At 42.1% G+C, this 223,855-nt stretch overlaps 2 protein-coding genes and 1 long non-coding RNA gene across 11 annotated transcripts; 2 read left to right on the forward strand and 1 right to left on the reverse strand.

Annotated features, from left to right (window-relative positions):
• Positions 1-968: 968 nt before the first annotated feature.
• RPGR (retinitis pigmentosa GTPase regulator) lies at positions 969-56,885 on the forward strand. 7 transcript variants are annotated; one of them, XM_081793259.1, is made up of 18 exons: positions 3,811-4,157; positions 5,865-5,990; positions 6,474-6,566; positions 8,021-8,083; positions 10,018-10,176; positions 11,452-11,601; positions 14,704-14,862; positions 19,049-19,204; positions 22,371-22,495; positions 23,764-23,949; positions 25,108-25,279; positions 30,472-30,569; positions 30,915-30,980; positions 33,243-34,199; positions 43,756-43,869; positions 45,116-45,173; positions 46,707-46,795; positions 55,478-56,885. In XM_081793259.1, exons 1-18 carry the CDS (start codon positions 3,995-3,997, stop codon positions 55,682-55,684), a joined length of 3,141 nt encoding a protein of 1,046 aa, XP_081649385.1. In that variant the 5' UTR covers positions 3,811-3,994; the 3' UTR covers positions 55,685-56,885. The 7 variants fall into 7 exon arrangements, with proteins under 7 accessions (XP_081649383.1, XP_081649382.1, XP_081649381.1 ...); XM_081793260.1 differs by lacking the exon at positions 55,478-56,885 and adding an exon at positions 49,318-49,598; XM_081793261.1 differs by lacking the exon at positions 33,243-34,199.
• Positions 56,886-90,896: 34,011 nt separating this feature from the next.
• On the reverse strand, positions 90,897-92,966 carry LOC145714122 (uncharacterized). The gene is made up of 2 exons (XR_014136789.1): positions 91,907-92,966; positions 90,897-91,668 (listed from the first exon to the last, which is right to left on the reverse strand). It is a non-coding gene; the product is annotated as an uncharacterized LOC145714122 (long non-coding RNA).
• Positions 92,967-96,712: 3,746 nt separating this feature from the next.
• On the forward strand, positions 96,713-208,249 carry SRPX (sushi repeat containing protein X-linked). 3 transcript variants are annotated; one of them, XM_081793263.1, is made up of 10 exons: positions 96,713-96,933; positions 147,234-147,293; positions 152,639-152,830; positions 154,763-154,939; positions 165,194-165,320; positions 168,269-168,390; positions 169,127-169,306; positions 170,865-170,998; positions 192,210-192,331; positions 207,700-208,249. In XM_081793263.1, the coding sequence occupies exons 1-10, from the start codon at positions 96,846-96,848 to the stop codon at positions 207,881-207,883; spliced, it is 1,386 nt and encodes a 461-aa protein (XP_081649389.1). In that variant the 5' UTR covers positions 96,713-96,845; the 3' UTR covers positions 207,884-208,249. The 3 variants fall into 3 exon arrangements, with proteins under 3 accessions (XP_081649389.1, XP_081649390.1, XP_081649388.1); XM_081793262.1 differs by lacking the exons at positions 96,713-96,933; positions 147,234-147,293 and adding exons at positions 147,939-149,221; positions 149,564-149,846; XM_081793264.1 differs by lacking the exon at positions 147,234-147,293.
• The last annotated feature ends 15,606 nt before the right edge of the window (positions 208,250-223,855 follow it).

Here is a 223,855-nt window from a genome sequence, read left to right on the forward strand (position 1 = left end):
AATGATTAAGAAAAGTGTAAATTTTCTTCCCTGAGTAATAGGATAGTCGTCCCCACCTGCCTTCTGCTGCTTTTCTATAAATCAAATTCCCTGGCTTTGGACCCAAATGTCCTCAGTTAATGTATCCTGAAGCTGCACCACAAAATTTCAGCAAAGAAGCTATTAGAATCTGATTTGTAAATGTGGATGTTTATGGGATTTCAGAGTGGGGTTTTCAAAGTGGAGATACACCTGTTTATCTGTGTCCAAAGAAAGAAACAGTGGTGGCAGCTACATTGTTATACAACTCAAAATGCAAGCCTTGGAAGTTTTATTGAGTGCCCCCAAGAAAGGAACTGGTTCGGCGAGGAAGCATGATCCGTCAGCTGTCTTCCTTGTTTGTACATGCCTCTATTTTTAAGTTGACACAAAATGCTCCAGAAATGGAAAACAACTAAAATTAATAGGGGAAATCCAAGAGTTGTGCATATTGTCAGACGTGCGATGACTTCCGTATACCTACATGATTTCCTGAGGCTAGCCACCTAGGAAGGGGCACTGAAAAGAGCACGGGACTGTAGCCAAGAGTCAGAAAGTTATACCTTAGAACTCCCTGCCTTCCCTTTTGGGATGAGCACTGGGTGTTGTATGGAAACCAATTTGACAATAAGTTTCATATATTTAAAAAAAAAAAAAAAAAAAGAACTCCCTGCCTTCTCCAACACGAGGGAGGTGATTCCACAGAAACCACCGGCCTATAGGGATGTGGCAGAGATATTTACCACTCCCTGAATGTCTCAGGTGCTCCCACATTTCCCCGCCTGCCTGCAGTTCACAGGGGCACAGCACATGGGATCAGGCCAATGGGTTGTAAGAAGCCCAAACGTGTCACCTGTTGCCTGAAACATTTCATTTCCTGCTTCCTCTCTCTCTTGACCTGCTATGGCAACCAAAGAGGTCAGGAGTCACAATGGTGCCTTTGTAAGGCTGTTGAACCTCCGTCAGTTGTCCTGGCCCCTGAGTGATCAGTGAAAGAGGATCCTCCCAGTGAGCCACGTTGGACATGTAGCATGAGTGAGGAAAAAACATTTTTGTTTGTGTTAAGCCACTGAGATTTGAGTGTTTCTTACAATGCAGCATAGCCTGGGTTATGCTGATACAGGGAGCATAGATGACTCTGCCTTATTAATAACAGCTAACATTGCTGAGTGTTACTTTCTAGTCCAGGCACCGTAGTATAAGTTCTATGTGCATTATCTAGTATCTCACAATAACCTGCGGAGATAGAAAATAGTATTATCATATATTATATGACATATGTGATATGTACCTATACCATATGTATCAGTTTTATATAGATATAATCTACTATGTGTGTGTGTGTATGTATGTACATATCAGTGGTATATTGTACAAGGAGGCTTTCTTCCTTTCCTCTTGTTATGCTAAACATACTGTCTCTCCTTCTAGCTAAGACTAGTCCCTCCACATGAGATCTGGATGCTATCTCTTCCTTATATTATTGGTTATCCTTTCACTCTCTTGAACCTGTGTTTTCTGTCCTATCCTGTTTGCCCCTCAGTATTCTCAAGTCTTCCCAAACTTATCAGAATCCTTCCATCTACCCCCCTTCCTCCTCCTCCAAATACTATCTCCTGTCCCCTCCTATTCCATCTCAATCTCCTGTGTCTAACGTGTTCACCCTCACTTGTTCCTTTCAGCTTCTCCCACTCTCAACTCCAGTATTATTTCTTCCTCCATCACTCTACCCAAACACCTCTTTTCAGCACTACTGGTGATCCCTGCATTGCGAAATTCAGTGGGCAGCTTTCACCTTACCTCATTTCTGAGCGTCGCGTGACAACTGACCACACCCCTCCTGTTGAAACCCTATTCTGTCCAGCTCTCCCTCCGTGGTTTCTCTCTCTTTTTTAGCTTCATCATCTCTTGCTGGGCCATTAAATATTGGCCTTCATCACAACTCATCCTAGCCTCTCTTTTCTTTCCTTCTATAGTCACCATATAGCCAGTCTTTTATAGTCACTTTTATAGCCAGTCTTTCACCTAGAAGTCTTTCCCAAGGCTTCCTAGACCCAGGCACCCCCAAATATGTGCCTCTATCTGGGACTCCTACTTGCCAATTGGCTGCTCAGCTCGGCACCTCCAGTTGGATGGATGCCTTAGTGTGCTCAAGGCTGAACCATACTGTTCCCTCCGCCCCACCTACTTTACTCCACCCTTCCTTTTCTTTCCTCAGTGTTCCCCATCTTGGTGAATGGCACCACCCTTCCCCTATTTGCTTATGTTGGAAACCCTGGAGGAGAGCTACATCAATACCTTCCGGAATGCTCAGGCACCAAAATGTGCTTTCTCTTTTTGAAATTAAAAAAAAAAAACAAAACAACTGAAGCATATCATAACTAAACTAAGTGTTTAGAAATTCTTATTTTCCCATAGTGACTATTATGATGCTTTCATAAAGAATATTAACCTTTTCCCAAAATAATTTAGGGCCCTTTGCTGTTGTTGTAAGAGCTATTTGGTAGCCCTGCACTGCCTAAGAGTCAATAGTCAGACACCATTCCCTGTTGGTTCTGCCTCCTAAGGTATTTTCAAATCTGCCTGCTCCAAATTTGTCAGAACACCATATGCCAAGCCATGGTGACTGTTATCTGCACTAGCCTCTGAACCCTCCTCCTTGCTCCAATTTACTCCCCACAGATCAGCCAGGTAGAGTGATCCCAGGAATACACATGGCTGATCCTGTCACTCCACTGCTTAAAACCCCTCAGTGGCTTCCCATTGTCCTTAGGATAAAATCTCAGATCCTTAACAGGCCCAAGACCCTGCCACTTTGCCATGAGCCAGTGTTATCTCTTTGAGCTCCTAGAAAGGGCTACACTTTTTATGAGTCCTTGCCCACAATTTACTTTCTTCCCAGAGCTGTCTCACCTCTCCCTGCTTCTCCTTCTTCAGTTCTTAGATTTAATGAGGTTTCTTTAGAGAAGCATTTCTTAACCTCTCACACTAGGTCAATGCTCCCCCGTAAACACTTTCTTGGTAACTCCCGCTTGATTGTGTATTGCATAGTTTAATCTCTCCTTCCCATTTTAATCAGACTCCCTGAGAAAGCCAATAACATGCTCTAGTACACACAAGATCCCTGAATCCAGCTTTGTTTATTTCTAGAGTCCGTGGCCACAACTACCACATGTGCATACATTTACTCCTCCTGGAGGATGGCTTTGTGCCTCTTTGTTTTATGATGAATGGGAAACTAAAGTTAGTAGAAAAATACAACATTTCTGGATGAATTCTAAAGCAATGATGTGCTGCTGTTGGCGAATCTCTTTGTGGATTTTCTGTCAGTAGCAGATTGCACACCTCAGCCATCTTCTGTGGGAGGACAGAGGGGAACACTCAAAGGACAGGTTGGGCAGGCTAAGCTAGACCCCAGCTCTCCCCCATTGTATGACCTCCACATCCATAAAAGGGAGTAACATTAACTACCTTACAGGACTGCAGTAGGGCACATTAATTCAATAAAGATTTAATGAGCATCTAGTATATGCAAGGTCTCGATTTATATGCTGGGGATACAAATGCCTTTTGTGGATATTTAACATAGTGCCTATTTCATTTACAGTTATAGATGGTAACTTATTACTAGTATTATTACATTTGTGTGTCGACGTTTGCCTGTGTCACACAGCCTGAGTGAGACAGCAGGTGATATTTGTGACGTCTGTCACTACCCTTAACAGGACCCCGCAGGGCCTGGATCTCCATATCCTCACTGAACGGCGTGGCCGCCCCTCCCCTCCTGGCCACCAGAGGGCGCGCGGCCTCTACCGCCCCGCCCGCAGCGTTTGCGCCTGCGCCTGCGCCGCGCCGGGCGCTCGGCGCCAGGCCTCCGCCCCCCTTCCCCAACGGCCGCCCCGCCTCCCGCCCCAACGTTCCGCCTCCGTTGCCCCTAGCGGCTGTTTGTTGACTTCCGGGAACGAGGCAGTTGCCGATGTCCGGGGTGTCGCTATGGGGCCCCGGGGGGCTTCCGCAGCCCGCGTCGGGGCTGAGAAGCTGCCGTAGACCCCGCGGAGTCGCCCCCGCCACCTTCCCGGTTCAGGCGCAGGCTTCCCGCACCGCCTTCGGCATGGGGGAATCCGAGGAGGTGGTACCCGGTGAGTCGCGTCCGCGGTGGTGGCGGCGGGCCGGGAGGGAGGGTCCGCGGGCGGGCGGGCGGCCAGGTCCCGCCTCCGGGCCGCCCCGTTGGGGGAAAGGCCCGGGCGGCGGCCGCGGGACTGGGTCCGGAGTTCAGGCCGTGCCCGGGCGCAAGAGTGAGAGGAGCAGAAAGGAAGGGGGGGAGCACGGGGAAGCGGTATTTGTGTTTCTTCTTTCTTTTCAAAGAAGCTTTCGATGAGTTTCTCGAAGGCAGGGGCAGTTTTTACCTCCCAATAAACTTCCCAAAGTACCTCCTTCGAGGTCTCCAGGACGCAGTTGTGTATTGAATGCAGTCAAGAGTGGGTGACCAGGGGGTCGGGTGTGGGGTATAAAAGCTGTTAGCGAGTGCTCGGTGAAGACTACTTCCCTCAGTTCCAGAAATAACGTTTGACATTGTGACCCTGTACCATATGTATAGTGTAGCAGAAACAGACGTTTCATGAAGTAGTGCTTATTCTAACCACTTGGTCTGTACTGGGATCTTTTCTATAGTACATCCCTTTAAAAATGCTAATCGTGACCTACTAAATTGATTTTCTGACCCACTAATGGCTCAAGAACAAGAGTTTAAAATAACACTGGATTACAGCAGAATCAAGTATTCACTGAAATAAGTAAATATGTATTGTGTTTTCTGCCATGCTCTTGGGTCTGACATGATTAGATTTCTGACCTCCTGGACTTCACAGCCTAGTGAGAGATACTAGAAAGTAAGCAAAATGACAATACCATTTCACAGTAAAAACCAGTGGACAGAGCACAGCCACCAAACCCTGTCTTGTGGTGAGGGGATCAGGGCGGCTATCTGGAAGGCCAGAATCGGACAAAACAGTTAAAATTATTCATTCTAGGAAAACCCAGAGCCTGTTCTAGAACCTGGCCTCTCACATCTCAATTATCAGTTTGAACTGACACGCCTCACAGTTGTTCTCAAAAGATTTCTTATAGTGTCTAGTCTTTTGTATATTATTATTTATTATTAATACTTATGTTTGCTGTGTGTTACTTTTTGGTACCCATTAGTTTCTTTCTGTGTGATTGTTCTTGAGATTTCCTCAGAATCTGGATCTGGCCTATCTGGGTGTGTGTGTATGTGTTTAAATGGTTATTGGGAACTAGTAGAGATTTTTGGTCTCTCTCCAAAATGGTACTGAACCAAAGTAGTTTGTGAATACTACACAGATCAGGTAGTGTTCATTCATTGAGAGCGTTAAATCTCAACATACTGTATTGACAGGATGCTGCTGCTGAAACCATTCTGTCCTGTTCCCACGTGTGGAGAAAAGCTTTCATTGAGGGCCTGGACCATGAGGTGTCAACCAGGGTTAACAGCAGGGGTTGTATCAGCTCATTCCAGGGAGCAGATGGTCTACCTGGGGACAACAGGACTTTTAGTAACCGATGACTGCCTTATTTATTTATTTATTTTACTTTACACCCGTAAATGAATAATATATATGCAATTTAGCAGATTTCATAAATAAAAGTCGAATCAAGTCTGAGGAATAAGACTGAAGTAAGGTAGAAAGAGAGCATAAACAGTGCTGGAGTGGAAGCAAAGCGGACAGGAGACATGGAGTCAGTATAGACAAATTACTGAAAATGTCTTTTAGTAACAGGCCGCGGAGTGAAAGTTGTAAAATAGAAACTGTCGTATGTTTTTGCAGATTCAGGTGCTGTGTTTACTTTTGGAAAAACTAGATTTGCCGAAAATATTCCCAGCAAGTTCTGGTTTAAAAATGATATACCTACAGTTCTTTCCTGTGGAGATGAACATACTGCAGTTGTTACAGGTTAGTATTGAAATCCTAAAAGAGGATAGTAAGGCTTAGAGCATCCTGAATCTTAGAGATGTGCTGTGTTTGAAACATGTTGGATATATACTCTGCTTTACCAGAAATGTGATTTTTCTTTCTTTTACCAGAGAATTCTTGACAATTTGATTCATCAAGAGAGTGTTTTAAATTTTAAATTCCCTGAGTATATTTAATTATGATTTTCTATACACACTACTTTCTTGGAATATATTTATTTTACTGTATCTATATAATCAAAAGTGATTACTGTATAATCTTAGACACTTTTTACACCTAACAGAATCTGTAGATGGACAGTTAAAATAATTCGTTTTAACCTGGGCAAGGTAACCAGTTTCAATATGGAAAAGCAATACAACTCTTAAGTATAGCTTTTTTTATTGCTTTGTGATGACTTCATCTCTCGTCACTTTATGTTGAAAATGTTTCACTTTCTTGTGTCTTTTTCCTTCCCACCAGGAAATAATAAACTTTACATGTTTGGCAGTAACAACTGGGGCCAGTTAGGATTAGGATCAAAGTCAACTGTTAGCAAGCCAACGTGTGTCAAAGGTTTGGGGTCTTTTCTTCTTTATTGCTTGAAATACTTAAACTGCATACAGTACTTTTATGCTGATTGTAATGTTCTTTAATATCATATTAAAAATAAAAACCTTTAGTTCTTTTATTCTCTAGTATTTACTTGGCCGTTATTGGTGTTTAGCTTTATTTTTTATGTGATATTGGGAAGTACTTTTATATGTTAGGGTCTAACCATCACATTGATTTTAAACCCAAAGACCACAAAGGAAGTGATGATTCTTCAGTATTGCCCTTGAATATCCTTTTATTTTGCCTGTTTGTAAACCTACTTAAATATTACTGTTATTATGTATACAAAGAACAACCAATACAATATATTAGAATTTTGAGCTCTGTCTCATTTGTAACAAGCTGTGGACATCATGGTTTTATGTAATTGCCGGTTTTAGAAGTTCTACTTTACCCTGCGGTACATAGTGAGTAGATGTACTGAGTGAGACATTGGGACTAGGGGTTGGTTAATACTGGTGTCCTTACAAGAACAGGACAAACTATTTTAAATCAGGACTGTCCTCAAAAACGTGGGGCGTATAATACCTTTACAAAGCTTTCTTGACATTATGTGCGAAACTTCTGTTTGGCTATAACCTGTGGACATCAGCTAAGCGTGAGTGGTGATGGAGATTCCTTGGAATGTGACACCAGCAGTATTCTTTATCTTCGTAGCCAAATTTTTAATTTCAGCTCCAAATTGCAGTGTAATTTAGCATATCCATGCTATTCATGGAAGTTGTTACGGAGCTTTCACAGTATTCTACTTGGTCAAAAAGTATTTATGGAGCACAGTCTCCTAAACCCTGGGTTTATTCACAGTCCTTATGATCTTTACTCTCAAATATCTAATACATGAGGTGACAGCATTGTCTAGACTCTGAGATCCTTGACACCAGAGGCTCTGTCCTAGTGATCTTTGCAGCCCCTATGCTAAGCACTTAGAGGGATAGTCTGTAAATTTTTTTGAATATGTAAATGAATGAGTGAAGAACTTTAACATAGGTGTATGCCTATGAACATGGGACTTGTAGCATCTCATTGTGTGAGGTAGAAGGCGACCTTGCTGATGGTGATAGCAGATGAGGGAATAGATGAGGTTGGTGGGAGGCATCATAACAGCGCAGTGGATCTCAGTACTTATTAATTACCTGTTTTGAAAAACATGTAGATGCCTAGGCCCTACCTCAGACCTACTGGTGCAGATTCTCCAGGGGCAGGGCTGAGCTATCTGCATTCTCAAAGCTCCGCTGGTTATTCTGATGCACGGCCAGTTCTGAAAACTTTCGGTTCATTCATCAACATCAACTCAGGAGTCCGACAGGCCTGGGTTTAAATCTTACTTCTACGGCTTAGTTACCCTTGGACCTGGGTTATTTATCATTCTCATAACCATAAAATAGTTTAACTGTCCTATCTTTTTATATTTTTAGCTTTAAAACCTGAAAAAGTGAAATTCGCTGCCTGTGGAAGGAACCACACCCTAGTCTCAACAGGTGTAGTATTCAATCTGTACGACTTGCTGCCCTATCTGAGGACTGAGGTCGCACTGCAGTAACATTTGTGACTTTGTAAAGTTAATAGAAATGGTACCTTGGCAACAGTAAGGTTAGGATTTTTAAAAATGTAAATGGTTGGTATACTTGTTTGCCTTTGAAAATATGTATTTCAGTGTTAAATGGCTGAAGAAAATCCTCTTCTCTTGGATTATGTCAAGGGGCAGATCTCCTTACCTGTGTGCACACCTCAAGGGCCACTTGCTCCTGGTCTTGCCTTTCCCTCTTTTCTGAGGGTTAGTGGAAGCCGCTCCTGAAAGGCTATTAATGTGAGCACAATTCCAATCAAAATCCAAACTCTGTGTGTGTGTGTAGAAACTGACAAGGTAATTTTAAAGTTTATATGGAAAAGCACAGGACCTAGAATAGCCAAAAGAGTTTAGAAAAGAACAGAATTGGAAGACTAGCACTACTGATTTCAAGACCCGTAAAGCCACAGTAATCAAGACAGTGGGCCATTTGCAAAAATAGGGACAAAGATTCACAGAACAAAACAGTCCAGAAGTAGACCCATGCGCGTATGCCCAACTAACGTTTCACAAAGGTGCCAGGATAATCCAATGGGGGAGAAAGTCATCTTTTCAAACAAATGCTGCAGGAACAAATGGAAACCCAGGCACCGATCACCGAGCCTCCTTTCCTACCTCCCTTCCGTGTTCAGGTTATTCTCACTGCCTCCAGCTTCTCCTGGGCTCTGTGCCCTCATTCATACTTTTTCCTTGCTGAAATGTCCTTCTCTTATTCAGGTTCTTACCGTTTAAGATCAGTATAAGTCTTCTTCCATGGAAGTTTCCATGGCTATTCAACTTTGACTCATGCAGCTCTCTGAACTGCTTTAGCATTCCACCAGCTCTTGTTCATGCCATATGTGTTAAATTGTGTGGTCCTATTCCACTTGGCCTTCTAGTATGTTCCATTTGAAAGCTAGTCTTGCTTCCTCAGTTGGGTTTCATTTTTTTCCTAAAATTCTTTGAATTTTTACTGATTCAGGCTGATTTTGCCCTCAGTTTCCCCTATAATTTAATTTCACGTGCATTTTTATGACTAATTTTTAATGCATGTATGTTTTTAAAAATCTACTTTAGAGCTTACTGGCAATTTTTATTATCTAGGCATGATATACTTCATAATTAATGAAGTAAACATTTATATAGTACTTACAATGAGCCAAGTGCTGTTCTAAGAATTTTATGTCAGCTAATTTAATCTTTATAACAACTCTGTGAAGTAGGCAGCATTTTTATCCCCATTTTACAGAGGAGGAAAATGAGCCACTGAGAGGTTAAGTATAGCTTGCCCTAGGTCACACAGCTGGTAAGTGGCAAGCTGGCGTTTATACCCAGGAAATCTGGCTCTCCAGTCCTTTGTCCTAAACACAATACTATACTGCCTTCCTATTTAGCTTGAAAATTAAAATAATTACACAACATAGAGTTTTCATGTTTCTAATTATATTCTTTGAGGATTTGCCTCATTTTACTTGTTACATATTATATCTTAACTTTAATGGGCATGGAAGTTAAAATTAATGAACCACATCTCTTTTAAAATAGTTAGATTTGGATTATAAACTAATTTGGAAATTACTTTCCCCTTTTTTGCTCTGAATTAATAAACTGCTACATTAGCAAGGAAATATATTCCTCACATTCTGTGCATTTCAATTGCTACTTAAGCTCTAGACTGATTTAGGAAATCTCACAAAAATATATAACCCTGCTTGTTTTGCTTCGTTTTTGACAATGAATTGAAGTTCAGCAAATTGTAGGAAAGTGTCATCTTTCTTCACTGTTAACAGAAGAAATATCTGGTAACTGGCCCATCTTATAAAGATGGTGACTCTGGTATACTGATGTTTTCTTTTCCGTGTGCAGAAGGAGGCAAAGTGTATGCAGCTGGAGGAAATAATGAAGGACAGCTGGGACTTGGTGACACCGAAGAGAGAAACACTTTTCATCTAATTAGTTTTTTTACTTCCCAGCATAAGATTAAACAGCTCTCTGCTGGATCGAACACTTCAGCTGCGCTAACTGGTGAGACTTTGTTCCATTTCAAGCTGGGATCCGTCCCTTTCCTTTAGACCAGGTTTTACCAACTCAGTAAACTGACAACAGCATTGCTATTTAGTTTTCTTTCATTAACTGTGTTTTCGGAAGACATTTAAAATCGAACTTTGAGTCATGACATATATTACAGTTTTGTGCTTAGAGTCAGACGTCAACACTTAGCTGCTGTGCCGTCCATCTACTCCTTTAGATGTTCTTAGATACTATCTTCATTGTATAGTGAAAGTTTTATTTGCAGCTTAATGAAGTTGCTATCAGAAACATGGAAATCTATGGGATGTATGTTACTAAAATACGGTCTGTAACGGTCATTGTATCTCTCTGGCCTCCCTCTCGAAAGCCCATCTGAGAAATGTCTTCAAAATTGGAGCCAAGATCTCCCTGGTGCCTGTGAGGGAGCTGCCGGCAGGCTTGTGGGCTCCTGTCGGCAGAGCCGGTGACTTCCCGCCCGGCTCCTGGCTGTCAGGAAGGCCAGGCTCAGAGCCGCAGCCTCACGCCTCCATCTCTGTCTGCCGTCCACTTAGCAATTTGACGTCCTTCTTTTGGTTCTTGTTCTCAGTTTTCCTTTTATTTGCCTCATTATTACACCACTTCAGAGATTTAAAAAATTTTCAATTTAATGAACAGACATAGGTCTTGATAATTTCCTTTCTAAAGTATCATACCCAGCTTAACTTCTTCTTCCATCGAAACCCTTGTCAGAAAGGGTTTGCTGTATGTCCTAATTCTCTGGAGCTGTGTTACATGTTTTCAAGTATAAATTATATTAAAAAAGTGAAATATATTTCTATGTATTTTTGTCTTCCTTTAAAACTTCATTTTTCACAGTGCTCTCAAGAGCAAGGTCCTCCAGGCCCTTTTGACCTAGGACTTGCCCAGGAGATGTCCAGTGCCAGTCATGCTGTCATTCAGCTGCAGGCAGACTGCTTGGAAGGAGGAACCATTTTCTGTTTAGAGACGGCACACTAGGAAAAGGTTCTTGTAGGGAAAAACACTCTGTCTTTGCTAGTGAGATCAAGATATGGACACGATTTGCATCACATTATTCTCTGTCCTTTACCTCGTAGAAGCATTTCATAATAGAAATTGAACTCTTAAGTAGCTAGCTGGTGTGAATACCTTAGCGTTTTCTCTCAAGACACGTAGTTTTTCTAAATTAAAAAATCAATGGTGTGTTGGAAATAGAGTGACTTGATAGCATTGCTACCTCTTAAAACCTTCTTCCTTGTGTTTTCTTTATAGAGGATGGCGAGCTTTTTATGTGGGGTGACAATTCTGAAGGGCAAATTGGTTTAAAAGATGTAACTAATGTGTGTGTCCCTCAGCAAGTGACCGTTGGGAAGCCTATTTCCTGGATCTCTTGTGGATATTACCATTCAGCTTTTGTAACAAGTAAGAAAGGACATTTTGGATTTATCATGGTCTCTCCCATTTCTAAGTGTTTACTCAATAATAAAATGAGCTAACATTCTACAGTTCTGTGGAAATGAGGCCATGGCCGTCTATTTAATGAAATAATTTTGGCCTGTTTTGGGTCACAGTGTTTCTCCCTTTTAGTGATGAGAGTTTATAATTTCAAGCTCACTCTGACAGGCTAACTTTTCAGTGAATATTAGGTCTGTGAGAAAAACAAAATGCAGATGTTAGAAACTCTTCTCAACTTTGGTTCTCAAACTTCTTGGATTCCTTGGCGTTGGAAATGAGACCTATGGGCCGGTTTCCCCTGGGTGCATTTGCCTGTATACTTCGACCTACTCTACTCTTGTCCTGATAATTTGCTTTTATTTCAGCAAGAGAGTCCCAGGCTTTCACTGTGAGAGCAGGGATATAGAGTAGATGAAAAAAGAAGATTGCTCAGTATGGGATATGATTTCCTTTGCTGGGACTTTGCTCAGTATCCAGTCTCTCCCTTTCCAGGGCTCCCTGGCAACCCTTTCTGCCTTAGTTAAAATATTTAAAATGTTTTCATCTGCACAACACCAGCAGTATTGAAGTATGATCCTTCCATCTTATCAGAGGTTTTTCTAAGCACGAAAACACCTAGAGGAAGTAGTTTTGTGGCCCCTCTTACATATCTCTAAATCTTTGTTTTATACATTTACTCCGTTTTTCGTGCACATCAGATTCAGATTTAGAAAGTGCTTATTGACCCATCCCGGTGGCTCCAGATCTACCAATGACTTGGTAGCATCATGGTACCAAGAGAGGGCAAACTCCCAACTCACCTGGCATTGTTCACCACTATATCAGCTTGTGTCTCGAACAAGCTAATAATAAATATCACCGAATGAGGGAGGGAGTGAATGAACAATTAGTTGTGTTCCTTGGGGCAATGCTACCTACCAACTTACTGGCAATTTCTGGGCTTGTGGGGTGGCTCTAGTCTGTGCTCACTTTATGAGACAAACAAAAAGAGCACACAAATGGAAAAACAGTCCAAACAAAAACCCCAGGCAAAAGCATGGTCTTATATTTAGATTTTAATAAAAGTGCCAGATTCAATGTTATGAGCAAACTCTGCTTTGGCCAGTAGGAAAACAAGGGGAATTGCTCATCATAACCAGCAGGCATTACACTGAGCATTTTTGTTTTGTTTGTATTTATGCCTTTTTAAAAACAGCTTTATTGAGTGGAATTTAAGAAACAAATGAGCAAAGGGGAAAAAAAGAGACAAATTGAGAAACGGACTCTTAACTATAGAGAACAAACTGCTGGTTACCAGAGGGGAGGTGGAGGGGGTGGGGATGGGGAAAATAGGTGAAGGGGATCGAGGCGTGCACTTGTCGTGATGAGCACTGGGTGATGTATGGAAGTGTTGACTCACTATATGGTACACCTGCAACTAATACAACACTGTACGTTAACTGGCTGGAATGAAAAAACAATTTTTTTAAGTCAACAGACACAAAACCAGCTTTATTGACATGTAGCTCCCATACCATACAATTCACCCATGTTAAGATGTGAGGAACAGCAGGAAATTTATAGACAGAAGTGGAAAGAAACTCATTTGGACTTAGTGACTCCTTTCATGTGAGAGGCAAGAGGCACGAGAAAAGAGGAAGGGAGCTGACATATGGGACACTTCTATGCCGGCATTTGCTACTTGATTTTCTATGCTGATCAGTCCAGAAAACTGGTACAACTATCTTTGTAGTATTTGATCAAGTTTTAAGTGGTGCATACCAGGCATGTCCCACAACTTCCCTAAGTTCTGATTTACTAGAAGGACTCTCAAGCTTCAATAGCAGGTTATACTCACGGCTAACATTTATTACAGCAAAGGATACAGAGCAGGAACAGCTGGAAGAAGATACCTGTCTTCCAGAGAAGTCTAGCATACGCTCCCTAGTCCTTTCTCTTCTGAGGCTGCACAGGACGTGCTTTCTCTTTGGCAGTGAGCTACAGGGATGTGTGTGTGATGTCCCTGCCCAGAGAAGCCCACTGTATTCTCAGGGCCTGAGGCTTCTTTGTGGGGGGCTGGCAGTGTAGGTATAACCTGCTGGCAAGTAGTCACAGCAACTGAAACTCAGGTCCCTCAACAATGAAACCAGGTGCCCTAAGGACCCACGCTGGCATAAATCGCTGCCTCAGGTATACAAAACAAAAATGTCAAGCACTAACAAAGAATACTCCAAGGGCCACGTTCCCCGGGGTTGGTCCGTAGTCAATCGTGGTTCTCTTGGAGACATGCAAGTGATAAGCAATCAGATGTACCGTGTTCCCTCTTTGCTCACACCGGCGGTGATATGTTCTGTGTCAGATTACATTATATATCTACAAAGATTTTTAAGTTCCTACCTTATAGAATTCAATTATTATCCATTTACAGAAATGGGTAAAACAAACGTACCTGCCTTCAAGAAGCTCATAGTCATAGTGTGATAAGTATAGCAGAAGCAAGTCAAGACTACTAGTACGGACAAGACAGTGACTAAACATCAAGAGTTCCTTGATAAGAGAATCTTTCTGGAGGAAGTGCCATCTACTTGAGTAAAATCTGCTATCTTAAGGCTTACTCAGCATATTTACTTCACACATAAATGAGTTTTTTTAAACAAATTTCATAAAACATTTAACAAGTATTCATTAAATATTTCATATACTGGACACTGCTAGGTTCTTGGAATACCAAAATGGACAAGACAAAATCCATGTCCCTATGTGGGCTTAATGTCTAGTCATTTTGCTTTACTAAAAGTAAGTGGAAGTAAGATGGTCTTCTCTATGTCTTGTGAAAGAGCTAAAATCATTTTCTAGTTCATTAGTAGTGATGGTTGTGAATTCATGAACATTTTGGGTTAGAATAATCAAGGGGAAAAGAAAACCTTAGCTTTATTTCCTTACCATGCAGTAAGAATATCTCAAGAAAGGTTAAATTTATCCAGTTGTCATTGAATGCATTTTTGGTTGAACGTGAGAACACGTACCTCAAAGACCAGTATTTTGTCCGTAGGTCTGTCATCATTGACTACTGTTCTTTTCCTTCAATAGCGGAGGGAGAACTGTACACGTTTGGAGAACCAGAGAGTGGGAAGTTAGGTCTTCCCAATCAGCTGCTTTGCAACCACAGGATGCCCCAGCCGGTGCCTGGAATTCCCGAGAAGGTGGTCCAGGTAGCTTGTGGTGGAGGGCACACGGTGGTTCTCACAGGTACGTGTGGAACTCGCTGCTGCGTTCCCAACTTTCTGTGCTGGCTAATGAAAAAAACATTTACGTTCATTTTCTTTTATTGTGATGAGAAAGCTTCACACCTGATCCACCCTCTTCACAGATTTTTAAGTCTGTAATACAGTATCGTTATCTCTAGACACAGTGTTGCACAGCAGATCTCTAGAACTTATCTTGCGCAACTGAAACTTTGTACCCATTGATAAGCTGCAACCCTTTCCCCCTCCCAACCCTGGCAACCACCATTCTGGTCTCTGCTTCTATGAGCTTGACCGTCTGAGATACCTCACATAGGCTGGCCTTGCATCTGGTTTTTACTAAGATCCCCACCTTTGATTTCCATCGTTAACACACATTCCTGGCCTATGGAAGAAATTTGTAAGTAGAAAAAAATGAATCTTTTTGAATTGTTTTGAATCTTTTGTTTGAATAGTGGACATTTTCATGATCTTAACACCTTTAACGGCAGCAGATAACATTGTTTTAGCTTGTTTTCAAGGACCGTTTTCCTCGCCCACGCGTGTGTGTATATATATTCCATATTTATCTAAAATTGACATTATTTTTCCTGAAACATTTTCCCTGTTCATGCTATTTTCTACATGTCATTGATGATTCTTTTCTTTGTGATATTCACAATGTAGAAGTTGGTCATTTCTTTGTGATTTTTATGTTCTGTTATAGTAATTCATCAAAAAATGTTAAGTTTTAAATTCTAGATAATAAAAGAAAGTTAGAGCCTTAAACGCAATGTCACTTTTGGCTTTTGAATTTCGTGTTTGGTATGACATGTCACTTTTCAGGATGCTAGTCAATACGGTGAAATATATGTACTTCTTGATAATACACTTACTAAATTGCTGCCCCTAAATTTGTTCAGCATCAGATTTTTTTATGACGAGTAGTATACAGGTAATACAGTCAGTGAATTATTATGGGTTTTTTTTGGTCAAAAAGAAATGAACAGTTTCTGAAGTTACCACTTAATCGTCAAGTAACCCAAAGTTAGCATTCTAGACAAATTTTGAATAATATCCAATTCTCAGATGATCTGCTTAATGTTGCAAGGTGATTGAGCAACATTTTACCTTTAGATTTCCCTCCCTTCTATCACTTTGCCTTAACTTTTTGGTCTAAATCCCAGTCATGGTTATTAAGCTATGGTTTTCCAGAATTACAGTGCCCTGATGGGATCCTTTTTCCAGGTTAGAAATAATTTTTTTCCAAGACCTCCACTCTGAATTTTGGAAATAATTCTGGGGTTTAAGATTTCTTTGAATTTCTGCTAACAGAATGAATTTTCATATGTTTTTGGAAAGATTTATTCTAGCAGAGCCTGGGTGGCTCAGTTAGTTAAATGTGCAGCTCTTGATTTCAGCTCAGGTTATGATCTTCCAGTCGTGAGAGTGAGCCCCTCATCTGGCTTTGTGCTGGACATGGAGTCTCTCTCCCTCTCCCCCTCCCTGTGCCCCTGCCCTGTGCACATGCTCTCTCTCTCTCTCTCTCTCTCTCTCTTTTTCTCTCCAAAAAAAAAAAAAAAAAAGATTTATTCTAGAAATTACACTTTTAAATTAATCTTTATAAATTATCTGAAAATGTATTCTATAGGCAGAAGTACAACTTATTCTTTATGTGTCATATATTTTCTATAGTTTCTACAAAGATTATAGAAAGAATTTATTAGGAGACTGAAGCTTATTCTAAAGGACACAAATATTGATTATATAATAATAATGTCATTCAGCCATATATTATAAAATACTGTTATAGAAAATGAGCACCCAGATAATCCATAATACTTTTAATTATACTTAAAATTTAAAAATGCACCGAAGGGTGATATTTTCTTGCAGGATTATAGAAATTTACCTTTCTGTGGATTTAATTTTGAGGTTAAAAACTTTGCTGCCAGAAATTGTTCTCTCTAGATTCTTGCAGCCTTCAGGATGTCACAGAGCAGTAAAGTTTTCATATTTAAAATTTTTAATTTTGTGAAAAGAATAGGAGGACCATCAGGGGTGCCTGGGTGGCTCAGTCAGTTAGGTGTCCACCTCCAGCTCAGGTCATGATCTTGTGGTCCACGAGTTCGAGCCCCGCGTCAGGCTCTGTGCTGCCAGCTCAGAGCCTGGAGCCTGCTTCGGATACTGTGTCTCCCTCTCTCTTTGCCCCTCCCCCACTCACACTCTGTCTCTCTCTCAAAAATAAATAAATAAATAATAAACAAATTTTTAAAAAAAGAATACAAGGACCAACAGACAGTTGCCATGTTCTGATTTGCATTTGGCTAAATATGGACATTGCATAAAAAATGTAAGCGTTCCATCATTATACCATAAATAACGGGCATTTCAAAACAAATATTAATAAGCTCTCAATTCTATTGTAAAACACACTCTCTTAAATTATATACATTTATCTGTATGGAAAAGTCACTACTTTACCTGTTTTTCACATATCTCCACGGACCTGTGACAGCTTTATTATGATCCAGCCCTGGTGAGAAACCTGTGTCCCGGAGTACAGTGTGGACAGAAATGTTTAGTCCTAACTGATGAAGAAATGGACCTGAAGCATGTATTGATTATCGTTGACTAAGTGCTAAATTGAATACTTGAGAGCTATAGAATACTGTGCAAGACCTTAAAGGAAATAATAGCTAACCATCTGTTCCAGACCATTCCCTTCACTAAAGGAAAGGGCTTGGATTAGGTGATTCTATGGGGTCCCTCCCTAGCATTCTTTTTCCTTTTGTCTGTAACTCTGATCTTAAAAGCTGTTTGGGTATCATTCATTAAAATACTTTAAAGGTAATTTCAATTAGTTCATTGCTGATGAATTTATTTAAAACATAATGTTTCTACATTGACTGTAATAGGTTAGAAAATGAAACTACTGGTTGTAGTGAAGGTATGATTACTTTCTTCTTAGAATCAGGGAGACAGTGGACTCCTGTTGAGAAAGTGTCAGCCTGGAACTTGGGATACACTGAGTGAGACAGAGTGATAGATGTAATCTGGTATGTCGTCCACAGCGTTCCCGACAAACGAAACAGTCCTGCTTATAAGATGGGGTCCATAGTGAAGTCACTACAGGGCAGCAAGCTACTAGTCATGAGATCAAGTGTATTCTGAGAAATCAGAATACTATTGAAGCTAATAAAACTGGTTTTCCTAATAGGGTATTATTAATCAGCATCAAATTACATTGTTAAATGTTACAAAGGTGATATGACCAAAAATATATTAGTTGCGAAACGTAACGTCCTTAGGTAAAAGAGTCTTAGGTCATTTTTTAAAAAATGGAAACTGTTGTCATTGCTAATCATCCAAGTACCCAAGAGCGAACCCAATAGGGTAAGGAGCAAAATTTGTGTAGCCTGATTCAGGCTGCCGAAATGGCTTCATTTCCCAGGCTCATCTCAGTCTGCGCAAGCTAGAATGATTATTGGCCAGCAAGAGATAGGCACTTGTTTTTTTATGTTTATTTATTTTTGAGAGAGAGAGAGACAGAGTGTGAGCAGGGGAGGGGCAGAGAGAGAGGGAGACACAGAATCCGAACCAGGCTCCAGACTCTGAGCTGTCAGCACAGAGCCTGACACGGGGCTCGAACTCAATGGACCCCAAGATCATGACCTGAGCTGAAGTCAGATGCTTAACCAACTGAGCCACCCAGGTGCCCCTGGTGACTTGTAATTCTCATGCAAATTCTCCTCTGAAATTGTTTTACAAAATATATTACTCTGTTAAACTACTTTTGAAAAGTAAGGAGTTTTTCTGGAGGAAACACTACTCATGTTTTTATTTTAAGGCAATGAAAGGAATTAGCTTAATGACAACTGATGCTATTTTTAAAAAGCTGAGTGCTAATTATAAGGACATGTTAGGTAGTTCACTGAGTTACGTGTCTTTAGCAATTCTTCTTATGGTTGTACGTAAAAGATAAAACCAGGCCCATGCCCTAACTTTTAGAATTGTGTGCCTTGTCATTTTTCTCTTCCTTTGTCATTGAGAATGTGTACCTAAGGATTAGGCATTCTTATATGGGTATTTCAGAGGCACTTAACTTTCATCATGAAAGTTTGATTGTGACAGTTTTTCTAGCTATAATGGTGACTGTGTCTGCTTCCCTGCAGTCCTTTTCTTATATTTATTTGCTCATTCCCTTTCAGAGAAAGCCGTGTATACCTTTGGGCTGGGACAGTTCGGTCAGCTGGGTCTTGGTACTTTTCTTTTCGAAACTTCAGTACCCAAAGTCATTGAGCATATTAAGGATCAGAAAATAAGTTCTATTTCCTGTGGAGAAAATCACACAGCTCTGATAACAGGTACAGATGAGAATTTCTGTTACATATTTATAGAACTGGGTATGTTTTAGTACAAAATAAAAACTATGTGGAATGATTGTATCTAACTTAAGCAAAGGAATCAATAACTGACAAAATAGAAATTCTTGTTTAATATGCCAAAGTGTAAAGTTGTAAACTCTTTTTTAGTATTTGTTCAATTTAAAATCAGTGTAAATGATCCAAAGATTTAGAACCTCAAAACAAGTCAGTGCTATAGTAGTATTATACTCTGGCAGAAAGCTGGAATCTTTTTGAAATTGCATCAGTTTGCAGGCTCTTAACTCTGCTCAGGCCAGAGGAAAAAGTCTTATAAGAAAGAACCTACTATAGAAGAGTCTCCATGTTCAGTCAGACACAGCTATATTCTGGCTGAGTCGGTTCCTACGAAGCTTTTGCCACTAGGAGGCGTTTTCAGGAGTGACTCTGGTACTTTCTCCCCAGTGATGGAAGGGCACCTCAAAGGCTGCTAAGTGGACACCTGAGTCCTCGAGATCTTTCGCTCTGTACTTTCTCCATTATCCATGGAGACTGCTTTGGGCCTACTTCTCAACCTTAGAAACCATGTGCTGCTAATATGGACTCAATATAAGATTCTCCCTTAGAAATGACTCCCTTACTTTACCTGTAGATAATTGATATACTGCACAATTATCATTGCTTTGGAACAAAAGCCTCTGTAATTTCAGTCTTTCTGGCTCACATTTCTATCTAAAAATGAAGTCAAACATAAAAAGGCAGAAATCATACAGTGTTTTGAAATAAACCAGATACTGGTATTTCCACATTTGTTTCCTTCTTTCTAAAAAAGCTACTGCTAAATGAAGCTCATCTAATGGTATCTAGTTGGGGGAACTGGTAATCTGCAAACACAACGTACTACCATGCATTGCCCTTCTTCCCCAAAGAGCCTTTCAGAGAGAACTACCTGCCCATTTTCAAGTATCAATGTCCTTGTTAATGTAGCATGAAATCAAACTATATAGAACATAAAGAATTATTATTCATTCATGGTCCCACAAGGGTTGTTGATATGTATCCCTTACTGCAGGGTCTTTATGTCAGTTTTTCATCAACTGTCCTTACTGCTGTTTTTCATCAACTCTAAATTGCCATAGATGGTAAATACATACTTTTTATGGATCATCTAACATACAATTAGACTATTTGGTTAAATTTTGATACTACCTTTCCTCCTGATGGAAGAAGTCATAGCACAAATAATTGAACATTAACTTGGTTTGTCTTTTTGCTCATGAAGCCTCCTCAGGGGGCAGGTGTTATGAATTTTTTTCTTCCAGGACTAATGAGAGGTGTGTAGTGAGTTATCTGTAATTTCTTGCCAGTTCCCCATTATGTAGCCAGTGGCTTATGTTTTAAACAGCTCTCAAGCTGGAAGTACAATAAAGTAGCTTGGATCAGAGTTTATTTTTTCTGGCTATAGATCATCAAGTTAAAACACAGAGCCTAAAAAGCACTTTGGATAAAGAAATGAGGGGTCAAAAGAAGAGGAAGAAGGGAAAAGGATGATAAGGAGGGTATCTAAAGAAAAGAAATTAGCTAATACTAAGTATTATAAGAGCCTAAATTCAGGGTGTAAATACTGCTTATTGCTTATTTATGGTTTTTGAACTTGACACTTTACTGCATAATGTTATTTCTCATTTTTCATTTAGTTCTCTTGAATTTTCTTAGGATGACATTACTTTGCCCTCTTAAACTAGAAGTTCCCAAATGAGATCTTAACATGTCCTAGCTCAAAACCATTCATTCAGGGGCGCCTGGGTGGCTCAGTCGGTTAAGTGTCCAACTTTAGCTCAGGTCATGATCTCGCGGCTTGTGAGTTCGAGCCCTGCGTTGGGCTCTGTGCTGACAGCTCAGAGCCTGGAGCCTGCTTCTGATTCTGTCTCCCTATCTCTCCGCTCCTCCCCTGTTCTCTCTCTCTCTCTTTCTCTCTCTCAAAAATTAATAAACATTTTGAAAAAATTTTAAAAAACCATTCATTCAGTTTATTGCCCTTAAGATAGAGTTTAAAAATTCTTAATATGAACTAATTGGGTCCTCTGTGGTGTGGTTTCTTCTTACCTCTTCAGACTCATCTCCTTCCATTAGTTGCCTTTCAGCTTCTTGACTGTGTTATGTTTTCTCTTGATTCAGAGCCTTTGGATGTGCTCCTTTCTTGCAGCTAAAATCCTAACCATCCTGTAGGTTTCAGCTTGAAAGCCTTCCTAACCCCCACACTAGAAAGAAATCCCCTCCTGCCCCCCTTTCCTTTTGCTTCCATGACCTTTTCCCCCACCTGAGGGAGAAAGTGTGAAGGAGGGCTTGAGAAGAGGAGCAAAGGTTCAGAATAGCCGCTGTGGCAATGGGCAAAGGGTTAACTGCAGAGAAGCAGCCAGATGACTCCCCATCATCGAAGGGGTCCTCGGTTATTGGTATAGGGACTAGTCCACCTGGTTGGTTTACGGCACTTCCTTCAGGGGCATTCCACGGCCCAGGGACCGAATTAGTAAAAGAGACAGTTGGATTGGTCCAAGCTAGTAGTTCTCCACCGGTGGTGATTTGTCCTGCAGGGACACATGACAGTGTCTGGAGACATTTTTTTCTTGTCCCAACTGCAGAGGCAGGGTGTTTTCTGGACATTTAGTAGGGAGAAGCTATGGATGCTGCTAAACACTCCACAAAGCACAGGACAGACCCACACAGCCAAGGATTCCCTGACACCAGATGTCAGTGGTACCCAGGTTGAGAAACCCTGATGTAATCAGTGGCCTGAGGGGGAAAAAATAGGTTGCATTGGAACATAGGGGGCTCAGAATACAAAAATCTCTTTCCCCTTGAGAAGATGGCGCACATCACAAGATCGCTCACACTGGGTTGCTGCTGTTGCACACAGTGCCTCACACGACCAGGCTTCAAATTCACAAGCCGCCAAGGGCTTAATGATTTTTCTCAGAGTATCTGTTGCCTAACGTTATGTGCAGGACCACGGAGACCACATAGGGTGTGGAAATATCAGTGAATCAGAGTAAATATGGTGTAGAATTTGAGGGGGAAAATCACAATTGCAATGTAAGTAAATACATCTATTTATAAGTAGATCCATATAAGTAAGCCTTTTATAATTCTCTTTTTTTTTGCATTTTAGATATAGGTCTCATGTATACTTTTGGAGATGGTCGATACGGAAAATTAGGTCTCGGACTGGAGAACTTTACCAATCAGTTCATTCCCACTTTGTGCTCTCATTTTTTGAGATTTATAGCTCAATTGGTAAGGGCACCACATTTCCATGTTTACATTTTCATATTATAATACTTGAGTTTCAGTATTTCATAGAAACTAAGGAATTTTATGTTTGTATAAAAGAATATCATGCCTATATCTAATCAGTATATTTGTTTCCTAAAAGCCAAACGTCAGACATCATGCCACTTGGAAAATCTGTCCCTTTCCTACTTTCCCTCCCGTCAGCATCTTCCTTTTTGCCCTAATCTGGACTCTTCTGCTTCGTTCTCCTGTGTCTCTTGAGAGCCAGAACAGTGCCATGCCTGGAAGCTTTGTGGCCTCTGCCAGCACCCAGCAGAGTATCTGACAGTAGTCCACTGTCAATATTTGTTGAATTAGATCTTACTGAGTCTTATTTGAAATGATAATAATTTCAGGGCCCCTGGGTGGCTCAATCGGTTAAGTGTCCGACTTTGGCTCAAGTCATGATCTCGTGGTCCTTGAGTTGGAGCCCCACATTGGGTTCTGTGCTGACAGCTTGGAGCCTGGAGCCTGCTTCGGATTCTGTGTCTCCCTCTCTCTGACCCTCCCCTGCTGGTGCTCTCTCTCAGCATAATAAGTAAACATTAAAAAAGAAATAATAATTTCAAAATATTATGAAGTAAAGGTTCAGAGTATGCTATTCTTATAACCACCACGTTGAACACTATAAAGACACTAAAAATCTGTGTCTTGCAAATGCTACACAATGGTGGTTTAGGCATTTTATTGAAAATCAGCTATTTCTGAAAATCCTTTGGATGTTGGTTTCATTTTTCATTGTTGCACCATTGTGCATGCTTACCTTTCACTCTAAGGACTTTGAAGCATTAAAATAAAAAAAGTGTTCATGTAAAGAAAAAGGTTTGGAGATTTAATTTCCCCAAGAGACTGATTTATGCTTGGATCACTTTTTTCTAAGTAGAACTTCTCGGAGTAATTTTTTCAAGGTGTTAGTGTTGCTCCCAAATTAAAATAACGTTTTCTAACTAGTTAGGAGAAATGTAATGTGCCAAATAGTTTTTTTCTCTATACTCTATAAAATTGGAAGTAAAATGGTACGTTAAACTTGTTCTCATTTTCAATTGCAGTGTTTAAATTATATATATATTGCCATCCGTGTGTGCGTATGTAACTTGGGAGGGGGGCAGACTGACTGACTGACTACCTAGGAAGTCTACCATTAAGTAAACGTTTTGTGGCTGCCAACTGTTAAAAACCCCTTTGCATTTGAAGCCAGTGTTGATTGATTTATCTGTGGTTTTATGCTGCAGGTGTCTTGTGGTGGATGTCACATGCTAGTTTTTGCCGTTCCGAGACTTGGTGGGACAGAAGAAATTGAGTTAGAGGAAGTTAAGGATGCTTGCTTCCATGCAGCGGCTTCTCTGCCCCTCAGCGATCTGAACTCAGGAAATGTTTTGCAAACAACTCTATCAGCACGTGTGCGGCGACGAGAGAGGGTACAAATTGTGGCCAATTCTATATCATGGCACTACAAAGAAAACAAAAAAATTCATTTTCTTTTTAAATCAAAGAAGGGTCTTTTAAGACAGATTTACGAAATAAAATGGTTAGAGTTTCAGGCTTACAAACTTGAAGCAAATTCAGAGTTAAGCTGTTACACACACAAATGAGAAAATTCAAATGATCATGGATAACCTTGACTTACCGAGAGTGGATACAAAGCAAGGATACAAAGCGTCCTTTTAGAGGCCTATCTCAGCTCTTCACGTTGAATGCTGAATTGTTTTCTCACCTCTATGTGCATTGATTCTACTTTGCTTTTTATCTGTTGGCTATACCTCGTGAGCTGTGGAAGGTTATCCATTATAAACAATGAAATGTAAGAAACAGAAATAAGGACTTCCGTTCGAGATAGGGAGTGTTCTTTCTCATTGAGATTTAAAGGTTCTCATTCAGCTTTAAAATGATTATTTCAATAACAATATTTAAAAAAAAGAAAATGTCAAATAATTTTAAAGGAGACATTCCTTTTTAAAAAAATTAAGTTCCAAAAAAAAGAGGTTAGAGTGGGAGAGAGCCAAAGCATAAGAGACTCTTAAAAACTGAGAACAAACTGAGGGCTGATGGGGGGTGGGAGGGAGGGGAGGGTGGGCGATGGGTATTGAGGAGGGCACCTTTTGGGATGAGCACTGGGTGTTGTATGGAAAGCAATTTGACAATAAATTTCATATATTAAAATAAATAAATAAATAAATAAAAATTAAGTTCCAAAACATTTTCCTTTTGAAGTAAAAAGGTTAAGTTTGACTTTTTGTTATGAAAAAGCATATATAGAAAGATTGAGAAATATCAGTGTTTTGGAGTTACTCTTTTTGTTTAGGCCTCATGACTGATTTTTTGTTTCCTAGCAGAGAAAATACATATACGCTTTTCCCCATCATGTGAAAAACAGGCTTCTAATTTAACAATTTAGAGCAATTTAGATACAGAGATAACAGAACAAAACATTTTTGAGTTCTTGGGGATTATTTAAAAATGAATGTGGGACAGTGGGTAACTTTGAAGTCTCTTTCTTAAATATGTTTAGCAACTGGAGAACAGTTTATATCAATATTAAAAACATCCTCTGTTTATTTAACCTGTTTATTTTAAAGGAGAAATCGCCTGACTCTTTTCGAATAACACGAACACTACCTCCACTTGAAGGGAATCCTGTGCCACCTGTTTGCTTTTCCCCCATTCCAGTTCCTTTCCATATGTCTGCAATTAATCTGCCAGAGACCATGATACCTGAAGATGAAGACCTCATGCAGCCAATGGAACCAGGTAACATCTGATACTCTGCAGGCTCACACAAGAAATGTACCTTTTATTTCTGTTGTTTTCATGTTTATCTTAAGATGTTTTTGTCAATTAGTTAAATTGTCTTCCTAGTTAGAGGCTGACATCTCTTATCTGAGCTCAAGTCCAGGAATACTCTTACTAATACAGAGCATCATAAGTGACCCTAGAAATCCCGTGTAACAATAGCAGCGTATTTTTATAGAGCAATGTATAATACACATAGTACCTTCTCTTATATCATCTCCTTTAAATCCTGAAGCAATTCCATGAAATAGGTGGGAGTTAATAAATTTGTTATTTTTATAGATAAGAAATGCAAGGTTTGAAGAGACTGAGTGACTTGGTCACAGCCACTCAGCTTATAAATGAAGTGAGCAGGATTCGAATACTAGTCTTCTGGTGGACCTATGTGAAGTCCTGCGTTTAGATAGTATAGCATAGTGGTTAAGAGCATGGGGTATGGGGTCCAATTGACCCGGAGTGGGATGTCCGCTCTGACATTTATTGACTGTGTGATTTACTTTGGGAAAGTTACTTAATTTCTCTGAGACTTAGTTTCCCTATCTTTGAGATGAGTCTAATACTTCTTTAGAGAGTGATTGAGATTAAATGAGATACGGTATATAAAATACTTAGCATTGAGCCTAGCACCTCTAGGAACCTCTTTGTAAGTATAGTCTTGGTTATTATTAACACCTCTACCTCACTGCCTATTAGATATACATTTTATGTTTTATTTTTTTAACGTTTATTTATTTTGAGATAGAAGGAGAGTGCGAGCAGGGGAGGGGCAGAGAGAAGGGGAGAAAGAATACCAAGCAGGTTCCGTGCTGTCAGTGCAGAGCCCGACATGGGGCTTGATCTCACGAACCATGATACCATGACCCGAGCCAAAATCAGAGTCGGATGCTTAACTGACTAAGCCACCCAGACACCCCCATTTAATGTTTTAAATTGTAATCCCAGCTCCTTGGCTATGTAGTCCTCTTCTAAGTAATTTTGTTTACAGGTATTTGTGTATCTTAAGAGGGTATGTATGTTACTGCAGGGAATGTGCATGGATAGTAGGGGCAGGGTAAGAATCCAGGACCCAAGAGATCAGAGTAAGCAGTAGGTTTGGAATTAAGATAATTTGGGCATCTGGAATTAAGAACCATGGCACAGAGAATTTGTAGTGTCTTTGGGATCAAGAACCTAGACAGAAGTTGAGGTCATAAAAGCAAGAATTGTACGCCATGAGAATAGAATATTATCTACAACCAGGACCTTCGTAAGGAGCTGGTTTCTTGCATCTCACACACAACTTTTGTATGATCCCTTTTGAGATAAGAATCACTGGCACCATTCTGTCCTGTACATGGAAAAAGCCGAGTCTGACAACAGTGTGTACAAGGAAAAGAGAAGTTTACAGTTTGGGGGAAGTCGTTTCCTACCTTAAGAGATTTGAATGTGAACATGTACAGAGTTTTGTAGCTAGATCCAAAAGAAAAGTGATCCCTTATCTTTTTGTGGCTGTTTGCTAAAAGTGTCTACAAAGTATTCTGAAAGTTATGTCTAACATATAATGTGACTTTTTCTAAGTTATTTGCAGACTTCAGTGTTTATCGGGGAGGTAGAAAGGTCAGGGAAGATCTTGCTGAGAAGGTGACATTTAAGCTAAAACATAAAGAATAAGAAAGACAGCCACATGAAGAGAGAGAATGATATGCATTTTAGGCAAGGAAAATAATGTAGGCAAAGGTTTGGAGGCAGTTTATAAGAAAAGGAAGGAAGACCATTGGAGCTAGACAGTGGGGAAAAGGCTAGAAAGATGCTGAAGAAAGAATGGGAAAGTATTCATGATTTTATAGGCTGTGAGAAGCCTATTTTATTTGAGTGTTTTTCTTAAGTGCAATAGAAAGTCATTAAAGGGTTTTAAACAGTGGAGTGATGTGCTCCAATCCAATTTACATTTTAAGATGCTCTGTTTGCCTCTGTATGGATTGTAGGGAGGAAAGACCAAAAGTAGGAAGAACATTTAGCAGCCTTTTGCAGGAGACATCAGTGTGTGGTCCAAGGTGTTTGCTGTGGAGATGGAGAGAAGGGGGCAGATTGGACATACATTTTAGACAGAACTAACTGGATTTGCCAACCTTATTAATGGATTACACATAGATGTGAAGGAAAGGGAAGAATCAAGGATGGTTCCTAGGCAAGAAGATGGTTGGCAAGCTTGAAGGAAAAATTAAAAATTGAGTTTGAGATACCTGTGAGACATCGAAGCAGAAATATCGAGCAGGCAGTTGAAGATGCAAGCCTAAAGTTCAGAAGAGAGGTCTGAACTAGAGAGAGAACTTTGGAACCCAGACAACACAGAGATGGTATTTGCAACCCATGGGACTTGGTGAAATCACCTGATAGGTAGAATCACCTACTAGCTAGAGAAGAGAGCCCAGGATTTCGCCCTAAAAACATCTAACATTTAGAGTGTTTGGGAGGAAGAGCCAGCAGAGAAGCTCCATCAGCCAGTAGGGTAAGAGGGAAATCAAGAGAGAGTAGGGTCCTGAATTCAAAGTACTGCTCAGAGGTCATGGAAAAAGCTCAAAGAAGCATCCCATGGATCTGGCATCGTGGAGAACACCGGTGATCTTGACACAAGTAGTTCCAGGGGAAGATGAGGGCAGAAACCAGAGTGTTTAGAGTTGAGGCATGAATGGGAAATGAGGAAGTGAAGAGATGGGGTGTGTAGATAACCCTTTTGCATATTAGTCATGAAGAGGAGTGGAGAAAAGGGCTGGCAGTTAGAGGGAGATGTGGGGTCAATGGAAAATGTTAGAGCATTTTTGTATGCTAATGGACACGAGCCAGTAGTCCCAGATGGATTGGTAGCACACGAGAGCGATAATCCCCAAAGTGCAAAACTCTTGAGGAGAGTGGGGCTGGCATACCGAGCAGTCTTTGATAAGAGGAAAGACACATCCTATATTTTAACAGGAAAGTGGAGGTAAATGTGTCCATTTGTTGGTGGGAAGATAAGGCAGATCAGGTCTGATGACTTCTATTTTCTCAGTCAGGTATAAGGCAAAGCTTAAATGATCTGTCTCTTTTCCAAACCTCCATTCTCTGCCGTCTCCAAACTATCCTGCTTAGCATTTCCTATGTTAACCTTCCTCAGGCACAGTTCATTTCCTGTCTGTTCCAGTGTCTTCTGAGAATCCCTAATTTTTTTTTAATTAAGTGTAAGTTTCCCCATATAACTCCCAACATGCTTTTCTAGCTTCATCTGTCAATAGTCTTTTTCTTATAACCTTAATTTAGGTCACAGGTCTGTAATCTACAGCTCATGAGCCAAATCTAGCCAGCTGCTTATTTTTGTAAGTAAAGTTTTATTGGAACTCAGTCGTGCCATTCCTTTATGTATTGCCTATGGCTGCTTTTCCACTACAGTAGCAGCGTTTGAGTCATTAGGACAGAGACTATATGGCCACAAGGCCTAAAATGTTTGCTATGTGGCCTTTTACAGAAATAGTTTACCAGCTCCTAATCTTGATCAAACTGAGCTCTTCACAGTCAGACTTAGCGGAGAAGCTGTGAAGTCAAGACAGACCTGACATTGACACTTGGCACTTAATAATTTGTGAAACGGAGATACACTACTTACCTCTCTTGTTGTCATGGAGGTCACTCAACATGTATGAAGGCGTGCGCTCCCAGCACATGGAAAGCCTTCATTACAAGTCATTCTGCCACTTCTCTTAGCGCTGGGCTTCCTTTTCTTCTCTGCCCACTTCATCTACTCCTCTCAGAATTCTGCTCACTCTTCCCTGCACCTCCTCAGTGAAATATTTCCTGATTCCCAACATTCGGGTGTGATTTCTCATGCCAATATATCACATATTTTATATTCCCTTCTAGACTGTAAGTTCATTAAGAAATAGTAGTTACTTAAGTTGATTATCTCCCGCATAGTACCTCACGTGGAATAAGCACAAACTGGTTATTTGCTCATTTGAATTGAATGTATTTACAAGGGGCAGATCAGTGGGGACTGGTGTTTTCAGCAAAGACTTCATTCAGGAGTTCCTCTCAAATATGTATACAGGTGCTAAATGCAGGCAGAGTAAATGAGAAAAATGTAAGGTCAAGTAGAGCTCATAAGTCTTTTTTTTTTTGGTGTTTATTTTTGAGAGAGAGGGAGGGACAAAGTATGAGCGGGGGAGGGGCATTGAGTGAGAGGGAGACACAGAATCCAAAACAGGCTCCAGGCTCTGAGCTGTCAGCACAGAGCCCGACCCGGGGCTTGATCCCACGAGCCATGACGTCATGACCTGAGCCAAAGTCGGACGCTTAACTGACTGAGCCACCCAGTGCCCCAAGCTCATAAGTTTTAATGATCTGCTTTATGATGTAATAACCTTACAGTTTTCCATGCAAGTTTGTAGGTGCTTGTACTAGTTATCTTTTTCTACATAACAAGTGACCTTAAAACTTATCTAAGAGTTTGTGAGGGCCAAGAATCCAGGTGCAGCCCAGCTGAGGGGTTCTGGCTCAGAGTGTTTCCTGCAGTTACAATCATGCTGTCAGATGGGGCTGTAGTCATCTGAAGGCTCAATTGGGGCCGAAGGATCCTCTTCCATGTTCACTCATGTGGCGATTGGCAGGAGGTTTTACTTCCTCAGCATGTGGACTTCTCCCTAGGAATGCTCCTAGCATGGCTTCCCCCAGAGAAAGGGATGCAAGAGAGAAAGACGGGGCAGGGGGACCAAGATGTAAACTGCATTGACATTACAATTATGTCAGCTTTATTTTATTGGCCATACAGATCAGCCTGGTAAAATGTGGAAGGGAACAACACAAGGGCACACATACCAGGAGGATGTGGGTCACTGGGGCCCCTTTTAGGGACTGGCTGTCACAGTGCTTGATACCTGGGTAGTACATCTCCCAAAGGAATAGTATTTGCCCGTTCATATGAATGTAGCAGTTGTTATCATCAGCATCAAAACCTTTCAACTTTCAGAAAGAGACTTTAAAACCTGTTATCACTATGAATGAATTCTGTTCAGTTCCCTAAACATGAAGTTAAAGGACTTTAGTAATATTATGCCTGCACTTTACATTATGGAATAATTTGTTATCTAGTTGTCTTTCAGTTTTCCATTGAAATCTGGTTTTCCCTTTTCCCTTTGAATCAGATTATTTTCAAGATAAAATGACCACAGAGAAAGAGACAGACATTTCTTCAGCAACAGATTCAGAAAGCCTTGGAGAAACTACTGATGTTTTAAATATGGTAATAGTTTTCTTATTTATCTATATAGATTTCTTTGAATTTTAGTTCATCATGTATTCATATGTGTGTATACTTCCTATACTGTTAAATGCATCACAAAAGCTTTTGATTTTGGTTTTGTTTTCATTTTGCTTGTTATTTTTATGTTACACATTATTTTATTGAGGTACAGATTTCATACAAATACAATTACTTTCAGTCCTCATAACATTAGTATGCAATTGAGAGTTGATTATATTACTATCTGAACTGTTTTGTGTTTATTTCATATATACATTAGAATGTGTAAATGTGTAATTCTATACATAGTATTCTTTTTAGAACATATTTTTTTATTTATTTCAGACACATATGATGAGCCTGAATTCCAATGAAAAGTCATTAAAATTATCACCAGTTCAAAAACAAAAGGTAAAATATGGAGACTTATTTTCATTATTGTGGGTAAGAACAGTTCAAATTACATTTTTTGTTGAAAGGTTTCTAGAAAGAACACATGAAAGATAAGTATTCATTTACTTTAGATTTTACCAGACACAGGAATACATTGTAGATAGCCTCAATTTGGGTCTGTTCTGTTGGAATATATTTCCTGTGGTGCAGAAAGGGTGACAGAATTTCATTGGTATCACTAACAAGTCTAATAGCAGTATTTTCTTATCATCAAAGCAAAGGATTATTACAGCACTTCCTAAATACTGGAAGAGGCTACTGTTTATCAGAACAATTCTCAGACTTGGGTTGAGTAGGACTTTGGTTGAGTTACCATGCTGACCTAAAAGGTCTTTTCTAGCTCTGAAATTTGCTGGTTTTAGTGAAAATATTTGATAATTGCTTTTCCAATGTGTGGAATGGGTTTTAATCTGTCAAGGAATTGCTAGCATAAAAACAGAATTAAACATTTGGAAATTAATCAGAAACCATGCTTGGGTGATAAAGGGACGCTTTTAATGAATAACAAATGAATAGCAAAAGGAAGGGATAGCCTGGTTTTCACAGCCCTGTCAAGATAAAGGCCTGCCCTAAAATCCTTTGCTTCTCCTGGCTTTGAGGACCAGTGAGGTGAAAGGAGGAGAGGGGTTTGGCGATTAGAAAAGTAAATTGGAGAAATATAAATTGAAGGAAGAAGGCTTATAGAAAACATTTCATTTCCATTTCCAGTGCCTTTGCCACATTAATAAACTAAAACTCCTTAACCAAAATGCAAGAGAGTCTCACTGAATTATAAAAATTTAGTGCCAGTCTTCATTTAGTCTTATCTCTAGTTTGCTGAGAGGCCTGGCCAATAACAACATTCCTTTTGAATATGGGAGAGTTGTTGTCGTAATACACCAAGGAAGCCCAGCGAATGTTGACTGACTATACTTCCATGCAGATATCTTTCCTATGTATTTTCTTCCTTTTTTAGACTCGAGGCTCTCCTCTTCCGTGCTGCCTTACTGTACTAGGGAAATAAAGACACATGCATGTAGAAATCATTTCTGGCATCTGGGCCTCCGTCTCTCTTTAGGGCTCTGGAAAGAATTGTGACTTTGTAAATAGGACCGAGAACAAACAGAAAAGGAAAGCACTTCCTTTTAAACTGAGATATATTTTATACACGTAGTCCTTTTAAGCAGAAGCCTGACAAGACCTATTCTAGTGAACAGAAAAAGATTTATTTTAGTGTTTCCACATATTAATTTTTAACTTGTGCTGTTTTAATAATTTTTTAAGCAAAAAAAAATGACCTCTTCCTAGGCCTAGCACTCATGCCAATTTTTAAAACTTGATTTCATGAGATTTTACAATCCAGAGAGCTGAATTCGTCGAATATTTCAATTCGTTAGCTTGTAGAATTTAGGCCAACAATTTGATTTTTACCTTATTTTGTCCAGCAGGAAATTAATTTCATATTCTTAATGTATCATTTGAGTCACAATGTTTAGTTTCATAGCTTTTATAAAAATCTTACATTTTACCTGAAGTATTTTTTCCTCATAGTGGTTTCTTTTACATATGCAAGTTTTTATAATTAAAGAATACAATAGATAAAAGGAAAGGGTTAAAAATTTGAAAACCCAAAGAATTGTTTTGAAAAGAAAGATATTATTATCTAGTATGTGGATAAGAAGATTTGTTGTTTTCATTTCAGATTTTTCTTGTAGAGATAAGCTATTCATTTTTTCTATTTTGTAACAATTTCACATTTTCATTTATTTTGTTTTGGGAAGTTCATGGAATCAAAAGACCAATCACAGTTTGACAATTAAAATACTAGGGAAGGTAGTTGCATTGCATGGAAGAGAAGTGTACATTTTTAACAGTATTCTGCAGAATCAGTCTGGAAGTGTACTCCATTTGAGAATTGATTCAGGATGAGAAAAGGGGTAGAGAAGAAATATCGATGGTACTGTGTGAGTAACGGCCAAATGGAAGCAGGTGGTAAGAATGTGCAGGTTAGACGCAGAGACACGGTACCACAGCAGAACCGGTTGCCCCGTAGACTTAGAGAGTAGCGTAAATCATCTCTAGAGAAAGCGACATCTGAGCAAAGCATCTGGTCCAACTGGACGCTTTTTATTCTGCCAGCGACACTTAAGAGTGATGCAGAATCTTGGCGGTGTTTTGTAGCAGATAAGTTAACCTTTGTCAATTAACAGTCCTATGACAGTTATTTCACAAAATTTGCAGAAACGAGAAACAGTCGAGAAACTGGAGCAGCATACAGCTCACTTTGAAAATGATGGTAGTAAAGAGCGTGCAAGTGAAGAGACGTCCAGAACGGTGAAAGAGGGGAAAGTATATAGACAGCTGGTGGCAAAGGGAACGTACATGCTGCCAGTACCTGGGACTGGGCGCGCGTTTTCATATGAGGACTTAGGCGAGGAGTGGGGCCAGCCGGGGCCTCAGGCTGACACCCATGCCGAGGGTGTGCGCAAAGAGATATTTAGATGTGAGAGCAAGCACGGTATTTACCCACCTGATGGTAGAGAGATAGAACGGGAAAGCGATGGAGGCAAAAGTCTGAAGGACTCAGAAACGGAAGAAGCAGTGTCTGAGAGAGGAGCTGAGCTGCCGGAAATGGCAGGTCTGAAGGATATGAGACAAAGTGAAGAGAATTTAAGATATATGAATATGTTCTTTGACGACTTACCAAATAGAGATGTGGATATTGAGGATGAAGAGAGTGAACGCTTTGTTAAGGACAGTAAGAGGAACAAGCAAGACGTGATCTTTGACAGTGAAAGAGAATCTATAGAGTCAGACAGTTACATGGAAGGAGAAAGTTCAAGTCAGCAAAGTATCGCTGATGGCTCTGAGCAGCCCGAGTCAGTAGAATTTAGTAGCGGAGAGAAAGAGGATGATGAAGTGGAAACTGACCAAAACTTGTGGTATAGCAGGAAATTTATTCAACAAAGACACGAGGAAGAGACTGAACACAAAATGTCCACATTCATCGCAAAATATAATTTTAACTTTGGGCACTTGTCAGAGATCCCAGAGGAGCAGGAAGGCACAGAGGAGTCAGAAGGAAGTGAAATAGAGAAGCAAGAGGTAGATGCAAATGAGGAAAATGTGGAGGTGCCCGAAGGAAAAGAGGAGAAGGAAATAGAGATCCTGTCAGACGACCTTAAAGACAGAACTGAGGTGAGTGAGGGCAAGGGAAAGGCAGGGGGAGAGGTGGAGGAGGATGTGCCTGAAGCTGGAGGTGAGGGGGGAATCCAGTGGGAGGGAAATTCTGGAGTGGAACAGAGTCAGAGTGAGGAGGGGGAAGAGGAGGAAGACGAGGGAAGAAGAGAAACAGAGAGCCTGGATAAGGGAGAGAAAGACCTAGAAGAGGAGGAGGACCAGGACCAAAGGGAGAGGGAGCAAGACCATAAAGAGATAGGGGAAGGGGAGGGGCAAAGAGATGAAAAGGAAGGGGAGGGGAGAGAAGGGGAAGAAGACAGGGAAAAGGAAGAAGAGAAAGAAGGCAAGGAGGAGGGAGAAAGGAAAGAGGAAGAAGCTCAAGAGGAAGGACAGGGAGAAGGGGAAGAAGAAGAGGAGGAGGAGGAAGGGGAAGGAGAGGGAGAAGCAGAGAAAGGAGAGGAGGAAGCAGAGGGGGAAGGGAAGGAAGGAGAAGGGGAAGGAGAGGGAGAAGCAGAGAAAGAAGAGGAAGAAGGGGTGGAGGAAGAGGGGGAAGGGGAAGAGGAAGGGGAGGAGGTTGGAGAGGAGGAAGGAGAGGATGAAGGAAAGAAAAGAGAAAGTGAAGGGGAAGAAGAAGAGGGAGAAGCGGAGGAAGGAGAGGGAGAAGGGGAAGAAGAAGAAGTGGGGGAAGCAGGGGAGGAAGGAGAGGAGGAGGGGGAAGAGGATGAAGGAGAGGGGAGAGGGGAGGAGGGGGAGGAAGGAGAGGGGGAAGGGGAGGAAGGAGAGGGGGGAGGGGAGGAGGGGGAGGAAGGAGAGGGGGAAGGGGAGGAAGGAGAGGGGGAAGGGGAGGAGGGGGAGGAAGGAGAGGGGGAAGGGGAGGAAGGAGAGGGGGAAGGGGAGGAGGGGGAGGAAGGAGAGGGGGAAGGGGAGGAAGGAGAGGGGGAAGGGGAGGAAGAGGGGGAGGAAGGAGAGGGGGAAGGGGAGGAAGGAGAGGGGGAAGGGGAGGAAGGAGAGGGGGAAGGGGAGGAGGAAGAGAAGAAAGGCGAGGGGGAAGAAGAGGTGGGGGAGGAAGAGGAAGAAAGAGGGGGGGAAGGGGAGGGGGACAAGGAAGAGGAAGAAGGGGAGGAGGAAGGAGAGGGGGAGGAAGCAGAGTGGGGAGTGAGGGAGAGGGAAGACAAAGAGGACGATGAGGAAGAAGAAGGGAAATACAAGGAGATAGGAGATGAAGAGAGGGAAAAGCAGGAAAGGCAGGGTGAAGGAAGAGAGTCCAACAAAGTGAGCAAAATCAAAGGGTCTGTGAGATATGACAAAAATAAGGCACACCCCAAAAAGTTTACTACTAACACAGAGGAAAAGGGGAAAGAGTACAAGGTACAGAGGTTCAAAATGCCAGTGCAGTCAAAACAAGTTTTAGAAAATGGGCCACCAGGTTCCAAAAAATTCTGGAACAATGTATTGCCACATTATTTAGAACTGAAGTGACAAGCTTTAAATTTGACCTGATATTGTGCAGCCAAATAATTTGAACATTTTACACGTAATAGGCACTCAGTACATTGTATTAAATTGATTTTATGTCATGGTCACTTTATGTGTGGTACAGTAACGACTGCTAAGACAGCACAAAGCACTGGTAAATTTGGCTCCTCTTAAGCCAATAGTTTGGTATATTTTCCCTCTAAATTATAAATCTATCACTAGAAAATGGTCATAGCAGATAGTTAACATTATATATTCCTCATTAAGGGCAGATTTGGAAAATAGGAGTATACTAAAGGAGTATTGCGTTTGTATATACAAACTGTCCCCTTTAAAGATGGCACAGATCCTTAAGGGCTATGAAAACATCTCATTTCTTACACATTTCTTTCAGTCTCTGATTACAAGTTGCCTATACATAGAATAATTTTATAAGATTTTCTGAAGATTTTTTAGGGCTTTCTAAAGCTACAATGGAAGATTCACATTTTTAAAAAGTAGTGCTGTCTTTTTACCTTTTATGTGTCCTTTTTGCAACAGTTTACCAAGTGACAGCTGGATTCAGGGCTCAGGTTGTAATGTGATGTCTTTCAGTTACTGTCCGGGCAACTGGCAGTGTATCTCATGAAATGGAGATGAACTTAAGCATCTATTCTGGAAGTATGTACAACTTTTAAGTATTTATTGCCCAGGCAGAGCTCCCCACTGGGCTTCGGTTTCCTCATGTGTAAAATGGAGTAGATTGGATGATAGAACTCCAATCCCTTTTAACTCTCAGACTCTTTCATTCTAACAGGCTGATTTACTCCCATCATGTTTGTTATTTGCAGAAGAGGTTTTTAAGGAAGAAAAATTATACTTTAAAATTAATTGAGTTTCTATAAAATATTGTTCTTGACTCTTACAAACTTAGGACGGCTTTAATGTCTCTTTTGTCATTCTGTATTTCTAAACTATAACTTCTGAGCTTTAACTGTACTGTCAGAATCTTCATTCCCAGTGTCTGTGATGTACCCTCAACCTGTTTTTCGCTGACTGTTCTGTAATTCTCAGTTTATTGCTTGTCAGAATGTTTCAAGTAAAATAAACATTAAGTGTATTCCATCAGTAATTGTTTGTGAAAAGAGAAACTAACATCATGTATTGAATTTTAGAGAGGCTGGATTTCTATTAGTGTAAATTCAATCTTCCCTTACAATGTTCAGTTCGTGTAATGCAGCCAGATCGTTCTTTATTCATAGCTCCATTTTCAATGGATTCACTGCTCCAGTCCCTTCCATATCTTGGGCATTAGGGATTTCTTATACTTTCTTTTATCAAGGAAGATCTTGATGGTAAACTTCCTGTGAATTTTGTGGAATGGGATCCTCTGTGCATTTGATTCTCCGTGAGCAAGAATCTGGGGAGAGAGACTAGAATACGAAGAGACGAAACTCCTAGGAGCAATTGTAGATTTTGTTTTAGCTGCAGGGATACGTGGTTGCTGCCCCTAACTAACCAAATATGCTAATTTGGCATTGCAGGGTTCTACCAAATTCTACCACAGTCAGTAAGTGCCAGTGGGGTAGAGTTGGTACTTTGACAAAGTGTATGTGCTGTGTTGTCAATTCAAGGGCCTACCGTGGTTATTGAAAAGTCGACTTAAAATGATTAAGTGAGATGGATGATTGAAGAGGAGTTCATAAAGGAAAAGCCTTCAGGGAGAAAAGAAACTCTTGCACTCAAGTTACTAATGTAAAAGGTGTGGACATTCTTCTTGCACCAAAGACGTCATCAGCCAGCAATGCTGAAATGGAGTTCTTACCACGTGCCCATCTCAGTATTGGAACTGGTCTAGAGAGCCGCTTTTAAACAGCATTTCCTGCCCATTTCTTCACATTGCCCTGGCCAAAAACATGTTCTGTGCTCTTTTAGGAAGGGTAGCTTGTGCAGGCACGGTGTTCTGGTCAGAAGAGCACAGGCCTAGTCATTTTGAGATGTGAGTTAGTACTTGGTTAAATAGCTTGGAATAATCGGTTCCGTTCCTTGTCATCCCCATCTGCTGGTTGATCAAGCTTTTCTTGTCATTTATCACTGATCATTACTGAGGCCAGTGTGAGTTGTGTGTGTAGAGTCCATTGAGTTACAGTTCCAGGTGAGGACTCTGGCAGAAAAATAGTTTAAGGTAAGCTATGAAGGAGTACCACAGAAACATCTGCTGCCGCTGAATAGCAGCTCTTGAGGTGAGTGCAATGAAATGTCTTCTGTTACTTCATTATAGAGGTAAACTTGCTCTTCACGTATGTAAAGATAAAAGACTGCCGTAAAGGAAGGCACTTTGATTCCTCCTTCCTTCATTCCTTCTGTTGTGCCTGACATATGGCTTCATACTTGGTGCCTGTGATTCACTCAACCAATAAGCATGTACCTAAGCACCAAAAAGGGAACAGAAGCTTTCCAAAATCAGTTAGATCTCCAGAAATGAGGGCTGCTTGTAGTCCAACTCCTGTGGCCTTTTTACCTGTCAGGGACATTAGGTAGGTACAGATTGCTTGAAAGAACACCAGGTGAAAGGAGTTCCTCGGGCTCTGCCTCTAACTGTGGCTTAACAGTGCCCTTGTGTTTCCCAATACCCCCGTGTTCTTAGCTAGGACTACCCAAACAGAAAAATAGGATCTGAAAACAAATCTGTGGCTTTCTAGGCTGATGGGAGCCATGAGCGGGTTTCAGTGTGACTGCAGCCTAGAGTATCTTTTGGTCCTGGATAAGGAGGCAAAGGGCCTTATGTGTTTATAAAATTTGTTAAACAGCAAGAGTAAGATGATCACATTTGGCCTTTTGCAACATTCTGGCAGCAGTATGGAGGGTGGGTTGGAGAGGAAGAGGACCAGAGCTAGGGATGCCAATTAGGCTGCTCTAGGGGACCAGACAGAGACAGAAGAGGGGCTGAGCTAGAAGAGTGTGGACAGAGTCGGGGACATGTGTTATCAAGAGAACTTCAGGGATAGAATTGGAGGGCTTAGTAAAGGGATGTAAGTTGGAGGGAGGGAAAAGGCCAAGCTTTTCTTGTTTCTGTTTGAAGAACTGGGTAGGAAGTGTGCCATTCACCAAGGCTGAGCACAGAGGAGTAGGGGTAGATTCAGGAGCCTGCTGGGCCCTGTTCATCCAGGAGGTGTCCAGCGGACAGATACACGTCTGGGCCTGGAGCTCAGGGGAGATGGCCAGGCATTACCGACTTCCATGGGGAGTTAAAAGCATGGAGTTGAGTGAGAGGCGGCACTCACAGTGTGAGAAGGGAAGAGAACTGAAGACAGAGTTTGAGGAAACATCAGTAGGTAACGGAGAGGTTGAGCGAGGGAAATCTGAGAAGGAGGCCAGGTAGGAACACTTTCTAGGAAAGAGAGGCGCCCCCCAAGCCAAGGAAGCAGTGGTGGAGGGCAGCAGAGAGGTCTGGGAGAGGCCCGGCAGAGACCAGGCAAGAGCCCACACTGCCTGCTAAGAGAGATCCCCAGGAAGCCTGCCTTGCAGAGAAAAAGGGTCAGGGACTTTGGTGCCGTGGGAAAAACCATCTTAGACTTTTACCTGCGATTACTCTATATGAGGCTACATAAGCATAGGATCTTGAAGTGAGCTTATCATCAAAAAGGAAGAGCCTACAATGCCCTGAGTTTCAGCACGTGGGGGAAACAGCTCTGAGGGTGGCGGTTCTGGTTTTCACATTATTTGAGCAGAGCTGGGAAAGAGCCTGGGCCCTGGCACCTGGTAGGCCTGCATTCAAAACCCCAGTCCTTCACAGATTAAGCTGTGTGAATACCTGGAAAAGCTATTGTTTTCTTTTTCTTTTTTTTTTTTTTTTTTTTTTTTTGACTTTTCTGAGTCTTACTTATTTCTTTTTATAAAGGGAAGGGTCTTTGGATAGTTAACACATGAAACATGTTAGTGGTACTCAGCAAATGGTAACCTGTGTCACTCTGTCCCCTCTGACTCCCATCAAGTCAGGTGCAGAACTACCCTCGTGCATCTCCAGGTCACTGACAGATATGTGTGAGTCTAGTCCTGTGAACCTGACTTCTGTGTAAATACCACATAGCTACCCTCCCTGCCCCCCCAAATTGGCTTAAGACAGATCTGTGGGAATGAAGTGAGTTGCAATCATGATAAATATACCCTTAAATATGGGGTAGAGTGAAACTATGCACATCGTCCATGGGTCATCCTCAACATTTGAAGCATGGTCAGAGCTGATGGTACTCACACAGTTAGGCATCACTGCTGTCACAGGACAACAGATTTCCCTGTGTCCTAATGTTTTTGTTTTTTTTTTTTTATCAAGATAGGTTAAAGAATAACTCCACACATAACAACTGCCTACCAACAAGAAGTGCTGTATGCCAGGCATGATATTCACTTTTGCAGGCCTGCTTGTCAGAGTCAAACTGGAATGGATTTGGCGGTGAAAATACTGGGTTAGGAATGAGCCCAGGGTTTTGGTACATAGAAAGCAGGAAACGTTTAGGGATTATAAGGTAGTGACAAAGCCAATAATTTGGAGGTCCACCTGGGAGCCCATAGGTGCAATCTGGCCTGCAGACTTTGTTTGGCATACACAGTGATTTTTTTAACATTTGAGGCCATTGCCAACATTGAAATACCCAGGAATTCTATACTGAAGCAGTGTTTTTCAAACTTCTCTTGGAAACCTGAGGCACCACTGGCCCACAGCCCAGTCAGAGTGGCCCTCCACTTCTGTGTCATCCTGGCCTGCTCCTGACAGGCCCTGCCTTCTCCCCTGGGCTCCTGGCAAGAATCAAGGGGTATGTCTAAGAGGGTAGAACAAATAAGTGTACACTTTGAATGAATTACTTTCTGATGATAAGATCTGGGACATTATGGTGAAAAGGTGTCCAGGCATCTTGGGATTTTTTTTTTGATAGTCCTCTGTGTATACTAGGGAGTCTTACAATCACAAATATGTTTTTAAATTGCTTATATTTATATACAGATACTTATCCTTTGCTTTTGTTGTTTTCTCTGTAAATAATCTTTTTAGTCTTGATATAAACCCGCCGAGGTAGGTGTTGCTAGTGTCATCCTCCCATTTAACAGAGAAACTGTAAAATACATTAATTAGGCACCTTGCTCAGGCCGTGATTGGTGGAGCAGAGCTTGGGAAGCAGTAGTTAGGTCTTTGTATTGAATGCCCTTCCTTCTCTCCTCCTGCGTCAGTGATTTCTAGGGTAGTATAATAGTATAAACATGAAGTTACATACTAACCCCTCTTGTCCTAAAAAACCTTGAAATTGAGCTTTTAGGATATACGCTTCCCCACCTGGTATGATGTAGGTACAAAGTTTAATGCTCTATTAACCTAGCTGGAAAATGTCTGCCCTATATGACATTGAGGCATCTCACAACTCCAGAATTGTAGCACAAAATTTTACACTTTACAGTGCCTTTTCAAAACTTTTCTAAAAAACTATTGGAATATAATATATACAGAAAAGATCATATCTCATGCATGTATGTCCAGCTCAGTGTATTTTCCACAAATTGAACCTGTTCGTATAGTCAACATCCAGATCAAGGAGGAGCACACTGTCAGCTCCCCAGTAGCTCCCCTTCAACCCTCTTACAGGCATTTCTCATCCCCCCAGGGTGACCGCTATGCCAGTTTCTGATGGCAACCTCTAGTTTTTCAAGTATACGATATGATGGTATTCTTAAGCCAGCTGAAACCTCACGAGGAACGTTTGGTTTCTTGGTATTTCCCGTAAGAAATGTAAAACGTGTGGGCCCTGGGCCAGATCCAAGACTGCAGCTCCCCGTGTTGTGTCTGACCAATGAGACAACGGTCCTCTTGCGAGAGCCAGGCCTAATCACTTCTTCACTGTGGTCCCAACACAACATGCGTTTCCACTGACCATCCTAGACTGCTTTATGTCTTATGTGCTTCTGGTGACAAGAATGTATTTAAACTTTACCCTTTCTCTTTGTAAAATGATAGTGTTCTGCCAGTCTCTCCTAAATTGTTTCGGTTTGAAGGTAAGTACTGTATGTGATTTAAAGTAGTTGTCCAGATGTGAGTAGATTAATTTTCAATGTGCTTAAGTGCAACGTGCTACACTTGATGTGATTTCTAGTGAAAATGTTTTCTAAGAGCTTTCTCAAATTGAGAAGACGATATCATTCCAGCAGTTGTTCGTTGTTGCAGATTTTCATAAAGTTAATGAGTAAATTTATAGTTTATTATAAGAGAGATGAGTGTTTTGCTTATTTCTGAAATAGGGCAAAATGTCATGTTCCTTTGTATAATCGCATGATATTGTCCTATGGTTACATTAATATCTTAGTTAACTGGCATGACTGGAGTTGACCCAGGTGCTAAACTAGCAGAACTCTCCGAGTGAAGAGGACTTTGCTGGAACACAGCACACTGACCCTCCCTCTGGGAGACAGTCAGTCTGAAATTGTCCTTCTCAGGAACACTGTTCTTTTCTAGTTGGCCTTCATTTATGTACATTCATGAATACATCTGTCTATCAGCCATCAATCCTAAATCCAGTAATCCTGCTTCCCATTCCCCTCCAAAGTAGTCTTTGATCATTTTACATACTTATAATGTGCTTATGGCTAGGCATAATATACAATATAAGTTGCTTAGGAAAAAAAAAAGAAAGCTTTAGAAATTCTTGGTAAATGGTAGCTACTTTGTAGTTAACCCTACCCAACCTAAATGTGCAGCGCATCCTTTAATATAGCTCTCTACCCTGGCACCCTGTTTTCCTCTCCCGCTTTCCCCTCTCACATGCACTGACCTTTGCTTGACCTAAGTCAGGCCCTCCCAGAGCAACTTCTGAAACTCTTTTAAATCTCAAGCCTTCACTTCTGGATTGCTTGTCCTTAGTGGCAGTGCTGTTAGGCCACACCCTTTTTGCTACTGGCCTGAGGATGCCACTTACGTCTGTTACTAAGGTGTGAAATCTAAACATATCCTCTCCCTAGCCTGAGTTCTCACATTTTGTATTTTTGCCAGAAAAGAGATGAGTTAATTACAAGCATTATTTTCAAACCACCCACAAAAGATTCCTTTGGGTGTCCAGCTTATCCTTGGCCAAATAGCGACTGGGAAGGTGACCATAAGAAGCTAGTTACAGTGTTGAAGGGATATAAAGGGTGTGTATCGTCTGAGGCAGGTATGGCCCACGTGAACTTTGTAAAAACATTCTTCATGGGAGTAAATGGCACAAGTTACTTACTGCCTCACCTATTTTAGGGGCCATTGTGCCTTTAGTGAAGTGCATAAATGAAAAGCATAGGGAAAAAGTCCAGTAAGGAGCCTGATCCCTTAATGACAAAAAATAAGCAGTATTCCACCCAAAATACGAAACTGCAAAAAAAAAAAAAAAAAAAAAAAAAATCTCAGTATAGAATAAAGTTACTCGGAACATAACGAATATTTTTCTGCCTATGCTTAATATTACATGATTTACTGTGTGTATCAAATCCATAGACAGGTTATCTTATAATTTGGATTCGTTGGACAGGAGCCAGATGGACTAAGTTCTGCCTCTGTTTGGGTTTTCCCTCTGCTTTAAATTACCAAGAGCAGAGCATTTAAACTGCCTATGTCCCTTTATCTTCTTCCTGGAATGTAAGTAATTATACTTAACTCTCTCTCATGAATATCAGTGAACTGTACTCCTGGAGTGATTTTAAATCCCTATGTTTTGGAAAATAAATATATAGATGTGATCATGTTATAATGCTACAGTAGAAAGCTTTTTAACTTCTCTAAAGTTTAAAAGCATTCTTTTGAGACAGCTCAAAAAACATATTTAATTTTTTTCCCCCGTTTAACCTTGTCATAGATGCAGATAGAATTTTGGAAATCCTGGCCATTGAAAATGTTGAAATAGAACGATGTGCATAAAGCCCTGGTAATACAGTAACTTGACATGCGTCATAGATTATGTAGCATTTTGTTTCTTTGACTTCAGCATTTGAATCCATATTCTGTGTGTTCTTTGAGGTAGTATAAATTATTTATGACAGCAATATCAAATCTCTTTTTTTAAAAAAGAAAATCTTAACTCCTCCCTGATTATCAATTTTGACACAGGATCATGAATTTTCGGAAGACGAAGAGCTAGAGGACATGGATGAAATTGATGAGTACCTGAAAGGCGAGAAAAAAGTTGCTGCAGATGAAGCCAGTGACGACTCAGTTGAAAAGGTATTGACACCACTGAAAAGGTATGATGATATGTGCTTAAATCCTGGTATCCTGCCCAAGAGAAAGTATGTGGGTTCCATGGTCTCTGCAGAGGGCAGATCCCAACTTCCTTTGGGAGCAGAAATACTTCTCTGAATAACTTTGTTCATGTGCTGTAGGAAAAGCTTTGGGCAGATTTATGAATTAGGCACACTTTGTTTCTGACGCTTTCCACACTTCTTGGTGGCATTCGGATCCCCACTTGAGTGGAAATCAACTGATACAGGCCAGTATAGTACACTGTTGAGAAATTAACCGAGAAGTTCAACACTGGGTTCTTGAAAGGATGAAATTACCAAGTTAGGAGCCCTATACTGGTGGCAGAAATGGAACGTGTGTGTGCGCACACATACTAAGTGTATCTTTACATGTATGTGTGTTAAGTGAAAGCTGTTCACAGCAGTGTTGGAGGCTGTGATCACTTCTGCACAGATGTGGTGTAGAAGCAAGGATTTATAGGAGGATAAGGAGGCGCTATCACCGAGGAAAAGAAAGTCAGCCTAAGAGTGGAGCTAGGAATCCCAGAATCATCTCTTTTTGGCAGTTTTGTGCACGAGTGACACTGCTAGGAGACAGTTGGTAGGTTTGAAATCATTCATTTGCTAACACTGCTCTGGATTAATTTCACAGGCATGGAATTCAGAAACCCAAACTGAACAACACTATATTGATTCAGTTTTGGTTGCAGTGTCTGTACCTCTTTTAAAACGTGTGTTGATTCATGTCCATGTATTTTTAATTTACAAAATGGGATTGTGCTATAGAGGTCATTTTCTTTCTCAAGACTCGTTCCTCTCACTGAGAAAAAAAATGTTCTAGCAATTACTATTTTCTTTCAGAGGGAGGGACAGATTTATAAGGACTGTTTATGAGCTCCAGGTAGGGGGGGTCCCTAAAACTCTTTAACATAGAACAAACTCCAGTCTGACAGTGTAAAATGTTGAGCTAATTCATACACCAACTAACGTTCCTGAATCTTCTTTGAGTAGGATCCTGCCACTTTTTGTAATCATAGAACTTTAAGCTAGAAGGGACATTAGCAACCACTCGGCATCTAAGGCAGAAGTTCGGCAAAGTGAAGCAGTAGTCGCCTGTTTATGTTGTTAGCTGGAGGCGAACTTGAGAACCCTTGCCTAAAACCAGGATGACATTTTCTAGGCCATCTCAATTATGGTTTTTTATTACATTGTTTCTTTATCGCTTATAGGACAAGAAAACCAACCGAGAGGAACGGGCTGTGTGTGAATACAACGAGAATCCAAAAGGTGTGAACACATTTGACTTCAAAAGCATGCTTCCAAAGGGCTAGATACCTTAACACACACACACACATACATACACATGCATGTGTGCACATGTATGCCGTCGCTGAGTCATTATAGCTTATACACCTGTATTCTATTTTATCCTTTTTACTGTCACCTGGCTCTCATAACAAGCTAGGAAATATGTACCACAGGCTTATTTGTTCTCATGAATAACCACTACAACTTCTTCACATAAAATATTCGCATTACTCATGGCTACTCGTGTGTCAGTGTTAAGTGGTTTAGGACAGCCTTTTCACTGTCTTTTTTTCTTTTCGATCAGTAGTAGTAAGTTAGGCTTTCGTCCCACATCTCAATTTACATGCCTGATGGGCACTGCCAGACCCCATTGCTAGAGCCACAGCCGGTTATCCCCTCATGTATTCCCCAGAGCTCAGATCTGAGTCGTTGATCTTATTGCAGACATTTAAGACAGGTCCTTCCCCAAGCCTGACTGTTGGTGTCAGAGAACAGTTGCCACAGAATAGAGGGGACTGTGGTTACCCTTGAGACCTACATTCTCTACACCGAAATCACCTGTTTTTGCTGTACAGCCCACCCCTATATCATGTTTCCACACCGCCACATCAAAGTCTGCTTTTTGCTGTGTTCTCATTAAAAATAACCGTTCATAGCGGTGGATGTCTGATCTGAACTTAGGCAGAAGGAGGAATAGTTCCCTTGATATTTGTTTTCCTTCTGACTTCTGCAGAAAGAGTAGTAAGTTTTAGAATATTTTAAGCAAAATGTTAAAATATTTATCATCTGTAAGTATTTTTAGCATGTAAAGTGTGAAAAAGAAATTAAAAGTAAGATTTAAGTAGTTGATAATATCAAAAGAATGCATGTGCTTCATGAGTGTATTTAAAAGATCATTTTTTGGGGCACCTGGGTGGCTCAGTTGGTTAAGCGTCTGACTTCGGCTCAGGTCATGATCTTACGGTCCATGGGTTTGAGCCCCACATCGGGCCCTGTGCTGACAGCTCAGGGCCTGGAGCCTGCTTCAGGTTCTGTGTCTCTCTCTCTCTCTGTCCCTCTCCTGCTTGCACTCTCCCTCTTCTCTCTCTCTCAAAAATAAATAAACATTTAAAAATTTTTTTTAATTTAAAAAAAAAGGATCATTTTCCAGCTGTATAACTTGTGGATCAATTTGAAACACTAAAAAGTAACATGTCCATTTGAGTGCAAAGAATTTAATTTAAAAAAGGAAATTTATATTTTCCGGAAGTCTTTCCTAACACTGTTACCTTTGTAGCTGTGTTTGGGTACTGGTCATGCAAACGTCTACATTGGTCAGGTCATTCTGGGCTTTTTGCCTGAACTCAGCCTTTCAGAAAATATGCATTGTAGACCTTGTTCAGTGCTCCAGTGTCACGCCCTCTTTAGTATTTACCCCGTAAGTCAGGCTTGATGGAGTTGCGCTGAGGGCATCAGAACTTTTCTTCTTCTCATTACTTAGAAAAAAATATTTCTAAATATATCCTGTTGTAGGAAGCATGTATGGCCACGCAAAGAGCAGTTCTGCAGAAGACCTGGAAGACACTGCATCAACAAGTAAAGACCTAAAAAAATCAATGAAGGTAAGTGAAATTTATTTTTCATTTTAGTGTTAAGACCAAAGTATTGAATTGCCTCCTCCTGCTTTTTATGTGGCGATCCACATAATTTAACTCCTTAATGTGAGGTTTTTAGGCCCAAAAACATGTGAAGAATTTCAAGTGATGTTTCACATTTTAGCATGCATATCTGTTTACTGGACTTTAGATGGAGTCAGGTTGCCCTGCCAGAATTTAATAGCATGTTCCTTTCAGTAATCCCATTCATGCTGATTCGACTTATGGTAAAAGATAATGCAAAAGAACTTTCTTGCTTGAATTATAAGAGTATAATCATCATGAGAGTCTGGAGAAAGTAAGGCAAAACCGAGAATTAGAGAGGATGAATGCAAAAATCAAGATACCCGTGCTTAGGAGAACTTACGAGCTACTCCAGTCTCTCCTGCCGAGTACCTGTCCTGAAGTTGTTAACAGTCTGATGGAGATGCCGCTGCTTTTTGGAAGTTACTCTTTCCACTTGCAGAAGAACTTTCTTTACCCATGAGGCCACATTTCAGGGTAGAAGTGTTACAAGGAAATGTGGATAAAGGGTAACTGAAAGGCCTTGTTAATTCCTCTTCAGCCTTCAGGTTTGGGCTTAAGTTAGTCACTTCTGTATAGAGGCCTTTTGTGACCAGCTGCACTTAGGTAAATTATGTCCCCTTACTGTTCTCTCACATAACACCCTTTTCTTATCCTTTTTTGTATTTCTCGTAACTGGCGATCGCACAGTTAAGCGTATGCTTATTTGCCTTATGACTGTCTCTCTCTCCACTGGCCTGCTGCTCCATGGGATAGAAACTATTTTCTGTTTTGCTTTCCGATGGATCTTTAGCAGGTAGCACTGTCCCTGGTACATGGTAAATGCTTAGTAAATAATTTTGGTTGACAGTGAACTATAGAACATAAGGAGGTGGGAAAGAGGATAGGGTGAAGGTAAAAGCAGGGGCAGCCCTTAGAGCAGTAGACGGTTTGTCTCTGGCTACTCTGAAACTACTTTCAGGGTGACTTCTGGCACAGGTCCCACTGTGGTCATCTTTTACTAAAAATTACTTGGTGAATAATCTTACCCTGATGAAAATGGCCTTATGTTTAGATTATCATATCCAAGAGAGAGTTGTGACCTGGCTCAAAGGATACTCCAGAATTACTGTCCTTCTCAGAATTGTAATGTGTGTCATCAGCATATCCGATCAAGTGTTAGGGACTTTTTAGACTCTCTGTCTAGTAAAAGAACATTTACCAGATATTCTACTACACAGCAGTCCCGTGAAGACTTCTTTCCAATTATAAGAACTCAGGAAAAGACTCTGGAAAAGGAAATGAAATGTGAGGGAGCAAGATGAAAAGTAAAGGAGTCAGGAGACAGAGGAGCCTAATAGGAAAAGCGAAGTGAAGCAGCAGAAAGAAATATTTGAAACGTACCTCTGACCAAATGAAAATGTGTATTCTGGAATACATGATTGAGTTTCGAGAAGTTTTCAGGCTCTCCAGTCTTAAGTGTTGCAATTGCCCATAGGCGGTAGGATTTGGATACACAGGACTAGGAGAGGGGGCCGAGCCAGGGAAGGAGTGCCCTGTGGGAAGCAGAGTGGTGCCTCCCATACAGAGCAGGCCAAGCAGGGAGCCCTAGTGCCAGCACCAGGGGATGGGACAGAGGTGAGGTCAGGCCAGGGTATAGTGGGCTACAGGTGCCAGGTTGAAGAATTCAGTCTTAAACTTGGATTCTGCTTAAATTCTCATTGACACCTAGTGGAAAAATGTATTTCAGTAAATGCATATGTCCTTGGTTAAAGAAAAGTAATGAAAATCATATTTCAAAAGTCAAGCAGTAATAAATGTATTTCCTACTTAAAGAATATCCTGTTGTTCTACATATTTTAAAAAGGAAATAGATGATTTAGGTGAGATTTTCTTTCAGTCATTCCCACATGACCTTTTTTTTTAATCTACAGTGTCTCTAACCTTTTTATACCATCTGAGACAAACAAATCAGACGGTTTTTAAAACTTGGAAAATAAATGATGCATTAAATCATATCAAAAGAAACATATGTTTGAGATTTTGCATTCCAACCCCCCCCCATTCCCCCAGGTAATTAGACATCCCAAAGATAATCTGAAAAAAAAAAAAAAAGAAAAGAAAGAATTGTACTCTTGGCACCTACAAAACAGAATTCACCACTGAATTTTGTTTTGGTGATTTTGAATGTTTCAGGTAGACAAGTTACGACCTATGATTTTAACGGGTGGCAGAGATCTTTTGTTAGGTGATTGTTCTATCTAGAGATTACCCAATATTACTTTTCCAAACTATAGTTAGTGCTGATTATTTGGATCCACAGTTAGTCACTAAGAAAAATATGTTATCGGCCTAATTTCCATCTAAGGTAGCTAAGGAAAAAAACGATAAACTTTTCAGCTATTAAGAAGAATTTTACATTATACAATGAGTTTATTCATGTATTTATTTAGCATATACTAATCGGTTATCTCTTAATGTGCCAGGCACAAGGCCAGAGGCTGCAGATTCAGAGGTTAAAGATGCACTGCCTTCCCTCAGAAAGTAGCTGGAACATGCCAGATTCTCTGGATAGCTCCCAATGCCAGTTAACAGTCAATAGATTTTTTATCCGTTGTCACTACCATAAATAAAGGACGCTGAGATGAGAATTTCTCCACCAAAAAAACATGCTTGTGAATTCTTGTCTTTCCTAGTTGCTATCTTTTCTCTGATGGTATGCTTTGTTCATCCATTGCAAGCTACAGATGAGCACTCGCCTCAAGTACACAGTTAGCTTTACTCTGTATTAGGAGAAAACTTCGAGGTAGATTACACATACGGTGTCCTGTCATTGTCAGTTTTTCCCAAGCTTGAAACCTGAGACGGTCTCAGGCTACCCAATAATGACTCCCCTGCTTTTTAAAAATAGCTTTATTGAGGTATAATTGACATATAATAAACTACACATATTTAAAGTGTATAATTTGGTTAGTTGTGACGTGTGTGCACCTATGAAACCATAATCACAAGAGAGTGAACAGTGCCGTTATCGGCGGAAGGTTCTTTGTGCCTTTTTGTGATCCCCGTCTATGCCCCTTGGCCCCCTGCTATCCTTAGCAAACCTGTTTTCTATTATCATACATTATTTTGCAAGCTCTAGATTTTTATATAAATGAGATCCTACACCATGTACTCTTTTTGTTTGTTGGCTTCCTTTGTCCAGCCTAATTATTTTGAAACCCATCTATGCATGTATCAGTAGCTCATCCCTTTATATTGCTGAATAATATTCTAAGTGAATTTTTTATATGATGAGGGTATGAATTGAAGTTATTTTTTTTGCATATGGACATCCAATCGTTCTAGCACCACGTGTTGAGAAAAGATGACCCTTTCTCTACTGAATTGTCTTCACAGAAATCAGTTAACTTTTCCATGTGTGGGCATATTTCTGGAGTCTAATCTGTTCCTTCCACCTGTTTATCTTGTGCCTATATCACACTGTCTTGATTACTGTAGCTTCATGTAAGTCTTGAAATCAGGAAGCGTTAGTCCTCCAACTTTGTTCTTTTTCAAACTTGTTTTGGCCATCCGAGGCCCTTTTGCATTTCCATGTGAACTTTTAGAATCAGTTTGACAATTACTGAAAAAAAAAATGTCTGCTGGGATTTTGATTGGGATTTCTTGGTATCTACAGATGAATTTGAGAAGAATTAACATCTTAACAATATGAAGTCTCCTAACTCATGAAGATACCTTTGTATTTATGGATGTCTTCTTAAATTTGTCCGGAATGTTTTGTAGTTTTTAGTATACAGGTCTTACACGGATTTTGTCAGATTTATTGTATGTCTTCTGTTTTTTATTCCCTGATTAACTGGTTAGAAGTTTATCATTTTTATTCATCTTTTCAAAGAACCAGTTTTTGGTTTCATTGATTTTTCTGTATCGTTTTCTATTTTATTTATGTCCACTCTAATCTTTACTAGTAAAACCTTGGTTTGTGAGTATAATTAGTTCCGGAAACACGCTTGTAATCCAAAGCACTCATAGATCAAAGCAAATTTCGAGAACCATTGGCTCAGTTGTGATCGTGTGACGTTTGGCATCCCGTACTACTCATATTGCCAGACATCGCTCATTTATCAAGTTAAAATTTATTAGAAATGTCTGCTTGTCTTGCGGAACACTCGCAGAACAAGTTACAATCCAAGGTTTTACTGTTGTATTTCCTTTCTTCTACTTTCTTTGGGTTAATTTGCTCTTCTCTTCCTAAAGTTTCTTAACATGGAAGTTGCGGTCACTGATTTGAGACTTTTCTTATTTTTTAAAACAGGCTTTTTGTGCTGTAAATTTCCTCTGAAGTACTTGTTATGTTGTGTTTTCATTTTCATCCAGTTCAGAATACTTTTGGATTTCTTCTTTGACTCATGAATTCTTTAATTTCAACTTATTTGGGGATTTTCCATAGATGTTTATGATATTAATTTCTAATTTAATTACATTGTGATTGGATAACATACTTAGTATGACTTGAGTCCTTTTAAATTTATTAAGACTTGTTTTATGGCCCTGAATCAGGTCTATCTTGGCAAGCGTTCCATGTGCACTTGAGAAGGTTGAGAAGAATACTGTTGTGTCCTGTCAGTACCAGTTGCATCAAGTTGGTTGATGGTGTTGTTCGTGTATTTTCTATCCTTTGAGTTGCTGTCTACTTGTAAGATCTATTATTAAGAGAAAAGCATTAATAATCCCTGAATAGGGGCTCCTGGGTGGCTCATCGGTTAAGCATCTGACTCTTGATTTTGGCTCAGGTAATGATCTCGTGGTTCGGGAGTTCAAGCCCCACATTGGGCTTCACGCTGACAGCGCAGAGCCTCCTTGGGATTCTCTCTCTCTTTCCCTCTTTCTCTCAAAATAAATAAATAAGCTCTAAAAAACCCTAAATATAATTGTGGATTTGTCGACTTTCTTTGTACTTCTATTAGTTTTTGCTTCATGTATTTTAAAGTTATTACTAGGTTCTGTAACATTTAGGATTGTTATATTCTCTTAATTGACCCCTTCATCATGAGATGGCCTTGTTTACCCCTGATAATAATCTTTACTCTGAAATCGGCTTGGTCTGATATTATATAGCAATTCAAGCTTTCATTTGATTAGAGTTATCATGTTATATCTTTTTCCATCGTTTTGCTTTTAACCCACTTGTGATTTTATATTTGAAGTACGTTGATGCAGGCAGCATCTAGATGGGTTTTGCTCTTTTATCTAATCTGACAATCTCTGCCTTTTAATTGGAGCACTTAGCCCATTTGTATTTAATCTGATCATTAATGCAGTTACATTTAAATTTGTCATCTCACTATTTGTATTCTTCCTTATCCCTAAAAAATGCTAAAGTTTGTGTTGTCTGTTAATAATATAGCCATACTCTCTTTGCTTTGGTTAGCACTTGCCTGATACATCTGTTTTCATTCTTTGACTTGTGTTTTAGATGAGTCTCTTGCAAATGGCTTATGAGCTGGATTTGCGTCTTTGAAATTTTTAATATACGTACCTAAGATCTAAAGCTAATTAATGTTCCTGTCCTTTCCCCAAATAATAGCAAGATCTTAGAGGAGTCTTCTGTCACCCCTTCCTTCCCATTTTACATGTTATAGTGTCAAGTATTTTAAGTTTTTAGCGTCACCAATCACATGTTAACTATTATTTGTTACACCACTTTCTTACTCACCATTTCTTTTTACATCTCAGATGTCCTTTTTGGGATGCTTTTTCTTCTCCCTGAAGAAATCCTTTGGAGGTTCCTGTCAGAACTTTGGAAGTTCCTATCCATTTTGTAGTTAACATTGTCAGTTTCTGTTCACTTGCAAATGAACATTGAGGTGACTGGGCAATGCTCACTTTCTCTTGGTATCTGCTCCTATGCTCCTTTTAAGAAATTTGCTTTAGTGTAATTGCTGATGACTTTGTATATAACCTGTCATTTCTCTCTGGCTGTTTTTTCACGCTGTTTACCTTTAACGTGCTTCAGTTCACTACTAGATGCCCAGGTGTGAACTGTTTTGCTTTAACTTTCTTCTAATTCATTATGACTCTTGACTCTGAGAATTCAGGTCGTTCATCAGTTTAAGAAAACTCTCATCCATTGTGTATTTGAGTATTTCCTCCCTCCTCTTTGGAATTCTGATATGAAATTTTTCTTTTTTTTTAATTTTTTTTAATGTTTATTTTTGAGAGAGAGAGAGGGAGAAAGTGAACGAGCTTGAGCAGGGGAGGGGCAGAGAGAGAGGGAGACACAGGATCCGAAGCAGGCTCCAGGCTCTGAGCTCTCAGCCCAGAGCCTGACGTGGGGCTCGAACTCACACACCGCGAGATCATCACCTGAGCTGAAGTCGGACACTTAACCGACTGAGCCACCCAGGTGCTCCCTGGTGTGAAATTTTTCATTCTGTTGTTCATGCCTTTCAATGTTACTTTCCCATTGTCCGTGTCTAAGTAATATTTTGGGGGAATGTCACAGCCCTCATATTTCAGAGCTCTTTGATGCCATAGTTTCTTTACAGCTAAAACTAATCTTTTTAACCTACCTGTTGAGTGTTAATTTCATCGATTATATTTTTCTCATTTTGAAATGAAATTCTATTTTGATTCTTCTTCAAATCAATCTGATCTTTTAAAAACTAGTATCTTGTTTCGTGCTCATGTTTTTTATCCTGGTCCTTTAAGCACACTTATATTGTATATTTAGTCATCCCAACGTCAGACATCTTCAGGAATCTAAATCTGTCTGTTGCTTTGGTTGACTTGCTGGTAGTGTCCTGCTTCCTCATGTGTTTTGAAATTTGGATTCTGGGGGCGCCTGGGTGGCTCAGTCGGTTAAGCGGCCGACTTCGGCTCAGGTCATGATCTCACGGTCCGTGAGTTCGAGCCCCGCGTTGGGCTCTGTGCTGACAGCTCAGGCCTGGAGCCTCTTTCGGATTCTGTGTCTCCCTCTCTCTGACCCTCCCCCGTTCATGCTCTGTCTCTGTCTCAAAAATAAATAAACGTTAAAAAAAAAAAAAAGAAATTTGGATTCTGAGTTCGTGTTCAGCTGAGACTTTTTGTGGACGCCCCTTAAGGCTTCCATGAAAATCCATCCATAGAGAATTTGTCAGAGCCTCTTGTAGCTCTCCTGGGCATTACCATACCGGGAGCACGAAGCGTTCCTCACCGGCACCAGTAAAGTAAACGGGAGCCCAGCCTCACACTAGGAGAACGTGGTTCTCCCTCACTCACAGCCTAGACCAAGGGACACAGGTTATTTTGCCGTCTCCCAGTGTGTGTAAGTGGACTTAATTAAGGGCATAGTCCCTAGAGGGTCCTCACTTTATGTAGGGGGGTCTCAGTCCCGATTTTCCACATTTTATGAGATCAGATGCATTTACCAAAGCGAGTCTAAGTTGTGAGATCAATAAATGCCATTTTATTGCTCGCTCACCTCTGAGGCTTCCTGCGCCCTCTTCATTTTGTGGCCCACAAGGATTTCCCTTCATTTTTTTCATGAACTTCTGTACACATCATAAAATTAGATTTTTTACACTTAGAATTTTTTGATGTTTTGTAGTAGCAGAATTTTTATGATAGGGATTCCCGCACAAAAGCAGAAACGAAAGAGGGGTCCCCCCAGTTTAGTCCATAGACCCTTTTCTAGCTAGACTCTGAGTTTTTGGGTTACACCTTTTTGCTTTAATTCCTCCATTCTTCAAGACTAACAGCAAGCAATTACTTGCATCATTTTGATTTCCGAAGGAGCCAAGTTCTCACCTGTTTTTTGTTTGGGGCATCTTGTCAGAACTGATATTTGTGCTGTTACACTTCAGGAATCCTGTTTTCTCTCTGACTAAATCCTCAAAGGGGTTAAGTCAAATGGAACTTTCCAGTCATCATCTATCTCCCTTGATTTCTCCGGTCTGTGCTCTGTTGGCCACTCCCTTCTTGATACATTTTCCTCCCTGACTCCTGAGGTGCCTCTCTTTCCTGACTCTGTTCCTACAAAGCTCTGTCCCCAGTGCTGGCTCTTCTTCCACCACCTGTGTCTCACATTTGGCTCTTCCTCAGTCTCTTTTCTTCTGTTCTCTTTTCTGCCTGCCTGCGATCCTGGGTTATGGCATCGACTTTCCTCTCTCCAGCTGTTGTGTGTGTTCTCCCCGTTCACGGCCCCGGACTCCCCCGAGTAGCAGACCCAGGTATCCAGCTGCCTGCTCAGGCCCCTGGGCCCCCAACGCCATCATTCGGCAGCACCAGCATTTTCCCAGAAGTTCCCATCTACAGGAATGGGGAAATCCTCCAGAATACCCTACTTGTCTTTTTTTTTTCTCTCGTCACAACAGAGTGAAATAACAAATTTGCTCTTTAAAGAAAAATGGTAATGTATTCCCAAGGCACTGACAGTGTTGAAAGCTAAACCCTGAAAGGTCTTATATTAGGGAAGGGGCATGATTGCCATTGGTAAAACAAGGGGCTGCTGGACACTAAGCATGTCCCTTTGTACATGTGACGCCCTGTAAGGGTGTGATGAAATAATGTTCAGACTAGTTGAAAATTATCCCCCCTAAATTCTATTAAGTGGCTATTCACTTACTGAAATGAATTCTTTGTGTGTGTGGGTTTTTTTTCTAGATTTTCTTCTTTAAAAGGATGTCACTCACGAGTCAGAAAAGTATGCAGAGTAATAATGAGCCACTCTCAGAGATAAAACCAATAGGAGATCAAATAGCTTTTAAAAGCAATCAGAAAGATGCCAGCCAGAGCCACATGGGGCAAAATCATCAGGATACTTCACCCCCAAGTATGGCGAGAAGGTCAAAATCTTGTACGATACTATAAATATACATTTATGTCTCCGTGATCACCAAGCACATTGTAATTTATACTTGAAAACCATTCTGACTTCTGAAGGAAAGTTTCTGATAACAAACCCTTAAACATAGAAGTTAATGTTCTATTTTGAATGTTACGACCAGTTTTGGTGTTTATTTATGCTAATATTTTTGACCAGCGATTTCAAAATATGTGTATCTCAAACTCTCCTTCAAGTTCTGTGGCCTTAACTGTTCAGTGTTGCATAAAATATATATTTTTATATGTGAAATTTAAATTAAGATATTTCATAGTTTTTACTGAACAATTTCTTTATCATTTCATAAGGCAACATTTGCAATCTCATGACACTGTAACAGTTTTTAATGTATTTGCAATTTTTCAAAACTGAGTCAAAATTGTTTTTGATGAACACATTTTAATAAACTATATCTGGTCGGTTCCACTGTTTAAATGTGTGAATATCAATAAAATTAAGAGGTACTTGGAGTTCTCTATCAGTTGACAGAATGGGGGCCAAAAACAACCTGTTCAGTTTTAAAATACTGAGAGACACAAAATTCGTTTACCTCTGAGTAAAGAAAATATCAGCGCACCCGTGTCAGCGGTACATCTTTGTGGAGAAACTGTTGACATTTCTTTGCCTCCCACTCTTGTTCAGGGAGGGGATTTGGCACGGAGGCGTGGCAGACCGTGTGGTATGATCTGCAGCGTTTAACCTACCGCAGATCACCACCGTGGCGGAACGAAACACGGCCAGGCTTGCTCATTTCAACCGTCTCCAGCAATGACCGTGATAAGTGCTGTTGACTCCGTCACACGGTGCTCTGCCACAAGGAGTAGGAAGGGGAAAGCTGTCGAGTCTGCTCCGATAGACACGTGGCTGTCTTGCGCTCACAGATAGTATGCGTTTCATGGAGCAGACCGCTTTGTCTTGGCCATTCGGGCTTCTGACTGCAACATTTTATTCTTCGATCACAGTGACCGTTGCCCCAGTTGAAGACAGGAAAAGAAACTCCATTCTTGTGTTTCATGCAAGGGATCGTTGGTCTAGAGGAGATGTGATTTTGAAATGGTACAAAATGGTCTTCCGTGTAAATATTACAGCCAGGGCAATTCTGATTTTGCCGTTGCCGCTGTAGTGCTAGTATAGTATTGCAAAAATCCTTTACCAAAATATAAACTGTAGGAGCCTAGTGGAAATAAAGCACACAGATGGTACTGAGACATGCCGGTTGTGGCAGGCACAGTTCAAAGATGGCCCCCCAGGTTCCCGTCGGCTGGTATGGTTGCCCTGAGTAATCCCTTCCCCGTGAGCATGGGCAGTGAATATGATGAAATACCACTCTATCGTTTAGGTTACATTCTGTGGAAAAGGCGAAAGATTTTGCAGTTGTAATTAAAATTCCTAAGCAGGTAACTTTAAGCGAAAGGGAAATGATCCTAGGTGGGTCTGACCTAATCAGGTGAGCCCTTTCAAAGAGGCACTGCAGATGAGAGATGGAAGAAGTCAGAGCAATTGAGAGCAGTGGAGACGCGGGCATTGAAGACGCAAACTGCGTGTTCCAGAGAGGACAGTGTGGTAGGGAATGGTGGGAAGCCTCGAGGATGTGAGGGCCTCCATCCCACAAGTGCAAGGCGCTGAATTCTGCAGATAACTGGTGAGGCTGGAAGAGGAAACCAGTCCTTAGATTAGACCACAGCTCTGGCTGACATCTCGACTGCAGCCTTGTGAGGCCCTGCGCGGAGGGCCCAGCTCAGCAGCACCCAGGCTCCGGACCCAGGAAGATTACGAGATAATAACTATATATAGTTTTAATCCACTAAGTTTACAGTAATTTGTTATGCAGCGATAGAAACTAATAGCACTTTTATTCTGGCAAAAAGCCTTTCTGTCTGGTTCTTCCACCATCAGAGCCAGCATGAGAGTTAATAGAGGCTGCTGACAAGACAGAGGTCACTGTCTTAGGTAACATAATCGTGCAAGTGGCGTTTTGTCACCGTTGACACATTCTGTTGGTTAGAAGCAAGCCACAAGGTCCACTCATACTCAGGATGAGGGCAGGGCACGAAGACCGGGAGGCAAGGGCTCTGCGTGATGGGGGCCATCTCAGAGCCTACCCACCATACCAGTCATTTGGCCGCTTCTGGAAAAGGAGAACGGGTTGGGTTACAGACCAAAGAAAGGATTAAGTCAAAGCCCTTGGAAGAGGTGGACATGAGACCAGCATCATGTCATGACAGCATCATGTCATCCCTGCTTTCTCAGATGTCTGCATGAGTTCAGACTTCAATAAGGTGGTTGGTGCAGAATCGTCAACACCGAGAGTCCGTTTTAGTGTATAGGAGTAAATGCGTTTTTAAAAAGCCGCGTCAAAACACCATACCAGCTGTCTGCCCCTGTAAATGCTTGTATTCTATTGATTTTCTAAATGTGATCTCATATCTGGCTTTTACTTCAAAGAAATAGTAACCGAGCACTTCCTATGGCCAGATATGATGCCACAAACTAAGAAAACATGGGAGTAGAAGGGAAAAGATGGGGAATGATTCTGCATTCTCACCTGGAGCTGTTTGGGCAATTTAGAAACCTAAGTTTCCTAACTGGATGGAAGGGAGATCAGTGGATGCTAAACTTAAACAAACAAAAAACAAAGCTAACATATTTGAGAACTCTTCAAAAGAAGCCGGAAGAGATCATTGATACAATTGAATAGGATGATCCATTTATACTAGTTTCAAAAATAAAAGGAATTCTATTTACCAATAACCTTAGCTTAATAGAAAGTGAAATGATTTATTTCAATCCCCAAACTGTTCATCTTCATTGTCTTTTCCATTCATTCCTTTTTCCTGTATATAAAACATTTGCTTTGGACATTTTTTTAGTTTGTTTATTTATTTATTTTGAGAGGGGGAACAGAGAGAGAGAGAGGAGAGAGAGAGAAAATCCCGAGCAGGCTCCACACTGTCAGTGCAGAGCCCGACCCAGGGCTCCATCTCATAGACTGTGAGATCAGAACCTCAGTGGAGACGAAAAGTCAACCACTCAACTGACCGAGGCACCCAGGTGCCCCTGCTTTGGGTGTTTTCACTGACCTTTCTGGGACTTGAAAATAGAATCTGTTGACTTCACATTTAGGGGTTCACCGACCTTGTTCAGATCATTATGAACCAAATGTTAAATGGGTATTAACTTCGAAAATGTCAGTAGTGGTAGAACTTTTTAGGCATCATAAAAGAGCATGCAAATCCATGTCAAAACGTTAAAAAGGAGAACTTGGGAGGCACTAAGGCCTTGCTATGTATGAAGAAACCGTACAGTTCTGGAAAGGTTCTTGTATTACTTTCCTAGGGCTTCCGTAACAAGGTACCCTAAGCCGGGTGGCTTCAAACAATAGAGATTTATTGTCTCATAGTCCTGGAAGCCGGAAGTCTGAACTTAAGGTGTTTGCTGGGCCTTGCTCCATCTGGAGGGAGCCTCTCTTGACTTCTGGTAGCCTCAGGTGTTGTCCTCTAGATACATCACTCCAACCCTTTGTCCTCGCACTGCATTGCCTCCCCATTGTCTTTGTTCTGTGCGTGCCCATCTCCGTTTCCGATTCCCCCTTTTGGTAAGGACACTGGTCCTACTGGATTAGAGCTCACCCTACTGACCTCATTTTAACTTGATCATTTCTTTAAAGGCTCTTTTCCCAAATGATACCACATTGTGAGGGCTTAGGACTTTAATATCTTCTCCAGGAGACCATTCAACCCATAGCAAGACATCAGGTTGAGAGCTACAGATCACACAAAACATCCTCAGTTGTTCATAGTCTCTACCCTCGTATATTCTTGATATGACTTTTCCTAAAATGAAAAGACTTGCAAAATTCTGGATCTTTACTGATTAAGTATCTTCAGTGGAGGTGCTCTGTGATACTGAGATTTCTATCTCGTGTACCACCAGTTACAGCAAAGCAGGAATTGTCACGGGGTGTTATCTTTTCCAGGATCCCACACACGGTGGCTTGCGTTAAATGTCAAATGATTGTCAAATAAATTCTCACGTGTACAGTCATAGAGTTTGGGTAAGGATCTGTTTCTTAGAAATTTGCACACACACACTGTAAGTTTAATCTCAGTTTTTTTAAGTATTTGCCATATGGTTTATTGCAGTATAATGCTGCTGCCCATAGGCCATTATAAATCCGTAGAGGGAAAAGAAAGTCTTGCCATGAGCAGAGAAGAAACTCTTCCAACAGAAGTAGTGAACACGATCAGAAAGCATCCACAAGAAAATTAGGCCAACTCATTTTATAATCATCAGGGTTGGCCACAAGAATGAAGCCAAAGTTATTGTCACAGACCTCTACCCTCAGGGACCCAAGTGGCAATGGAGTTAGAGTTGAAAATCTGAGTAATTACTGGGGGAGACAACCAGACTGATTACGGTATCATGCTCCTGAGTTTCAATTAAGCATTTTTCTGCCTGCTTTGATTTTGGGAGGCTACCAAGACTGAAGACATTTCCAGACTTATAAAGTTTCCTTTTGCCAGCAGGGCACATGGTTTAAAGATTTTTCATCTGATAGTAGTTCTTTAAAAAGCTTACAGTATCTTTTTTAGACAGAGCTTGAAGATGTGGCTTACTTTTTTACCTTGTAAGAGTAAGAAGTGAGTAAGTAAAAAGAGGAGACAAATCAAAAGGTTGGAAAGTCTTTATCTCAAGAGTGATGGGGATATTTTATTGAATTAAACAAACAGTGCATTTAAACCAGGGGTCATGTAACTAAAGTATTTTCAAATGCTAAACAGGTATGCATATTGGAGCTGTGGCTGCTGTCTTCTAGCTGGTAACTGCTGTTTCTCAAGACTGCGTCCAGTATTCCCCGATCCCCAGCGTTTTATTTTCTATCTGTTTTAATGTTTGTTTATTTTTGAGAGAGAAAGAGAGAGACAGAGAGTACAAGTGGTGGAGGGGCAGAGAGAGAGGGAGACACAGAATCCGAAGCAGGCTCCAGGCTCTGAGCTGTCAGCACAGAGCCTGACGTGGGGCTCAAACCCATGAACCGTGAGATCATGGCCCAGGCTGAAGTCAGGTGCTTAGCCGACTGAGCCATCCATGCGCCCCTGATTCTCAGCATTTTGAAAAGAAGGTGGAAATCTGGGTTTTTATATGGATAACTCATTTGCGTGCATGTACATACGTAAGTTAGGGAGAGCCAAGTCATCGCTGCAGGCCAAATTTGGCCCACAAGAAGCAGTTTGTGACCTCCCTTCTAAACAAAAGATATAATTTTGGCAAGAGAAATTTGTTCACAAGGAAAATATGTTGAAAGAATTAATTGGGCCCTGGATTTATCTGAATTGTAATCTTCCCTAGTTTGATATCAGATTTTCAGCAGGAAAAGAGAGCTAAAGAATTACCAAGGGGCGCCTGGGTGGTTCAGCCAGTTAAGCATCCCACTTCGGCTCAGGTCATGATCTCACAGCTCATGGGTTCAAGCCCCATATCAGGCTCTGTGCTGACAGCTGGGAGCCTGGAGCCTGCTTTGGATTCTGTGTCTCTTTCTGTCTCTGCCCCTCCCCTGCTCAGGCTCTGTGTCTCTGTCTTTCAAAAGATAAATGTTAAAAAAATTTTTTTTTAAAGAACGAGAAGAGTGACCTACTAAGGTCAGTTTTTGGTTGCATACCTATGTACATTTAGCCTTCTTGGGAGTATGGGATGTTGGGGGCATAATGTAGTATAAATATATTGACTACGATAAAATGAGATGTTTATATTGGAAGAAGCTGCATTAAAGAGACCACAGACTGACAGGCTTTTGGTAAATACTTCCTCCAACAATTCACAATCCTAATTACTGAAAATGTCAGGAAACGTAATCCTAACCCTAAAATTATTTACTAAAACTACAGCAGGAAAAGTTACCTGTCCGAGCCAGGCTGCATCCCCAAATAGTTCCACCTGCTTCCACTTTCATGTGGCATGTATAACACAGGTCGATTACGATAGGTAAGATGTCTTAAGTAAGGTTAGCAGTGGACCAGAGAGCTGGACCTAATTTTAAGAAATGTGTAAAGTAACGGTGATACCTTTGTATTTATTTTTTTAAGTTTATTTATTTTGAGAGACGGAGAGGAGAGTCCCACGCCGGCTCTGCACTGTCAGCTCAGAGCCCAATGTGGGGCTCAATCTTACGAACCGCAAGATTGTGACCTGAGCTGAAGTCGAGAGTCGAACGCTTTACCGACAGAGCCACCCAGGTGCCCCGATCCCTTTTTATTTTTACCTAAGAAAAGTCTTATCTGGGGGGACGCCTGGGTGGCCTAGTCAGCTAAGCGTCCATCTTAGGCTCAGGTCATGATCTCGCGGTTTGTGAGTTCGGGCCCCGCGTCGGGCTCTGTGCTGACACCTCAGAGCCTGGAGCCTGCTTCCAATTCTGTGTCTCCCTTTCTCTCTGCCCCTCCCCCACTCACAATCTGTCTCTCTGAAACATAAATAAACGTTAAAAAATTTTTAAAGAAAAGTCTTAGCTGGTTCAGTCAATGGTAAGCATCTGTCCTAAGGTGAAAAAAAATTTTTTTATATTCTAGAAAACCTATTGAACTTCCTCACAATCAATCTTTACAAGTAATTTGTTTAGAATTGTCAAAATAGTAGTACGCTACCTTTAAATTTTTACAGAACTTTCCCTGTGGGAAAGGTGGCATGAAGGTTATTATAACAAAAGTTTTCTAAGGAAAGTCTTAGTCTATCAGTTGCTTATAATCATTAAAATTCTGCGCATAGGAATGTTTCATTTCATTTGTTTGGATAATGTTTATTTTCCAGCTAGGCCTCAGACTTATATTAGCTCCTTAATTATTATAATTATTTAATTTACTGCATATAGTAATTAAGAATTACAAAATTATGTAGAAGTGTAAACTAATTTGGGAAAACTTTTAAGCCTCAGATGGATCTTTGGTTGATTTTCCTCATTACTAGATACTATACAGCTTTAGAAGTTAAAGCTAGAGACTTTAAATATGAAATCTGGTAACATTACCTCTTGTGTGTTTAAAAAAATTTATCGTGAGACATTTCAAATATGTAGAAAAGTAGGAAGATTAATATAATAAATGCCCACAAACCCCCATGCGGATTTAAGTCAATTACACTTTGCTTTTTGTCCCATGTCCTACCAGCACATCCTGATGTTCTAACGCTAAACACATCAGTATACATTTCTAAAAATGACATTTTTGTGCATATCTGCAATGCCAGAATTTTCATTTAACACAGTTATCAATAATTTTCTAATATCACCTATTTACTCCCCAATCTCTTCCTCAAATTTCCCGTGTTCTTCCCAAAATACCTTTTAGTAGCCGGTTCACTTGAATGGAGAATCAAACAAGGTCCATGTATTATATTAGGTTGTCTCTCAAGTCTCTCTTAATCTCACAGAGTTCCCTCATCATCTTTTTTTCATGACACTAAGTTTTGACAAACTGGGACAGTTGTCTTATAAAATTATCCCAGGCTTTAAGGCAAGTCTGGGGGCGTCTGGATGGCTCAGTCGGTTGAGTGTCCGACTTCGGCTCAGGTCACAATCTCGCAGTGCGTGAGTTCAAGCCCCGCATCGGGCTCTGTGCTGACGGCTCGGAGCCTGGACCCTGCTTCGGATTCTGTGTCTCCCTCTCTCTCTGCCCCTCCCCTGCTCACGCTCTCTCTCCCTCTCTCTCAAAAAATAAGCATTAAAATTTTTTTTTGAACAAAGCAAGTCTGTAGTCTTCTGGTAATTCCTAGGAAGTGGCTCAAACCACCCAGGTGCTGGGAACAGATAGAAAAGTTGGCCAAATACATGTATTTGAAGAATTTGAAAGTATCAGAGTGCTATGAAGATAGTATGGGGCCAAAATTTGGGAGGAAGGAAGCCTGAATAGATGTGCCTGGCACATGAGGTTGCTTTTCAGCAAAAGGTATTAGTTGTTCCTAAATTCTAACATTTTCAAGGAATTCTTGATGGAGAGTTTTGAAGAAGATGGAGAATTTTGGTAGAAAATGGAAACTATTTAAAAAAGAACCAAATGTGTTGGGCTCTGCCCTGACAACATGGAGCCAGCTTGGGATTCTCTCTCTCCCTCCCTCTCTGCCCCTCCCCTCCTTGCTCACTTGCTCTCTCTCTCAAAATAAATATTTTTTTAAAAAAAATAACTGAATGTGAATTTTAGAACTAAATACAAGCAGTGAAATTAAGACATTATTAAATGGGCGTAATAGATGGACAGAAAAAAAAATGGTAAACTGAAAGCTAGGCCAGAAGGAAATATTCAGACTGGAGCACAAAGAGACAAAAGGATGCAAAATATACAAAAGAATCATTGAGACATTTGTGGTGCTGTGAAAAGGTTGAATACATGTGTATTTGGAATCCCAAAAGGGAAAGAGAAAATAGAACAGAAGTACTATTTAAAGAAATCATTTCTGAGAACTTTTCAAGACCAAAAATTAGCCCCCAAATTCAAGAAGCACTACAGACCTCAAGCAGGGAAAATATAAACCCACACCAATGCACTTCATAGAAAACCTTATAACACTTATAATAGAGTATGGCTCCTATCTTTTATGCTACTTGACAACTTTTAAGCCCACCTCACCCTCTTTCCCTTCTGCCCCTGGGCAAGCTGATAAGAAGGCCCAGGTGTTGGGGCGCCTGGGTGGCTCAGTCGGTTGAGCCTCAGGCTTCGGTTCAGGTCATGATCTCACAGTTTGTGAGTTCGAGCTCCGTGTCGGGCTCTGTGCTGACAGCTCAAAGCCGGGAGCCTGCTTCCGGTTCTGTGTCTCCCTCTCCCTCTGCCCCTCCCCTGCTCGCGCTCTGTCTCTCTCTCAAAATAAGTAAACATTTAAAAAAAAATTAAAAAAAGAAGGCCCAGGTGTTGGGGCACCTGGCTGGCTTAGTCACTAGAGCGTGTGACTCTTCATCTCGGGGTTGTGGGTTCGAACCCCCACGTTGAGTGTAGAGATTACTTAAAAATAAAATCTTTTTTTTTTTTTTTTTTGTAAAGAAAGCCCAGGTGCTCTCTTCTTTGGCATCAGACCAAAGTTTAAACTTTGGCCTATAGGTGGGAACCCTTAGTCCAGCCCCATTCCCTGACCACCGCAAAAATCCCAAGCCATTCTTCTTTCCTTGCTTTCTCAAACCATTCTCAGACCAGCTCGGGAAGCCCACCCTGCTCTCCCCAGTGAGCCTCATTGTGTGTGTAGCAAACCTTTCCTACTTTTTGGGTATGTGTGTGGCCTCATCGGTTTCATTATCAGAAGTAGATCTTCTTTCTGTCAAGAGTTCATTTCACCCATAGTACGACTATGCAGGTGATCAGAAAGAATGTTACATTAGCTCAAAAGGAACACTTAGCACTTGATAACTGACTTGTCAACAGAAACAATGAAATCTGGAGGATAATATGATCTTTGTTTAAAATGCTGAAGGAAAACAACTGTCAAGTTAGAATTCCACGTCCAGAGAAAATTTGCTTCAGAAATGTAGGTGAATAAAGGCATTTTAAGACAAAAAGTGATACTCGTCAGGTTTTTGTTCCCTAAGGCGGTAGTTCTCCACTAGGGGGACAATATTTGGAGACATTTTTTTATTTGTCACAAGGAGGGCAGGGAGGTGGGGGGTGGGGGTGCTGCTGGCATCTAGTGGGTAGAAGCCAGGGATGCTGCTGACCATCCTATAGTGCACAGGACGGCCCCTCCCAAATGAACTACCCATCCCAAAATGTCACCAGTATACTGAAGTTGAGAAACATGGCCCTCGAGAGGGGAAAATTTAGGATGACGCAGACACCAATACACAAATGCTTTAATAGCACTTCTCTTCACAATCTCCCAAACCTGGAAACCATCCACTATCTTCCATGGTGAGTGGAAGCAAAGAGTAGTAGGTCCCTAAGATGGGATACTACTCAGCATTAAAGAGAAACTGTTGATAGATGCCAGTGACATGAATCACAAAAGCATTATGCTGAGTGAAAGAAACCCGTCTCACCAGGTCACCTGTATATGATTTTATTTCTATGACGTTCTCGAAACGTCCGGGGAACAGATGGATGGTTGCGAGGGCTTTGGGGGAGGGGAGGGGAGGGTGTGACTACAAAAGGGTAGTTAGTGTAAGGTAAATTTTTGTTGGAGAGATGAACTGTTCTGTATGCTGATATGGGTAGTGTTACCTGAAAAGATACTTGTGTAAAATTCATAGAACTGTACATCTACAAGTCAATTTTGTTAGATGTTAATATTTTTTAATATAATCAAAATATACTTTAAAGAACTCAATTCAAATTATATGTTCCCCAAACCATGAGGCTTGACAATCTAGCTTAATCTGAAGGTAAGATCTGTCTTATTTTAGAGTAATGCCTCATTGCCAAGGGTATATGTAAAACACAGGGAAGTTTTTAAACATAATAACTGCCTGTGCCTTACCTGGTTCTGATTCACTAGGTCAAGACCAGGGCCTGGATATGCCTTTAAAAATAACTCCATAGGCAATTGTGATACATCAAGTGGAGAATAACTGATCAGAACTGGCCAATTACTGTAAAACTTCAGAATGTTATTTCTCACAAGCGAACTGTGAGATCATTAGACATCAGAAATTTCTACCTTGTCTTCTGTTAAAGATCCTCGTTGCATGAATCTATGTAGTTTAATTGCTGTAACAAATGCTAAATCTAAATGGTTTAATAACCAATAAGTGTTTATTTCTTGGTCATGTCAAAATATAGCAAGGGTCAGCGGATGGCCTTGCTTCACACAGTAAGTCAGGGAGCTTTGGCTGTTATCACTTGGTGGCTTTGGTATCACCTTTGTGCCTTGGCATCCTCCAGGCCTGGAAGTTGTACATATCCCTTCTGCCTACATTCCAGTGCCATTCAATGGTATGGGCCCAACTTCAAGGTAGATTGGAAATGGAGGCTAACTGTGATCCCAGGAAAACAAGAAAGCTGCCACGGTTGAATACGTTTACTGTATATGCCAGTGGAGGGCATATCCACGTGCCTTTACAGTTACCTGAGTGAAGGACCGTGGACTATTTTATACTTTTTATGGACTAAAACTCATTTTGGAGACAGTTAAATCCGCATAAAACAGTCACGTTGCGAAAGCATGACTGTGAGTTCCTAGGAATACTAGAAAATGCATAACGGAATTTAACCAAATCCCAAATTCCCTTTTGCCGATCTGAGTACATACTAGCTTCAGATATAATGACATGACTTGGCTTTTCCAACTCCATCGAGCCTTACACAAAGGTACGAACTCTCCCTGCTTGCTTTTGATCACAAGGACCTGCTGACATCAGCCCTGATTGTGTCCCTTGTACTCCAGCAAATGGGCACGTCTTCTAGGTTTTGTCAGCTCTGTTCTCCAGGATATTCAGTGAAGATCCACACAGATCTGTTTCCCCCCTTCCTACCACCCACACAGACAGTGGTGTGCGCTTGAAAAAAAAAAAAAAACACTCATTACACATTCATTCTTGCAGTATATGAAAATATCCTTAACCATAACATATGCACCCTGTATCTTAGCACGTATGATATACTGGACATGGTCAGTGTGATGTCACCATAGAAGTGCTCCACGAACACACATGGAATATCCCATATCTCCTTCACTTTCCATTTAAGTGCTCAAAAAAATGATTCTTTGGGTTGTGTGATAGAGATGCCAGCGATATTTGTATGTGTGGGAAGACATGGAAAAAGGAGGAAATGGAAGAATAGGAATTGTCTACGATCTACAGAAAGAGGAATTTATCCCGTTTTCTTAGAAGTTCCCAAATATCAAACAATACACCTTGTCTGTCCCCTGTGTTTGTAACAGACGCATTTGCATTGATTTGCAAAGGATTTTCATGCCTCCTACTTCCTGAAAAGCTGAATGAGGTAACATAATTGGACAGTGTTTTTCCTATCTTTCATAATCATTAGTAAAGGGATTACTCCATGCACGAATACATCCAAGTAAGTGTTTTCAGGAGTCAGGAGAGAGAGTACTCCAAAAGACCACACCCCAGTCTTCAGCATGAGGCCAATGTCAGAACTACATCGTAGGGTTATGACTTCTTAGTGGCAGGATTTCGTATTTAGAAAACCAGAACAATTTATTTTCATTAAGGGTTGAAATGTAAGACCTAGGGCTCAGGGTGCAGGTGAAGCGATAAGAAAAGGAGTAAGATACATGCATAAACTGATAAAATTGTTGTCAGACTAGGAGGCGGATCTGTGTCACTTGTTCCTTAAAATTCTCCACGTGGTAGATTTTACATCCTCATAAGGAGCCAAGCAGAGTACCTATCTCAGGGTTGGTGTCCAATACTAAGGGGAATAATCATGAAAGAGAAAATTGAGAGGTTGGAAGAAATGTGGCATTTCACCAACCATGGGAGACCTTAAAAAGAGGCCTTGAAGGGATTGAAGTGGCCAAGATTGAAAGAGAAATGAAACCCAAATAATACAGAGAAACATGGACCTTCCCTCTGAACTTGGATTGGAGCGTAGCTCAAAAAGCTGAAGCAACTTGGTTTTGTAATACAAATACACTTTCCTTTAAGCAACTGCCTACCGTGTCCAAGTTTCTTAAAGTAATATAAATGATTTTACCAATGATCAAATAGCCTGCCAAATCCTCTAAATCTTAGGGTAAAAATCTGACCTCCCAAAATCTACTGCAGGGAGAGTTCTTACATTTGTGTAAGGCTCAATGGAGTTGGAAAATGGCTTCTGTATTTATTTTTAAACGAAGGGGAGCGATTTGCACACAGCTTGGTGTAGCAAGAGAGTCAGCCATGGCCACTCGCATTTGGCAGACACAGATAGGTAAGAAGTGGAAAAGCTTGATGGTGAAAAAAATGGAAGGCTTCAGGTATGCTCTAATTAGAAGTTGGTGGCATGGGAAAGCCCTGGGTAGGCTAACAAGAAGTGGGGCATCCCAGCGGTTGTGTTGAAGAGCGTATTTGGCTTTCTCTGCTTAGCCCTGAGTTGGAAAGGGCAATGATAGGGAAGTTGGTAAGTCCTAACCATTTTTTTTTATTTTTAAACTTGAGTATAGTTGACATACAGTGTTACACTGGTTTCAAGTGTCCCTCATACCAATCCTACTTCTCTGTATCTTCTGCTGTGCTCAGCACGAGTGTAGCTGCCATCTGTCACCATACCACGCTATTTCGATATCATTGGCTATATTCCCTATGCTGTGCTTTATATTCCCATGGCTTATTCATTCCATAACTGGAAGCCTGGATCTCCCACTCCCCGTCACCCATTTTGTGCCTTCTCCCACCCCCCCCCCCCCCGGCAACCATCAGTTTGCTCTCTGCATTTATAGGTCCCATTCTGCTTTTTATTTATTTGTTTATTCATCTGCTTTGTTTTGTTTAGATTCCAAATATGGGTGAAATGATATGGTATTTGTCTTTCTCTATCTGAATTATTTCACTTAGCATAATACCCACTAGGTCCATCCATGTTGTTGCAAATGGCACAATCTCATCTTTTTTACAGCTGAGTAATATCCCACTGTGTATACATGTCACATCTTCCTTATCCATTTGTCTATCAGTGGACACTTAGGTTGCTTCCATATCTTGGCTATTATTAATAGTGCTGCTATAAACATAGGGGTGCATGTATCTTTTCAACTTAGTGTTTTTGCTTTCTGCGGCTAAATACCCAGGAGTAGAATCATTGGGTCATATGGTATCTCATGTTTAATTTTTGAGGGACCTCCACACCGTCTTCCAGAGTGGCTGCACCAGTTTGCATTCCCACCACCAGTGCAAGAGGGTTCCCCTTCCTCCACATCCTTGTCATCACTTACTACTGCTTGTCTTTTTGATTCTACCATTCTGATGTGCGGGATAATATCTCCTTGTGGTTTTGATGTGCATTTCCCTGATGATGAGTGATGTTGAGCACCTTTTCCTGTGTCAGTTGGCCATCTGGATGACTTCTCTGGAGAAATGTCTATTCAGGTCCTCGGCCCATTTTAAAATTAGATTATTTGTTTTTTGGTGTTGAGTTGTAGGAGTTCTTTATATATTTTGGATATTAACCCCTTATCATATATATAATTTGTAAATATCTTCTCCCATTCAGTAGGCTGATATTTCATCTTATTGAAGATTTCTTTCACTGTATAAAAGCTTTTTATTTTGATGTAGTTCCAATAATTTATTTTTGCTTTTGTTTCCCTTGTTTTAGGAGACATACCTAGAAAAATGTTGTTACAGCCAATGTTGGAGACATTGCTTGTGTTCTTGTGTAGGATTTTTATGGTTTCAGGTCTCACATTTCGGTCTTTAATTCATTTTGAGTTTATTTTTATGTATGGTGTTAGAAAATGGTCCAGTTTCATTCTTTTGCATCTAGCTATCCAGTTTTCCCAGCGCTGTTTGGTGAATACACTGTCTTTTCCCTACTGTATAGTCTTGCCTTCTTTTTATAGATTAATTGACCATATAAGAAAATTGTGTTTCTATTTCAACAATTATTTACCACCTCAAAATATTTTCAGGAAAAAAGCAGTAGAAATATAAATAACAACATTTGACAATAATTTTCTCTGCCTTTAAAAAATACTCTTTGTCTAGTAGGAAGGCTAAAAATTTATCCTCTTCAACTGCCAAAAAAAGAGAGCTGAAAGCAATTGACCAAAATGATATTTTAAACAGCTTTATTACGTTTTTCATTTCCGTTATTGTACTTTTCAGCTCTAGAATTTTCATTTGGTTTTTATGATTTTTTTCTATGTTGAGATTCCCTGTTAACTCATTATTAACATTCTTTTAATTTGTCAAGCATAGTTTCCTTCAATTCCTTGAACGAATTTATAACACTCGCTAAAGTGTTTGAAGACATTCTCTGCTAAATCCAACATCTGGGTCCACTCAGAGTCAGTCTCTATTGACTACTTTTTTCCTGAGTGTGGGTTACTTTGCAAAATCTTTGTATGTCTAGTAAATTTTGGTTTAAAAGTAGACATTTTAGGTAATATTTTATATGTTATAATAACTCTGGATTATTTTATTTCTCTGAGTGTTTCTTTGTCTGGTTGCTTTGTTTGTTCGGTGTTTAGTAACTTGTCTGAATTTAAACCGCAGGATCTGTCTTTACCTCCCCACAACCCCTACCTTCCCACCTTAGTCCCAGTATGCAGCTGGTGACATCTTTGTTCAGAGTTTTACGTCTTATTTTTACATTTTAGCCCAACTTTCTAAAGGTTAACTCTGGGTCTGAGTAGCTTAGTGTCTAGCCAATTAATTTGGCTTAAGTTGTGTTCTAACAACTGAGCTCATAACACTTCCACCCTTTGCTGAGTGAACTGTGCATGGTTAAGGAATGCATTCAAAGCTGTAGCCAGTTGTCATGTTTCCCTTGGCTTCCACTTTTCTCCAGGATCATTTGGCCCTCCCCAGTGTTTTTTAGTTTGGAAGTCCATGGAGGGGGTATGGAGAATCTGTCTCAGCATTTCTGTGTTTCTCTGATTTCCTGAGTCTCCCCATTAAATAACTGGCTATCTCAAAATTCACTTCAAACCAGGACCTCAGCCTTGGGCTAGCAAAGCTGGGATTTTCCCCATCTGTTACAGACCAAGTCCATCACTTCTTACTGGCAAATCTGTGCCTCTTCATCCTTTTCCCTTTTTTCTTCACAGGTATTACCCCCAATAAATCTCTTGCGCATTTAATTCCATATTGGCATCTGCTTCTCAGAGGACCTAAATGGACACAGTAGGTGGCAGAGTTAAAAGGGCCATCCACTTTGCAGTTTTCATTGATGAGGTATTTAAACTAGAATTGGATGATCTGGACTCATCCTCATTCGTGAAACTGAGACTGCTCTGGAACCAGTATCTGATCTCTGTCCAGGTCTACTGGCTTAAATCAAAGATACTGCTCAGTGCTTGAAGGAAACCGGGGGTAAAATTCTTCCTGTGGGAAGGGCTGAAGCAATCATATGGGGGGGGGGGAGCATTCAATGGCCATGTGAATTTAATCAGTTGTCACCAGCCTGAGGTAGGAAAGCTAGATTAGGACCCAAAGGAGGATCCACAGGGAACACCATCCAGGCAAAAGCCTGAGCCAAGAGGTAAAAAGCATATTCCTAATAACCTTCTAAGATTTCCTAAATGTATTCAAGAACTGCATTTAACTACTGTTAGTCAAAACCCGAATACGGTGCCTAAAAACACAAATGTTTGTTCTCTTGCATAAAACCAGATCACAGGTAGACAGTCTACTATTCATGTGACAGCTCTACAAAGTCATCAGGGATCAAGGACCATCCTTTTTGTCCAGCCATTCTCACCATGTGGCTTCTTCTGTCCTTAAGGTCATCCCATGTTCCAAGGTAGATGCCAAAGCTCCAGCCATTATATATGCAGTCTAGGAAAGAGAACGGAAGGAAAGCAAAAAGGCTCTTCCCGCAAAGTGAGTCAGCTCCTTTAAAGAAATTCCTTCAAAGTTGCATATACCACTTCCACCAAATCCTATTGGCTAAAACTTGATTTCAGCAAAAGAGGGCGTAGGATGTAGTCCTTTATTCTGGGAAGCAATGTACCTAGCTAAAAATCGGGCTTCTGTTAGTAAACAGAAGTCTGCCACAGTGATCCATCAGTTTTAAAAATCCACATTGATCTAGTTTAAGTTGAACAATGTGGCCAGAAAGAGAGAGGATCTTGGGAGAACACTTTTCTTTATGGATCCCACTAAAGAGAGATAAGAGGGTCGATTGAACCCCTTTTGTGAACCATGGCATGGAATCATCCATGACCAGCAGTTGACAGAGAAGAGTCTTCTCAGTACCCTAGAGACCCTGGAAAGAACTCAGACATGAGACTCAATAGCATACAACTTCATGATATTTTTACATGGCATTGAAGACTTTTTTTTTCTTCTGGATAACAACAACTGGAAAGGCTCAGCCACACCTCATTTATAAAAAAGAGATGGTTCTATTATGAACTTCCTTGCCCAGTGAGGTCTTGTACAATCATGGCACCCCTGGCTTACCCCCAAAAAGGTACTGAATGTTTTCAAATAACATTTAAACAAAATACAATCAACCAAACTGGCTGTGAAAATCTAATAAATCCAAACTCAGATTTGGTAACAGCCTCTCTTATACACACATACACACGCGCACATGTACATGCACACGCATTCCAGTAAAAATCATCCCAGATCTAGAATTGAGTCTGATAAACCACAGTTGCACTTGCTTGAATACCTTGACTTTATTTACCTGAGAAATCTTGATTGAACACACAGGGCGGAATTTAGAAGAGCTTCCTAAAAAGTAGATGGTTTTTTGCTTTTGCTCTGATTATTCATGGAATGTGAATATATATTATTTTTCTACGCCAGCAGTCCTGTGTTGATGAGACATATAAATGTATAGAAAGGAGAATAGTTCATGTTCATGAGGTGTATATTGTATCAGAAACTTTCTTGAATGGGAAACATTCTGCAAGAGAGACTACAGACTTGGTTTTCCCTATTGTGGAGACCAGAACCTTGCCTACAACTATCAGGCAGAGAAATACATAACACATGGAAGAAGCATTTCACCCAGAACTTCATGAAGACAACCTAGAAATTTACTGAAAATCATAAATGTATATATTTTAGGGGCACCTGGGTGGCTCAGTCTTTTAAGTGTCCAACTCCTGGTTTCAGCTCAGGTCATGATCTCACAGTTTGTGAGTTCGAGCCCCACGTTGGGCTGTGTGCTGACAGTGCAGAGCCTGCTTAGGATTCTGTCTCCTTCTCTCTGCCCTCAAACACACACACACTCTCTCTCTCTCTCTCTCTGTCTCTCTCTCTCTCTCTCTCTCTCTCTCTGTCTCTGAAAATAAGTAAATGAAGTTAAAAATATATTTCAAAAAATAAAAATAAATGTATATATTTTATTGTAAAGGTAAAGCAGGATGATATACAACACTTAATAAGCACTAACATACCACACACTGCTCTAAGTGCCTTCTCTTTATTAATTCATTTAATCCTACCAACAAGCCTATAAGAAGAGTTTTATTATCCCCATTTTCAGATGTAGAAATGAGTCACAGAGAGGATAATTCACATAAGCACACACAACTTGTAAATGGATTTCTGACTTTACAAAACTTGTGCTTTTAGCCACTGTAAATTATGTAAAGTATAACACTGTTTTGCATTGCCTGCATTAATATGTATTTTTGTTCTCTCTCTGAGAATTGATGACTATCCTTCACCAGGTGTAACTAAGAAAATGGTCTTTGTTTTGATCCTGTTTTAGTTTATTTTGTCTGTCACTCAGGTTCCACTGACAAGCCCCCTTCTGGGTATCACACTGCCCCCTCCATTAAGGCCTGTATTAAGTTAGGCCACATGTGTTGACTTTGTCTTGTGTCAACCTCGCTGTTAACCTGGGACTACGTTTCCCAGAATTTCATTCCTTGTGTGGTTCTGGTTTCTGGTGGGCCACAAGAGATTCTAGAAGGTAAAGATGAGGCCGTAGTCACTATTCGCTGAAGGTCAATGTAAGGTGCCAGGCAATACTGCAGAGTTCATACATTGCTGCTGATATGCGGGCTTGGGACAACAGATTCTGGGCCTGTAGACTCCTCAAGTCCTGCAGGATCTTCCTCAGCTTCAAGTTCCGGGCCAGATGCTTATGCGGCTCCTTGACAAAAGGGGCCAACTTCTGCAGGCTCCCCACATCATTAAATTTGAGATGGTGAGAACAGATGATTTTGGCTTTGTCCTTGTGGGTTCCAGTGTGTCCTTGCTCTCTTCCTCTTCAAGTTCAGTGTTTCTTCCTTCTAACCCTGATACCTGTAATGACCTTGGGCTCATCACCAGATGCAGAGACATATAGCACCTTACCAGATCCCATAGCTGTCTAAGGTCTAACTTCCAAATGCCATATCAATTATAGGAGTTCTGCTTTCCTAATTGAACGCTAATAGACAAACTCACTTATACTATGTCAATGAATTAACCTCAAAACCAGTGGCTTAACCTAACAAAGGTTTATTTTGAGCTCAGATTCTAAGTCCAATGTGAGTCAACAAGGTGGGCGATGGGGTGGCTCTGCTCCACAGAATCACTCAGGGACATAGGCCAATGGAGATGCTGACATCTTAACACTTGAGCTTCATTGTTGCTGAGACAGAGGGAGGGGGACTATCAGGCTCTTAAATGCTTTGGCTTGAAAATGACAAATGTTCCTTCTTCAAGTCCTTTGGCCATCCGACTCCATTTAACTATAAAGGGAATCTGGAAATGTAGAGAAATATATGGATACTCAATAAGCAGTAAATGTCTCTGCCACAGTTCACACTTCTGTTTACCAAATATCCTTAATGCTTTCCACTTCCCTATACTGGATGCTACTGGTGCCCCACCTTGATGTCTTTCATTAGGCAGATGGACACATCCCTAGCTGCTCTAGGTGTTGGCCAATGGCTCACAGCTTCTCTCTCTTTTGGAAAGTTGCCCTTGGCCAAAGGGAAGCCTCTTTGAACAGAAAGTGAGTGGACCTTCTATCCCTGGGGAGTGGACCTCAGCCAGTGATTGAATGACATAGGGTTCCAAAGGCCATTTCTCTTGCATCAGGGTAGCTGATCCTAGTGCTCCAGAGGTCTCCCATAGGATCACAGTGAATCTATTCTATACCTAATACCACAGTTATGCTTAGATTTCCCCCCTGCTCTATCCTTCTTCCCTAAATTCCTTTATCCTAAGAACATGCTCCCAATAAATCACTTGAACAAGAATCTTAGACTCTACTTCTAGACAACCTGATCTAAAACATTCCCACACACAGAACAGGCTCCACCATTCTCCAAGGGAGGCCGCTAAAGTCCCATCTATTCAGTGAACCTAGCTCATAATCCTGCATCTCTGGGTGATATGTGGTGACTACATCTGGACCAGTCTTGGTTCTACTTGGTCTAAAAGACTAACAAAAAAGGTAAATTATCCAGCTTACTCTCCAACATACATCTGATGTATAAGGGCAAAAATAAACACTCCTATTTGGAAAGGGGAAAAAGGGAGACACACAGAAGTCAGTGGGATGTAGCAATTTCAAAACTCTGCTTTGCAGATGATTGGAGGCCTCCCCTATGCTGAGAATGAAGGACATTCTGGATCAGGCCCTGGTTTTCTCTCTTGGAGTAACACCACTGTCCACTGTTCTTTGTGGTCCCTGAATCTGCTCTTTGGAGGTTTTTCCTTTCCTATAACACTCCTTGCCACATCTGAAGTAGCTGTTGAAGAACATCTATGCCCTCCTTAAAATCTGTATAGATTTCTCAGTTGCCTTTAGAAGATTGGGGATTAAAATTAAAATTAGAAGATTGGTTTTAAGTCTTACATAGTCAAAGGCTTGTTTTGTTTTGCTTGGTATTGCTCAGGCTTGTAGCTTCTTGAGCAGAACAAGACTCTTAAAAACATAACCGACTTAACAGTAGATGAACAGATAAATAAAATGTAGTATATCCATATAATGAGATATTATTTAGCCATGAAAAAGAATGAAGTGGTGACACATACTACAATGTGGATGAACCTTAAAACAGTACACTAAGTTACCTAGAATTGAAATAAAAACTTGAAACAAAAATAAGAATAAAAACATGCAGGGTTGGGGCGCCTGGGTGGCTCGGTCGGTTGAGCATCCGACTTCGGCTCAGGTCATGATCTCACGGTCTGTGAGTTCGAGCCCCGCGTCAGGCTCTGTGCTGACCGCTCAGAGCCTGGAGCCTGTTTCAGATTCTGTGTCTCCCTCTCTCTCTGCCCCTCCCCTGTTCATGCTCTGTCTCTCTCTGTCTCAAAAATAAATAAACATTAAAAAAAAAAAAAAAAAAAAAAAAAACATGCAGGGTTTGGAAGACTTACAAAAACAAAAACATTATGCTAAGTGATAGAAGTCAGATACAAAAGCTCACAGATTAGTGGTTTCTGGGAGGAGGCAAAAAGTAAGTGACTGCTACCTGGGATGATATTTCTTTTTGGAATGATGAAAAGGTTCTGGAATTAGATCATGGTGACAATTGTACAACTTTGTGACATACTAAGCATCACTGAACTATACACCCAAAAAATAAACTTAGTAAAAACTTAGTAGATTTCTTAACATATTGTAATTAATTCTGTGTTGCGGTCACACCCACAGTTCATTTGGGGACATAGTTAACAGATATGGAGCATTTTTTCCTGTTTTCTAAATTCCCCATCTTTTTCTTTCTTTTGATTTAATGGTAAAGGAATATAGGACAGAGAAGGCCATAATCTTAATCAGATCGTTTCCTTTAGTAATTTTATACAAGAGAGAGATTTTATTGAGGGCCACACCCTTAATCTGATCTTTACCCTACAGCACTTTTCAAAACATTGCTTTATTGAGGTATAATCGAAGTAAAATAAATGGCACATATTTAAAATGTACACTTTGACATGTTTTGACATGTGTGGGTGGGTGTGTGTATATATCCACACTCCGTATAATGATCTTATGCCTCTTTTCAACCTCTCTTTTTCACTCTTCTCCATATTCTCCCTCAGGACAATCAATGATAGGTTTTCTGTTACTACAGATTAGTTTGCATTTCCTAAAATTTACCTAAATGGAATAATGCAATATGTACTCTTTTTTTTTTTTGTCTGGCTGAATTCACTCGGCATAATTACTCTGAATGGAATGGTAGGGTCTTATGGTAGCTGTGTGGTTGTCTTTTTAAGAAACCACTATGGTATTTTCCAAAGTGGTTGAACCATTTTACATTTCTGCCAGCAGTGAATGAGTTTCAGTTTGTCCACATCTTTGCCAACACGTGGTATATATGGCCAGTGTTTTAAATTATAGTCATTCTGAAAGGAATGTAGTTGATCTCATTATGGTTTGAATTTGAATTTCCCTAATGATGTTGAGTATCTTTTCTGTGCTTATTTGCCCTCCATATATCTACTTCAATGAACTGTCTTTTATGAATTTGAGAGGTTATTTTCTTTAGTTTTGACAGTTCTTTACATATGCTAAATATGTGATTTGCAAAAGTTTTCTCTCCATCTGGGGTTTGTCTTTGAATTTTCCTCACACTATCTTTTAAAGAGCAAGTGTTTTTAATGTTGATGAAGTTTTATGTAACATTTTTTTTCTCTATGGATTGTGCTTTTGGTGTAGTAGCTAAGAAATTTTTGCCTACCCCAAGGTCACAACGTTTTTTTCCTATGTTTCCTTCTAGATATTTTACAGTTTTATGTTTTACATTAGGGACTACGATTCTTTTTGAATTAACGTTTGTCTTTAGTGTGAGGTATGGATCAAAGTTCTTTTTTTATTGACATATGAATGTTTCCTCATTCCAGCACCATTTGTTGAGAAGACTACCCTTGCTCCACTGCATTGCCTTAGCACCTTTGTCACAAATCAATTGACCTTATAAGGGCAGGCCTATTTCTAGATTTTGTCTGTTCCATTCCTCTATTTGTCTACCTTTATGCCAATACCACTCTATCTTCATTAATACAGATTTTTAATAAATCTTGAAGCCAAGGAGTGTTATTTCTTCAAATTTGTTCTTTTTTTTCAAAGTTGTTTTTGCTTTTCGAGGTTCTTTGCCTTTCTGTGTTAATTTTAGAATCGGCCTGTTCATTTTTATTTAAAAAGCCTCCTGAGATTCGGATTTGGATTGAGTTTAATGGATAGATCAGTTTGGGGAGAACTGACATTTTAACAATATCGAGGCTTCTGATCCATGAACTTTAATTTCTCTCCGAACAATATTATATGGTTTTGGTATTTAGATCTTACACAGCTTTGGTGAAATTTATCCCTAAATCTTTCATATTTTTAATGCTATGGAAAATGGTAGTATATTTAAATTTCAATTTTTAATTGTTTATATAGTGTATAGTATAAAGAACTCACTTATTCTAATAGCTTTTTCACAAATTCCATTTGATTTTCCACATAGACAATTATTTCATCTTTGAGTACAAAGTTTTGCTTTTTTCTTCTTCACAGTCTGAAAGTTTTAGTTCCTTTTCTTGCCTGATTGCTCTGGTTAGCACTTACATTACAATATTGAGCATCCAGTTGAGTGGCAAGTGTGGACATCATAATCTTAGGGGGAAAACATTTAGTCATTTGTCACTAAGTATGATATTAGCTGAAATTCTTTTGTGAATGTTCTTTATTGGGTTGAAGAAGTTTCTTTCTAGTCTCAGTTTGCTGACTTTTTTTTTTTTTTTTTTTACCAGGAAGGGATATTGAATTTTGTCAAGTACTTTTTCTGTGTGTATTGAGATTATCGTATAGTTTTTCTTTTATGGTCTGTTAATGTGGTGAAATACGTTGATTGAATTGTGGATGTCAAAACTAGTTTGTATTCCTAGGATAAACTCCATTTGGTCATTATGTATTGTACTTTTTACATTACATATGGTTTGATTCAATTTGCTAAATTTTAAAGAATTTTTACATCTATGTTCATGAGGGAAATTATTCTACAGTTTTCTTTTCTTTTTTTTAATATCTTTGTCTGGTTTCACTGTCAGAGCAATGTTGGCCTCATAGAATGAGTTGAGACATATCTTTTCCTCTTCAGTTTTCTCTGAGTTTATGAGAATTGTTATTATTTCTTCCTTAAATGTTAGTTAGAATTCAGCAATAATGTCAGCTGGGCCTGGAATTTTCTTTGTAGGAAGGCTTTTAACTATACATGTTGGCTCTTAAGTGCTAAAGCCTAGGAATGATGTATCACATTTCTCACAGCCAGAATCAGCCCCATGGTTCCACTTAATTGCAAGCAGGTTAGAAAATGTAGGGGAGAATGTAGATATTTGGTGATCAATAAATGTCTGTGCCATAGGGTCTTTGAGAACATTTATAGATAATTATGTCTACATTGAGTAATTGCTCAAAGTTTACTTCAAAGTCCTAAGATGTAGGCAGGTTCATCCCCTCCAACACTGCATAAAAGCCCATTGCTTTTATTGCACAACTCTGGAAATAAGATCATATTCTCTGTGCTGTGGCTCCATTCTCTGTTCAGTGGAAACTCCGTTTTCTCTTCCTATGGCTTCTGCCCCACAATGGTGAAAGAGAGAATTTTATCCAAGTCCAACTTTGGCAGGAAAAATAATTTCTAAGTTGGATCCAAGATGAAAATGGTTCCTTAGTCTTATGGAAACACAAATACCATGATTCTTCCTGTCTTACGTTATAAATATCCCAGTGTCTGCAGCAGCTTCTCTTGGCTGCAGAAATATTTAAATATTTCATGTCCATCAATATTTGGGCTGGGAAATCCCACAAAAGCTTGAATTTTGTTAATATGGCCATATTTTTAACACTGATATCCTAGGCATATCAGATAAGTTTGATTATAAATTAAAAACTTATTGTAAGTTGTGTCACTTGGGCCACATGATAAGATGCTGCAACAGAAGCCCTTTTTTCAGTAGCTTATTCAAGGTGTATATTTCTCTCTCAGATCACAGTTCAGAATTGTGCTGTCCAAGGTTAAGAAAACTGCTGTACAATCCTCTGTATGGGGCTCCCATTTATTTCATAGGAGATGGCTGCCCAGTTCTCTTCTCCCAGCCAAGGATATGGGCAAAGGCTCAAGAGAGCACATGAACCTTCCATTGTGAGAAGACAAGTAGAAATAGCATACATTACTTCTACTTACTTCTGATGACCAAAACTTAGTTTCATGACCACACCAAATTGCAAGGGAGAAAGTATCATCGTGAGCTGGGAATCCCCCTGTCTAGGGAAAGCTCGGGAGCTCTAGGGTAAAAGAGACTGGATATTGGTGGAATGTGATTAGGGTGTCAGAAATGCACAGTATCAACAGGGAGGCAGAAAGAAAGGATTTGGTAAGAAGGAAAGGGAGGGTCGCTTTGGATGGGGATGGGGTGCACGGGGAAATCATAGGAAACGTCACACATCATAGGAATCGTCAAGGCACTGCTCTTGGGTTAAAAAATAAAACCCCAACCATTCTGTCATTTTTCTGTCACTTGTTCTAGATTCAGGGTCCAAATGACAAAGAAATGGTGCCTGCCTTACACTGTATTGGGGAAATAAGGAAGAATCAAATGGATGTTACCGCCTGAAACCCTTTGGGTGTCCATAGTTGGAAAGGGAGCCATTTGGATTTCCCACCCCAATAGATTTTTTATAAAAGGGAGATGTAGTTTCCCAGAAAGAAATTGGGGTACCATTTGGAAGGGGTGTTGGTCTATCATAAGACATGTCTACTAAAGATGGAATTCTTGACCCATCTAATTTATTTGGGCATTCCAAAAACAAGATTGTGGCTATTATAAAAAAAAAAAGTCACCCTTGTAAAAGCATACCTTATATGCTGCTAGGATATAGATTTAATTGATGCTTTCTTTGTAATGTTTCTTGTACCTATGCCTTCTTCCCCATTCTTTATATGTTTTCTGAGCCTTTTCCTCTGTTGCTTGAACTATCCCTCCTTGGCTAGGGTGCTAAGGATGCATGTAAGAGAAAATCCTAACTCAACTGATGCAAACAATAAGGACATTTATTACCACCTATATCAAGCAGGCCAGAGTTACAGGTAGGCTCCAGGCACCATGGATCTGGGTTCTGGTTCTGTGTTGCTTACAGTTCTCTTCATTTTCCCCGTGTCCATATGTTGGCTCTAGTCACAAGCTGGTCGCAAAATGGCTGACACATTCTAGGCATCACATCCATAAATAACAACATCCGTGGAAAGAGAGGAACTTCTCTTGTCTTATGATTCTTTTAGGAGTATAGTGGATGCTGGGAAATGCTGGCAATATCAGGACTGGAGAGCCTGCAGCTGTCGGCCCTTTTTGGAAATGCTCTTTGTAGATGATAACTGCCTGATTCATGCCCACCTTCCCTTCCTGGGAGTGGCCAATATCCAATAACTGTGTGTCACGAGTGTATGAAGGCGCAGCCTCCTCACCCTAACTCAGAACAACTCTACAAGACCATCTTCAGAGTTGTTTGTTGTGGTGGCTGAGGTCTTCCTAGAGACAATATCACAGCTGAACTTCTCCCTCTGCCCCCTCTTGTTGCCGTCTCTTTCGTCCCATAGGTGTTGATCCTAAGTGCACTCCTTTGTGAACTTCCTGCCTGTTCATTGTTTTCTCAGAGCTTGCTTTTTAGGGAACATGATTTATAAGAAGAAATAAAGAAATCTTTCTGATATCCCCTCACATCTTAGTGTCCTACTGTGTCACATGCACACCCATTAATGGATCCCTGGGAAGCTGGCACAATCGGCTTAGGACAAGTAGGATTTGCCTTTGGAGCAGGCGACGGGGTCAAATTCCTCTAAATCTTGTGGAGCAAGAAATGCACAAAACTGGGGCTCTGCCAGCAGTGAAGATGTAGAAAATGGATATTGATTAGTGACCAACAGTGTTTGAGGAATCAGCTTCTGCCTCTGGGTTGCCCTTCTTACTCCTGGCACTCACTGCCATAGTCAACTTCCTCAGAGTCTGCCTTGGACATATGACTTTCATGCTTTAAAAAAAAAACAAAAACCTAAATGGATAGACACAGATTGCATTACAGATAATTTCAATCTTTTCATTTTCTTTCTTTTGCTCCAACCCACTCAGAGAAACAACATATGCCTATCGGTCACAAGGGCTTGTTACTATTTAACTACAGACGGGATCCTGGAAAAGGAAAGAAACAAGAAGGACAGCCCCCGCAGGGTGCTGCAAATCAGGCTTTACAGAAGCAGGTGTTTTTCACAACCCTGGGAAGCCACATTGCAGTCTCCTTAAGCATCACTCACCTATAAGTCCTAGGCTCTAGGATCAAGTACATAGCTTTTAGTCTGCTCTTCAAGAACCTATATAACGTTGGCTCTGATTATCCTCTCCCGCTGCTTTTCCCACTGTCCCCTTCCATGACCCTTCTGCTCCCATCTTTATTGCAATGCACATGCCCGCTTCCGTGTTTCTGGTCACATTGTTCCCAGCCTCCATTCTTCAAAACCTGCCTTGAGCTGCACCTGCTCCATAATGGCTTTCCTGACACCTCCGGTCCATCCTGACGTCTCACTGACCACACCACCCACAGTGTCACCCAGCACATGCTCTGAGTTCACAAAGTCTTCTAACCCACTGAAACATCAAATATGGATACTTCTTTGTTTTAAGATTTTATTTTTTTTAAACAGTCTCTATACCCAACACGGGGTTCAAACCCACAACCCCAAGATCAAGAGTCGCATGCCCTACTGACTAAGCCAGGCAGGCACCCCATCAAATGCAAATATTTCTATATGCCTTCCCAGCTTTTGCCCTAATCACATTTCGGTAGTCAAGCGATTCCTGGATGTGACCACCCTACAAGTTAATGCCACAAAGACACAGGCTGAATCACTTTAAGAACATTACCAGACAATAAACAAAAGTCTATGGGGATGTAGATGCTGGAGAGTCAAGAGCCATTCACCGAACAGCTAAGGATCTAAACCTTTAAAACTCAAGTAAGCGTCTCAGTAATTTCTCACAAAAATAAACACAGGGAATGTGGAAACCCTGAATGCCGGTAGTCTCTGGTAAATTCTCGAAGTGTTCCATGTGGGAGCGACTGAAGTGCAGAAACCCTGTGGTGTAACTCCTGATATTTCCGAAGTGCCTTTTCATATAGTCACGTTTTTGATGAATGAATGTTAAATCATCAGTCCTCATGCTTCGAGTAATTAATTTTATAGTGAGAAATGTCACCTCAAATAAGTAGTACGAAATTACACAATTGAATGTATTAAAGTGTTCAGCTAAGCTCTCATGTGTTAGAGTTTCTAAACCTAGTGCAAATAGGAATTCGTTGGTTTACTTAAAAAGTGTTTTTGGAATACCTACCATGTACTCTTTGTTAGTGCTATAAAGACAATGATGAGCAAATCAGACACTGTCCCTACTTGTATCAAAGGAATCGTAGTCTGTCGGGGAGTACAGGTGTCAGTCAAATACAAATATTTACCCAAATAGATAAACACTATGGTAGATTCAAATGACTCACACAAATAGGTACGACAATAGGTCCATGCTCAGAAGCACGTGTTTCCGTTATCTACTGCTGCATCACGAATCATCTCAAAAGGTTGTGGCTTAAAATAACAACTATCGTTTATCTTACAGTTGCAGGGGTTGACCGGGTTCATCTGCACAGTTCTTGCTCAGGGTCTCTCATATAGTTGCAGTCATACAGTGACTGCGGTTGGAGTCATTTTGAAGGCTTCCTCACTCCCCTGTCCAGCAGTTGGCGCTAGCTGCTGACTGGGGTCTCATCTGAGCTGTCAGGTGGCACACCCCTATGCGAAACCTTCATGTGGCTTCTGTACATCACAGTTGCCGGCTTCTAAGAGTGAGTATCTCAAAAAAAAAAAAGAGAGAGAGAGAGAGAGAGAGACTAGACAAAGCTGTATCACTTCCTATGACCTAACCTTGATCACTTCCGGCATAGCCACAGACCCACCTTGATAAAGGGGGGGGAGAGTGCAGAGCTCCCTTGATGGCAGGAGTGTTCAATGTCACCTTGCGAAGAACCTGAGGGAGGGGGGAGGGGGTATTGTCGCAGCCATCTTGGAAAATACACAGCACATGAAACGGGCAGACTTAAAACTTATCTCCTAGGGAGCCTAAGAAAGCTTCCCTGAATTTCCATGGAAAGTACAATCTGAAAGTAAGATGTTATCTAGAATAAGGGGTAGGAAAAGCAAGCAGAAGGACGAGTATGCGCAAAGACCCTGAGGCAGAAAGAAACAGAACACAGACTGAAACATCCTGAATCAATTCAGTATATGTAGAGTTGGAGATGCATTCGAACAATCAAGAGAAGTTATATAGTAGGGTCAGGAACACAGAGGGGAGCCCAAGGGATAGATTTATGAGTTCTCAGTGTTCAGCCGGTGATTAAAGTTCTGAGTGTGGATGGGGTCACTTAGGGAAAGAGTATAGAGAGTCTCGTGGAATTTAACATTCAGTGGTTGCCCAGAGACTCATGGGTGGCCAGAGGCTAAGGAGCATGCAGAGTGGTTGGAGGAATGACAGTGCAGTGTCCTGGATGCTAAATATTATTAGTGTTCCTGGATGTGACAAGTAGTCATTAGTGTTGGATGCTTTCGAGAAGTGTATAAAGATGAGGACAAAAACACGTCTATTGATACAAACAATATGCAGTTTGTAAGAGCAGGAGTTATCTCAGAGGAGCAATGTGGGACCCAGATTGGAGCAGGTTGATAGAGGCAGAGTTCAGACAACTTTTCTGAAAAGGAAAGAGCCGGAAGAAAACGATACAGTATGACCATCATGCAATAGCATGCATTTGAGAGTAAGGTGTACCAAACATTAAGTTTCCTTGTACCAGATCACACACTCAAGAGACACATCACTGGTGTATTCTCCTTCTAAAGAGAAGGGGGCATGAGGTACATGAGGAAAGTGCCTACGTTGTATATGTTCCAAACAAACAGAAATTGAACCCACTCCATCCAGCAAAGAGAGAAGGACTTGAGCAATGCAGGAAGGCTCAAGCAGCCACCTAAAAATATTAATGTAGAATCCGCAAGCCGATAGCTCAGAATCTCTGTTTAGCTTGGGTGTGTTCAACTCTTGTGGGCCTTTGTGCAAATCTTGTAACTTTTCCATGCATCAACTTTTCTTTGGCTACTTACCAGGGTCAGAGAAAGGCTGATCCTTGAAAAGCACTCAGAACAAAAAGTCCAACAGGATTTGACTAAATGAAGCATTTGATTAGTTATCACTAATAGTATGATGCAAGCCAGGAAGGACTATTAACTCCTTGTTTGTCAAATTGGCTTGCTTTTGTATTTGGCCAGGGCCCTCAGAGCTCTGGCCAAACAGCAGGGTTTCTGCATGTGCTCTGGCCTCCCTGAGGACCTCACAAGGAGCCAGAAACTCTCAGGATCCAAGAGAGGTCTTTAGGAGAACGAGGAGAAAGGGCATGGGTACAACCACAGGGAGAGGCCGCCTGTACCGTCCACACACATACAGGGGGTGTGTGTTAGCTGTTTTTACAGCTGGAAGCCATTCTTGAGCTCAATCTCTAAAACTAATTTTCCAGTCTAAGTCCTCGCGGTGATGCTGACCTTTGGGTTGATTATACGAGAGCAAATGAAAGCTTTCCCTCTCCTCCAACACATCCTTCTTTGACTTGAAACATGTGACAAGGCTGTTACCTCCAGCAGATGCTTTCTGGATGAATCAGCATTCTAAAAGACAGAGGCCCCAGGATGTGCCAACATCAACAGAATCAGCAGGGATTAACAAGAGAGAAGGGGAACAGCTGAGTGGATGCAGCCTTCAAGCAGGGGGTCGGTGGTAACATCTTCAAAGTTGGCAGCCCAAGAATCTTGCTGGAAATGAAGGGTGAAAGGGCCAAAACTGCTTCTGCAGAGTCCTGAACAGACCCCACTGGGCCAAGGACTAGGGTCTTCTTTGAGAAGTTGGGATCCTAAAGGTCGAGAGCATATCTCTGAGGATCCCGATGGCCTTTAGGCAAAAAGCATCCTCAGTGCCAAGGTACTTAAGAGTCCTTTTCAGATGCATAGCCTCTGGGGCAGCAATTGATTGTTTCCTCATTACCACATTAAAGTCTTCCTTCCTGGCTCTTCTGCTTCTCCGCTCTTCTGTGAGGAAGGGGGAGTAAGGCCACAAACCATATTCCAACCCAAGGAGAGGGCTTTGAGGTTACGGGGCTCAATCCTTATGGGAAAGAAGTTATGCCACAGGATCTAACTGATGTTTCCTCACTGTTCCATTTTCTGTCAGCCTCTAGTCCTGGGTCATGTTCCCTTGTATATATTTCCACAGGACCTGCCTGGCAAGAGAAAAAAAAAGTCCTTCCCCTTTGGGACTCAGATGTCTCCTGTGGAGATCCATTAGCTGATGTTTGCTACAGCCTCCTTCACTTTCCCCTCTTCTGCTTGTATATCCTCATTTTCCTTTTCTTCCTTTATCTCCAGTGTCCTTGAGGAATTCATCCACAGCACTGACTTCATCTTTCACCTCCATGCAAGCATTTCAAATCTATATCCCTCTCCTCAACTCTCCTACTGAATTGCAAATGATCTTAGCACCAGACGTCTCCACGTTGTTGTTTCACCTGCACTGCTGCCATCTTAGCATGTTCAAAACCAAGTTCATTTTCTCTCCACACTGGCTCCTCACCTGTGTCAGTCTGAGTTTAACCAGAGAAGTCAACTCAGTAAGGGATATATATTGCATAAGGCCAGTATGGATTTGAAAATTGCTCTTATGCAATTGTGGGAGCTTGCTGACCAGTCTCCATATGGCTGTTAGAATCTCTGAGTCTAATGCTGGAGCTTGAAGTTCATGGGGGCAGGCTGTAGAGAAGGAAAGCTATTGTTATGCCCAGAATTCGTGATCCCCAAAGACCACTAGGGAGTCCGATGCAAAAGCAAAAGAGCCTTTATTCGAGCTAGCTCGAGCTCAAACCCCTACCTGCACCGACGCAGCGGTGAGATACCAGAGAGAGAGAGCGAGTTTCAAAAGCACAAAGGTTTTATTGGGGCCTAGGGGCAGTTGGTGAGGTAATGGCTGTGGCCTCAGCCGATTGGCTGGGGAAGGGTCGTGGCCTCGGCCGATTGGCTGGGGAAGGGTCGGAGTCCTGTTACGCAGGTCGCTGGGCGTGTTTTGATCAGGAAGTTTGAACGGGTGAGCGGGAGGTTACTCAAGGGGAGGAGGCGTGGTCTAGGTGAAGGACACAGAACAAGATGGAGTCGGCTGGCGTAGGCCCGCCCTTTCACTATGAAGTGCGGGGAGGACATCAAGTGCAGACTGGAACCCACAAGCTTGAGCTGGAACTCCGTGGGGAAGGGCTATAACCTGTGACAGTTCTTGTTGCCTCTGACCTTGGTGATGAGGGTATCCAGCAGAAGCGGGGCTCTTTATCACAGAGCTAAACACATACACCTGACCTAGGAGTCAGGCTGAGGGAGGATCGGGGAAGGTAGGGCACTTGCAGGCCCAGCTGCTGCTTCATATCAACGAGGTAAGTCAGCAAATTGGCAAGGTGAGAACCACAAAATGGCCACTGACTGCTTCCCTTCCAGCCTCCAGATTCCCCGAGAATCTCCCTTGTGACTGACCCTAACTGGAAATAAGACAATGAATTCTGGGAAATGTAGCTCAGTCTCGCCAAGTTGACTCATTGCAAAGCCATTAAAATTCACCCCTAGTCAACTTAGCATACATATATATCTCCTTAAAGTATACTTAATCTCCGAAGAAAGACAATGTTAAAGTCCTACTTCTGCATAGCATCATACAACTATCCCCCATACAACTAAAAAAAAAAACAAAACAAAACAAAACAAAAAAACGCTGTTTCCCCAGAAGAGAATTGCAAAGTTCCATTTTTGTCCTTGAGTGATGTTCATTCTTTTCCAAGCTGGTTCGCATTCTTCCTTTGATATCTTATAATTTAAATCCTGAGATATAAAGTTAAGTATTACTAATACATCTTGTATTAGATGATAAAGGGATGTAAAAGAAAAACAAAAATATCTGGTTAACATATATGGAAACATCTATATTAATTTTTTTTTTTTTTTTTGGGACAGAGAGAGACAGAGCATGAATGGGGGAGGGGCAGAGAAAGAGGGAGACACAGAATCGGAAACAGGCTCCAGACTCCGAGCCATCAGCCCAGAGCCTGACGCGGGGCTCGAACTCACAGACCGTGAGATCGTGACCTGGCTGAAGTCGGACGCTTAACCGACTGCGCCACCCAGGCGCCCCTATATTAATTTTTTTAATGTTTATTTATTTTTGAGAGAGACAGAGACAGTATGCTAGTGGGTTAGGGGCAGAGAGAGAGGGAGACACAGAATCAGAAGCAGGCTCCAGGCTCTGAGCTATCAGCACAGAGCCCAACGCGGGGCTTGAACTCATGAGCCGTGAGATCATGACCTGAGCCGAAGTTGGAAACTCAACCGACTGAGCCACCCAGGCACCCCTGGAAACATCTATATTAAAATAAGGAAGAAATATTCATAACTATTACAATCATTGTCTCTGCAATGGTCACATGGTCCTAGCTGATATTTGTGACTAGTCTCTTCCTACATTGTACCTTTGCATATTCTTTTTGCTCTCAGCAGGCACTTCGGCTGCTGGCCATGGTTTTTGCTTGGTGGAGTGACACAAACTTTCATTCTTGAAGGCTCTGGGATATTAGCAGCCTTGCCTGAATTGGGTTGTTATAGTTTTCTGTTGACTTTAATTATAGGACATGGGCATATTAAAGGTACCTTGAGGATTTCCTGCTTTCCAAATACTCTCCTTATGCCCATCGTGTGGTAGTAGCAACACAATTTCTCCCTGATAGTCAGGATTAATCAACCCAACCAGAAAGTAACCCCCTTCTCTGCTGTTCATTCAGTGACACGAGGAACCCAGAGGGCCCAGGCAATGGTCTCAACTTCCATTTCAGTGGAATCATTGTTGGATCCCTTGGTGGAAGCATTCCTGTCTTTGGAACTAAGACCTCTAGACTCGCAGAGCCTATACATCATGGGGATGAGAAGTTACATTTTGCTAATGGATCACTAGAGCTAACAGTGACTAGTACACTTCCCATTTTCACCACTGTACCCCTGGATTGGTGAATACTGGTTATGATCGTAACAGCTTCATATATTGGATCCTGACTCAAAGCAAATACAACATCCAGGAGGACCTTGCCCAGTCCTGCAGTGCACTTAGCTGGTGCATTAACTGTGTCTTCAAAAGGCCACTCTACTTCCTTTTTTTTTTTAAATATTTATTTTGAGAGGGGGGGGGGGAATAGGGGAAGGGCAGAGAGAGAGGGAGAGAGAGAATCCCAAGCAGGCTCCGCAGTGTCAGTGCATAGCCCAGTGTGAGGCTTGAACTGAAACCAAGAGCCAGACATTTAACTGACTGAACCACACAGGCACCCTAAGGCCACTCGACTTCTCTCAAGCTGCTTCAGGATGAGGGGGACATGGTAAGACCGGTGAATTCCATGAGCATGGGCCCTTTGCCTCATTTCATTTGATGTCAAGTGAGTCCTTTGATTGGAAGCAGTGCTTGTAGAATACCATGATGGCACACAAGGAATTCTGTAAGGCCATGGGATGGTGATTTTGGCAGAAACATGTGGACAGAGAAGGAAAACCCATATCCAGTGTAAGTGTCTATTCACAGAATCAGGTAGACCACTCCAAGTCCTTCCTCCTAGGTGGAATTGCCCTCAACATTGTCCATCGGGGCTGTCAGAGAGTAGGGCTGCGGTGTTGGCCACTCTCCGCTACCATTTCAGGTGGTATTTACGTGCCATGCAAAACTATCTGAGGTGTTTCTTCCTCAGTCAAATGGTCCTAGGGAACGCTGCATCAGGCCAGAGATGTATGTTGGAAGAGAGAAGGTAACGTAGCAAAAGGAGGTGCCATGGGCATTTGGGCCACTTCCTAATTCAACTTACTTCTACTTTGGGGGCCTGCCCGAGCCTGACTACGTATACAGTAAAACCTTGGATTGTAACTTGTTCTGTGAGTGTCCCACAAGACGAGCAAACATTTCTAATACGTTTTAATTTGATAAACAAGCGATGTCTTGTAATACACCAAACGTCACATGATCAAAATTGAGCCGATGGTTCTTAAAATTCGCTTTGATATGTGAGTGCTTTGGATTACAAACATGTTTCTGGAACAAATTATGCTTGCAAACTAATTTCACTATATATCACTTCCATTTGATGATAGACTGATGCTCTGCACACCCAACTGTATGGCTTGGCATTGGACAACACTCAGTTGAAGACAGGCAGCTCAGACTACATGGTAACTTGGTGACCCATGGTCAGGGATTCAGTCTCTAATAATGCCCAGTGGCAGGCCAGAATTGTTTCTAGAAAGGAGAGTAGTAATCAAGAAAAGGTGGCAGGGATTTACCACAAAATTTGAAGGGTCAGGTTTTGCTTCACCTATAGGAGCTTGCCAAAGACTTCAACATACATCCCTATCTGCCACTGACACCTTGAGTGCCACCTTGACCCGCTCCAGGGCCAGCTTGCACAGTGGCATCTTTTCTCGTTCTGAGCCCCACTCAAAGCTAGCATTTCCTAGGTCACATTCATACCGTGCCTCTTTGTTTTAAAATTTGGGGGGCAAGCCTGATTGGCCTGCCTGGGACCCGTGCTTACCTCTCTAATGACGGTGTCTCAGGAATAAAGTTCTATCATTGACCCAACCTGATTCCTGTAACCACACCTATGACCAAGACTTGGAGTGGCTGTGGTTGGCAGGTCCCCTCCAAAACCACATGGGCAGTTCCCCAAATGATGTTTTTCTGGGAATCAATCATCAAGACAAGTGAGGGAAATGCCCTTCCCTGAGGTGAGATAAGGCTTTGGTAAAGTCCTTCCCCTCACAGAGAGGCCCATTTGTGCAGAGAGGTCTCTGAGTATATTTCAGCATGATTATTCTTCCCCTCCCCCTGCCAGAGCAGGTGGGGTCTCTCTTGGACCTTCATCGTGAAAACCTGGTAGGGTTCTTGGAGGTAAAGCCCACAGCAGTGTGGGAGTTTCTGCCGTGGCTCAGCCCCAGGAGTTTCTTATGCTCCTAATTGTCCACACTCAGCTCCTGGCAATTTTTCTAGATGGCCATTTATGTGTTCCTACCAATGTATGGGTCCTGGTGTTTTCTGCTCCAGGCAAGCCGATCTCCACTGTGACTGTCTGAATATGCCTGTCTTTCAGGGTAGTTAGTGACGGGTGACGATTTGCCCTTGAAAATGCCCTTCTTTGTTGGATCCGAGAAAAGGCACTGATTTTCCTGCTTGCCCAGCCTTTTCTGGTTGCCAAGACAGGAATGATGACTTCCAAGCACGTGGCAATTGAAACTGAAAGCCGTTAATTACCTTTTTATTTATTTATTTATTTTTTTTTAAATTTTTTTATTTTTGGGACAGAGAGAGACAGAGCATGAACGGGGGAGGGGCAGAGAGAGAGGGAGACACAGAATCGGAAACAGGCTCCAGGCTCCGAGCCATCAGCCCAGAGCCTGACGCGGGGCTCAAACTCACGGACCGCGAGATCGTGACCTGGCTGAAGTCGGACGCTTAACCGACTGCGCCACCCAGGCGCCCCGTTAATTACCTTTTTAAAGCTCTGCGTTTTTTTATTTCTCAATTCTCGGTATGACCTCCTGTTCCTACTTTATAAAAGCATTTTCCTTGAATCTGTTACTGAATATGCCAAATAGATATTTTCTAAAATTGCTTTTCCTTTTTTGTAGCTTATTATTTTTATAAAAGAGGTGATTTCCTTTGAATCTTTAGAGCAAAAATATTCCCTTTCCCTTACGCTGGGGACATTTTTCATACCCTAGAGCTTGTATTGTTTCATTCTGAATATTTATCTTAAGGAAGAAATCTCTTTAAGCCAGGGGATTGTAAACAGATACTATTCTTGGACTGGCCTTAGCTTTTTGATCTTGATCTCAAGCATTCTTACCTTAACCCTCTCAGATCTGGATATTTGATACATACCTATCCTATCAGCAAAAGTTCCAGCCCAACGCACCCTATCTCTCTGCCATTCCTTTAGCATGATTCCAATAGACTGAGGTCAAATTTCCTTGTCCTTGTCTTGAGTTCCCAGAAACCTGCAGTCTACTATCGTCTGTGGTTCGTATGGCAACAGTATTAAAAAGCTAATCCATGGGGCACCCTCGATGGCTCAGTCAGTGGGGTGTCCGACTCTTGATTTCAGCTCAGATCATGATATCATGGTTATGAGATTGAGCCCCGAGTCAGGTTCTGTGCTGACAGCATGGAGCCTGCTTGGGATTCTCTCTCTCCCTCTGCCCCTCCCCCAACTCAGGCTTGCTCGTGTGCTCTCTCTCTCTCTCTCTCAAAATGAATAAACTTTTTTAAAAAGGCTAAATCCACTATATCTCTGCCACTCACAGTATAGCCCCAGAGCTGTGCTGCCCTCCCTCTCTCTCTCTCTGTTTTTTTTTTTTTTTTTCATTTTTTTTTCTAGTGAGTCATGTTTATTGATTTTATAAAAGCATTGGCCAATGATGGATTGGAAATTTTAAAATAATAGTCCCTCATGGGGCGCCCGGGTGGCTCAGTCGGTTGGGCATCCGACTTCGGCTCAGGTCACGATCTCACCGTCTGTGGGTTCGAGCCCCGCATCAGGCTCTGTGCTGACAGCTCAGAGCCTGGAGCCTGCTTCAGGTTTTGTCTTTCTGTCTCTCTCTCTTCTCCTCCCCCACTTGTGTTCTCTCTATCAAAAATTGATAAACATTTTTAAAAAATTAAACATAATAGTCCCTTACTACAGATAGTTTGAGAAGCATTGATTTAGGCTGCATCACTTTGGAGTGGCTCCTTGACTTTGAGAAACGCCAATCCATTTCCCAAGGTACAGCGAGCCACCAACTTTCCCCTCAAACTTCAGGCCCTTAACTCTGAAAGAGAAGAACTGGTTTGAAGGGGGAGGAGAATGAGGAGGTGTGGGAATGTGGCCGGGGCACGGGGATGGAAGGGCCTTGACTGACGTCCTCAGGAAATCTGTCTCCTGCAGCAGGTAGGTGGCTGTCAGGTCCTCCTTCAGTGTCGTTTCTAACTTGACAAGCTCAAGGCAGAAATTGGGGGTGAATCCCGGGAAGCCTCCTCCTTCCTCTGCACAGTGGGTCATTCTGCTCTGACTCGGGATAAGACTGTGGTGTTTAAGCCAACCTCCTCCTCAACATGGCATAGAGGTTGGGCTCTCACAGCACCAAGTGGGAAGCCACTCTCCCCTCCTCTCTATCTGTGTGCTTGGTTTTTGAGATCTAATGTAGAACGATCTACTTACCATTCAGAGTCCGTACAGCATTGCTGCCTGGAGAGATGTTTGGAACCTTCTTCTCGCCTGCCTAGCTTGCTGTCTCACGCCAACAGCGTCTTTTTTTCAACTCGTTAATAGTTACGTCCAGCAGGACAGGAATGAGATCACAGCTCTGGGGCTCCCCCTGAGTGACTTCTCTTCCTGTTTCCATCAACTTATTACCCCATCTTCTGGGTTCAGGTGTTAGACAGATCTATGAATCTACGTAACCCTCCCATTGTCTAGCAAGATACTGTGGGATAAACTGATAACCTCTCTTCCTCCCCTTCCTCTGCCTTCATCCCTTCTATCCGAGAGAGACCTGGAATAATAGTAATAGTAATGGGGCACGTGGCTCAGTCAGTAGATTATGTGACTCTGGCTTTCCCAGTTGTGGGTTCAAGGGTGTGGAGCCTACTTAAAAAAATAATAAGAGTAATAGCAATAATAATAAAATCTGATTGGAATTTTCTTTAAGGTAGCAGAGAGAAAAACTTTTTTTTTACCATAAAAAACTTGGTATAACATTTTATTTTTAATTTTAATTTTATTACAGTTAACATACAGTGTTACATTAATTTCAGGTGTACAACAGAGTGATTCAACACTTGTCTGCATTACTCGGTGCTCACCCTTCGTTTTTTTCACCCCTCATCCCCGCATCTGTAACCATCTGTTCTCTGTAGTTCAGAGTCTGTTTTTCGGTCTGTCTTTTTTCCTTTGTTCGTCTGCTTTGTTTCTTAAATTCCACGTATGAGTGAAATCATATGGTATCTGTCTTTCTCTGACTGACTTATTTTGGTTAGTGTTATTCACGCAAAGAGTGCATAGCACGGAGTGTTTAACAAAGAGTGTATAACATCAAGAGTGGTATTTCGTCTAATTCAGCCAGACTCAGGGGCTAGGAGAGAGCCACGTGTTCCTTCTCAGCCCCGTGATAGAATAGAATTGCTAGTTTTTATGAGGAGAGCTTGCTTCAGAGGTGATCTAGAAAAGGAAGGCCACTGGACAAACTAACTGGAATCTGGGGTGTGCATTCACTTGTGCTCATGAGCCTAGAACAGTTGTTCTCCACTGGGGGCAAACATTCCCCAAGGAGATATTTGACCACGCCTGGCATTTTTTGGTTGTCACGACTTGGAAAATGAGGTGTTTTACTGGAGTCTGGTGCACAGAGGCCAGGAATACTGCTAAACATCCTTCAATGCACAGACGGCTACTCTCCTCAACAAAGTAGTATCCAGCCCCAAATGTCAATAGTGCCTAGGTTGAGATGCTGGCCTGGAATTTAGCTCATTCTAAAACCTGCCCCACTGAGCACAGGGGAACAAAAATATGCATCTGCTCAGGGGTGCCTGGGTGGCTTAGTGGGTTAAGCATCTGACTCTTGATCTTGGCTCAGGTCGTGATCTCACGGTTCATGGGTTCGAGTCCTGTGTGGGGGTCTGCACTGACAGCATGGAGCCTTCTTGGAATTCTCTCTCCCTCCCTCTCTCTCTCTGCCTCTACCCCACCCGTGCTCTCGCTCTCTCAAAATAAATAAACTTTAAAAATTTTTTAAAAATATGCATCTGGTCAAACTCCAGGCCACATCCCTAAAGATTCTAGTTTCATCGGTCTGGGAGCCAGTCCTGACATGGTATTTTCATGAAGCTCACTGCCCCCCCCCCCCCCCCCCACTTCTTGTGGGTGGAGAGACTGGTCTGATGGAGGCTACAGATGAGGCTGATGTCCCTCATTTTCTTGTGACTGGTGGGGGCGTGGTTATTGAAGGGTTGTTGGCTCCTTGGGAAGGGAGCAGCAGTGGAGAAACCCACAGATGCAGAACCCCCCCCCCCGCCCCCCACCCAGCCCTAGAAAAGATAAGATGGAAGTTCAAGGCAGGAGCTTTTGTGAAAATTGGGAAATGGGCTTGCCTCTAGATAAAAGAATTCAAAAACCTTCTGGATGGATGTTCCCAGGGCCCTTAGTCTACCTGGTGGATCAGACTGCTTGTGGCGAGGAGAAAGTTCCCTTCTACCATGTATGTGGCCCTTGCCAAGGCACAGAGCTCCCTGCCCCAAAGGTGGCTGGATTTGGGCTCCCACTTGCCCCTGCCTCCAGGCACCTTTGTACAGTGCACAACCTGACACAGCAGCCCTGATCAGAATTTGCCTTAGCTAAGATCTCTTTGGGGGCAGGAAAGGAGCGAGGTGCTGCCTTGTGGGTTTACAAAAAAACAAAAAACAAAAAAAATTGGGGGAAAGCCTGTAAGAAGAAACCAGATCCGTACTGCAGGCAGCCTAGAAACCCTATCCTGATGCCAGGCCACAGGGTGGAGGTTTCAGGCTGGTCCTGGTGTCCTTGGAGGTGGTAGAGAACAGCCCAGGAAATGGGGAACTCTGGTTGCAGAAAACTACAACAGCTGGATTCCCCAAGACTGGGAGTGAGACAGGGAACTTTCTGTGCCTTGCGCTTGTCCATCAGCCGACCCTGGAAAGAGAACCTCAAGCCCCATTCATTCCAAACCGCAGTGCAGCTGGCACCCAGTCCAGCCCTTGATTCATTCCCTTACAAAAGAGAAACAGAAACGCTGTAGTGTGGACCTTGATGCCGGCAGAACAGCACACCTAAGTTCAAATCCCTTCTCTGCCCATAAGGGTGAACTGGGCAAGTTTCCAAGCATTGGTGTCTTCTTGGGTAAAATGGGCATAATATACCGAACTTGAGACGTGCTCATGCGAATGTGGCCGTTAATAACGGGCGGCAGCGGCCAACGTGGACCCGATCGGTTGCCCCCTCTTTCTGTGTGACTCACGCAGCTCTCTGCACAGATAACAGTGTGGGGGCCCAGGATCTGGGAGGCGGCTGGGCACCAGTGTGCGTAGTCGGGGTGAGCGGAATCGGAGAGCAGGAAAATATTCGGGATCATCTGGTGTCCTAGGGCACGCCCCTGGCGCTCTCTGGCCCTGGGGGGCCAGTCCCGATTCCAGAAGAAGCGCTGGCACCAAAGGAGGGGCTGGGTCGGAGCCCCGGACCGCGCCAGCGTCCCGGGGAGGAGGAGGGAGGAGGGCAGGCCCCAGGCGGGAGGGAGAGAGGGAGGGATAGCGGCGAGAGGAGGAGTTTTCCAGCACGGCTTCGCCCGCTCGCCGCGCAGCCCCTCGGCTGCGTCCGTCTCCTCCGCCCCCTTGGAAGCGCGCAGCGCAGCGCAGGGAGCCGAGCGAAGTGCCGGCGCGCCATGGGGAGCTCCGCACTCCGGGCCGCGCTGCTGCCGCTGCTGCCGCTGCTGCTGCTGCTGCGGGTCCCGCCGAGCCGCGCCTTCCCAGGTAGGGCCGGAGGCGGGGCAGCCTCCCCGGCGGGGCGCCTTTTGTCTGCCCCGGACTCGGCTGCGGCGGCCCCGGGGAGGGGTGGGCGGCGCGCGGCGGACTCGCCTCTGGGCGCCGGGAGGGGAGAGCCGGCCGTCAGCCCCCTCCCGCCCGGCGCCGCGGACCCTCCGCGTCTGGGCTTCCAGGGGCCCCGGGCCAACCCGCGTTGGCGCCCGAGGCCACGGAGGGAAGTTTGGCGGCGGGCTGCTTTCTCACCACCTGGAGTTGTGCCTGTCACGCCGTGGCGCGCGGCTGAGGCCCAGGGGGCCGGCAGCTGGTCCTGGAAGGCGCCCCTACCCGCTCCCACCGGAGGTCCCGGGCCACCCCTGGGGCTGCAGGGCACGAGCCACGGGAGAGCGGCTCTTGTGGACCGCACAGGCGGGGCCTCTCCCGCACCCCCCAACCCCCCCTGCTGGGGATTCCGAGAAAGTCTGCGCCTCTGGGAGAGAGGTGCCAGCTGAGAGTGGTGACTTGTGGCATGCGCTCAGTTAGCCCCAGGGAAACTGGACGGCACACGCGCGGCTCTGCGAGGCAGGGGGTGTGGCTTCTTGTTGCTGGGGGGCGTGGTCTCTAGCATCTAAGGGGCCCCCTGGTGTTTATTAAGACTCTCTTGGTGTTAAAAACCACCTAAAACCTTTGGCGATGTCCTTCTAAAAAGCTTCAGCTGACTCCCTCCTCTGGGAGTCTTAGGTTAGCTGAGAGCCTCGGGGGAGCGGGGCAACATGGGCGCACCCCTGTGTCCCTGGAAGGGAGAAGAAATCCAGGGGCGCATTTTAATTTAGTGCTGATGGGAAAGTGGGTGACATGGGCTTTAGGGCGTGCAAACATTTGGCTTTGCGTTCGACGCTGTGGGCAGTTTAAATCCGTGGTCTGAGGAATGAACCTACCAAGTTCTGGGTGACAGACTGGGGGGGAGGGAGAGGCGGTGGAGGGTGCCCAGATAGTGTGCTTGGGAGATGTAGGGATGGTTGCTGGAAATACTCCGCACATCCCCAAATGATTGAGGGAATCAAACAAATGTATAAAGTGATAAGCAGGAACATTTGTGTTTTGAGCGGTCTCTAGTAAGTTTTAAGCTGTTTGGTTGGTAGAAACTGATTCAGGGCAAAGTCGAAAGGAGACGTAATCCTCGGCCCCAGGCAAGTGCCATTCCCATGGCCCCCACTCCGCTTTATCGGGAGTTGGAGTTGGGTTAAAATGAACCTAGAGGAGAAGGGGAGGTCAATACTGGACAGGGAGCAGAGGAGAAGTTGAGTATCTACAGGCAGCCCTTCCCGCTGAAGCGAGAGGTGTCTCTGAGCTGCCTGTACATCTGCTCCTGGAGCCTTTCGCAGCCAAGGGGCCTCTTCTCTTTTTCCATCTGACCTCCCTCTGCTCTCCGTTCTCCCAGCTTCTACCCTTATATAGCGTAGCCTGCTGCCAGGGCCCAGCCATGCACAGAATCATGGGTTTGCCAGTTTGGGTACTCCTTTCTGTCTTTGGAGAACTGCCCCCTGGCTAGCTTGGCTCTCTCTGCCAGCCAGGAGGCTGCCCCCAATTTGGCACCTCTCGGTGGGGTCTCTCAGGAAATGTGCCCTGCTGGGGCTGTTGAATCCAAAGGAGTCCAAATCACAGGTTTGGGAAGGCTGGGGAGGGGAGACTTTCTAGGCCAGTGGGTCCCCAGGCAAATGATGTCAGCTGAGGTCACCCTGAGTGCTGGGTGACAGAGAAGTGTTGCAGATCATTTCAGAGGCACTCCCGGAGGCAAGTGGATTATGTCTCCAGTGAGAGAAGGTGAAAGGCCTGGAATCAGGAACCTCTGAAAGAGGGAGATGGGGATGAAGGGCCCCATCACCACCCCCCTCCATTATATAACTGCCTGAGGTTTAACAGCAATCTGTCAGAGTGAGAGTAAATCATTCCCATTCTGACTCCTAGAAGGTCTCTGGAGTTCTTCCATTTTTGAATTTGCAGCTTTCCTGGCCATCTGATTCATTCTTTAATATTTTTTTTTAACGTTTATTTATTTTTGAGACAGAGAGAGACAGAGCATGAACGGGGGAGGGTCAGAGAGAGAGGGAGACACAGAATCCGAAGCAGGCTCCAGGCTCTGAGCCGTCAGCCCAGAGCCCGACGCGGGGCTTGAACTCACGGACCGTGAGATCATGACCTGAGCCGAAGTCGGACGCTCAACCGACTGAGCCACCCAGGTGCCCTTGATTCATTCTTTGTAGCCTAGCAGACAGTGTCTATAAAAATCCTCACGAAATCTATAGAAAGTTCATAGCAATGTTGTCTGTGTTTGTATGCCTACAGGAGGAGTTTTTATTCTGTTCTTTTGTTGTTTTTTTTGAGGTATAATTGACATGTAACATTATGTTTCAGGCATATATCCTAATGACTTGCTATTTATTTATATTGTGAAATGATCAGCACCAGAAATCTAGTACCATCAGTCACCATATGTACTTACAGGTTTTTTTCCTCTTGATGAAGACTTGTGAGGTTTACTCTCCGAGTAACTTTCAAATATGCAATACTGTATTTGTAACTGTAATCACCATGCTTTATATTATATCCCCAAGACACATTTTTTTCTAACTGGAAGTTTGTAACTTTTGACCCTTTTGGCCCATTTTGCCCACCCTCCATATCCCCCCCACCCCAGTTTTGCAACCACCAATCTATTTTCTGTGAGCTTGGGTTTTTTTGTTTGTTTTGTTTTTTAGATTCTACATGTAAGTGAGATCGTATGGTGATTTGTCTTTCTGTCTGACTTATTTCACTTAGCGTAATGTCCTCAAGGTTCCATGTTGCCAAATGAGTATGGCAAGATTCTATTCTTTTTTATAGTTGAATAGTATTGCCTTGTATATATATACATACACCACATCCTTTTTATCCATTCATCTATCGGTGGGCACCTGGGTTGCTTCCATATCTTGGCTGTTGTAAATATTGCTGCAATAGACATGTGGGTGCAGATATCTTTTTGAATTAGTGTTTTCATTTTCTTTGGGTAAATACCCAGAAGCGAGTGCTGGATCATAGGGTAGTTCTATTTTGAGTTTTTTGAGGGACCGCCATGCTGTTTTCCACAGGGGCTGCACCAATTTACATTCTTGCCAACAGTGCGAGAGGGTTCCCTTTTCTCCACATCCTGGCCGACACTTGTTGTTTCTTGTCTTGTTGATGATAGCTATTCTAACAGGTGTGAGGTAATAGCTCATTGTGGTTTTGATTTGCGTTTCCGTTTTTATTCTGCGCTTAAACCAACTGTTGCGACCTCATTTACACCTGAGAGTTTGGAGGTTCCCTCCACCTCCTCCTGCAAGGAGGGCTGAAGTTGGAGACTGAGCACCGGTGGGGACTAAGGCTCCGTGAACCTTACACCTGGAGAAAACCTGGCCAAGTAGTGTGGTTTCACCGGTCAGGAAAACCGGATGAGGTTTGCTAGAAGCCCAAGCAGACCACGTCAGCCGAAGCAGTCCTCCAAAAGTGCCGCACTTGGAGATAAGTATTAGGAACTGAATACCTGGCTCAGGCCATACAGTTAAAGTCTCTCCAGGAACAGCCTAAGCTGGAAATTTCTATTTGGGGTTAAAACGTGTAAGGAGCTGACGGAATTCCTCTTCATTAAAAAGGGGGGAGGAAAGGGGGAATGCTGGAGAGAGCAGGACATTCTCATCTAGCATTTTCTTCACCGAGAATACTTCCAGTCCAGTGTATTGGTGTTACTGCTTCTCCTTTCACAGATGTGTGCACTGACAGACACCAGAAACCATCCTTCAAAGCAGTGTCTTTTTTTTTTTTTTAATGTTTTTATTTATTTTTGAGACAGAGACAGAGCATGAGCAGGGGAGGGGCAGAGAGAGAGGGAGACACAGAATCCGAAGCAGGCTCCAGGCTCTGAGCTGTCAGCACAGAGCCCGATGCGGGGCTCGAGCTCACAGACTGTGAGATCATGACCTGAGCCGAAGTCGGACGCTTAACCGACTGGGCCACCCAGGCGCCCCATCAAAGCGCTGTCTTGAAACGCTCCAACCTCATCAGCCCTCACACCACAATTGAAATAGAGTCCCTCTCTTTTCAAGGATTCCTAGAACATTCTCACTTTTAGTCTCTCTCATTCTAACTCATGGCCAGATACTGTTTATTTATTTTAAAAATTTTTTAATATTTATTTTTGGAGAGAGAGAGAGAGAGAGAGCAAGCATGAGTGGGGGGTGGGCAGAAAGAGAGGGAGACACAATCCAAAACAGGCTCCAGGCTCTGAGCGGTCAGCACAGAGCCCAATGCGGGGCTCGAACTCACAAGCTGTGAGATCATGACTTGAGCCAAAGTTGGACACTTCACTGACTGAGCCACCCGGGCGCCCCCAGATACTGGTCTTTTAAAGTACAACTTCACTTTTATCACGTTACTCTCCTACTCAGAAACCTAGAGCAGCAGCTCCCTGTCCTCTCTCAAGTTACCTAGAAAGTTCTCAACTGTTTGCAGGGGAGTGTACATTTGCTTCCAGTCCAAGTTTTCAGTCTTTCTCCCCTGGTTTCCTAAAATGTGGCCAAAATACACTACCTGTTTTTGCAGAGCTTGACTCACATTTTTCCTCCTCTTGACGATTACTATTTCCTGCACCTGGGATGCTTCCTGCGCCCCTCTGCCGCCCAGCCACCTGTCTGCTCAAATTCTGCCCACCCTCCCATGACTTCGTCTCTTGGTTGAAACTTTCACGTGGTCCCTTGAATGGGAAGCTTCTGCCTTCCTTTAAACACCCACGGCGCTTCATGTTTCTCTTGTAGTGTTTGTGACACATGCCGTACGCTGACTTATGTCTTTCTTTTCATTTCCCATGGTGCCTAGCCGAGCCCCTTGAGCCAAGTGGCTATTTGCGCTTATGGAGTTAATAGCCCTATAATTTGGCTGATGGGCCATTGGAGAGAAAGGGGCTGAGTGAAATGTGCGCAGGTAAACAGGGCTTTGTGCCACCGTGAATCTGCATGCGTAGGGACTGTGGCTTGCTGGCCATAGAGGTTGCTTTTAAATCCATGAACACCCTCTGTTTAAGCAATAACCTTCTCTGTTGGGGGCTGTAAGGCAAGAGACTTACTGCAGCCACAAGCTGGAGCGTACATTTATTATTTTTGTTGGCCACTTTGCTACAGCCCCTTCCAAAGTGGTTGAATGGTTTCCTTAGTAAAGGAATATGTGTGCTACATCAGTTCCCCTTTCAGAGAACGCAACTAAAATGGGTAATTGAAGGGGAAGATTGAGTTTATACAGAGGAAGGTTACTTTTGCCAGGCTATAACATAGTACGAAATTGTGGCAGCCAAGTTATGATTAATACCCAGGTTAAAGATTAACTTTCAGCATAGCAGTGTGAATGGGCTCCAGGTCCTGGGGAGTTTCTCAAGCCAGCCCCTTAGTTCACCATTGTGTGATTTCTTGACTGTCAGCGTTTTTGGGCCATTGTTTATGGGAGTCTGTTAAGCCTGAACTTTTCTCTTGGATGTTTGAATGTAGATCTGAAATGGAATCAATTGTTCCCTTTTCTAATGAAACCTGGGCTCTACCCAGAGACCGACTTTTTATTTATTTAATTTATTTTTAAAGCTTTTTAAAAAAGTTTATATATTTATTTTGAAAGAGAGAGAGTGCGAGTGGGGCAGGGGTAGAGAGAGAGGGAGACAGAGAAGCCCAGGCAGGGTCTGCGCTGTCAGCGCGAAGCCCAGCGTGGGGCTCGAACCCACAAAACCATGAGATTGTGACCCAGCCGAAACCAGAATGGGACACTTAACTAACTGAGCCACCCAAGTACCCCGATACTTACTTTTTAAAGTGGACACTGAATGATGGAGTGCTTGGGACGATAGGGCAAAGAAGGTAGGGAATTCCTTCTCTTACAGCTTTCTGTCTTCTGGAGAAATAGACACTGAGTTATCTATGGGGGCGGGGGGCAGGGTAAACGTTGTAGCACAGGTGGGTCAACGGGTCCTGGTAGCTCAGAGGGCGGCAACGCAGTTAGATGGCTGATGCCAGGGACAGTGGCACTGCAGGCCCAAGGAAGGTTAATGGAGGTTGCCTGTGGGCTTCTCTAAGAACACTTGGAAATTGGAAACAAAAATCTGCATGGGTGTTTTTTTTTCTGGGGAGAAGGTCCTTATCCCAATTCCGAACCACTCTTCACTAGGTCATCTTCGCGACTTCTGTGAGATGTGCCTCAATGGGCACACAGATCCACATACAAAGTAAGACGAAATTGCCGGAGCAGGGGAACTACGATTGAACCAATAAGCGGGTGGGGGAGGGGGGAGTCTCGAGTTGTAACCAGTGGTGCAGTTTCTCATTCTTCTTGTTTAAAAAGCAACACCAAACAAAGCGGGTGTAATCATCGATTGTAGTTGTATTTCGGGCTGGGCTGGCAGCTTGGTGTACCCCTTACTTTGCACGGCATCTGTGCCCTGAGGGAGGGTCATTAGTCAATATTTGTGCATCGGTTGACGAACTGAAATAATTGTGACAGAGAATAAACATTTTTTTTTAATTTTTTTTAACGTTTATTTATTTTTGAGACAGAGAGAGACAGAGCATGAACGGGGGAGGGTCAGAGAGAGGGACACACAGAATCCGAAACAGGCTCCAGGCTCTGAGCTGTCAGCACAGAGCCCGACGTGGGGCTCGAACTCACGGACCGCGAAATCATGACCTGAGCCGAAGTCGGCCGCTTCACCGACTGAGCCACCCAGGCGCCCCTAAACATTCTATTTCAAGTATCCCTGCAGGATTTAACTGGAATTTCCAAGATGATAATTCCCAAAGAAAAAGGAATGCAAGGTAGCAAGATGTCAGAGGAAATTTGCACTGCCCTGAACAAGGACCTGTCTGGACAGGCAACAAGTCAGGGCATGGTTAATTGTTGAGGCTCTTGGATTTCAGATCACCCTGGGACACTATTCCAGGAGACTTAGAAACTCCAGAGAGCCCCCAGGGGTGGGATTTTCAGATAAAGATATAAGGGGAAAGCTTGTGCAAGAGAAAGGTCACTGGTGGCATTGCTAAGCTCCCAAGTTTTCCAGATGATAATTGGTTTCACCTGGATTGTACGGTTTGCATGGCGCCCTCGACCCAGAAACCTCTGGAGTGCTCGTTCCCGAGCGGCATGATTCACTCACCCGTAATCCTTAGCTCATACTGGATGCGTCTTTATGCATTGTTCCCCAGGGAGAAGATAAATGGGTTTGGACATAATGGCTTGGATTATCCCAGAGGTTTGGGGTTGTAAATTGAGTATATTGGTTTTAAAACTTTTGTGTGTGAGTAATAGTTAGACAAATCCAAACATAGAATTGGGGGCCGACTTTCTGCCTTGGCCTTGAAATAGCATTGCACTATTTCTTCTGCCTTGCTCGTACAGTGACCTGTCGTGTTGATGGGTCACGTGTACCAGCAGCTCGTTTCACCTGCTGTCACTGGCTGTTTGCAGTGTCTACCTAGTTGTGCCTAATGAACATTTATTTCTTCAATGCCAATTGTACCCCAGGACCCTCTGACTGATGGATGACTCTGGCCTGCCATTTGCTGTGTGGGTGGCTGAGCTGAATGGCCCTGCCAGTTCCAGGGATCCAGGAATGTTCACAAAAACTGGTTAAATTAGGGCCACAGGGCAAAGATTGAGCCAAGGTTTGGCAGGCCCCTTGTGGAGTGGAGAGGAAGTGGGGGCGTATAGGAACTCTGACAGACTTGTTGCCACTGACTCAGCATTTGTCAGACAAAGGCTCTAATTCCTTTAAATATCCAGTGTTGAAATCCTGTTTCCACTTAGATTTTAATTCAGCTTTCCAAGGGGTGGAATCATACTGTTTCCCCATTAGTTACTCATGGATCTGAGGCCTCCAGCCATGTGAGCCGATCTGGGCTCTCTGGTTCATTTTGTGTCCTCACGGCAGCTCTCAGTGGGTCTGTGGAATGAAATCTGCCAGGGAGAACGCCTCTAGCCAGTCTTGACCCTGCTGAGTGTCCCAGGCTCTATCTAGATCCCCAGAGGAGTTTCCCATCCACATCTAGGCTCCCCGGTGTGGGCCACCTGATCTCTGGAACTGTGGAATCTCAGACTGGTGGGGCCCCGAGATGCAACTCCCTGTGTCTTAGTGATGAGCCTCCGAGGCTCAGTAAGTTGAAGGGGTTTGTCTGGGGTGACATAGGGCGTGAGAAGCAGAGCTGGATTTAGAGCTAAGTGGTGGCCCCAGAATTCCAATCACTCTCCCCCAGGCATGCGCCAAATTTGGTTTTTGAGTGGCTACTTCGCGTTCGGACACCATCCCGGACACCGGCGATGGGCAGGCTGGAATCAGTTGGACCGTGCCCGTTTGCTGAGGGTGAAATACACCCGTCCGGGTGTATTTCGGCATGGTTGTGTATATCAACACTTAGCTGCAATGTCAGGCTCTCATGCCCGGGGCTGTTTGCACGTTCCTCCAGGGCTGTGAGCCCCAGATGCTCCCTCTCTATACCACTTGCTTTGAGCTCCCCAACTGGTATGTCAGGATATTATTAACAGCTTGATTGAGATCCCATACTATTCACATCCCATACTATTCACGCATGTAAACCAATTTGGTGATTTCTAGTGTACTCACAGAGTTGTGTGTCCATCACAATTTTAGGACATTTTCATTAGCCCCAGAAGAAATGCCACGCCCCTCAGCCGTCACTCCTCACCCCCAAGCCACTAGCTCCAGGCACCCGTTCATCTTTTTTGTGTCTCTACACATTTGTCTCTTCTTTACATTCCATATAAATGGAATCATGCCATATTTGTCCTTTTGTGTCAGGCTTCTTTCACTGAGCATAATGTTTTCAGGATTCATCTGTGTTGAGGCAGGTATCAGTACTTGATTCCTTTTTATGGTTGAATTTCATTCCATTGTGTGGTTATAGCAGCACATTTTATCCATTCATCAGTTAATGGACATTTGAGTTGTTTCCACGTTTTGTTTTGAGAGAGAGAGAGAGAGAGCATGCGCATGCAGAAGGGGCGGGGGAGGAAGAGAAAGAGAATGAGAATGAGAATCTTAAACAGGCTCCATGGTTAGTGTGGAGCCCAGCATGGGGATTCGATCCTACAACCTTGGGATCATGACCTGAGACAAAATCAAAAGTCGGACACTCAACTGACTGAGCGATGCATGTACACCTCTACTTTTGGATTATTATGAGTAATGCTGCAAACATTCCCCTGGGTTTCTGTGTGGGCATGTGGCTTCATTTCTCTTGGGTATATACCTAGCAGTGGAATTGCTGGGTCCTATGGCAATTCTGTGTTTAACCATTTGAGGAATGGCTATTTTCCAAAGCGACTGCAGCCTTTTCCATTCCCACCAGCAGTTGTGTGGTGCTTCCAGTTTCTCCACACCCCCAGCAACTCTTGATATTATCTGTCATTTGATTGAGTGGTATCGTTTTTATCTCAGGTCATTAACAGCCTCCACTCAAGGACTGAACCAGAAAGCAGTGTCTGTTCTGCCAACTACGGCAGGATACTGGTGAGAGTCACCTAAGGCTGCCTGCCACCCTTTCACTGCTGGCTGCAGGTCACTGCTAGTCATCGGGCACCCTTGGGCAAATCAGAAGAACATGCTGTGGGGGCGCCTGGGTGGCTCAGTCGGTTGAGCATCCGACCTCGGCTCAGGTCATGATCTCACAGTTCGTGAGTTTGAGCCCTGTGTCAGGTTTTGAGGCGACAGCAAGGAGCCTGCTTGGGATTCTCTTTCCCTCTCTGTCTCTGCCCCTCCCCCGCTTGTCCTCTCTCCCTCCCTTCCTCTCTCTCTCTCTCTCTCTCTCTCTCTCTCTCTCTCTGTCTCTCTGTCTGTCTCTCTCAAAAATAAACATAAAAGAACATGCCCTGTGTGGTTACATGTAATTCCATGGGCACGGGGCTTGGTCAGGAGACAGACTTTGGGCTAATTAGGAAAAGGATGGAGACCCACCCAGGAGTCAGGATTGAAGAGCGCAGGGCAGGATGATTTGAGACCCCGCTTGCTTTTTTGGTGGGTGTGACGGTGTAGGGGATAACCCGAACAACCTCACGTGGATGTCAGTGGCTCACCCCAGGTGGGATGGAGCTATGGACCCCATATTTGTTCACAACTTGTGGCTGTCTAAAAGGAGAGAGAACAAAGCAAAACAGAAAGCGTGCTTGCATATCGGCAGCATCCTCCCACGTGTGAATCCTTGGATCCCCCGGGAGCAGGTCAGAAATGCAGAAGTTCAGGCCCCACCCGAGATCTACCAAATCCGCACATGCATTGTGATCAGATCCCTCCGCGATCCTTATCCACAGTGAAACTTCAGAAGTCCTGGTGTGATGAATGTGTTCAGCCCTTTGCCAAGTCAGGGCGGCTTGCCTGTTTCTATCTGCTGCAGAAGGGCTCCCTTACCCGCCTCCCCCTTTTCCTGTTGGCTTTGCCTTCATCATGGTCCTCTAGACTTCCTAAGTTCCCAACATTCCTGAGATAAGCCTGCACAGCCTTTAGGTCTCTACTCCCTCTTGTAACTCAAAAGCCAAGCCAGTCCTTAGGAGGACCTTGACTTCGTGTCCTTTGAAGTCCTCCCGCCTGGCCTAACGTCCAGCCTTCCGGCCGCAGAACCGTCTTCAGTGATTGGTGACGGGGCCCTTGCATGGCTGTGCCCTGCAGCTAGGCTGTGCCTTAGAAATCTTAGAAGGCTCCTTAAGAAAGCCACAAGATTGTGGTCGGGCCCTCCCTTCCCTCCCCAGCAAGACCTCGTCCTGCGACTGAGAATTGCTAAACAGACACAGGGACTGCACATCTTTGTGCTAGAAACCAATGCCCCTGCTTGAGGGAGGAGGCAGCCCCTGGGATGATGCGTGAGATCAACACCAGCGGGGAAGTCAGAAGAACACACGCAGCCACTCACGCTCAGCACCCCAAACCCCACGAATTGGGCAAGTCGGGAAGACTGAACTGGTAACAGCAATAAAGGGGGAGCCTCCCACCTTTTCCAGGGGGTGGGTCAACTCTGTATTCTGCTTTGGCAGATCCGGGCTGGGGATGAGTCATCCAGGCCAGGGGTGTCCCAAGTAAGTGTGGGCAGGCCACGTAGGGCCCACTGCCTGGTCTTGTGTGACCAGTGAGCCAAGAATGGTTTTCAAGCTTTGAAATGGTTGGAAAAGTCAGAAGGAGAATACTTTGTAGCATGTGAAGGTGTTATAAAGTGCAGGTATCTGTGTCATTGGAGCACAGCCATGCTTATCTGTTTGGGAACTGTCTATGGCTACTTGGTGACAGGATGGCACAGTTGGGTAGCTATGACCCAGACCAGGTGGCCTGCAATGCAGAAAACGTTTATTATCTGGCCCTTTGCAGAAAACGTCTGCCACCCCTAATCTCGGGCCTTGCTACTCAAGGTATGGACTGAGAACCAGCCTCATGGGGGAGCTTTAGAGGCCTGTAGAATCTATTCTTGCCAATTCTCAGCCAAGGCCTCCTTTCCTAAGTCAAAGCTGGAGGCAGACTGGCCTTTGCTACTTGCTGACAGACCTTGATGCAGTGAGGATTTCTGGGCGTCTTTCCAGATCTGCTGCCCTGCCAGGACCTTGCTATGTGGTGTGGCCTGCAGCACTCCACCGCCCCTTACCTTGGTGCTGAGGGCTTAACTGGACATGTCTTTTGCCAGGTGCTGTTCTTTCAGGAGCCTGTAATCTTTCTGCCAGTCAGGACTGTCCCTAGTAGAAGATCTCCCAAAGCGGCTTCCCGGAAGTGCTTCCCAGAGAGGTTCATAGATATTCTAGGGGTAGCAGAATGCATTGTCATTGGGAAATGCAGGGTTAGGTTTCTTTATTATAGCAGGACTGCGGAGGGTCATTGATATGCTAATGACCCTGTTACCCTCAGGGAGAGGACAGCAGAGACTAGTGAAGACCACAGACCTGCAAGGGCAGCACCACCTGGGAACTTATTAGATATGTAAATTCTCAGGCTGCACCCCAGAGCTGCTGAATCTGGATGTGAGGGGAGGTGGGCCCAGAAGTCTATTTTTTTCCTTACATTTTTTTAAATTGACATGCAAGTTAGTTAGCATATAGTGCAACAATGATTTCAGGAGTAGGTTCCTTATTGTCCCTTACTCGTTTAGCCCATCCCTCCCACAACCCCTCCAGTAACCCTCTGTTTGTTCTCACTATTTACGAGTCTCCTATGGTTTCTCCCCCTCCCTCTTTTGTTAATTTTGCTTCCCTTCCCTTATGTTCATCTGTTTTGTATCTTAAAGACCTCATATGAGTGGTCATATGATATTTGTCTTTGTCTGGCTGACTAATTTCACTTAGCATAATACCCTCTAGTTCCATCCACGTAGTTGCATATGGCAAGATTTCATTCTTTTTGAAGCAGTGTATTTTTTTTTTAATTTTTTTTATTAAACATTTTTATTAATTTTTGAGAGACAGAGACAGAGCGCCAGCGGGGGAGGGACAGAGAGAGAGAGGGAGACACAGAATCCGAAGCAGGCTCCAGGCTCTGAGCTGTCAGCACAGAGCCCGATGCACGGCTCGAACCCACAAACTGTGAGATCGTGACCTGAGCCGAGGTTGGAAGCTCAACCGACTGAGCCACCCAGGTGCCCCGAGCAGTCTATGTTTTAACAAACCTTCCACGTGATTCTGATGTTCGCACAAGTGTCCGAATCACTGGTGTGGTCATTTCCAAATTGGTTTCTCAGAGCACCTCATCAGACTAGTGTTCCACATTTTGTTTCTGTTTTTTGTTTTTTTCTATTTTTTAAATTGAAGTACAATTAACATACAGTGTTAATTAGTTACAGGGGTACAACATAATGATTCACCAATTCTAGACGTTAGTGCTTGCCACGGTGAATGTAGCCATCATCTGTCACCAAACAACGTTAATGCAATATTATTGACCATATTCCCTATGTCTTTTCATCTCGGTGACTTAATTATTTTATAACTGGAAGTTTCTGCCTTTTAATCCCCTTCATCTGTTTCACCCATTCATCCAGCTACCTCCCTTCTAGCAGCCACCAGCCTGTTCTCTGTATTTAAGAGTCTGTATAGGGTGCTTTTTGTTTGTTTGTTTGTTTTGTGTTCTTAGATTCCACATATAAGTGAAATCATATGGTGTTTGTCTTTCTCTGTCTGACTTATTTTATTTCATCCTGTAGGTCCATCCATGTGGTCGCAAATGGCAAGAGCTCATTCTTTTTTTTTTTTTTTAATGGCTGAGTAGTAGTAGTGTGTGTGTATCACATTGTCTTTATCCATTTCTCCATCCATGGACATGTGGGTTTCTTCCATATCTTCTCTATTGTAAATAATGCTGCTATAAACATGGGGGTGCCTATATCTTTTCAAACTAGTGTTTTTGTTTTCTTTGGGTAAATATCCAGTAGTGGTATTACTGGATCCTATGGTCCTTCTATTTTTAATTTTTTTTTTAAGGAAACTCCATTCTGTTTTTCACGGTGGCTGTACCAGTTTGCATTCCTACCAACAGTGCATGGGAGTTCCTTTTTCTGCACATCCTTGCCAACCTTTGTTATTTCTTGTCTTTTTGAGTCTAGTCGTTCTGACAGGTGTGAGGTGATATCTCATTGTGGTTTTGATGTGCATTTCCCTGATGATGAGCGATGTTGAGCATATTTCCACATGTCTGTTAGTCATCTGGATGTCTTTGGAAAAATGTGTATTCAAGTCCTCTACCCATTTTAATCATATTATTATTTTTTTGTATGTGTGTGTTGAGTTGTGTAAGTTTTTTATATATTTTTAAATATTAGACCCTTATCGGATATACCATTTGCAAATATCTTCTCCCGTTCAGTAGGGTGACTTTCCATTTTGTTGGTTGTTTCCTTTGCTGTGCAGAAACTTTTTATTTTGATGTAGTCTCAATAGTTTATTTTTGTTTTTGTTCCAAAACACCTTGCCTCAGGAGACGTATCTGGAAAGAAGTCGCTCCCGCTGATGTCAAAGAAGTTACTGCTTGTGCTCTTGTCTAGGAATTTTATGGTTTCAGGTCTCACAATTTAATCCATTTTGAGTTTATTTTTGTGCATAGTGTAAGAAAGTGTTCCTGTTTCATTCTTTTACATGTAGCTGTCCACTTTCCCCAGCACCATTTTTGAAGAGACTGTCTTTTTCCCACTGGATATTTTTGCCTCCTTTGTTATAGATTAATTGACATGGGTTTATTTCTGGGCTTTCCATTCTGTTCCATTGATCTGTGTGTCTGTTTTTGTGCCAGGACCATAATGTCTTGATTACTGCGGCTTTGTAGTATATCTTGAAATCTGGGATTGTGATACCTCCAGATTTATTCTTCTTTTTCAAGATTGTTTTGGCTATTCGGGGCCTTTTGTGGTTCCATACAAATTTTAGGATTATTTGTTCAAGTTCTGAAGGGAAAAAGCTGCTGTTGGTATTTTGATAGGCATTGCATTAAGTCTGTAGATTGCCTTGGGTAGTATGGATATTTTAACGATATTAATTATTCCAATTCATGAATTGGAGTATCTTTCCATTTGTTTGTGTCATCACATTTGTTGTTTTTAAAGGGAACTGTGTTTTTGGTTTCAGGACAGGACATTTGAGAAGATGAAATTGAAATTCTTGAAGCCAGTTGCAGTGACCGCTGCAGGCTCAAGGGGGAAAAAAAGAAAACAAAAATCCAACTCTTTGGGTAGCATCATCTGTCCCACATCTGCCCCGCTAAGCAGTTGTATGCATACTTGGTTAAAAGAAGTTTCTTCCGGCTTGGAATTCCTTCTCTCTCTCTCTCTCTCTCTCTCTCTCTCTCTCTCTCTCTCTCTCTCTCTCTCTGTTTCTGCCCCTCCCCTGCTCACGCACGCTTGCTCTCTCTTTCAAAATAAATTAATTAATTAAAAAAAAAATAAATGAATGAAGAGCAAAGGCCTGGGCAAGAGAACGCAGTGGTTCCTCTCACCTCCCCTTCCATTTTTGAACTAAGAGACAACAACACAGTGTTTACAAACTCTCAGATAGCAAAGGATGAAAAGTGTCCATCTGCAGGCCCAAGGTTGCAACACCAAGCCGGCGCTGCACTGTTAGCACGGTGCCCGATGCAGGGCTCGAACTCACGAACCTCGAGATCATGACCTGAGCTGAGGTCAAGAGTCAGACGCCCAACTGACTGAGCCACCCAGGCGCCCCTTGCCCTTCGTTTAAGTGGAGGTGAGGCCTCAAGACGACCGCAAGAGGTGATGTGGATGGGTGGGTTCGTGACTTGGTTTTGCCTCCTGAATAGAATCTAAGGAAGCAGGGTCACCTCATTGCCAGGGAAGAGGCAGTTTGGCGGGCCCCACAAGTGAATGGGGCGCTAGAGTGAGCTCTTCCCCTGCCCTGCGGCTCCTGGGCGTGCTGGCCAGCTAGGATGCCATGTGACCTCAGCCGGTGCCCAGCCTTCCTCCTTTCTTGGATTGGGAGTGTGTTTCAGTTGACCTCTGAGGAGGACCGGCGAGCCTTTGGGGGACCATATGGAGTTGCTTTTGTTCTGCTGTCTGGTCTTACTTTTAAAGGCTAGACCTCTTTTTGTCTGTCCATGTCGAATGTGCACGGTCAGCCCCCAGGGTCTTGGGGGTGCCCCTTGGTGCCACCAGGAGTTACTCTTTGTTGAGGGCCTGTGCTTTGGGATGACCTCAGATTTAGGTGCCCTGTTTCTCCTCTCTTCCAGCTTTCGGCGAGAGGCAGGGACCCACTTTGGCTCTTTCTAATATTAAACAATAGAAGGAGACTAAACTGAAAAAACAATATTATTTTTCCCTCGAACGAGAGTAATGCCTTCATTTATAAAGCTGTCCTTTTAGCTTGCTTTTTGTTAGCTGTGTGAAATATGGCCACAGTTAAAATTTCGTGAACCACATCCTGTCTTAATTGTCTGCTAATGAAAGGCGGGGTGCCTGGGGACTGTGGGTGCCTTCCCTTTGGGCTCTTGTGTGGAAGGGTTTGAGTACAGGAAGAAACATTCTGTCAGGCGAAGCAGCTGTAGAAGCAAGGCTTGTCTCTGTGAGCTCCTGTCTGGCGGGGATGGCTTTCTTGCCAACCCCCCACCATATTTACCACTTGTATTTTTTTTTCTGGAGGAAATAAAGTTAGAATGGCTATTTAAGAGTAGCCTTAATGGGGAAAGAAGTTACCTAAGGTTGGTGTTGGGTACAAGAGAGGGAGGAAGAGCCCCCCCCCCACCCCGCCCAACAGTAGGATGGAGTCCTAGTTGTCCACAGCAGTGGCCCAGTGAGCAGTAGACTTACGGCCTTCCCTCCCTTCCCGTCATTTTGCTTCCTGGGAATCTCCTCCCAAATGAGCTACTTGCACCTTATTATAGAGTCTGCTTTTGGGGGAACTCACACAGTGTCGAAGCTGGAACTTTACCCAAGATTTTAGGTTCTAATTCAGAGTTCTCTCTACTGCTGAATTGATTCTTGCTGAGCAGAACTATCTAGGTCAGTAAGTGAACCAACCATAAGGCAGACTTCCATGAGGAAGCTTGGGGAGTGTTTCAGTCATCTGTTGCTGTGTAAGAAACCATCCTAAACCTTAGTGGCTGAAAACAGCCACCACCACTTATTGGCTTAGGAGTCTGCAATTTGGGCAGGGCTCAGTGGGGATGGCTCATCTCTGCTCAACATGCTGTTGCCTGGGGCAGCTCGTACGGGGCTGGAGGACCCAAGATGGCTCCACTCAACGTGTCTGGCACTTCATCTGGGATGACTGGAATGGCTGAAATGGCAGGGCCTCCCTTTCTTTTTTTTTTTTTTTTTTTTAATTTTTTTTTTTAACGTTTATTTATTTTTGGGACAGAGAGAGACAGAGCATGAACGGGGGAGGGGCAGAGAGAGAGGGAGACACAGAATCGGAAGCAGGCTCCAGGCTCTGAGCCATCAGCCCAGAGCCCGACACGGGGCTCGAACTCACGGACCGCGAGATTGTGACCTGAGCTGAAGTCGGACGCTTAACCGACGGAGCCACCCAGGCGCCCCAGGGCCTCCCTTTCTACCTCTCTGCAAGGCTCCTATTCTCTACATCTTCTCTGTCTCTCCGTTTGCTTTTCTGTCCGGTGGAGGAAATGGGCCTTTGTACCCACAGGTAGCTCCTCAAGGGATGAAAGCCAAAGCTGCCGGGATGCTTAAGGCCTGGGTGCAGGACCATCAGAGCACCGCTTTTGACACGTTCTGCTTGTTAAAGCAAATCACAGTGCAGGCCTAGTGATGGTGAAGGTGGATAGACTCCACTTCTAGAAATGGGAAGAGTGGTGTCAGGGAGTTGTTGGCGGCCATTTGCAAGCAGTCCCCTATGGGTTTGGTTTGGAAGAGCAGAGTAGAAATGTCAGTTTAACCTCGCAGGGTGTATGCTGGGTGTGTTCTGATTAAATGCTGGATTAGCTCTCTGTGTATTAGGCTGTCTACCTATAGAATGTGCATGCCCTGATTCATGGCCAGTCCATAGAAGTGAGCGAGTCTGTGTCCCGGGAATGTCCAAGGTTCATTTGCCAGTGCTTACTGGTACTAGCAGCAGCCTCCATCCTTTGCTTCCCCAGACCTCTTTTATTTTCATCAATGGCAATGACTGCTAAAGGAAAGGTAACTCGGGGTACTTGGGTGGCTCAGTCGGTTGAGCGGCCGACTCTTGGTTTTGGCCCAGGCCACGACCTCGCAGTTTGCGAGTTCAAGCCCCGCATTGGGCTCTGTGCTAATAGCACGGGGATTCTCTCTCTCCCTCTCTCTGCCCCTCCCCAGCTTGTGCGCGCTCTCTCTTTCTCTCTCTCGAAGATAAATAAATAAACTTAAAAAAGATAAAAAAAAAGAAAAGGTAACTCAAAGTAGGTCATAGACAAAAATATAAAACCTGTAACTGTAAGACTTGTTGGTGATAATATGGGGAAAAAATCTTTGTACACTTGAGTTAGAAAAGATTTTCTTAGATATGACACCAAGAACATGATGTATTGTGCTCGCTCTGGCAGCACATTTACTAAAATGGGAAAGAGCGTGATTTATAAAGGATAAAAAATTTAAAAAAAGGGGGGGCCGCCTGGGTGGCTCAGTCAGTTGAGTATCCGACTTTTGATATCGGCTTGGGTCAGGATCTCACGATTCGTGAGTTGGAGCCCCGAGTAGGGCTCTGTGCTGATCGTGTGAAGCCTGCTTGGGATTCTCTCTCCCTCTTTCTCTGCCCCTCCCCCACTCACAACACCCACACACACACACACACACACACACACACACACACACACACACTCTCGCCAGCACACATGCGTGTGCACACAAAAATAAATAAACTTTATTAAAAATAAAGAGTAAAAGAAAGTGCTTCATCCAAATTTTAAACTTCATTTTTCAAAAGACACAGTTAAGAGGATGAAAAGATAAGTCACAGACTGGAGAAAGTATTTACAAATGACATATAATCCTGATAAAGCACTTTTGTCCAGAATATATAAAGAGCTCTCTAAACCCAAATAATAGGAAAACAAGTAACCCAATTTAAAGAGTAGGCAAAATATTTTATTTTTTAAATGTTTATTTATTTATTTTGAGAGAGACAGCATGCACGTGTGTGTGTGTGTGTGTGTGTGTGTGTGTGTGAGAGAGAGAGAGAGAGAGAGAGAGAGAGAGAGAGCGAGCGAGCAGGGGACAGGGAGGGAGAGGGAGAGAGAATCTCAGGCTGCTAGTGTGGATCCCGACTCGGGGCTCAATCCCATGAACGAAGAGATCATGCGATCACGACCTGAGCCGAAATCAAGAGTCAGACGCTTAACCAACTGAGCCACCCAGGCGCCCCAAGGGTAGGCAAAAAAAATATTTTAACAGACACTTCACCAAAGAAAGTATATGCAAAGATGCTCAGAGTGATTATCCACCTACTGGCTGGATGAACTTGGCCAGCTTCACTTCTGCTTTCATCTGCCAAATGTGAACCATGCCACCTGCTCCCCTGGGGAAGTGATTTGTAATGTGCAGCACAAATATAAGGTATCGTTGTAACTCCCCCAAAACAACTCGCGCACATCTTTGTTCCTCGTAGAGGGCTGACTAGCCATTTTCTCTCTCTCATTGGACCGTATGTGACAGACACCCACAAATTGCTGGCTCTGACGGCGAGGTAACCACTGGCCACTGGCAATTTGAGGCCAGTCATTTACTGTAAGCTCAAGTGGACGTGGGTGTCTCCCACCGTGCTTTTCCAAACCAGTCTGGTTTTTAGGGCTCCCTAAAAAAATCTCCCACTGTCTACTTCTTCTGCCCTCAAGTGTCCCAATGTCCTTTCATTTCAAGGAACTTGCATCATTTGTGCTCTGTAACCAAGGGCCTCAGTGTCCCTGAGTACTGTCAATACCTAAGAGATTGACCTTGGCCTTGATTTTTTTTTTGTCTTGGAATTCATTTGTTATCAGTGGTAAAGTCTGAGATGTATTATTTTATATTCTCACATATTATATTTTTTCTCTAGGACCTCATGTTAAATTCAGTGCTGAATGCTTAGTAAGGACACTGATTGTGTGAGGAGTGAGTAAGAGAACATTTTTCATCAAGTTTCTAAATTTGGAAAAAGAAGCTTAGATGAACAGCTGCAGTATCCCAAATGATTTTCCATTTCTGTGAATCCCAAAGGCCCCTCTTCATGCATTTAAAATTCCTGGAATTCCTGAAATTAAAAAAAAAAAATACTGTGAGAGGAACACACAGGGTTTGTTTTTTTTAACAGCTTTACTGAAGTCTACTTGACACAGTAAACTCCACTGAATTACCTTTGCAGCTTTTCTTTTTTTTTAAGTTTATTTATTTATTTTGCAAGAGAGGGAGCACAAATGGGGGAGGGAGGGAGAGAAGGAGAGAGAGAGAGAGAGAGAGAATGAATTCCAAGCAGGCTCCACATTGTCAGTGCAGAGGCCAATGTGGGGCTCAAACCCACTAACCTTGAGATCATGACCTGAGCCAAAGTCAGATGCTTAACCGACTGAGCCACCCAGGCGCCCCCTGCACCTTTTCAAAAATTAATTGGCACGTTTGTTTTTTGCAGGTCTGCTTCTGTGTTCTTTATTTTGATCCATTGATCTGTGTGTCTATCCTTTCTCCAGTGCCACATTATTTTGATTACTGTAGCTTTGTAAATAGTCTTAAAATTGGGTAATGATGTGGAAAACAAAGACAGAAGAAAAAAATGAAAGTTCCTTACAACGTACAGCCCATGGACAAGTCCTTGAGACAGGCAGAGTGACCTTCCTCTAGGAACTCAGCTGCCTCGATGTTAATACTTTGCTAAGGGCAAAAGGCAATCTTAGCTTAACATTAGCCTGACCTCCAGGATCCTGTAAGTCTCCTCTAATGTATAAAAATCCCTTTGGAAACTTCCTTATCTCTATCCCCCACCCAAGATATATGTTAGCAGTCATCTTCCAAAAATATGGACCTCTGATATACATCTGGAGGGTCTCATGACTAAAGGTTTTACTAGACACTAATAAATGACCTTATCCTAACAGCAACCAGCCTCTCAAGGTGCTGGAAACCTTGCTTCCAAATTTCTTAGAGATTTAGACTACCCCTAACCCCCTCCCAACTTGAAAGTATATAATCAGCCACCTGTCACAACCCCAGTGCAGCTGTTTGTGCCCATGGGTCCTGTCCCCATGCTTTAATAAAACCACCTTTTTGCACCAAAGACATCTCAACAATTCTTTCTTGGCCATCAGCTCTAAGCCCCAACATTTCCATATCAGGTAGTGTGCTTTCTCCAACTTTATTCTTTTCCAAAATGGTTTTGGGTCTAACCTCCATGTAAATTTTAGAATCATCTTATCTGTATCTACCAAAAAAATCTGCTGGGATTCGGATCAGAATGGTTAAATCTATCTATCAGTTTGGGGAGAATTGACATTTTTCCTATTTTGAATCTTCCAGCCCACAAATACAGCATCTCTCTCCATTTATGTAGGTCATTTTTAAAATTTCTTCTGTCAGTATTTTGGAGTTTTCAGGCTACAGATTGGGTGCATGTTTTATTAGCTTTATACTTAAGTATTTCATTTCCTGGAGCAAATAGAAATGATATTTTTTAAAAATCACTTTCTTTTTTTTACTTAAAAATTTTTTTTTAATGTTTATTTTTGAGACGGAGGGAGACAGAACGCGAGTGGGGAAGGGGCAGAGAGAGAGGGAGACACAGAATCTGAAACAGGCTCCAGGCTCCAAGCTGTCAGCACAGAGCCTGACGTGGGGCTCGAACCCACAAACCGAGAGATCATGACCTGAGCTGAAGTCGGACACTTAACCGACTGATCTACCCAGGTGCCCCAAAAGTCACTTTCTAACAGTTGTTTGCTAGCAGGTAGAAATACAAGTGATTTTTGTGGGTTTTTTTAGTTGCAGTATAATTAACATACACAGTGTTATATTAGTTTCAGGTGTGTCATGATCCAACAATTTCATACATTGTACTCAGTGCTCATCACGACAAGTATACTCTTGATCCCCATCTCCTATTTCATCTGTCACTCTACCCACCTCCCCTCTGGTGACCACCAGTTCTCTGTAGTTAAGAGCTTATGTGTGGGGTGGGTTTTTTTGGATCCTTTTTTTTCTTCATTTGTGTGTTTCGTTTCTTAAATTTCACATCTGAGTGAAATCGATTTTTGTGCTTTGACTTTGTATCTTGAAACCTTGCTAACTTCGGGAGATATTTCATAGATTATTTAGGACTTTCTACATAGATAATAATGCCATCTGTGAAGAGGGACAAGTGTACTTCCTTTCCAGTCTGCCTGCCTGCCTTCTTTCCTTCCTTCCCTTGTTCTTCCCTCCCTCCCTCCCTCCCTCCCTTCCTCCCTTCCCTCCCATATTGCGCTGGCTGGGGCCACCAGCATAATGTTGAATAAGACTGGTGAAGGTGAATGTCTTCACGTTTTCCCCAGTCATTCGGGGTGGGGGGGAAACACTCAATCTTCCACCATGGAGCATGATGTTAATTGTAAGCTTTTTATACATCTTCTTCATCAGGTTGAGGAAGTTCCCTTCCCTTCCTAGTTTACTATGAATTTTGGTCATGAATGGATGTTAAATTTTATCAATGCTTTTTCTGTATCAATTGATATGATCATGTGAACTTTCTTTTTTAGTATGTTAATGTGGTAGATTACATTGATTGATTTTTTTCTTGATTGATTTTTTTTAATATTAAGCCAGACTTATATTCCCAGGATATAAATACCACTTGCTGTTGGTATTTTTTTAAATGTATTGTTGGTTTTATCTGGTAATATTTCACTGACTGTTGCATCTGTGTTCCTGTAATTTCTTTGTCTGGTTTTGGCATCAGAGTAATGCTGGCCTCCTAAAATAAATTGGGACATGTTCTCTTCACTTGTTTTAGGAAGAGATTCTGTAAAATTTAATGTTATATCTTCTTTAAATATTTAGTAGAATTCACCAGTGAAATCATCTGGGCCTGGAGATTTTAACTACAAATTTAATTTCTTTAATATTTATGGGGTTATTTGGATTATTGATTTCATTCTGGGTGAGTTTTGGTAGTTTGTGAGTTTTGAGGAGTTGGTCCACTTCATCTAAGTTGTCGAAGTTATGTGTAGGGTTATATGTAGTATCTGAAGTGATATCCCCTGCTCTGCTCCTGATATTGGTGATTTGTTTCTTCTGTTTTTCTTTGTCATGTTTTCTAGAGTTGTACCAATTATATGAATATATTTAAAGAATCAGCTTTTGCATTGATTGACTTTTTTTTCTATTGTGTTGTTTCATTGATTGCTTTTACATTTATGATTTCTTTCTTGCTTTGGCTTTATTTTCTTCTTTTTTAAAAGTTTATTTATTTATTTTGAGAGAGAGAGAGAGAGAAAGTGCACGTGCACGTGTGCAGGCAGGGGAGGGGCAGAGAGAGGGAGAGAGAGAATCCCAAGCAGGTTCCATGCTGTCAGTGCAAAGCCAGTGCAGGGCTGTATCTCATGAACTGAGAGATCTTGACCTGAGCCACAACCAAGAGTCTGATGCTTAACTGGTTGAACCACCTCTATTTTCTTCTTTTTATCTAATTTGTTAAGGTGGAAGCTTAGTTTATTGTTTTGATACCTTTCCTATTTTGTGATCTAAGCATCGGATGCTATAAATTTCCCTCTATGCACTGCTTTAGCTGCATCCCACCACATTCGTTCTCTTCTCCTTCTTGAACTCTGTTGCCTTGAGTGGTAGACCTTTTGGTTTTGTCCCATAAGTCCCTGAAGAACAGAAAAAAAAGATTGGAAAAAATTAACCAAGCAAGGGGAATACAGGGAAGGACAAAAAGCCATGGGTGATCTCCCCTACGTTTTGAGACCACAGCTTCTCTAGTTTTCCAGAGACAAAGGTTCCCCCTACTCAGGAGTTTCAAGTGCCCACAGACCCCTGCTGCTACTGCCATAGCTGCCAGTGCCATCACTCCTGCCTATTGCCACCACGAGGTTACCTGGGGCCCGGGACACGAGAGAACAAAGAAGACAAACAAAGGAAAACTGAAAGATTTTCCCTTCTTTTTGGACATTAAGAGTCTCCTTTTCTACTCTGAGCCAGAGCTAAAGGGCTTCTTCTGGAACTGTGTTTGCACCCAGTGTCCACTTTTGTGTTTGGGCTGACCTGAATTCAGTCCAAGGGAAAGCTACCACCAATTCAGTGGCACTTCAAATTTTGTCTTCTTCTCCAGTCTGTCTGCTAATGTTTATGTTTCAGAGTCCTCAGATAGCTGTTCAGTGTACCCTGTTCGGGTTTGCTAGTTGCATTCTGTAGGAAAGTCAAGGTGGAGTGTATTTACTTCATCATACCCAGACCTGGAATCTTGTGAGCTGTTCTGATAATGTTATATAATCTTTTTCGTGGTGGTCAAATGGGTGATTTCCTTCCTCCTGTCTTCCTTTCTTTTGTTTCTTCTTTCTTTCCCACATTTTCTTCTTTTTTTTAATGTTTATTTTTGAGAGACAGAGCACCAACGGGGAGGGGCAGAGAGAGAGGGAGACACAGAAACTGAAGCAGACTCCAGGCTCTGAGCTGTCGGCACAGAGCCCAACGTGGGGCTGGAACTCACCAGCCGTGAGATCATGACCTGAGCCGAAGTTGGATGCTTAACTGACTGAGCCACTCAGGCGCCCCTCTTTCCTACATTTTCTTGACTGTGGTACCAAGTATATTGGTAGACTTTGATAAATAACTTCTTACTTCATTGCAGATGCTAAATATCCTTTTTGCATTTGCATGATGTTTTATAAATATTACAATTTTGAGAAACGACTGGAATGCTTTGCATTGGAACACACTTTCTCCTCACCAAAGATATATCTAGTAGGATGAGATTAGAAAACAATCACAATTTAACAAGTTGGGAATACTAATCTTATGGAGTCGAGTCACTCTGAAAGTTCAAAAGGATAATATACTTCTAAGTGACACAGGTGTAAGTTACTTTTGTTCCTTTAAATGAACTCAATTCTATCTAAAGTTTTTTTTTTTTTCATAACGTAATGCTGGTAATGATTGAAGGAACATGACTATGCAGAGCAATTATACATCAAAGGCCTCCTTCTTTTGCTTTATTAGATAGCTCATCTTAGTGGCGAATGAACGATCCTATCTGTAGCCTGAACAATGGAAACTGTGGAATTAATGGAGATTCAGTAAAACATGATTTTTCATACAGATGAGGCTCTTGGTGAACTTTTCAATTAATTACTTTAATTTTGGCACTCGTATTGGTATCATGAAAGTAAAAAGCTTTAAAACGTAAGTGAAGGGGCGCCGGGGTGGCTCAGTCAGTTCAGCGTCTGACTTTTGGTTTCAGCTCAGGTCATGATCTCACGGTTTGTGAGTTTGAGCCCCGCCTTGGTCTCTGCGCTGACAGTAGGAATCTGCTTGGGATTCTTTCTCTCTCTCTCCCTCTCTCACTGCCCTTCCCCTGCTCTCTCTCTTTCTCAAAATAAATAAACTTAAAAAAACATACGTGAAATTATATCCATTTTATTTATAAAAGAGCGAACTCGAGGAACTGTGTGGTTCTTTTCTACTTTAGTCAGGTGACTGCTTTCTGCAGTAGACCCATGAGCTGTGCAGGTCATGTACTAGGTGGCCCTAGCTCAGGTGATTGGCTCTGCTTCCTACTCCCACCCACGCTATTTCCAATCACAGAGGAACCAACCATACATCCTGATTTTGTGCAGACATCTGAAATTGACTGCAGCTTAATTCGAGCGAGAGCTGAGGTTCAGAAAACAACATTTGCATTAACATCCAATTTCTGTTCAAAACATCAGCAAAAGCCAGGGGTGCCTGGGTGGCTCAGTCAGTTAAGTGTCCGACTTCGGCTCAGGTCATGATCTCGTGGTTTGTGGGTTCAAGCCCCACGTCGGGCTCTGTGCTGACAGCTCAGAGCCTGGAGCCTGCTTCGGATTCTGTGTCTCCCTCTCTTCCCCTTCCCTGTTCGCGCTCTGTCTCTTAATAATAAGTGTTAAAAAAAATTGAAAAAAATCAGCAAAAGCCAAGTCCCCCAGTTTAATAGGCTCTTTTGAAGTCTTCTCTTGTGAGACAACAATGTTGACGTGTTATTCATCATTAGCTCATAGAAACGCTTCAGGAGTATAAGTCAGGATCGAATCTAAAATGGGGCCATGCTGCTTTTGACTGGAGCTTCCAGTCCCACGAGCCGAGACCTTCCCTCCTTTCCTCCAGCCACTCTGTCATTGATCAGTCTGATCATCCAGCTCATCTGTGTCCTCATGCTCACCGTCTTGAAATAAGTCTTTCCCTCTGTGGCAATGCCTGGTGTTGAGTTTAACGATCTTCAAAAGAATACACCAACTCCGCTTTTCAACGGGAGGACAGTAAGACTCAGAGACAGTGGGGCTGGCCGAGGTCGCGCAGCAGCCGGCTGGTACCTCTGCTACCCACTCCACTGTTTCACTCCCAGTCTTCTAGAAAGGCACCGCGCTGTTCCCAGAACCTCACCTCTGAAGGTACCACACTGCATTTTTAGTCTGCTTACAACGTTCTCTCTGCACTTTTTAAGAATATGAAAGAAAACAACCTGTGACGATGTTAGAAGTCAGGATGGTGGTGTAATTCTGGTTGTGGTCCATTTCTCGAGTGGAGTGTTTTTACGCGGGTGTCTTCAGTTTGTGACAGTTCGTTGAACCGTATACTTTTCTGTAAATAAAACATTTACAAAAAAGTATCCGGAAGAGAGAAGTGCACAAGAGGAGAGAAGTGGCATGTGGCACGATTCCTGATTTTTTACTTGGGCCTCAGAACTTAAAAATTCATTTTCCTCTTCAAGACCTTTTATTCTGCTCACCAGGGTACTTTTGCTTCCTGGCACCTGCATCGTCTTTGTACCATCAGTGCTGCAGAATCCTACTTAAAAGGAGGTATTTGCCGCAGCCGAAAATCACAGTGATAATCATGCAGTGATTTTGGTCCCCACCCCGGGGTGCTTGCTTGTTTGATATTTGCTGTGCACGCTTTCTAACAAGCCAGGGCACATCTGGATTTATAGTTTCCCTGCACGTTTGTGCTCCAAGGCTCCGACAATATGTGCGAGGGAGTCTGTAGCTTATTTTCTAAATGACAGCACTGAAACCTCTTGCTTTTCTCTTTTTACATTGGATCCAAGACATAGGAAATGATTCTTCTTTGAAGCTTCTCTCGTTCCACCCCCCACCCCCTTCCTTTTATAGCCGGGGAGGGGGCAGGAGCCCAAGTTTGTAACCAACAGTGGATTGAAAGCCATAGATTCTTCCCTCCTCCCCAGGGCTGACGAAATGATCTTGTGGAGGTGTTCATCACCCTGCCTTTTCATTATGTCTCTCTCTTATGTTTAGAGTCTTCTTTGGTTCTTTCCTCCACCCTTCTGCCCATCTGTCCCTCCCCAGAGCCTGCTTTTCGATGACATAGAAGCCAATCTGGGAGTCTATGTGCGATATATTATTTGGTATTATAGTTTTATAGACCCACAGAATCTTAATCTTGGAAAGGGCCTGAGATCTCCATGCTCCTCCCCAGCACAAGGATCCCTGGCTCACTCCCCCCTACCCCGCCAGCCTCCCCCAGCCTTGCAGGAACATTTCAGGCTCCTTGAGATTTGATGGCATCTCAAGATGGTCTCAAAGCCTTAGAAAATTTTTCCCCAAATTGAGCTGAAATTAGCTTCTGGATAACTTCCAAACACTGTCCCTGTTTTTCACTTTGGGGATTATGCAGACCAAATATCTCTCTTTATATTTTCATCCACGAGAAATCGGAACACAGGCATTCTTGTTTACCCTGAAGTCTAGTTTTCTTCAGACAACAAATTGAAACTTTCCTCACCATTCAAGAAACATTTTAATTATTTGGTTACTTATTTCCTTGTTATTAAAGCTAGTGCATACTGGTCACTTTTTGGTTTTTCTTTCTAGCCTCTTCTAGCAGGTCTGTGTCATTCTCTAAATGTGGCCCTAGAGTTGGTCTAAATGGCCTGGTATTCCTGGTGTAGTTGGTTCAGTCTAGAATAAACTGCTCTTCTGTAGTTTAGCCTCTGCCCTCTTGCTGGTCACTGTTGCTTTCTCTTTTTAACAGATTTCTTTTTTTAAAAATTTTTTAATGTTTATTTTTGAGAGAAAGCGAGAGAGAGACAGACAGAGCATGGGCAGGGGAGAGGCAGAGAGAGAGGGAGACACAGAATCTGAAGCAGGCTCCAGAGCCATCAGTACAGAGCCCAGCATGGGGCTCAAACCCACATGACATCATGACCTGAGCCAGCCGAAGTCAGACACCTAACCGACTGGGCCACCCAGGTGCCCCATGTTGCTTTCTCTTTTCAAGAGGGTGCTTCACCTGCTAGTTCACAGTGTGGACAACTAGCTGACCAAGTCGGCCAGGGCAGATCCCCACACACTGGGTTTGTACAGCTTAGTGTGGGAAGAAATATACAAGACTTCATGTTTATAATCTCTATTCAGTTTCTCCTTGTAGATTTCCAACCAGCTACTGCCTCTGATGATTTCTTCATCTGTCATCTTGCCCATTTGTAGCCATTGCTGCCGATGCCCCGCCCCATTTCCCCTCAGCCCACCTTCGCATTCTCCTGCAGCCCAGGTAGACCGTTCCCACTCATGCTGATGGTTTCTGGCCTCGGATGTCCCTGTGTCTCAGAGGCTTTGCCTGCAGGCTTTCATTGGTGCTGTGGGAGCTTGCTTCGCAGAAAGTTCTGGAAGAGTAGAAGATAAAACACCCCCGAGGCCAGCCCTCAGCCAGGTAGGGGCGGGAGTCAGTGCATAAATACCCACTCTGCAGAGCTTCCCCAGTTGGGAATGAGTGTGGTCGTCTCCAGAAGCAGCCTGCTCATTAGCACACCTTTGTGGACTTTACTCTTTTTTTTATTCTTACTTCCCCTAACTTTCTCATTATGGTTTCTGCAGTCACCTCCCAAGTCACCTACCTGCACCCAAGTCCTTATCTCAGGGCCCGCTTTGGGAGGAACAAAACTAAGGACCTGTCCTCTCCAGCTTTGTGACTTGTGAAAATTATTCTTAATTCTTCAACTCCTAGAACTACACAAAGCCCTACGGCATATCTCCTGAAGGAGCGTCACCCATTAGTGGGTTATAAACTCCGTTTCCTGGGTCATGACCAGCACTTAAAAAAAAAATTAATGTTTATTTATTTTTGAGAGAGAGAGAGAGAAAGAGACAGAGTGTGAGCAGAGGAGGAGCAGAGAGCGAGGGAGACACAGAATCCCAAGCAGGCTCCAGTCTCCGAGCTGTCAGCACAGAGCCGGATGTGGGGCTCGAACTCGGGAAGTGCGAGATCATGACCTGAGCTGAAGTCAGAGGCTTAACCAACTGAGCCACCCAGGCACCCCTTCACCAGCACTTTTTTGAAACTAAAATGGAATAGAACACAAAATATGAGAAGGCATCACACCTTAAGTATTGTTCTGTGACACTATTTTCCGTCGTGTAAATGTATATGTTTACTGAGTCACTAGATACAGTTTATTTCTCACTGTGGGTTGTGGTAAGAAAAAAAGTTGAAAAGTCACTGCTTTTGCAAACACAGTATATAAATCAGTATTTTTTAGGGTATTTATATCAGCTTCAAGTATTACTGTCCAGACACAGGGATATCAAGTGAGGGTGTATGGGCCTTCATGCAAACGCAATGTGCTGTATCAGAGGGCCATTCTATCAAGTAAACCAAGGAAATGAGGTTAATTTGGCCTGATTTTTCTTTTTGAACCAGGGCGGATTCCAAATTATCCCTATTTAAAAACATTCTCCTCATTTTTCTGTTTAAAAAGACCTTCTCAAACAAAACTGAGGATACAATTGAAGATTTTCCTGTCTGTAGTTTCCACACTCCGTATGTTAACCGGTTTGAAAATTGCCCGTCCTTCGTCTTTGACATTTCTTTGGTTCCCTTTTGTTTTTCAGTGATTACAAGGAATCGTTCCATAGCCTGCCCCGTATGTCCTTTCAGGCCCTGAGGTGGCTCTGGAAATTTGAGCCTGCTGAGGGTCTCGCTGCTCTTGTTTCAAACCCTCTTCCCGCTGTGTGCTGTTTTTCTACCTCTGATGGTAGTTCATCTCCACAGAGGTGCTGCAAACATAGCAGGAGTTGAGAGAAGCTAGTCTTCATCTGTTAATCTGTTAATGTTTCCACAGCCTCTCAAGTAGTATAAAATTCATCTTTATCTTCTTGTCACCATAAAGCTCTCTGTTTAGATGAAAACATAGGGAATCTGGGCACTTTATGTCATAATACGATGGACAGGATGCTGCTCTTGCCTGGTCACTAATTCAGCGACTCTTCCACGTGACTATGGGAGTAGCAGGCCATGGTGGAAGCTTCTAGATTCCTGAGAGGGCAAGACAGTGTTTAGGGCCGGGTGTCGAAAGCCAGCTGGCGCAGCAGCAGCAGGGCCGGCATGGCTGCCTGGGCTTTGGGCTTGCTCCACTCTGCCCCACTCCCAAACTCACCCCCTTCCTGCTTTCCACTGTTGAAATACTTTAGCTCTATTCTCTACTTGCTTTTTTGGAAATAACTTATTAAATAATTGTAAAAGTAACACCAGGCCGTTGAAAAAAAATCCAAAATGACTGAAAAGCATCATGTATGAAAAAGAAAATCAAGTCACCTGTAATCTACCACCCAGAGATAACCACTTTTAATGTTGGCGTTTATGTTTCTAGGCTCTATTCTCTACGTACGTTCATATAACGACACCAGTGTTATTTATCCATCTGTGTTTGGGTAATCTGCTCTTTGTAAACTTAAAATTTGCGGGGGTCCCCTTTCCATTCTAATTGATATTTTTACCAATAAAATGTTGGCAAAAATTTCAAAGACACTGAAGAGTTGGAAACATTTTTATGGTGAACAGCCATATGGTACCAACTCAATTCCACGATTAACATTTACTGTACATGCTTCATTGTGTATCTATCCATGCCTCTATCCGTCCATCAGTGTATCTAGTTTTTTAAAATATATTTCACACGTATAGACCTTAACACCTGCCCCCATGCTTTAGTCTGCATAGCATTGTCATTTCAATTATTTTTTGTATCATTATTTAAAAAAAAAAATTTTTTTTAACGTTTATTTATTTTTGAGACAGGGAGAGACAGAGCATGAATGCGGGAGGGTCAGAGAGAGGGAGACACAGAATCTGAAACAGGCTCCAGGCTCTGAGCTGTCAGCACAGAGCCCGACGCAGGGCTCGAACTCACGGACCCTGAGATCATGACCCGAGCCGAAGTCGGCCGCTCAACCGACTGAGCCACCCAGGCGCCCCTTGTATCATTATTTTTAATAGCTCTGTCATAATTTATTTAACCAGTCCCCTTTTGATGGACATTAGAGTATTTTCAGCTTCTTGTTAGGATAAACACCATCACAGTGAACATTGTGGTTTATGCACACTTCTCTGTTCCCTTAGGATGAATTTTGGAAGTGACTGGCATACGGTTCATGTGTGTTTTTAAGGATCTTCATGGGTATTGCCAGTTTGCTTTCCAGACAGACTCCTGCCAATTGCACATCTATAAGCGATATGTTTCCCCACACTGTAAGAACACTAGATACTGATGATCTTTTAAAGTTTTTCTAATCTCTTTGGGAAGATACATTTTATGGATTTAATTTATAAGCCTTTTCCCTTTTGTTCTTTCCCAGACTTCAGATCCTTTCTCGTCTTGCCATGGTGATCAGCACTTCCAGGCCCTTCTCTCCTGGGCAGTCTTCATTCAGAACCCTAACTTCCCATTGCAGAGATGGCAAGTTCTATTGTCTGTGCACTTGGCCTTGCCTTCAGTTGACCTGAGCCCCGAGAGGCCTTTTCTGTCCACTTTGTTATATTCTCATCAGCCCTTCCCCACATGTATCTGACCCACACCGAAGGTTTCTCCTGAGCATTAGTGGTAGCGATGGTAGGATATTGGCATACGTATTAAAGCAAGAAAAATTTTCGGTAGGCTTTAAGGAAGGACCGTGGACCATCCTAGAGGTAAAATGTTGGGAATTGCTTGAGACTTGGCTGGGACAGTATGTCCTTGAAGCTGGTGTCTGCATCAGATTATCTTCTGAGAGTGTTTCCAGATCTAAGACTCTCTAATTTCATTGGCAAAGTGTGCCTTTTACTGGAGGCTCAAATGGTCATTCTTAAGAACTTCTAGGATAAACAAGTTCTTGTAATTGCAAACAAATGAAAAACCAACCTAACAAACTTTTTGCATCAAAGACGTTGTAATTGCTCTGGTTAAAAAAAAAAAAGGTTTAATTAAACATTGAGTAGAACAAAAGAATATATAATATGGGTAAAGTCATAAACAACAACAGCAACAACAAATAGCTGTGTACTTACCAGCTAGTTTAATCAAACAAACATTATCAAAAAAGAACATAAGCGTTATCTCAGAGTCCTTGCTACGCGCCTCCTGGATTCTATCCCTTCTATCACCTCAGAGGTAACCAATATCCAACCTTCAGGTTAACCATTCCTCTGGCTTTCTTCATAGTGTTACCAAATATGTTTATATCTCTAACAATGTATTATTTATGTTTGCATGTGTTTTTGACTTTTGTGTGAATGGTCTCATACTGAATGTATTCTTCCTCACCTTGCTTTTCTCAACATTAGATTCTTCAGATTTGTTTATATTATTGCATGTAGTTTTCGTCAGCTCATTCACATTACTCTATAGAATCCCATTGCATAAATATGCCCTCCTTTATTCATGGTGCTCTTGATGGGTATTTGGGTTCTTGCTAGTGTTCTGTTATCACAAACAGTGCTGTGAGGAAGATTCTTGTGCATTTCCCTGGAACAATGTGCAGGAATTTTCTAGAATGAATACCTAGGTGTGGAATTGCTGGGTCACACTACATGCATAATTTTGAGTTTGTTCAGCAATACCCAGTTGTTTACTAAAGGCACTGTATTGTACCAATTTGTACCAATTTAAAGTCCTACAACCGATGTGTGTTTCTTGCGCTCACCATCGTTGTCAACATCATTGTGATCTCGTTAGATTTAAAAATTTTTCCCAAACTGGTTGGGTGTGAAATGGTATCACTGTGGCTTTAATTATTGTTAATGAGATTCTAGTAATAATACAATAGCAGTAATAGTGTAGTCATCAATTCTCCTGGGAGGGTTTTTTCATCTTCCATTCAGTGCTAGGGTGTAAGACAAGAACTTTTCTTTGTAGGCCTGGTACATGGACTGGATTTATTTCTAGCTTACTCTTTACGCTGAGTGTGTAGACGTTTGGCATATCAGCTCTGTGTGGGTGATGAGGGGAGGAGAGAGGTCTCCTCTGAAACTTTCAGTCTTCAGTGAGTCCAGTCCATGGAAGTCAAAGTTCAATTTCAATAGTTGTCCTCAGAATGAAAGGTGAAACCCAACCTGTGCTTATCTGACCAGGTTCCTGCTTTTGCAAAGGTTTTGGCCTCTAAGTATTCCTTCTTTCTTGCAAACTCGAAGTAGATTTCAAATAATTTTTCAAAAATTGAAAATTTTTACTTGATTTTTGTATGATCCCAGTCAGGCTACAATGGTTCACATGTTGCTTGAAATAGAGTCCTAACTGCTTGACTTTGCAACCGGTTCCCTTTCCAACCTATAGTTACTTTTAAATGTATTGTATGGGGGGCACCTGGGTGGCTCAGTCAGTTAAGCATCTGATTTCAGCTTAGGTCATGATCTCATGGTTTGTGGGTTTGAGCCCTGCATCAGGATCTGGGCTAACAGCTCAGAGCCTGGGGCCTGCTTTGGATTCTGTGTCTCCCCCTCTCTCTGACTTTCCTGAACTTGTGCTTGCCCTTTCTTTCTCTATTTCTCTCTCAAAAATACATAAATATTAAAAAATTCTAAAATGTATTTTATGGGATTAGACCAGCACAATCTAGTAGTTTGATGGGTTGAAGGACACTTGTACCTCAAGTTCACATACTATAAAATTCTATGTGGAGATGGCTACCCCATCACTTGTTCAGCATTTTACACTAAAACAAAGGGGTGCCTTTGCTAAATTGCTAGGATGCTTCCCATGTACTGCCCGCTTTTAGTTTTCATTTGCAATTCCTTGCTCAGCGTTTCATTGAAGAGTGGTAGTTTCTAGGACACATCTGCATTCATGCTCTAAAAATGCCCATGTGTTGCTTCCCCAGTGCATCCTTACTGATGAAAAAGATTCCATACCTGATTTGATTTCGTTGTATTGGATTTGAGTGTGACATGACTACCATACATCTAGAAAAAACTTTCAAAGACCAATACCACCCCAAACAATTTACTGCCAACTTTTGTAAGGGGTGCAAAGTAGTGTGCTTACATTCTTCCTTCTCTTTATGAAGGCTTCATATGAATACACTGATTAAATAAATACTTGATGTAAATCACCCAGGGCGGTGCCTAGGGTAGTGTCTGTTCACTAAATGGTAGGTTCTTCTTCTTCCTTACAAGCTGTGAGCACCTGTGTTAGGACTCACGGGTGTCTACGTTGGCCAATAGGCCGAATAAAGTGGTGCTGCACAGAGCTGCTTGTGCAGGATGAAGGGTTGGAGGAATCACTGCTACTTCATTGCATTTACCTTTTATTTTGCTGTTTCCTTCTTACCCTGGACTTGCATCTGCTCATCAGGGTGCTGGAAAGTTGTGCAGAAAGATGTGACTTTGGCAAAGTTCCCTTCAGGGTGCGTACTTCCTTCCTCACTGGCCCCTGGCTTCTGAGAACTGGCCTCAGCCCCGCAAATGGGGACTTGACCAGCTCCACCAGTACCCTCTCTGCTTGCAGTCTTGCCTTGACCCTGGGGCTTACTGGTGACATGACTTGCCGGAGGAAGGACAAAGGGAGCTCGTCACTGCAGGCCTGTCTCTAGCAAGGGGCTGGGAAGGAGCCAGCATGCCAACAGGCTCCTGTATTGACAAGTTGCAGCATCCTTTACAGCAGCCAAGACATAAAAATGGGATTTTGTGTTTGCATCTGGAATTTCTGAGCTTTGAATTCTTGGACCGGAGGATTCTCAGTAAGAGAAACCAGGACGCACATATAAACATCCATATGGGTATTAGTCTCTTTGTTAGACTCTAGGTCAGCAGATCAAGACCGCCAACTAGCAGCATGATTGTACTGGGAGTAGGCTGAGCTTGAATGCTGTGTCCTGGGGCTGGGGCGGGGAGCAGCAGATATGGGATGTTGTTGCAGGAGCTAGAGAGAGGAGAATGCCCTCTCCTTTTAGTGAGGACTGAGTCACCCCCCAGGAACATTATGACTTCAAATGGCTCCTGTGGACTCTTCAGGGGATCTGATCACCATTTATAATATGGTTTCCAAGGGAAACCCAAGTTCAGGTTGTAAGCAGCTGACTTAAAATTGTACTTTTGGGACACTGACGTGTGTAGGTGAGAGGCACTTGGGCTCCACTCTCACCAGTGCCCGAAATCCGGCAGGGTTACAAGCCATCCTGTGCCTCATTTTGGGCAGGAGGCTACATGTGGTATTTGTTGGATGATGACACCAGAAGCCCATTGATGCAATATACTGCCCCCCACTCCCTGTTCTGCTACCTGAAGTTTTCCTGTGAGGATCGTGGGGTTTCTACAATGAGAAAGGGAGCCATTTTTTTTTTTTTTTTTTACCTATTCTGATCTAATGTATTTTGTTGAAAATAAAGCTGGTCCCAGTGAATTTGTTTAACACACTAATGTGTTCTAAAACCGAGCTGCGGTATTGTTTTCAAATAAGGGATTGGAGGTGATATGCCGAGACCGACTTGTTATTCCAAACCCGATGTCCTGCCATATGTTGTGGGCACTCATTTTGCTCAGATGTGAATTGATGGCCTCCTGTTGAAGTCAGAAGTCTTGATGGTGAGTAATAGAAACCCATCTTGAACTAGCTTTGGCCAAAGGGAGATGGTATTGTTTTATGTAAAGGCAGGAATATGCTGTTGGGCCCAAGGAATACTGGAGCCAGGGACTCAAATTCTGTGGCATCTCTCTTTCTCTCCCTCTTTCTCTGTTTTTTCTCTGCTTTTCTCTGGTGATTCCATTCTCTTGGAGATTAGCATTTTCTTTGAGACTTAACCTTTGTCATTGGCAACTACAGGGCTCACATCTTCCTTACTTTACCACCAGAGAAGAGTCCTCTGGAGGTTCTGATCGTCCCAGCTTCATTCATGTGATTGCCCCTGTGGTCAGGGGATGGGATAAAGCCATCGCCACTAGAGTTGCCCAGGTGGCATGGGGAACGATGTAGTTCTCCAAAAGGAAGGGTCTTGTTTCATGTAGAAGAACACAGTAGATGTCCCTCACACCTAGACCCTAGGGATAGCGCCAGGCATTGTGTCCTGTGTCTTAGCCTGTCCCAACAAGTGTTGTGCGAGGCCTGCAGATTATCATTTTGAAAACCAGAATTGCCATCCGCTCAGCTCCACCTTCTTTTTTTCCCCCAGAGCTTGAGTCTGCCAGTGAAGATAATGATAACTGACAGCAGCCAGCGTGTGACTGTCAGTTCAAGGGCACTATATGGGAAATGGGTGCTTGCAAAATCAAAGAGAGGAGCTACCCCCAAAGAGAGCGTTCTACCTCCTATCATGGGTGGAGTTGGCTAAATAAATCATGCGTGAGGGCTTCAAGGGAAGGCCAGGTTTTCATCCTTGGGTGCTCGCGCTCCGTCTTCTGCCAGGGAACCGGAGAATGTTGCAGAAGGACAACGCGTCAGGTTTTAGCTGAGCAGGCTGCAGCCTGGCACTTGTAGACATTTTCACAATGTTCACGTGAGGGCTGTTGACTCGAAGTGTCTTTCCTCGCAGGCTCTTCTCTCTCCCTCCATCTCTCTACCATTTAATCTTTATTAAAATATCATTGTACAGCTGTGCAATGAAAGGCTTCCTGCCTACCCTTCCTGGTACACGCTGCTGCAATTTCATTTTCTTTTCTTAGTAGCTTGCTTGAATCCTGTTATTCTCAGTTTTGCCACAATGTGCCAGAATTTTGTAAATTATACCACTGGTTCAGTGCCAGGAATGATGTACCAGTTGCCACTTTATTTGGGCAGCTTCTTTGAATCTTAAATACAGTTATCTGTTTCTGTAAGTGCAGCCTTCACTAAGGGAGATGGGTGTCTCATTTTGACACTGATGGGAGAGCTCGAACAGACCAGTGGTGTGGGGGTACTTTGTTAGTTTCACTGGGGCAGGAAGAGGAAATGAAACCCCACCATATTCCTTGAGGAGTCTGATGTTTAGCTGGGAAGGCAGACTGGAACCATATGGGTGGCCTGGGACACACACATCTAAAATGACTTCCGAAAATCCAAAGCAATAGAAGATCAGTCCTAATTCCAAAAATGTGAAGAGAGCCTAGCCATGTGAATCGGATTTAAAGTAAAGGTTAGAGAAGACAAACGAGAGGAACCAGGCTTTGAAATTGGCTCTTAAAACAGGAAAGGGACTAAGAAGGAGGGGAAGGACTTTTCAGGTTGGTTGTGCCAGGAAGGCATGAAGACAGAAACGAGTGGTTGTAAAGTTGTAAAATCTGATTTACGGTCAGAGGAGTCCAAGCCTTCTTTCTCTTATCATTGATATTCACTTCATTCTCGGAGCGCAGCTTACAGTCATGAACAAGGTAGCAAAGAGTTGCTGCCCTCCCAGCTTTACATTCTAGTGCCTGGCTCATAACTACCTCATGGGGTTGCACTGAGGACTTGAAGAGGCAATGAAAATGAGAGAACCTGCTGAAGGGTAGTGATTCCCTCTGCTAATTGTTTCTTACTAGTCAGAGGGGGAGGAGGAGGGCAGGTTGATTTGCTTGACCACAGTGATCTCAACGACAGGTTGAAGGTGGGACTGTTGTGAGAGAACATAATTTGAAAATATATACTGTCCTCTATGGTCGCTCTCTTTTGCAGATGAGCAAATTGAGGTTCAGGAAAGGCAAGTGGCTTCTTCCCCAGTTGGGACCATACAGTTAGTAGAGGGGCTGGAACTTAATCACGGGGTTCTTCCTTTTATTTATTTATGTATTTATTTATTTTTAATGCTTATTTATTTTTGAGAGACAGAGATAGGGTGTGAGCAGGAGAGGGACAGAGAGTGAGGGAGACACAGAATTTGAAGCAGGTTCCAGGCTCTGAGCTGTCAGCACAGAGCCTGTCGCGGGGCTCAAACTCACGAACTGTGAAATCTGACCTGAGCCGAAGTCGGACGCTTAACTGACTGAGCCACCCCGGTGCCCCAATCCCAGGGCTTTCAATTGCATCCTACCAGCCAGGGTGGCCATGGGCAGTTGAAGAAACTCAGTACCTGCTTGACTTTCCATGGGCTTGAACATCCATGTCCTGAACAAATCAGGGGGAAGCAAAGGCTTCTGTCACAGCTCCTGGGGGCCTTTCTTAGGTAGATATCTTCATTTTGAGGGAAGAAACAAAGAATTAACACGACAAAGCCATTACCTATGGGTTTTTTAAATACCATATTCAGAATCACTGTTTTTCCAATTATTTTGACTGAGACCCATAAGAAGACATATATATTCTACTGTGGCCTATTATTAGAGTAACTATATCATTTACTGTCCAATTAGGAGGCTTTCGAGTGTCAAAAGGAGCGCTGTTGATAATGCTGGGACAACAGACACAAAATTGAAGTTTCCAGTGCAAACTGGGGACACCTTATCACACACACCCATGTAATTGAAACAAAGTTGCACAAAGCAGCATTTATATTTAATACAGGTAGCAGACTGTGCTATTTTCTTTTCTTTTTTTTTTAATTGAAGTATGGTTGGCACACAATGGGTCCATTAGTCTCGGGTCTGCGACACCGGGATTGGACAAGTATACACATTACGCTCTGCTCACCACAAGGGTAGTTACCATCTGTCACCATACAGTGTTATTACAACACCATTGACTGTATTCCCTTGGCTATGTTTTTATTCCCCTGACTTATTCATTCCATAACCAGAAGCCTGCCTCTCCCACTCCTCTGCACCCATTTTCCCCATCCCCCTCCTCCCTCTCTTCTGGCAGTCACCAGTTTGTTCTCCATACTTAGGGGTCTGTTTCTCATTTTTGTTTGTTTATTCATGGTTTAGTTTTTCGATGGCACATGTAAGTGAGACCCTATAGCGTTTGTCTTTCTCTGACTGGTTTCACTTGGCATAATCACTAGGTCCATCTATGTTGCTGAAAATGGCAAGACCTCATCCTTTTTCATGGCAGAGGGGAATATTACTCTGTAGTATATAATTACATACATAATGTAATACATAATGTGTCTATGTGTGGAGATATATATATGTGTGTGTGTATATCTATATCTATCCATCTATATCTATATCTATATATCTATCTATATATATATATATATATATATATATATATATATATATATATCTTCTTTAGCAATGCATTCATCTATCGATGGACGCTTGCAAACCCTGCCATTTTCAATTCTCTTTCACTACAGAAGTACCTTATGACCCATTACATTGGGTTAAAAGTTTAAAACGCGCTACTCTAGTTGATTGCTGGTACATGTCAGGGGCTTGGGAAGAGAGAGAGTGTGAAGTGAATGTCTTGAGATACACTGTACTTGTCCTATCTGAACATTTTGGTAAACGTTCTCCCCCAAGAAAAACACTGGTGATAAACATTTCTTTCATTCTATTCCTCGTGATTCGGGAAGGGTTTAGATTGATTGTTCTGGATCCACTTGTTCCACTTGGAACAGGCATCTTCTTGGTGTACTCGCCCTCCCACTCCCACCCCTTCACTTAGGTTTGGGCTATCTTCGGTTAGCCTGCTACTGACTTGGATGAGTGAGGCTTCCAAAGAAGAGTGGCTCATTTATAGTTTCTGGCCCTCTGCATACTTTTTCTGGGCCTGCATCTTGAAGTTGAAGCTCTTGTCAAATTAAAGTGTCTAATCTGCTCCACTCCTTTACACACACACACATTTAGGGGCTCCTGGGCGGCTCAGTTGATTGAGCGTCCGCCTTTGGTTCAGGTCATGATCTCGCGGTTCATGGGTTCGAGCCCTGTATCGGTGTCTGTGCTGACAGCCCAGAGCCTGGAGCCTGCTTCGGATTCTGTGTCTCCCTCTCTCTCTGCCCCTCCCCTGCTCACACTCTGTCTCTCTCTCCCTCTCAAAAATAAATAAACATTAAAAAAATTCTTTTTTAAAAATTAAATAAACACACACATTTATACACAGCTCCTGGGGGTGCCGGGTGGCTCAGTCGATTGAGTGTGTGACTCTTGATTTTGGCTCACGTCATGCTCTCCCATGAGATCGAGCCCTGTGTCTGGCTCCGCGCGAGCGTGGAGACTGCTTGGGATTCTCTCTCCCTGTTTTTCTGTCCCTCCCTCACTCACGTGCACGTACGCTTTCTCTCTCTCTCTCCTTCTGTCTCTCAAGATAAATAAACTTAAAAAACATAAATATTCACAGCTCCTGGAATGGACTCACTCTTGTGCTTCTTCAGTGGCCTCCCATATATTAAGCAACCTTTGTAAATTTACCCACGGAGGAGAGAAGGGTTACCACTCTACCCTCTGTCTACCCTTCCTCAGGGCGTCCAAATATTTGAACACTCCTATGTGCTACCAGGAGCCACAAAAATATGAGATGCAGTAGTAATATTCCACAGCAATAAAATCACCTTCTGTAGGTTCCCTGTTTGTAAAGATCTTAGATTGTGAAGGCACACAGTGGGCAACAGGGGTTTTTCTGCCTCAAAGGATAAGCTACGGTAATATTTTGAGCCCGAGAATCACTTTTTTTCTAAGGCAAATCTTATCATCTGATCATCTGAATCCATAGACTAAATTTGACATAGTTTATTTTACTAGAGGATTGAATATGTGGCTTTTCCTGGTGGTTATTGAGAAAAAAGTATGTGTGTATACACACACACACACACACACACACACACACACACACTATACAAGATAGTTTAGTTGGAGGAGTTTGAAAACATCCACAGTAAACTTCGGTAGCACTGAGGTTCCTGACTGTACTTAATGCTTTGAAAATTCTCGAAAAACATATTAGGCCAGATTAAGTTTGTCATATTTTAATATTTTTACCAGAAGCTCATTTACATGCATAATAGCTCAAGGTAATAGAAGCCTAAAATATAATACACATTGAATTCAATAGAAAATGGGATTATAAACCATCAAATAAGAAGTTTATAAAAAAAAACCAAGCACTGTACCAATTATTGTATTTTAATATAGTACTTTAAAACCCTATACATATGCCATTTGACCTTTACAGCAACCCTATGACACATGGCCAGTTGGGGTATTTGACTTTTAGGGAGATTCAATGGCTGTCTTAACTTGGTCCCCCGGAAGCTGAGTCTGTGGCTTGTGGAGGGACTGCTCTCAGGGAAAATCTACAAGTGAGGGAGGGGAGCAAAAAAGTGCCGAGCAGGGATATGGTCTCAGGTAAAATCTAGCAGCATAAGATGCTCAAAACCATATATTCTGCCAGGTTGCACTCCCTCCCCCACTCAGCCGTCTTAGGGGACGCATACCTCAGTCTGTACCTTCTGGCACCCAAAGACTCATGTCATTCCCCCATGCAGAATCCATTCACCCCCTCCCGAGGTCCCTAAAGTCTCATCTCATTCTACCATCAACTCAGAATCCACAGTCTCATCATCCACATCAGGTCTGGGTAGGTATGAGCCCCCTCATCTATACTTCCTTAGCTGTTACTCCTTAAATATAGTTTTTCTTTATCTGGAGACCTGTAAAACTAAAGAGATAAGTTATCTGCTTCCCATGCACCCAGCCTACAATGGTGGGGTAGGCATAATATAACTGCTATAGACATTCCTTTTAAAAATGAGGTTAGGGGTGCCTGGGTGGCTCAGTTGGTTAAACGTCTGACTTTGGCCCAGGTCATGATCTCATGGTTCACGAGTTCAGGCCCCACGTCGGGCTCTGTGCTTGTTTCAGATTCTGTGTCTCCCTCTCTCTGCCCCTCCCCAGCTTGTGCTCTGTCTCTCTGTCTCTCTCTCTCTCAAAAATAAATAAAAACATTAAAAAATTTATGTAAAAATGAGGTTAAATTGGGGGCATAAAGTAGTCACTGCTCTCTAGAAACTCAGAAATCTAGCTGCCTCAATTTCGGTAGTTTATTGGTCATGTGTCACAGTCTGAAAATAATGCTTTTTATTTTTTTATTATTATTTTTAAAATTTATTTATTGTTTATTATTTTTTTTAATGTTTATCTTTTGAGAGAGAGAGAGAGAGCATGAGCAGGGGAAGTGCAGAGAGAGAGGGAGACACAGAATCCAAAGCAGGCTCCAGGCTCCGGGCTGTCAGCACAGAGTCTTACGCCGGGCTTGAACTCACGAACTGTGAAATCATGACCTGAGCTGAAGTCGGACACTTAACCTATTGAGCTACCAAGGTGCCCATATTTTTTTTATTTTTACAGAGAGAATGTAAGCAGTGGGGAGAGACAGAGCGGGAGAGAGAGAAAATCCCAAGCAGGCTCTACACTCAGCATGGAGCCTGATACGGGGCTCAATCCCACAACCCTGGGATCATGACCTGAGCCAAAATCAAGAGTCAGACACTCAACCAACTGAGCCACTCAGGCGCCCCTGAAAAGAATTCCTTATGATTCTCTGCCCTCTTGATTCCAATCTCTGAGCACTATTTTATTTTATTTTATTTTATTTTATTTTTATGAAAGATCACACCTGTTGACAGCCAAGCAGTTCTGTGAGCCTGCTTCCTGACAGGACAGTTCTGGGAGTTCAAAGACCTTTCCTCATTCTGTAATGTTTCTGTCTTCTCCGTCATGCTGGGGATATTTCTGCGTATAGAATTCATTAAGAACATTGTGGGTCTTCTGTGAATCTTCTTGGAATTCACTTCATTAGACAAAACCATAGCCACAGATTTTATAGATATAAACTCTCTTCTGCTGTTTGGTTGAAAGGATCTATGAGACACATCCTCATTCTCTTTCAGGGACCTATTGTATGATTGAAGATACTGAGGCACCACCTTGATTTAACAAAGGATTTGACAGTCATATCTTTGGCTTCGTCTTTAGCCTCTGTTTTCCTGGCAATGCCCTGGGTTTGATCTTTGTTCATAAGCCATCCAAATGTCCTTTTCACTTTATTGCGGCTGCATTGTAGCCCCTTTGGCAAATCATTTGGTAGCACTAAATCGTCTGGCTCCCACAAATAAATACCCTCTGGCTTCCAATGGTACAAAATACCTTTGTCTAAACATCCAGATCTCTCCAGCATTGTCACATTTCAAATTTATGTACCGAAGCCGTACCGAGTAGGATAAAACCATTCCAGACACATAAGCATAAGAACGCATGATTTATGTGTCATCAGAAACTTAAGGGGATTTTTCTCTACCAATTCTGAGTCACATACTAGGTATACAAGGCATATTAGACATGGTTCTCACAGCTGAGCTCTTTAGAGACATAATCTGTCTCCACAGAGTATTTTTTAAGTTTATTTCTTTACTTATTTTAAGTAACCTCTACACCCAATGTGGGGCTCGAACTCAAGACCCCAAGATCAGGAGTTGCGTGCTCTTCCAACTGAGCCAACCAGGCGCTCCTCCATAGAATATTAAGTCGAGGCCTATGCTGCCTAATGTGGTCACTCCCAGCCACATGTGGCTATTTGAATTTAAAAGCACTCTGTTCCCCAGTTGTACTAGCCATATATTTCAAGTGGTTAATGATCACATATGGCTAGTGGCTACCCTATCAGACAGCAGAGATATAAAACGTTCCCATCATTGCAGAAGGTTTCCTTCAACATCAAAATCTAGGGGAAAAACAATACGATCTAATAAAGATAAGCATTTATCTCTGGTTTAAATGTATTTATCTCTCTTCTCCCATACTAAAGGAGATACTGCATGCTTCAGTAAACATCCTGATAGGCTTTATAGTAAAGAATGCCATAAAACTGTGGTTCTTCATATCTTTTAGATCATGGACCCTTACTAAAAGCTGAAAGTTAGCAACTTTTCCCCCAGGAATGTGTGTATTCATGTACCAAAAGGCATGTCTGATTACAGAGGGTTCATGGAGTACCCCCCACAAAACCCTTCCATTGATTCTCTAGAAGGCCAGGGACTTGGATTAAGGATCTCTACTGTAAAGTGAATTTTATTTTGCTACTGACTTTCAGTATAAAATTGATGATGCAGTTTGCTATTTAATATGATGACTTCTGATAATAGTAAGAGTATATTTAGAATAGTGATGATGGGGAAAAACAAAAATTTCCTACAGACATTAAGAATGCAGAGCTGTCTTCAAAGTAACTGAAACATAAACCCAACCCTTTGAACTAAAAATTAAAAATATAACATAGAACCAGCAAATCTGTCAATTTGGATCGTGTATCACAATCAATAGAGAAGTATATAGTTTTAGCAAATTGGCTACATTTTCATTAGTCTCAAATGCTCCCCCCCACAACCATGAGAAAACTTTTAGGGTGGTAGAAGGAACATTCTACTAGCCTTCTAAAATCTAAATCCCTGGAACCTCTGGGTGGCTCAGTTCATTGTCCGACTCCTGATTTCGGCTCAGGTTGTGATCTCATGGGTTCATGAGATTGAGCCCCACGTGGGGCTCTGAGCTGACAGTGCGGGGCCTGCTTGGGTTTCTCTCTCTCCCTCTCTTTCTGTCCCTCCCCTACTCACACAAGAGTACGAGCATGCTCTCTCAAAATAAATAAATAAAAATAAATAAAATCCAAAGTCCTGTTGTAACTCTAATACACATAACGGATATGTCTTAAGGGTGATTTGGTGCCTCAGTAATACATGGGACATTCAGAATGATAGCATGGGATTCAGTAGACCAGGAAGACCCTTATTTGAACTGTGGGGGAGAAAAGTGGCTATTTCTTTGGAAATCTGTTGAATTAGATGAAGTTTCTGCAAGGAGAGCAGAATTATAAATGGAATTGGCTCCAGGTATGGCTGAGGGACAGAATCCTTCATGGCACCGAGTTTCTGATTTCTGAGCCAATGTAGAATTTGTATTTGTGTGGAAGAAGCACTGAAGCATTCTTTCCAAAGAGTGGTAATCTGAACCATATGAGGACTGATTAATGGTTGTCATAATAAAACCTCAGTTAACCAGAATTCTAAAGGAATAGACTTTCCGAAATAACGAAGAATGTGTTAGGGAGCCTCCTTCTCTCCTCCCCACCCTCTGTCTGTTTCTTCCTTCCTTTCTTTTCATTGTAACCCTATGAAACATCCCCAATATGTATGAATCTCTTTTACTGCTTATTAAACTCTAGAAGTAAAAGCCGCTGAACAACATGTTCATCTTTGGTCCGTCCTGTCGTATTGTTCAGTATGTTCATTTTGTAGACTGGTCATTATTTTTTATAGAAATTGATGTATGCATTTAGGCTGAATATAAACTGGACACTTTTGGAGAGGGATGGCTAATATCCATTTATTTTCTTTCCACTTCTTTTATCCCCTATCAGTAATAGGCAGTAAATTTTCCCTTCAGTTTGTATGCACTCAGCTGCGAGTACTAAACAATGCTACTCATAGAACCTTAAATTGAAAGGACATTTATTACTGACCTAACAGGAAGTATGGAGGGAAGATGTCTAAGTTGGTTTAGTAGCCCAATAAGGTCATTACAGACCCCAGATTCTTGTTATCCTTCCACTCTACCATCCTCAGCTGAAAATCTTTAGGAGTCGCCACATCTTACCTCATGGTTGCAAAATGGCTGCCATAGCTTTAGGCAGTCATCCTTACACAATAGCTTCCAAAACAGGAGGAGAGAAAAGAGGGCAAAAGAAATTTCTACTTGTGCGGTTCTCTCTTTTATCAAGGAGAAAATCTTTCCCATATGCCCCATCCCCCCAAATCAGACTTCTTTTTACTTGCCATTGGCCAATACTGGGTTTCTTGCCTACCCTTGGAACAGTCGTTGGCAAAGGGGAATTCCTGACTTACAGCCATTATAGTTCATCTCCTGGGGACGGGCACACTGCTGCTGAACACAACCTGGGGGTCTTTTAGCAAGAAGAAAGAGGAGAATGGCTGACAGGCTGACAGTCAGCAGTCTTTGGCAAACACAGATCCTTCTTGCTTTTGCGGGGCTCCCTCTTCCCTGGCGTACTTGTTATTGCAGTATGCAAAAGCCATTTGCTGTTTGCTGCCTGTCAGTGCTAGGGAGACAGATAATGGTGGGTTGGGATCTAGGCGGAGGGGGATGGACCAATGTAAGTGAGCTGCTAATCAAGATGCTAATAAAGGTAACCTCTGCCAGGATTCTGAATTGAGATAATCTGAAATGTCTGCCTTGCAGTCTCTAATTTAAGTAAAAGCAGTAGTGAGAATGCTTGACTTTGGGTTTGAGCCGGCCATCCAAAGAAACAAATGAAGAAAAGAAAATGGTTGCTTTACCCCTGCCAGGGAGAGCGCTGTGTTCAGCGTGGTCATGTGAACCATCTCTGTCTCCTTTCAGCTCATTATCAAGATTTTCTCTTTTCTTTTTCCTGAGGCATATGTCTAGACGTGGAATGGCTGATATGAAGGGTTAGTTTCAAACGCAGTGCAAAGCTTCTCTTCACCCTAGTAGTACCAGTTGTACTCCACCAGCAGAACTTGAGAGTTCCCAGTGTGCCTGGGTGGCTCAGTAGGTTGATGGGTTCGAACCCCGTGTCAGGCTCTGTGCAGACAGCTCAGGGCCTAGAGCCTGCTTCAGATTCTATGTCTTCCTCTCTCTCTGCCCCTCCTCCACTCACACTCTGTCTCTCTGTCTCTCTCTCAAAAATAAATATTAAAAAAAAAAAGAACTTGAGACTTCCCGTATCAACACATTCTTGCCAGTTAAATTTGTGCCAATCTGATGGCGTGAATTGGTATCTTGATATATATTGTCCTGATCACTAGTGAGGTTCAGGAGTCTTTCCTAGTAACATTTTGTCCCATTTGCTTTAAATTCAGGAGTACTTGTTCATATTTGTCATTTCTTTCCATTGGACTGTTTTCTTCATATATCCTGGATAGTAATTCTGTATTATATGCATTGCAAATATTTTCTCCCAGTCTGGGACTTGTCTTTAAACTTTGTTCACGTGTCTCTTATTACACCGAATTTTTACATTTTATTTTATTTTATTTTATTTTATTTTATTTTATTTTATTATTTTTTTTAACGTTTATTTATTTTTGAGACAGAGAGAGACAGAGCATGAACAGGGGAGGGGCAGAGAGAGAGGGAGACACAGAATCTGAAACAGGCTCCAGGCTCTGAGCTGTCAGCACAGAGCCCGATGCGGGGCTCGAACTCACAGACCGTGAGATCATGACCTGAGTCGAAGTCGGACACTTAACCGACTGAGCCATCCAGGCGCCCCCCGAATTTTTACATTTAATTTAATTTAATTTAATTTAACTTAATTTTATTTTATTATTTTATTTTATTTTTTAAGCTTATTTAGTTTTGAGAGAGAGAGAGAGAGAGAGCGAGCACACAAGCAGGGGAAAGGCGGAGAGAGAGGGAGATACAGAATCTGAAGCGGGCTCCAGGCTCTGAACTGTCAGCACAGAACCCGGCGTGGGGCTCAAACCCATGAGATAATGACCTAAGCCGAAGTCGTACACTTAACCGACTGAGCCACCCAGACATCCCCAGAATTTTTACATTTTAGTGTGGTGAAGTGTAGCAGTATTTTCCTTTATAGGTTATTGTTTGTAAGTTTTAATAGTCTTTCCTTACCTCATGATCATGCAGATATTCAGCATTTTTTTCTCCCATTTTTGGCTTTCAAATTTAGGCCTATAACCTCTCTGGAAATGTTTTTTTGGTGTGGTGCAAGATGGGACTCATTTTTTTCTTCATATGCATATCCATTTAATCTTAGCATATTTATTGACCTTTCCCCCCACTGATTAGTCCTCCTACCTTATCATATTCCAAATTTGACCTACATGGTCAGTATTATATGTATATGTGTGTGTATATTCAGTTTTATGCTTCATTCTGTATATAGTTTGCAGTATTTGCTTTTTTCCTTGGCTGTATCTCATACACATTTCCCTATTGCAAACTTGATTAGTGGGTATATAATAGCTTGTTGATAGAGGATAACGTGGTTGCTCATTCCCCTATTGTCACATGTTTAATTTTCCCTCTAATAAACAATATGTGGCAAATGTGTCTTAAAATGCTGATCTACTGGCAAAATGGGACTGTGCACCCCAGGGTCACCTGCCTCCCCAGTAGGTCTCAGCCTCTTCCCTTCTCTATGGAGTGTCCTCCCCCACCATGCATTTACATATCTCAAGTTATCTGTCAATGAGCAAGTGTTGTGGTGGTCATGGATTGCCCTGACCAGATCTTCCTTCAAGGAAGGGCCAATGGTCTCAGCTGGAGGCAATGCTGGCCTTGGTCAGCCATAAGCTTTCAACCCCTTCAGAGACTGCCTCAGCTGTTGGGAGTGCTTTGCCTGTGGTCATGTCCCTCCAACGTGGGCCATATCCTATGGCTGATGGAGGCAGGAATATAAAGGCTCAGCCATTTATACCCAACCTGAGAGGGTGTCCTTGGGCTGACATCAAAGCTCGACTTGTCCCTCTGTCCAAACCTGTTTCCTTCTTAGTCCCTTCACAGGGGTTGATCCCTAATAGACCTCCTGTGCGCTATACGCCATCTCACAAGCCACTTCCCAGAGAACCCAACCTGTGACAGTTGCCTTCTTTGCTTTGAACCAGGAATATAAGTCCACAGCCTCTTACTGCCCAGGTAGATGATATGGAGGCCAGGCTAACTTGGGGGAAGAAGGAAGTGCTCTTAATATGAAATAGATCTCTTGACACTTTATATGAGCTATGCCATATGGGCTTGAAGAATCCAGCAATTCTTTGAGGAATCCAGTTCAACTCTGAATGTGGAGAGAAATGGGGGCAGGGTGGGAGGAGAGGGACAGCAGATTCTTAAACATTTCTAATATATTCAAAATGTATTTTGGAAGCTAAGCTTCTCTGAATTCTATGCATAATAAAGTTTATTTTCCATTGTGAAAGTAATACATGTTTATAGTAGAAAATTTAGACGGGAAAGAAGAAAAACATCCAATTAGCATAAGGTCTTCTAAGCATTGTTTATTTTGAATTTGGTTGTTTTACATTGGTATAAATCACACCATTTGTATAACTTTGCCATAGCATATTGTTTACTTAATGTTATAACCTTTTCCCATGCTGTTGTATCTTTTTATAAACATTATTTTCAATGGACCCATTATAGTATAATCCAATGAATATGCTGTGGTTTATTTAACCATAATATTGACTATTTGGTCTGTTTATAGTCTTCTGCTATTATAAGTGACGTTGCAAAGAAATCTTTGTGTGCAAATTTTTTTTCCTATATTTAATATTATTTCCTTGGGATAGATTCCCAGAAGTGGGATGACTCGATAAAGGGGTTTGAACGTAGGCTTTTGATTCGGGTAGCTAGGTTGCTTTCCTGAAGGGCAATACTGGTCTTCACGTTCACTTTTTGCTATTGAGTGAGGAATACTTTACGTAGCTTTGTACCTGTTTGAGTGGCCAGAAACCTGGAGCAAAGAGAGACACAGAACTGGGCTTCCCTAGGTGGGGGGAGTAGGGGCTTTTTTCAAATGGACATGGTCCAGCCTTCATCACCTTCCCACTTTCAATTTCCATGCTCTCTCTCATCCAGAATATAAGTAGAGCAGGGACCATGACTCATTCACTTATCCTGTGTGGGGATTTGAAAAGCCTCATGATAGAGAGTGTGCTTGCCCTTGCCCTTGTCCCTCTAGGTAAATGTGTGACCATGATGGTGCTAACTCCATGGTCAGTGATCAGACCAGGAAGTCTAAAGGGAAAGGTATGTAAATTTAAGATTAAGGTTTTGAAGTTTGGGCCCTGATACCAATTTCAAGATTAAGATTGTACCACTTACTGGAATTCGGTATTGGATATTCTAAAAATGATTTGGTTCCAACTGCTAAATGAGTTTAAATTTTAAAATTGAATACAGACTTTCCCTCTAAGGCTGTGGTTTTCAAGGGTAGCAAGACTCATCAAGAAACTTTACTTTAGTGATGCCTGGGTGAGAGGCTCCAAATAAACATCCAGATTGTTGACTTCGGCCCTCATTTCCTACAAATTTATCAAAGTAGCTTTGCATTTCTTTTGTCATTAAGATTAGACATTTGATTTGCCTCCTTATCCTCCACCCAAATTCATTTTACAAGATGGACTGATTTTCAGGTACCACAAACACTCGGTTCTCCTGGGTTTTCTTTGACTGCCGGAGAAACCGTAGGCCATGTCTGAGTCACACACATTTTACTGCGTCTCCCCTGGCATGAGATTCATATACATTGGCGTCTTCTCAGAGCGAAGTTGACTTTCTGTCCTGAGTCCAGAATTCCAGTTGGCTTGTGGTGATTCCAAAGCAGACGGAGGTTCGTTCTGATTGGCTCTGGCAATCTCAGCCCAGCCAGGTTCACTCTGAGAGGTGCCCCTGTCCCTTCGTGAATGGCCACCGAAGCTTTCACTCTTGGCTCTGCGTTCTAATAAGCCCCTCTTGCATGACTGTTGCCAAAGCAGTGCTTCAAAATATTCGTCCATATCATGTGGCTCTCCTTGCTGCAGTTTCTGTTCTTTTTTATTGTAGGATCTGGAGACTCACCGCTAGAAGACGATGAAGTCGGGTATTCACACGCTAGATATAAAGGTGAATGCTTTGCTTTTGTGCTAATGGGGACCTGCTGATGCCAGGAAAACTTTCCTTTTTGCCCTGCAGAGCAGACTATAATAAAGTGACCAGACAATGCATTAAAGTTCAAATGACCTGTCGGGGAAAAAAAAAAATGTATTTAAAAATTAATAAGCATATGCTCCCATTTAAAAACAAAATGAAGAGAAATGAAAGAAAGAAAAAGCATTTGGAATTCTCTGAAGTGCTGTCCTTCAGCACCGCGGTGGTCATTTTATTCTCGTAAATTTCTTTACTGTCCTTACTTCTGCAAAGCCAAGCTCTAGCTGATGAAAGTGAAAATCAAGCCGTGAATTCTGCCTGATTCGTACATTACAGCCAGAAGGGTCCAGAGTAAACCACCTAAGGTTGAATCTGGACCCCGTGCTGCTAATGTACTGAGATGAATGGGGAATGGGAAAACTTGATTTTCATAAGCTCATTTCACTGTGCTGAGTCCAGCTTGGCTCCCGAAATGATAAGTAGAGTGTGTTGCCAGATGAAACTTTATTCTAATGATAAAGAACTCCATCTCTACACATTTCCAGCAATCCACCCCCCACCAGGTATAAAAAGCCTAATCAAGAAACTTCTAAGCAGGCTCAGGTAAGTATGTCCACAAATATTTCTACTGGTGAGTCATTTCTCTGAAGCTTAGGGAGCCCTGGGAAAAGGGAAGGTACATTTAGGTGATTTCTCTCTGAAGCTGCTTCCTTTTTCAGTGGAGGGATGATGTGAAGAAAAATTGGTTAATAAAGTTCTGTTGCGGAACTTTTGCCCAAGAAATGTGCCCACAGGCTGGCAAGAGGACACTGCCCTGCTCTGTCGCGATATGTCCAAGTTGTAAGAGAATCAGGGTAGTACCGGCCAGTCCTTCGGTTGTTTTTCACATGAGTGAACAGTCTAATATAATGACCAGTGTCTGTCCAGTTGTGTTTCCCACCACATTCCACGTTTTCTTATGATTTGTGAATGCAGAGACTCATTCCTATGCACAGCTCGTACATTAATTGCCTCAGGAACTAACCAATCAAACAAAGGACAAACTTGTTAATTAGGTGTTTGGGGTAAGGAGATATTCCAATTCCTAACACTTCTTAATTAACTGAGGGTTTAAAAAAATGTTTTTTCCTTGAGTCCCTTCTTGAAAAATCTTCCTAAAACACATATGTGCACATGTGATCCTTCCCTTGTGCAGTAGAGTTGCCCAGTGCCCTCAGCTCAGCGTTCCCAGTGTTCATCCTCCCCTCATGGCACTGTAAGTGTGCAAGGTAGACCAGATGGCTAAAATATGTGCCAATATATTTAGATGGCTAAAATATGAGTGTTTAAGAACAAATATGTCTTAGGAAATTGTTTTTATTGTCAGGTTTATTTTAGTAATTTCTACTCCCGACTTGGGACTCAAACTCACAACCCCGAGATCAAGAGTCACATGCTCTTCTGACTGAGCCAGGCCGGGCACCCCAGTTTTTTTTGTTTTTGTTTTTTTCAAGTCATAACACTTTAGAGGCAAACCATTGTTAACCAGGCCCCTGCACAGTGTCCGCACAGTCTATAAACAATAAGTGCTTTGAGTTAAAGGAGAAGAAGGAAGAAAGGAAAATGTAAACGACATTTATTGTGTTCCCAGAATGTGGCAAGCGTTGCTTTTGATTCTCTTGCTTGGAATGCCATCGCACAGTCACATGAATGGAGGGAAGGGGGAGGGCATGTTGAGATAATCTTGTTATTCCTTATTCATAGATGAAGGAACCACAGATTAGAGAGGGCAGGTGAGTTGCCCAGAGTCCTTCAGCTAGCCAACATTGCATTCACGTGTGAAATCCAGATGTTTGAAGCTCTGTGTCCAGAGATTGGCTTCTCACTCATCCGCTCTAAGACACTGTCTATCCTAGAAACTCCGGGTAACTGGGAGGCTTACCGCTTTGGCCAAGGGGGTGCTGAAAAAGCTTTCCTGAATAACTGATTTAGAGTTCTCCCTAAATAAACCCCATCTTAATTGAAGCAGCGTAAGGGCTTTGTTTCGCTAAAACCTCTGTGTTAAACATCTTGCTAGTTCACTCTAACTCCTAGTGCTTTTGTGCACTTCAAGTTCAAGTCAGTCACTAGCATTTTAATTATGATTATGGCAGAGCTGTGAAACTGTCACAGTGTCTTCCTTAGAAGATTTCTTGGAAAATGACCCAAAGACATTCCTTCTGCGAATAAATGAAAACAAGATTTTTTTCCCCACATGTTGACAACAGCGCAGCTTTCGATGTGAAGCCAGCACTTCTAGGAGGATTTGAGGACTCAGAACGAGGGACAGAAAGGAATCGCACTGAAAATATTGTATTGAAATATGTGAATTTGTGATGTATGTATACCCCGGTCATCCTCTACTGTACCTGCCAGCCTTAAATACTTGTCCTGGGTACATTTGTGGCAAAGACGACCGTAACACGCGTGCTAAAGGGAAGGTATGCTGCTTTCGCATTAGCTTCCTCAAGAATCGTGTCCCTCCTGAAAAAGAAGTCCAGAAGCTGGAAGGTGTGTATTCAACATTTGAGTGAAAAACAAGTTAAGAATTGGACACTCTTCCCGTTTTTACATCAGTGGGGTTGTGATCGGGAGCCAGAATGCACAATGGCTTTGCCTTCAGCTGGAAGGGTTATGAGAGACCACTCAGCAGGCAGAAGAAGGAGTAAGGAGGCAGGCATGGGCAGGGGATCGGAAAGGAATAAGGCAGAGTTTGAAGCCTACAGCTTCAAAGCTAGATGGGACTTTGAAAATAATTTAATCCACTCCTGTGGCTTAGAGTTGAGGAATCTGATTCCCTGAAAAGTTTAGTGAATTGTCCAGGATTGCTAGGAGAGGATGGAATTAGAATGTATGCCTGGGGCTCCTGTCCTTGCCTGGTATTACACTCCCCACACTTGACTAGTTCAGTACGTTTTCCTCCTCTCCCTCTGTGTCCCCCATATTCACTTCTCCCTCACCACCCTTCCCCCACCCCCAGTGCGGGCTTCACTTTCTCTCCCTGGAGGCCAGTTCTCGGGCTTCCACAGTTTGGCATGTGAGATGGCAGAAAATAAGGCAGGAAAGGGGCCCAGTCGGCAAGAGGAGGAGGCCGGAGATGGGGAGCGCAGAAGCAATGCGGTCTAGAAGGAGAACAGGACAGGCAGGGAAACTAAAAGGAAACGAGGCAGTGAAGGAGTTGAGAAGGAGTGGGGAAGATGATAAAGAGGTAAAACAACAGGTCGTTTTTAAGATCTTTTTTAGTTACCATGGAAATCCTCTGACAAACTGTAGAAAGTGCTTCTTTGAGACAAAACAGCAAGAGCATTTGGGAATTTCCTTGTAGGTGATCTTTCCTATTGGAGTTGGAAAAGAAAGGCAGAGAGAGGGAAGGAGGGAGGGAGACAGACAGACAGACAGGCAGACCTCACGTCTAGTAGTCACAGAAGCCAGTAGGTTCCAAATCTCAGTTTTATTTGAGTGGTAGGCATCTATGGATTTTTCCAGAGTTTATCTTAAGATCATTTGATTACAGAAGAAATATCAATACCTGTGATCGTGAAATCTCCTGGTTTCCTGGCTTTCCTGGAGCCATCACTGAAGAAAGGACCAAGGCATTTAAAATTGTTTCAAGAATTCTTTCATACCTAGAAGACAATAATGGAGACATGTATGCTGTTTTGTACTTTACTTCAGGGTCCAGATTATTCTTAGTTAAAAATGCTAGCACATGGGGCACCTGAGTAGCTCAGTTGGTTGAGCATCTGACTCTTGGTTTCGGCTCAGGTCATGATCTCATGGTTTCGTGAGTTTGAGCCCCACATTGGGCTCTGTGCTGACAGCATGGAGCCTGCTTGGGACTCTCTCCTTTCCCTGCCCCCCCCCAATAAATAAATAAACAAAAACTTAACAAAATAAAAACGAAAAAAAATGTTCACACATACAATGTGTGTTAAGAGGAAACTTTGTTCAAGGAAGGTCTGTAGGCCTGATGTAAGCTCCTGGAAGCCTGTGTCCGTGCGTCCGCATGGTCGAACTTAATCAGCCTCAGGCCAAGCCTGCAGGACATGACTTTTACCCAGAAAGTCCAGGAAATACTTGCTTGAGTCCTGACTGTAGGACCCACGTGACAGCCGTCTGCAAAAACATTATATGATGAAAGTATTAGCCAAAGAAGTTCTGAAAGCACAAAAGAAAAAAAAAAACCCAAAACAGTCTGTGCACACGCCCTGGACCTGACTTGGTCTTCATGGCTGAGAAGCAGTCAGAAACACATCCTCAGAAAATTCCTTGGGAAGTCAGACAAGGTGTCCTCCTTGGCCACATGATGGCGCACGCACCCCACTCACGGACAGCCCAGGTGCAGAGGAGCCTGGCAGCTGTGGGGAGGGGGCTCCCCTCGGAGGCATTGGGAGCGAGGCAGGCTCCACTCGTGGTAGTTTGTGAAGTGGGCACTGTGGGAACTTCCCCACCAATGAGCCAGCCTTGCCCTAACAATTTTATGGCTTTCAGCGAGTACCTTCCAAAGGCACAGGGGAGAGGCTCTGATTTGTCAGCGTTCTCCTAGCTGTGCTCCGGGCAACTACTAGACAAAAATCAAAACACGCCAGAATTTTGCCATTTGGGAACTTTACCATTTGTGACACTTTCTTACCTGAATGGGGCCTAACCGGGGACGTCTGAAAAGGGGAGTTGCTTCCCTATGGGAAGCGATTGTTCTGTGACTTTAAGCCAAAATTATCTCCTGTGGTAAAACCTTGGAAATTGCAGCTTTGTTCACATGAGTAAAAATAGTATTATGAGTTTTTACAGAGAATATGCATGCAGATTTGGGAAAAAAAAACCTAACCAATTATGGACTTCCTTGCCACTATGTATGGATGGTTGGGGTTAGGGTTTACAATGATATCAAATGCCTTCAAAAGAAGAATTATGTTATCTCCTCAAGGGAAATGCCAACAAGAACAAGCATGTATTGAATATTTGCTATGTGCTAGGCACTGTGCTAGGTGTTTGATATGCATTATTTTTTTTTTTTATCCTTAGAAGAGCCCTGGGACAGAGGTATAGGTATTGACTCAGAGAGGTTCAGTAACTTGTCCAAGATCACACAGTTAGTAATGGAGGAACTCGGATCCATAGACAGATATGTCTGACACCTAGTCCTGTCATCGTAACCTCCCCACCCAGAGACACCTTAAACGACTCCTTGAGAGATTCCAAAATATAGAGTGCAGTCAGCCAGGGACTTTGAGAATGAGGAGACACATTTTCTAAAGATGTCATTTCCTATTTCTCCCCTCCTTTGTTTCTGCGACCTGCAGACACCCCATGGTGCTCCCCCATCAAGGTGAAGTATGGGGATGTGTACTGCAGGGCCCCTCAAGGAGGATACTACAAAACAGCCCTGGGAACCAGGTGCGACATTCGCTGCCGGAAGGGCTATGAGCTGCACGGTTCTTCCCAGCTCATCTGCCAGTCAAACAGGCGCTGGTCCGACAAGGTCATCTGCAAGCGTGAGTAGCTTGGCCCCAGTGGGGTGGGTTTTTGGGGCCCGTCAGCACCAAGGTTCTTTTGCTCTGAGATGAGATTAGAGCTTTTTTTTCTTTACGGAATGTTATGTGGTCTCTAATGAGAAAAACTGACCTTGTGAGCGGATGCCAGTGGGTTTGCGAGATTTGGTGGAAGGGAGAGAACACCTTTCAGACACCACAGTGTGATCAGCTGTTCAAGAAAGGGGGAGAGAACAGAGGTTTGCTCCGCAGACAGGTTTTGTTTCAATATGTGCTAGACCCTGAAAAGGTATTGGGGATCTCGAAACATATAAGACACATGCAGGCTCTGCCATCAAGGGTCTCACAGAATAGCATCGGAGAGCAGAGCAGGGGTGCAAATCGTGCAGAACGTACCAGGTGCGAAGTCATGGACTTGTGTTCCTGGAGACAAGAAGTGTTCACCCAGAGGGCAGAGCTGACAGAGGCCGGCCGGCCGGGAAAGTTACTGAAGAATGCCATTCCAGGAAAGGGACCGTGCCTCAGGGGAGAAAGAAGATGGGCAGAGCGTTTCAGGGGCTCACTTTTAGCTGGAGGAGAAGTCACATCACATTCAGGCAACTGCCAGAGGTACAGCATTGTTGAAGCACATTTCAGGTGCCATTGTTATTCAAAACAGCCACCATTAATTGAGCACCTGTTGTATGCTGGGCGTTTGACATATGTCCAGTTTTTGCATTGAGGCTATTGACATGGGTGCCAGTACCTTAACTTTATCGTTGGGGAAACTGAGGTTCCGGGCTGCAGCCATATGACCCCGCCTATGCAGACCATGTGACAGGGTGACTGTATACATAGTGGACATTTTTGGTACTTCGCCCGGATATCCTTGGGTCCTGTTTTCCCAATTCTGGGTGTCCATCCCCCAGCTTCTGACTTGCATGTTAGATCTTCTTCAGAGGAAGAGAGGAGACTGTGTTCCTTCAGAGGGCTGTTCTCTTTGTTCTGACAGGGAGGGCATCCCCAGTAGGCCTGGAGCTGCCCAGTACTGACTGGTAAAGGATTATGGGTGCCCAACTTCCTTGTGTGGAGACAGGACAAACCCCGGGGTCACTCTGCTCCAGAGCTCCCCTGGGCGGGGGCAGGCCAAGGCTGACTTTGCCTGAGATCCCATCTTGCCTGGCCTCCTTCCTTCCCCTGTTCTACCTTCTCCGCCCCTCGCTGGTCTCTCTTGGGAGAACTTTCTCACTAAATCACTTGCACACAAATCCACGCCTCAGGGTCTGCTTCTGAGGAACCTGACCTGAAACACTGACTTAGCTGGGATGCCAATCCAAGCCAGTCTGATATGAAACTGTGTGCCCTTCCTTGTAACAAGCAGCCACCCATGGTTTCTCTGGTTCTAGCCATGATCTTTTAAAAATTGTATTATGCTTATTTATTTTTGAGAGGCAGAGAGAGACAGAGCACCACCAGGAGAGGGGCAGAGAGAGAGAGAGGGAGACACAGAATCCGAAGCAGGCTCCAGGCTCCGAGCCGTCAGCACAGAGCCAGACATGGGGCTTGAACTCGTGAACCAAAGTTGGATGCTTAACGCACTGAGCCACCCAGGCGCCCCTCTATCTGTGATCTTCTTTTTAAATTTTTTTTAACATTTATTTATTTTTGAGAGACAGAGAGAGATAGAGCATGAGTGGGAGAGGAGCAGAGAGAGAGGGAGATACAGAATTTGATGCAGGCTCTAGGCTCCGAGCTGTCGGCACAGAGCCCGATGCAGGACTTGAACTCACTCACAGTGAGATCATGAACGGAGCTGAAGTCGGAAACTTAACTGACTGACCCACTCTATCTGTGATCTTTAAATTGGCTTTGCACTCTGTGTTTTCGGAGTTTCTGGGCTCAAACTCTATGGACAAAAACTAAGAAATGCTGAGTGTCTGGTTTTCTCTTTTTCAGAAAAGCGGTGCCCCGTTCTGGCCATGCCAGCGAATGGAGGGTTTAAGTGCGTCGATGGTGCCTACTTTAACTCCCGGTGTGAGTACTACTGCTCACCAGGATACACGTTGAAAGGGGAGCGGACGGTCACGTGCATGGACAACAAGGCCTGGAGCGGCCGCCCAGCCTCCTGTGTCGGTAAGAAAATACCCATCTTCAAGGAGCGCATGCTTTGGGTGGGTTCCTACAGTGGATTTTACAGGAAGCATTAGCACCCCGAATGTAAAGCATAAGTACCCAGCTTTGCTTCCAGAAGCTCTCTTCATCCCTAGTCCTGTGGCTTAGACCAGACCTAACCTCAGGCTCTATCCTAGAGCCCACTTCACGGCCAGGGGCTTGCATCTAATGCCTCTCTTTCTTGGCTTGCTCCTGAGGCCGCGGCAGGCTGTCAGGGGTGCTGCTTCAGTCCAGGGATCTGCCCTAAAGCACTGAGCAGAGTGGTTGACGTTTGCAGGACAGCCCCACAGAGAACATCTGTGTGTCTTTGAGCTGACAGACGGAGTTCATTTGTTGTAGACTGCGATGGGATGGTCAGTCAGCAGGCACTCCCTTTGCTAAACTGGGATTTGGAAATGTTACCTGACTCTGGGTTTGTTGAGCAATGGTTCTTAAGGTGTGCCCTTGGGAGCTACAGAAGCACTTGGGAATTCTTTAGAAAGGCAAACTCTTGGCATTGCCCCAGATCTGCTGAATCAGAGGCTCTGGGAGTGGGGCCCAGTGCTTTGCACTTTAAGGAGCCCCCGGGGCATTCTGAAGGGCTGAAAGAGAGCCCCTGATGTAAGGCAGTACTTCTCAAACTTTAAAGTGCATTGGAATCACCTGGAAACCTTGGTGAAAATGCAGATTCTAATTCAGCAGACCTGGGGTGGGGGGTCTAGCAATTGGCATTTCCTTAGGCCCTCCAGGGGATTCTCATGCTCTGAAGTTTGAGAATCTGCCTTAAGAATATCAAACTTGGGGGGGCGCCTGGGTGGCTCACTCAGTTAAGTGTCTGACATTGGCTCAGGTCATGATCTCGTGGTTCACCAGTTCGAGCCCCACATCGGGCTCTGTGCTGACAGCTCGGAGTCTCGAGCCTGCTTCGGATTCTGTGGCTCCCTCTGTGCTCCTCCGTCTCTCGCACTGTCTCTCTCTCTCTCTCTCTCAAAAATTAATAAACATTAAAAAAAATATCAAATATGGGAAGAACTTTAATACCTTTATGCCAGAAATAGTGCCTTTGGACCAGCAGTGTTAGCACCAGCAGGAAGCTTGTTAGAAATGTAGAATCTTGTGACCCATCCCACACCTGGCAGATGAAAATCCACATGTGAATAAGATCCCCAGGGGATTCCTGTGCCCTTTAAATACCGAGGCAGACTGCTCTGGGACAGTGGTTTTTCAACTCTGGCTTCTATTTAAATCTGAATCACTGGGACCCTGGTATTTTTCCAAAGCTCCCTCCAAGTGGTTGAGAACCACTCTCCCAGAGGATCATTTACTCATGAACCATTTACTCATGAGCTGCCAGGACCCACCCTTACAGAATATTCTAGTCCCTTCCCCTATTCTACAGATGAGGCCTGAGAGGTCACCTGACATAAGCAAGGTTGTATAGAGCCAAGCCTGTGTCTCCAGGCTCTCAGGCCCAAAGTTCCTGGATCCAGAGATACCTCTGGCACTGACGTGCTAAAGCAACTGCCATAGGCGGTTGGCTCTTCCCTTGTTGGTATCTGCCCGTCCTCCAGAGAACTGGTCAGCTCAGTCTGCGAATGTGCCTTATGCCAAGGACTCGTTCCTGACTGTTCATTGTCTGGGGCATATACTTCAGGAGCAAGACTGAAATTGGATGCTACCCTCCGGGGGCAGAAATATAACAGTAACAACTCTGGCCTCAGTCCCAGGGCTGTCTTCAGGACGGCACCTCTGTCCATGGTCTTCCCTGGCAGCCATTCTCGCTCTTCAGTTCTGTGGGTACTGAGCTATAGCCAAGGGATCTTGCCCAAGATGTGATATGAACCCTCCTAGGTCAGAGTCACAGCCTGGACCATACCTTGTATCCGTTTGCCGAGAGCAGCAGGTCCAAATAAACTCAGATAACAGACTCAGATTGATTCTAGGCTTCTCTTTTTCTATGTTTTAGGTAGGAGTTCATAGTGGTCAGTAGTTGGGAAAACAGAAACCATGCTAGGTATTTCACATGGAGGAGAATTTAACACAGGGAATTGGTTAAAAAATATAAAAAGAGCTGGAGGAGCTACTAGTGCCACGGTGCTGTCACCCAAAGTTCATAAGCCTGGCCTTATTGCTGACATTTCTGGAACTGACGCCATCGTCGATGAGGGTGAAATCAGGAGCCCGCACTCCTGCCGCTAGTTCGGGAGTCCAGGAAACCCTCCCTGAAGCTCTGCCTTCTCCTTGCATTCTGTTCTCTGACAGGTGCCTCCTGTTTGCAAACTTATCTGGCACCCAGCAGGCAAAAAGAGTCTGGGAGATAGAATTTTGAGACCTTCAGTCCAGGTGGTAAAAGGGAGATTACAGAAAAACTGAGTAGCAACGGGATATTTGGTTCAGCAACTTTTCTCCGAGGGTTTGGACTTCTCCCCCTGAGTCACAGTAGTTCTTGGTGAGAAGATGGCAGAGCAGTCCTGGTCAACCGATGCAGGTAGAGTGGTGCTGAGGACACACACCTCTTGAAGGACATGACCTAAGGCCAGGCGGTCGAGTCAGCAGGACCTCTCACAGATGTTGTTTTCAGTATCTCCCCTGTGACTTGCTATGTGCAAGCTAGCTCTTCAGAACAGCCACCCAGATTTTAAATCTCTGCTCCCTCATGTCGGAAAGGACAGAGGTGATGGGAGGAAAGGAGATGTTTGAAAATCTTTCTGCTAAGCAAGCATTGGCGATGAGTTCTCTAGGGATCACACTGTTCAGGTGTCCAGATCGTGTGCAACAATGGAAAGAAAATGCTGATTGTTCTCAAAAAGCAACAGGCATGGCTTAAGCTGGACCAGATGGGGCTGGAATCTTCCCAGAGGGAGAGAGAAAGGACTAAGAAATGAACCCCAGTTGCAGGGAATTTATCTTAGAGTTTGCCAGGGCAAGGTTCGGGCATCCTGGGTGGGGAAGGGATATTGTGCATACAATGAGGTGGGAGAGGCGAAAAGGGGACCAGTGAGCCACAGGAGAGCATAGAGCTCCCAGGAAAAAGAGACATACAAAGCCAGCAGGCACTTCTTCTGTTAATTTTGGTGACAGAGAAGCTGGAGTTTGTCCCCAGTGACTTTTACTCCAGGGATGTCATGGACTCTGTTGGCTTTAAATGTATTAAATTAGTTTAATAACTTTGTTCGTGTGTAGAGGGTCCTTGAGCATAGCTCAGAGCCTCAGCCTCTTTTAGATGCTGACCCATGGTGGCTGAGTAGTTCCCAAATTTCCGCACAACTTCCAGCAGCGCGTCTTGGCCAGAGCTTTGCTGAGTGCTGAGAAAATGGTCCCAGCTCTCCTCCAGACCTGGAGGGAGGAGAGAACACTGGCCAGGCTTTTGACTCTGAGGTGGTCAGTTCTGTGGTCTGGCTAATTTGAAAGTACCATGAGTTAAAATTAATTCTCTTAGGCAGACCGCACTCTGGCAGTGGACTCAAGTCCATGGTTATTTCCAAAATCCTGCAATTGCAGGAGGGTTAAACTAAAGAGCCACAACTTCCATTGATCTATATCTGTATCTAGATACATAGATATATGAAAAAAACCTTGAAATTAAACAACTATTGTTTTTAGGGGATTTTTTTTCTTTCTTTCCATTTTTAGTTATTTTTGGTTACATTGGCATTTAGGTAGAACAATGGACAGTTAGAATTACAAGCAAGCCCTCATCTAGATGCCAGATTTTGAGTTGATGTGTGATTTCTCCCTGAGACCAACACTTTTCCCTGGGCAAAAAGAGGAAGAGATAAACATTAAAGAAAATTAAAAATCACCGATAATGAAGACCCAGCTGATACCTTTTGACATGCAGAGAGCCCCCATTTAGTTGTTTTAACAAAGGACAGTGTACAAACCAACTTGATTTTTGGAATTGCTCTCTGCTTGTTTTGTATTTCCCGCAGAGTAGAATAGATTGAGACTTAGCACACACGAAATTCTGGAATAAAATATCATCTCTGAGATTTCAGATATGCACATTGATGGATTGCTTTTGTGGCTTCTCAGCTCTCTGACAGCTGGGCTTACCCACTGACCCACAGGGACATTCGATGGACTGCCCTGCCTTACTTCCAGAGAATCAGTTGAAGATACACACATTATGGGGCTAAGAATAAATGTGTCAGTGCATCGTTACCAGTGATCTTAAATTATGCTACATTTTTCCTGGGTTGACAAGCACACATCCTTTGGCAAACCTTCAGGAAGCTAGTTTAGCTTTGAAACGACTCATTGGATTGAGATACTGATCCACATTTTTACCTGGCCTCAACAGGTAAACTCATAGTGACCTTGTATAATATAAATACATCACCAATGAATTTTCAGTTGGGCATCTTTCTGGTGAAGATGGTGACTTTTTTTAAATTAAAAAAAATTTTTTTAATGTTTGTTTATTTTTGAGAGAGAGAGAGAGAGAGAGAGAGAGAGAGAGAGCAGGGGAGGAGCAGAGAGAGAGGGAGACACAGAATCCGAAGCAGGCTCCAGGCTCCGAGCTGTCAGCACAGAGCCCGACGCGGAGCTCGAACCCAAGAGCTGTGAGATCATGACCTGAGCCGAAGTCGGACGCCCAACCAACTGAGCCACCCAAGTGCCCTGAAGATGGTGACTTTTAATTGTGGAATTCACTGCCTCCATTTCTTGCCTCTTGCGTCCACTGGGGAAAATTTTCTGATACTTTATATGATAGCAAAAAAACAGAACCACCTCTGAGACACATCCGCAAGGATTATATTATACTAAAGCTGGGGAAAGCAAACAGTCGGGCAAGTTTGCAGAGGCCAGGTTTGTTCTGCCTTTGGGAATTACTCTCCTCCTGTGCCCCATGTAGTGGCCACTTCCTTCCTCTGTCACCAGCCTCAAACTGTTTTATATTTGTATCAGTAATCTATTCCTGCACAACGGACAACCCAAAATTCAGTGGCTTCAAACGACCATGTTATTGCTTCTGGTTGTTTGGGTTGGGGATTTGGGCAGGACTCAGTGGAGACAGCTCATCTCTGTTTGACATTGTAATAGCTGAGGTGACTGGGGACAAAGGATCCAAGATGGCTTCACTCACGTGTTTGGAACCTCAATTGGCTGTGCTGGCTGGGGTTTGGCTGAGTGTGTCTGTCTGTCTCTCTCTCTTCATAATTTCTTGTCCTCTCCACATGGCCTCTCCAGTCAGATAATTAGACCCTTAGATGGCAGCTGGTTCCCAAGATAGCAAAAGTAGAAGGTGCCAGACTCTGTTAAGGGCCCAGACTTGGGACTGGTATAGATTTACTTCCCTTACATTCTCTTAGTCAAAGTGAGTCACTAGGCTGGTGCAGATTCAGAGGGAGGGGAAATAGACTCTACCTCTTGGTAGGAGGTGCTGAATATATATAAGGGGATTATAAGTAGCCATCTTTGCCAGAAATTCACCACAATATTCTTTGTTTGAAAAAAAAGTGCTTAGAAATCATTAATTAAATACATCTTGGAAGATGCCATACAAGATGAAGAAGTTTGAAAAAAAAAACCAGGTGTGATTGCTTATATACCTGTTCGGCCACTATTAACAAAGCTAAAATCATAATGCTTTAAATGAGATACAGGTTCTATTCTCCTATAAACGTTTATGCTTAAGCAGCCTTGGGCAGTGTCCGAGGCCCAACTCCTCCTCACTTGTTCTTTGGTCTAAGATGGCTGCTATAGCTCCCCCACCATATATCCACATTCAAACCAGGGTAGAGGAGGGAGGAAAAAGGGAAAGGTGCGCTCTTCCCACCCTTCTTATTTTTTTTTTAAATTTTTTTTTCAACGTTTTTTATTTATTTTTGGGACAGAGAGAGACAGAGCATGAACGGGGGAGGGGCAGAGAGAGAGGGAGACACAGAATCAGAAACAGGCTCCAGGCTCTGAGCCATCAGCCCAGAGCCCGACACGGGGCTCGAACTCACGGACCGCAAGATCATGACCTGGCTGAAGTCGGATGCTTAACCGACTGCGCCACCCAGGCGCCCCTTCCCACCCTTTTAAAAAGCACAACCCAGAAGTTGCACAGGTCACTTTTCCTCACAGCCCATTGGTGGAGCCCATCACATGACCACGCCTAACTTCAAAGGAGGCTGGGAAATGTAGTCTTTCTTCTAGAAGGCCAAAGGCCCAGGCAGACTTCTTTGACTACAAAAAAGGGGATCAGAGAGTAGGTAACTAACCAGTCCCAGCCACACTGACTGTAGAGAGTGAGAGGAAGTTGGTATGAAAGATCAGGGGATAAAAGAGGTGAGAGAAGTGGGGTGCCTCGGTGCTTCAGTCTGTTAAGCGCCTGACTCTTGCTTTTGGCACAGGTCACCATCTCACAGTTCCTGGGATCGAGCCCCACATGGAGCTCTGCACTGACAGCGACATCCCAGAGCCTGCTTGGGATTCTCTATCTCTCCCCCTCTTGCTGCCTCCCCCCAATAAATAAATAAATAAACTTCATGGTGAGAGAAGCAGCAGGTAGAAAGCCAATTTGTACGTAGGAAGTCGGGAAAGGGACAGTGAAGAGTCTGTTTCTGTGAGGAGCCGTGGCAACCTTTTACTTGGGTTAAGACTATCATCTTGCCTTAGAATGAGGCAGAAAGAGGGGACTCCACCTCAGGTCCCGCAGTCTCCGATAAAGGTATTGCCATGCTCTGAAGCGCCCGTTAATCATACGCCATCTTCAAACATGGCTCTCCGGTGGGAAACACTATTTAAGGAAACATTTGAGGATGCAGTTACTTTACAGCCTCAGTTTAAAAGGGTTTTTTTTTTTTTTCCCTCTTGGAAAAAAGTGACCTGCTGGCCAGGACACTGTCCTTTTGAACCTCTTTCTTATTTCCACCACCTACCTGGTTAGACGTGTTAAGGATTCCCAAGCTTCTCCAATAAATAGTAGGTGATACAGTGAAATATATTTGTTTCTGATATTTTATATGCAGAGGGGCAGCTAGAGCCCTGAGAAGGGGAACAGTTGGTCAGATGTCTCCTGTGCATGGCCTGGGTTCTCCCAGAAGTTTTAGGGCTTCCACACAGTAACTGGCTCTGCGGTCATCCTGACTCAACAGGGAATTGCAATTATGTTTCTACAGTAACTGTGTTCATTCGTGGAAATTTGTGATCGCTTCTAGAAACCATGAGGGCCATGGCTGTGTAATCATAGGCTTAGGTTTCTGGAACATCTGCTGAAAGGCAGGCTAGCTGGTCTCCTCAGCTGAATATGAGGGCAGCATGCTTGAGGGTGCAGCAGAATCTGCTCTTCAGGGATCGATGGCAAAGCTGTACCAGGCGACCCCAAAAGAATGTACGTCTTGGGAGGAAATTACCGGGTCAGCAGCAGGCAGACACCCAGACGTGTTTGGCTTATTAAGATAATTAAAAAATATGTGATCATGTCTGAAAATCCCAGACCATTGAGAAATTCCACAAGAGAGGAAATACTTCCTGGTATATAAATGGGGATGTTAACAACAATACTCAGTCTGGTGGGTGGCCATGAGAAGTCAGTGACATAATGCATGGGGTGGGCAGGTAGGTTGGTTCCGTAAACATTCGCTGTTATTTTTAATGATTAATTTTTTTCTTGTTTCTAGTTTGGAAGAGCACTGCTTCTGAAAAACTAGGCCAGTTTCAGCTAATCACTGTTAGCCCGGACATAAGCTGGCTCTGGAAAGCTCTGAGAGCCTTCACCCAGATAATCTAATTTAGAGCACATTTGCTCACAATGGCGGTACGAATGGTTAAATACAGAAAACCCAGCATGTCTTCCAGATGTTTACTTTCCATGACACAGAGGCTAAATGTATCTCTTCACTCTGACAATGTCACCCCAAGAAAATAAGGAAACACTGTATAATTTTGCATTGAAATCTATCTCCTTTTCTCAGCCCATCCTTTTTTGCTTTAAATTAACAAAAAATATATATACTTTCTTTTTTATTTATTAAAAAAATTTTTTTAATGTTTATTTATTTTTGAGAGAGAGAGAGAGAGAGAGCGAGCGAGCATGAACGGGGGAGGGGCAGAGAGAGGGAGACACAGAATCCGAAGCAGGTTCCAGGCTCTGAGCCGTCAGCACAGAGCCCATTGTGGGGCTCAAACTCATGAACTGGGAGATCATGATCTGAGCCGAAGTTGGCCGCTCAGCCGACTGAGCCACCCAAGTGCCCCTAAAAAAATACATACTTTCTAGGATGAGATTGCCAGCTAGATTTGACCAGCAGGGGGCAGGTACTGTATACTCATCTTTGGGATTCCCCCAAAGCTGTGAAATGTTCATCTCAATTATAAATGTATGTCTTCTATCATCTATCATAACAGAACTTAAAAGGATTATTTTTAAAAACTTAGCAAATGAAAATAGGCACCTCAAATGCATTTAAAGCAGCTTCCATTTTATCAGAACATGTATATACTTTATCAATTTTAGGAAGCATATTTGTTTACATTTTAATATCCCTGAAATTGGAATGCATCTCAAAATTGATTGTAACTTAGACGCAGTAAAATATGGTAATTATTCAATTTAGGATTAGCGTATTAAGGTTTGTAAATTCACACTCCATTGAAGCATGACATGGGAGGCATATGAATTTGCATAGCCGAAGGCGAAGTTGTTTACCAAGTTATTCATAACTTCTTGCCCTAAATAAAATGAGAAGTTATTAGAAAAGACATAGAAGGAGGGATGCCTGGGTGGCTCAGTCAGTTGAGCATCCGACTTCGGCTCAGATCATGATCTCAAGGTTCGTGGATTCAAACCCCGCGTCGGGCTTTGTGCTGACAGCTCAGAGCCTGGAGCCGGCTTCAGATTCTGTGTCTCCCTCTCCCTGCTCCTCCTCTGCTCATGCTCTGTCTCTCTGTCTCTCCCTCAAAAATAAATAAACATTAAAAAAAAGACCAGAGAAAGCATATTAAGACTTTACGTGGTGCTTTAGTCTCTCAAGGATGTTTCTGACTCAGAATGAAATGACATTTAATTTTCATTCAGGTTGTAGCATAGCGGCATTTAAATAATTATCAGTTGATGTCTAAAGCAATGCACATCTAAATGTTGTAACTTGCCAGGCTGTCTTTAAATATTTTCTCTACCTGTTCAGAATCATCAAACGGAATTTTCGAAAGTTTGAATTCCCCCTTCTTGTGATTTCACTTTAGCTACGACAAAATGAAACCCAACCCAGCGAGGATTGACATCTCATTTATTTCTAACCCTCATTATCAACCCATCCTTGATACTGAGGGAGCAGAAATTCTGTTCCCAGGTAGAGAAACTACCTAGGCAAATTCAGGAGGCCTTTGGAGGGCCAGAGGCAAGGTAAAAACTGCTTTCCCGAAACACAAAACCATGGGTGTCGTCCAGTGGTAGTTGGAGAGCACAGTGCAGACCATTGTTTGTTGTAAGCTATTGAGGAGTGGGGAGTGGACTTAGCCAGAGGAGAGAGGGCTTGTTCTAGGAGGAAGTGCTTGGACTTCAGTTATAATTCACACTGTCACTGTTTACATGCCTGGCCTTAAATAAATCACTTAAGCTCTCTAAACCTCAGTTTCCACACTTGTAAAATAGAGCATTGGGTCATTTCTTTAAGCCTCTGTACCATTTGCTTCTGCCTCACCATGGGCGGTACCATTTTCTACCTCGTGTCCTATTTTATGTATGGTAACAATAATCCCCCCAGTAGACTGTAAACTCTTGAGAAGCACGTAATTCCCTTGCCTTTGTGCATCCCTAAACCTAGCAGCTGGAATGGTGCCTTGAGTAAGGCAGTCGCTCACTAGAGATGTGTTGCCTTGAATTGCATTGAACTAGAAGACAGCTAAGGTGCCCCTTCTGATGTTCTGTCATGCTGTCCTTAAAGCAGGAAGGACTCCCTATGGCTGAATGAGTTCTAGCTGGGTGGCTGCAATGTTGTGAAGTCAGTAAGCAGAGTCTGGAAGCGTGGGGAGAAGTTGCCGTAGCTGATCAATTATGCTAGAAGACACCTTGCAAGGCCAGTTGATTGCGGGTCTGGCCCTGTGAGTTCTCAAGCAGTCTTCAAAGCTCAGCAGGAGAGAAGAGGCAAGATGAATGGAGGGAAGAGAAATACAGAGGGGTGAACAGACTCTTTGAAAATGGGGAGCACGTGGAGCTACCGGCAGGTCAAATGCTGGTTGTTGCACCCCAAGCCGACGAGATATTTCTTCGTGATGGTGACTGTACTGTGGTTCTGTTTTCAGATATAGAACCTCCTAGAATCAAGTGCCCAAGTGTGAAGGAACGCATTGCTGAACCCAATAAGCTGACGGTCCGGGTGTCCTGGGAGACGCCGGAGGGCAGAGACACGGCAGATGGCATTCTAACTGAGTAAGTGCACCTTTGGCAGTGGGAAGGATGTTGCTTCTTTTATGAGAGACGTTTACTGCCTAGAGTGGGGAAGTGTATCTCTGCTGGTCCATTTATGCTTTCAGAGCACTCCTTTAGCAATTCCTCATTCATGCGCTATTTTTCTCCGTAGTCGTCTTCAGCACCTGCCATACTGTATATTTTACGTATGTATTTGTTTATCGCCTGTCTCCACGATAGCATGTTTACTGCCATATCCCTAATGCCCAGAAACAGGCCTAGCACAGAGTTGGTACTCGGTAAATATCCGTCAAAGGAAAGGGAAGAAGGGAAGAAGAGGGATGGGAGGAGAAAGAGGACGCTAGCTGGTTAACTCTGGGATAAAATTACCCCCGTTGCCTACCCACGGGGCTCCTACCGAAGCCCTTAGGCCTCACTAAGCCATCACCCGCCTCCCTGATAAGCCTCCATGTGTCCCAGGTAGAGCCAGACGCTGCCCCCCCTCCCCTTGTGCTCTGTGAGTATGGTTTAGTGCAGAACTTTCTATCCCTTGGTTTTTGGCAACTGCTCCTTTCAAAACTTTGACTTCTAGTTAAATTTTTTTAAACTTGTGACCACAATGGGGAACCTGGATGGCTTAGTCATTTGAGCATCCGACTCTTGATTTCAGCTCAGGTCATGATCTCACGTTCTTGAGATAGAGCCCGCCGTCGGGCTCTGTGCTGCCAGTGCAGAACCTGCTTGGGATTCTCTGTATCCCTCTCCCTCTGCTCCTCTCTGTGCTCTATCTCTCAAAAATAAATGAACTTAAAAAAAAATAAAAAATAGAGGCACCTGGGCAGCTCAGTCGGTTAAGCATCCGACTCTTGGTTTCGGCTCAGGTCATGATCTCGCACTTTGTGAGTTTGAGCCCTACGTTGGGCTCCACATTGAGAGTGCAGATCCTGCTTGGGATTCTCTCTCTCTCCCTCTCTCTGCCCCCTCTGACTTTCTTTCTGTGTCTCTAAATAATTAATTTTCAAACATTAAAAAAAATAAAAATCAACTTGTGACTACATTAAAGACTTACAGAAGAAGTTTATAAAACCAGAGGAAGGGTCTTCAGCTTTCTTCCCCACCCCAACCCCATTCTCCAGGACCAACTGTAGTAGTAGTTTGACATACATCCAGAATGCTTTTTCAAATGTATGGTTCCCTTTGGGAAAGTTCAGCTACATGTTGTTCTAGTCTAGCACCTGGGCCTGTCCCCCTGCAGCTGTCTGATTGGTCTTCTTGTTCCCTGGATGCCACTACTTCACGTCAGCACGTTCACATCTGTGCCTTAAAGTTCACGGCCCTGTCAGACCTCCCTACTTGAGTTTCCATCTGCGGACAAAGGATACCTCTGATTTACTGCCTTATGAGCTACACGGCGGGGAAAGCCTTGCTAGAATCCTATCAGGCTCACTGCGCAAGAGGAAATATCTTAAGCAATTATGGGCAATGAGAGAACATCTACTGGGAAGATGTTCAGTCTTCACCCCTAAGCTTGGAAACAAGAGTTTTCTGTGAATTCACTTATTGACTCCTGGTGATGGTTATTTTCATGTCGCAGATGAAATAGAGTCTCCAAGAGGTTAGCGGCCACTCATATTTGAAGTATGATTCCTCTCAGGTTTTTTTAAATGTTTATTGAGAGAGAGAGAGAGAGAGAGAGAACGAGAATGATAACGAGAGAGAACACACAGGGGAGGGGCAGAGAGAGAATCCCAAGCAGGCTCCGCACTGTCAGCATAGAGCCTGATGTGGGGCTTGATCCCAGGAACCGTGAGATCATGGCTTGAGCTGAAATCAAGAGTCAGATGCTTAACTCACTGAGCTACCCAGGCGCCCTGCTCTCAGGTTTATGTGCATTTGAATTGTGCTTCCTGAGGACCTTTGAGCATCTAAGACCCAAAGTGATACATTTCTAATGGTGGGATTTCTGGCACTTTCCTAAGACCCTTCAGTTCACACCTTATGGACAGACCCCCTGTCCGCCTCTCTGGGAGGCTCTCTTCAGTAGTGACAATGATAATTTCACATATTCATTATTAGCAAATATTCTCATCATTGCTGAGAACTGTAGAGAGAAGGCCAATGAACCATGTGTTGGAAAACCAACCAACCTGGCATGTGATCATGCCGCACTTATTGGTATTCTCCTCAGACAGCCAAGAAGAAAGCTACTATAGTCGCCCTAGTTATGTGATCTTGGGTGAGTTCCCTAAACTTTTGATGCCTCAGTTTCCTCATCTGTGAAATGGAGATAATAATACCTATCTCATAAGGTTGTTGTGAGGTTTAATATGTGTAAAATGCCTGGAACTGTGCCTAAAATATGTATATAAGGTTTATGTAAGTACAAAGAACTTATTACTACACCGGGATAATCAAGGAATCACAATAAAGTTGCCTTTTGCTCAGGGAAGCTCTCCACTAGGCCAGATGGCAAAAAAAGAGACAGTTCTAGCACCCCCCTGCAGGCCCAAATTTCCAATGACTACTTGGACTATACCCTCAAATGATTTTCCTCACAGAAAATTCCCTCACCCTCTCCAGAGTGAGGCAATTAAGGGTCCCCCTGGAACAAAGGTGGGCCTGGAAGAAGACTTGGGCCCTGGGTTCTCAGCATGCCCCATCATCTGTTCTACCTCCCAGTGAGAAAAATGAATCTAAATTTGCCAGGAATTGGCGACTTCCTTGTTCTGGTCTCAAACTGCTCTTCCAAAGCAGAATAAAGCTCAGGAAGTTCTGTTCTTCAAGAAATCTTTGTTCTAGTCAGATTGGCCTAATGGCTCTCCCTCAGTATCTCCACATCCAGGGCAGAGTGGGTGCTGAACACGTGCTCGTAACGATCATCGTTGATCCTTAGGCCCACAATGGCCTAGTTGTTGTTAGGCCCTTAATGATCATCTTTGGTGTTTCTGTTTTTTTTCCCCTTCTTTAAGTGTTATTCTAAAAGGCCTCCCACCAGGCTCAAATTTTCCAGAAGGAGACCACAAGATCCAGTACACAGTCTATGACAGAGCTGAGAACAAGGGCGTTTGCAAATTTCGAGTTAAAGTAAGAGGTAAGAATACTGCTTATTGGCTTTTTCCTCTCTTTACAGGAGCAAAGGGAAGTAGGCCCTCAGGCAAGAGCCCTTTATGAACTCCTGCTGCCATAGAGATACTTGCCAGCTTTGGATTAGCCTCTGATGATGAGGCTAGGGGAAGTGGGCCATCTTAATGGCTGAATTTCAGAATACAACTCTGGATGAGGTTCAGTGCTGGCAGATTATTTATGAGGTCTGAGGGAGCAGTAAGCCAGTCTCGCATGAGCCCACAGCTGGCTGTCCCAGAAGAATCTTATTTTGATGACTTTTTCATCCCCGGGCTTGAGTGACCAGCTAAAGCCTCTAAGTCCTTCTATAAAGGAGGTTAGGAGCCCCCTACCTTGGGCCATCAGGAGTCCATGTTCTTGGTGTTCCAGAACCTTTGTTCTCCCTGAAAAAAATATTTTTAAGATTTATTTTATGCCTCATGGCTTGGGCAGCTAATTCCTAACCATCTTTATTCTTTATTCTTTTTTCTTTTGGGTTCAACCTCCTCATGTATAGCACAGGGACTAAACCAGTTGATCTCAGTGGTCTCATTGGTATGAATGGTAAACATTCCAAGGCCCACCCACTGGCCAGATAGTCATATGTGCCCCCTCACTCATTCACAGGCCAGTAGAGAAGCTTGACTGCAAGACTGCTGCCTTCCCTGGTTACTCTGTGGAGGGTAGCTCAGCACTGAGCCTCCTCTGGCCTTGTGTCCCTACAGTCCGCCGCTGTGGCAAACTCAACGCCCCAGAGAACGGTTACATGAAGTGCTCCAGCGATGGCGATAATTACGGGGCCACCTGTGAGTTCTCCTGCATCGGTGGCTATGAGCTACAGGGTAGTCCTGCCCGAGTCTGTCAGTCCAACCTGGCCTGGTCTGGCACGGAGCCCACCTGTGCAGGTATGAATACAGCCCTCTACCCAGCCAGCGGCAGAACCCGAAGACCCTTGGGTTCTGGATTCCAGTACAGGGAGCGAGGACTTCATTCTGTACACTTTGAAAGGTTCAGCGCCATCCCTCTTTATCTGAGGAGGGAAAATGGTCCCTGAATCTGGGGCAGCTCATCTCATCCACCTTCCTCCTTTGCCTCTGTCCGTCTCCTGATTTCTCTCTCATGCCCTCTAAGGAAGAAGCTGGAGGTGGGAACCCAGGGCCCGCCATTAGTGACTTTGCAAATTAGCAAAGTCCGCTTTAGGTACCCTTAGCCTTCCCTTCTACAAATGTGAGGGTCTTTTTTTGGCAAAGCCAGGATACTACTGCGTATGGACAGTATAATGCCTGCTTTGCAGTGCTGGCTTGAAAGTCACACAGACCGTGGGCATTCAGGATGTTTCCTCCTCAGGTCAAATGAGGAAGACCATACCTTACCTACTACTTGAGTTGTCGTAAGGAGTAAATGAGGTCATCCATTGAACAGTGGACTAGAGCAGTGCCTGTCACAGGGTAAGGGCTCAATGCATGTCCGCTCTTATTACCGAGGAACACAGATTGGGCTGGGTAATGATAATGGTGTGAAATTTGGACTAGCCAGAAGATTCTGGGCATATCTTTTATTTATATACTCCACTTCTCCCCCCCACCCCGCATTTCCTGGTACTTTCTCATCTTTATGCTTCCTTTTAAACCCCAGCCATTCAGAGTTGGGTGAGAGAGAGACACATGTAGACCATCAGCTAAATTCCCAGTGTTCTTCAGTTTCATACGTTAAGGTACAAATAACTTCCTGAGGCAGGGAGAGTAATGCCCATCCTCCAAAGATGTTCCACAGCCTAATCCCTAGAATCTGTGACTATATTACCTGTAATAATATATTACCTGCATCTATTACCTGAATAATATATTACCCAAATATATTACCTAGGACCTGTGAATATAAAGGGGACTTTGCAGAGGTAATCAAGGATTTTGAGATGGGGAGGGTAGCTTGGATTTTCCAGGTGGGCCCAATGTAGTCACAAGGGTCCTTATAAGGGGGAGGCAGAGAAAACTATGGAAGCAGAAGGTGGAGAGGAGAAAGAGGTGAAGATAGCACGCTGCTGACTTCCAAGATGCAAGAACGGCCATGAGCCTGGAAATGAAGGTGGCCTCTAGATGCTGGGAAAGGCAAGGATACAGGTTCTTCCCTAGAGCACCAGGGGGAATGCAGGCCTGGCAACCCTTTGACTTTAGCCCAGTGAAACTGATTTTAAACTCCTGATTGCCAGGACTGGAGGAGAATTTGGTGGGTTAAGCCCCTACAGTTATGGTGCTCTGGGATAGCTGTAAGAAAAAAACTGATATACTTCCCCATTCCCCAACCCCGTGCTTCTTGGGACCATCTCCCACATGAACCGCTTACAGGTGAAATTTTATCTTGGGGTTTACTTCTTGATGCATACACTTCTGTAGGTTATCACAGGCTAGGTTGAGCCAGAGCAAGCAGAGACTTTCTCACGCATCTGGCCATTTCTCATTCCAGCCATGAATGTCAACGTGGGTGTCAGAACAGCAGCGGCACTTCTGGACCAGTTTTATGAGAAAAGGAGACTCCTCATTGTGTCCACACCCACAGCCCGGAACCTTCTATACAGGCTGCAGTTGGGAATGCTGCAGGTGAGTCCTTGCAGCAGGGCAAAGGTGAGGGGGAGACCTCTCACAGGAAGGGCTCAGTGATTTCATTAAAAGCAAAGGCCAGATTCAGTGCCTCATCTAGTTACCACGAACTTCAGGAACTGACACTTTCGAGCTATCTCCATTCATTTCTGGGTCTGGGGCATAACCTGCTTAACCTGGACTCCCAGAGCTAACCCACTTGTTTTCCAACTAAAAAGGTTTGTCTTCGCTAGTAAGCCTCATTCACCTGCCACCCAGAATAGTTGTCTTTGTTGAACCTGTCCAGGATATGCCTGTGCTGGAGGCCATCATTCAGTTGTTTGCCCAAAAGGAATGAGGGGAGTCCAGGAGCCCTCAGGCCCCAGATCCTGCTCCAGGGAGCTTCCCCAAGTCTCTTAGAGTTCCTCAGAGAATGATGGCTCTCTTTAAGAACAGTGGTTCTCAAAGTGTGGTCTGTGGACCAGCAGCATCCGCATCGCTTGGGAGCTTGTTAGAGATACAAATTCTCCCCCATCGCAGACCTACTGGGTCTAATCTACATTTTAACAAGACCTCCAGGTGATTCCTAAGCAACTGAAAGTTTGAGGTACACTTTTCTAGCAATGTGCCTTTCTCCATGATGTAAATGTTGTAGCTACAAAATGAGGCAAGCAGGGTCTTCTGAAAACAAACAAACAAACAAACCAAAAACCAGAAACAGAAAAGGATAGAAGTAGATCTTGCTAGATGTTGTCCAGAAGCTGCTATGCAACAAGAATGGCCAACCTGACTGAATGCTAAAGAGGCAGAATGTTATGCTGGGTCATGGACAATGGTGCTTCACGTTTTTGTTTTTGTTTTTGTTTTTGTTTTCATTTTATTTATTTTTATTTTTATTTTTTTTCAATATATGAAGTTTATTGTCAAAATGGTTTCCATACAATACCCAGTGCTCATCCCAAAAGGTGCCCTCCTCAATACCTATCACCCACCCTCCCCTCCCTCCCACCCCCATCAACCCTCAGTTTGTTCTCAGTTTTTTATTTTATTTATTTATTTATTTTTTTTTTTTTTATTTTTTTTTATTTTTTTATTTTTTTTTTTTCTCAGTTTTTTAGAGTCTCTTACGCTTTGGCTCTCTTCCACTCTAACCTCTTTTTTTTTTTTTTTTTTTTTCTCCTTCCCCTCCCCCATGGGTTTCTGTTAAGTTTCTCAGGATCCACATAAGAGTGAAACCATATGGTATCTGTCTTTCTCTGTATGGCTTATTTCACTTAGCATCACACTCTCCAGTTCCATCCACGTTGCTACAAAGGGCATTCTGTTTTTGTTTTTTAATTTCATCTATTACAGTGAATAAGACTAAGTATTTCAAACAATCTTGGTTTAATCAAAAGCTACAATTTTACGTCTCATATCAGCATTAATGCAATGATAATGATAAGTCTTTCTTCCTTTTCCCCCGTGTACTTTTAGGGCTTCATGTAAACTCTGAAGAATCGTGCAAAATGTTTTAGGCTCCTTTGACAGGAAGTCAACTCATTACATCTTTATTCCCAATCCCTACCACCTTACTTCCATCTTTGTAACCTTTTGTCCCAGCTAGGGACTTGCTCTCAGGGATCACCAGCCTACATGGCTCCACTGTGTGGGAAGCTGGCCTTGCAGGCTACATTACATATGCATACATTTCCTGACTCCTTAGTTTCATAGAAAAATGAATAAGCCGGACAACTTGCTTTTCCTCTACGTTGGCAAACTATGGCTTTTGCGAGTGAAATTTGATTGGAACACCACCACCCTCATTCATTTGTGCATTGTCTGTGGCTGCTTTTGCATTCCAGTGGCATAGCTGTGTAGTTAGGACAGAGACCATCCAGCCCCGTGAAGCCCAAAATATTTACTATCTGGCCCTTTACCAAAAACTGTTTGCTGACCCCTGTCTGAGTCTATCTCATCCTTTCAGATACTTGCTAAATTACTGATGAAATAGTTGTGATGCCAGCAGGCAGGGTCCAAGGACCCAGAGAGGGCGTCCCTTAGGACCAGCCAATCAGGTCCCAGTCTGCACACAAGAGAGAAATTAAGTAGGAGCCAGCAGGAGGTGAAAGTGAAGTTTACTGAAGGTATAGAAAGCGTGTAGGTACAGAGCATCTGGGAGACTCAGAAAGGAAAGGAGAGAGTGTCCCATCTTTGTTCCGGGTCTGGGTCTTATACTGAGGATCATGGTCTGGTGCACGTGCCCTCTCAGGCATCCAGGAACCGGTCAGAACAAAGACGAGGGCCCAGGTGTTAGTCTTTGGAGCCAGGAGATCTTGACATCGAGATATCTAGCGCTGGTGGTCTGGAATATGCCTATGATGGCTTCCTCTGGTCATTCTCACCTGGTCCTTCCTTAAATGTTATCTGTTCGAAAGAAGTCATTAATTTCTTGTCCCTTAGGAGGAGGACATACACTATTTGCATTATAACATATGTGTAAAGCGGGGATGCAAGAATAGCAAGAATGGAAGCAGGAAGAGGAGCAAAAAGCAGATTTTTATAGAGTCCTTCAGTTTGCCTGTCTCGGTTGGACAAGATATTTGGTGTCAAGGTCCTCATGTGTGACCCCCATGACATATTTACATTGGCATTTTAACCAGAGCTTTCAAGGAAAGGTTTGATTGAGATAGGTGGTTCAGTTACAGTATTTTACAGTATACAGTAAAATCTATGTATTTTTATACTTTTTACCAATTCTGTTACCTTATAGAGAGTTGTTTCAGTGCAGTGGTATTGTAGTAAAATGCTTGGTGTTGTAATGACTCAGGAGTTTAAATTTTCTTTCCCCATTTAGCCAGATTCATCTTACATTACTTTCATGTTCCCTATTGCCATTGCTGTTCCTGATGTGACCTCCGGGCACATGGTTGAGGGCCACATTCCTGAAGCTCTTCCCAAGGGCCAACTTAGAGGATTGGAACTTGCTTTTCTTTCTCTGCCTCTTTTTTAATGTTTATTTATTTTTGAGAGAGAAAGAGCGTGAGCGGGAGAGGGGCAGAGAGAGAAGGAGACACAGAATCCGAAGCAGGCTCCAGGCTTTAGGCTCTGAGCTGTCAGCACAGAGCCCGATGCGGGGCTCAAACCCACAAACCATGAGATCATGACCTGAGCTAAAGTCAGATGCTCAACTGACTGAGCCACCTAGACGCCCCTGGGATTTTCTATATATAGTATCATGTCATCTGCAAATAGTGAGAATTTTGGATGTCTTTTATTTCTTTTTGTTGTCTGATTGCTGTGGCTAGGACTTCCAGTAGTATATGTTGAATAAAAGTGGTGATAGTGGACATACTTCTCTTATTCCTGATCTTTTAAAAAAAATTTTTTTTAATGTTTATTTATTTTGAGAGAGAGAGATACAGCATGAGCTGGGGAGGGGCAGAGAGAGAAGGAGATACAGAATTGGAAGCAGGCTCCAGTCTCTGAGCTGTCAGCCCAGAGCCCGACACGGGGCTTGAACTCACAGACCCTGAGATCATGACCTGAGCTGAAGTTGGACACTTAACCGACTGAGCCACCTAGGCGCCCCCTCTTACTCCTCATCTTAAGGCAAAAGCTCTGTTTTTCACCATTGACGATGATGTTAGCTGTGGGTTTTTCATATATGGCCCAGGGGCACCTGGGGGACTCAGTCAATTAAGCGTCCAACTCTTGATGTCATCTTAGGTCTTGATCTCACGGTCATGAGTTCAAGCCCCGCGTTGGACTCTATGCTGAAGGCGTGAAGCCTACTTAAAAAAAAAATTAGACTACAGAAAAACAGTATTTTCATATATGGCCTGTATAATGTTGAAGTATGTTCCCTCTAAACCTACTTTGTTGAAGGTTTTTATCATGAATGGATGTTGTACTTTGTCAAAATGCTTTTTCTTGATCTGTGGAGATAATCATATGGTTTTTATCCTTTCTCTTATTGATGTATCACATTTATTTGTGAATACTGAGCCATCTTTGCATTGCAGAAATAAATCCCACTTGATCATGGTGAATACTTTTTTTAATGTATCCTTGGATTTTGGTTTGCTAATAATCCGTTGAGAATTTTTGCATCTCTGTTCATCAAAGATATTGGCCTATAGTTCTTCTTTTGTGGTGTCTTTATCCGGTTTAGGTATCAGGGTAATGCTGTCCTCATAGAATGAATTTGGAAGCTTTCCCACCGCTTTTATTTTTTGGAATATTTTGAGAAGAATATGTACCAACTCTTCTTTAAATGTTTGATAGGATTCAACTGTGAAGCCAACTGGTTCTGGACTTGTTTCCTGGGAGTTTTTTGATTACTGATTCAATTTCATTGCTGGTAATCAGGCTGTTCCAATTTTCTATTTCTTCTTGATTCAGTTTTAGGAGGTTACATGTTTCTAGGAATGTATCCATTTCTTCTAGGCTATCCAATTTGTTGGCATATAGTTTTTCATAATATTCTCTTAATAATTATTTGTTTTTCTGTGGTGTTGGTTGTTATTTCTCCTCCATGATTTTTGCTTTTCAGTGCTCTTTTTTTCTTTTTTTGATTAGTCTGGCTAAAGGTTTATAAATTTTGTTAATCTTCTCAAGAAATGAGCTTCTGGTTTCATTGATCTGTTCTGTTGGGGGTTTTTAGGTTGTATTTCATTTATTTCTGCTCCAATCTTTATTATTTCCTTCCTTTTACTGGTTTTGGGTGGGTTTTTTTCTGGTTCCACCCACTCCTTTGGGTGTTTTTTTTTTTTTCTGTAAGATTAGGTTGTTTGAGATTTTTCATGCTTCTTGAGGTAAGCCTGTATTGCTAATAAACTTCCCTGTTGGAATGGCTTTTGCTGCATCACAAAGACTTTGGACCATTGTGTTTTCATTTTCATTTGTCACCATTTATATTGTGATTTCCTCTTTGATTTCTTCCTTGAGCCATTCATTGTTTAGTAGCATGTCATTTAACCTCCATGTATTTGTTTCTTTCCAGATTCTTTCTTTTCTTATAGTTTATTTCAAGTTTAATAATGTTGTGGTGAGAAAAGATGCATGGTATGACCTCAATCTTTTCGAATTTGTGAGACTTTGTTGTGGCCAAACATGAGATCTGTTCTGGAGAATGTTCCATGTGCACTTGAAAAGAATATGTATTCTCCTGTTTCGGGATATAAAGTTCTGAATATATCTGTTAAATTCATCTGGTCCAATGTGTCATTTAAAACCACTATTGTCTTGTTGATTTTCTGTTTGATTGAATTGGCCATTGATGTAATGAGATGTGAAAGCCCTCTACCATTATTGTATTCCTATTGGTTACTTCTCTTATGTTTCCTATTAGCTGCTTTATGTATTTGAGTGCTTTCATGTTGGGTGCATAAATATTTACAGTTGTTATATCTTCTTGTTGGCTTCTCCCCATTTACAATTACATAGTTCCCATCTTTGTCTCTTGTTACAGTCTTTGTTTTTAATGTCTATTTTGTCTGATACAAGTATTGATACCATGGCTTTCTTTTCACTTCCATCTGCGTGATCAATATTTCTCCATCCTTTCACTTTCTTTTTTTTTTAAAGTTTATTTTTGAGAGAGAGAGTGAGGGAGGGGCAGAGAGAGAGAGAGAGAGAAAGAGAGAGAGAGAGAGAGAGAGAGAATCCCAAGCAGGCTCCGCGCTGTCAGCACAGAGCCTGATGTGGGGCTCGAACTCACAAACCATGAGATCATGACCTGAGCCAAAATCAAGAGTCAGTTGCCTAACTGACTGAGCCACCCAGGTGCCCTCCATCCCTTCACTTTGAATATGCATGTGTTGGGTCGCCTGGGTGGCTCAGTCGGTTAAGCGTCCAACTTCGGCTCAGGTCACGATCTCACGGTCCATGGGTTCGAGCCCCGCGTCGGGCTCTGTGCTGACAGCTTAGAGCCTGGAGCCTGTTTCAGATTCTGTGTCTCCCTCTTTCTCTGACCCTCCCCTGTTCATGCTCCCTCTCTGTCTCAAAAATAAATAAATGTTAAGAAAAAATTTTAAAAAAATATGCATGTGTCTTTAGGTCTGAAGTGAGTCTCTTGTAGGCAGCATATAGCTGGGTCCTGTGTTTTTGTTTTTTTTTTTTATCCATTCCATCACCATACGTCTCTTTTGATTAGAGTGTTTAGTCAATTTACATTCAAAGTTGTTATTGATACATTTGTACTTATGCCATTTTGTTACTTGTTTCATGATTATTTTTGTCTTTCTTCTGTTTCTTCCTTTGTTCTCTTTTCTCATAAGTTGGCTTTCTTTAGTGATAGACTTGGATTCCTTTCCCTTTATTTTTGCATATGTATTACTGTTCTTTTTAATTGTGGTTACTTTGGGTTTATATGTAACCTCTATGCATTTTAAGTTGATGTTTGAGTTTGAGACCATTCTAAAATCACTAAATTTTTACTCTTCTCTGCTCCCAGGTTTAGGTATGTGATGTCAAACTTTACACCCTTTTATTTTGTGAATCCCTTGACTGATTTAAACAAATTTTTTTTAATTTATTTTTTGAGAGAGACACAGAGCAGCAGGGCAGAGAGAAAGGGACAGAGAGAATCCCAAGCAGGCTCCACACCGTCAGTACAGAGCCCGATGCAGGGCTCAAACTCATGAACTGTGAGATCATGACCTGAGCTGAAACCAAGAGTCAGACGCTTAACCGACTGAGCCACCCAGGTGCCCCCTTTGACTGATTTTTATAGATATAATTATTTTTACTACTTTTCTGCTTCATACTTTTCTTATTCTTGATTATGGTCTTTCCTTTTTCCACTCAAAGAATCCCCTTGAACATTTCTTGTAAGGCTAGTTTAGTGGTGACAAATTCCTTTAACTTTTGTTTGTCCAGGAACCTCTTTATCTCTCCTTCTATGCTGAATGATAGCCTTGCTGGATAGAGCATTCTTGGCTGTAGGTTTTTCACTTTTAGCACTTTGAATATATTGTGCCACTCCCTTCTGGCCTGCAAGCATTCTGCTAAAAAATCAGCTGATGACCTTATGGGGTTTCCCTTGTGTGTAACTGTTTTTGCTGCTTTTTGTCATTTTAATTACTCTGTTTCTTGTTGTGGACTTTCTTGCGTTGATTTTGCTGGGGGTTCTCTGTGCCTCCTGGACCTGGATTCTGTTGCCTTTCCCAGATTCAGGATGTTTTCAGCTATTATTCTTTCAAATAATTTTTCTGCCCCCTTTTCTGTCTCCTCTTTCTCTGGAATCCCTGTAATGCAAATGTTATTATGCTTGATGATGTAACTGAGTTCCCTTAATCTGTTTTCATTTTTTACTGTTCTTTTTTCTCTATTCTATTCAGCTTGATTGCTTTTCATTACTGTGTCCTCCAGGTTGATGGTCTGCTCTTCTGATTCCTCTAGTCTACTATTTATTCCATGTAGAATATCGTTAGTTCCAGTTAAGTTCATCTCTGATTGGTTCTTTTTTATGTTTTCTCTCTCTTTATTGAGGGTCTCACTGAGGTTCTCCACTCCTTTTTCAAGTCCACGTGAGTATCTTTATGACCATTACTTTAAATTCTCTGTCAGACATAATACTTATCTCCATTTATTTTAGCGCTCTTGCTATGCTTTTGTTTTCCTGTTCTTTCATTTAGGACATATTCCACTGTCTCCTCGTTTTGCCTCTCTATGTGTTACAAAAGTGGGATATAGTTCCTTCTCTTCCTTTAGTGCCCTGCAGTGCAATGTACCGTGTTCACCAGAACCGGTTTGTCCTTTGTGGACAGGACTCGGTCCCTGTGTTTTTTGTAAGCCAGTCCAGGGCTGCCTTGGACCTGAGTTGGGTCAGACCAGACATTTGCCAGAACTGCAGGAGCACTGAACTGCAGGGTGCTCTCTCTGTGTTGTACCCTGAGAAGTTTTCATTGGCGGGCGGTGCCTGTAGTCAGTCAAGATGTCTGCTCCCAGCCTACTGCTGGGGCTGAAGTTAAACTGGTGTGTGTGGTTTTCTTCCCCTCTCCCTGGGGCATGAGACACTTTGACATGGTGCTCGCCCCTGTTGGGGTTGCTTGCACACTGCTGTACTTGGGGCACCACTTTGGATGGACTCCTGCCAAGGGTGTGTTGGAGGGGGTGGGGCCACAGGAGAATATCGGGCAAGAAGGGAGGTGCACAGTGCCAGCAAGGTGCCAGGGCAAGATAGCAAGATAGATGAAGAGTGTTAGTGCTGCACTGGTTCCTGCAGGTGTTGGTGTATCTGGGCTGGAGGGCTTGGGTGGGAAATGGGGCCCTCCAACTCTTTTGTTCTTGGAGAAGTCTGTCAAAAATCCCTGCCCCTCCAGCACATGCGCTGAGCTTAGGAAACAAATCTTTTCCCTGTATACCCCAGGCATTTTTCAAACTGCTGCTTTTCTGCTGTATCTCAGCAGGGCTTTTTGTTGCGCTGTCTTTTAAAAAAATTTTTTTAATGTTAATTTATTCTTGAGAGAGAGAGAGAGAGAGAGAGAGAGAGGGGGAGGGGCAGAAGTAGGGAGACACAGAATCTGAAGCAGGCTCCAGGTTCTGAGCTGTCAGCACAAAGCCCAATGCAGGACTCAAACTCTAACTCATGAACCTCAAGATCATGACCTGAGCCGAAGTCAGAAGCTTAACCAACTGAGCCACCCAGGCTCCCCTGTTGTGCTGCCTTTTTAAGGGTGGGGACTCAGTTTCCTGTAGCCTTCACATCTGAGCCCACTGTTTCAAAGTTCCATGTGTTGAGCCCCACTGTAAGGATTCACAGAGTTGACCCCTGTGCTTTTCAAACCAAATATTCTGGGGACTCATCTTCCCAGTGCTGGTCCCCCATGCCTGGAGTACCTGTTGTGGGGTCTGTTACTCTCCCCTTTCCACACCCACAGCATTCCTCCTTCCCATGGACAGTCCCACCAGTCAGTTTGTCTCCTGATTGCATCTCTACCCTTCCTAGCCTCTTTGCTGTGGCCTCTTTCCTATATTTAGCTGTGGAGAGCCTGTTGTGCCAGTCTCTGGGTCATTTTCTGGTTGTTTTCATGATCTAAGTGTTATCTAGGTATATACATGGGATGCGGTGAGCCTAGGATCCTCCTATCCTGCCATCTTCCTGAAAACTTTTTGCTTTTCTTTTGATGTCAAATTCAGACTATTATCACCAAAACCTATGTCAAGGAGCTTATTGCCTTTTTTTTAAGCCCTAGGATATTTATGGTTTCAGGTTTTACATTAAGTGTTTAACCCAATTGATTTTATTTTTGTATATGGTATAAGATAGTAGTCCAGTTTTCCCAAGACCATTTATTGAAGAGACCATCCTTTCCTTTCCCTATTTTATACTCTTGGCTCCTTTGTCATAAATTAGACCATATATGTATGAGTTTATTTTGTTCCATTGTATGTTCTGTATATTCTGTTCCATTGATCTATGTGTTTTTATGCTAATACCATACTGTTTTGTTTACTATAGCTTTGTAATATAGTTTAAAATCAGGAATCATGATGCCTCCAGCTTGGTTCTCAAAATTGCTTTTGGTTTTCAGGATCTTTTGTAATTTTGTACAAATGTTAGCATTGTTTGATATATTTCTATGAAAAATGGCTTTTGAATTCTGATAGAGATTTCACTGAATCTGCAGATTGCTTTGGATAGTATGGACATGTTAACAGTATTAATTCTTCCAGTTCTTGAAGATGGAATATATTTCTATTTGTGTGTCTTTTTCAGTTTCTTTCATCAATGTCTTATGGTTTTCAGTGTACAGGTTTTGACTTCCTTGGTTAAATTTATTCCTAAATTTATTCCTTGGAAAACAATTGGGATTGTTTTCTTAATTTCTCTCTCTGATAGTTTGCTATTAGTGTACAAAAAGGCAAAAGATTTTTGTATGTTGATTTTATATCCTTTAACTTTACTGAATTCATTTATTAGTTCTAACAGTATTTTGGTGGAGTCTAGGATTTTCCATATGTGTCATCTGCAAATAGTAAGTTTTACTTCCTTTCTAATTTGGGTGGCTTTTATTTCTTTTTCTTGTCTAATTGCTCTGGGAAGGACTTCGAGTACTATGTTGAATGAAAGTGGTGAGAATGGGCATCCTTATCTTGTTCCTGATCTTAGAGGAAAAGCTCTCAGCTTTTCACCATTGAGTGTGATGTTCAATGTAGGCTTGTCATATATGGCATTTACTATTTTGTTTCCCCTATAACCACTCTGCTGAGAGTTTTTATCCTAAATGGATATTGAATTTTGTCAAATGCTTTCTCTGTATCTATTGAGAGGATCATATAATTTTTATCCTTCATTTTGTTAACATATTATATCACATTGATTGGCAGATGTTGAACCATCTTTGCATCCCTGAAATGATGTTGGCATATGATTCTTTTAATGTATTGTTGAAATACAATACATTATAGGTTCGCTGATGTTTTGATGAAGATTTTTGAATCTATGTTCATCAGGGATATTGGCCTGTAATTTTTTTCCTATGGTGGCCTTATCTGATTTTGGTATAAGGGAAATGCTAGCCTCATAAAATAAGTTTAGAAATGTTCCCTCCTGTTCTAAAGAATAGGAATTCATGATAGCTGCTCTTCCAGTTTTGTGGAGGAAGAATTTATTAATTATAAGGGAAAAGGCATGTAAGGAAATAAACAATTATAGTAAACCTAAAGAGGGAGAGAGGTACAGAGAAGAACAAAGAAGGCTTGACATATTGAATCAGGTACTTACAACATCCAACTTTCTGGCTGGGGAAGCCCTGCTGAACAGCCTGACTGGAGTCCCAGCTGACGGTCCTGGGTGAAGCGTCTTCCCCCCTGGTGAGACTTCCAACCAGCTCTTCCTGCCAGGGCAGTATATACACTACCTGTGTGTCATTTATGGTTAGTCGTTAAGTTTGTCCAAGCGCAGTCCTGAGCGAGCTGGGTTTTGTTTTGTTTTTTTCTGTTTCTCTTATCATACTCACAATCTTAGGAGTCTGGGAATCTGCATATACCTCTTCCCTCCCCGATCCATTCCAGGAGGCCAGCCTGGTCTGACTCAAGGAGGAAGATGAGGCACATTAATCCCTCTTGGCATCAGGAACAGAAGAGCCAGTTCTGATCCCGAGGCCAGATATGGAGTACAAGCCAATTAAGCCCCCGTGATTGTATATGTGCAGCTCTGGGCAGAAATGGATGCCAAGTCACATAAACAACTTCTATACAGAACACTTGCTCTTCTGTTTTTTGTTGTTGTTGTTGTTGTTGTTTTGGAAGCACTTGAGAAGGATCTGTATTTTCTTTGAATTTTGGGGAGAATTCACAAGTGAAGCTGTGTGGTCCTGGTCTTTGGTTTGTTGGGAGGTTTTTGATTAACAAGTCAGTATCCTTACTAAGTAATAGGTCTCTTTAGATTTTCTATTTCTTCATGATTCAATCTTAGAAGGTTGTATGACTCTAGGAATTTATCCATCTCTTCTAGGTTGTCAAGATTCTCGATGTGTAATTATTCAGAGTAGCCTCTTATTATCCTTTGTGTTATCAGTTTAATGTTTCCTCTTTGATTTCTCATTTTGAGTCCTCTTTTTTTCTTTGTGAGTCTAGCTAACGGTTTGCGAATTTTATCTTCAAGGAACCAACTCTTATATTCATTGATCTTTTGTATTGGCTTTTTAGTCTCTATTTCATTTCTTTTCTTCTAATTTTGGGCTTTTCCTTTTTCTAGATCCTACAGGTGTAAAGTTAGGTTGTTTTATTGAGCATTTTCTTGCTTCTTGAGATAGGCATTTATCACTCCGGACTTCTCTGAGAGGACTGCTTTTAGCTGCATCACATAGTTTCTGGTACATTGTATTTCCATTTTCATTTGTCTCGGTATTTTTTCAGATTGCTCTTTTGACTTGCTGACCATTGCTTGTTCAGTGGCCTACTGTTTAATCTTCAATATTTGTGAATTTTCCAGTTTTCTTATAATTGATTTCTAGTTTCATACCACTGTGGTCTGAAAAAATATTTGATACAATTTCAGTCTTCTTAAATGCATTAAATGTTTTATGGCCTAACATATGATCTATCCTGGAGAATGTTCCATGTGTCCTTGAGAAGAATGTATTCAGTTGCTTGTGTATGGAATGTTCTATATATATCTGTTAAGTCCATCTGATCTAACATGTAGTTTAAGGCCAGTGGCTCCTTATTAATTTTCTCTCTGGATGATCTATGCATTGTTGTAAGTGGAGTATTAAAGTGTCCTGTTACCAGGGGCACCTGGGTGGCTCAGTTGGTTGAGCATCCAACTTTGGCTCAGGTCATCATCTCATGGTTGGTGGGTTCGAGCCCCATGTCAGGCTCTTTGCTGACAGCTCTGAGCCTGGAGCCTGCTTTGGATTCGGTGTCTCCTTCTCTCTCTCTCTGCCCCTCCCCTGCTTGTGTGCTTGCTTGCTCTTTCAAAAATAAATAAACAAAAAAAAATCCTTAAAAAATTTAAAAAGAAGTGTCCTATTATTGTACTGCTGTTTCTCTCTTTAGGTGTGTTAACATTTGGTTTATATATTTAGTTGCTTCTATGTTGTGTCCATAAAGATTCACAAATGTTATATCCTTTTGTTGGATCGATCCCTTTATCATTGTGTTCACTGTATGATACCCTTCTTTGTCTCTTATTAGAGTCTTTGTTTTAAAGTCAGTTTTGTCTGATGTAACTATAGTTACCCCAGCTCTCTTTTGGTTACCATTTGTAAGGAGTATGTTTTCTTAACCGTTTACTTTCAGTCTGTGTGTGTCCTTACATCTGAAGCGAGTGTCTTATAGGAAGCATATATATGAGTCTTGGTTGTTTTTTCTTTTTTTAAAATTTTTTAATGTTTGTCTTTGAGAGAGCGAGCAAGCATAAGTGGGGTAGGGGTAGAGAGAGAGAGGAGACACAGAATCCGAAGCAGGCTCCAGGCTCTGGACTATCAGCACAGAGCCTGACACGGGGCTTGAACTCACAAACTGTGAGATCATGACCTGAGCCAAAATTGGACACTTAACCAACTGAGCCACCCAGACACCCCTTGTTTTTTTATATATACATACATTCAGCTACTTTATGTCTTCTGATGGGAGAATTGTTTTTAATTTTTTTAATGTTTATTTTTGAGAGTGAGAGAGACAGAGTGTGAGCAGGGGAGGAGCAGAGAGGGAGACACAGACTCTGAAGCAGGCTCCAGGCTCTGAGCTGTCAGCACAGAGCCTCATACGGGGCTTGAATTCACAAACCATGAGATCATGATCTGAGCCGAAGTCAGATGCTCGACTGACTGAGCCACCCAGGTGCCCCTGATGGGAGAATTTAATACATTTACCTTGAAAGTCGTTATTGACAGATATGTACTTACTGTCATTTTCCTAATTTATGGCTATGTTTTTTAAAATATTTTTTAAAGAGAGAGGGAGAGCAGGAGCTGGGAGGGGCAGAGAGAGAGATGGAGACAGAGGATCTGACGCAGGCTCTGCACTGTCAGCATAGAGCCGGATGTGGAGTTCAAACTCACACACCATGATGAGATCATGACCTGAGCCAAAGCTGGACGCTTAATCAACTGAGCCACCCAGGAGCCCAAATTTCTGGCTGTTTTGTACTACCTGGGTTTCCTTACTTCATCTCTTGCTCTTTTATTTGTAGTTTGATGACTTTAGTAGTATGCTTAGATTCCTTTCTCATTATATTATGTTTCTTTTTTTAAAAAAAAATTTTTAACCTTTATTTATTCTTGAGACAGAGAGAGACAGAGCATGAACCGGGCAGGGTCAGGGAGAGGGAGACACAGAATCTGAAACAGGCTCCAGGCTCTGAGCTGTCAGCACAGAGCCTGACGTGGGGCTTGAACTCACGGACTGCGAAATCACGACCTGAGCCGAAGTGGGCCGCTTAACCGACTGAGCCACCCAGGCGCCCCTCATTATATTATGTTTCTACCATAGGTTTTTGCTTTGTGGCTACCATGAGGCTTACACATAACTTTTAACAGCCTATTTTAAGGTGATTAGACCTCAAGTTTGAATCCATTCTAAAGCTCTGCATTTCTTCTCTTTCCTTCATTTTATGTTTTTGATGTCATAATGCACATCTTTTTATCTTATGTATCCCTTAACTAATTATTGTAGTTAAAGTTATTTTTAGTACTCTTTTAACTTTGATACTAGCTTTATGTGATCAATCCACTACCTTTACTATATATTTATTTTTAGCAGTGAGTCTTTTATATGTTTTTTTTTTGTTATGAATTAGTGCCCTTTCATTTCAACTCAAAGAAGTCCCCTTTAGTAGTTTTTTTAAGGCTAGTTTAGTGGTGATGAGCTCTTTAACTTTTGTTCATCTGTAAAAATCTTTATCTCTCTTTAAATTCTGCACGAAAACTTTTACTGGGTAGAGTATTCTTGGTTGGAAGTTTTTTTTTTTTTTTTTTTCCCTTCAGCACTTGGAATGTGTTTTGCCACTCCCTCTGTCCTGAAAAGTTTCTGCTGAAAAATCTGAAGGGGGCTCGTGGGGACTCCCTTGCACTTAACAAGATGTTTTTCTTTTGCTGCCTTAAGAGTCTCTCCTTGACTTTGACATTTGAATTTTTAATTATGCTGTGTCTTGATATGTGGGCCTCTTTGGGTTTCTCTTAGACTCTCTGTGCTTCCTATATCTGGATAGTTGTCTGCTTCCTTACTTGGGTTAGAGAAGTTGTTAGCCATTAATTCATCAATAAGTTTTCTGCCCCTTTCTGTTTCTCTTCTCACTTCCAGGACTCCTTCAAGGTGAATGTTTCTCCAGTTGACGTCCCACAAGTCAGTTAAGCTATCTTCACTATTTCCATTCATTTTTGTTTTTATTGCTGTAATTGTGTCCCACTGCTTTGTGTGTGAGCTCCCTGATCCTTCTGCATCTAGTCTGCTATTGAACCACTCTGATGTGTTTTTCGGTTCATTTAGTGTATTCTTTAGCACTGTGACTTCTCTAATATTGTATTCTATTTTTTAGCTGTGGGTTGAAGTTCTCACTGTGTTCATTCATTCTTCTCCCAAGTTCAGTAAGCACCTTTATGACTATTACTTTGAACTGCTTATAAGGTAAATTACATATCTCCATCATTTCATTGAGTGTTTTAAATTTAATTTACTCCTTGAGAATCCACTGTATGCCAATGTCACATTCTCTTTTCTCTGGATCTTTTTCCCCTAGTTATAGTTACATATAATTGACCTACATCCTTGTATGAGTGTAAGGTGTACAGCAAAATTGTTTGACTTACATATATTGTGAAATGACCACCACAGTAAGTTTACTTAGCCTCCATCAGCTCATGAATAAATACAAATGTAGGGTTGGGTGAGTGGCTCAGTCAATAGAGCATCCCGACTCTTGATTTCAGCTCAGGTCATGATCCCAGGGATGTGGGATGGACCCCTGCGTCAGGGTATGTGGTGATCGTGGAGCCTGCTTGAGATTCTCATTCTCTGTCTCTCTCTCTCCCTCCTTCCCTCTCTCTCTCTCCCCCCCACCCCTCTCCCCCCTCCGCTGCTCATGCATGCTCACTCTCTCTCTCAGTATAAATTAAATAAATATATAATAGAATGGAAAGCAAAAAAAGAAAAAATTTTTCCTTGTGATTTGAATGCTTAGGTTTTACTCTCAAAAACTTTCTTATATATCGTACAGCAGGTGCTAACTATACTTATGTTGCAGGTTACATCTCTAGCATGTATTTATCTTGTAACTGGAAATTTCCACCTTTTGACCACGTTTCTCCCAATTCCCCCTCCCCCCAACTCTCACCCCTGATAACCACAAATTTGAATTTGATAATAGATTTTTCTATCAGTTTTCTTTTTTCTTTCTTTCTTTTTTTTTTTTTTGCATTTCACATAGAAATCAGATTGTACAGTATTTGTCTTTCTCTATTTTATCTAGGACAATGCCCTAGATTATTCAGGGTCCATTTGTGGTGTTGCAAATGGGAAGGTTTCATTCTTTTTGGCTGAATAATCTTTCATTGTCTGTGTATCTCCCATTTTGTTTATCCATTCATCCACCAGTGGACATTGAGGTTGTTTCTGCATCTTGGCTACTGTGAATAATTCTGCAATGAACACCTTTCGAGTTAGTGTTTTTGTTTTCTTTGGATAAATATCTAGAAGTAGAATTGTTGTATCATATGGAGGTTCTATTTTTAATTTGGGGGGTAATCTCCATACTATTTTCCATGGTGACTGCACCAATTTACATTCCCAACCGTGCACAAGGATTCTCTTTTCTTCACATCATACCAGGATTTGTTATGGCATTCTAACAGGAGTGAGGATATCTCATTATGGTTTGGATTTGCATTTCCCTGATAATTACTGATGTTGAGCATCTTTTCATGTACTTTTTGACCTTTTGTGTGTCTTTTTTGTAGAAATTTCTATTCAGATATTTCCCATTTTTGATGAGATTGTGGGTTTTTTGAGTTGTTTTGGTTTGGTTTTGCTACTGAGTTGTAGGAGTTCTTTATATATGTTGGATTGTAACCCCTTAGGTATATGGCTTACAAATATTTTTCCCAGTCTGTAGATTGTCTTTTCCCTTCTTTTTATTGTTTCTATTGCTGTGCAGAAGCTTTTTAGTCTGACGCAGTCCTACTTGTTTTTTATTCTGTTGCTTGTGCTTTAAGTGCATATCCAAAAAGTCAATGCCAAGATCCATGTCAAGGAGCCTTTTCCTTAATTTTCCTTCTAGGAATTTCATGGTTTCAGGTCTTATGTTTAAGTCTTTAATCCATGCCAAGTTAATTTTTGCAAGTGGTATAAGATAAGGGTCTAATTTCATTCTTTTACATATGAATATTCAATTTTCCCCAGCACCATTTATTGATGAGACTGTCTTTTCTCCATTGAGTATTCTTGCATCCCTTGTCAAATATTAGTTGACTATATATACTTGGGTTTACTTCTGGGCACTTGAGTCTGTTTCATTGATCTACATGTCTGTTTTTATTTTTTTTAATTTTTTAAGGTTTATTTATTTTTGGGAGAGAGAGAGAGAGAGAGTGAGTGAGTGAGTATGAGCAGGAGAGAGGCAGAGAGAGAAGGAGACACAGAATCCAAAGCAGGCACCAGGCCACGAGCCATCAGCACAGAGCCTGATGCGGGGCTCAAACCCAGGAGCTGTGAGATCATGACCTGAGCTGAAGTCAGACACCCAACCGACTGAGCCACCCAGGCTCCCCTACATGTCTGTTTTTATAGCAGAACCATCCTGTTTTGATTCTGCAGCTGCTTTGTAGTATAGCTTGAAATCAAGAAGTGTTAATACTTCCCGCTTTGTTCCTCTTTCTCAGGATTGCTTTGGATATTTGGGGTCTTTTGTGATTCTATAGACGTTTTAGGATTTTTTTTCTACTTCTGTTAAAACAATGCCATTGCAATTTTGATAGTGATTGCATTGAATCTATAGATGGCTTTTGGTAGTATGCACATTTAAACATTTAATTGTGTTTTATTTCTTTCATCATTGCCTTGATGAAAATAAGTTCTGAGTAGAGATCTTTTACCTCCTTGGTTAGTTATTCCTATGTGTTTTACTGTTTTTGATGCTATTGTAAATGGGGTTGTTTTAGTTCTTTTTCAGATAATTCATTGTTAGTTTATGGAAATGCTGCTAATTTTCTAAGTTAATTTTCTATATTGTAACTTTATTGATTACATTGATTATATCTAACATTTTTCTGGTGGAATCTTTAGGATTTCTTATATATAAAGTCATGTCACCTTCAAACAGAAAATTTTACTTCCTTTCCAATTCTGATGCCTTTTCTTTCTTTCTATTGCCTGATAGCTCTAGTAAGTTCTTCCAGTACCAGTTGAATAGGAGTAGTGAGAACAGGCACCTTTGTTTTCTTTGTTATCAGGAAAAAAGCTTTCAACATTTAACCATTTGGTATGAAATCAGATTTGGGCTTTATTATGTTGTGGTACATTCATTCTATACCTAATTTGTTAAGAGTTTTTATGAGCAGATGTTAAATTTTATCCAGTCATTTTTCTGCATCTATTGACTTTCTTCTTTTCATCTGATGTATTACATTGGTTGATTCACATAAGTTGAAAATTCTTGCATCTCAGGAATAAATCCCACTTGATCTTTGTTGAATTCTTACTTTGTTCATGCATTGCTGCCCTAATTATGCTTCCAATGTGCTGCTTAATTTAGTTTGATAATATTTTATTGAAAATTTTTGCATTTGTATTCATCAGGGATGTTGGTCTGTAGTTTTGTGGTATTATCTTTTTCTGGCTTTGGTATCAGAGTAATGGTGGCCTAATAAAATGAAATTGGAAGTATTCCTTACTTTTCAGTTTTTTGGAAGAGTCTGAGAAGGATTGGTTTTAATTCTTCTTTAAAGCTTCACCCGTGAAGCCATCATGTCCTGGGCATTCTTGTAGTTCACTACACTTTCAGAAAATTATTCTGAATTCTCTGACAGTTCATAGATTTCCATATCCTTAGGATCAGTTATTAGAGTTTTATTAGTTCCCTTTGGTGGTGTCCTTTATTGGTTTCCTTTGGTGGTTCTTCACAATCCTTGATTTCTTATGTTGGGATGTATACATTTAAGTAAGTGTTCTCTTCCAGACTTTGCAGGTTCACTGTGGCTGAGACCATTCCTTAGCAATAAGCCCAGTTTTGGTTTTTTGGACATGTCTGCTGATAATGTCCTTGGGCAGGTGGGGCCTGTTGTTAGGGTCTATTTTGGGGCAAGGCAACTGTTTGAGTTCTAGGGTCAGTGGTTGGGGGTGGGGTGTGTGCGCCACTGCTGAGAATATTGGGAAAAGTCTGCTGGCTTGGTTCCCTGTCCAAGTGAAGCTGTAGGATGGACTTCACCATTGCCTGGAATCCCTGGTCAGGCTTATTAGTTAGGACCAGATACTATACTCGGCAGTAGTGGGGGGCTATGAGTTATCTTCGCTGTTCTGGTGGGGCAACAGGACAGAACCCAGGGCTTGCACAGCTCACTGTGGACCTGAATCAGAAAAGAGTGTGCACTGAATATCGCAGTCAGGTGAGGCTACCAGTTTTGCTCTGTAGACAGGGAAAGCCATGGGCAGCGCTCTCTGTTCAAGTGCCACTCTAAGCAGGGTTGTTAACTAGGCAATGCAGCATCCCTTAAGCTGCGGTAAGGTTCCCTGGTTGGGCAGTCTGAAGACTGTATTCAGCAATAAGTGGGGCTACAAATCAGTGGGTATGCACTAGTTTCCCTGCTTGGGTACAGTGGGAACAGCAGCTCTGAGGCCACTAATGCTCTTTATTTTTGGTCTTGACTCAAGCCGACGCAAGCTTCAAGCTCCATGGCTGAACAGGGCTACTGTGTGTGTTCTGGGGACAATCGGCTCTTACCATCCACCTCCCAGCTCTGGAGTTGCTGGGTTATGTAGTGTCCTGGCATTCTTACCAATCTTCCCTATTAGACGGGGGTAGAAGCCATACTCCATAGCTGGTGGGGCCATGACTCATGCTCCTGCCTGGGCAAGACTAGGAGGGTTCACTTATGGCAACTCCCAAAGTTTCCCAAACAGGCTTTCTGTTCAGAAGTGGCTGTGAGCCTTCGTCCATAGTGAGTGGGGCAAGGAGTTCCCCTGCCTGGGCATAGCAGAGAAAACCAAGAGAGAGAAAGAGGGGGGGGGCACACGTGAGAGCACAAAGATGGTGTGTACTGGCCTGTGTTCTAGAGCATCCCTTTAGGGCTCTAGGTGTGTGCCAAACCTGAATCTACCCCTTTAGCCAAAGATCCCAGACAGATGGGCTTCTTTCATAGAAATCCTGGGGTTGTACTTCAGTCTACTGTCCGTGAAGTGCCCTAGGGGCGATAACCTGCCAAGAACTGTCTGATTGTCACAGTTCCCTAGGACCCGGGAATGTAAGCCTTCCCAGCCACCAGAGCCAGGCCATCAAGGGGCATCCTGTGAGTAGCAGCGATAAAAACCAGGGCACCAACATGAAAACTGGGGCACTGGATACTTACAGAGCTCTACTCCAAGAGATGCTGTCACTCTGGAATGTGGGAGAGGGAGAACGTGAAGAGACAGGGCCTGCCCTCCAAGTTCTCTGGAAAGGTTGACAGTCTGCCCTTAGAGGTATATTTATGTGAAAGCCCACCCTTCAGGCTGCAGCTATGATCATAAACTCACAGGCCTCTTCCACAGAATGACTGAGCTCCTGGATCTGTTACCTCTTGCTGAGCCCTGAGGGTGCTGGCTGTTTAAGAACTCTCTCTCCTTTGGCTCTGGTCCTGTGGGACTGCTAGTGCGAGCCTCACTAGACACCAGAGCTGGGTGTTATAGAGGTTTGCCCCGGCAGCAGCCATAAAAGTCAGGTTACCAGACAAGGGAATAAGCTCCTTTCCGGAAGATCCCAGTGAGGTGGAATGAGGCAGAGGGAGAGCACAAAGACTGCATCCACTAGTGTCCATTCCCTGAGAGTCCCTCTGTAGGGCCTCAGATGTAGGCCCTTAGATGCCAAACCAGAAGCCTGCCCTTTAGGCCAAACCTCCTGGACAAGCAGATGGTTCTTTTTCTCAGAAAGGCCACAGGTGTCTTTCAGTCTGCCATCTGTCCTGTGCTGTAGGAGGTGTGGTTCACCAGTAACCATCTCTCCAATTGTTATGGTTCCTTGGGACCCAGGAATGGAAGCCCCCACCCCCTACCCTCCACCTCTAGAATCCAGTGATCGAAGGGTGTCCTATGAGAAGCAGGCATAAAAATCAGGTCACTAGATGTAAAAACTAGGGCACCAGATGAAGATTGAAACCTCTTATTACTGTGTGTTTTCTTTCTGTGTTTGGGCATGAGGAGTTTAGGGCAAGGGCATGGATGGTGGGGGGAGCAAGGCAGATAAGGGGACTCTGGAAGTATTCTTCTCTCCTTGAAAATACAAATAAGAATTCTCTGGGGCTGGTTTTGGATACTTCCTGGGATGTTAGGCTCATGCAAATTCACACCCCACCTGGAAATACGCAGATTGCCATCTTGCTTACATTTTCAAAATCTTATGGCCAAGCCATTTCTGAATGATTTCTCGGAGAGTATTTATAGGTTTTGTAACCACTAGTTGAACCAACATTTCTCACCTGCTTTCAAGACCATTGGAGTAGGCAAATCAACTTCCCAAAACAGAACGGTGCTGGTTCTGTCAGTCTGTAGTTTGACATGGGAGTCTCTTTCTTGAGTTTGCTCATGCCTTTCCTGTTGGGTTTTTTTTTTCCAGCAAGCACAGTGTGGCCTGGATCTTCGACACATCACCGTGGTCGAGCTGGTAGGTGTGTTCCCGACCCTCATCGGCAGGATAGGAGCAAAGATTATGCCTCCAGCCCTAGCTCTGCAGCTCAGGTAGGCGGAAGTTCTGTCCTTAAATTGTATCCCCTATGAAGGTACTTTTTTTAGATCAGGTTCCCTGATTTCTTGCTATTTGGTATTGATTCCAAGTAACCTTCAGTGTTTAATTGCTTTTAGTCTGAGAGCTCTATAACCATGCTAATTGGCATGGTGCTGCTTGTCCAAATATATCATGCCGTGGGTAATTTCCAGTGTTCTCTTCTTGTCCCTTTTAACCAGGTGTCTTTGTTTTGTTTTTCTTTCTGCTTGGGGGGTTGGGGGGTGGGATGGAAAGGGAAGAGCCTGAAAAAACGGACCTATGCAGTCCTTTGTGTTATTAGGAAAGCAGGCATCCAATTAACTTTTCCAGGCTTCTTCTCTTTTCCCTCCATGCTTCCAGGCACTTGCCCATACCCCCATTTTAACAGCTAGATTTTATTTTGGTAATACTTACAAAGCTAGAATCATGGTGCCCAGGCTCTGTGTAGTGGTGTGTTACAAAAAGCAGAATTCAACAGCCGAAAGGTAATTTCAGAACAGTCTCCAATTTTTACTTGCATCTCTTGACCACTCTGAAAAGGATAATTGGGCTAAAGAAAACCCAAAATCTTGCTTCCTCACCCATCCTTTTTCTCACAACGCAAGGGAGGGTGCTTTGTTTATAGTCTATAATCGCTACTCTTTACATTCAGGGTCCCAGGCTGATGGTGGCTCCACCGTCTGGTAGCATCATTTGGAACACATGACTTCCGGGTTTCTGCAAAGGGGGAGGAGAGTAAAAACGAACCTCACCACTCTTTCACGCTTCATGTTGGAAGCCTGAGATTGCTCTCGGCAAGTCCATTGGCCAAAACTCGTCACGTGATTGCAACCCAACTTCAAAGCAGGCTGGGAAACGCAGCCTTTCTGTGTTCCCAGGAAGAAGAAAATGAAAGAGGACTCGATGAGCCCTATCACAGATGTTCAAAGAGGTTCACAGAAATTCCTTGAGAAATTATATGCTAGAACTATGCCCTTAGCCAGTGATATTATAGATTGACACAATAGATTGTTTAATTTGCGTATTTTCCATCTGCCTTTTGACCCCCACCCCATCTCTGATTTATACTTCTTCACCCAAAAAGAGTGCCCCATCCATACCATACCAAGGTAAAAAACTCAGAGGGTGAGGGATGCAAAAAGAAATGAGGATAACTGGATTATTTTTAGTTGGCTGAAAGAGGGAGAAGGCTGGGTATACTCACAAGCATAAATATATGTGTGTGTGTGTGTGTGTGTGTGTGTGTGTGTGTATGTATGTCTGGCTACATTCAGTAGCACCTCTCTAGAGTGTAACACTTTGAGGTCAGTACCAGATCTCCACAACAGTGCCGGGCACCATGTTGGAGGTAAGTGGAGGCAATGACTCTAAACTGAAACAGATTTACTATTTCCAGGAGCGAGAGTGGCCTCTAAGAGTGTATTTACAGTTATATTTCAAGTTGAAAACAGCACAACTCGAGATTATGTCGACATCTGAAAAATTCCCAAAGTAGGTGTTTGAAGCTGTTGGTAATTTAGAACTACCTGTACGTACCCTGTGTTAAAGATTTTTTAAAAAAACTTGCCACAGAATTTGCTACATGTTTCTCTTTGGATTGCAGATCTATAGAGAGGGAGATTCCCTCTCTATTAATATTAATGTGATGTGATTTTAAACTATTGCAATTTGAAGAAAAGGAAACTCTGATTCAAGAAAAAAACTCTTATCATTCAGGTTGTATATGTTGGGGCTACTAGAGACCTCTTCAGGCTGAGGATGATTTGAGCAACAAAGAAGTTACATACATGAATTACACAGTGGTTCTCAAACTTTAACCTGCCCTAGGATCCCCCGGAGCACTGTTATAACATAGAACGCGGGGCCCCACCCCCAGAGCGTGTGATTCAGTATAGGATGGGGCCTGAGAATTTGCATTTCTAGCAAGTTCCTGCTCCTGTTCCCCTGTTGTTGAAGCTGCTGGTCTGAGGACCACACTGTGAGAACGACTGGCCTAGCATTTTACCAAAGGCTTCACACAGCTTTGAAATGGAAATTTTGCAAAGCAGCCTGTAAAAGGAGGGTCAGTCATTATTGTGTAGCCGGAAGATAGTCCGGGTCAATGTCACACAGAGATGATCCATCACATGCATTGTCTAAGGGATTCGGTGTCAGGCTACATGTCCCCTTTATCAGACCTATCGGTGAGGAATAAGGGAGTTCACAGATGGATGTTTTATCTTCTTCCCTTTGAATTCCACCCCAGAGTCTAGTGCAGATGAAAAGAGCCAATTTAGGCAAAGAATGGGAAGCGTGAAAGAAAAGGAGAGGCAGAATGACTGGAGAATCTAAAAATTCTCCTGTATGGTTAGAATACTATTTTCAAATAGCACTGAGGCCATGATAAAACAATAAAGGGCATCAGCAGTGCCTGGTGTTGTAAAGATACCACCTTCCGGCTTCCTTGCGCTCATGTCTTTTTAGAGATGAAGGTACGAGCAAATTCATCTTCCCTAGAGTAAATTTCCAGCAATTGCAAGGGTGACAGGGGCCAGGAATTCCATGATTTTTATTTCCATGTTATTTTTCAGCTAGAATTAACACTATTAAAGTATACAACCTAACGATTCAATATTTGTATATATTGCAAAATGATCATCATGCTAAACTAAGTCTATTTAACATCAGTCACCATACATAGTTACATTTTTTTCTTATGAAGAGAAATTTTAAGACTTACTCTTAACTACTTTCAAATATGTAATACAGTATTATTAACTATAACCACCATGCTGTACATTAATTAATCCCTATGACTTTTTTTATCTTTTGTGAACTCAGAGACTTTAAATAATTTTTTAAACCTTAAGTCAGAGTTTCTTTTTTCCTTCCAAAGTTTTTAGATTCAAATTAGTTAACATATAGTGTAGCATTGATTTCAGTAGAACCCAGTGATTCATCACATATACAACACCCAGTGCTCATCCCAACAAGTGTCCTCCTTGATGCCCGTCACCCATGTAGCCCATGGCCCCTGCTCCCTTCTACAAACCCTCATTAAGACCCATGATTTATTTTATATCTATAGGTTTCTACCCTTTGACCCCCTTCACACATTCTACCCACCCCTAACCCCCTGCCCCCTAAGTTTTTGTATCTATGAGTTTGGGTTTTTTTTGTTGTTGTTATCTGTTGTTTTAGATTCTGCATGTAAGTGACACAATATGGTATTTGTCCTCTGATTTATTTCACTTAGGATAATGTCCATAAGGTTCATCCATATTTTCACAAATGGCAACATTTCATTCTTTTTATGGCTGAATAATATTCGTGTGTATGTGTGTGTGCCATATTTTCTTTATCCATTCATCCATCGATGGACTCTTAGATTGTTTCCATCTCTTGGCTGTTGTAAATAATGCTAAAGATGAGGGTGCATATAGGTTTTCAAGTTAGCTTTTTTTTAAATTTTCTTCAGATAAATACCCAAAAGCGGAATTGATCAATCACATAGCTCTTAATTTTTTGAGGGACATCCATACTGTCTTCCAAAGTGGCTGCACCAATTTACAATGTCACCAACAGTGACCAGTGTTCCCTTTTCTCCATATCTTCACCAATACTTACTTTTTGTATTTCTGGTAATAGCCATTCTAACAGGCATGAGGTGATATTTCACTGTAGTTTTGATTTCCATTTCCCTGCTGATTAGTGATGTTGAGCATCTTTTTGTGTGTCTGATGGCCATCCTTATGTCTTCTGTGGAAAAATGTCTATGCAGTTCTTCTGTCCATTTTTAAATTTTGTGTTTGTTGTTTTGGTATTGAGTTGTAGGAGTTCTTTATATATTTTGGATATTAACCTCTTATCACATGTGAGTAGTTGCAAATATTTTCTCCAATTTAGTAGGTTGTTTTTCATTTTGTTGATAATTTACTTGGCTATACAGCAACTTTTTTATTTGATGTACTCCCACTGGTTTATTTTTGCTGTTGTTACCTTTAATTTCGGTGTCAAATCCAAAAAAATCATCACAGTGATAATAAACTTACTATCTATTCTTCCAGGAGTTTTATAGTTTCAGGTGTTACATTCAAGTCTTTCATCCATTTTTTAGTTTATTTTTGTGTACAGTGATTGACTGACGAAATTGTCCCGTCCCCATTGTAAACTCTTGGTTCTTTTCTCATAAATTAATTGACCGTATATGTATGGATTTATTTCTGCGCACCCTATTCTGTTGATCTATGTGTCTGATTTTATGCCAGTGTAATACTGTTTCAATTACCGTAACTTTGCAACATAGTTTGAAATCAAGGAGCATGATACCTCCTGGTTTGTTATTTCTCAAAATTGTTTTGGCCACTTAGCATCTTTTGTGCTTCTATACAAATTTAAGGTTTTTTTATTCTATAATAATATAGTTGGAATTTTGATATGGATTGCATTGAATCTGTAGATTGCTTTGGGTAGCTTGGGCATTTTAACAATATCCCAATTCATGAGCATGGACTATCTTTCCATTTTTGTGTGTCTTCAATTTCATCCATCAATGTCATATAGATTTCAGTGTTCTGGTTTTTCACCTCCTTAAATTTATTCCTAGGAATTTTATTCATTTTCATGCAATTGTGAAAGTGTTTTCTTAATTTTCTGATATTTCATCATTAGTGTTTGTATCTTGATTTTGTGTCCTGTAGCATTACTGAATTCACTTATTCTAATAGTTTTTTTTGGTGGAATCTTCAGGATTTTGTATTTCTATATATAATATGTTCTCTGCAAGTAGTGACAGTTTTAATGGATGCCTTTTATTTTTCTTTCCTAATTTCTGTGGGTAGGATTTCTAATACTGTGTTGAAAATAGTGGTAAGAGTGGGCATCCTTGTCTTGTTCCTGATCTTATTAGAAAAACCTTCAGCTTTTCAACATCATGTATGATGCTAGATGTGGGCTTGTCATATATGGCCTGTATTATATTGAGGTATGCTTCCTCTATACATACTTTGTTGAGAGTTTTCATCATAAATGACATTGAATTTTGCAAATGGTTTTTCTGCATCTTTTGATGAGCATATCATTTTTACCACCCATTTTGCAAATGTGGTGAATCACGTTAACATAGGTTGAACCATCCTTGCATCCCTGCAAATAAACATTACTGGATAGGTGAATGATCCATTTGATGTATTAATGAATTCAGCCCTCTGATGTTTTGTTTTTTTTTTTTTTTTTACGTTTATTTATTTTTGAGACAGAGAGAGAGCATGAACGGGGGAGGGTCAGAGAGAGAGGGAGACACAGAATCTGAAACAGGCTCCAGGCTCTGAGCTGTCAGCACAGAGCCTGATGTGGGGCTCGAACTCACAGACTGCGAGATCATGACCTGAGCCGAAGTCGGTCGCCCAACCGACTGAGCCACCCAGGCACCCCAGCCCTCTGATGTTTTGTTGAGGATTTTTTCATCTCTATTTACTAGGGATATTGGGCCTGTCTTGTAGTGTCTTCATCTGGTTTTGGTATCAAGGAAATTCTGGCCTCATAAAATTAGCTTGGGAGAGTTCCCTCCTCGTGTATTTTTACAAACAGTTTGAGAAGGACTGTTATTAAATTTGGAATGTTTGGTATAATGCTCCAGTGAAGCTATATGGACATGGTCTTACGTTTGGTGGGAGGTTTTTTGATTATGAGTATCTCCTTACTGAGAAATTGGTGTATTCAGATTTGCTATTTCTTCATGATTTAGTTTAGGAAGGTTATGTGTTTCTAGGGTTTTATATATTTTTCCAGATTATCTAATTTGTTAGTGTATAATTGTTCATACTAGTCTATGATTTTCTGTCTCCTCTTGCATTTCTGTTTGAGCCCCCTTTTCCTTGGTGAGTCTAGCTAAAGGTTTATCAAGATTGTTGGTTTTCATCAAAAAGCAAGCTCTTCTTTCATCTTTCCTGTCCTTTTAGTCCTTTGTATTTATTTTGACTGTGAACATTATTTCCTTTTGTCTATTTAGGGCTTCCCCTGTTCTTTTTCTGGGTGAGGTGTAAGGTTAGGTTGTTTATTTCAGATTTTTTTCTTACAAGTTTTAGTATATTTTCATTCATTCGGTCTCAGGGCATTTTGTTGTTGATAAATGGATTTTTTTTTCCTAGAGAACAAACTAACACATAAAGTATTATATGAAGAAAATAGGACACTCATCACATGAAACATTCTCTAGAATAGATCACATAGTAGGTCACAAAACAAGCTGCAACGAATTCAAAAAGGTCGTAGTCCTACCATGCATCTTTTGTCACCACAACACTAGGAAACTAGAAATCAGCCACAAAAAAAAAAAATTCTGGAAAGACCACAAATATATGGAGGTTTAATTTACATACTACTAAACAATGAATGCATCAACCAGGAAATTAAAGAAACAAAATATACATGGAAACAAATGAAAACATAATGGTTCAAAACCTTTGGGATGCAGCAAAAGCAGTTCTAAAAGGGAAATGTATAGCAATACAGACCTACGTCAATAAGCAAAAAAATCTCAAACAACATAACCTTACACCTAATGGAGCTAGAAAAAGAACAAACAAAACCCCAAACCAGCAGAAGGAAGGAAATAATAAAGATTAGAACAGAAATAGGTGATATAAAAACTAAACACATCAATGAAACCTGGAGCTGGTTTTTTGAAAAAAATTAAATTGATAAACCTCTAGCCAGACTTATTAAGGAAAAAAGGGAAATGACTCAAAGAAAATCACTAATGATAAAAGAGAAATAACAACCAACACCATAGAAATACAGTTAGAATATTATGAAAAACTATGCCAACAAATTGGACAAACAGGAAGAAATAGAAAACTTGAACAGACTGATTACCAGCAAGGAAGTTGAGTCCATAATCAAATAACTCCCAACAAATAAAAAGTCCAGGGCCACATAGCTTCACAAGTGAATTCTACCAAACATTTATTTTTATTTTTATTTATTTTGGGTGAGTGAGTGAAAGAGAGAATACAAGCAGGGGAGGAGCAGAGAGAGAGAGAATCCCAAGCAGCCCCACAGTGTCAGTGCAGAGCCCAACTGTGGGGCTCAAACTTCCAAACCATGAGATCATGACCTGAGCTCAAACCAAGAGTCGGATGCTTAACCAGCTGAGGCACAAACATTCATTCATTCATTCAATCATTTATTTATTTATTTCTATTTATTCTTGAGAGAGAATGGGGGAGGGGCAGAGAGACAGGGAGACACAGAATCTGAAGCAGGCTCCAGGCTCTGAGCTGTCAGCACAGAGCCTGACACGGGGCCCTAACCCATGAGCTGTGGGACCATGACCTGAGTCAAAGTCAGACGCTTAACCGACAGAGCCACCTAGGTGCCCCAGTGAGCCACAAACATTTAAAGAAGAGTTAATACCTATTGTTCTCAAACTATTCCAAAAAAACAGATAAGAAAGGAAAACTTCCACATTCGTTCTATGAGGCCAGCATTACCCTGATACCTAAACCAGATAAACACACCACAAAAAAGATGACTACAGGCCAATATCTCTGATGAATATAGATACAAAAATCCTCAGAATACTAGTAAACCAAATCCAACAATACATTTTAAAAAATCATTCACCACAGTCAAGTGAGATTTGATCCTGGGTTGCAAAGAATGTTCAATATTCGCAATGTGATACATCATATCAATAAGAGAAAGGATAAGAACCATACGATCATTTCAATAGATGTAGAAAAACCACTTGACAAAGTACGATGTCCATTCATGATAAAAACCCTCAACAAGGTAGGTTTAGAAGGAACATACCTCAGTATCGTGAAGGCCATCTGTGAAAACCCCACAGTGAACATCATCCTTAATAGGGGAAAACAGAGCTTTTCCTTAAAGAGCAGGAACGAGACAAGGATGTCCACTCTCACCACTTTTGTTCAACATAGTACTGGAAATCCTAGCCACAGCCATCATACGACAGAAAGAAATAAAAGACCTCCAAATAGATAAGGAAGAAGTAAAACTTCCACTATTTGCAGATGATATTATACTATATATTGAAAGCTCAAAAGACTATCAAAAAACTGCTAGAACTGATAAATTCAGTAAAGGCACAGGATACCAAATCAGTGTACAGAAGCCTATTGTATTTCTGTACACCAATAATGAAGCAGCGGAAAGAGAAATTAATAAAACTCATTTACAATTGCACCAAAAGCCATAAGACACCTAGGAATAAAGCTAACAAAGGAGGTGTAAGGCCTGTACTCTGAAAACTATAAAACACTGATGAAAGAAATTGAAGAAGACACAAAGAAATGGAAAGACATTCCATGCTCATGGACTGGAAGAACAAATACTGTTAAAATGTCTATATTACCCAAACAATCTACATGTTTCATGCAATCCCTATCAAAATACCACCAGCATTTTTCAGAGCTAGAACAAACAATCCTAAAATCCGTATGGAACCGCAAAAGACCACAAATAGCCAAAGCAACCTTGAAAAAGAAAAGTAAAGCTGGAGACATCAGAATTCCAGGCTTCAAGATCTATTACAAAGCTGTAGTGATAAGAACAGTATCATACTGTCATGAATATAGACACATAGAACAATGGAACAGAAAGGAACCCACAACTCTATGGTCAATTAATCATGGACAAAGCGGGAAGGAATATCCAGTGGGAAAAAGTCTCTGCAACAAATGGTGTTGGGAAAACTGGACAGCAACATGCAAAAGAATAAAACTGGACCACTTTCTTACACCATACACAAAAATAAGCCCAAAATGAATTAAAGACTTAAATGAGAGACATGAAACCATAACCATACTAGAGAACATGGGCAGTAACCTCTGACATCAGCCATAGCAGCTGCCTTCCACATAGGTCTCCTGAGGCAAGGGAAACAAAAACAAAAATAAACTATTGGGACTTCATCCAAATAAAAGGCTTCTGCACAGCAAAGGAAACAACAAAACTGAAAGGCAACGTATGGAAGGGGAGAAGATATTTGCAAATGACATATCTGATACAGTGTTAGTATCCAAAATATATAAAGAACTTATACAACTCAACACCCAAAAAACAAATAGTCGAATTTTAAAAATGGTCAGAAGACACGAACATTTTTCCAAAAAGACATATAGATGGCCAACAGACACACGAAAAGATGCTCAACATAACTGGTCATCAGGGAAGTACAAATCAAAACTACAATGAGATACCACCCTCACCCCTGTCAGAGTGGCTGAAATCAACACAAGAAACAACATGAGTTGGTGAGGATGTGGAGAAAGGGGAACCCTCATGCACTGTTGATGGGGATGCAAATTGGTGCCACCACTGTGGAAAACAGGATGGAGGTTCCTCAAAAAGTTAAAACTCAAACTACCCCCCTCTGATCCAGCACGTGCACTACTAGGCATTTACCCAAAGGATACATTTTATGTTTTTGGTGTCACAACTCTATCTTTTTTATCTTGTGTATCCCTTAACCTATTGTAGTTATTTTTACAACTTTTGTATTTTAACCTTTATACTAACTTTATGTGATGAATCCACTACCTTTGCTATATATTTCCCTCTACCGATGAAATGTATACTTTCATATGTGGTCTTGTTAGTAACTCGTGCCCATTCTTTTCAGCATAAAGTTCCTTTACCATTTCTTGTAAGGCTGTTTTAGTGGTGATGAACTCTTGTCTGGAAAACTATCTCCTTCACTTCTGAATAATTTTGTTGAACAGAGTATTCTTGTTTGGAAGCTTTTTTCTTTCAACACTTTGAATGTATCATGCCACTCCCTTTGGCTTGCAAAGTTTCTTCTGCAAATACATGCTGATAGTCTTATGGGGGTTTCCATGTATGTAACAAGTTTTTCTCTTGCTGCTTTTAGGGTTGTCTCCTTGTCTTTGGCATTTCATTATAATGTGTTTTGGTATAGGTCTCTGGTTTCTTATTTAGAATTCTCCTTGATCTGGATGTCTATTTATTCCTCATGTTGGAGAAGTTTTCAGTCTCTCCCTCTCTCTTCTCCTTCTGGGACCCCTTGCATGTGAATAATGGGACCATGTTATATATGAAAGTCTGCTTGATATTTTTCCATATGTCCTTTAAGCTATCTTCATTGTTTAAAATTCTTTTTTCCTTTTGATTTTCTGAATGGGTAAATTCTTCTTCCCTGTCTTTGAGTTCACTGATTATTATATCTTCTGCTTCATCTAGTTCTTTGTTGAAGTATTTTTCAGTTCAGTTATTGAATTCTTCAGCTCTGTGACTTCTGTTTGGTACTTTCTTATATATTTTTTAAACTTTTTGAAATTCTCATGATACTAAACCATTCTTTTTCCAAGTTTGGTGAACATTTTTATGATCATTATGTTGAACTCTTTATCGGATAAATTACTTTTCTCCATTTCATTATTTTCTGAGGTTTGATCTTACTATTTTGTTCGGAACATATTCTGTTGCGTTAGATGAAACATCCACCTTTCTCAATGTTGAAAGAGTGGTCTCATGTAGGAGATGATCCTTATTGGTCACCCATGCCCTAGCTTTTGGTTGTCTCTCATACCTTTCTGATTCTCTAAGCAGGCCATTTTATTTTCAGTCATTTCCAATATTTGAGAGTGTGTCAATATGTGTCAGTGTATGAAAGATGAGAATCTCAGCACTTACATTCAGGCTCATTGGAAGCCAGACTTTCAGTCAGCAGCTGTTAAGTATGCAAATGATAGATGGGTGGATAGATGGATAGATAGATAGTGCTGTGGGACTGTAAAGTGTTAGCTCCACTGGCCACCAGTAGGTGATTGGGAGGTGTTCTCTGGGCATCAGCCACAAAAATTGGGGCCTCAGCCACTGTATAAGCTCTTCTCTGGGACATACTGGTGAGCTGTAGTGAGACAAAGGAAGAGCACAAAGATGGCATCCCTTGGTGTATGTTTCCTGAGAGCCCCTTTGGAGGTTCCTAGATGTGTTCTAAATCTAAAGCCTGCCCCTTAGGATGAAGCTCCAGGATAAGCAAGTGGGGATTTTTCACAGAAAGATGGGGTCTGTTGTAATCTGTCTGCACAGTGCCCCAGAAGTGATAGACTGCCAAGAACTGCCTTCTTGATTGTTAGTCTTGTGGCACCCAGGAGTGCAAGTCCTTTTGGCCACTGAGCCAGGTGATCAAGTGGTATCCTTTGGGTGGCATCTGTGAAAACCATGGTACTAGATATAAAAACAGGGGCACCAGACATATATGAGCTCCCCTGCAATAGATGCTAGCACTCTGGAGAGCAGCAGAGGGAGAGTACAAAAATAGCGTCTCCCCTCCAAGGTCTCTGAAAGGTTTACAGTCAGTCCGTAGATGTGTATTTAATTAGAAGCCTTTCCCTCACGCTGTAGCTATGATGATAAGCTAAGAGGCCTCTTTCACAGAAAGATTGAACTCCTGGGTCTGATCTTCTTGCTGTCTCTTGATGGTGGTTGCTGTCCTATACAGGTGTAAGCAACACTGGCCGAAGAGCCAGATGATGTAGAAGTGTCCCAGCAGCAGCATCAGCAAGTATTAGGGAGCCAGATAAGGTATAAGCTCCTTTCTTTAACATACTAGTGAGCTGTAGGGAGGCAGACGGAAAGTGTGAAGATCATGTCCTCCAGCTTGAGTGAAGCAGAGGGGGAGTGTAAAAGATGGTACTCACTGAAAAAGGGATAAAAAGACAAACGGAGATGGAGGGGGACAGAGCAAAGGAGACACACACATGGAGGGAGAGAGAGAGAGTAATGAGGAGATGGTTAGAGGGAAAGAGGAAATGGAGAGAGGGAGGTGGGAGTAGAGAGAGGAGAAATGAGCAAAGGAGAAAGACACACAAGGTGACACACAAATACAGAGAGAGATGCAGAAAGAGAGACATTGGTAGAGGGAGACACAGACCAAGATGGACAGAGAGAGACAAGAACAGAGATGGGAGTAAGAGGGATGTACAGAGAGGTAGAGGGAAGAAGAGACGGGAGAGAAAGGAAGAGAAGGGGAAGCTGGGACAGAGGAAGACTGAGACACACAAAGGGAGAGAGAGAGAGAGATACAGAGGTAGAAAGACCCACCCACATAGAGAAAGGGTGGCAAAGAGAGAGAGGAGTTGGAGAAAAGGAGAAACAGACACACCCAGAGAGACAAAGCAAGAGATGGACACACACACAGAGGAGAGGGAAAGGGAGAGAGAAATGGAAAATGAGAGTGCACAAAGGACAGATGGAGAGAGGATGGGTATGACAGAGACAGTGTGTGTGAGAGCTGGGGAGCAAGAGGTGGATAGAGCTGGAGGGAGGGACAGCATCAGGAACAGATTGGGAGCGAGAGAGCTTGAGTGTACAAGCCAGGGAGAAAGAAATGGATGGAGAGGGACAGAGGGAGAGAGAAAGGTGGAGAGAGAGTGACCATGCCCACCAGTTATAGAAGGCAGGATAACACAAAGATGGCACCCACTGGCAAGAGTGTGAAGAAGTAGCCCACGGGCCAAAAATGAAAAAGAGATGACTGCCACTGGCTTTAGCAACACAGAGGTATGGTGTGAAAATGGCACCCACCAGCCTCTGTCCCTGGAGAGTATCCCTCAGGCCCCTGCCCCTCAGTCACACACTTAAAAATTATCAAAGGAGGAGCACCTGGTGGCTAAGTTGGTTAAGTGTCTGACTCCTGATCTCGGTTCAGGTCATGATCTTGCAGTTTGTCAGATTGAGCCCTGTGTCGGGCTGTGTGCTGGCAGCACAGAGCCTGCTTGGGATTCTCTCTCTCCCCTCTCTGCCCCTCCCCTGCTCATGTGTGCGTGCATGCGTGCTCTCTCTCTCAAGGAGCCTCTTCCACCTGATGTCTGGGTGCTTTTCAGATGGCTGCTTTTGGGCTGCACCGTGGGGTGAGTTTGCACATGAGTCCTATAAAAACAATTTCTCAATTTACCACAGACCTACAGGTCTCAGGGGTTTCAGCCCTGTTGGTTTTCAAAACTAGACATTTAGGGGACTCTCTCAGGTGCAGGTCTCAAAAGATAGGGTTCCCCAAGTGGGGTGGGAACACGTTGATCCTCAAGGAGAAGTTCCAGGTTTTCAGTTCCCTCCCGATTTGGGGTCACTGCTAGGTGTGTGAATTTTTTGGTGAGAGTGTGTCTCAGCTTTTACTTACCCACTTGGATGTGGCTTTGTTCTCATTTCCTGAAATGCTGAGTTGCACTGCTTGGTTTCGGGTTCTTTTCCCCCAGAGGAAATTGTTCCAGACGAAGTTGTAAATTTGTTGTGTCCATGGGAAGAGGTGGGTTCAGAATCTTCTTCCACTGCCATCTTGAACTGGAACATCCCACATTATCCCACATCCCACTCTAAAGAGTTTTCTACAGTATTCTTCAGGAAGAGCTCATTCCAATCTGATGACAGGCATTTATGTAACTCCAACACCTGCTGGCACCACCCCCCTCAACCTGTGGGGTGTCCCAACATCCATCTCCAAGATTTCTGTGGTCTCTTGGCCATGGTGGGACACGTTCTAGTGACTGTTGATAGCCTGCTGCTCTGAACACTCATTTCTTCCCATGGTAGTTTTTTCTTTTCCTTTATGCTCTATCAAGGCACAAGGCTCACGCGAGGAATGTGTGTGGTCGCAGATGGTGGCATCATGGGAGATTTCCATCCTAGCCTCAGCACTATAACATCAAATGTTCCAATTCCTCATTAGTTGCGCTTTCCCACTGGTTGCAGCCACAACATTGCTTGGCCTTTTTCTCCCTCCAAACCTATTTTCTTTTCTACTCTTGTTTTCTGGGACCCCTCTGCCATAGGTAATCCCTCTCCCCTCCCCCAGAAAAACACTAAATGTTCCTCTTTTGAAGATGCACAGCAGTTTCTCTCTCCATTTTGATTCACTTCACGGTCTACAAACACGCATTAATGCATTTCTCAGTCATCTTACTACCTCAGGAGACCTGATGGAGATATTTTAATGTCTTTTATTTCTAGTCACTAGCAGTGGATTAGCAGTTTAGCTTCCCACTGAGATAAAATATAAATTGTCCTCATCTTCCCTGAAACTCCCTCTTAAAAGGTAGAAGAAAGCGTAATCAGTTTGGATTTTGAGTAGTGAATTTTTCCCTTGATCCTTTTGTGTGAGGAAAAATATTTCACTTTACAGAGAGCAGTGTGTATTCTACCTTACACATAATCTCTAGATAACTAAACTAAAAAATAAAATAAGCCCACCCAGTCTCTTCTCAGTTTTATCAGTGGGCTCAGTTTACCAGCCTGTTTGCTTTCTCTGACTTCTTTCATCTAAACATGTTTCTGATGATATAAAAATAACTTACCCAGTATAAATTCTAGTGTGGTAGAGTAGGAAAAAAACATCAGACTTTGAGGTACAAAGAAAGTATAGTTAACCAAATTAATATACCTAGGGTATAGACCACATTTAATCTCCTCTAACTGCAGTCCTGAGCTGGCTACTGAATAAGCCAGAATGGGCCAGAACTACAGTGTTTAGAAACTTATTTCAGTCAGCTTCACTGAGTCCAGGGTTTCTCAACCTCAGTACTATTGATCGTTGGAACTGGATAATTCTTTGTTGGAAGATACTTTCCTGTGGGTTGTAGTATATTAAGCAGCATCCCTGGCCTCTACTCACTAGAAGCCACAAGCACCACTCCACTGTGACAACAAAAAGTGTGTTCATACATAGCCAAACATTTCCTAAAAGGTCAAATCAGTCCTATTAACCATTGACCTAGTTCTAGTATGTACGTGGTTATGTAATCCTAGTCTGTAAATTTCAGATGACTCCAATTTAAGGCAAAAGAAATCTGTTAGCATTGTTGGACATACCTTGTAGCAGCTATTGGCATAGAGCACCAATACAGGCCTAGTATCTTCCTGACCACCATAAAGCAATGCTATCTGAGGTGCCTGGGTGGCGCAGGTCATGGGTTTGAGCCCCACGTCAGGCTCTATACTGACAGCTCAGAACCTGTAGCCTGTTTCAGATTCTGTGTCTCCCTCTGCCTCTCCCTCACACACTCTCTCAAAAATAAACATTAAACAATTTAAAGTAGTGCTACCCAACCTTACGTGTGCATACCAGTCATCTAGGCATTTTGCTAATAATGCAGATTCTAATTCAGTAGGGTTGGGGTGGAGCATGGGGTTCTCCATTTCTAACAACGTCCCATGTGATGGCTGTCAGTCCAAGCACCATCTTTTGAGTAGTAAGAGTCTTTAGATGGGTAAGTCCTTCGTGGTATTAAGCCTTTTTGCTGCATACCGTGTCACTATAGGGCGCTGGCTGGTCCAACGGGACCCTTGAGAACCAGGTTTGACAATCTTCTCTCTGCCGTAGGTTGTTGCTGCGAATCCCACTCTATTCCTTCAGTATGGTGCTAGTGGATAAGCATGGCATGGACAAGGAGCGCTATGTCTCCCTGGTGATGCCTGTGGCCCTCTTCAACCTGATTGATACTTTCCCCTTGAGAAAAGAGGAGATGGTCCTGCAGGCTGAAATGGGCCAGACCTGCAACACCTGATGCCATGGCTCTTCTCTTCGCAGTTCCTCTGGTCGTCCAACAGAGTGCCATGCACACGGAAAGGCCTTAAAAGTATCCTTGATGTACAGATTTTTATTTGTAATTTTTAAAGTCTATTTTAATATGAGCTTTCTTTGCACTTAAGAATTACCATGATGCTTTTTGTACTTGGAAGTGTACCAAAAAATTATGAATATGATATTTACTCTTTCTCTTTATTCCATCATGGCTGGTTGATTTTATAGAGAAATTAGAAACCACAACCATACACATGCTTTCAATGTGTTATTCAGTGTAACACATAACTTACTTCTATTTTGTTTTTTTTTATATAAAACTTATATGAATAAAATATTTTGGAGCAAATTTATTAAAACTCATTTTGTATTTCAAGCACAAGCCATACTTGCTCAATGTGGTCAGGGGTTTGAGGGCTGGGCTTCTTAGTGGTGCTTCAGGAAGGGAAAACTGAAAACTGTAATTACTTTTGTCAGGAGGTGCTCAGCTGAGCTGGGAGAACTGTGCTTTAACGTGATAGCATAGCTGATTGAAGCAACAAGCCAAAAATTAAAGCGTTAAGCCCTTAATCACTAGCTGTGATGACATAAACAGGAGGCTAAAACCAGAGGAAGCACCAATTCTGCCCTTTTGTTTTTCCCCAGTGGACCATTGTATCAGTCAAAGGTCAAGTGGATCCGCACCCTATTGGGTCATCACCCTCTTGAGGGAAGTCCATGTTCTGGGACCCTCCACTCGAAGATAGCCCTACTAGTCCGTGGCCACACCCAAAGCCACAAAAGCTAGACACATGCTTCCCCCACCTCCCCAACTCCGCCACCACCTTTTATTCCCAACAGCTTTTTTTAGACATGCACTCACCACCTCAGCAGCAAGTCAGCTCCCCCAGGAGAAACCAAAAACTTTTGCTGTAGCACTACTTTCTGGAGGGAAAAAAAAAGCCTCCTAACTACTAACCAGTTGAACAATTAGAATCAAAGTAAACAGACGTTCATAAGATGGAGTAGATGGATCCTGAGCTCACCTCATCCCATGGGCACACTGAGGCATCAACTACATGTATATAACTAACTCTGAAAATCACCTGAAGACTGGCACAGCAGATCTTTACAGTTAGTCTTAGACAATATCAAAAAGGGTAAGAGGAGTAGAGATGTGGTTAGGAACCAAACCTGTGGCACAACTAACTGCAAACAAGAGGGACATCACAAACGCGGAGGAGCAAGACAATTAAGACCCCACACCGGGCACCCCGGCACTGGGAACCTGTACTGGGAAGACTAGTGCCCATAATGTCTGGTTATGAAAACTGTTAGGGCTTAACTCTGGGAGAGTCCAAGAGTGATAGGAAACCAAGTTCCTGCCCTTAAAAAGCCAACATACTAAAGAAACAGCCCAAGACATAGCACAGAACCAACAGTTTGATAAGTGCCTGGGGTGTACACGAAGGAGATTTATCCACTAATCTTAGAACAAGTTTCAGAGGAGTAGAGATCTGCAAGAGATTCCTCCAGGAACAAAAGTGCTGGTGGGCACCATTTTTCTTGCTCTTCCCCAGGCTAGATAGCCAAATGCCTGTGGGAACCAGTTGTAACGCTCTCCATCCATCTTGTTAGCACTGCATGCTCTACGCTGGCCATCTCCTGGGCAACCACTCTACTCAATGTACCTGCCTCCAAAGTGATTCCTGCCCTGCCTCACTTGGCAGGCAGCTCTGGCCACGACTGGCACCACTCCAATGTGATTCCTGCTGCCACACCAGAACACTCACAGTTCCAGCAACCAGACCTTTTCACTGTTTGTGGAATAAGCTCCGCTCCTTGATGCACCTGCAGCTGTGCCAGAAAGGCTAATTGCAGACAGCTGGGCTGATTACTGGCCTGGCCTATTAAGGAGGCTGTGGTGACTGCAGCCAGACATGTCAATAGCACAGGGAGCAAACCTACCTAATGCATTCACAGCAGGCCAAGCAGGTTATTGCAGACAGCTTACCTGGAGGCAACCATGGCTCAGCCACAACAGGAAGGTGCACACAGCTGACACGGGACACCCCTAAAATGTCTGAATCTGACATTCAGGTAGGATTGTGCTAGAAGGGACCACTTACACAAGATCACTAATTTTAAGACCAAAAACACAGAAACACAGAATTAAACAAAACACGGAGACATAGGAGTATGTCCCAAACAAAACAAGACAAAATCAAAGTAAAAGAACTACGTGAAACAGAGATAGTATGTCTAATAGCAGATTCAAAGTAATGGTCATAAAGATACTCATTGGACTCGAGAAAAGAGTGGAGGTGCTGAGAACTTCAACAAAGAAATAGAAAAACAGAGCTGAAGAAGTCAATAAATGAAATGAAAATAGACTAGAGGGAATCAACAGCAGATGATAGAATGAAAAGAAATGGATCAGCAATCTGGAAGATGATAATAGCAACCAAGCTGAAAATGAAAAAAGAGTAATAAAAGTAGGTGAAGGGAACTCTGACATCATCAAATGTCATAACATTTGTATTATAGGGGGTCTTAGAAGGAAAAGAGAGAGAGGAGTCAGAAAATTTATTTGAAGAAATAATAGCTGAAAACTTGCCCAATCTGAGGAAGGAAACAGACATTCAGGTCCAGGAAGCATTCAGTCCAGGACTCTCTAGTCCCTAAGAAGATGAATCCAAGTTGGTCTTTTAATCATAATTAAAATGGCAAAAAATAATGATAAAGATTGAATTTTAAACGTAGCAAGAGAAAAGACAATTACATACAAGAGAAATCACATAAGTGTACTAGATGATTTTTCAGCAGAAACTTTGCAGGCCAGAAGGGAATAGCATGATATCTTTAATGTGATGAAAGGAAAAAAAACCTACACCCAACATACTATAGATTAATAACTTATAAATAGGCAATATGGACGTTAAAACACAAAACGGTAAAATCAATTATATCTATAAATATTAGTCCAGGGATACACAAAATAAAAAACTGTAAAATATTATATATATGATATATATATCATATATATGTAAAAATAATGGAGGGAGAAGTAAAAATTTACTATTTTAAAATGTGTTCAAACTTAAGTGACCATCGACTTAATAAAGACTACTATACATGTAGGATGTTACATATGAACCGAATGGTAACCATAAATCAAAAACATATAGTAAAATACACACACACAAAAAATAAAATCTAAGCATAGTGCTAAAGAAAGCCATCAAATCACAAGGGAAGAAAGCCAAAGAAGCAAGGAACAGAAAATAGCTACAAAAACAACCAGGGAGCAACTTAAAAAATGGCAATAAGTACACACTTACCAATAATTACTTCAAATATAGATAGATTAAATGCTCCAGTCAAAAGATATATAGGGTGACTGAATAAATAAAAGAAACCAAGCTCATCTATATGCTGCTGCCTACAGGAGAGTTACATCAGACCAAAAGACACATACAGATGAAAGTGAAGGGATGGAAAAAGGCAAGTGATATTTATATCACACAAAAAAGACTTTAAAACAGACTATAATAAAGGACAAAGAAGGGCACTACATGATGAAAAGGGGATCAATCAAATAAAAGGATACAATAATTGTAAATATCTACATACTGAACATAGGACTTCTATGCATAAAGCAAATATTAATAGACATAAAGGGAGAAACTGAAAGTAATACAATAATAGTAGGGGACTTTTACATCAATGAATAGATCATTCACACAAAGTCAACAGGGAAATTGTCTCTGAATGACACATTAGGCCGGGTGGACTTAAAAGCTATATATAGAACATTCTACCTAAAAAGAGAAGAATACACATTATTTTCAGGTGCACATGGAACATACTCCAGGATAGATTACATGTTTGGCCACAAAAGAAGTCTAAATAAATTTAAGAATATTGAAATTATCTCAAGCACTTTTTCTGACCACAATGATATGAAACTAGAAATCAAATGCAACTTAAAAAACTAGAAAAAGCACAAATACATGGAGGCCAACAAACAACATACTACTAAATAAATGGCTCAACAAATAAATAAAAGAGAAAATAAAAAAATACATGGAGACAAATAAAAATTAAGATATAACAGTCCAAAATCTTTAAGACATAGTAAAAGCATTTCTAAGAGGAACATGTATAGTGATACAGGCCTACCTCAAGAAACAATATTTCAAAGAAACAAACAAGCAAAAAAACCTAATCTTACACCTGAAGGAAGTAGAAAAAGAACACACAAAGCCAGTACAAGAAAGGAAATAATAAAGATTAGAGGGGAAAATGAATAAAATAGACACTAAAAATACCCAACAAGATCAATGAAACCAAGAGTTGGTTTATTGAAAAGATAAATAAAATTGATAAATTTTTAGCTGAACTCATCAGAAAAAGAGAGGACTCAAAGTGAGAAATAAAGGAGGAGAAATAATACCACAGAAATAGAATTATAAGAGAACATTATGAAAACTTATATGCTAACAAATTGGACAACCTAGAAGAAATGGATAAATTCCTAGAAACACAATCTTCCAGAACGTGACTCAAGAAGAAACAGAAAATTTGAACAGACCAATTGCTATAATGAAATTGAATTGATAATCAGAAAACTCCCAATGGCTCACAGGTGAATTCTATACAGTATTTTTAAAAGAGCTAATACCTATTCTTCTCAAACTATTCCGAAAAAAAGAAGGAGGAAAACTTCCAAACTCATTCTATAAGGTCAGCATTACCCTGATAACAAAACCAGACAAAGATACTACAAAAAAAGAAAACTACAGGCTAATAACATAGATGTGAAAATCTTCAACAAAATATTAGCAAACCAAATTGAATGATACATTAAAAGGATCATTCACCATCAAGTGGGATTTTTTCCAGGGATAGAAGGATGGTTCAATATTCAAAAACCAATTAAGGTGATATATCACATCACATTAACAAGAGGAAAGATAAAAACCATGTTATTATTTCAAAAGATGTAGAAAAAGCATTTGACAAAATATAACATCTGCTCACGATAAAAACTCTCCACAAAGTAGGTTTAGAAGTAGCATACTTCAATATGATAAGGGCCAGTGATGAAAATCCCACAGCTAACATCATATTCAATGGTGAAAAAACAGCTTTTCCTATAAGATCAGGAACATGATAAGGATGTCCACTCTCACCACTTTTATTCAACACAGTACTGGGAATCCTTGCCAAAGCAATCAGACTAGAAAAAGAAATAAAAGGCACCCAAATTGGTAGGAAGGAGTAAAACCATCGCTATTAGCAAATGACATGATACTATATACAAAAATCCTAAAGACTCCACCAAAAAGCTATTAGAATAAATGAATGCAGTAAAGTTTCAGGATAGACAACTAACAGACATCTGTTGCATTTCTATACACTAATAACAAAGTAACAGGAAGAGAAATTAAGAAAACAATTCCATTTACAATTATACCAAAAAGAACAAAACACCTAGAAATAAACTTAACCAAGGAGGGGAAAGACCTACAATCTGAGAACTATAACACATTGATGAAAGAAAGTGAAGATGACACAAAGAAATGGAAAGACATGCCATGCTCATGGATTGGAAGAATACTGGTAAATTGTTCATACTAACCAAAGCAATCTACAGATTCATTGCATTCCCTATCAAAATACCAATAACATTTTTTTACAGAACTAGAACAAACAATCCTAAAATTTGTGTGGAACCTCAAAAGACCTTGGATGGCCAAGTAATTTTGAGAAAGAAAAAACAAAACAGGGATTGAAAGGTATCACAATCCCAGATTTCAAGATATAATACAAAGCTGAATTAATCAAAACGGTATAGTACTGGCACAAAAACAGACACATAGATCAATGGAACAGGATAGAAAGACAAGAAATAAACCCACAATTATATGGTCAATTAATCTTTAACAAAGGAAGCAAGAATATGCAAAGGGAAAAAGAGTTGAATAAATGGCTATCCAGTGGGAAAACTGGATAGTATAGCTATCTGTGTAGCTATAGTGTAGGAAAACTATCCAGTGTAGCTATCCAGTGGGAAAACTGAATAGCTACATGCAAAAGTGAAAATGGACCACTTTCTTAACACTGTACACAGGAATAAAAAACCAAGATATTGAATATAAAACCAATACAATAACCAAGATATTGAATTAAAGACCTGAAACCATAATTCTCCTAAAAATAAACATAGGCAATAATCTCTTGAACATCAATCAGCCTTAGCAACATTTTTCTAGATAGGTCTCCAGAGGCAAGGGGAACAAAAGCAAATATAAACTATTGGGACCGCACCAAAAGAAAAAGCTTTTGCACATGAAGGAGACCAAAACAAAAAGACAACCTAGTGAATGGGAGAAGGTATTTGCAAATTATATATCTGATAAGTGGCTAATAGTCAAAATACAATAAGAGCTTATAGAACTCAACACCAAAAAATCCACAAATAATCTGATTAATCAATGGGCAGAGAACCTGAACAGATATTTTTCCCAAGAAGACATACAGATGACCAACAGACACATAAAAAGATGCTCAACATCACTATCAGGGAAATGCAAATCACAACCACAGTGAAATATTACTTCATACAGTCAGAATGGCTAAAATCAAAAAGACAAGAAATAACAAGCGTGGGTAAGGATGTGGAGAAAAGGGATCACTCATGTACTGTTGGGTACAAGGTAAAATGGTGCAACCACTGTGGAAAACAGTATGGAGGTTCCTCAAAAAGTTAAAAATAGAACTACCATAAAATCCAGTAATTCCCCTGAGTATTTACCCAAAGAAAATGAAAACAGTAAATTGAAAAGGTGTATGCACCCCTATGTTTATTGCAGCATTATTTATAATAACCAAGATATGGAAGCAACCCAAATACCTGTCAATAGATGAATGGAAAAAGAAGATGTGATACACACATGTATGCACACACATGTGACACGTGGACCTAGAGGGTATTATGCTAAGTTAAACAACTTACACATGGAATGATAAATACTGTATGATCACTCATATGTGGAAACCAAAAATAACAAATGAACAAATAAATGAAAAAGACTAAGATTCTTAAATACAGAGAAAATAACTGGTGATTTCTAGAAGGGAGGTACTAGGGAGGATGGGTGAAACAGATGAAGGGAATTAAGAGGTGTAAACTTCTAGTTATAAAGTAAGTCACAGACATAAAAAGTACTGCATAGGGAAATTAGTAATATTGTAATAGCACTATAGTGACAGATGCTGAGCACTGAGTAATGTATAGAATTATCAAATCAACATGTTGTATCCCTGTAATATAACATTGTCAATTATACTTAATAAATTTTTAAAAATAGGGTCAAAGTAAACAAAACCTCACAAAAATAAGAAAGGTGTTTTCCACGGCACATATGGCAGCAGGTGCACATTTCATCAGACGCTATGAAAAATCATGGTAATATAACATTGCAAACAGAAAAATATAAATTCTCTAGCAATCAAACCCAAAGACATGGAATTACTGTGATCTAACTTAAGAAAATTAAAACTAGCTGTTATGAAGAAATTCAATGTGCTACAAGAAAACTCAAAAAGGCAATTCAGTAAACTCAGGAATTAAATTAATGAATAGAAGGACTACTTCACCAAAGAGATTGAAATTCTGAAAAAGAAGCAAATTCTCGGGCTGAAGGACTCGATAAATCAGGTGGAGAATGCGTCAGAAAGCATTGGAAAGAGAGATCAGACAGAAGAGAGACTAAGCAAGGTGGAAGACAGTGATTTAGAAATGATTCATGTAGAAGAGAAGAGAGAATTAAGGTTTTTTTTAAGTGAAGAAACTCAATGAGTACTCTCAGACTCCTACATTAGAAGAGCAAACACAAGATTAATGGGTATATTGGAGGAAGAGAGAGACAAGTGAGCACAGAGCTTATTTAAAGAAATAACAGCTGAGAACTTCCCAAATATGGGGAAAGAACTCGATCTACAAGTCCACAAAGTGAATTAAACACCTTTTTATCTCAATGCAAAAAGACATTCTCTAAGACATATTACAATAAAATTACCAAAGTCAATGATAAAGAATTTTAAAGGCAGCCAGGTGAAAGAAGACCATAAAACCTACAAAGGAACCCTCATTAAGCTATCAGCAGATTTTTCAGGAGAAACTCTATATTCCAGGAGAGAGTTGAATGACATATTCAAAATATTAAAAACTGCCCAAGTACGAGGTGCCTGGGTGGTTTCAGTTAAGCGTCTGACTTCAGCTCAGGTCATGATCTCACGGTTCGTGAGTTCAAGCCCCACATCGGGCTCTGTGCTGACAGCTCGGAGGCTGAAGCCTGCTTCAGATTCTGTGTTTCCCTCTCTCTCTGCCCCTCCCCCACTCACACTCTGTCTCTGTCTCTCTCAAAAATAAATAAACATTTAAAAAATTTAAAAACTGCCAAAGTACATACTGTACGATTCCCTTTGCGTGAAATTTTTTAACAGGCAAAACTTTCTGTAGTGACAGAAACCAACACAAAAGTGGTTTCATCTGTCAGGAAATAAATTGAAAAGGAGCACAAAGGAAGCATCATAGGGTATTAGAAAAACTCTACCTTGATGGGGATGTAGGTTAAAGCCTGAGTGCTGACAACTTGAGCACCAAAAATATGATCGTGATTAATGTCAACTAGAACCATAAGTCTACAATGACATAAAATGGTCCCAAACCAGAAAGTATGCTTTAAAGCAGCATATGTCATGATGTGAATTGATCACAAAATGCAAGGGTGAGTTCAAGACATTGGATATATGACCATCCACCAAGACTGAAGGGGTAGACTATGAGAAAATGAGTGTCTCACAATGGTCCTTGGCCCAACATCGGAACCACCCAGATAAGAGGATGTTAAATTAGACTCACTGTGCGGATTGTGGGGAAAGAAAAGTTTATGCAACACCGCATAGGTGGAGGAGAACATATTCTCAACGACCTGCTACTGACTCAGTTTTCTCCCCACAGAGGAGGACATGGTTGAGGAGGAGGATCTTGGTTCAAAGATGGAAAGAGACAGGAATTCCACGTCCGTTAACAGGAGTGTAGCTCATATAACTATAACTCCGGAAAAACATAGAAAAAAAAAGGTTGTTTGATTTCACTGCAACTCAACCAAAAGCAGGTAAAAACTGGAGAAGATATGACCCTGAAAGAAGGAAACACATTGAATGAGCTCCAAATTTCATTGGCATTTCCTCTGAAGCCTCTTCCATTTGCTTGATGAACTGAACACGGAGCTCAAGCAGAAGGCTATAGTCTTACTAAGTTGAGAATTTGGAGGACAGAGATAGGATTGCTAGAGAGGCTGGAAATTGAGGAAACACGAGAGAGGAGAAAGCCACAGTGAAGGAGGCTCTGAATCTGGAGATAAAATTATCTCAAACTTTTAACTGACCCCTGAGTTGTGCAGAACAAAGTTCCAAAGGGTCCAGGTGGGAAAACAAAAGTTGAAGGTAAAAGAGCTGAACAGATATCTCGGGAGCTGATCAGTGCCTGAGATCAAGTCAAGTCAAAGGGGCTCACTGAACAGCTTAGGCTTCCATGGAAAACCCAGAAGTAAAGACTAAGTCTCTGGACTAAGATAAACCAAAATAGACCTGCTCAACAAATCCTAAAATCAAACTTCCATGAGATCAGGATGATGAACTAGTAATTTAACTGTCTGCAAGAACAAAAATGAGGCCAGCTTGTATGGTAAGCATTCCCTTAAGCTAGCAGTTCTCAAAACTTGGTAATGCTCCAAAGCATTTCTGTTTATTTGGGTGATATCTATGCATATTTACCGTGTTATAAATTAAAACTGAGAAGGAAAAAAAATCTCATTTATAAGTATCAAAAACAATAATATACCTTTAAAAAAAAGAATAAAATACTTAGGAATACATTTAACCAAGGAAGTGAAAGATCTGTTAACTGAAAACTATAACACAATGATGAAAGAAAGTCAAGAAGACACAAATAAATGGATATCCCATACTTATAAATTGGAAGAATTAATATTGTTAAAATGCCCATACTACTCACAGAAAGCTATGAATTCAATGTAATCCTTATCCAAATTCCAGTGGCATTTTTCACAGAAATAGAACAAACAATCCTAAAATTTGTGTGGAATCACAAAAGACCCTGAATAGCCAAAGCAATCTTGAGAAAGAACAAAGCTGGAAGCATCTTGCTACCTTGATTTCAAATTATATTACAAAGTGATAATAATAAAAACAGTATGGCATAAGCATAAAAACAGGCACACAGATCAATGGAACAGAATAGACAGTCCATATATAAACCCATGCATATATGGTCAATTAATTTATGACAAAAGAGTCAAGAAAATACAATGGGGAAAGGATAATCTCTTTAATAAATGGTGTTTGGATAACTGGACAGTCACATGCAAGAAAATGAGACTGGACTACTACCTTATGCCATACATAAAAAAAACCAAAAACAAAATAAAACCTAAAATGGATTAAAGACTTGAAGGAAACACCTAAAACCATAACACTCCTAGATGAAAACATAGGCAGTAACCTCCTTGACATTAGTCTTGGATAGGATTCTTTGGATCTGATTCCAAAAGCAACAGTAACAAAAGCAAAAATAAATAAGTGGGACTACATCAAGGTAAGAGTCTTTTACACACCAAAGTAAATCCCTTTTAAAATGAAAAGGCAACCTATTGAATGTGAGAAAATATTTGCAAATCATGTAGCCCAAAAGGGGTTAGTATCCAAAAAATATAAAGAACCTATACAACTCAACAGCAAAATAAAAACACAAAAAACAAAACAAAAACAGAAAGCAAAAACAAAATACCAACAATCCAATTAAAAAATGAGTGGAAGACCTGAATAGACCTTTTCCTAAAGAAGACTTACAAATGGCCAACAGGTATATGGAAAGATGCTCAGCATTACTCATCAGGGAAATGCAAATCAAAATCACAATGAGATCTCACCTCACATCTGTCAAAATGGCTAGAATCAGAAAGACAAGAAATAACAAGTATTAACAAGGATGTAGAAAAAAAGGAAACCTCATGCATTTTTGGTGGGTGTGGATAACAGCATGGAGGTTCCTCATAAAATTAAAAACAGAACTGCCATATCTACTTCTGGATACTTACCCAAAGAAAACAAAATCGCTATCTCAAGAAGATATAAGCATCCCCACATTCACTGCAGCATTATTTCCAATAGCTAAGATACGGAAACAACCTAAATGTCCATCAATGGGTGAGTGGATAAGGAAAATGTGTACACACACACTGGAATATTATTCAGCTACAAAAAATACAATTTTCCCATTTGCAGCTACAACATGCATGGATCTTGAGGACACTCTCCTAAATGAAATAAATCAGAGAAAGATAAATACCATACAGGGCCATTATATTAGTAATCTAAAATGGCAAGGAAGCATACATAAAAGCCAAATTCATAGATACATATGACATACTGGTGGTTGCAGGAGGTAGGGGTTTGAGGGTAGGTGAAAGGGATCAAAAGAAACTTCTAGATATAAAATAAGTAAGTCATTCGGATTACTGTACACCATGACAATTATAGTTAATAATACTGTATTGTATATTTGAAAGTTGCTAAGAGAGTAAATCTTATAAATTCTCATCACAAGAAAAAATTTTTCTAACCATATATGGTGACGGGTGTTAAACAGACATATCATGGTGATCATTTTACAATATATACAAATATTGAATCGTGTTATACACTTGAAGCAAATAATGTCAATTATAACAAAAAAATTGAGTATAAAAATTATAGCATTTTTGGCATTATATATCAAGCGTAACTTAATAAGAGGTTAAAACAATTTTTTAAAAATCTATATTTTGATTCATTTAGGAAACAATAACCTCAGGTTAACATAGATATATTTTTTAGAAAAATTAAATATGCTTCTTGAGACAAAAAAAGTGAGATAACTGGTATTATTTGACATTATTACAAGTCTCTTCAAATTTGGTTTGCCATAAAAGCAGACAGCTAGATTCTCATACGTACTTTCCATTCAATATGTTGTAGTATCAATATATTGTTTTGATCGAAGCATGTAAAGAAAATCTGGCTTCACAGAGATATATATTTGAAAAAGAGAGGAGTATTTTAACAGCCTATTTAGATAACTGGATATTTTTCTTTGGCCCTTCACCAAAACCCAGCATTTACTAGTTCCTTAAAGATTAATGTCAATATGAAAAAGTTTTCATACTCTACCGTATTAAAATCCATTGGTCTATCCTGCGCTTTGAATGGATCTTTGACCCAGGCATGATTTTCTAACTTGTACTTCACTATTTCATTTAATCCTGGTCATTTAGAAAATACTGGTTCACTGAATCAGGCAAATCTTCCAAAGGTCGATAAAATTTGTTCGACAATATAAACAAAAAAATCACATTAGTTAAGGCCATCAACAATCTTATCAGAAAAGTCTCTAATCATTGGAAAGCTGTCACACAAAGGTATATACAAGTTTTTCAAGATTCAAATTTTCACTTCAAAGCTCAAATTTTATATTTGTCACTAAATATATGTCAGTTTTTTTTTCTTAAAATGAGAGACTGTTCATTTTTGAGAAAATGTCCACCCAGTCCTCAACACTGAATAACTATGGTTTATCTGTCATTCATTCTTTAAAATAAAAATGGTAAAATATATATATATATATATATATATATATATATATATATATATATATAGAGCCAGTTCAATTTGCAACTCAAATGCACAAATGCTTTATTTACCCTGAGACAACCCTTGTACTTTGGCATGCACACAAATTTAAAGACACATGTATTCAAGGTCCAGATTTAATAACATTAGTAATGTTTACTGCTTCATGAAGAACTTTCTTCAAAGTGGTATTTTATTTATTTACTACGAACGCATAAAGGCAAAGAAACACACTGGCTTGATTCATGCTAAAGTCCGTGCAGTTTTACTCACCATTGCTTCTGGACCATTGGTACCCATGTCAACACAGTGAAAAAGGCAAGTAAGGAAAATAGCTTTAACTTTGCTGCCCCCCGCAAAAATGTTTTAGGACACCCAGTGGTCTGCAGACCACTTCCTTAAACAAAAGTGCACTGATTGCTCTGGAATGGTGACAGAAGCATGAGTAGAAAAGAGTGGAAGCATACCAAAAATTCGGCCCTTTTCTCAACGCTGACGGGACTCATGGAGAGTGTTAGTGTTCCTGGTAGCTGTGTGCCTTGAAGAGACCCACAGTAGTTCTTGTACTTGCTGGACTAGACTCAGACATTGCTAGTTTTCTGTGATAAGACAGCCTGTGCAATTCCAATGAGTAGTTTTGCTAACGGACTGGTAAGTTCTAGACAGGCAACCTAGACTAAGTAATGTCTTAGGCTGTAAATAAGGCCAACGTCTATTAAAAATAGGCTTGGCCAGGGGTGCCTGGGTGGCACATTTGATTAAGTGTCTTCGGCTCAGGTCACGGTCTCCCAGTTTGTGAGTTTGAGCCCCCCGTCGGGCTCTGTGCTGACAGCTCAGAGCCTGGAGCCTGCTTCAGATTCTGTGTCTCCCTCTGTCCCTGGCCCTCCCCTGCTCATGCTATCTCCCTCTCAAAAATAAACAAACATTAAAAAAAAATTAAAAAATAGGCTTGGCCAGAATATATGCCAGTTGTTACACAGAGCAGTCAGTGAATGTGAGCCAACTTGCGGGCCATCCTCTTCTTTCAGAAAGCTGTGAACTCAGTTCGTGTAGAATCACAAACAACAATAACAAAGTACAGCTTCACAAAAAGCAAATTTGTACCCACATTGGTAGCATTTGCTTTGGAGTTATCTCATTTCATGAGAAATGGAATGACTAAATAGTATTTTAATGTTTTAGCCCTGGTGTAACAACTAGGAGTTTTGGGCAAGGCCATGACCTTCTTGCTGACTACCCATCTCAAGACTGAAAAAGAGCATCTAAGTACTTAGGAAGAATCAGTGTTGACTCTTATTTTTGAAGTTTAGCCTGAACAACACAATCTGTCATACCACTACACTTTCTCTGTCTTTGAGATGAGGGGCACTATGAACGCTCATTATTCAATGATTTGTTCATTCACCAGGAATACATCCCGACTAGCATAGTTCACTGATTCTAAGACACACATTTTCTTTTCACATTTTAACATCTCTGAGGTGGGGAGTGTCTTACAATCAATGACATACTTTTTAGTCAAAGTCCTGTTGGGAAACAGACAACAGACTCAAACGGGAATTGGAGAGGACATAATGAAAGGATTATAACAGTGTGGGCATGGTAAAGGAACTCAGTAAGGGGTACTGAAGCACTTCAAAGCTAACAGCATCAAAGGATATTTACCACCCTAGGCCTACAGGGCAAGGGGAGGGAGTGACAAGTGGAGCCCAGAGAGAACTGTATGTATAGTTTTAGGACAGATCACCTAAGAGGAGCTGTGACAGAAGAACAGTCTCTAACAGCCTTCAGCCTAGCAAGGGGGAATAAATACCCTGAACTTTCTGTCCTCTTGTCCTCTAATCTACCACTATTGGCTCCAGTTGGCCAAATGCAGAGTAAAACCAGAGAGCAAAGTAGCAAAGCACAAAGCAGTTTGGAAACCACCTGATACATAATAGGTGCACAACCAAGGTCACTTCTGATCCCTTCCTTTGTCATCACCTACGATTTATTTAGCGCAAAGGGAGTGATGGTGTCAGGGTTCAGATTTACAGAAAGATAAGTGAGCAAAAGCCACAGTGATGGTCGAATTCAATAGCTGAGCACCAAGAAGAGTTTTTCAACATCATCCTAGCCTTAGAAACAAAAAGCAGACACTCATTCCATCTGTGTGTGTCAATTCAACAAATGTGCTTTTCTCCAAAGACAAATAAGTATAAAAACAGGAGGAATATAGGTGACATATAATCAGTCCTCAGGGATATACAATCCATCTTCAAGTACTCAGGAATAACTTGTAACAGAACACATTAGAGATATTAGGAAAGTGAATTTAATGAAAAAGACATTAAAGTTTGCAGCAAGTACAGGGTGGCACAAAGCTTTGGTTTGGGGTACATATTCCATACAGAAGCTTAGAAGTAGGCATGTTAAACATTTAAGTATTGCTACTAATTTTGCACTAAACATGGCAAGACAAGTAAATAGGAACGGTTGAAGAAAACCAAGAAAACTAGCAAAATAAATGCAGACTTCCCATCATCTCCAGGGGATTTAAAAAATGTTAGTTTCCTAGAGTTTTCCATCCTTTTCTCTTTATTTAAAAACAAAGATACTGTATCATACACTTAAAAATGTGTTAAGACAGTAAAATCTCATGTCAAGTGTTCTTAATGAAATTTAAAAAAATACAAATGAACTATCAAACCACAAAAAGACACGGAGAAACCTTAAATGTGCATCGATAAGTGAAACAAGCAAGTCAGAAAGGGTACATACCATATGATTTCAACTAATGACATTCTAAGAGAAGGCAAAGGAAAGACACTATAGTCAAGTAGACAGTAAAAAGATCAGTGGTTGCCACAGGTTAGAGCACAGATTTTTATGGCACTGAAATTATTCTGCATGATGATGTAATCGTGGATGCAGGATATTATGCATTTGTCAAAACCCACAAAACTGTAAAACACCAAGAATGAACCCTAATATAAACTACGGACTTGAGTTAATAATGATGTACCAGTATTGATTCATCAATTGCAATAAATGTACTACACCAAGATGTTCATTATAGGAGAAACTTGTTGGGGACGGTGTAGTTGTATAAGGGAACTCTCTGTACTTTCTGCTCAATTTTTCTGTAAACCTAACACTGCTATGAGAAATAAAATCTATGGATTTAAAAGCAAACAAAGAAGTCGGATTCCTATCTGAGCAGGAGTTTAGGAGA

The sequence above is a fragment of the Panthera onca genome, chromosome X (genome assembly GCF_046562875.1).
Source record: "Panthera onca isolate mPanOnc1 chromosome X, mPanOnc1 haplotype 2, whole genome shotgun sequence".
Lineage (NCBI taxonomy): Eukaryota > Metazoa > Chordata > Mammalia > Carnivora > Felidae > Panthera > Panthera onca.

Excerpts from the sequence above, each read along its gene's own strand:
- RPGR (XM_081793255.1), top strand. The coding sequence starts at position 3,995 with ATGTCCGGGGTGTCGCTATGGGGCCCCGGGGGGCTTCCGCAGCCCGCG. Across the intron at positions 14,863-19,048 it reads GCACACGGTGGTTCTCACAG|AGAAAGCCGTGTATACCTTT; the intron begins GTACGTGTGGAA and ends ATTCCCTTTCAG. Across the intron at positions 25,280-30,471 it reads CATGCAGCCAATGGAACCAG|ATTATTTTCAAGATAAAATG; the intron begins GTAACATCTGAT and ends CCTTTGAATCAG.
- SRPX (XM_081793262.1), top strand. The coding sequence starts at position 149,672 with ATGTATGTATACCCCGGTCATCCTCTACTGTACCTGCCAGCCTTAAAT. Across the intron at positions 165,321-168,268 it reads GCAGATGGCATTCTAACTGA|TGTTATTCTAAAAGGCCTCC; the intron begins GTAAGTGCACCT and ends CCCTTCTTTAAG. Across the intron at positions 168,391-169,126 it reads ATTTCGAGTTAAAGTAAGAG|TCCGCCGCTGTGGCAAACTC; the intron begins GTAAGAATACTG and ends GTGTCCCTACAG.